Consider the following 288,358-nt stretch of genomic DNA (forward strand, 5'->3'; position numbering starts at 1 on the left):
ATTTTTCCCAACTTTCTTTCATTTTTTCCATTTATCTTCCCTTCTCTATTTCATTGCCCAGATTTGTTTGCATTGGTTGAAATACATGATTAATTTAGTAAACTTTTTACAAGCTTTAACAAGCATTTATTAGCTATTTAGAAAAAGACATTTATATATATTTTATATACCTATGAATATTGCATAACTAATCTACAAATGTTGTTTTGAGATTAATTCTTTTGTGATTCTGCCTCATCATTCTCTGTTTGGAATCTTGAGATTACATTTTCAAGCTAAAAGATAACAAAAAACTTAATGGCAAATGTTTACAAGTTTCTAAATTAATACCAACCCAAGTTAAGTGGCTTACAGTAAATAAATGGCAATGAGGGTGGATTTAAGTTATTGGCATACCATGTGATACTGTATCTGTGATTTAGTGAAATATGTACCATAACATAACTGCATTGCTCTTTGAAATAAAATCACTATTCTAAAAATAACCCCTGATCATACTGATGTGTTTAATTTATTCAGATGGCTTATAATTTGCAAAGAACCATGACTAAGGTAGTATTTTTGTACTATTATTGGAAGCATGCCTTCCCTTTTTCACCTTATTAAATTGTATTTATATTTGTGCAATTTTAAACTATGTTTTCAAATAAACTTTGTGGCTTCAAAGTCTTCTCAGAAATCTTTCACAATAGAATTTAGAAGTCAGAATCACTTCCAATCAAATAGAAGACAATTTGTACTACTTGCTGTGCCATACAAGGTCAGAATCCGCCCATCTTCTCCCTCACCCCTGGAAGAACTCAAGGCTTTTTATGTCACCTACTTCCACTTTCTAAACTCTATTGATTTTCTAAAATAACCGCTTCTTTTCTGTGTGCATAAATGCAATCTGAGGTGGGGAGGAGTTCTTTATGTTGCTTTACAAAGCTTCTTTAGGTAACATCTTCGTTATCCAACACCTCAGATGTCATATTTTCTGGCTTTGTCACTTATAGTCCATAATAAATAATGTCACATGGGAAGTGTCTCAAGAAATCAGAATTCGAGGAACTGCTGGTTAATCTTAGTATTTTTCACTGAGGAGTTACACTCTTGGTCCTCCAAGTGACCTCCAAGTGTGCTGGCCTCAGTCCAAATGGGTAGACAGCAGCAGTGCGGCCTTCTCAGCCCAAGCCCTTTGAAGTGGACACAGAAAGGAAGCCAACATGTACCCAAACTTACCCTGTGCCAGATTCTGAGTCACACGCTTCCACACTACTGTTTAACCCCAATGGGTAGCCATATCCCCTGTTTGTGCCTGATAATTTTATCCAACTTGTAATTAATACTACTGCAAATGACGAGTAAAACTATAATAAAAAAAACTCACAATGAACACATATAATACTAAATGCTATGAAAACTGATCCAGGAAGAAGTAAGCAAAAAAAATAATAAAATCTGTTTGACAACACTTATATTTATAAAATTTGATCTGGAAAAGCTGGACACAGTCAAAATAATGGCTGTAACAAGAAATTTGCAATTGCTAAAGAAATACGTAAGATCCATTCAAGGCTGAAAACTGATGAATGTCATAAAATTGGAAGAATTGGTATTAATTATACTAACGTTATTAAAATAGAAAACTCTAGAAGTTTGGGATACATGTCTAATTGAATAACTACTTCACATCTTCTCTCCTCCTCAAATCTCTAAATTGCCCTCCCTCCCTCAACTAATATTTCCTACCTCACTGGGAAAACCAAAGGGGCAGGAGAGAACTTCCAGGCCCACTGTGCTCCTGATCACTGCCCATCTTCCTCTCTTTGCTACAGATCACTCCACACTTGTCTCAACCAGTTCCTCACTTTGGTACCAGATCCCATCTCTCTCTTATATGCCCAAAAGGACATGGAACCAGCAATTCTCCATCTCTCTCCTAAAGCCTGTTTTTCCTTTTCTATTTGACCATCTTATTTCTCACATTTAGAAACAAAAATCACATAGTCTTTTCCTGCCTTCTCAGTCAGCAGCCACTTCATTTTTTATTCCATTTGTTACCTAACTCCTTACATGCCTTCATCATAGACAATTTCTCTCCTTCCATTCTCTCCTTAGCCTACTTCTATAAAACTACTCCTGCAGAAGTCAACCATGACTGCCCAAAACATTCTTCATGGAACTGGAAACAATGATCCAAAAGTTCATCTGGAAGCACAAAAAACCACGAATAGCCAGAACCATCCTGAAGAACAGGAAGTTAGCAGGGGGAATCACAGTTCCAGACCTCTGGACATACTATAGGGCAGTGGTTATCAAAACAGCGTGGTACTGGCACAAAGATAGAGAGGAAGATCAATGGAGCAGAATAGAATCACCAAACAGTAATCCACATAGATACAGTCAATTAATCTTTGACAAAAAGACAGACAACAATCCAAGCAAATGGGAAGGTCTGTTCAATAAATGCTGTTGGGACAACTGGTTGATAGCCTGCAGAAACAAAAAGATAGACCCACATCTCTCACCATACACTAAGATCAAATCTAAATGGATAAAAGACCTAAACCTACATCCAGAAACCTTGAAACTGTTGGAAGAAAATGTTGGAAACACACTGCAACACTTAGGAGTAGGCCCTCACTTCCTAAAAAAGACTCCAAATGCAGTAGAAATCGAGACCAAAATAAACAATTGGGACCTCATCAAACTAAGAAGCTTCTGTACAGCTAGAGAAACAATCAACAAAGTAAAAAAGCAACCCACAGAATGGGAGAAGATCTTTGCGCACGACATAGGTGACAGAGGGCTAATTTCCAGAATATACAAAGAACTACAAAACAACCAAAATGTCAAAACAAACAAGCCACTCAAGAAATGGGCACAGGAAATGGGCAGACATTTCACAAAGGAACAAACCCAAATGGCAAACAAGCATATGAAAAAATGCTCAAGCTCCCTGGCAATAAGGGAAATCCAAATGAAGACAACCTTGAGGTACCACCTAACTCCAGTAAGGATGGCACACATACGTAACACCACCAACACTTGTTGGCGAGGATGTGGGGAAAAGGGAACCCTTCTCCACTGCTGGTGGGACTGCAGATTGGTACAGCCTCTATGGGAATCAGTTTGGCGAATACTCAAACAACTGAAAATCAACATGCCATATGATCCAGCAATAGCACTCCTAGGGATATATCCAAAACATCTCCTACTCAAGAAACCAACATGCACGTCAATGTTCATAGCAGCACAATCTACAATCGCAAAAACCTGGAAGCAGCCAAAATGCCCATCAATAGAGGACTGGATAAGGAAGCTATGGTTCATCTACTCTATGGAATACTACTCAGCTATTAAAAAAAACGAAATGCAGTTCTTTGTGGACAAATGGGCCCGACTGGAATCCATCATGCTAAGAGAAATGAACCAATCCCAAAAGGTTAAATACCACATGTTTGCCTTAATCTGAGATGAAAAGATGACAACCTGATAGTACCTGTATATTGTAATATTATTGCAATCTCTAACAACCTGTATCCAATACAATAAGATAATGCGATATAATCTATAAACCAACAATTAATGTCAGAATACTTAAGATATACATCGAAAAACTGTAAAACCTACTATACCCTCAATACGTTATGTTAATCCGTAATGGGGGGGAGTGCAGGGAAATCTTTCAGGACCATAAAAAGAGTGAGGAAAAAGTATAATATAGCCTATCATGATCAAATCTGGTAATTCATAGACAACAGACTCAAAGCAGCACTAAACAATAGTAAAACTACTATACCAATGCATGAGGGGGGAATCGGGTGCGATCCTGACAACCTCTTAACAGGAGGTCATGTGCGTGGAGCAGGGGGGCACTCCAGGGTAGAGCAGATGGCAAGGAGAAAGCCTGGATCCCAACCATGAAGACTCCCAGACCTTCACCACAAACTGTTAATATGAGCAACAAGGACTATATCCTAACTGCCAAGGAGGCCACAGGGAATTGGATGCCTTCGGAGGCCGAGTACTCTGAGGTCACCCACCCCTAATCGGAGCTCCCGCAGGGGATGGAAGAAGTCCAAACACTACCGCGCAGAAACCAACGTCATCGGAAAGACAACCAGAAGCCCTGAGCGGTCCGCAGAAACAGAAGAACAATAAACGTCCTTCTGGACCAGGGAGGAGAGCTTTCTCTGGTTCGAGCCTGGCTCCACCTCTGGACCCCCGCCCTCCCTCGCAATGACCATTGGGATCGCTCTGAAAACCCCTCATAGCAAACAATCATACAAACTAAAAAAACCTAAAATAAATAGACAAACAACAAAAAGTAGAGCTTGAAATCTGACAGGAAAGAGCTGGCATGGATTGGCTAATGCCTCGCTGGGTAGGACACAAAGATTAGTCACTCCTTACCATGGTGTTGGGGACTTTCCTGCACACCCCCCCCCCAAAAAAAAAATGTTCTGCACCTTAACTGCTGACAAATGTCTTGTTAGAGTTACAAGCCAGTCTAGATTATCCTAAAATCTGCCAAGATCAGCAAAATTATACTTCAACACAACAAATGGCTAAATACTAAAATGAAATAGACACGAGACAGCTGAATGGTACCTTATAGCCATTTTAAGGTATATAGCAGCTGGTCCTGTGTATGAACTAAAATTGAAATGTCAATGAGATAATCATAGGTTGTGGTTAAGAACTTGATTCTTTTTTTTTTTTTTTTTTTTTTGTTTGTTTTATTTTGTTTTTTTTAACATACTGGTTACACAAAACCTTGTCAATTCCATAATGTTACAAATTGCTGTTAATGTTATATTGAGAGTCTTAATTGACTGGGATGATATGCTACCAGCTCTGACTTTGGACCAGAAATGGTCTCCCCAACAAACTGTTCAACCCATCTGGACAATGAGTAGCTGGACTCTATGCTGGGTATATGTTTGCAAGGAAAGAATCTTGATGGAATTTGAACTGTAATACTGCATCAAGGTGGAGGAATCCACCAGGGGGGAGGGGTGTGGGGAGGGGTGGGGGGATTCCCAGAGCATATGAAACTGTCACATAATGCATAATAATTAATAAAAAAAATTAGTTTGATGAGGTCCCAATTGTTTATTTTGGTCTTGATTTCTACTGCATCTGGAGTCTTTTTTAGGAAGTGAGGGCCTACCCCTAAGTGTTCCAGTGTGTTTCCAACATTTTCTTCCAAAAGTTTGAAGGTTTCTGGATGTAGGTTTAGATCTGTTATCCATTTAGATCTGATCTTAGTGTATGGTGAGAGATGTGGATCTATTTTTTTGTTTCTGCAGGCTATCAACCAGTTGTCCCAGCAGCATTTATTGAACAGACCTTCCCATTTGCCTGGGTTGTCGTTTGTCTTTTTGTCAAAGATTATTTGGCTGTATCTGTGTGGGTTTCCTTCTGGCGTTTCTATTCTGCTCCATTGATCTTCCTCTCTATCTTTGTGCCAGTACCACGCTGTTTTGATAACCACTGCCCTATAGTATGTCCAGAGGTCCGGAACTGTGATTCCCCCTGCTAACTTCCTGTTCTTCAGGATAGTTCTAGCTATCCGTGGTTTTTTGTGCTTCCAGATGAACCTTTGGATCATTGTTTCCAGTTCCATGAAGAATATTTTGGGCAATTTGATTGGGATTGCGTTGCATGTATATATTGCTTTTGGCAGTATAGACATTTTAATGATATTGATTTTACCTATCCAGGAGCATGGGATATTACTCCATCTTTTGAGGTCTTGTTCAATTTCTTTTTTAAGCAGATTGTAGTTTTCTTCAAATAAGTCTTCTACATTTAAGAAGCTTCTGTACAGCTAGAGAAACAATCAACAAAGTAAAAAGGCAACCCACAGAATGGGAGAAGATCTTCGCACACGACATAGGTGATAGAGGGCTAATTTCCAGAATATACAAAGAGCTACAAAACAACCAAAATGTCAAAACAAACAAGCCACTCAAGAAATGGGCACGGGAAATGGGCAGACACTTCACAAAGGAACAAACCCAAATGGCAAATAAACATATGAAAAAATGCTCAAGTTCCCTGGCAATAAGGGAAATCCAAATTAAAACATCAATGAGGTACCACCTAACGCCAGTAAGACTGGCCCACATGAATAAAAGCACCAACGACACTTGTTGGCGAGGTTGCGGGGAAAAGGGAACCCTACTCCACTGCTGGTGGGGCTGCAGGCTGGTACAGCCTCTATGGAAATCAGTATGGAGAATATTCAAACAACTCAAATTCAACATACCGTATGATCCAGCAATAGCACTCCTAGGAATATATCCAGAACACTTGTTCTATGAGAAACCAACATGTACTCCTATGTTCATAGCAGCACAATCAGTAATTGCAAAAACATGGAAACAACCAAAATGCCCATCAAAAGAGGATTGGATAAGAAAGCTATGGTTCATCTACTCCATGGAATACTACTCAGCTATTAAAAAAAACAAAATGCAGTTCTTTGTGGCCAAATGGGCCAAACTGGAAACCATAATGCTAAGGGAAATGAGCCAATCCCAAAAGGTTAAATACCACATGTTTGCCTTAATTTAAGATGATATGATGTTATGTATAACATGTTATGTTTTGAATGTTATATGTTGTGTATAAACTAAAATTGAAGTATAGGTGAGGTGGTCACAGAAGGTGGCTGGGAACCCGCATTTACTTTTAACATATTGGTTACTCATTACTATGTCAATTAATTCCATAATGATGTAAATTTTTGCTGATGGTATGTTGGAGCTTTCAATTGACTGGGATGATACTCTGCTGGCTCTGTCATCAGACCAGAGAGGGTATACCTAAGAAACCGTTGAACTTGACGGGACAATAAGATGCTGGACTCTATGTTTGGTATACGCTTGCAATGGGGAAATCTCAACTGAACTTGAGCTGTGGTTATGCAATAAGGTGGAGGAATCCACCATGGTGGGAGGGTTTGGGGAGGGGTGGGGAGAACCCAAGTATCTATGTAACTGTGTCACATAATACAATGTAATTACTGAAGTTAAATAATAAATAATTTAAAAAAAAATTAAAAAAAAAAAAAAATAATAATAATAAATAAAAAAAAAAAAGAAGTCAACCATGAACTCCAAAGTTGATCAGGATCATGGTCAATTCTCAGTCCTCATTTCCTTAACATCTCAGCCAGCTGACAATTAATAATTCTCAATTATGCAAGACACTTCCTTCACTTGGCTTCCACCCCAAGCACCACTGTCCTGGTCTGGCTGCACTTGGGAAGTCTCACCTCTCAGTCTGCTTTGCTGGCTCATCTGCTTGATGACTTCTAAAGTTGACAAGACTCTTCATTTTGTGGACTTTTTTCTAGTTCCTGTTTCCCTCTATTGATGATTATAACCAATCCCATTGCTTCAAATACCATTTAGATACCACCAACACCTACATTTACATATTTAACCCAGAATGCTCTCCCAAAATATATATTTGTGTATCTGGCTTCCAATTGAACATTAACCAAGGAAGTCCAATAGACTGAACTCAAGATCATATTTCTCCACCACTGCCATTCCAATCCTACCAAGCTTTAATTAATTGCAATTATATTCTTCAGTTGCTCAGGGCAAAACTGTTAGGGTCAACCTCAATTATCATTCTGTTGTATGCCTGCTGGTCTTAACTTCAAATATATCTGGAGTCTGACTTCCCTCACTATTTCTAATGCTACCACCCTGTCCAATCCATCATTCTCTCACCTTGCTTACCACAGGAGTCCTGCTTCTATCCTTGTCCCTCTACTATCCAATCTAAACAAGGAACTTTTGGCCATGGTCAAAACAGGTCATTGCTGTGCTCAAGATCTTCCAAGGACTCCCCACTGAACTCTAAAGTCAAGCACATGCTCAGGTACCCAGCCTCTTTTTGACCTGCTCTCCCTCACTCCACTCTTGAGCCATGTGTGTCCCTTCATCACTCCTCTAACACACCAGGTATGCCACCTCTAGCAGATCTCTTCTCCAGCTAGTCCCTCTGCCAACCATTCTTTCCCCCAAACATCCACTTGGATGACTCCTTCACTCCTTTCAAGTCTACATGCAAATCTCACCTCCAGATGATCCTCCCACAAAAATCCTACTTGTCCCACCATCTGTCCCCCACCCCTGCTCTATAATTTCTTTTTTCCTTTGTACCCAGAGTCTTTTAACCATACTTACTTTTTATGTTCAGCATGTGTCTCTCCTGCAGGAAAATAAATTCAGCAAGGTCAAGGACCCTCTCTACTTTGTTGAAAAACACATTCTTAGAAGAAAAGCAGCACAGCACACAGATCCCACTATTTATTAAATGATGAATAGCATATACAGATTAAGAAAATAAATTGGTTTCATGAAATTATCTCCAGAAGCATACTTTTGAGGAAAAAAGAAGTCATCAATACAAGTAAATTTTAATTTTTAAATCTTTTACATTGGAAGAAAGGGTCAACAGCTACCTAGGGTCAGAATATTATATATAGACATGGTGATGCAAAAAATGCCCTTTGTCCACTAGATTGTCAGAAGCTTTCCATAACCCATATCGGGTACTTTGATGCTCACTGTGTAGATAAGATTGAATCTCGGGATACTAAGTGTTTACTACAGTCACAAAGTGGCCTGGTTTGAAAACATAATGACTTCAGCTCCATGCCTCCACTGTTCCCACTGCACCACCCTGCCTCATGACTATCATGAATGACTTTTTAAAGATATTTTTACTGTTGGTTAAAAGGGGGGTTAAGAATAGCTTGGTTTTTCATTAAAGTGCCCCACAATTGAAATATGTCACTGGTTACATTGAAAAGCAGAACCAAAAACATACATTGAAACACTCCCAGTTGGCATGATGGGATAGATCACATAGGCATATATCTTCCAAATATTATCCTCAAGTCTTCACTGTTCTTTGAATAGTAAACAATGCTTCACTACCCAAATCACGTTCTTCTCTTCATATACCTCCACCCAAACAAGACAGCACTAAAGTCAGTCATTTATCTAGATTTTTAAATACATACAACTTTGTTCCTTTAAAAACCTGGAGCATTAAGTGGACATTATTTTGAAGACAATCAAGCAGTCCAAGGTTTTAGGCAAAAACAATGCTCCCCAAATTATCTACATTCTAACTTGCAAAACCTGGGAGCATGTTGCCTTACATCACAGAAGAGACCTTCTGGTGTGATTCAGTATCTTGAGACAGGAAGAATATTCTGTATTATCTAGATGGACCCAATGTAATCTTGCTTCCTTATACAAAGAAGGCAAAAGAGTCTCCATCCAGGGAGACAAATGGTTGGAAACATAAGCTGTAGTGCATGTAGACAATGCTGTTAGGAGGCCACGAGCCAAGGATTGTGAGCACCTGTAGAAACTAGAAGAGCAGGAACAGATTTTCTCCTGCGGATTTCCTGAGAATGTAGTGATTTTAACACTCAAGATACGTACCTTACTAATCAGTAGCTTATTATTTGAAACTATTAAGTTCGTATTTGTCAAAGCAGCAATAGGAAGCTCCCAATTCCCTAGAGACATGGCATCATGGCAATGCTGAAGACTCTTGGTACAACTTGTGTCCATTCTGGTGTGACCTGTATGAAGGAAGCCACCAGCATAATGAGAGCCAGGGAGTCTCAGAGAGGTCTTACCCCTCAGAGAAAGTCAAAAAGACATCAGACTCCCACTTCCCTGGCCTCATCCTCCTGCATAGAGATGACACTGTGCTATTTCCAATGGGACACTGTTGACAGCAATCACAGAGACACCAACAGACCCTAAAGATCAAATTAGTCATCACCTCAAGTTGCTGCGCCACTGATGGATGAGAACTGTCAGTGGTATTTTTTGAAAGAAAAACAAAGAGTCATGAAGGAACCTGAGATTGTGAGAATAGCTTTTAATTTAAAACAATTGAAGCAATAAATCATCCATCTCTCTTTCCAACACAGGCAACTATACTCCCAAAACAATTGAGACAGCTTTAAACAACTGTGACTAGTGCAAAATCATAGGAATACAAACACTTTCCAGAGCCAATATCCCAACCTACTGGGCAGGTGAGCACAGGTGTCAGACTCAGCCTCAGCAGAGGCTAAGAGACACAGCACATCGAGAGTGATGAGATTTGCACAGGGTATCAGCACACTCAGCTTTTCACAGACCAGACAACACTTAGGGAGAGGAGACCATAAGAGCCTGGTGCCTACAATGAAGCCAATTATGCCCAGTACCCTCCCATGGCGAGCAATCCTGGCACCTGGAAGAGCTAGAAACATTAAGTTCAAAGGTGGAAGGCAGCTCAAGACTCATTTCTTGCTTTGTTTTGTTTTGTTTTGTTTTTTTCTATTGGGATCTTATATGCTGGTTTTTAGTTCGCAGACTGGCTTTCTAAGAGACATTCTGCGCAATACAGCATTCTGACTCCTGTAAACCTATTTGTGCCCCTTCTGCTTATTTGGATGCATCGCAGAATTTCATTCCCATCCACTGCCTTATCCACATCATGTAAACCAGCACCACCACCCAATAGAAATGCAGTGTTAGACACATGCCCAATTTTATGCTTTTTAGTAGTCACATTAAAAAAGACAAAAATACATTAAAATAATTTTAACATTTATTAAATGTATTAATATTTTATCCAATTATTAGTCCAAAATGATATAATTCCAGCTTGTAATCAATATAAAATACTGTGAATTATTTTATGCCTTTTAAGATGCCATATCTCTAAGATCTGGCATATTCTGCATGTAAAGCAGTTGGGACAGGCTCAATGTCCAGTGGTCATGCGCCACATGTGGTTATTAACTATCACACTGAATAGCACAAATCTACAGACTTTTGGGCAAATTTTTGCAGAATGAGTTACTAAACAGGCTATTTCCTTGACACTGCATGAAACTTGTGTACCAACCTAAGAGTACAGAACCTTGTTCTGTAGGCTCAGGTTTTTGATCTCAAGTAAAAGGCAGAATCACATTTCCTCTAATTCCATCTTCCAGTCCTGCTCTGCTCCCTGCCTGCTCCCCCACAGATAGCCTGTACTGATGACGGGACTTCACAACAGCCTTCTCTGTCCGATGCACAGGACATCCCTACTGAAACAGACAACTCTATCAGCACTTACACGCTGCCACTGGTGGAGAAATTGCAAATACCCTACTAAAAGTTACAGATGCAGCTGAAAGCTGTGTTGAGGCTTTTCTAAGAGGGTGTTTCAAGTAGATTGTTTGTTGTTGTTATTCTTGAGAGAGACAATGAACCAAGGAGCATTTCAGATTTGTTTACATGGATATTCAGATCAGTTGACAAAATAAAAACTTTGATACATCACATTTTTCAGACACATTCATCAGGATTCTACAAATGGATACCAAAAAATATGTACAAGAAGAAAGTGCTATCTCTCGCGCAGACACCTACACAGTGAGGACTTCACAATTATACCATCATGCCTTTTGGCAAGAACTCCTAATGGGCTGATCGCTGGGTGACAATCCACACAGTAATCCAGTTTTCAGTCACAAATGATTTCAACTACACACATGTATAAAACTAAGCAAAACATTCCAGACGTTTATTCCAGGGAAATCTGCCTATACGATGATACAGCAAGAAAGAAACCAGTTGTTTGCTCCAGTTTTTTCCCCAACTCTCAATATGAAATAGATTCTCACATAGACAAATTGAGCCTTGTAGAAATAGCCCTTTGTTTTGTGAGGCAGAAAAAAGGCAGCCAAAATCTTTTTTTCTTATAATATGTGCAGGCATTAGAAGGGCTACATTTCCTTTTCTACTTAGGGAAATTAAATAATTTGTAGTATATCATCTTATGTACTGATTTTACAGTGAGGTTTCCTTAAAAATTTTTGCTCAAAATACACATGCTATCTTTTTCCATGTTTCAATCCAAGTACCCAACCACCCTTACCTTCCCCTCAAAAAAGGCCTTTGTTTCCTAACATCATTGAAAACAAACCATTTTTGATATGTATTCTGAGTCTTTGTTCTAGGATACTCAGCCCATAAAGGACTAGAATTTGTAAGGCTGTTTAGCATGGGGATTTTCCCCGGAGCCAGGGACTCCCGTTAGAGAACAAGACTGCTTCAGAATCTCCAGGTAACAGGAGACGATGACACCGTGGGCACAGTGGAGTAGAGAATGATTGCACCATGAGCTCCTCGCTTCTGCCCATCTCACTTGTCTCAAAGGAAGAACAATATCGGATGGAAGAAGACAAGGAGCATGTTCCACTGGAATCCACCAGCGCACACCACCTCCTGCTCCTGTAGGGCTTGTTGTGTCAACTCACTGCAGCTTCAAAGCACAAGTGGGAAGAGAGGGCAGGTGTTGTCACACCATTGTACAGATGAAAAAAAAATGAGGCACAGGGAGGATACGAGACTTTCCCAAGGTCCCCCGCCATTAGGGGCAGCACCCAGGTCTCTAGGCCACGGACCCCACAAACACGGTATAGGAAAACTACTGTGACAGGGGCCCAGCTCATAACCAGAGTCCTGATAATTTACAATTCACCACATATTAATCCAGTGTCTTGCTTTCATTCAGCCATTGGTTCTGTCTTATTTTCCTACAGTTCCTAGAAAGATCCTTTCAACCAAATACATGCTAAGCAGACAGAAATAAATCCTTTTCCATTTGTCTGAATCATCTAAAATAGAGCTTCCAGAGATTCTGGAATCTGGAGTAGAACAGTGGGAAAGTCAGAGAATGTTATCGCTGCACTTTTCATTGCATTTGAAACCCTGATCTAATCTCACATTGTAAGACTAAAATAACCAAATAAGAGAAACAGAAAGGATGCTCCTTCATAATGCTGCATATGTTTCTTTGCAGCTGAACTCCTTAAAGAGTCCAAGATCCAACTGTTGGCCAGAGGCAGAGAAACAGTCAAGGCAGGCCAGGAGGTGAAAAGCCAGCAGAGAGTTCAGCACTGGGAAAACTAAAGACAAATGTGGGCGTTTACCATGACTCCAAGCAGTCCTCATGTTTCAAGGCAAGAAGAGATGAGCTACTCTCACTAAAGTCAAACCTTCTACTTTTTGGGAAAGGGCTGCTGAAAAGCGCAGTGCATCTACCTTTGACAGAGTACAATGCTGCACTGCTATGGGCTTCTAGCCTCACACCAGGCCAGCCCTTGATAGCAATACCAGGCATAATGCAACCCTCACCACTCCTTAAAATTCTAGGTGGGGAACTAATTTTTTAAACTGTTCCTGAGTTATAGTTTCGTTAAAATATTTACTTGCCTTCTCTAGATATGTTGAACACCAACTATTTAGCCTTTCAAAGTCAACCCCTAATAGATTTTCTAGGGAACTACATAGATCTCACACACTCATCCAGACTCAATCGCACATACACTCACACAACTGCATCATGATGTTTGATATGATTTAAATTAAAAATACCTCTCATTGCCAAAGCTCTATTATACAAGGGTAGGTCAAAATTATTGTGTGCAATGAAAAAAAAAAGTCACAAAAAGCCCAGCCCAGTTACTGATTTTTCTTTAGGAAACAAAAGTGGGCTTTTTGTGTACTGTGGGCGAGGCCACACCACCTACCATACTGATTTTTCTGAAAACCACTGCTACTGGGTCCCAAAGCAAGATAGAGAGCTGGGGCCATGGGGCCACTTGGAGTTTACCAATGGCAGATACCTCACCAGCAACAAGAATACTTTTTTTAATATCCTCCTCTCCTTGAACATTTATAAAAACTATCTACAACAGTGTATTGTCACTAATAGAAATTTCTTCCCAGTTGTATTTCAGAAGGTGTCAAATGATCTTGCTCTTTAAGTAAGCTATAAATACCCCATGTATTCCTTCATTTCCTTCATATCTGGTTGTCCTAATCACTTTTTTTCCCTCCCCCTTGGCAAATTAAAAAGGTATATGGCTTCTTCTCGCCAAATTGTATGTCCGAGATTTAGCTGGGTATTCTGCGGTAAAAATACATGTAGCCCAGGTCTTTAGGGGGCCTTTCCGAGGCACAAACTTTGTGGTCGTTGTAGATCACCCATCTGAAAACAAAAGACAGAAGAGTTGGACAGATGTAAACCAGTGCCAAACTGCAGAAAGAAATTACAGCATCGTATGGAGCATAACACTTAAAATAACCAAGATATTTTCAGATCACCAAATTCAAGACTGTAATACAAAAAAAAAAAAGTAACAGAATCTTGGGAAAATCACAAGTGCTTTTTGATGTTTGGATCAAAAGATAGCTACTGAAATATAATAGGAACTTCTAAACATTTCTTGAGCCTTTATCTCATCATTTCCTTTGTAAAAATCCCTATGTAGCCTGATAAACCTGAAGCAAAAAAAGTTTGTTGATAACAATGTTTATTGCAGTCTTAGGCACAAGGTAGCTAAAAGAATTAAGCATGTCTGCAGGGTTGGGCATTTGGTTCAGTTCAGGAGACAGTTAAGATGCCCATATCTGGTGTCAGAGTGAATGGCTTAAGTAGTTGACACTGCTCCTGACTCTAGCTTCCTGCTGATACATGCCCTGAAGTCAGCAGTGTTGTCTCAAGTATTCGGGTGCCTGCCACTCATGAAGAAGACATGAACTGAGTTCTCACACTAAGTCCATGTCATCAAGGGCAAAGGTAAGAGCTTCCCCTTGCAAGTTTACTTCGCAAATGCAAATACCTATGCAGGTCTATTTATGCATAGTATGTATCTGTATAGAAATCTACATAGCCTCCTTCAATGAGATCAAAACAAAGAAAAATATATCAAAGTGTAGATACTTGTTATTGCTAATTTCTAAAGTACACATCCTATATGTCTTGCATTTTATTAATTCATTGTCATGAATTTTGTTGCTGTTGAATTATAACATAGCTACTTTTCTCCTTAAAGAACATTTTTAATAATTTATTTATTAAGACACAGAGTGAGTATACTGTTACTGCTGGTTCACTCCCAAGCTGCCTCCTTCAATGGCCAAGGCAAGGCTATTGCTGAAGCAGAGGTGGCAACTTAATCCAAGTCTCCCACATCAGTAACAAGAATCCAATTATTTGGACAGTCACTGTTGCTTTCCAGGGTCTGTATGAGCAGCAGGAAGCTGCAGTCAGGAGGCAGAGCCAAGTCACACTTAGGTACTCTAATGTCAGAATGTGTGGACATGGTAACAGGTATTTTAACCACTAAGCCAAATGCCTACCCAAATACCATCCTTAAAATAGTTATCAAGCTTGGAAGTGAAACGAATTAATCCTTGTGTTCAACTAGTTTCAGTAATCAAGTTGAGAAGACAAAACTGAAAGACACACAACTCAACTGAGCTTGTGTGGGAACTAGCCACTTTTGCAACAGAGAGCACGGAGAGTCAGGCCAACATTCTGCCAGGAGAGAACAAGTGTGTATAGGCTACTTGGTAGGGAACTGCAGGAAGGGCACAAAGGGGAGTGTTCTGAAGAAAGCAGTGGTCTTCCCTTCCATAACTATCTCCTTCTCAAACACAAAACTGACAGTCCCTTTAAAAGGAAAGAAAACTACACTGCAAAGAACTGCAGTTGATGCTTGTCAAATGGAACACAGGTTACCGGGCTAACTTTGAACATCAAATAAACAAAACAATTTTCAAATTTTCAGTAGAAGTGTGTTCTATAAAATAACTGAAATATATTTATATTTAAAAAAACTTGGCATTTATCTGAAACTTACATTCTAGAGTGCATCCTGACTTTCTTGTTTTATTGGCTATATATGGCAACATAATGGAGGCTCCAAATATGGTATACATTCTCCTACAGATGTGTTATTTTTAGAAGTCACCTTGCTATGATGGCTAAGGGTGGCTTTAACTATAAGATCTGACATGGCTATTCACTAGGAAAGGCCAAGCCAGTCAGTGTCCCTGAATCTCAGTGTCTTGATCTATACAATAGCCTTTAAAAGTACACTCCTGGGGCGAATATATAAAGCCACCACCTGTAATGCCTGCATACCATGTGGGCACTAGTTCCTGTGCCAGCTGCTTCATTTCCAATCCAGCTCCCTGCTACTGACATGAGAAAAATATTAAAAGATGGCCCAAACAGATGGCTCTTACGTTCAGCCTCCCCCAGCCCTGGCCATTGCAGTCATCTAAAGAGTGAACCAGTGGATGGAAAAGCTCTCCCTCTGTCTCTTCCTCTCTCTCCTTAACTCTTTCAAATAAATAAATAAATCTTTAAGTAAATAGATAAATTTTTAAAGAGTGTATCCTACAAGACCAACATGAGAACCGGATACGATAACCTACAAAGCCCCCAGTGGAGTGCCCAGCATGTACTAGAGTAGGTGCTAAGCAATCATTAACTTCTGAAAGAAGACTCACCTTCCTTCTTTTTTGATATGGCAAACATAATGGCCACTCATTGTAGATGTTCCCATGTGACTGATGAATGCAAATAATTCATACACTATGAAAAAGGAAACAACTCAGTTACAAAGCAGGATTTCTAAGGGTCAAGAGTATTGCTGAACAGAATTTTAAGCCAACAATGTGCAGTCTAGTAAACTAACAACTGCTTAAAATTTATTTTGTTATGTTAACAACACACACACTCACAGGTACTAACACCAAATTAAACCTACAAACTTGTAACAACAGAGGCAGGACATGAATCATCAGAGCACATCTACTGCTAGATTGAAAGCTAGAAGAGAAAAATCCCACATCCTAGTATGATGGCAAATGTGTAGATCTAATAGGATAGTTTTAATCTAAATGCTTCCCAGAGAAGAGACTTCAGACTAAAATACTACACAAATGTCAAACTATAAAACACGAAATAGCTATGATTGTGTACAGGAAGGGATAGCAATCCACCCAATATTTCTGATTTGTTTCTGAGTGTCATCTCTGTTGGACCCAACTTCTGTTTTCAGCCTTCCAAACAGGAGATCTACAAACTAGACACAAGGTGAAAGCAATGTCCATTCTCTTAACCAGCACCTCCTGACACTAAGATAGCATTCTATATCAAACCCATGTGGAATCAATTTCAATTCATGCTTCTTTAACTAATCCAGATCCACAAAGCACCCAGTGGGCGCCATACACTAGAGGCAGTCCACTCAGGAAGCCATTGCAGACTGTGGTAAGCTAGAACAGAAACAGAGTGGAGTTTACAAGCTTCCACAGTTCTTTGAGGATAATATTTAAATGATGACTTTATCAGGAAAAAGTGGTGTGGATATTCCTTTTTCTAGTACTCAGTTTGTATTACATTTTCCATAACGACTGGTTCTGGACAGACCCTTTCTCCCACGCTCTCTCCTGATCCTTTCTCCTGTTTGTCATACATGCTCATTCACTTACTCAGCTGTCAGCCCTCACTGAGCTCATGCTTCCGCTTAGCAACCTGCCATGCTGCTGATGGGCTCCCTTCCCTCTGATGTTCACTCTCAGGACATCACTCTCTTAGCTTTGCAGCTGCCCACTGCACAGTCTGCCTTGTCTTTCCTCTGACCTCTGAATACTGCTGACCTGAAGCTCAGGCCCCTCCACCTTTCATTTCCCTTTTATCCAGTCTTCCCCTCTAGGGGTTCCTATCCAGTGTCATTGCAGCAAATGGCCTTGTTTGCTTAATTGCATTTCCCAAATGTTCATTGCTAGCACACAGAAATATAATTGGATTTTGTATGTGGACATTCTTCCTGCAATCTTGATGAATCCAAACGTCAGTTCTAATAGTTTATTAGTAGATTCCTTAAGGCTTTCTTTATACAAGATCATGCCATGTGAAAACAGATAGTTTTTCCCCCTCTTTGGTCATCTAGATGCCTGTTACCTCTTTTGCTTGTCTTCTTCCAATGGTTAAAACTTACTGTGCACTGTTAAATAAAAGTGGCAAGAGGGGACTTCTTGCTTTTTTCCCAGTCTCAGGAGGAAGCATTCAATCTTTTCACATTCAGTAGGATGGGAATTTTTGTAGACGTTCTTTATCAGACTGAGGAAGTTCTTTTCCATTCCTAGTTTGTTCAGCATTCTCCCTTGAGCCTAATCTACCTCAATGTGTTATAATTCAGTCTGACAATCCAACACAAAATCCTGACTTCTTTCTCACACTCTTTACACCCATCCAACCCACTAACAAAATCTATCGGCATTTACTTCAAAATATATCCAGAATACAATTTCTTCTCTCCTCCGAAGTAACCCTGATCCAAGTCCCCACTTTGTTGTCTGAATTATAACTACAGAGTTTTAGCTGGACTGCCCCGCCTTCTCCCTCACCTCCTAGTGACCACTATACATGTGTCTGCCAAAGGGCTCTTTGTTACCTAGAAGCCAAATTGTGGTCATTCTGTTCTAAGCCCTACAGAGGCTTCCTGTATCTCAGAGAACAATCTGACCTTTGCAGGTCTAGGATTCCCCTCACCTCCTCTCATTCTCCCTCTTATACCACTCCAGTCACACCAGCTTCTCCTTAAACACATTTGGCATGTCCTGGCCTTCCAACTCTCACAGCTCGCCTTGCTTCTGTATGAAACTCCTTTTTCGATGCCCCATGACTCATCCCTCCCTTCACTGAGATCTCAGGTCAATGCCCCTCAGCAGGGAGGGCTTCCTAAACCAGCACTGCCCTCCTGTTACTCCTCAGTTCCCTCACCTTGCTTTATTGCCCATGTAGCATGAATTAACACCTGCTGTGTCACATAATTACTTCTGCATTTATTTACTATCTCTTTTCATCCTGGGATGAAATAGAGCATCACAAGCACTAGAATTTTGCTTCATTTATTAAAATTTCCTCAGACTCCAGTTTCCTGCTAATACAGACTTTGCGAAGTAGCAATAATGGCTCAAGTAGTTGGGTCTATCACCCATGTAGAAGACCTGGATTGAGTTACTGGTTCCCAGCTTCAGCTTGCCTGGCTCCAGCAATTGTAGGTATTTGAACAACTAACTGGCGGATGGGAGCACTTGCTATGTGTGACTGTGTGTATGAAATAATTTATTTTCAATGTACTAAGGAAGCAAAAGGGGTAGGGAGGGTGAAAGGCAAAAGGGGAGGGAGGGAGGGAGGGAGGAAGGGAGGAATGGAGGGAAGAAGAGAGAGAGGGAGAAGGGAGAAAGGGAGGAAGAATGTGTGTGTGTGAGAGAGAGAGAGAGAGAAGAGAGAAGCCCTCATCCTAACATCCTATTCAAGGATGTAGCAGAAGATCCAGTCACAGGACCAGCCGTAGTTGCCCTGAGGAGCACACACACAAGCCTAAGAAGAGGTGGCTGTACGCTATCACTTCTGACATATGAGAAGAGTAGGTTGTGCCAATAAGTTCCATCCAAAGAAAGGAAAACGTTCTGGCCAAACCATCCCTCACTCTATAGCCAGATGCCCTGGTGGCTGTCCTACAGACACATGGCGAGGTAGTGTCACCTTCTCTGAGAAGGTTCATCACCTTCCAAGAAAAGTGCCTTAAGAAAAGCAACAAAGCAGTGAACTGCTGTACATGTAGCATGTAATAAATCCTGCTCATGAGTAATAGAACCACTTGTCCATTACAGCTTTCCTTATTTTAAGCAAGCCAATGACTGCAATGTAATACAAGGCTTTTACAGCGGTGGCGAACTCTTTTTTTCTGCCAAGGGCCATCTGGATATGTATGACATCATTCATGGAACATATAAAATTATCAAACTAAAAATTAGTCTGCTGTGGATTTATTGAATTTCAAGTCCTGCCTGCAGTTGACTTGGCAGGGCCATACCAAATGATTCTTTTGGCTTTATTTGGCCCACAGGCTGGCTCTTCCCCACCTGTGCCAATATGAATACCAAGAGAACTATCATTTACCCTTTTCTTATCTTGTTAGGATTAAGAGTTTGGGGGTGGGGAGCTTTTATTTAAAAAGAAGAAGAAAGTATCCCTCCAACACTCTCTCCAGATTAGCCCATACAGACAATTAATACAGAGCAAATAGACGATTACAGGAACACACGCTGCTAATATAGATTGATATAAATCCTATTATTTACTCAGTGCTTCTCACATTCCTGACACAATGGGCTTCATAAAAGTAAAACGGCCTTTATACTATACAAATTCCCAAACAGAAAGCACAAATGTCAACATACAATGATTTTACTGCAAGATCAATGTGACACCACTGAGAAGAATAGAAGAAATAACACAGTATAGCAGCTGTGGGTTCAGGCTTTAAAGGCAAACTCCCTAAAAGGGAATTCTGGCTCTGCCCACTCTTCCTATGTGTACCTCGCAAGCCCCTTGCCTTCTTTATCTCATTTTCTTCACCTTTAACATGGGGAGACCAATGGCACCCAGTTCATATGGCTATGGTAAGCACTTTATGTCACAAATGAAGGGTCCCTGACACTGGCATATTTATTTTTATCCTATGAGGTAACTGATTGTGATGAGAAGTCCAGAGAGATAGAATCTGAGGCCAAGTTCTGAACAGCAGTAAGGATTTTAGTTGTGAGCAATCTACTAGTAGGAACTGATCCATGCAATGTGCTGGAGGTAGGTGAGACAAGATGGCTGAATAGGCTAGTGGAATAGTTATGGTTCCAGTTACCTGGACTGGAGCAATGGCAGAAAGAAAATGAAACAGACTGGATGGAAATGGGAGGAGTTGCCAAGTAGCAAGACAAAGAGCCAGAACAGCAGTCTGTAGGCAACTGACTGCCCAAGAGGCAAAGGATCGCAACTGTCCTCTGCACCTTGCCGCTTCCTCTCAGCAGTATGATCAGAGCCAGCATTGTGGCACAATGGGCTAAGGCATCCCTTGCAATGCCAACTTCCTATATGGGTACCTGTTTGAGTCCCAGCTGTTCCACTTGCAAACCAGCTTCCTGCTAATATACCTAGGAAAGCAGCAGAGGACAGTCCCAAGTCCTTGGACCCCTGCACCCACATGGAAGACCAGGAAGAAGCTCCTGGCTCCTAGCTTCAGCTTGGCTCGACCGTGCCCAGTGCAGCCATTTGAAGTATGAACCAGCCAATGAAACTCAAGACTTTTTCTCCACCCTACCCCCCATTACTCTGTGTTTCAAATAAAATATTTAAAAGAAAAGGAGAGAGCAGTGTGACCTAGAGTAAACTACCCAATCTCTCTGTGCCTCTACTTTTCACTGACTGTCTATGGTAAGGATTATATGTGGCAAGTGTCTGTGGTGAGTATTTATACGCCAAGTGCTTCGAACACAGTCACATAAATGCATTTGCTATTTATAGCGAGAATATGGGCCCACAGAACTTTCTCCTGGCATTCTCGGACAGTCTCTCACAAAATTATCAGCAATTGCTATAATGAGAAGATCATTTGTCCACTGTTCCACAAATAACGTGAAGAGAAGTATTCTTTTTCATAAGCATCTCCATGGCCCACAAATAAATCTTACCTTGAAAGCACGGCTACAGTTAAATATAGGCACACACCCTATGAGGCAGCAAGACTCTACTGCCCTAAACTTTCTCAGATTACCGATGCAAAGTAACAAAATGCAGTATACATGACAAGATGGGAGGAGTTCATTAACTACTGGGAAGGGCACATCTGAACATCACATCACAAGTGCCTACATGCCCCTCAGGCATTCACTTACTTCCAGATCCATCTTTAACTCTGGGTCCTTCAGGCTTAGCCTCAGAAATAATGTTTGCATTGGCATTATTCTCCATCTCAATCACAAAGTCACTGTCCTCTTCAAACTCCGGGTGGCTGAAGATCCAATCCAGCGCTCTTTCTAGGTTATTACTCTAATAAAACAAAACATTTTCATAATGCGTGCAGTCCTCAAGCCTCACCATGGCCTGAGCTTTTGAACCAGATGTCAAGCAGATAGGGCAGGAGGGTTGAGTTCATTAGTCCTAAGTGCTCCGTGTCCAACACCCTGACTCTGCCTGTGATATGTACGTGCAGCTTGGTGCTTTGCAAGGTTATCATCTGTAATTGGATGCCCTGGGAAATAGTTCTGAGCAGCAGATCATCATGCCATGGCCCTTATCAGTCTTAGCTCAGCATTTCTGTAGGCTGCTGCTGATATGACGGGTGCAGAGTGTCAAAGAGATAGTATTTGTTTAGGTGCAGCCTTGGCAAGAGCCACCGTGGCTGCACACATGACCTTTTCTACCAACTGTATTCTCAGCAGAAAACTCACAGGATAGAAAGGTACCAATGTGAGCACTGTGCTGAAGGCCTCTCCTCTCCTTAAGCATAGGTAGAATTTGCTCAATTACAAAAGAAATGCCTGAATTAATGACGACAACACTGGTTAGGTTAAGCACAACTCTTAAAATTGACCTCCACGTAGTTCAAATCAACCAAGTATAAAAATATTTCTGTCTGTCATTGTGATTTTGCTGATGGGCTACAGAATTTCTTTAGACAGAGTCAGAAACTCCAATACAACAGTCAAACACAAAAACAAGGAGTGGGGCGTAAGAATGTTCACACAACCCTCTTTCCATTAGCCCATCAAAGGCGTCTGTGACCTGACCACAGACACTGGTTTTGGTAATTAATGATCAGAAAAATTCTCTCTGATAAGAGAAGCAGAAATAGAAACTGCAAGAAGCCATTCAGCCTTCTCTGAAGACTGTTGAGGGGCATTTCTCCAAGATTTTTACATCTGACAAGCACTATTTCCACCTAAAAAAATTTCTTTTTGACCATAAAATCTCATCTCCTGCACCTCCCTTTTAGTTCGGAGGCCAAAGCAAGCACCAAGTCAAGTCTGCAACCCTTAGAAATATCTATCCAAGACAACATTGAGTTTCTTTTGTTTGGGTTATCCTGATGAAACTCTCTGGATGACTCCCCTCAATCATTTCGTCCAGTTCTATGTATGCTATGCAAATAAATTCCTATGAATTAATGTGAGTTTACAAGGTAGATTGCATGAGTCAAAATGCATCAAAGCACACTGGAAGGTCTCCATTGCACCTGACAAAAATGCAAGCCACACACGCACACACACATACACAGAGTCTTCCTAGCTCACCGTTGCTCGCAGTGCCTGAATGGCCTGACTTCGCTGGAAACCCATGGAGGTGATGATAGCTACAATTTCCTCTGGCGGTTGGTTATCCAACCCAGTAGCACCAAAAACAGAGGCTCCAGCAGAAGCTGCCCCTCCATAACCAGGCATTGTCAGTGGTTCTGCAAAATCTGAAGGAAACAATTACTCAGGACTACTTCCTCTCTTCTTGAAATAAGTAATATTCTAGAGCTAAGATAAAAGCCAACATATCCACAAAGTTAAAATAACCAACACAGTCTGGTACCAGTATAAGGACACAGGTGAATCGGTAAATAGAATCGAGGGTTTGAAAATAAATCATACATCAATGATCCATTGGCTTTTTTAAGATCAGTGAGTGGAAAAGCATAAATTTTTAACAAACTATATAAAACAACTAAGTATCCACAAAGAATGAAGCGAGACCACTACTCCATACCATACACAAAAGTAACTCAAAATGGATCACTGATCTAAATAGGGGAGCCAAAATCACAACACCCTTAGAAGAACAACATAGTGGTAAATCTTCAGGGCATTAGGTTAGGAATTGGTTTCTTAGATATAACACAAAAACACAAGTGACAAAAATTAAAAAAAAAACATAAATTGGACCCCATCAAAATTAAAAACATGTGCTTCATGATCAAGACTGTGATAAAAGACAGCAGGAAATGGAAGCAAAATCTGAAATCATATACCTGATAAGGACTTGTAACCAGAATATTAAAAAGTTCTTGGAACTCAATAACCTCATTAATAATAAGTGGGACCAATGCTTGTGGCACAGTCAGCAAATCTGGCACCTGCATCCTATATGGGTGCCCATCCAAGTCTCAGCTGCTCCACTTCCGATTCCAGTCCTTGCTGGTGTGCCTGAGAAAGCTACAAACGATGGCCCAAGTTCCTGGGCCACTGCAACCAAGTGGGAGACCATATGAAGCTGGCCCACCCCAGGCCATTGTAGCCATTCATGATGTGAATCAGAGGATGTAAGATTTCTCGTTTGTGTGTGTGTGTGTGTGTGTGTGTGTGACCCTGTATCACTGTAACTCTACCTTTCAAAATAAATAGAACTTTTAAAAAGGGTAAAGAATCCAAATAGGTATCTCTCCAAAAATATACATTTGTCAATGAACATATGAAATGTATAAATATATTCAGGATCATGTTTTAGAAAAATACAAATCAAAACCTCTATGAGATATCACTTCACAACCATTAGAAAGGCTAAATAAAAAACATATTAACAAAAATCAGTGAGGATGTGGAGAAGCTAAAACCCTTATTCATTACTACTGGAAATGTAAAGTGGTTTATCCACTGTGTAAAACACTTTGGAAGCAGGCTGACATTATCCTACAGTGGGTTAGGCTGCTACTTGTTTTGTTACCATCCCATCTAAGAATGTTGACTCAAGTTCCAGATGCTCTACTTCCAATCTAGTTTTCTGCTAATGCGCCTGGGAAGGCAGTCAAAGATGGTCCAATGACTGAGGTCTCTGCCAACTACACGGGAAGCCAGAATGGAATTCTTGGCTTCAGCCTCACCCAGACTCAGCTGTTCCTACCACTGGGGGAGTGAAGCTAAAGATTTCTCTCTTTCTCGATATCTGTTTCCCACCCCTCATCATTCTGTCTTTCAAACAAATCTTTGGAAAAGCTAATACAGTTGGGCAGTTCCTCTAAACTTAAATATGGTATATGGCATAGCGATTAAATATAAGAAAAATTAAAACATATGTCTCATTCTCAACATATATGCAAACATTTACCACAGCAGTATTTATAAAAGCAAGAAGTGGAGACATCCCAAATGTCTAACCACTGATGAAAGGATGCTTAAAGTGCAGTGCACCCATACAGTGGAATATTATTCAGCCATAAAAAGGAATGGAGAACTAATTTATGATATAACAAATTAGCCTTTAAGGTATTACACTACATAGCAGAAAACAGACACACAAAAAATCTTATATCAAATGACCCCATTTAAATGAAATGCTCAAAATCCACAAATCCAATAAGGAGTTGTCAGACACTGTGGAAAGCAGGGGATTGAAGAGTGTCTGCTTATGGGTACAGGATTTCATTTAGGTGATAAATATATTCTCAAATTAGATAGTGATAATTGCTGCACAACACTTTGAATTTGCTAAAAAAAATCACTGAGATATACACATATATAAACCTCTACATATATATATATATGCTTTAAAATATGACTGAACAGTATGGTACTGTATACAATCTCTATTTCAATGATGTGAATAAAAATAAAAGCTAACTAAACCATCTCCATTTCTTCATGCACATATTTTTATTTTGGGCCCTCATTATCTCTTAACTAAGGAAATCTCACGTCTATCTAAAGCTCTTTTAATCAAGAACTACAGGCTTGAAAGGAGGTGAATTCTATCTAAAAAAGAGAGAGAGAAATTGAAGATTGTAACTTTGCAACTGTGGCACATTTTGAACTGAAAAGTTATTTCCTGGAGACCTCCACACAGGAGATGGAAGGACCATAGCTTAGCATAACTGAAGATAACTTCAGACCCCAAAGTCATTTCACTGTTCCCCACCTACCTGGTTCTTCCATGTGAACAATGATCCAGTTGAAGGCCACCTCAGCTCCCATATTTCCAGTAAAGTACACAGCCTTCCGACATGCCTCTAGAGGGAAGCCCATCTCAGCCAGCTGCATCACCGACGACTCATCGATGTCTGATGCTACGGAGCACAACAGGATAGTCTAGTATAAAGAAGTAACTTCTATTCCTCCTCTTGCCTTAGCTGCTCTTCACTGTCCTCACCTCTTATCCTGCCACCCAAAGAAAGTACTATTATGTTGGAAGTGTAAATCATGGTTTTAGTTTTGTCTTAAGCCATTGAAAGGTTAAGTCATATGAGCTGAGTTTATACCTCTGACCCTGGTGATTACCTGCACAACACAAGCAATGAGAAACAATTCTCTGAGTTCCTATGGGGATATGTAATGCATACCTAGGACCATTTCAGACTCAGATCATTCTCAAAACCTCTACAGTAGCCTCTCCTGTGATGGAAATTAGAAGAGAAAAATCGCTGTCTATCGACCATAAAGGTGTTCCTTCAATTTTATAGCAAGTTGCAGTAAAGCCCTCAAATAGATCCACATCACAGGAGAGCAATCAATTCTTGGAAATGCACAGCTCAAATGTTAAGTATAGGAAGGAAAAGAAAACTTCTGAAATTCTGTACATTTAAGACACAAATTAGATAGCTTTACAAAACCAACTTGAGCCAGACACAGAGGATTTAATATTATTCTCTTGATTGAGCTGTGTTTATATGTGTATGTGTGTGTGAATATATATAGATATTCAGTGCTTACATAAATATTATGTGGACCCATACATACACAGTGCTCTTAAACTCCACCTGAAAGTGACAAAAAGCAGGAACACAAAATACAACTCTTACATCTTTCAGGCCCTAACGTCCCTACTGAAAGTTCTGCCAGTGTTCTAGAAATCAGTACGACTGAGGAACAGGGATATCTATTCAAAATCATAGTGAAAATGCATTTACCCACATTCTCTCCTACAGCAAGATACATCCTATCAAGGTCAAAATTTTTTTAAGTGATGTAGCACAGCAATCATTCCCAACTGTGTTCTGTGGCCTGTTCTGTGACAGCAATATTAATGTCTCCAGGGTCAAATGAGGTTTTAAAATTCATATTCTCTATTCTTCCCTTAGAAATCTGTAGTGTGCCTCAGCAAAGTGAAAGAGTAAAAAGTCCTATATTAAACAACCCCATAATAAATAAACTATGGGATTTTTCCTGTATCAAACCTTTCAAAACCTTGTGAGATTCAGTGTTTCCTAGAATCCACCTAAATAAGAAGTATATATGCATATAATAATATAATAGAAATGTATATTTCTAACAATAAAGTGAACAGGCATGAGTAAAGAACACTAGGATATACCTCAAATATGAACAGGGATTGTGGTAATTCTTACTACTAATCCCTAGTTTCCAAATGTCGATTTATGCTTGGAATTTAAAAATGAACCAAGGGGCCACGACTGTGACATATTGTGTAACCACGTGCATCCCATATGGGCACCGTCTTGATTTCTGGCTGCTCCTTTTCTTATCTAGCTCCCTGCTAATGTGCCAGGGAAAGCAACGGAGCATGGCCTAAGTGTTTAAGCACCTGCACCTACATGGGAGACCCAAAGGAAGCTCCTGGCTTTGGACCCATCTAGCTCCAGATGTTGTAGCCATTTGAAGAATGCACTTGTGAGTGAAAGGTCTCTCCTCTCTCTCTCTCTCTCTCTCTCTCTCTCTCTCTCTCTCTCTCTCTCTCTTGCCAATCCCCTTCTCTCTGTATATAACTCTTCCTTTCAACTAAAATTAAATGAATCTTTAAAAATAAACAAATAGACCAACATATTCTTTTGAAAAAGTCCGAGAAAAACGGAGTGCAAAGGCCAACTAACTCCATATAGTTCTATTTTCTCCTGTTAAGTGCAGGTAACTGTTGATAAGAGAACAAGCATGCTTAGATCAATGAGAAATAACCCTGGAAAATAGCCAATAACCCTGGAAAATAGCCAGCTGCCTAGAGCCAAAGGCCAACTCACTGGGCATGCTCAGTTCCAATGATTCATCACCTCCCATACCTCAGGCCAGCTCTCTCCAGGAACAGGGTCAATCAATAAACCTTTCACATGCCAGGAAGGGTCTGGTATATGCTTACTCCTGGCCCCAATTCTGGTCCCAGATCTTGAATCTCTGAACCTTCCTACACTTTAGTTCTAGCATCTGTAATATTATCTGCCCTGCCCTTCTTGGTGCATTATGAATGAGATCCAAAACCTTATGTAAAGAATGAAGTTACATATAACTGGAAGAGTTATGGAACAATAAACACAATGTGACCAAGGTGAGCATGCAAAAATATCAGCAGCCATTCTACAGCATAAGTTTGTCAAACTCCACTTAAACCTAGGTCACAGGTGAAGGTCATGGCAGACTAACTAACAGCCAGGATCCATGCTGATCCTCACAGCAATTCGAATGATCAATAAATCAACTGACCCAAGAAAGAAAATGTGACTATCTTAACTATATCATCCATCATTTGCAGGGCGAAGTATTCAAACTTGTATATTAACAGTACATAGTTTCTTGAAAGACTTCGTAGATAAAAAGATTCAGGGTACGTAGTGTTAAACACTACCTAACCCTCCTAATGAACACCTAGATATTCATATACATCATCCTTTAATGCTCTTCTTAGAGAACCATTTACTCCTACAGGCATAGGAACTAAAGGCTACAAAATTAACAACACCATCAAACTAATAGCCTTGAGAGAGGACATCACTGCTACCACGGCCTGTCGGCTGTGCCCTTTCATGATGAGTCTGGCAGGAAGAACGGAAAAATTGATCATTGCTTCATCATCCCTGTATAAAGAGGCCTATATACCCGGCCAGAGAGGGAAATGGGACCATCATTATCCCTATCCATAGAAGAGGAAGGTAAATCCCTGCAGGTCACGTGGCCAAAACAGCAGAGCCAAGATTTCAACCCAGGGCCAGGTGTCTCTCATGCGGTCACTCTCCTGAGCCACAGAGGCCACCTATTCAGCAAGGATGGGTGGCCACTTGCTGTTTACTCAACCTACAGACAAAACATCACCCCCGCCACCCCCTCCCAGGAAAGCTGCACACACAAGAACAGAACAAGGCCTCTTCACTGAACCCCACACTAATTGTGTCACACTAACTACAAGTGTAGCACACCGAGAAACATTTTAGAAGATACATACGATCTGTCAACTGGTTCATCAGGTGATCTGAAAATTAAAAGAAGAGAAAATGAGACCAACGCACACCATCGAGTTTTAGAAAAAGAAAAATTCCCAATTCAGAGTGTCCCGAAACACTCCGACACCACACTGCCACCAACCACTTAACCCACACACAGATCACGGAAGCCCACGTAACATGAATTTATTATAATAATGAGAGAAAACAACAAAATGTTGGGCATTGAGAACTGATAAAGCATGATGTGCTGCTTACCATCTTCATGAACTAAATGACTTTTTCTCTTTGTATGTCTAAGCATTCTGCATAATTACAAACACAGGGTCCCAAGGGGCCGATCAGAGAGAGCAGAGGCAGCACTCAAAGCAGCGTGATTTCCCGGATGCTGATTTGTCTCTCTCCCTTCTTTGACTTCTTTAATATCACCCAGAATGCCCCATGGATAGCTCCCTTCTCTACCCACTCTGTTAACTTAGTATTTGACCTAGTATTAGACAACAACGTAACACAGACACCTTCTTGAATCCTTCTCTGCACCTCATAGACTCACCTTATCCTTCTTATGTATCTGAATATGGCAATCCATATTCACTGCTGAACTGCCAGTCCTATTTGGTAGATGGGCCCAAAGTGCTCTATCGCCATCATTTCATCCATCTAATTAACTTCTTAGGAGATGAAAATTATATAGCTGAGCTAATGGAGCCAGAATGAAACTTCCTATAACAGAATAACTGGACCAATCATTATACACTATTCTCTGACATTGTTTCTAAACTCATTATGATAAGGCCGTTGCTAATCATTTTGGAATGCACTTTTCCTTTAACATTTTTGAAAGAGAAACTCAAAACATTCCCTTACTGTGCAGCAGTGACAAAATCAGGCAAGTGAGTTGTGGTTAAGATTTTTCTAACCAATATCACTGCTCAAGTTTCCCTTCTGGCTGTCCAAACATGCACCCAGAAAGGACACATCTCCCCTCAACAGATTATCTACTGAAACACACACATCTCTTCTTAAGTGATAATCTACTGAAACACAGCCTCTTTCCAACTTATACAATCTGTCTCCTCCCTTCTGGGGGAAATGGAGGGAGAGAGGAGTTGAAGTTCAAGCAATATAACCTAAAAACTGCTCACTGAAATCACTCATGATGGGTCTGTACCTCTTACAAGGTCCACTTAAAGTCCTCCATTGCAGCCTGCCTCACTTCTGTGACTCTCTGATGGGTTAGCACGGCAGGAAGGCAGCCGAGGAGGCCCCTGATGGGTGGGACTGGCAGCAACAGAGTGGCACGGGCACTCTATTCCTAACAGAGGTAGGCAGACCAAGAGCATTCTCCTGGCAGAGGTGGTACCTTTGGAGTCATCAGGGATGACTATTGGAGGGCTGATGTCTGGAAGTTCTTCCTCCCCTGGCTGGAGCCCCCTTGCTCGGAGATGGTTGATATCAAGCAGGTCAGGCATGTCAATGGAAACATCTGCAAAATAAGAGAGAATACATTCACAAGACCCTCCAAACCTGCCATCACTTGTCAAAAAAACAGTGCTACTAGGTCTACATGCACGCATCTAGGCCGAGCCAGCAGATGCTCTGCTGTTCCCTGCAGTAGCCCCGTGGACAAGCAGCTTCATAGAAACTAATTAGATGTTAATAAAGAACCTGGGGAAACTACTGCAGATCTCACACCAGACAAGGTCACAAATCAGCAGCCCACAGACCATTTGCGGTCCAGACATTTTCTGCTAATTGTTTTTTAAATGCCAGTCACAAACTTTAATTTTTAAATTGAAAAAAGAAGTTGTTTTGAAATGAAAACTCCCAGTTTATTTTTTGAAGAACATACATTTGTGGCATGTTCATTTATGGAACCATGGTCAGGAGCTAACCTTTAGCTTTTACTCCAAACAACAATAATACCTGTGAAGAGTTTGCCACAGACCCCACAGTTCCCTCGTGTCCAATGGCCCTACACATCACAGTATGTAATTTTCTTACTGTGGAGAACTACTTTCCAACCCATGTCTTTAGCCACACTGAGAATACACCAAAAAGACCCAGAGAGCAAGCCACATGTTCTTACACTCAGCCCACTTCTTCCACAAGTTGGACGAGTTAAACAACTGGGTTTGCAACCTTTAGTTTATGTGTCATCCCTGACCATGACAGGTTTACCTGAAATTATACTGACTTATAAAGGAGTAGCAAATTTTTTTAAAGAGCAAGCTGCTTCTCCAATGTATTCATTTATGGGTATGTGCTTACTAAATTCTTGAATCAATTGACATTGTGTCAACTTACTCAGTTACAAATTGTATCAATCTGATAGCCTATCAGGATGTGGTATTGCATTTACTCAGACACTATAATAATGAAAAAGAGATTCAAATACTGGGGTAGGATATAGGCTGGCAAATAGAACCTGTAAAATATGGTCTCCAAACCAGTTGTGATGCCAGGTATATAAATTCTATCTTAAAACAACCCAAAAAACAAAGCTTGATTGATTTTTTTCTTTGTATTCCAGGGGGCAGCAAAACCAAACAGAAAATCTGACCAACAAAATCAAAACAATTGTTCCTCAACAGAAAAATTACAGGTTCATTAAAGAAAGCTATGGGGCTCCTTTAAATTCGGCAAGCCAATGAAATCCAATTCAAATTTTTGTTCCTCTGCAGAAACTTCTAGGACTAAGAAACTCAGTCCAAAAGCTAGCTGACACCTTCAGAATAAGCTGGCTTTCCTCTGAGGTGCTTCCCGGGGTCTGTGGCAGACACATCAAGTGATGAGCATCCTGCCCTCAGCTGTGCCCCCTGTAACTGTACTTCCTTCCACTAATTTTTTAAAAAAAAAACCCTTCTTTTGATTGACAATGCCAGAGAAAATGTTCCTATGCATGTCTGGGAAAGTGGCCTTTCACCATGCTCAAAGACCTTTAAAATTAGCAAAAAGAAAGCCCAAATAAACCAAACTCACATCCCTTATCTGATTGTTCAATGCACCTCACTACTTGATTTATTATTTCTAAAAACCTGAATGATTGAAGTGAATGTCATCAGTTACATCTGCCTGTCTCCATGACAGGGGAGAAGTGAAAGTATGTTTTCTTCAATGATCTGCCAGGGGACTTGGTAGGCTATGGGCACTAGCACCCTCCAGGGGTTTGTTAGAAATGCAGAATCGTAGGCCCACCCCACCCCAGTAGCATCAGCACCTGCTTCTGTGGAGACCCCAGGTAAGGCACATGCACGGTCAAGTTTAGGAATCACTGTTCATTGCAGAATCTGAGAATCCTGCTTTCACTCCTAGAACCTGTCCATTCCCGGGTCCATTACTGCAGCAGGGGGTTAGTATGTGGTAAGTTTTACTGTCTGTGCTTATCCTGTATTCTGATTTAAGGAGAAAAGTGAAAAAAAAATGGAATGGAACTCTCCATAGCAGCCAAACTACAAGGACTCTTTCACATGCCATATGTTTTAAAAGACTAATTTGATGTTTAAATAAAAGCATGCAAAAGATACCTACCAAATTTTTTGGGAACCCAGTCAAGACCAAAAGTGAACTTCTTTATCTGCACTACCAAGTATTCAGGGAATGAGGCAAAGCGAGATGTTCTGGGAAACACAAGGGGGTAATATCAATGAAACAAAGTAAAAGAATTGTGAACACAGTTCATGAAGCACCACAAGCTTGTCTGAGGCCCAGCTGACAACCCTACTTGATGGAAGCAAGGGAAGCAGCCCGCAAGCACAGACATACCATGTACACACTCACTCACTCCTGCATGTGCAGCCTGGCCCCTTCTCCAGACAGGAAGAGAGACCTGGCAGAGGGCAATCCCCTAGGATAATCCAGGGTCCAGTTCCAAATTACCAGGTTTCCACTGCTGCAACATTCTGTATTTCTAAAAGTACTTTTCATTTTAAAAAATTTACTACATCTTTGGTAAGCGCCGGTGTGTTTGAAAAAGCTCCCTAAGTCCTGAAATAATCCCACCAAAAAATCACAGCACAGGGCTGGCATAAAGGGGATTTGTGGGAACTGAGAGGTTGGCTAACCAAAATTCCTCAACCTCATTAAGATATCGCTGTGAGCAAATCCACAGTCACATGGGTTGCTCCTTGTGGTAGAAAGATGATGTGGTATCTAAAATGTCTAAGTTCTAGCCTTATATGTTAAAAATGATGCTTATGGGCAATATCTTGAGCTTTCTTCAAATTCCTGCAAAGGCCAAATTCACAGTCAGATTCAGAGACTACTCATTCGTATGTCAAATTCCTGATCCAGTTCCGGCTCACTGGGTCCACATTTATTGTGCTGCATTTAACGACCATTTCCGTTTGATGGCCAATCAGGTGTGACAGGTCAACTTAAGTTTTGAAGTGAGTTGCAGACAGATACTACAGGTGTCTTTTAAAGTAAACTATTCTGCAACACCCTTCCCCAGTCCCCATTTCCCAAATCTAAACAAATGACTGTCTTTTACTTGGAACTCATCTGCCTGAATTCTGGAAACAAATGCAATGCATTGCTGCCCTCTAGTGTAGAATAAAAGACACACAGTATAGGGACAGATCTTGAATACCCGAAGCGGGAAGGTGTGCATGGGGTATTGGATATGCAACTTAATTCACTCGAAATCTGGGAATATCAGTGACCTTCCTGAGCTGCTTTTTTACATCTACAAAATGTATTTCCTAATGATATGCACCCACCAGAGCCATGAATTATTCCCGAAATAATGTGAACTCACTCGGCATACTAGAGAGTATCTATCTAAAAAAACTGACATAACAACTTTATCATGAAAAAGCTAACATCCGTGACACCTTACACACAGACCTTGTCATCGCTGACACGTATTCTACCCCATGCCAGCTACATAGCCTTTCTGTATTTCAAATCCGCCAACACAAAGATGGCAGAAGGGTACAGGAAGAAACACACAGCAGCAGCTTGGAAAACAGCTGCCTCATCCTCTTAGCAACTGCTCTAGGATCACCTTGGCTCGCCTGAAATTGAACTTGGCCTCTAAAGAGATTCTCACCCATCTTGTGAGAAGCAATAATTAACATCTTTCTAGTCCTCAATTTAACCAAAACCCAACAAATGACATCTCGAGCTGTAATATTTTAAATTGTTAACTTTCTGACCTTCTCTTCTTACACTAGCTTAAAACCTGGAAAACATATTAACAATACAATCAACCAAAAGTCGTAGATAAATGAATGTTTTCCCAATGTGAGCCAGCGGACTGGAGACTCTTGCAGTTTTTCCCTTATTTTATTTATCTGTGAAATGGGAAATAATTTTATCTACTTGATACTACTAAGAAAATTAAAAGTGATAACTGATTGGGAAGTGCTTAGCACATTGCCAGGAAATCACAAATGTGCAATAATTGACAACTGCCTTTTTTTTAACCATATATTTTTATTGCATTTCCTTTTTTTTTTTTAACTAATTACATTGCATTATGTGATACATTTTTTTATGCACTGGGATTCCCCTCGCACCTCCCAGAACCCTCCCCCCACGGTGGATTGCTCCACCTTGTTGCATTTCCATAGTTCAAATTCAGTTGACATTCTTTCATTGGAGGTATTTACCAAGCATAAAGTCCAGCATCTTATTGTCCTGGTAACTTCAATGGTTTCTTGGTGAGACCATCTCTGGTCTGAAGGTAGAGTCGGCAGAGTATCATTCCAATCAATTAAAAGTCCCAACATAATATTTCCAACCATTTACAACATTATGGCATTGACATGGTATTGATTAACCAATATGTTAATAGGAAAATGCAGGTTCTCAACCACAACCTGTGACTTCTACATAGACATTTCAATTTTGGTTTATATTCAACCATATTCTATACACCTTAAAATGGCTTAGATTGCTATTCAGCTGTCTCATGCCTATTTTAATTTTAGTCTTTAGCAGACAACTGCCTTATTATCTCTGATATTTGCTTTCCTTCCCACAAGGGCAGGTTTTCATTTATTAATAATTGTATATGAATTACATTCATGTGTATTACAACCATATACAAGGGCATATGTGTACGCAGAGAAAAAGAGGGAAAACGGCCTTTGCACCTACCCTTAAACGCCACAGAAAGCCAAACCTGCCTTCAGGATTCCAGAAAGACTGTCAACACTGCCCCAGCTATCGACTTGCTGACCTTTGAGTGCAAATGCAGGTCAGCAAGCATCACTCCTGCATTACTGATGGAAGAAGGACCCTGGGCAGTGACACTGGCCCAGGACAGAAGGTAAGCTTAGAAGTGGACACCTAGGAAGAATCCAGATCCGCTAACCAGTCCCGCAGGGTGCAGAGAAATCTATCTGTGGAAAGTGAATGCCCTTAAGTCCATTTTGAAGACGGAACTTCAGGAAATGTTGAGAAGGCAGCTTCCTGGCGAGGTACACCTGGGGACAGGCAGACTCCGACAGTACACCATGTCTTGCACTTCCAAGACACCCTTCTGCTTTTCTAAAGAGCAAGACGGGGGGAGCCCAGGGATGAGCAAATGAAAAACACATCCACCTTGCCGCTGACACTTGATGTAGCATCCTTGGGGCTGCCAGACCCTGGGATCACTTTCTGCCTCCCATAGAGAATCAGAATCAATGCAAACAGCCAAGGATTCTTCTACCCTCTGCCCGTGATCATAGAAACTGTGCCCACGATTCGTACTATACATTGATACCTAACTGACAAAAGATGTCTCTACTTGGCAATGAAGTACATCTCTCACGTGTAACATGCTAACTCACCTACAGTTCCCTGAAAGGCCACAAACACATACACACACACACACACACACACACACTGATCAGCCCTGGCACACAAACCTCAGTGAGAAACAGTCTGCAACCAAATGAACTACTATCTATCCCCACTGGAATACAGAGCTTCCCAAAACTTATTTTTAGAACCTACAGCTCTTATTTACTGATTGAAATAAATTGTTTTTGCTTTCCCTTTTTGAATCTATGGAGGCTATCATTTCAAACCAGGCACACTCTTGCAGGATTGGTTTCACAGAAAATAACTTGGGTCAAACCTTTTATCAAGGTCATGATAAAAGGTACCCAGAAATCTCTCTTCATCATTCACTCCTTTTACTGAGCACTCAGACTTAACCTTTGAGAAAAATGGCCCAAGAAGATGCAAAGGTAGTGAAATTTGTAAAGCCAAACTTCTAGACTGCCCTTTCTTTTGCGACACTATCAGCACTCTTTTTCCAATTACTAGCAGCTGTGAAGGATGCTCTCAAGGACTCAACTGCATCAAATCACAGTGTCAAGTGGGGAAAAAATATGTATCCAACAACCAGACTCACGAAGTAAAACATGAAAAGGATCTTCAAAACATTCATGGAAAATAAACTCACCTTTTAATTCCATCTTCCATGAACTTTTTGATGTCCCCATGTAGGACATCTGACAATGCCTAGGAACCCTTATGTGCACTTTGAAATGCCCTGAGACTCCTGGTCTCCAACAGGAGCAGAGTCAGCCAAGTTCTACAGTGATCTTTAATGATTCAATACATGTCACAATGGAAGTTCATCATGAATAGTTTTATCATTGCTTTATTAATAATAACATTCTTCCCATTTTGTGGTCTATAGTGTTTCTCCCTGGTAAAGAAAGGCAAATCCCTCCTCATGAATGAATAACAACTTCGTCTTTCAAAAAGGAGGAGTACCTAGTATGTTACATAAATCATAAACCTGTCTTACTCGACAGGTCCTACGGAGAGAAATCTATGGCAACTAGGGTTTGGGAATCACAATCCCATCCCAGAACAAAGAACTAGCCTTCCCATAACAGTCAGCCCCTCTCCCTGGCTCCCAGCCCCTTCTCAAAGCTCCGTATCAGCCAGTACCTTCTCCCTCTCTCTTTCCCTCCCTCCCTCTCTTTCTCGCTCTTACACACACACACACACTTACTTTACACCCGCAGACTTGGCTTGCAGGGCGCTGCTCCAGAAATCATCAACATTGTCGGGTTCAGAAAAGGCCTGAAGGCAGGCACTAAATGGTATCTTGGCTCGCACCAGCTCAGGAAGGGGCCTTCTGTTCGCTTCTGCTTCCCTTCTTGTTAATTCATAGGCAATCAGTTCATCTGAGTGAAAGAGCACAAAACCAGCCTTGCGATCACTTGATTCCTTGACATGAAAACACCCCCTTGGACAACCTGTGCTGGGAGATGATGCAATTGATGTCATGCTCATCACAGCTCTGGAGGAGACTACTGAAGGACTGTCTCCACAGTAGCCCCAACAGGCTGCATTGAGCCATTTGCCTTTCTTTATGCTGTTCATCCTGAGTCTGATAAGAGAGAACAATGAGCCTGGGATATAAATGGCACATGAAATTAGTATTTCCTTAGTCTAGAGGTCAAGTCTGGGATTACCCAAATGCCATACTTCAAACAACAAACCTTCCAAACAAGAGAAATTCAGCTCACCTTCTCCCCAGCCCTTCACAGCCTTACTGAACAAACTGAGGCCCGAAGTGAAAACCAACCAACCAGTGACAAAGCTGGACTTAAACCCTGGTCAGCACTCTCTCCACTACCTTGCACACGAGGCCAGAAGGCAATGTTAGATCACGCCAAGGGATCATAGGCATATATATGCACACAAGAAAAAGTAACAAAAATATTCCCAGTAACTCTGCTGGTCTAAAACAAAATGCCCAAGGGAAGGAGAAAAATAGAAAAACAAACAAACAAAAAAGAACTACCACTGAGGCTCAGCATGATACCCTAATGGCTAAATCCTCCCCTTGCATCTGCCAGAATACTGTGAACTGGTTCGGCCTGGACACCGGTTCGTTTCACAGCTGTTCCACTTCCCATCAGCTCCCTGCCTGTGGCCTGGGAAAGCAATTAAGGATGGCCCAAAACCTTAGGACCCTGCAAGAAGCTCCTGGCTCCTGGCATCAGATAAGCTCAGCTCTGGCCATTGCAACCAACTGGGGAATGAACCAGCAGATGGAAGATCTTTCTTTCTGTATCTCCTTCTCTCTGTAAATCTGCCTTTCCAATAAAAAAATAAATTAAATAAATCTTTAAAAAAAAAAAAAGAACTACCACTGAGCTCCTGACAAGAAGATTTGTACCCACCAACAGCTGTGATGAGCGGCATGGACCCACAGAGCAGGTGTGGGCCAGGAAAGCTTATGACTGTAAGAATTTCAGTTACCCACCCATCATATCGGTGACATCAGCCAACACTGCTCAGATGTCCCAGCAATGAGCTTACGAAGGCTGTAGGTAGTATCCCTTCTCAAACGAGTAAATGTTAAGAGAAAAAGAAGCGAGGGGTCCGTCACAGTAGTCTAGCGGCTAAGGTCCTCACCTTGCAAGCACCAGGATCCCATATGGGTGCTGGTTCTAATCCCAGTGGCCCTGCTTCCCATCCAGCTCCCTGCTTGTGGCTTAGGAAAGCGGTTGAAGACAGCCCAAATCCTTGGGACGCTACACCCATGTGGGAGACCCAGAAGAGGCTCTGGTCTCCTGACTGTGAATTGACGCAGCTCTGGCCATGGCAGCCACTTGGGGATTGAATCATCGGATGGAAGATCTTCCTCTCTGTCTCTCCTCCTCTCTGTATAGCTAACTTTCCAATAAAAATAAATCTTAAAAAAAAAAAAAGAAAGAAAAAGAAGAGAATGCAGCATGAACCTCCCAAGAGTCAGCAGACCCACTCCTGGAAACCAAACTACAGCCAAAAATTTATACACTTTGAATGGACTACCTGGCTAATGTTTAAGTTACAAATAACAACCACTTCCAATGAATTAGTTTTCAGGCACTTTTGTATATGTATGTTTTCCTGAACACATGTGAATATTCTTTTAAAATTCTGACAAAGGATTAGAATCCACAATATACAGAAAGTTCAAAAAACTCAGTAACAACCACCAAAAAAAAAAAAAAAAAATCTAATTAAAACAAGGGCAAATGGTAAGAGAAAATCCTTTTCAAAAGAAGAGATTCAGGGCCCGGCGCAGTGGCCTAGCAGCTAAAGTCCTCGCCTTGAACAAGCCGAGATCCCATATGTGCACCGGTTCTAATCCCGGCAGCTCCACTTCCCATCCCTGTTCCCTGCTTGTGGCCTGGGAAAGCAGTCGAGGACGGCCCAAATCCTTGGGTTCCTGCATCCACGTGGGAGACCCAGAAAGAAGCTCCTGGCTCCTGGCTTTGGATCAGTGCAGCACTGGTCGTTGTGGTCACCTGGGGAGTGAATCATCAAATGGAAGATCTTCCTCTCTGTCTCTCCTCCTCTCTGTACATCTCTGACTTTGCAATAAAAATAGAACTTTAAAAAAAAAAAGACAAACAAAAGAATGGCCAACAAATTTATGAAAAAAAAAAAAAGCTCAACATCGTTAGTCATTAGGGAAGTAGAAAATCAAAAGCACAATGAGGGGCATCCCTTAGGCACCTACATCAACACTTGCGACACCCCAAACTTACCTGGTCAAAATCCTAATTACTGTGCTTTAAACTAAATTTGCTGCTAATTCAAACATTAGGAGATAACATGATTGCTCTAATTTTGGGTCCCTGCCACTTGTATGAGAGACTCAGACTGAATTCTGGACTGTTGAGTTTGACCTGGCCTGGTTTTAGCTGTTCTGGACCTTTGAGAAATGAGCCAATGAATGGAAGATCTCTGGCCATCTGTCTCTCTTTCTCTTAGTCTTACTCTCTTTCTCCCTTTTTCACTCTCCTTCACTGTATGTTACAAATATATACTATTAAAAACTAAATTAATTTAAAAAACAAATATGTACTATTAAAGCAATATTTTCAAAGTCAATAAAGGTTGGTAAGTACCACTTTCTCCCCACCCCTGATAAAAAGAAGTACTTATGCAAGGACTTCTGTCCAGCAAGTGCCTGTCCTCCCTTGGGCAGATACCATCCTTGTTACTGATCAATGAACTCCCTGGGCCAAAGTTATCATATCTGAGCAATCTCTATAACCTTCTCATTTCTCTTTCAAAAACCTCACCTGGCCTTGGCCTCTTTGAACATACACAGCTTACAATGAAGATCTTTGTTGAGTATCTCTCAACAAAGTATCTTTGTTGAGTAATCCTTGACATCACTGAACAGCAGGTATCCTTGAGGCAGGCAAGAAACAGCAAGTAAAAAAAAACAGAAACCAGCCACGTGGCCACCTCCTCATTTCTACCTTGTATCATGCATGAGAATTTTTAAAATGTATCAAAAATAGCATGAGCTTCTAGAAAATGGATATCCTTTCATGTTAAAACCATTTTCTGATGGGCATTTCACATTGTCCCCCTTCCCTCCCAAAAAAAGAAAAGGCCTTCAGGGAACTGCTGAGTTTACAAAAACAGCAGAGATAAGCAATCCAGCAGCTGTTCTGTTCTTACCTGATCTAAGGAGCTAATTCCAAAAACTACCTTTCACCTACTCTGCCTGGAAAGGACCAGATTAGACTGACAGAAAGAAAAAGAACCACCCCAGGACAGCCCAACACACTGTTGTGTCTCTGCTGACTTCTCCTTCCAAACTCCAAAGAGCCTTCTCGCGGGTGTCCCTTCCCGTGGGTCTACCTCTTATCAACTTATCTCCCATGATAGGCATCTGAAAGATGCTCACAGCATATTATCTTAAGTGATCTTTGCCTGAATGTTTGACATCAGAAATGACTTCTGGAACCAGCATTGTGGCACAGCTCGTTAAGTTGCTGCCCAAGACTGTAGCTTCCTATACAAGTGCCAGTTTTGAGTTCTGACTGCCTGCTAACGCACCTGGGAAAACAGCGGAAGATGGCCCAAGTTCTTGGGCCCCTGTGCCCATGTGGGAGACTTGGATGAAGCTCCTGGCTCCTGGCAGTTGCCTGGTCCAGCCCCAGTCACTGCAGCTATTTGAGGAGTGAACCAGCACATGGAACATCTTTTGTCTCTCTCTGTCTCCACCATTTAAATAAATAAATACATCTTTACAATGAAAAAAAAAAGCACTTCCAATCATTTCCCTCAGACTTTATACTGAAGGATGATTTGTGAAGGATGATTTGTAAAGAATGATGTAAAGAAACTGATATATATATATATGTATAATGTCAATCAATTTCTCTAAAATTATATTAATTTCAGATCAACTAGTTGGTCAAATTTACATTTCCATCATAACACCTTCCTCTATAGAATCAGTGATAAACAACTGTGTCTTTGCAAAACAAAGTCACACAAGGACTAAGCAAAACTAAAAATAAGTCTTCAGACCACTCACATTAACTGATTCTACTCCTGATGCAACGCTTCATGCTTATGCCACACTCTCTCTGAGATATAGGTCTCCCCCAAGAAGACACACACATTCATCTCCATTACCCTTGTTGGTCGCTGCTTCCATGGCCACAGGGAGCTGCATCAGGTAGTCCACCCTCTCTGTGTAGCGGACTTTTCGGGTCTGACAGCACTGGATACGTTCTTCCACCAGAAACCGAAAAACATCACTTGGGTTTTCTGAACCGATGCGGTTCCTCTGTAGGTTGGATTTTCCTCAGATTAGAACATTTATAAATATTACATCACAAACATCAGCAGAAAATCAACTATAAATCTACTACAAAGAATTGGGTTTACTAAACATTTTTTCTGGCTATGTCAGTTCACCATAGTGATCTAATCATAAAACCTGGAATCTATCAAAAGTCCAACAGAAAATATCCTGAGTCCTTTAGTCCTCTGTCATCCACAGGGAGACCCAGATGAGGCTCCTGACTCCTAGCTCCTGACCTCAGCCCAGCCCTGGCTGTTGCGACTATCTAGGGACTGCACCAACAGATGGAAGATCTTTCTAGCTTTCTCTCTCTCTCTCACTCTCTCTCTCTCTGACTTCCAAACAAATAAATACATCTTTAAAAAAATAAATAAATCACAGGGCCTGGCACAATAGCCTAGTGACTAAATCCTCACTTTACATGTGCCGGGATCCCATATTAGTGCCAGTTCATATCCCAGCTGCTCCATTTCCCATCCAGCTCCCTGCTTGTGGCCTGGGAAAGCAGTGGAGGATGACCCAAAGTCTTGGGACCCTGCACCCATGTGGGAGACCCAGAAGAAGCTCCTGACTTCAGACTGGCACAGCTCCAGCCACTGTGGCCACTTAGGGAGTGAACCAGAAGATGGAAGATCTTTCTCTTAGTCTCTCCTTCTCTTTGAAAATCTGACTTTCCAATAAAAAAAACAAATTTTTTAAAAAATCACATGAGAAAAACTGACCGACAGAATTAGAAAAAAGACAGAGATAAAAAGACAAATAGATCAGAAATAGGAAAAAATAAAGGGCTGCCCTGGGGAAATGAAGGCTTGCACGCTACATACTCACATGTACAAAAATTCTTTACAAAAAAGAAGTCATACTGTTCAAGAGTATGCAATGATGCGGCAACACAGCCACAAGAAATCAAACGAAAACACTGCTTGCAAAACAATATACTGAAAACTAAAGGTTGACAGGCAGCTCTAATCAAAAAGAGCAAAATATTCCAAAATCAGAAACTTTACTAGCTCTGTGATGGCAAAATACTTTTGGTACGGGGAGGAAGCAGGCATTCGGTGCAGTCCTTCGGGTGCTGGTTAGGATGCTATGTTAAAGTGCCTGGGTCCCGAGTCCCAGTTCTTCTCCGGATTCTAACTTCTTTCTCATGAACACCCTGGAAAACTATCGTGACAGTGCCAGGATCTGGGACCCATCACCCACAAGGAAAACCTGACCCTTTCCCAGCTCCCAGCTTCACAGTGGTCCAGTGTCACCTATTCTAGGCATTGGAGATGGACCAGTGGTTGGGAACTCACTCTCTGTTTCTCTCTCTCACTGCTGCTCAAATAAATTAAAAGAATAAAACTTTTTTCTTTTAGTTTCAGATATAGAATTTTTGGATGGGGGCACTCAAAGATAAAACTAATGCAAATATTCCAAAATATTCCAACTCTAAAACACTTCTAGTGTGAAGCCTTATGAAAAAGGGATATACAAGCCTGTGAAATGGGAAGTAACTGGTGGGGTCTGAAGACAAAATGGTAAAACAGGTTTTTGGCAGGGTCTGATATTTTGGGAGATTTTTATTTCTTCTTTCCGTTTTATATATTTTACACACAAACAAATTTTATCATCAGGAAAAATAAGTTTTGTTAAGGGAGAAAGAAATGTTCAGTGTCTTTTAAAAACTGTCTAATGTGATTCAGCCCTGCTGCGAGCAAAGTGTGACCATCACTGGTGGCAAGGAAGACACCAAATATCACAAAGCCTCAAGGATCTTGGAGACTGCGTGTATATGTAGTAAATGACAAATGTTCCTACGACGCACCCAGAGACCGAAAGGAGCAACACAGATCCCCATGTCTAGAAACCAGGGCCCAAGGCACATTAAACGGGCTAAGGAAGACTGGGGTGTTCAGGTTGAATAGCAGAGGCATAATAATCCAGCCACAGTGGACAATGCTGGAGAGCAAGTGGCACACTGCTAAAAAAAACCTTTGCAAATTTTTGCAGTGACTCACCTCCACAAGATTCACCAGGTGCAAGAAAAATTCCTGAGCATCTTGCTGTCTATTGGAGGAGAATTCTGGGTGGCTCTTGCTCACAAAGGCCTTAAACATGCGTGGCGAGATCCCATTCTGATGAGGCTAGAGGGGAATAATCAAACGGACTTACAACATTTCCGTCTACAATAAGAGCCTTAAGTGGCTTAGGGCTTGGCATAAACGCTAGGCTTCAGATGAGAAACCTAAAGCCCATGGAGATTAGACCCTCACAGCCAATACTGACTGGATGATTAGTGAGGCCAGACCTGCTCTATCCCACTTCTGTAAGAATAATAACACAGCTATTAAAGAATTAACAGAGCTCAAGAAACTCAACAATACTAAAACAAACGATATGACTAAGAAATGGGCAAAGAACATGAACAGACATTTTTCAAAGGATGAAATTCAAATGGCCAACAGACATATGAAAAAAAAAAAAAAGCTCAGGGTCACTAGCCATCGGAGAAAGGTAAATAAAAGCCACACTTTACCCCAGTTAGAATGGCTATGATATGGACAGGCACTGTGGCATGGTAGCCTAAGCCTCCACCTGCGGCATCAGCATTCCATATAGGTGCCGGTTCAAGCCCTACTAGCTCCACTTCCAATCCAGCCCTCTCCTTTTTTTCCCGTTATATTGTATTTTATGGTACAATTCCATAGGCCCGGGGATTTCCCCTAGCCCCTCACCAACTTCCGCCCCACCAACTGATTTCCCCATATTATTACAATAGTACAGTCCTTCATAAGCACTCATAAGTCCATCATTCTGTTTTACAGCACCATGGAGTTAAGTAGCATGCTACTGAATAACCCATGAGTCAATGAAGAAATGAAAAAGAAAACACAAAAGCTTCTTGGAAAAAATGATGCCACTCTGCGATCTAAAACTCAGTGAAGAACTTAACAAGAGAAAAGAAACTCTTTGGAAGAAATTAAAATAAACACAATATCAACCATATTGAGGTTCCACCAAACTCCAGGGAGGCTGGCCTACATTCAGAACTCTACTAACAATACCTGTTGGCATGGATGTGAGGGAGAAAGGTGCCCTCCTTCACTGCTGGTGGGAATGTAGGCTAGTACAATCACTAAGGAAATCAGTATGGAGAGTGCTTAGAGAACTGCAAATAAACCTGCCGTATGATCCAGCTATCCGGCTCCTAGGGATATACCCAATGGAAATGAAATTTGCATATGAGAAAGGGCTCTGTAATCCTATATTTACAGCAACACAATCTACAAGTGCAAAGATGTAGAAACAACCCAGATGCCCGTCCAAAGAAGAGTGGTTTAAAAAATTGTGGTGCATCCACTCCATGGAATACTACTCAGCCATTAAAAAGAATGAAACTAGAGACCATTATGCTCAGTGAAATAAGTGAATCCCAAAGAGACAGATACCATATGTTCTCTCTGATACAAGGCAGCCTTCATGCAGATTGTAAAATCAACAATCCTTTCCATCTGTTTTTGCTGCAACCCCTGGGTTCAGATGTTTTTGTTTTTATTTTCATTTCTTTTTTTTTAAAGATTTATTCATTTTATTACAGTCAGATATACACAGAGGAGGAGAGACAGAGAGGAACATCTTCCGTCCGATGATTCACTCCCCAAGTGAGCCGCAATGGCTGGTGCTGTGCCAATCCGAAGCCAGGAACCTGGAACCTCTTCTGGGTCTCCCACGCGGGTGCAGTGTCCCAATGCATTGGGCCGTCCTCAACTGCTTTCCCAGGCCACAAGCAGGGAGCTGGATGGGAAGTGGAGCAGCCGGGATTAGAACCGGCGCCCATATGGGATCCCGGGGCTTTCAAGGTGAGGACTTTAGCTGCTAGGCCACGCCGCTGGGCCCTATTTTCATTTCTTCCAAAAGTTTCTTTTCTCTTATTAAGTTCTTCACTGAGTTTTAGATCACACAGTGGCATTCTTTTACCCAGGAAGCTTTTGTGCTTTTCATTTCTTCATCGATGCATTGGTTATTCAGTGGTGTGTTGGTTGACTCCATGATGCCATAGATTTTTTCTTTTAACTTCATTCCTGTTGTTGACTTAGCTTCATAGCATCTCATTTGAGGGAATGTATAGTGACAGCATAATGGAGACTGTCATTTCCAGATGTGAGGATACAATGCAGTATGCATCTCTACTTCCAAATCACTACGGACTCCCAGTGACATATCTGTTGGACATATCTTGGCAATAGGATGCTGGACTGCCTGACGCTGTCTGTACCAGCAATGTCAGGGCACACTTAAATAACAGAATGATGGACTTATGACTGCTTATGAAGGACTATACTATTGTAATAATATGGGGAAAATCAGTTGGTGGGGAGGAATTTGGTGAGGGATTAGGGGAAATCCCAGAGTCTATAGAATTGTACCATAAAATTCAAAATTTTAAATAATAAGTCAAAAAAAGAAAGATAAAGAAATTTTAAAAAGTTGTCCTCCTCATTCACAATGCTGATATGTACCTGCATGACATTCACTGACATAAGCATACAGTAATAATGCTTTATCTTTGCCTCATGGCTGTTTGCATTCTCACAGGGTATTTATCGTGACAAAATGTCAGACATTATCCCAGGTGCTTGAATGAATAATTACTGGTTTCCAAGCACAGTTCTTAACAATTGATTTGTGTTATTTTTTCTGAATTCACCAAATAACACGAAGTGATTGCAATTCTCTCTACTTGGCAGATAGGAAACCTGAGGTATGGAGTGTTAAGTAACCAGTCCACTGTTACGCAGCTAGAAAAGTCTCTCTACCCATCCCTCAATATCCCAACGCAGCTTCTGGCTCACATGCGCCTGGGTTTCACCTGTGACGACTCTGAGCGCATCCTACTGCTTGCAGAAAAGGGAAAGCCTCTGGGTAAGCCTTCTTGTTCTCAGAGACTGTTGGTTCAGGACAGCCCAACTTTATGGAGGGAGGCACCACATGGAATAAGCCTTTCCACATCTGTGCATGCTCTGTTCAGGCATTCACTATCGGCTGCTGATGTATTATTTCCTATGGGATGCCAGCCAAGGATGGTATGGCTGCCAGTCCCCAACACAGACCATAAAAAGCAGATGCTCTGAAAAATTCCACCAGTCAGTAAACTCTGTATAATTGGCTACTGCTCCGTGCCATGTGGCCCAACAACTAAGAGGGCAAAGTTTCAATAGAGACCATGACGATAAACACACCCCCCCAAAAAAATTCAACACTCTCTTGGGCTCTGGCCCACTTGCATTCATTCCCCTTCCCACGCCTCTTCCCTTCTGTACCTAGTCCACGTCTTTGTTTTCCCTCACTTGATCTTCTATAACTTTTTGTTCAACAGTCAAGCCACTTCTTCAGCACTGTTGGTCATTTGGAAGTCACCTGGAAAAGCTTCTTAAACCAGAGAAACATTGCCTCTCCTTCTCTACCTAATTGCCCTGTCTCCAACAGACTGCAGCCAAGCCCCTGGGTTTGAACATCTTAGTTCAGTCTCAGCCACTCCACCACCTCAGCCCTCCAGCTGACTGCCTCTAGCCATTCTGGCTCTGATTTCCAGAGGGCAGTCTGACTAATCCCCATGCTCAGGCACTGCTATGTACCTGAGAAGAGCAAGTCAGGTTCTGAAGCGAATGGACTCAAGACTCCAGATCGAATCTCCAACAAACACAAGTTGAACTATATACCTCAGGAAGGCAGTCTTAAGCAAACGATCCTGCTCCCTCAACAATGGGTGTAACTATGGCATGCAGAAAACACACCAAAAAAAAAAAAAAAAGAGGAGGATTTGAGAAAGATGTCTTTGATATCACAGGGGGGAAAAATCTGAATATGGACAGGAAGTTAGGTAATACTAAGAAATGGTTGTTAATTTGCCAATGTACTCTGAACATTTTAAACAACTGTTAACATACTATTTATGTTAAATGAAGAAACATGGATTATAGTGGCATATTAAATATTTATACCTGAAAAGGAAGATGTTTGGGTTTTGTATTAAAATACTGCAGGGAAAGGAAAGGAGTGGGAAGGAAGGTGGATGGAAGCAGACTGGCGCAGTGGTCATTATGGAAACTTCACAACAGACACAGGGAGATTCCTCTGCCTTCCTCTCTACTTAATGTATAAACACAACTAAAATTATTTTCTTTAAAACAAAAAGTCAGGCTCTTAACATAGTTCTTTTAAAAATAACCTAAAAGTAGGGCCCAGCACAGTAGCCTAGTAGCTAAAATCCTCATCTTGCACACCCAGGATCCCATATGGCCAACGAGTCATATCTCAGCTGCTCCACTTCCCATCCAGCTCCCTGCTTGTGGCCTGGGAAAGCAGTCGAGGATGGCCCAAAGCCTTGGGATCCTGCACCCGTGGTGCAAGACCCAGAGGAAGCCCCTGGCTCCTGGCTTCAGATGAGCTCAGCTCTAGCTGTTGTGGCCACTTGACAGTGAACCAGAGGTTGGAAGATTTTTCTTTCTCCTTCACTCTGTAAATCTGAGTTTCCAATAAAATAAACAGAAAAATAATAATAATCATCTAAAAGTCTAAAATAAAAACCAAAGAATTGAGTCAAAAAAAAGCATGTTTCCTATTTGACCAAGGCCATCACCTGCATGTCCCACTGGGCCTAAAAGCAGCACTCACAACTAAAATCTGTATTCAGAAAGCACCCGCTCTCCTTAGGGCCAGCCCTCAGATAGCTGCAGCCACGGCTAGAACTCACAGCCCCAAAATACCAACCTCCTAGGGAACCTACCATATTAATAGGATACTGTACTTACTCTCTCCATCAGCAGTTGCAAAACAGATCAGCTAAAATTAGATAGGACTACGATGTTCAGACTCGCTCCCAAATGCTTACCCTGGACTTTCTGTTTAGCACAGTGTTCTGGGCAGACAGCCAGACACTGTCCGTTCATAGTCCCCAGAGCCTAAAGCTTTAATTAATAAGCATGCAGCAAGCTTGAGGCCTTTCTCACATTAGAGCAACACGTGGCATGGATATTTATATGGCCATAGGAATGGACAACAAATTTTTAGCCTGTTCCTAAAACACAGATTATGCAGCCAACCAATTTAAGCTGTTAACCTTGGAACAAACCTCCAATCTCCTAAGTCGATGGACAAGGACATTCCCGAACTACTACTAACATTTCAAACTATTACTCTAATTTCAAAAATCTGAAAAGAGCTGCATTTGTCCAACCTAGTAAACACAGAAATTGAGGAAAACAAAATCGTGATGTACAGGGCTAGAACTGTGTTATCTCAAAGCAGAAAATGGGTTATCTCACACTCACAGAAATAAAAGCCAACCGCTCTGCATCAGACATCATGTAGACGGGGAATCGTGTACAGCGTGATTTACACAATGCAGTTTGGGGATCCAGCATTGTGGCACGGCACATTAAGCTTCCACCTGCAATGCCTGCCAACCATACAGACAAGCGGCAGCTGCTCTACTATCCAACCCTCTGCTAATGCACATGGAAAGGCAGCTGAAGATGACCCAAATCACTGGGCACCTGTACCCACATGAGAGACCCGGAGGATGCTCATGGCTCCTGGCTTTGGCCTAGACCACTCTGGACCATTGTAGCCATTTAAGGAGTGAACAAGCAGATAGAAGGCTTTCTCTATCTCTCTCCACCTCTCTCTCTTTCTCTCTAACTCTAATTATGTCTTTCCAAATAAATTAAATGAATCTTTTTTTGACAAATAAAGTTTTGGGAGGACATCTGATGTGAGATTTAAGATGCCATCTAAAGGTCTGGCACAATAGCCTAGTAGCTAAATCCTGGCTTTGTAATGGCCAGGATCCTGTATGGGCACTGGTTTGTATCCCAACTGCTCCCTGACTGTGTCCTGGGAAAGCAGTAGAGGATGGCCCAAAGCCTTGTGACCCTGCACCTATGTGGGAGACCCAGAAGAAGCTCCTGGCTCCTGGGTTCAGATCAGCACAGCTCCGGCCATTGCGGTCACTTGGGGAGTGAACCAGTGGATGAAAGATCTTTCTGTACTTCCTCTGTAAATCTAACTTTCTGGTAAAAATAAATAAAACTTTTAAAAACAAAAACAAAAAAAGATGCCACATGGAATGCCAATGTACCACATCAGAGTGCCTGGCTTGTCCCAGTCCCAGCTTCCTCCTAACACACACTCTGGGGTAGCAAGTGATGCTTCAAACAGTTGGATCCAGCCTCCCAGCCTCAGGCTGCCCCAGCTGTTGTGGCCATTTGGGAAATAAACAAGCAGATGGGAGATTGTCTTTCATTCTCTGCTTTTTCAAACAAGATAAAAATTCCAAAAAAGTAATACTCTTTGTTAAACTGAAGCATTATTAGTAACAAATGTAATTATACATATCTAATTATAAATGAGAAATAGTATCTGCAACATGTTATGTTTACAAGGAAAAAGAGACTAGAAAAAAGCTTTAAAAAATGCTTGAAAACACTGTATTAGAATATATACTAATCAGTATTCTTTCTTAAAAGACTGTTGGTTTGTTATAAAAGAGAAAGAGAGATCTTCCATCTGCTATTTCACCCTCGAATGGCCGACAAGGACCAGGGCTGGGCCAGATTGAAGCCAGGTGCCTGGAACTCCATCCAGTCCCCCAACTGAGTGGCAGGCCTCCAAGTACTTCTGCTGTCTTCAGCTACTTTCGCAGGCACATTAGCAGGGAGCTAAATCATAAGTGGTACAGCTGAGACTTGAACCAACATGTAGAATGCTGGTGTCACAGGCAACAGCTTAGTCCACTCCACCACAACACCAGCCCCCAAAACGGAGAAAAGGGGTGTTTTATATAGTAAGAACATTTTCTCTACTTCAAGTGCAATTTAATATTAAAAATCAATTCAGAAAATTTAAGTAGAAGTAGCAGTTCCTAAAACAGACGCTGCAAGTCTTTTTATAGATGGCATTTATAGACATTTATTAAGCATGCATGTGCTAAAACACCAGATTTCACCTTGTTATATGGCAAACCAATGAAATATCATATCCTGTAACTTAGCCAAGATATCAGATGCTGTAAGATGGAAGGTTAATGGGGTAGCTAATAATTCTGCAAATTTCAGCCACCCTCTTTTGTCACCCACCCAACCAGCATCAACACAGAGACACTGGGAAGCTGAAACAAGTCCTGGAACAACCATTAGGGCAGTGGAATAGCCTGGTGGCCCCAAACACAGCCTCAAGGACAAACAGCCTGTGTGCCTCATATCTGCACTGCTGGCTTCTGGAGCGGCAGACCAGACTTCCCTGCCCAAGGGAGCATACAGCAAGAGTCTGGCCCTTTTTTTTTTTTTTTTTTTTATTTAACTTCATTAATTACATTGTATTATGTGACACAGTTACATAGATACTTGGGTTCTCCCACCCCTGCCCAAACCCTCCCACCATGGTGGATTCCTCCACCTTGTTGCATAACCACAGCTCAAGTTCAGTTGAGATTCCCCCATTGCAAGCATACACCAAACATAGAGTCCAGCATCTTATTGTCCAGTCAAGTTCAACGGCTTCTTAGGTATACCCTCTCTGGTCTGAAGACAGAGCTAGCAGAGTGTTATCCCAGTCAATTGAAAGCTCCAACATACCATCAGCAAAAATTTACATCATTATGGAATTAATTGACATAGTAATGAGTAACCAATATGTTAAAGATAAATACGAGTTCCCAGCCACCTTCTGTGATCACCTCACCTATACTTCAATTTAGTTTATACACAACATATAACATTCAAAACATAACATGTTATACATAAGATCATATCATCTTAAATTAAGGCAAACATGTGGTATTTAACCTTTTGTGATTGGCTCATTTCCCTTAGCATTATGGTTTCCAGTTTGGCCCATTTGGCCACAAAGAACTGCATTTTGTTTTTTTTAATAGCTGAGTAGTATTCCATGGAGTAGATGAACCATAGCTTTCTTATCCAATCCTCTGTTGATGGGCATTTTGGTTGCTTCCATGTTTTTGCAATTACTGATTGTGCTGCTATGAGCATAGGAGTGCATGTTGGTTTCTCATAAAACAATTGTTCTGGATATATTCCTAGGAGTGCTATTGCTGGATCATACGGTATGTTGAATTTGAGTTGTTTGAATATTCTCCATACTGATTTCCATAGAGGCTATACCAGCCTGCAGCCCCACCAGCAGTGGAGTAGGGATCCCTTTTCCCCGCAACCTCGCCAACAAGTGTTGTTGGTGCTTTTATTCATGTGGGCCAGTCTTACTGGCGTTAGGTGGTACCTCATTGATGTTTTAATTTGGATTTCCCTTATTGCCAGGGAACTTGAGCATTTTTTCATATGTTTATTTGCCATTTGGGTTTGTTCCTTTGTGAAGTGTTTGCCCATTTCCCGTGCCCATTTCTTGAGTGGCTTGTTTGTTTTGACATTTTGGTTGTTTTGTAGCTCTTTGTATATTCTGGAGATCAGCCCTCTATCACCTATGTCGTGTGCAAAGATCTTCTCCCATTCTGTGGGTTGCCTTTTTACTTTGTTGATTGTTTCTCTAGCTGTACAGAAGCTTCTTAGTTTGATGAGGTCCCAATTGTTTATTTTGGTCTCGATTTCTACTGCATTTGGAGTCTTTTTTAGGAAGTGAGGGCCTACCCCTAAGTGTTCCAGTGTGTTTCCAACATTTTCTTCCAAAAGTTTGAAGGTTTCTGGATGTAGGTTTAGATCTGTTATCCATTTAGATCTGATCTTAGTGTATGGTGAGAGATGTGGATCTATTTTTTTGTTTCTGCAGGCTATTAACCAGTTGTCCCAACAGCATTTATTGAACAGACCTTCCCATTTGCCTGGATTGTCATTTGTCTTTTTGTCAAAGATTATTTGGCTGTATCTGTGTGGGTTTCCTTCTGGTGTTTCTATTCTGCTCCATTGATCTTCCTCTCTATCTTTGTGCCAGTACCACGCTGTTTTGATAACCACTGCCCTATAGTATGTCCAGAGGTCCGGAACTGTGATTCCCCCTGCTAACTTCCTGTTCTTCAGGATGGTTCTAGCTATCCGCGGTTTTTTGTGCTTCCAGATGAACTTTTGGATCATTGTTTCCAGTTCCATGAAGAATGTTTTGGGCAATTTGATTGGGATTGCGTTGAATGTATATATTGCTTTTGGCAGTATAGACATTTTAATGATATTGATTTTACCTATCCAGGAGCATGGGATGTTACTCCATCTTTTGAGGTCTTGTTCAATTTCTTTTTTAAGTAGTTTGTAGTTTTCTTCGAATAAGTCTCCTACATTTTTGGTTAGATTTATTCCCAGATATTTCATACTTTTCTCTGTTATTTTGAATGGTATCTTGCTGGTTAAGTCTTTTTCCATCTTGGGGCTGTTCGCATACACTATGGCTCTTGATTTTTGTTCATTAATTTTGTACCCTGCCACTCTACCAAACTCTCGTACAAGTTCTAGCAGTCTCTGTATTGAGTCTCTTGGCTCTTCTACATAAAGAATCATATCATCTGCATATAGTGAAAGTTTGACTTCTTCGTTTCCCATTTGGATTCCTCTGATTTCTTTTTCTTGTCTTATGGCCTCAGCGAGTACCTCTAGGACTATGTTGAATAGTAGTGGAGAAAGTGGACATCCCTGTCTTGTTCCAGATCTCAGTGGGAAGGGTTCCAGTTTTTCTCCATTCAGTATGATGCTGGCGTTGAGTTTTTCATATATGGCTTTAATTATGTTGTGGATTTTTCCATCTATGCCTACCTTGATTAGGGTTTTTAGTAGGAAGTGGTGTTGGATTTTGTCGAAAGCTTTTTCTGCATCTATTGATACTATCATGTGATTCTTGTTTTTCAGTTTTTGGATGTAGTGTATCACATTTATGGATTTGCGAATGTTGAACCATCCCTGCATTCCAGGGATGAATCCTACTTGATCTGGATGAACGATCTGTCTGATGTGTTTTTGAATTCTGTTGGCTAGGATTTTGTTGAGAATCTTAGCATCAATGTTCATCAAAGAGATAGGTCTGTAGTTTTCCTTCTCTGTTAGTTCTCTGTCTGGTTTTGGGATTAAGGTAATGTTGGCTTCATAGAATGAGTTCGGAAGGGTTGCCTCTTTTTCTATTGTTTTGAAGAGTTTGTAGAGGATTGGGGTCAGTTCTGTTCGGAATGTTTTGTAGAATTCTGGAGTGAAGCCGTCTGGGCCTGGGCTTTTCTTTGTTGGGAGGTCTTTAATCACTGATTCAATCTCTACTTCAGTTATGGGTTTGTTCAGGTCGTTTGTTACCTCTGGGCTAAGTTTTGGCAGGTGGTAGAAGTCTAAGAACTTTTCCATTTCTTGGTGATCTTCTGACTTGTTGGAGTACAGTGCTTTGTAGTAATTTCTAATTATGGCCTTAATGGATGCGGTGTCTGTTGTTATGTTGCCTTTTTCATCTTTGATGCTGTTAATTCTTGCCTTCTCTTGTTTTTTCTTTGTCAGTCGGGCCAGTGGGGTGTCTATCTTGTTTATCTTCTCAAAAAACCAGCTTTTTGATTCATTGATTTTGTGTATGGTTTTTTTTATTTCTATCTGATTGATTTCCTCCCTTGTTTTGATGATTTCTTGTTTCGTATTGTGTGTGGGGCACTTCTGCTGTTGTTTTTCCAATTCCTGGAGGTGTGTGTTTAGTTCTTGTATTTGGCGCCTCTCTTGGGCCTTGACATGAGCTCCAATTGCGATGAGTTTACCCCGTAGCACTGCTTTGGCAGTGTCCCACAAATTTTGGAATGTTATGTCAGAGTTTTCATTGGTTTCCATAAATTTTTTGATCTCATCTTTAATTTCTTCTCTGATCCATTGTTCGTTTAATAGCATATTGTTCAGCCTCCAAGAGTTTCTGTATTTCCTGGGGCATTTTGAATTGCTGATTTCCAGCTTCATTCCATGGTGGTCTGAGAGGGTACATGGTATGATTCCTATCTTTTTGAAGTTATTTAGGTTTGCTTTGTGTCCTATCATGTGGTCGATCCTGGAGAAGGTGCCATGCACTGCTGAAAAAAATGTATAATCTGTGGCCTTAGGGTAAAAAATTCTATAAATGTCAACCAAGTCCAGTTGTTCTATTGTTTGTATGAGCTCTGTTGTTTCTTTGTTGAGTTTTTGTTTTGTTGATCTGTCTATTGTTGTTAGTGGGGTGTTAAGATCACCCACTATTATTGTGTGCATATCTATGTTTCCCCTTAAGTCCGTGAGTAATTGCTTCACGTAGCTAGGTGCGTTTGAATTTGGTGCATATATGTTCACAATGGTAATTACTTCCTGATGGATCAGTCCCTTCACCAATATATAATGTCCTTCCCTGTCCTTTTTGATGTGTGTCAGATTGAAGTCCACATCATCTGAAATTAAGACAGCTACCCCAGCCTTTTTTTCTCGTCCATTGGCATGAAATATCTGTTTCCAACCTTTCACTTTCAGCTTCTTCGAATCTCTTCTGGTTAGATGTGTCTCTTGTAGGCAACAGATAGTTGGGTGTTGTTTGATAATCCATTCTGTTAATCTATGTCTTTTGATTGGTGAGTTCAGTCCATTTGTGTTAAGAGTTAAAATTGAGAGGTTGTGATTTTGCCCTGCCATACTTGTTTTTGTGGGTGTTGATATCTGTGTAATTGCCCTTCCTTGTGTGGACTTTAGTGGGGAGATCTTCCTGTTTGCCATCTTTGCTTATGATTCACCTCCTTTTTTTCTGGATTTAGTGCATTTCTAAGGAGATTTTGTAGAGCTGGTTTTGTGCTGGCATATTCTTCTAATTTCTCTTTGCTGTGAAAGTATTTGATTTCGTTCTCAAATACGAATGAGATCTTTGCTGGGTATAATATTCTTGGTTGACAGTTGTTCTGATTCAGGATTTGGAAGATCTTTGTCCATTCTCTTCTTGCTTGTAAAGTCTCTTCAGAGAAGTCAGCAGTGATCCTGATTGGTTTTCCCCAGTATGTGATCTTTTCTCTGCTTCGTACTTGTCTCAGGATTCTTTCTTTGTCTTCATTAGAGTGGAACTTGAGCACCATATGTCTGGGTGAAGATCGCTTTGGGTCATATCTGCTGGGAGTCCTCTGACCGTCCTGGATTTGGGCTGGGTTCATGTTCCAAGTGTTTTGGAAGTTTTCCTGTATAATTTCGTCGAGCACCATTTGCATTCCTGACTCTTTTTCCGCTCCTTCAGGAAGGCCAATAATCCTAATATTTGATTTTCTGAGGTTGTCTTTCATTTCTTGTATGGTCTTATTGGCTTTGTTCAGACTTGTCTCCAGCTGTTTAATGAACTGGGTATGTTCGTTTTGTGTGTCTTCCGTTTCAGAGATCCTCTCTTCTGCTGTATTTGTTCTGTTGGTTAGGCTCTCAATTTTGTGCTCTAAGTCAAGGATTTTACTTTTCATTTGTTGTATTTCTGAGGTTATGTGGTTCTTGAATTCCTTGAAGTCCTCCCAGTTCTTCTCATTGTCTCTGACATATTTTAACATTATTTTTTTGAATTCCTTGTCTGGTAGATCTTCTATGTCTTCATCTCGCATCTCCGAAATAGACATTGGCTTTTGATCCTTTATTGGTAAGGTGTTGGCACTCTCATCTGGATCATTACCTTTTCTGGTATTTCTTCTCATTGTGTTAGTGTTTCTTTTTTGAGAGACCTAGGCACCAGTGTGCTGAGGGGTCTCCAAGCACTATCCTGTAGAGATCGGAGTCTGCAGGCGTGGAGTAGCAGGGTGTGGGAATTTTCAAGGCACTTTTGGTGCGTCTCCAGAACACTGGACCTCAGGGCGCCACTTCCAGGGTCCAGCAGATTCAAAGCGCACTCTCAGCTCGTCCCCTACAGGTATGCTACCACAGGGCGTGGGGGAGTGAAGGCACTCTCTGTGTGCGCCCCCTGTGCGCAGGATCACAAGGCTCGGAGCACGGGACTATAGGGCGTGCGGTATTCCAGGTGCTCTCTGGAAACGCCTCCTGCGCAGGCCCGCCCACCCCAGCGCTTGCAGGGGACTGACCGCCCCAGAGCTAGCACAGGACTGCCCAGCCCAGAGGCGTGCTTGGGTTCCTGTGGGATAGCACCGCCCAGCTGAGTGCCACACCGCAAAGGCACGGGGGAGTATTCAGTGTGCCTTTTGCCTTTCTCCCAGACACAGCTTTGGCAGTTTCAAGGCACTCTCCTGGTGTCTCTAGACGCTGGCGTCTGGGGGGGGAGGGGCGGGGAGACGAGCACCAATTGTGTTCAGGCTCTGTGCATGCCCCTGGGGGGCCAACTCCTGAAGCCTCCAACCCACCACTGTCCCCACCCAACTCACTCAAACCTCAGGTTCTTGCAGTTTGCCTCTTCCTCTGGTGGGAACCCTCGCCGCGGATGCGTCTCTCAGCTACTGCGTCTGTTGCTGGTCTCGGCGGGTGTAGGCGGGTGGAACCTGGAGGCTGTGGCGGTCCCGGCGGGGCTTGGCGACCAGGGTGGGCGGATGCCAGCGGGTCCCGGTGACTCAGGGTCCTGGTGTACGCAGCGGGGGGAGTCCTGGCGGGTCCTGGTGACCAGGGTGAGCAGATGCAAGCAGGTCCCGATCACCGCCGGTCCTCACGGCCACAGCGTCTGCGGGTCGGTCCGCGGCTTTCAGCGTCTACGGGTGGTTCAGTTGGCGGCTTTCAGCGTCTGCATTCAAAGGTGACTCAGCAGGTCAGGAGCGGAAAGTCGTCTTCCCTGCCCGTCGTTTTGTTTTTCCCTGGTTGCTCTTCCGAGTTGTGTGGATTTTTTTGGTTCCACACTGTCCAGGGAACTTCACGTTCTTCTCCGTGTAGTTCTATGCTGCTCCACTTACGCTTTTGTCGCGTTCTAGCCCTCTCTGTCTGTGAGCTCTCTCACAGTCTTCCTCCTATGTCGGCCATCTTGCGAGTCTCAAGAGTCTGGCCCTTTGTGGGCCCTACATGATGCTGGTCATTAGCTCATTCGGGAAGGAAGTCCTGTCCTGTAGTACCATCTTTAACCTCAGACTCCCTCCCCTCCACTACTCATTCCTCTCATAATCTCTCCCTGACGCCACTTCAGCACATCGCTTTTCTTTCTTGAAGCATTTCCAGTTCATTGTAAGTGACTAACATCAGCAGTCTGGGGCAGGACCATCTGACCATCTGATTCCTGAGCGAAGGAAGAGTTTCACAAGCAGGTTGCTTTACACCACTCATCAGTGAAAAATCCAAAAGCTGCTGGAAGCGACACCTGCGCCCCCAAGGGGAGCAGAGCCTTTTGCTATGAACTGTTTGTTCAAGTGACAGTTTGAAACGGACATTGCTGGGAACCACAAAGATCGGGACTCCAAGCCCAGAGTGCTGGTCAGCTCACAAGTCACATGTGTGTCCCATGTGCAGCGAGGACTGCTGCTCGGCTCCAGCTGACACTGTGGGCTTGGGCCCATGGGGAACATCTTACTGCTACAGAAGCTAGAAATGCACATCCCATGTGTGGGTCCCCAGTGCCTGCTGGTTGCCAGATGTGGCATGAGTCACCCAGCTTACACAGCTGGATGCCGACAGAGCAAGCCTCAGACCCTGGAGGTCTTCAGAGCTGCCAGCCAAAGGCCACTGCATCCAATGGGGCAGACAGACAAGACCCTAAGGCAAGTGAGATTTCCATTACTGCACATGTAAGGTGCCTTGCACATAGAAAAACTACTTCTAACATAAAAGGACCTTGTTGTGGCAACAAAATCCAAAGTTACTTCCAAACATCACTAACCTGATGATTTCTCATTTCCCATTCTCTCCAATAAGATCACAAAAATGCAAATACAATCCCAGAACCTGCCCACGCTATTGTTATTGCAGAGACAATATAACTGACAGCCTCAGTCACCACCAAGGCCAGTCCTGCCACCTCCCAGAGCAGGGAATTCCAACTCAGAGAAGGATACTCCTCAGCTCACAGGGCTGGAAACCAGTGCTCCTGGAGGACCTGCGTCCTTCCTCCCCTGTGCTGTGCTAGCCCAGGCTGGCCACTCAGAACCTCTGCATCCCCTTCACAGCCCATTCGCTTCTTCTACCCTCACTCTGTGTGTTTTCCTCTTCGTGGCCCTGACTTGCTCCAGTTCCACAACCAACTGCCTTCACTGTGACCAACAGTGCATTGATTTTCCTTGGTCACTGTCATTCAGGTCCCAGTCAGGAATTAGCAAAGGATAAATGACTTAACAGGCAACCACAGAGGTTAAACACTTTGGGACATGCTTTCCTACTAAGTCAAGATGGTGTTTTCTGAAGACCAGCTGGGAGCAGGGCACAAAGTCCATTCAGGACACGGGAGGCAAAAGGAGTTGAGGCTACCAAATACAGCCATGCAGGATGGGCATAGCACAATTCCAAAGCAGTAGATTGTAAGTGCTGCCCTCTAGAAATAAGCAGTCAATAGGACAGCCCAAGGAGGGACAAGCACAAGGAAATGCAGGTCTGGCTGTCAGAGGACCAAAGCTGGTCTTGAGAGCACTTAGAACCACCTGTTGTCTCCCCAGCCCCACAAGAGGACTGTCCAGCCCTGCCCAGAGGTAGACTTCCCAGCTCCAGGGAGGGGCCAAGGAACTTGAGCTCTGTTTCTTACCCAGGAGTCTCTTGAGAAACCCCAGCTGACAAGAAGGGTATCCTTAAGGGCAGGAAAAGGCTACAGAGGCGAACATGTTTACACTCCCCTAAGCCATGTTCCTCCCACCTCAGCTCTGCTTCAGGAAGAAGGGTATTTCAGAAGCCCGATCATGATGACACACACATAAACCAGGAAGCTGTTCTCCCTGCAAACCCCAACCCTGGCAAATTCCTAAAGCAATTTTTAAGAGTTTGCCAACAGGCCCTGGCCACTCTGAAAATGAAACAACTATTCTGACAGCTTCCTCCATGTGTAGCTTCCAGGAGGAAATCTCAGCAGAGCCACGTTCCTGCTGGGAAAGGGCCCTCCTCCCAGACATCCACCCCACCAACGCCAGGGCACATACCTTGTGCTCCTCCTTCATCACCTGTTCAATGAGTTCAGATTTCACTGGAGGCTTTGAATACTGGCCTGAGAGCAGGCCATGTCCTAACTTAGTCCTGGCCAGGAGGGGGAAACAAGAACAAAAGGTCACTGTTGTTTTCCCAGACATGTTAAAATCACCTATGAATTTCAGTCAATGTGTTGGCTTTTAGGTGGAACATCTTGATTATTCACAAACATTAACGGGCCTGATTCTGTTAGAAGCAGACTGCTTTTTCCAAATTTTCCTAGTATTTTATATCTGGATTAATGTCTTATTAACAGAGGCTCATTTTTAGAACATTTTTTTTAAAATAAAGACAATGAAGAAAGAAAAGAATTTTCTTTAATTTCATAGCCCCGAAATAACCGCTTGGAAACTTATTAAGTAGTTTTACTTAAAATTAACTGTCTGGCACTTACATCTGTGTATTGAAATCTTGTGTTGGATCTAAAGGTGAGTAGTCAAATATTCTGGGAAGGTTTCCTACATACCTAGAAAACAAGAAGCAACAATCACAACACAGCAACTGAGACAAGAACATAGCCCAAACAAGCCACCATGCTCACCCACTAAGTCCTTCTTGACTGACTGTGGAAATCAAGCCACCCAATGCAAGTACTTCCTGAGCCCAGTGCAATGGCTTAGTAGCTAAATCCTCGCCCATGGGCACCAGTTTATGTCCCAGCTGCTCCACTTCCCATCCAACTCTTTGCTTATGGCCTGCGATTGCTGGATGGCCCAAGGCCTTGGGCTCCAGCACCCATGTGGGAGATCTGGAAGAAGCTCCTGGCTCCTGGCTCCAGACTGATTTGATTCTGGCCATTACAGCCACTTGGGGATTACACCAGCAGACAGGTCTTAATCTCTGTATCCCCTTCTCTCTGTAAATACTCCTTTCCAGTAAAAATAAACAAACATTTTTTAAAAGAAAAGAAAAACACTTCCTCTACTGCCATGCTCACAACCCTGCTGGGAATGATCATGCCTCTATCAGTGGACCCTAGCCCTGGCCTCCATGTCGGAGTCCTCTGAAGAGCTCTTATTTAATCATCATCAGCCAGCGAGACCCTGAGATGTTCTGATCTGAGGCCTAGAATCTGATCTGAGGCCTAGAATCCCTAAAGATCCCCTAAGTGCTTCCTACACATGGCCCTGGCTCTTGTCATCATGACCACCACCTTAAAAACAAATGGTGGGCCCGGCAGCGTGGCCTAGCGGCTAAAGTCCTCACCTTGAAAGCCCCGGGATCCCATATGGGCGCCGGTTCTAATCCCGGCAGCTCCACTTCCCATCCAGCTCCCTGCTTGTGGCCTGGGAAAGCAGTTGAGGACGGCCCAATGCATTGGGACCCTGCACCCGCGTGGGAGACCCGGAAGAGGTTCCTGGTTCCCGGCATCGGATCGGCGCAGCACCGGCCCATTGCAGCTCACTTGGGGAGTGAATCATCGGACGGAAGATCTTCCTCTCTGTCTCTCCTCCTCTCTGTATATCTGACTTTGTAATAAAAATAAATAAATAAATCTTAAAAAAAAAAAAAGACCCCATTACAATTGGCCCAAAGCCCAGTGCCTTGGCCTCCCCTAAATAATGTCTTCTTCACTATGTTAATGACTTGGGTCATTTTTCTCTGTAACAGTAGGAATTGTTTCAATAATTCTAAAATGAATAATGATAGTGTTAGCAGTTGCCACTTCCCGAGAGTTTCCTACATTGAGCCTTCATTACCACCATGTTTCTATCATTTTCCCCATTTGAGGGGTGAGAAATCAAGATACAAATTCATTCGGCAGCTTCCCAAGCCCAGATTGGTAAGGCTTCTTGGTTGTACCTGCTGGTCCCTTGGCCCTTGGGTGGGCTACAGTCCCTCCTCTAAGTCATCCTTTCAGAGCAGTGCAGACCTAATGTAATCATTCCTTTATCTTCTTTATTTCGTTTACCATTTTACACTCTGTGATTTTCTTTCCCCCTTTAGTCTTTGGTTCTCTATGTCTGAAAGCCCTAGGAAGCAGTGCCTAGAAGCAGATCGTTATCTGGCCCTCCATGTGTCCTTCTTGCCCTCATCTCTGACCTCATCTGACACCATTCTCACTACCTGCCCATCCTGCTGCAGAGGGCACTGCTGTCTGCTGCCTGTCTCCTGGGATACTCTCCACACACCCTTGCTGGGTGGCTCTTTCTTGGGTCTCTTCAAAAGTCATCTCCCAGACACTGGGCCAAAGCAAGAGTAGCCACAACCTCCTGTTCCCAACTCCACATCACCTGCTGGTGGCTGATTTTCTTCTTAGCATGCATCAGTTTGGTGATTTTCTTGTTTATCATTTACTTCTCTAGAGATTACATGCCACGATGTAATCTCCATGAAGGCGGTGACTTTATCTATCTAAAAGCTGCATCTCCAGCGTTAGAACAGCATCTGACATGTAAAAAGCACTTAGTAAATATCTACTGAATGAATTCATTCACATCGCTCAACCACATAATCAATCTCCAGTTTCCATGAATGACTAAAAATAACCAAAAACAAAAGGCATTTCTTCAATGGAACCCTGGCCAAGAACCACAACACATTAATTCTGAACAATGACTTCAACTAGGATCTCTCAACTCAGAAACTTTTGGACACCTGCTGTCCACAAACTCAGATTTTGTACCCTGGGTTGTCTACCTACATCAAAATTATCAGAACATGCTACTCTGGGCTAAACCCATTTCACTTGGCAACAACTGCAACAAGAAATTTCACAAGCCAAAAGCCAAACAACTGGTAAACCAAACTTTGTAACCAAACACTTAGATATCGAGGTCACACTGAAGAATTCTCAAGAGTATAGAAGGAAGTGAATTCATGGGGCCTCCTACGACCAGTTTTTATCATAGCCTGGAAACTGACAAGACAAAAGTTTTGCAGGAAAGATGAGTATTAATGAAAAGATTTATGCCTTAAGGCAAGACTAGTAGACAAAGGCAGAGTTATGAGGATTGTATTAATATCATATTAATGTAAGAATAATAAGAAAAAATAACTTTCATAAAGATCCGTTTTGCTAAAAATTATATTCCTTTTCTAATTTATGAGGAATATCTTCCATTACAAAATTCAGGGGCCAATACAGTGGCTCAACAGGCTAATCCTCTGCTTGCAATGCCAGCATCCCATACGAGCACAGGTTCCAGTCCCAGCTGCTCCTCTTCCAATCTGGCTCCCTGCTTACGGTCTGGTAAAGCAGAGGAGGATGGATCAAGTCCATGGGCCCCTATACCAACACGGGAAAAACAAAGGAAGCTCCTGGCTCCTGGCTTTAGCATGACTCAGCTCTGGCCCTTATAGCCATTTGGGGAATGAACCAGTGGATGGAAGATGCCCTCTCTGTGTCCCTCCCTTTTAACTTGCAAATGACACAGTTAGTGTTAGACAATTTTTAAAGCATATTACCTTAAGTTTGTAATCTGACAGTTGCAAAGAGAAAGATATAGTTTGACTGTCAATCCATCCTAATAGTCATTCAATTGACGCACCCATATATTTAGATGCTATCATCATCAAGATTCTTATTAAAATTGGACACAGTGTTTAGCCTAGCAGTTAAGAAGCTGGCTAAGACACATGCCTGCATCCAGGGCCTGCATCCCCGAGGGCAGCACGGAGCTGTATGCTGAAAAGGTGTCCACGAGAGGCCTATATGCCATTGCCCAGGCAGAATCCCAGCGCTACAAACTGCTGGGAGGGCTTGCTGTGCGGAGGGCCTGCTATGGCGTGCTGCGCTTCATCATGGAGAGCAGAGCCAAAGGCTGTGAGGTCATGGTCTCTGGAAAGCTCCGAGGACAAAGGACCAAGTCCATGAAGTTTGTGGATGGCCTGATGATCCACAGTGGGGACCCCATGAACTATCATGTCGACACAGCCGTTCGCCACGTGCTGCTCAGACAGGGTGTTCTGGGCATCAAAGTGAAGATCATGCTGCCCTGGGACCCAAGTGGCAAGATTGGTCCTAAGAAGCCCATGCCTAAAGTACATTTATGTGTGTTTATATATACTTGTATATACAAAGGAAAATGTTTCAAAGGATATACTTTAACTTGTTCACAGTGATAACCTCTGGGGAATGGGATTAGAGGGAAGGGGATTTATGTGGATGTCTGTATACTGGGTGGGATATTGTGTTTTTATTTCTGTATTTGAATTTTTAATAAATATGTATTATTTTAAAAAAAAAAGAAGAAGCCCATGCCTGACCACGTGAGCATTGTGGAACCCAAACATGAGATCCTGCCAACCACCCCCATCTCAGAGCAGACGGGTGGGAAGCCAGAGCCGCCTGCTATGCCCCAGCCAGTCCCCACAGCTTAACAGGGTCTCCTTGGCAGCTGTATGGCATTTGGATGATACTTTGTAAAAAATCTTTAATAAATCTTGCACAACGACAAAAAAAAAAAAAAGCCTGGCCCAAAACTTTGGGACCCTGCACCCAGTGGGAGACCCAGAAGAAATTCCTGGCTCCTGGTTTCGGATCAGCTCAGCTCTGACTGCTGCAGTCACTTGGGGAGTAAACCAGCAGATGGAAGATATTTCTCTCCATCTCTCCTTCTCTCTGTGTATCTGACTTTGCAGTGAAAATAGATAAATATTTTTTAAAAAGAAACAGAAAAGATGCATCCTATATCACAGCACCTGGATTTGGTTCCCAGTTCCTTGCAGTGCAGACCCTGGAGGGCAGCAACGACTGATCACGAAAGGTGGTAACACGGGAGAGTTGGGGTTTACTCCCAGCTTCCACACAGCCCAGTCCAACCACTGTGAACATCTGGACTGCAAATCAGAAGATGGGAATTCCATCCACTTTCTCTCTCTCTCTCTCTCTCTCTCTCTCTCTCTGTGTGTGTGTGTGTGTGTGCGTTTGCCTCTGAAATAATTTTAGCCATTTTTGATGTAAACCAGGTTCAATCAGCACACAAGGAACTGGGAATCAGCTCGTTGTTCCTGGCTTACACCAAGGCTGTCTTTCAGCCGTATAATGTTTCTATGAGTCACTATTTCTAGTCCTAAAATGGAGATCCTGCTCCTGAACCTAACTCTGAGTCAGCTTGCTGCAGAAAAAGCAGTTCAAAAAATAAGAGCATGCTTCAAAAAGGTCATCAAAAGTAGAATTAAAACATGTTTATTTGCTGCAAAAAATTTTGAAATCCATGCACATGAGGAGTCTTAAAAGTTCTTGAAAATATTTTATCAAAAAAACTGCATATTTTAAATGCTCCAAAATAAACCTACCTTCAACACTATATTTCCAAAACTTTCAAAAATATCTTTGTATTTCAGGCTAGTGATATTTAGCAAAACATGATAAAAATAAGGATGAGCATTAATAAGCTGCTCCTTTTCTAATATCTATAGTAAATGTTTAGAAAATATGATATATTCAATAATAAATAAAATTCAAAAATTGTTGAAACAAGACCAAGGGGAGTTTTAACTCTCAAATTCAAACCACAGCTGTGAGACACAGTTTTCATTAAAGAAAAGGTCCATCTCACTTTGGAGTGTAGGAAGCATTTTTTTTCAGTTATAGATTATAAAACAATAAAAATGTCATGGCTGCTGGGAGACAAGAACACATTCCAGTACAGATTAACCCACAACATCTACCAAAAGGACATTGCTTCAACATTTTCAAAAAAGATCTTGGAGCAAGGAGTCATACAGGCTAAAGCTACATTGTTCCCCCACTCAATCAATAATGTAAGGATAAAAACACCACCGTGCAGCATGCAAACCTTTGCAAAGGGATTTCCCCCCTGCCCTGGAGTCCCACTGCTCTCTGTCCAAGACCTCAGCCTCAGTGCTCCACACCTACATCAGGCACATGTCCTCTTTCTGCCTGCCTCTTTCCTTTTTCCTTCACAGACTTACAGCCATAGAGTTTCTACTTATTAATGTCTATTTCCCCCAGTAATTACTCATTCCCAGAAGGGGTGGGGAAGGAACAGGAATCCATCATCTCTGTTATCCACTGACCCACACACCCATCTCAAACAAATTTCAAACACTTTCAATGTAAACCAGATTCAACTGGCACAGAGAAACTGAGAACCAGGCAGTCATTCCTGACTTACACCAAGGCTGTCTTTAAGCCATCTAATGTTTCTGTGTGTCACTATTTCTAGTTCCAAACTGGAGACCCTGCCCCTGAACCTACTAAGCAAAACCGAATTCACTCCTTACTGGCTGATGAAAAAATGAACATGGAAAACTAACCATACACTCTCAAACCCAGAAAATGGCAACAAGAAAGAATTATTCAAATACAGGAGAGGAAAGAAAAGACTGACATTCTTCTGATTGGCCACGTTCACATTCATGGGTCTCAGCTCCAAGGCGGTAAATGCTGGCCTTGCTGCTCCCAGCATGCTGTCTGCCTGCTAGTCTGTTCTGGCACACAGCTGAGTTCTCTCATGCTCAAACCAAAGTAAGAACTGCCCACTCCAGACACACTGGAGATGGTTTTCTACATCCAGACGGCACCCTGTGTCAGGTACAATCCAAGAAAGAAAACGGGCACAGACAGGTCTACAGTGCCGCTCTGCCTGGGACGGGGAAGGCAGCCTAGTGCGAGGATGGGAAGCACCCTGAATCCGTGCCTCCTTGAGCCTCTGTACGGAAATGCCAGCTTTTCCATTTAGTTCAACTCATACTGATGATGCCTTTTTTAAAAATACAATAAAAGGAAATGCCACTTGCAAGACACAGCAATGTCCAAGTGCTACAAAAAATCCTTGTCAGTCCGGGGCCAGTCCCAGACTGCAGATCACACCCTGAGTAGTGGAAATGAAAACCCTAAATTCCTTAAGAAATGCTCCTCCACCAGAAATCCAGGAAGCAGACACAAGCTGAACACATCCCTGGATCTCTCCTGACTCGCCTTAAAAAGAGTTTGGCAGGCTTGCTGTGAAGATTAATCATTAGTGTATTCTTGGCACATTAAGTGATGAGCTGAGAGCAAAAGCTGACATTAATCTTAACGAAACCCCCGGGTGTTTTTTAGTTTACAGAGTTGTGCTTATCACCAATCCCATAAGGAAGAGCATACCCCCCGGTGGGCAGTCGCAGGTGCCTGGTCTGCGGGGGACTTACGCTCTCTGGAACTCTGGGATGCTGAAGATAGCCTGCATGACGGAGCTGAGGTAGCAGCTGTTGCCCAGGTTCTTGAGACCCGTGTACCCAGGGCCGTACATGGGCTTCAGCTTCGTGCCCGACTCTTGAATCACTTCCCACTCACTCACCCTGGGCTTGATGTCATTGTCCCGGAGCCCATTCTCTGTCTGGGGAAAAGTTAAGGCAGAAAAACAATTTTTAAACTGCTCCCACTCCAGCATCGTGTCCCATGAGTTATTTCTAATATTAACAGCTGTTTCTGCCATTTCTCCCCAAATACATAAAGAAAAGGGCAATCTATATACAAGACACCAAAAACTGGTGATAGTTGCACCAAAAAAAAAGAAGAAAGTGATGCACTTATAAATGTGAATCGTACACTAAAAGTGGCTAAAATACGGGGCTGCCATTATAACACAGTGGGTCATGCCACTGCCTGCTGGTTCAAGTCCAATCTGCTCCACTTCCCATCCAGCTCCCTGCTAATGCCTCTGGGAAAATAGCAGAAGATAATCCCTGTGGGACATCTGGATGAAATTCTAGGCTTCAGCCAGGCTCAGCCCCAGCCACTGTGATGACCTGGGGAATGATTCAACAGATTAAAGATATCTCTCTCTCTCTCTCTCTCTCTGCTTCTCCCTTTCTCTCCATAACTCTGCCTTTCAATTAAGAAAGTGTTTGTTTAAAAATAGCTAAAATAGGGCCCGGCGGCGTGGCCTAGCGGCCAAAGTCCTCGCCCTGAACGCTCCAGGATCCCATATGGGCGCCGGTTCTAATCCTGGCAGCTCCACTTCCCATCCAGCTCCCTGCTTATGGCCTGGGAAAGCAGTTGAGGATGGCCCAAAGCCTTGGGTTCCTGCACCCGTGTGGGAGACCTGGAGGAGGTTCCAGGTTCCAGGCTTCGGATCGGCGCGCACCAGCCCGTTGCGGCTCACTTGGGGAGTGAAACATCGGATGGAAGATCTTCCTCTCTGTCTCCCCTCCTCTATGTATATCCACCTTTCCAATAAAAAATAAATAAATCTTTTTAAAAAATTGCTAAAATAGTAGATTTCATGTTATGTATATTGTAACACAATAAAAAGGTGAGCACATTTTAAAGGTTGTTTAGGAGAGAGAAAAACTGATAGGAAAGAAGATGGGAGGAGAATGCAAGACAAAGAGGATCATAAAAAGCAGCAAGTAAATGATTGTCAAGAGACAAAAAGGTACGGCAATAGGACTAGAAGGCCGGATAAAAACCACGTGCTTTGGGAGGGCCTTGAAGGGGAGTAACATCTAAAGAGGGGGGGAGTGCAAAGGTGGGTAGGAGAGAGAAAGAAAATTAGAACTTGAGGGGACAGAGATGGCTTGGGTGGGAAGGGTTAAACACATACATTTAACTGGAACCACAGGGGGAAAACTATGCATGGTAACGAACTCCACTGGACAACACAGTATTAAAAAAAGCAAAGCTTTCCCATCAACAGTATGGTGTTGGCTTATTGTTTCCATCCCTAGGAACTGGGCTTCCCTTGCCGACGTTAATTTTAAAGGTCATCTCCCCATACCTTCTCCCTGTGGTGAACACAGTGATTAATGCAATTGTCCGATCACAGGAGGCAGAAACTCTGCAACTAGACAAAATGGACCTGCATAAGGTGGCGTTTTGCTCACAACACACACATGGGGCAAAAAATTAGAATAACAGCCAAAGAAAATGCTAATTAATTTAATTCAAGAAGTGACTGCTACCATTAAAACATGAAACCTATAAAATAAAAGGTCTATGTTACAAAAACGGTACATTTAAATAAGCAGTTCCCTCCCCTGCCCACCCCATAAATGAGACAGAGCTCCTCACCCCATGCATATGGAGCATGTCGATTCCAAAATGCGCTAAGTGCTTGGCCAAATGAGGATCCAACACAGGCTCCTCTTCTTGAAATGAATAAACATCTAGAGGGTGAAGAGAAAATAGCCGCTGAGAAATGCAACCAAGTCATTCAATATCCAACCTGTGTCAACTAAGCTACTCTGCACCAGGCTTGAGATAGATCAGTGAGCAAAACAAAAGAAGCCCTACGACATTCAATTGAGAGGAAGACAGATGATCAATAAGAAACATTAAAAGATGTAATGCACAAATATTCATGCACATCAACTTCTCACACTTCAGGAAATGAAATTTGTCTCAATCGGGGAAAAAAATGTTATCTGAAGTTAAAATAATGTAAACTTGAAGTTAAGTCCCTCATACTTGATTTTTTTTTTTCTTCCTAGAAGTACAGTGGCATAGCACTTCAGAAAGAGGTAGTTGAAGGAGGAGGGCAGTGGACACAGCAGAGGGAGCTATGGAGGATCAGGAGGACACATAGCCCTGGCTATGCAGATGAATGGCTCGACGGGCATGTTGGCTCCAGCACAAAACAAAACTCTGCCCATGGAACCCTCTCTATTCTCAGACCTACCACCTCCCCAGCTGCCACCCCATCACAATGTACCCTTCCTCTCAACATCAGTGTCCACACCCCAGAGACTGTTGAGAGAGCTCTGTAGAACATGTGTGGCTACTGCAATGTGTGCACACATGGTGTCTGTGATCCAAGGGCCCTGGAAGGCTGTTCCAGACGCCCAAGAACCCATGTGAAAGCCCCAGGGCCTGAGGCACCTGCACCTTGCCCATACTGGGCACACATGTCAGCTGCACCAGTGTTAGAAAGTTCCATACTGAGGTGGACAGCTGCTCGCCTTGGGAGAAAAAATGTCCCACTTTACAACCCACTGCTTCCAGTTGCACCTGGCTTTTCAGATGGGGGGAGTGTGGGCCTGGAGCTACAAGACCATCTGGGAGCTCATCAGGAATGCAGGATCTGGGCCCCACCCCAACCTCTATATGAGAATCTTCATTTTAACAAGATCCTTAGGTACAAAGGAATCTGGCAAGAGTCCAGAATTGTGACAGCTGTCCCATCCCTGCCTTCTCTGCCCTCTAAAGCAAAGCAGTGGGCCCAGCACAATGGCTCAGTGGCTACACACCTGGAACCCATGTAGGTGCCAGCTCATGTCCCTGATGCTCCTCCTCCCATCCAGCTCCCCGCCTGTGGCCTAGAAAAGCAGTAGAGGACGGCCCACAGCCTTGGGACCCTGCACCCACGTGGGAGACCTGGAAGAAGCTCCTGGATCCTGACTTTGGATTGACTTGGTTCCAGCCGTTACAGCTACTTGGGGAGTAAACCAGCAAATGGAAGATCTTTTTCTCTGTCTCTCCTTGCTTCTTTAAATCTGCCTTTCCAATAAAAATAAATAAATCTTTTTTAAAAAGCAATATAGTGAGGGAGAGCAAAGAATATTCTCAAACCCATCTCCGAGGTGAGGAAAAGAGGCTCATAAAAGCTAAATTATATTGGTGACATGTAATACAGGTAGACCCAAACCAAGTTATGTGTCCTGTCCAATCCTCATCACTAGACAACAGTATTTCAGAATACCAGCCAGTTTGGTGAAGGAGAATTTGTACAGATTCCAAAAAATGCAATTTCTTCACCATTAAATTTGAAAAACAAAATCTACTCCAACAAAAAAGAGATAAACACACCACCTAATATGTTGTCCAATGAGCTCCTTCCTCCTTGAAACATTAAAAAAAAAATCAAAAGAAGATCAAAAAAAAGTTACATGAAAAAACTACTGATCTCTACCCACATACACAGGGATGTACTGATCTGTACCCATACAGGTGAAGACACACTGACCTATATCCACCTGTGTGGGGATCCACTGATCTCTACCTACACACGAAGACCCACTGACCTGTACTCACATGCAGGGGGATTCACTGACTGTACACAGATGTCTGAAGACGTACTGTCCTCAAACGGAAGTTGACCTTTCTATCATTAATAAGTTAAGCATTTCATCACTTTTTCTACCCCTCTTCTACTAGCGTCCATTTTAACTGCCAGATTGCAACCTTCACTTCTACTGTTAACATAATTCAGTATTCTCAAAACCAGAAAAAAAAGACAAACTCTAATCTAATTAAGAAAAAAAACCAAAATGTTTAAGTACTAAAAAAGCAAATAAGGATATGTAAACAAATAACTTGAAACAAATGCATTCCCAATATTCGTGGCAGAAAAGTAAAACTGTCACTCTCTAGGCACTTTAATTTTGATGACTGTTAACTGGGGAGACAGTTTCAAAGATTCAAGGCTTTATGCCTCTAATTATCAGAGCTCTATCACAAAACAATAAAATGGGAACAGGCACTGGGTACAGCAGTCAAGGACACGGCCTGGGTCAAGTCTTACCTCCTCCACTTTTGGCCCAGCTGTTTGTTAGACTTTGGCCTGGCCCAGCCCTGGCTGTTGCAGCCATTTGAAAAGTGAATCAGCTGGGCCCGGCACCGTGGCCTAGCAGCTGAATGTCCTCACCTTGAACGCGCCAGGATCCCATATGGGTGCCAGTTCTAATCCCAGTGGCCCCACTTCCCTTCCAGCTCCCTGCTTGTGGCCTGGGAAAGCAGTGGAGGACGGCCCAATGCTTTGGGATCCTGCACCCGTGTGGGAGACCTAGAGGAGATTCATGCCTCCTGGCTCCGGATTGGTGCAGCACCGGCCATTGCGCTCACTTGGGGAGTGAATCATCGGACAGAAGATCTTCCTCTCTGTCTCTCCTCCTCTCTGTATATCTGACTTTACAATCGAAATAAAATAAATCTTAAAAAAAAAGAAACAAAAGAAAATAACACTTCCTATCCCCAAAGACAACCATATTTGGTCAGATCATAGTTATTTCTTTTATTAAGATTTATCTTATTTACTTGAAAAGCAGAGAGAGAGATTGATTCCATCTGCTAGTTCACTACCCAAATGTCTGCAAAGCTGGGCCGAGCCATGGGGAAGGCAGGAGCCAGTAGACTCCTTGGGGTTTCCCACATTGGTACAGCCCTCCCAGACAATTTAGAAGGGAGCCGGACTCAAACCAGTACCCATAAAAGATGTCAAACACTGCAAGCAGTGGCCCGAGTTGCTATGCCACAGCACCAGCTACAGACCAGTTATTTCCTATCACAATGACAAAAACAGTTTAGTGAGTAATGTGTAGGAAATCTAAAAATGGAGTCCAGTGCAGTATTGGCACTGGTTCTAATCCAGGTGGCCCTGCTTCCCATCCAGCTCCGTGCTTGTGGCCTGAAAAAGCAGTCAAGGACGGCCCAAAGGCTTGGGACCCTGCACTCATGTGGGAGACCCGAAAGAAGCTCGTGGCTCCTGGCTTCTAATTGGCTCAGCTCCAACCATTGCAGCCACTTGGGGAGTGAATCAACAGATGGAAGATCTTTCTCCCTGTAAATCTGACTTTCCAATAATAAATAAATAAATCTTTTTCTAAAAATCTAAAAATGAACTGTGAACCTTAAATAAAGCAATTGTGAACAATTTATAAGTGATACATAGTCAGGAAAATATTTTAACTGAACTCCATAGCTGAAAATGCTGCTTTATACTCATGTAGGAGCAAGCTTTGTGGTACAGCAGGTTAATCGGCCACTTTGGACGCCAGCAACCCATTTCAAAGTGCCTAGGAGTGAAGCCCACCTCCATTTTCAACCCAATTTCCTGATAATACACCTGGAAGGATGAAGTGATGGCTGAAGTACTGGTACTCCTGCCACCCAAGTGACAGCTGGATGGCATTCCTGTGTCCAGGTTTTGACCTGGCCCAGCCCTAGTATGCAAGTAAGTGGGGATCCAACCAGTGGTTGATGCCTCGTACTCTCAGGTTCATTTTGCCATTTAACTTGAAACAAGGCAGAAGGGAAAAGAAAACTTTCATAATAAAAATATTCTGGGGCCCAGCATAATGGTTCCACTGACTAATCCTCCCCTTGCAAGCACTGTATGGGATCCCATACAAGCACCAGCTGTGTCCCGGCTGCTCCACTTCCCATCCAGCTCCCTGCTTGTGGCCTGGGAGAGCAGAGGAGGATGGCCAAAGCCTTGGGACCCTACTCTATGTAAATCTGCCTTTCAATAAAAATACACAAATCTTCTTTAAAACACACAGAACTATTCCATTCCTATAATGGATTTGTACATGCAGGACATTCAACAGTGAATTTAGGGGAAAGTCAGACTACAGCTGGAGAACAGCCTCAGACAACAACCAGCACTGAGAATCCGCAAAGAATCAAAATGGAGTATTCACTACTTCTAAATGAAGAGATTTCCTGTATTCTTTCCTACTTTTTCCAAATGAACTACAATACATAAACGAAAAATGTTTCGCCCCAAAGATTGGCATGATTGCACCTTTGCTAGAATTAGCATGCCACTGGTAGTCTTTATTTAGCCGCACAGAGTAACTTCCTCACTTGTTCATCCATGAATGCATCACAGTCAATAAATTTATATCTACTGAACACCAAATATACACAGACTGAAGAAAGCAATATTAAGTAAGATAAGCAGGGTTCTCGCCCTCATAAAATTAAAGTTTAGCATTTCAGATAATTGCAGAAGGAAAAGCAGTTGTGGTGTGAAGGAGCTTAGCACACAGTGGCTGTGATATTGGGCTCCTTGCCTAAGTGTGAGAAAAATCAGAGAAGTTCATACTTCTCTCGTCAGTTTGAAAAGTATGATGGCTCAATTAGCTAATCCTCCACCTCCAAGCACTGGTATCACATATGGATAAGCGCTGGTTCATGTCCTCACTACTCCTCTTCCCACCCAGCTCCTTGTTCATAGGAAAGCAGCAGAAGATGGCTCAAAACCTTGCAACCCTTCACCTGCATGGGAGATCCAGAAGAAGCTCCTGGTTCCTGGTTTCAAACTCGTCCAGCTCTGACTATTGCAAACAGTAGGGAGTGAACCAGCAGACGTAAGATTTTTCTCTCTAAATTTTCCTTTAACAAAAAGGGGGATAGCGGGGGTGGGGGGAGGCAACAATGTGTTTCAGAGGGGCAGATGTTTAGCCTGGCAGTTAAGACACCCAGGTGCCACATCAGAGTGCTTGTGTTCAATTCCTGGCTAGTAGCTCCCCATTCGGACTCCAACTTCCTACTGGCAGGCAGCAGACAGTAGTACAAGTGCTTGGGTTCCTGCCAACCATGTGGCAGACCCAGGCTGAGTTAACTTCCTACCTTCAACCAAGCCCAGCCCCAGCATTTCAGCACTTGGACGGTGGTGGTAGTACTCTCTTTCCTGGCATTCCCTCTCCTTTTATCTCTCTCTCTCTCTCTCTCTCTGCCTCTCAAATAATAAATGTAAATATTTTTCAACATTGCATCTCAAGTTTGAGTCCCAGCTGTTCTGTTTCTGATCCACCTCTCTCTTGCAGCATCCAGGAACGCAACAGAAGATGGCTCATGTCCTTGAACCCCTGCCAACCATGAGGGAAATTCGTATAGACTTCCAAGCTGCTGGTTTCAGACTGAGCCAGCCCCACTTTGTGACTATGTGAGAGGTGAATCTGCAGATTGAAGACACCTCTCCTCTTCTCTCTCTCTGTCTTTTAAATAATTTCTTCCAAAAACCAGTTCTTATGTTTAGAAAGAGAAATGAACCAGGGAAGCCACCTTGCTGAGCTGCTACCAGTGCAGGTGCACAGAAATAGGACTCAGCCTAACACTGAGCAAGACAAGTGAGGATGAGGAAGTGTTCTCTTCAGAAGTGGGTCTGATCCATCTACAACCTGTCCACCAGGCATCTGTATGTGAGCACCTGTAGCATATGGACCACAAAAGGAAAGAAAGAAAGAAACCGAGAATGCCCCAGCAGCTACACTTGAACAAGAAGACCAAAAAACGGGGTCGGGGCAGGGATGATCACTCTAAAGACACCAAGCCCAGACAAAATCTACAGTGCATTCAGAAAAGTATTTCTTGGGCACCTACTGTGTGGTGGGAGTGGGCCAGGGGACTAGCTGTTACATGTTAGAGACAGTGAGGGTGACATCCCTGGCCAACAGTGTCCAGTGAACACTCAACAAAGGTGTTAGGATCCTGTAAAAAGTGCCATGGCAAAATAGCACGAGACATATGTATGCTACCAAGGCACACCAGAGCCAGGTCACAACTGGAATGAGTCTCAGGACATGAGCAAGTCACAGGAACACAAGCCCAGGTCAGGGGAAGACCAACTGGAGAAGCTATAGAGCCGGGTTGGGTAGCTGACTCCTCCTGCAAGCGGCAGCCCTGGGAGCTGTGCCAAACACACCAAAGCACCTTCTGAGGAAAATCACTATCCTCCCCAAAGGAAGAAAATTACACCCCTGTTAGCCTCCATCCTGCTTGGCTCCCTTCCACATGGGGTTTACAAAAGAAACATATCAATAAAAATCTTTAAAGGGCAGACATTTATCCTAGCAGCTAAGATGCCAGTTAAATTCCTCACGTTCCATGTCTTAGCACCCTGTGGCACAATTCAGTCGCCACCTGCAATGCTAAGATCCCATATCCAGGTGTCAACTCAATTCCCAGCTGTTGTATTTCTGACTCAATTTGCAAAAGCAGGAGAAATGGCCCAGTGTTGTAGAGTAGGGGATAAAATCACTGCCTGCGATACCAGCATCTCATATGGGTGTTAGTTTATGTTCCTGTTGGTTCACTTCCCATCCAATTTCCTGGGAAAGCAGCAAGACATGGCCCAAGTGCCAGGGCCACAGACAGCCTGGTGGGAAACCCGGATGGAGCTGCAGGTGTCTGGCTTCAGCCTGATCCACCCTGGTTGTTGTGGTCATCTGGAGAGTAAACCAGTGAATAAATTTCTTTGTCTCTCTCTTTCTCTCCCTTCCTCTCTCTAACTCTGGCTTTCAAATAAATAAATTAGAAAAAAAAAAAAAAGATCGCCTATATGTCACCCACATGGGAGGCCCAGATCTAGATGTAGATCCAGCTATTGTGGCCATTCAGAAAGTGAACCAGTGGGTGGAAGATCTCTCTCTCTCTCTTTCTCTCTCTCTCTCGCCCTTTCAAATAAAAATAAATATTTACAAATAATAATAATAACCTCAGCCTTGCTTCACCTAGACAATATTTCCTGTCCCAGAAGAGAACTGTTTGCATAGAGATCTGTGTCTTGGTTTGTTTGTTGCTGTACCCATGGGGACATAGCATGGAATGTGATATGGGCCCATTTTCACTACATATGCCACCACTGTGGCCTAGCCTGGGGGCTCCCAGCTCCTGGAAGAACTAAAATGTTAACCATCACAGAAGAGCAGGAGTTTCTCACTAAACAGGTAACCCCTTATTGCCAAAAAGAAAACCAGAACCGTCAGATCACACCAGCAATCTATGAGTCTACAACCTCCTTGGATTCCATGTCCACTAAGCAATCTTCTAAATATAATTCACTTCCCACAGGGAAGGAATGTACTGGTCAAACTGACATAAACATCCCACACTGGTAGTTGTGGTTCTCATAATGAACTGAAAAACAAATGCCCTGACTTTGAGACATGGTCTCTTGTAAGTTGAGTTAGCCTGAGCAGCTCCACGAATGTGGCAGGCAGGACCCTGGGCAAAGGCCACCCCACTAGAGATGGCCACCCATCCCCAGACGGGGACATCCTGTGCTCTGCCCCTACTGTACACAAGACCAATCAACAGACATTTTAGGAAGCTTGATGTGTGTTTTTATTAACTTATTTGGTTTTTAAATAAGCAATAACTTACAGTTAGCAATCTATCAAGCAGATTTAAAGGAAATCAAAACAAAATTGATGTATCCCCATAAGCTAAAATGAAATGATAATTAAACAAAACATAATCATTTCTAGGAAAACCAACTCTTACATGATATACACCAGAATGAAAGCCTCAACATTGTTCAAATAGTTAACATTAATAATTAACTCAAGAATATCTTCACAGGGTATATAATCTGCTTAGTAGTTGTAATAATATTGTACCTTTTATGACTGAACTGTGATTATGTATTCAAATATTCTCAATTATACAATAAGATAAATCTTTAAAGTTCTCCTTATAAGGAGAAGCAAAAAATCTAACAACTATGGCACAAAATAGGTTAAAATTCTAATAGCTGAAAAGATATCATAAACCAACAGGGAAAACACCTACATATACACCTGCTAGAAAAATTAGCCTAAGAAATTCACAAAAAGAAATAATACATATAAATTTTAAAGTTGGGGGCAGATATTTGGCATAACAATTGATAAACGTGCAAATAGCTGGGTCCCTGTCATTCATGTAGGAGACCGGGACTGAGTTCTTGGTTCCTGGGTCCAGCCTGCCCTAGTCTCGGCACTTGTGGGCAGGTGGGAAGTGAACCAACAGACTGTAGCTCACTCACTCAGTTCACGATTGTTTGGTACCAGCACCTGGGACTCTTTCAGCTGCTCTAGCAAATCAAAATAATTCCGTGACCTTTGGAGGAGGAAAACTTCAAATTACCAAACAAAGTAATCTTGACATGACCATTAATTCTCAAATATACAACAAACAAGAAACTAAACCAGTTCAAATGGAAAAGCTATGGCTGATGAGTTCTATGGGAAAAGATCATGGTTTATTAACTCGGAGGCAGGTGAATGCAGTCATGGAAAACAAACAAAAAAAGGCAGATGTCTTTGTTTCTCCTAAAAACCATCATCTCATGGTGAAGCAAAGAAGAAACAGAGGCTGAGGCTAAATAAAGCCTGGAAAACTAAAGAAGACAGGACATGGTGCTGGCCCAGATCTGTTTGCTGAGGGCTCTCAGTAGTGACCCAAAGATGGGCTCTCACAGCTGCTGCCCAATATTTAAGCTTCTCCTCATTTCCCCTTCCTCACCGACAGGTGGATAAGCAGATCAAAACTGGCATCCTAGAAATAATTAGGTGAAAGCAAAAAGAACCAAAACTGATCCTGCAGCCAACAGCTCAAGTAGGAAACCCTTCCATCCCCTCCCAGGTGTGAACGCCACCACCGTTAGATGATGCCAGGGACTTTTCTCCAGAATTAATTCATTTGTCCCCAAAATGATATTCATCTCTTAATGAATTCTGAAGCTTCCTGCTAGGACTGCGACAGTAGCCTTGATTATCTGCATGCACTTCATAAATCCTGTGTCCTGCTCTGTCCTCTCAGCCAAGAGATACCCAGAAGGATAATAACTTTTATTAAGACCTTGATACGTGCACGTATTAAATGTTTTATGCACATTAACATAAACATGAGAAAGACACTGTTGGTGTCCTCAAGAGAATTCGAAATTTACTCTACAGAGCAGCCAGTTGACGCAGCAGTTACGATGTTGTTTAGGAAGCCTGCACTCAGTATCAGAGCTCCTGGGTTCGAATCCTGGCTCCGCTCTTGATTGCATCTTCCTGCTAATGCACACTCTGGCAGGGGGTGGGAGGGGGGAGGGCAGCAGACAATGCTTCAAGGACATGAGTCCCTGTCACCCGTGTGGGAGAACTGGACACCTGGTTGAATTCAAGCTTCTAGCCCAACCCCAGATGTTTCAGGCATTGACAAAGATTCATTTTCTCTCTCTCTTTCTCTCTCTCTCTCTCTCTCTCTCTATCTCTCTCTATCTCTCCTTCTACTTGCGTGTGCCTTTCAAATAAATTAAGCAATGTAATGATTTTTTAAAAGAAAATGTACCCCCAAATCTCACAGCTAGTAAGAGGTGGAATCAGGCTCTGGGCCCTCCAGTGGTAAGGACTAGGGGAGTGTTGAAATCTAAAAGGTGGCCACTGCACATTCCCAAGTTCAGTAAAGGCACACTCACCTGCCCCATCAGGAGTGATGGTTCCCAGCTTCACCGCCAGAGGGTAGCCCATGTCTCTGTAATGTTCCAGCGCATGCCCATTACCCCCGGAGCTGTCAAAGAACCACTTTCCACAAAGGATGGAGCCATCAGTCAAATTCAGCCAGAGGTTCTCCCGCAGGTCACACCTGGCACACTTCCAACCGCTGGAAAGTTGTCAGAGAGTAGTCAGAACAGCCGGAGCATAATCAAGAAGTGACATTCAGTGACAGCACCTGTCAAGCTGGCAGTCACAGAAAAAGCTACATGCAACAGCACACCCTCCCCATTTCCTCCTCCCTGAACAGAGCATCACCCCTCCCAGAGCAGCAAGACCACTCAGCTCCCTGCCCGCAGCATCTCCAAGACAATTCTTTTACTTTGGAAAAAGGATGCACAACTTAGAAATAGGTGGCCAGATGCTTTGCTCAGAATTCCTACATAAGGGAGACTAGGGCTTGAACATGCTTTAAGATATATGTTTAAAAAGACCCACACTGTGGTGCAGTGAGTTAAACTTCTGACTGCAGTACTGGCATCCCACCTTGGTGTAGGTTTGAGTTCCAGGTGTTCCACTTCTGATCCAGCTCCCTGTGGATATGCTGAGGAAAGCAGTGGGGAATGGCCCAACTGCCTGGGCCCCTGCATCCACATGGAGACCCAGGTGAAGCTACCGACTCCTGACTTATACCTGGCCCAGCCGTAGCTGATGCAGCCATGTGGGGAATAAAGTAGCAGATGAGTGTCTGTTTCTCCCTTTCTGTAACAACTGCTTTTCAAATAAATAAATGAATCTTTTTAAATTTCATGTTTAAAGGTATAAAGCACTAGCCATATAAAATAAAATTAGTTTTAAAATATTTTACTGCACTTCAAGCCTAAATTCATCAGAAAGAAAACCAACCACACTGAATTAAATGGCAGCCAACTGTCAGATGCCTTACAAAAAAGACAAACCTAAATCTATCTAATAAACACCTTTCAGCATCAGCATTACCATCCCTATTTTTTACAGAAGGATAAACTGAGGCCCAGCAGTACTCCTACTTTCCTAAGATCGCACAGAACATGAATGCAGTAAGCCAACCAGACTGGGCATAGCCCTAACCTTCATTTGCTGTTGGCTCTAGTACCTTCCTCTGTAAATGCATCATCCCCTGGTAAGAAGAGATGCTAATACAGCCCAAAGATCATTGCAGCCAAGATAGAGCAAGCAGAGACCTTTGTCAGGTAGATTCCCCTAGAATTAAGTTTAAAATAGATTTAAATCTGAAAGCTTGTTTTGGGAGGTGATCCCTGAGTGTGGGGGAGAACCAGGAAAGGGCAGGAAGCTAGTATAGAGTGTAAACTAATGACGACTAGAAGCAGGTGTGGCTCAGACCAGCTAAGGAACTCTTCAGGACAAATATCCCACCTAGAGAGGCATGGAGCTGGGTGTTGACCCACCCACTCCAAAGTCACAGGAGGAAAGAGAGCCTTAACTCTGGCCTCAATTCTGACTGCCCCATGTTCCAGCATAGCAGGCTTCAGCAGGCACAGAAAGGCCTTAGGCAAAGAGTGGCAGGTGCAATTGGGTGTGGAAAGGCTTAGAGGTATGGGCTGAGCACGTTCAGTATTTACTACAAAGGAACAGACCATTTTAGAGGGCAATTTGGAGTCTTTCATTAAAGCAATCTGGTAAAATATATAAAGACCTACTTTTGAGAAGAGGTAGGAAAACAATTATTCCTAACTAGACCAAGGAGTAAAATCCATTGTACCTCTTGACTCTCACCTTGGAGGAATCCTAACTCCATTGTCCAGTTGGGTGAGATTATTGGCATATTTAGATATTGGCAATTCATTTTCCCATGTGTCTGGGTCCTGTTTTCTGTATGGAGATTTTGAGCTGAGAACTGCATCACATGCAATTGTTACCTATAAAGACAAACCCAGATGCAAAACACAGTTTAAAAGAGGAAGAACTTCCAACAAGTTTTAAAAAAGTTGCCGGGCCCTGTGCTTGCTAGCCGGGCCCTGTGCTTGCTAGAACATATAAGAATCTAGTCTGAGAATATCTCAAAGTATCTTTAGAGATCTCCCCAATCGAACTGCTGGACTCAGAACTCTAACCAAGAAAAGACAGAAGACAGAACAGGACAATCATTCATCTCAGCTATATGTTGGCAGCAAATTATGGGGCAAACGGAGACTTTATGATGGACCATATCAATCGGTGGACAACCTCATCGAGCGAAACTGGCAGCGATTCATAACTGCAGAACTATTAACACCACTCGAGCACATATCTCAGAGCATGCCCCACATCCGGGACTTAGGGTGGGCGGGAAACCGGGTGGGGCTTCTCCCTCAATATCCCCCTTTACCTCAGATACGTGATGGAAACAATATGGACATAATAGCATTACCCACTTTCCTATCCCCCTAAACCTTTTTTTTTCCTTCTTTTTCCTTTAACTGTAATTAACTATGTAAAGATTGTCAACAACAATACAATAAAAAGAAAAAAAAAAGTTTCTTAATAAACGTAGCTTAACTCAGGAAAATCAAACAGCCGTTACCAAAGCTAGATTCTAATTGTCTGTACTTTCACATGGCTCTAGACACTTTGTAAGTACTGATCAGGACACAAGATAACAAGGAAGTGGATTCTGTTTATAAGCTTGGGCTCAGGGGTTACATTGGACAATGCATACCACTTAGCCACAAAGTGAAAAGTATGAAGTGAAGAGTTTACAGGCATGAAATCAGGTTCACAAATGTCCAGGGTTTATCCAGGTGCTGTGTTTTCCTACTAACAAATGTGCACCAAGATCTCCAATATCCTCAACTCATCACACAACAGTCAAGGGCATTTAAATGGAATGTAATCAGCACGGCTCCATTTCTGAATCGGGTGCAAATGTGACCCTTGATGGGGACAGGCCCAGGTGTCTTTATGCCAGACGAGTTGGCCTCGTGAGCTGATCTGTGATGTCCTTCTTGGCATCAACTGACAGGCAGATTCTCTGCCTTCTCAGACCTGACTGAGCCTTGCCACATGCCTATTATCACTTCATTGTTTGCTTAATGCTATTTAACAGGAAACTATTCAACAGGAAGCTCTTGCCGGCTGAGTTTAAAAACCAATGAGGAGATAACATGTACAGCCACTCTGGGAAAAAGTGGAAGTTCCTCAAACAGTTTAACAGAGTTGCCAACGACTCAGCAATTCCACTCCTAGGTGTGCACCCAAGGGAAATAAAAATACATGTCCACACATGTACAGGAATGTTCACAGCAGCATTATTTGTAGTCAAAACAGTCAAAACTGGAAATAGCCTAAATCTCTTATCTGTGCTAAATAGAACATCAAGCAAAATGCATGTATGTTTATGTATGTTAAATATTATATGTATATACAATATTATTCAGTAGTGAAAATGAATCAAATACTATTACATATATCTAAAAAATATATACGCTAAATGAAAAAGCTAATCACAAAGAACGACATATTCTGTGGCTCCATTTCTATGAAATGTCCAGAAAAGGCGAACCTACACAGAAAGTGGATTAGTGATGGCTAAAGGCTAAAGGGTAACAGCTAGGGAATGTGTGATGGTTTAGATAGGACAATAAATACATGCTAAAATTACATAGTGGCGAAGGGCACTCCACTCCGACTATAATAAAAGCTAATTAATTGTATTTAAAATCTTGTATTCTGTATCACTAATATCCTATATCACTAGCTGACCCTTTTGGCCTAAGTAACACTGACAAGTAACCCCACAACCAGTCAAGGAAGGAGGTTCTCATTGCCACCATCCGAATCCTACCTAGTCCATTGACAATTTGCGTGAGTCTCCATTTCCACCATACCGTTCCTCATCCAAGCCACCATCAAAGCTCACCCCCATAGCCACTTGACAGCCCTCTTAGGCCACCCCTCTCTTCACAGAATGAGAGTGATCTGCTATGGAAATCAGGTCCTAATCCCTCTGCAGCTTCAAGCTCTTCAACGTGATGCTGAACACTGGGCATGCAGGAAAATGGACTAGGAGCAGTCGGGGACAAGCCAGGAATGGACCTGAAGATCCATTTCAGACCTAGAGATACTCCCATTCGTTGCTAACCACAAGTGCTGCTGTACACTGAGACTTTCCTTTCAAATACCAAAATTCCTCCACTGCATCTCCCAGAGATGCCCATGAAAAGCAGGGCTGAGTTCCCCAGCAGGCCTGCCACGCTAGCACACTGGCCACAGCACCCTAGTCTTGGCAGTCTTGCCTATTACAACCTTATTGTGTACTTCACAGACTCCCTGGATCATTTCTGTCTCCTGGATCTTCTCCATTTCTTTTAAATTTTTGGTGACTGATCTGCAATGCACAGCGGTTCTAAATACAATTCAGACATGATCATCTCTCCTTTCTTTGAATCTCTCTCCTGGGGACATCGGACAAATACTCCTATACTTCTGAGCCACTATAAAACACTGAACTACCATTTTCAACATTTTAGCTAAAATCATGTAAAACCTCTTTTTTAGGGGGAGGTAGCTGAGGTCAGGATCCATCACGTTAGCACTGTATCATGGATTAGTTTTCCTTGGAGTTGTGATCTAGAGTGAAGAGACCTTGGCACTAAGTTCCGATCTCATTCTAAGACTCTGTCAACTTCAAGCTCAGTGATACAACAGAACTGACCCAAACTAACTCATAAAAGTTGACAAATTATTAAAAATTTTTGCAAAGTCCTTAAATACAGTCATTACTACACATTAAATTATAAAGGGGCCAGCACTGTGACACAAAGCTTAAGTCTCTCTCTGAGGCACCAACATCCCATAAGGGTGCCAAGTCTGAGTCCCAGCTGCTTCACTTCTAACCCAGTTCCTTGCTGAAGTGTCTGGAAGGATAGTGGAGGATACAACAAGTGCTTGAATTCCTGCCATCCACTTGTAGACCAGGAGTAAACTCCCGGCTCCTGGCTTCCAACTCACCCAGTTCCGGCTATTGTGCCCATTTGGGGAGTCAATCAGTGGAAGATATCTCTCTCTCTCTCCCTCTGCCTCTCTTCTTCTCTAACTCTGCTTTTCAAATAAGAAAATCAAATATTTCCCAAAAAATTTCCTTTTAAAAATTAAATTGTATATAAAGTTACAATTATAAACAAAAAAAATCTTAAATAAACTAAAGGGCCTGGTGCAGTAGCCTCGTGGCTAAATTCCTTGCCTTGCACATGCTGGGATCCTATATGGGCACCGGTTAGTATCCCAGTGGCCCGGCTTCCCATTTACCTCCCTGCTTGTGGCCTGGGAAAGCAGTGGAAGATGACCCAAAGCCTTGGGACCCTGCACTGACATGGAAGACCTGGGAAAAGCTCCTGGTGTCTGGCTTCAGGTTGGCTCAGCTCTGGCCATTGCGGCCACTTGGGGAGTGAATCAGCAGACAGAAGATCTTTCTCTCTGTATCTCCTTCTCTCTATAAATCTGCCTTTCCGATAAAAATAAATGATTTTTTTAAGTAGCATAAACTCAGAACTTCATGCCCCAATTGCTTTACTCTATCTTGCTATTGTCAATGGATTCTTGAAATCATTTGCATCTGAGTGGCTGACCCATGGAAATTCCACAAAAGGGCTGCTACTGTACATCTCTTTCCATCACTGCACCCAGTGATGTCGAGGCAGGAATATTACACCCACGGAATCAGCACACCCAACCAGACAGCTCCCCGCATCGGAGAGCCCACCGTCAAACACTGAGAAGCACACCCAAGCTGGGCATCCCCAAATAAAGACACTGGATGTCAGGCCCTGAGATCTCTGCTGATTCCATGGGGTTGTGCCTCCATGAACCCTGGGTCATTCATGGGGATTTAACTTTCTAGCACAACCCATAGAGTAAGCCTCTGAAAATGAAGTTGCTCTGGCCTGAGACATTCAAAAGATGAGAGAAAAGTTTTAGAAGAGAATCATCAAAAACAACACAAAATGTCACAAAGGCATGAGAGAAAAACATAGCAGCCTGCATCTTCTATGCAGATAAGTCCCACGGGTGACCATCAGAGAAGGCTTGGCAAGCATTCACACCGGCACTTTCAAGTTTTTTTTTTTTTTTTCATCCCTAAAGTGTTTCTTAATTCTAAAGGATCCTGTAAAAATTGTGATGTACCTTGCTGGACTTGAGTTTCTATGACATCTCCCTTTTAAGAAAGAGTATTCACATCTCCAATGTTTCTCTGAATACAGGAATAATTCAAAGGATGTTTTTATTACCTTTTTTACATCAAGACAGTTTCCTGAGCAAATGAGAAAAAGATCGCTTTTTCATGATATTTATTCATAATAGGCTTCTTGACATCTTTTCTAACAGTAAAAATAAAAGTAATATCAAACAGGGACAGTAAGAACTTTCAGTACTATACATACATAAGCCACAGTATACAATTTCAGATAACAGGATGAGGTAAGCTCATTTTGTCCACTAACATATTTTGTCCTTGGTAAGAGCCACATGAGTCAATACAGGGAACTGGAGAAAGTGAAGGTAATTTAATTCTGTAAGCTATACTGAACACTATGCACCTAGTACTGAAAAGATGGCTCACAGTCTAATCACTCAGAAAACAACAACAAATACACAAAATTCTTGTATCTATGGGATCATATTCCGATACAGAGTATATCAGGCGTAAGTAATTTAAAGGGTGGAAACTTGGTTCTTAATGACACGGAACCCTCTTGGAAGGAACAGGTGAGCAGATGGCTGCCAATGGAGTCACACCAAGCCCAGAGGACTCTGGGAGCTGAAGACTTGGTTGTGCTACTGACTGAATTTCAGGAGGGAAAATACAAACTAACCCATCTACACTCTGCCCACCCACATGTCACTGCCATCTGTAGCCAGGCTCTGGGAATCCAAGGTGGGCACAGGATGGGGAAAGAAGAACAAAATGGAGAGAGGCTGGAGTGACAGAGGTAACTCAGGAAATGGGGAAAGTGCAGGAAAAACAGTGGGGTTCCCCACAGGGACCCGAAGTCTGTGTAGGAGGTGGGGGATGTCCAGCCCACAGGCTCTATAAGCCCTTACAGAATCATTTGGACTGGCCCTGCCAAGGCAACCACAGGTGGAACTTGAAATCCAATAAATTTATAGCAGGCTAATGTTCAAGTTCATTTTGCATGGCCTGCAAATGACATTCCAAATATTCAAATGGCCCTTGGCAGAAAAAAAAAAAAAGGCTCCCTGATTCTGCAGGGTTGGAGAGTCCAAGAAAAACCACATGGTTTGCCCAGAGCTTCACCACCACCTCAGCTCCAGGTCACCTGGGAAAGTGCAAGTCTTTCCACAAAACTGGGCTTGAAAGAAGGGAAAAGGAAACAAAAAAGAGGGACAGGAGGGGCAAAGCTCCCTGCTCAAAGCATCTAAAAGCTGCAAGTCTTAGCCACAGGGAGTGTGGCTCCAGAGTCCCACAAAACAGTCCATTGTGAAGGTTGGATCTTCATCAAACCATCATTCCATTATTCCAAACGAATTCTACATTGAAGGACAGTATGAAATACATGATTTAAAAAAAATTGCTATCCCTCAAACAGGAACACACTCCCTCTCCAGCAGTGTGTGTATATGTGGACACCATGTAAAGCTGAGGACCAGACTTCAACTGGGGATGCAGGAAGCTTCCTGAAAGAGACTGGCCTAATGGGCAGTGAGGCCCAAACAGCCCTGGGAGTCACAGGCAGGCACAGATGTCCCTGCTCGTCTTACCTTCTTCTCTCATTCATTACCCTCCCAGGCCCAATCCCTTGAGCGCACACACACACAGCACACACACACACACACACACACACACACACCTGACACAGAGAATCATGCGCATCTAGCTAGCAGCCGTGCACACTCACTGACCAGGGCTGGCAATTCCTCAATATTGGGCAGTGCTATTTCATAGTGGTCTGGGAATATGACAAGTTTGGCTTCATCTTCATACTCATAATCGTCGCTATTTAAATCATCATCAGTATCTAGATCTGAGGAGAAAACAAAAACAAGGAACAGGAAATGAGGAGGGCAGCACCCACAAGAGGCAGCACTGACCGAGAAAGCCGGACACCCACAGGGGCACAACGCAAGGGTGAGGACACGCCTCCCACACGACCACCCCTCTGCTCCCCAGATCAGCGACAGGTCCTTCCTCCATCCCTATGCCACCAAGACTGCTTCGCCCTTGACTGAGTCATGCAATGCTTTACAGCTATGTGCTGGGAGCCGCATTTGTAGAGAATTTTCTAAGCTTCCTTAAAGATTGTTAATTACCATTTGTCAGATGCCTGACTCCAAAATGCACCAGCTTGAGGCGGAATATTTTTTACAACACTATGTTCTGGAAGAAAATACATGGCTTTGAGAGTAAATAAACCTTGGTTCCGTTCCGGCTCCAAACCTAGTGTTACTTTGGGCAAGTCACACACTGTCTAAGCTGCAGCTTTCGCATCTGTAGCATGAAAACAACAATACTTACCTCAGAGGTTACAGAGGAGAGAAATGAAGAATCAGAGACAAAAGACCTGGCACGCGACAGACCCTCAGTAAACGGTTTAAAATTAAAGATCTCGCTCTCTGTCTCTCCCCTTCTCTCCCTCTGCCTACTTTTCTCCTGCAGAACTGCCAGGCCACTGTTCCGCCAGCAAACCCACAAACGCAAGATGGAGGCCTCAGGACTGCAAAGCTGAGCTCCTCCAGCTCATTATCCATGCAGTCATCACCTTTCAGCTTGGCTAATCTCAGGGAAAGGCTAGGGGAAGGCTCGAGGAAACGTCTTGTCCTAATATTTGCAGGGACCTTTTAGCCTCACTTTCACAGCCAGGCCAGCCTCCCGGATCATGTTTGTGTATTTATTGCTTGGAACTATGGTGACAACGAGCCACTCACACGCACACACTCACCTACAAACAGGAACACAAACACACCCGGGGGGGCGTGACTTAGCAGCCCAGAGACTGTTTTGCTGGACTCTACAGTAGCAATCCCCTGAGAACCAAAGGCTGTGAATTCTGTTATCTACCTCTTTGGATGCCTTCAACCAAAAATCTACAGCAGTTTCATGTATAGTTCTGCTCCTTTAATTCCCAAAGGTAGTGAATCTCTAAGTAAAAAGATTATACCAAAGTACAATCCAGTTTAATGTTTAATAAAGATGTTAAATAACAAGAGCCAGAAATACCAAACAACACTGTGAGCCAAAGCAGTTAACTGGACAAAAGGTAATTTTAAGAAGACTCCACGAGTTTAAGAATAAAGGCATTTACTTATAAGAAATAATTCAAATAGGAGGACTCGCAAGATGGCCGACATAGGAGGAAGACTGTGAGACAGCTCAGAGACAGAGAGGGCTAGAACGCGACAAAAGCGTAAGTGGAGCAGCATAGAACTACAGGGAGAAGAACGTGAAGTTCCCTGGACAGTGTAGAACCAAAAAAATCCACACAACTCGGAAGAGCAACCAGGGAAAAACAAAACAAAGGGCAGGAAAGACGACTTTCCGCTCCTGACCTGCTGAGTCACCTTTGAGTGCAGACGCTGAAAGCCGCAGACCGACCCGCAGACCGACCCACAGACCGACCAGCACACGCTGTGGCTGTGAGGACCGAAGGTGATCGGGACCTGCTGGCATCTGCTCACCCTGGTCACCAGGACCCGCCAGGACCTGCGCCCGCTGCGGACACCAGGATCCTGAGTCATCGGGAAGCACCGGCATCCGCCCACCCTGGTCGCCAAGCCCCGCAGGGACCTGCACCAGCCGCAGCCTCCAGGTTCCAGCCGCAGCCTCCAGGTTCCAGCAGCCTGCACCCGCCGGGACCAGCAATGGACGCAGTAGCCGGGAGACGCACCCGCGGCTAGGGTTCCCACCAGAGGAAGAGGCAGACTGCAAGAACCTGAGGTTTGAGTGAGTTGGGTGGGGACAGTGGTGGGTGGGAGGCTTCGGGAGTTGGCCCCCCAGGGGCATGCACAGAGCCTGAACACAATTGGTGCTCGTCTCCCCGCCCCTCCCCCCTCAGACTCCAGCGTCTAGAGACACCGGGAAAGTGCCTTGAAACTGCCAAAACTGTGTCTGGGAGAAAGGCAAAAGGCACACTGAATACTCCCCCGTGCCTTTGCGGTCTGGCACTCAGCTGGGCGGTGCTATCCCACAGGAACCCAAGCACGCCTCTGGGCTGGGCAGTCCCGTGCTAGCGCTGGGGCGGTCGGTCCCCTGCAAGCGCTGGGGTGGGCGGGCCTGCGCAGGAGGCGCTTCCAGAGAGCACCTGGAACACCCCATGCCCTATAGTCCCGTGCTTGGGAGACACACCAGGAGAGCACTGCAGACCCGCGTGCAGGAGGCGTTCCCAGAGAGCACCTGGAACCTCCACGCCCTGCAGTCCCTGGCACTGGGGACACACCGAGAAAGCACCTAGAATCCTCCGAGCACTGTGATCCCGCGCACAGGGGGTGCGCACAGAGAGTGCCTTCACTCCCCCACGCCCTGTGGTAGCATACCTGTAGGGGACGAGCTGAGAGTGCGCTTTGAATCCGCTGGGCCCTGGAAGTGGCGGCCTGAGGTCCAGTGTTCTGGAGACGCACCAAAAGTGCCTTGAAAATTCCCACACCCTGCTACTCCACGCCTGCAGACTCCGATCTCTACAGGATAGTGCTTGCAGACCCCTCAGCACACTGGTGCCTAGGTCTCTCAAAAAAGAAACACTAACACAATGGGAAGAAATACCAGAAAAGGTAATGATCCAGATGAGGGTGCCAACACCCTATCAATAAAGGATCAAAAGCCAATGTCTATTTCGGAGATGCGAGATGAAGACATAGAATATCTACCAGACAAGGAATTCAAAAAAATAATGTTAAAATATGTCAGAGACAATGAGAAGAATTGGGAGGACTTCAAGGAATTCAAGTACCACATAGCCTCAGAAATACAGCAAATGAAAAGTAAAATCCTTGACTTAGAGCACAAAATTGAGAGCCTAACCAACAGAACAAATACAGCAGAAGAGAGGATCTCTGAAACGAAAGACACACAAAACGAACATACCCAGTTCACTAAAGCTGGAGACAAGTCTGAACAAAGCCAATAAGACCATACAAGAAATGAAAGACAACCTCAGAAAATCAAATATTAGGATTATTGGCCTTCCTGAAGGAGCGGAAAAAGAGTCAGGAATGCAAATGGTGCTCAACGAAATTATACAGGAAAACTTTCAAAACACTTGGAACATGAACCCAGCCCAAATCCAGGACGGTCAGAGGACTCCCAGCAGATATGACCCAAAGCGATCTTCACCCAGACATATGGTGCTCAAGTTCCACTCCAACGAAGACAAAGAAAGAATCCTAAGACAAGTACGAAGCAGAGAAAAGATCACATACCGGAGAAAGCCAATCAGGATCACTGCTGACTTCTCTGAAGAGACTTTACAAGCAAGAAGAGAATGGACAAAGATCTTCCAAATCCTGAATCAGAACAACTGTCAACCAAGAATATTGTACCCAGCAAAGATCTCATTCGTATTTGAGAACGAAATCAAATACTTCCACAGCAAAGAGAAATTAGAAGAATATGCCAGCACAAAACCAGCTCTACAAAATCTCCTTAGAAATGCACTAAATCCAGAAAAAAAGGAGGTGAATCATAAGCAAAGATGGCAAACAGGAAGATCTCCCCACTAAAGTCCACACAAGGAAGGGCAATTACACAGATATCAACACCCACAAAAACAAGTATGGCAGGGCAAAATCACAACCTCTCAATTTTAACTCTTAACACAAATGGACTGAACTCACCAATCAAAAGGCATAGATTAACAGAATAGATTATCAAACAGCACCCAACTATCTGTTGCCTACAAGAGACACATCTAACCAGAAGAGATTCGAAGAAGCTGAAAGTGAAAGGTTGGAAACAGATATTTCATGCCAATGGACGAGAAAAAAAGGCCGGGGTAGCTGTCTTAATTTCAGATGATGTGGACTTCAATCTGACACACATCAAAAAGGACAGGGAAGGACATTATATATTGGTGAAGGGACTGATCCATCAGGAAGTAATTACCATTGTGAACATATATGCACCAAATTCAAACGCACCTAGCTACGTGAAGCAATTACTCACGGACTTAAGGGGAGACATAGAGATGCACACAATAATAGTGGGTGATCTTAACACCCCACTAAAAACAATAGACAGATCAACAAAACAAAAACTCAACAAAGAAACAACAGAGCTCATACAAACAATAGAACAACTGGACTTGGTTGACATTTATAGAATGTTTTACCCTAAGGCCACAGATTATACATTTTTTTCAGCAGTGCATGGCACCTTCTCCAGGATCGACCACATGATAGGACACAAAGCAAACCTAAATAACTTCAAAAAGATAGGAATCATACCATGTACCCTCTCAGACCACCACGGAATGAAGCTGGAAATCAGCAATTCAAAATGCCCCAGGAAATACAGAAACTCTTGGAGGCTGAACAATATGCTATTAAACGAACAATGGATCAGAGAAGAAATTAAAGATGAGATCAAAAAATTTATGGAAACCAATGAAAACTCTGACACAACATTCCAAAATTTGTGGGACACTGCCAAAGCAGTGCTACGGGGTAAACTCATCGCAATTGGAGCTCATGTCAAGGCCCAAGAGAGGCGCCAAATACAGGAACTAAACACACACCTCCAGGAATTGGAAAAACAACAGCAGAAGAGCCCCACACACAATAGGAAACAAGAAATCATCAAAACAAGGAAGGAAATCAACCAGATAGAAATTAAAAAAAACCATACACAAAATCAATGAATCAAAAAGCTGGTTTTTTGAGAAGATAAACAAGATAGACACCCCACTGGCCCGACTGACAAAGAAAAAACAAGAGAAGGCAAGAATTAACAGCATCAAAGATGAAAAAGGCAACATAACAACAGACACCGCATCCATTAAGGCCATAATTAGAAATTACTACAAAGCACTGTACTCCAACAAATCAGAAGATCACCAAGAAATGGAAAAGTTCTTAGACTTCTACCACCTGCCAAAACTTAACCCAGAGGCAACAAACGACCTGAACAAACCCATAACTGAAGTAGAGATTGAATCAGTGATTAAAGACCTCCCAACAAAGAAAAGCCCAGGCCCAGACGGCTTCACTACAGAATTCTACAAAACATTCCCAACAGAACTGACCCCAATCCTCTACAAACTCTTCAAAACAATAGAAAAAGAGGCAACCCTTCCAAACTCATTCTATGAAGCCAACATTACCTTAATCCCAAAACCAGACAGAGAACTAACAGAGAAGGAAAACTACAGACCTATCTCTTTGATGAACATTGATGCTAAGATTCTCAACAAAATCCTAGCCAACAGAATTCAAAAACACATCAGACAGATCGTTCATCCAGATCAAGTAGGATTCATCCCTGGAATGCAGGGATGGTTCAACATTCGCAAATCCATAAATGTGATACACCACATCCAAAAACTGAAAAACAAGAATCACATGATAGTATCAATAGATGCAGAAAAAGCTTTCGACAAAATCCAACACCACTTCCTACTAAAAACCCTAACCAAGGTAGGCATAGATGGAAAAATCCACAACATAATTAAAGCCATATATGAAAAACCCAACGCCAGCATCATACTGAATGGAGAAAAACTGGAACCCTTCCCACTGAGATCTGGAACAAGACAGGGATGTCCACTTTCTCCACTACTATTCAACATAGTCCTAGAGGTACTCGCTGAGGCCATAAGACAAGAAAAAGAAATCAGAGGAATCCAAATGGGAAACGAAGAAGTCAAACTCTCACTATACGCAGATGATATGATTCTTTATGTAGAAGAGCCAAGAGACTCAATACAGAGACTGCTAGAACTTGTACGAGAGTTTGGTAGAGTGGCAGGGTACAAAATTAGTGAACAAAAATCAACAGCCATAGTGTATGCGAACAGCCCCAAGATGAAAAAAGACTTAACCAGCAAGATACCATTCAAAATAACAGAAAAAAGTATGAAATATCTGGGAATAAATCTAACCAAAATTGTAGGAGACTTATTCGAAGAAAACTACAAACTACTTAAAAAAGAAATTGAACAAGACCTCAAAAGATGGAGTAACATCCCATGCTCCTGGATAGGTAAAATCAATTTCATTAAGATGTCTATACTGCCAAAAGCAATATATACATTCAACGCAATCCCAATCAAATTGCCCAAAACATTCTTCATGGAACTGGAAACAATGATCCAAAGGTTCATCTGGAAGCACAAAAAACCACGAATAGCTAGAACCATCCTGAAGAACAGGAAGTTAGCAGGGGGAATCACAGTTCCGGACCTCTGGACATACTATAGGGCAGTGGTTATCAAAACAGCGTGGTACTGGCACAAAGATAGAGAGGAAGATCAATGGAGCAGAATAGAAACACCAGAAGGAAACCCACACAGATACAGCCAAATAATCTTTGACAAAAAGACAAACGACAATCCAGGCAAATGGGAAGGTCTGTTCAATAAATGCTGTTGGGACAACTGGTTAATAGCCTGCAGAAACAAAAAAATAGATCCACATCTCTCACCATACACTAAGATCAGATCTAAATGGATAACAGATCTAAACCTACATCCAGAAACCTTCAAACTTTTGGAAGAAAATGTTGGAAACACACTGCAACACTTAGGGGTAGGCCCTCACTTCCTAAAAAAGACTCCAAATGCAGTAGAAATCGAGACCAAAATAAACAATTGGGACCTCATCAAACTAAGAAGCTTCTGTACAGCTAGAGAAACAATCAACAAAGTAAAAAGGCAACCCACAGAATGGGAGAAGATCTTCGCACACGACATAGGTGATAGAGGGCTCATCTCCAGAATATACAAAGAGCTACAAAACAACCAAAATGTCAAAACAAACAAGCCACTCAAGAAATGGGCACGGGAAATGGGCAAACACTTCACAAAGGAACAAACCCAAATGGCAAATAAACATATGAAAAAATGCTCAAGTTCCCTGGCAATAAGGGAAATCCAAATTAAAACATCAATGAGGTACCACCTAACGTCAGTAAGACTGGCCCACATGAATAAAAGCACCAACAACACTTGTTGGCGAGGTTGCGGGGAAAAGGGATCCCTACTCCACTGCTGGTGGGGCTGCAGGCTGGTACAGCCTCTATGGAAATCAGTATGGAGAATATTCAAACAACTCAAATTCAACATACCGTATGATCCAGCAATAGCACTCCTAGGAATATATCCAGAACAATTGTTTTATGAGAAACCAACATGCACTCCTATGCTCATAGCAGCACAATCAGTAATTGCAAAAACATGGAAGCAACCAAAATGCCCATCAACAGAGGATTGGATAAGAAAGCTATGGTTCATCTACTCCATGGAATACTACTCAGCTATTAAAAAAAACAAAATGCAGTTCTTTGTGGCCAAATGGGCCAAACTGGAAACCATAATGCTAAGGGAAATGAACCAATCACAAAAGGTTAAATACCACATGTTTGCCTTAATTTAAGATGATATGATGTTATGTATAACATGTTATATTTTGAATGTTATATGTTGTGTATAAACTAAAATTGAAGTATAGGTGAGGTGGTCACAGAAGGTGGCTGGGAACTCGCATTTACTTTTAACATATTGGTTACTCATTACTATGTCAATTAATTCCATAATGATGTAAATTTTTGCTGATGGTATGTTGGAGCTTTCAATTGACTGGGATGATACTATGCTGGCTCTGTCTTCAGACCAGAGAGGGTATACCTAAGAAGCCGTTGAACTTGACTGGACAATAAGATGTTGGACTCTATGTTTGGTATACGCTTGCAATGGGGGAATCTCAACTGAACTTGAGCTGTGGTTATGCAACAAGGTGGAGGAATCCACCATGGTGGGAGGGTTTGGGGAGGGGTGGGGAGAACCCAAGTATCTATGTAACTGTGTCACATAATACAATGTAATTAATGAAGTTAAATAATAAATAATTTAAAAAAAAAGAAATAATTCAAATAGAGAAGATCATTTGAGTGTTATAAAAATTCAAATGCCCAATAACTATAATAAAAACAGAATTAGAATCTAAATATTCAAAGATAATGGCATTCAACTCAATAGACTATTACTTAAATAGTCATTATTTTTACCACATAAAAACATGTGACATCTTTTAAAAATTTGTTCATTTTTATCTGAAAGGCAGAATTACAGACAGAGAGGGAGAGGAGACAGGACTGAGAGAGATCTTCCACTCTCTGGTTCACTCCCCAAATGACTTCAGTGCCAGAGCAAGTATTTGAGAAGTCAACCAACAAAGGGAGCGCATTCTGGTGTTCTCTCTCTCTCTCTCTACCTCTACCTCTACCTCTACCTCTACCTCTACCTCTACCTCTACCTCTCCTCTTCTTCTTTTCTACTCCTCCCCAACCTCCCTCAATCTAATCTGCCCCCTGGTCTCTCTCCAATCCGATTTTTAAATTTGAAAATAGATTATTTTTTTTTAATGGAAAGTCAGATGTACAGACAGGAGGGGAAACAGAGGAAGATCTTCCATCTGCTTTCCACTCACAAGTGGCCACATGGCTGGAGCTGAGCCAATCCGAAGCCAGGAACCTTCAGCCTCCTCCGGGTCTCCCATGTAGGCACAGGATCCCAAGGCCTCACTCAATCTGTCTTCCACTGCTTTTTCAGGCCACAAGCAGGGAGCTGAACAGGAAGTGGGGTAGCCAGGACACAAACTGGCGCCCACAGGGAATCCTGGCGCGTACAAGGCAAGGACCTTACTGCTAAGCTAAAGGGAGCCAGGCCCTTTAAATACATTTTTAAAAGAAGCAAGATGGAGCCTGTATAAAAAGTAGACTCCATTGCACCTCTTTGCAAATGATTGTAGTTCCCTTTTATTTTTAATTCTGTGCAATGGGAGAGGGTCATAATCTTTCCCAAGCATTTTAATCCAGCAGAGATAACCTACATTCTAATTTTAAGGAATAAAACTTAAGTTTCTGTTAAACATACATGAGCCTGAAGCTCTAACTGTAATCCTAAAGTTTCCACATTTCTTAAAATCAAGTCTTACTATCCAATTAATATTAAGTTAAAAGAACCTGAGTAACCATTCCCCCAAGGACCTGGAGGCCTGGGACTCCCAACTCTCCCTAGCAGCCGCTTTCCACCATGGCAATCAGCTGGCCATACCCACATGAGCTGGTGTTCTGGAATAAAGAACCTATTCCTCCATCTGCTCCAAGGAGCCCCTCTGGTCCTTGTGAGTCGTGGCTGGGACTCTGTCAGTTTCCAAGAAGCCTCTGCTGGGAAGGCTAGTCGGGGAATGAGTGAGTACCTAAATAAAACCTGGGCTCTGGCCCCCTGGGTGTCCCCATACTGACCACACTAGCTTCAGTGTACAAGTTGGAGATGAACAATCCATCTGTCCCAACCCTACAAAATACAACCAAGTATTTATGCTCAAATGAAGGGACAGAAAAATGAAAACAAGCAAAAAATAAATAAACAAAAATAAATTTTAAAAACCTTGAGCATAGAACATGTTTTTTTTTGAATTCTTTCTGGAAGAAGCTGCAGCCTGGAGCTTCTTCAACCCTTCTGATCACCATAGGCTCAAGCAATTTTCTCAACAGATCCACACCTAGAACCTTTCAAACTTGTTCCGCTGTGGAGGCAGTGTCGTTGAACAAGCAGGTTAAGCCACCATTTGTCTTGTTACCATCCCATAATGGAGCCCTAATCCGAGCCCCAGCTGCTCAACTTGTGATCAGGATCCCTGATAATGTACCTGGAAAAGCAACAGATAGTAGTCCAAATCTTTTGAGTTCCCGCCACCCATGTGGGAGACCTGGAGGGAGTTTCTAGTTCCTGGCTTCAGCATGGCAGAGCCCCAACTGTTGAGGCTGTGTGCAGAATGAACCACACAACAAAAAATCATTCTCTCTCTTGCCCTTCCTCCCTCCCTCTCTCCCTTACCTACACCCTCTGCCACACTGCCTTTCAAGGATGGGACTACAGCAGAAACATAAGAGATCGCTAACAAACTTAAGGCCATTATATCAGCCTAGACCTGCTGCTTCCCAACATCCCCTACAGGACAGAGAAATAACCACCTACTGTATCTAAACTTGCCAACGTCTTATGTTTCCTATTCTATAAACCAGGTGGAATCCTACACAGCCTGCCACTGAAGTTAACTGGCAGGCCACATCAACTTGAACACAGAGTTGTGAGCATGTGCCAGCAGGAAACTGCCTGCTCCTGAGAGAAGCACTGTTTGAAAAACTATGAATCAGGGCTTGCAAAAATCAATGGGAGGAAGGGGTGAACAAATTTGGAAGGAACCTCGATAATAAAATTCCAGAGAGAAATGGGACCTGGGGAAAGATCAGAATACTGATATCATTCAAAGCTACTCTGTTTTTTTAAAACTTGTACAATCTAAACACTTTTTCTGGGCCTGTGGGTTTTTCTATTTTGCTTTTGTTTAGTTTGAGGGGATTTTATTTATTTATTTATTTATTTATTTATTTATTTATTTATTTACTTACTTACTTATTGGTTTAAGAGAGAGGGAGATCTCCCATCCACTAACTCACTCCTCAAATGCCTTCACCAGCTGAGGTTGAACCAGGCTAAAGCCAGGTCCCCTGTCAGAGAGCCAGGCTACCTGACCCATGATTCAAAAATGTCAAGGGTCTACATGATGTTATTTAATTCAGAAGCCACATTATCTACACTGGTGCAAGGATAGTAACCAAAACATCAGAGCACATTCAGTCTTGTTGCATTGGTGTTCATTTAAGGCTGGCATGGGTTGGGCTGGCTGATTGGGTTGTAATGTGGAGACATGCTGCGACGTGAGCAAGACGGTTCAGGGGAAAACCACCTGCAGATGAGCTTCATAAAGAAAACCAGGAGCTGTAAAGCAACAGAGCAGCCAACCAGGTCAGGCCCCATCAGAGTGGCTGGAAACATATCAGAAGCAAACCCAGGTCTGGGACTGAGCCAGTGGTTTCATTTTCAAATAATCCATGCATCTTCATTTCAATAGTAACATGTGTGTTATAGATAGTGTTATACAGACATGCAAATGGAGAAAATTAGAATTACTCCCATATCAACACCAAGAAAGTGCTATTATTAAGTTGAAGTGTAGTGATCTTCCGGACTCCTCCAGTCTCTTATTTATCCAAGGATTCATACATTTATGGAGTGCATGTGTATATGATGTATGTATTATACATGTAAAATTGCATGCATATGTGCCTGCATATATGTGTACACATGTTCGTGCATGCATGTACATGCACATATGTGTATTTTTTACCAAAATATTTTTAACCAAAATTTTTTTTATCATTGTATACAATTTTAAAGTTCCTTTCAAACAATCACTCCAGGCATTTGGGGGATACAAACTTGTTTGACCAAACATTATTAAAGTATCATTCTCCTGAGAAAACCATTACTAGAAGCATAACATGAACTACAATACAATTACATGATACAGAAGTCAGTTTCCTTTTACACCAGCAAAACTGGCTCTTTCCAAATCAGAGAAATTACTTAAGTTCACCATTTGTCAAATACCACAGTAATAAATACAGCACACAAAATTCAGGGATGGATGCTAAAATTAGCTAGCAAAATCTGAAGAGAAACAAGACATTAGCAGACCCCCAAGTGTTACCATTGGAGCAGGTCCTGTAGCCTAGCGGCAAGTTAAGATGCCTGCATCCCATATTGGAGTGCCTGGCTTCAATTCCTGCAGCTCCAGATTCCAGCTCCTACCATTGCAGATTCTAGGAGACAACAGGTGATGGTTCCAGCAGTCGGATCTCTACCACCCACAAGAAAGACCTGGATTGAATTCCCAGTCCCAGGCTCTACCTCAGCCCTATCCTGACCATTATGAGTATCTAGCAAATGAACCAGCAAAATAACTGACTCTCTCTCACACGCACACAAATAATTTTTTTTATTTTTTTAAAAGTATAACCCCTAAGAATTTTACTAACCACACTATAACTTTACCATGGAGATGCTCCTGAAACACTGCCTAAACAAATGAAAAAGTTCCACATCAGCAGTGTGAACTGCACATCAATGTCATATCCCTGATATCTTATACAAAGAAGGATACACTAACTGTATCTCAGAAGTATCTCATCAGAGAAAGCATGTGTTAGGCTTTTCTTGAGCAAACAAAAGACTAAACCAAATCAAGGTACACTTTATAAGCTAACAGGTCAGCCCCCTTCAGAAGTGGTGCAATTATAAAAGATAAAGAGAGACTAAGGAGCAGGTTGAGGGAACATAACAACTGCTCACAGTTTGGGATCCGAGATGATATTCTGTAAACCAAAACAGACATCAGTGGACAGATTGGGGAACAGGAGTGGAGGCAGGGAATGATGACATCTGAATGAAGTCTGCAGTTTGGTTAATCTTGAAAAAAGTAAATCAAAATGGTCTCTTTTTGAGTAATCAGAAAAACTGATCAAAAGCAAAATCACAATAATTCTCTGGTCACTGAAAGTATAATTGCTCCAAAGCTGCAACCCCCATTAACAGAGTTACAATCATACCTCACCAGTAGCAAAATGCAAAGTGGAGTCAGAGCCTCCCAATTTAGATTATGCCTCTTACCTTTAATTGTAGAACAATAAACAAGCAATTGTTCCAAGTCAAACATGCATATGAGCATACACATGCACACACACACACAATTTGGGCACACTACTGATAACTATGTACATTACCTAAAAATATCTTGGAATTCCTTCTTTTTGGTAAAGCACCACCAGATGCCCCTCTTACCTTCTGAAAAGAAAATAAGAGTTGATTAAAATACAGCCTGTAGAATAAGCAGTCCTGTTGGAGGTAGGGGGGTACATCTCACAGGTCCCCAGTTTTTATAAAAGGATGAGAGATTCCAGAATAAGCAGAAACTTGCAGCAGGGCAATGAAGGGCAGTGCTGTTACCCCCTCCTGATTATTTTTACCAGTAATACAGAAAGCACTTCGGGAAATAAAGTAGAAACAAGAGCTGGGTGAAGCAGATGCTTGAACCACCTCCATTAGTACATGCTCCCAAGAGGGCTGGGTTTGTGACTGACAATGAGAGACTCGGGAAAAGAGGAGGGGGCTCCAAAAATGGAGGGCCTTTTATCCTTCCTTACTCAGGGGGTCACCAGTACCTGACCCTGGGAGTGCTCAGCAAATACTGTTGAAAGATTTAGTAAATACTGTCGGATAGTCACCAATATTCTGGTCATGGTAAACTGCAATGCAACTTCTGTAAACACAGGAGGGCAACAACAGATGGCCATGTTCACCACCCTGTGCTCTGGGTATTTCTGTGGATGGTGGGGTCCTCAGCAGCCATGAAATGAATGCCCATCAGTGCTGATGCAACAGGGCATCCATCTGATGCTCACATAAGTAAGTCATCTTATTCTCAAATAGGGTGCTAATAACCTTTAAAAATGAGCAACAGTACTTTCATGGTGAATCTGCCCAGAGTGTGCAGACCTAACCCAGGCCCCCTTCCAGGCAGCCATGTGCATCAAGGCCATGCTGCCACTCATCAGCTCTGTCTTCTCATCAGTCGCGAGTCTCACACTTTATTATTTGACACTAAAAGACTCATCTTAGTGAGTCTCAGCTTAAGTTTTACAATTACTACTTTAGATTTACAGTTCACATGTTAGGAATCTCAAAATTACTGAACCCATTAACCTAAAAGAACCCCTTTGTTATATGGTCCACTCTGTCTTCTCTGCCTTCGGTTGAAATGAAGCCTGTACTAAAGGCATGTTCAACAATCCTAGCAGTCACCTGATACCTCTCTACAGATGTTTGCAGTGCTCCAACCTCTCTTGCCCCCTCACCCTAGCCTGCACAATACACGCAGAATAAATGAAGGAGAGGAGCTGCAGACAGATTTGCTGCAACCTGAGGCTCTCCCTGGTTGTGGGATTCATGCCTTCACAAGCTTAAGACTCAAATGAGCTACACTTCCAGTTAGACAAAACAAAAAACAAAAAGGACTTCCCTTATAAAGACCATCACGTCTCCTCCAGCAGTCAACAGAAATCAACAAACTTTGAGAAACTGAAACCCCTTGTCCAGAAATCATAACTGTACCACATTTCAGATTCTGTGCTAGATCTTAGAGTAGAAATTAAGCAAAGATATATTCCTTCTTTTGAGGTGCTCAGCAGCACAGTAAGCATACACACACATAAGCAAACCACAACAAAGTCTGTGAGTGTTAAAACATAATTATATTGTAAAGAGGAAATGATAGGTTCATCTAGGTGTGGGGATGTGAGCATGCCTGGTATGGTAAGAACAGCAGTAGTCTTGGCAGCTATTTTAGTAAACACTTGGTATGCAGATGGATGGATGGATGGATGGATAGGCGGATGGATGGGCATTTGAATGGGCATTTGCATGAATGGATGGATGGAAGGATGGGTATTTGGATGGGCATTTGCATGGATGGATGGATGGATGGGCAGATGGATGGGCATTTGCATGGGTGGATGGATGGATGGGCGGATGGATGGATGGGCATTTGGATGGATGGATTGATGGGCAGATGGATGGGCATTTGCATGCATGGATGGATGGATGGATGGATGGATGAGTATTCTGGCCACAAGGAGTACAAAAGGTAGACATAGAAGTAAGGCATCTTAGACAAAGAAAACAGCATGGATAAAAGCATGAAATCACAGTGTGTTCCAGAAAGGAAAGTAGTTTGCTACGTCTATAGCATAAAGTTGGTGTCTAAGAGTGAGGGCTATAAAGAGTAGGAGGCCAGCTCATGAACACCTTATAGTAACATGCAAGAGAGTATGGGCATCATCCTCCCCTTCAAGAGAGACATCAGGGATTTAAGCTTCATTGTGCCACAACTGCAATATATGAATTTGGAAAGATCACCCTGGGAATCTTATACCGACCAGATGGGACCAAAGGAAAGAAGGGTGGTTGGGAAGCTAAAGCACTGGTCCTTTTAAGGGATACTAAGCATTTACACAGAAATAGAAGGCATGGAGGAGAAAGCATACACTTGAGCATTGTTTGGAAAGCCCAGATAAAACCTATAATCTACAAATCACAGAAGAAAAGCAACCCAAAGGAGGTCTCGGTCTCTAGAATTCAAAAAGGACAATCATTAGAAAAGGATAAGTTGGTCATGTTTGGACCCTGAACTTGAGGTACCTGTTGGAAAAGAAAAACCCAGACACAGTCGAATATTCAGACCTTCAGCTCTGGTTAGATATCAATGTGGAAGTCCTCAGCATAGACAGTGGTTAAACAAGGATATCCATGTGCCTGAAAGAGCACCAGCGAGGAATAGCATCTTTCAGAGAAAGACAGGATGGTCAAATGACATGGCTGGAAATGCTGACAGCTCGGGAGTGAATGAAGGAAAAGAAGCTGAGAAAGGTAGAAAAACATGAAACAAGAAAGGCGATAAAACAGAGGGGCAACAGTTCCAACGGAAAACACACACACACACTTTCAATTCTAGCAACATCAGGGCTAAAACATATGCACCAAATGTAGCGACTTAAGAGCTCCCTGACAACAGGGACAATTTCACCGGAGTTCACATGCAGGAACAGGGTCAAACACACTGATGGCAAGCCCTTAAAGGGCGATGAAGCAGAGACAAGGTTAGCAGAAGCTCTAACTGAAGGATGTGATGAGTCAAGGGGCCGGGAGGAAACAGGGCAGTGAGCTTCATAATGTGATCCTTCTTTAGGAAGGAGAAGATAAAACAGAAAAAAGAAAAGTTGCAGCCATAAAGGAAGTGGAGTTAATGACATAGCAAGTATCCCAAGGTAGGAAAACACAGAATTTATTGTGAGGAGAGACAGAAGACTTCTCTGCAAACACTGGAGGAAAAACTAAAAAAGAATATCATTTAATGACATTAAAGAGACCTGAATAAATATAGAAATATGCTATGTTGAATAGTCATTCAATAAATAATCACGAAGCTAGTAATGGTGAGGTACTCAGATCACAGCCACGGACACAAAACAGAGGGACGTCCCTGACCCTCCCTCAGCAGCTTGCATAATGACGTAACTACAGATCAATCTATAAATGAAAATGCAGCTGAGATCAAAATCGCAGGACTTTGTAACTGGAGGAGCTGATTAGAACATCCATTTCAGAAACGCAAATGTCTAAAAATACATAGAAAACTTACAAGAAAAAAAAGAACATGCAAAACATGTTTGCAGCACCAAATATTAAGGCCTGCCCCACTAATGCAGAGACGAATACAGAATACAAGTGAAAGGCCCAAAACAGACCCATGTGAAAAACAATTTACAATATAAAAAAGGATTGTGGCATTGTAAGGGAAGGCTGCCTACGATGCCAGCATTCCATAAGGGTGCTGGTTTGTGTCCTGACTGCTCTACCTCCAATCTAACTCCCTGCCTGGAAAAGAAGCAGAAGATGGCCTAGACGTTTGGGCCTCTTCACCCACGTGGGAGACTCAGATGAAGTTCCCTTCTCCTGGCTTCAGTCTGGCACACGCCAGCTATTGTGACCATCTGGGGAGTGAGCCAGCACATGGAAGATCTCTAGTCATGTCTCCCTCTCTTTCTGCAACTCTGAATTTCAAAATGAATAAGTAAATCTTCATATATATATTATATATATATGATGCTATAAATCAATACAAAAGATTGTAGTGGTCTATTAATAATTGGTCAATTAACTATCAATATAGGGAAAATATTTGAGTTCTTCGTACAAACACAAAAGTAAATTATGACTAGATTAAAGATTTATAATGTTAAAACATATTCACACACACATGCACACATATTTATTTTTTAAAAAATACTATAAGAAATAGCTTTAGAATATTGAGCTGGGAAACAAGCTTTTAGCCAAAATAGCAATAAGGGAAAGTCACAGGTGAAAAAGTTTCCTAAGCCTAGTTACAACAAAATTTAAAACATCTATCTACAAAGCCATTCATGAACAAAGTCAAAAGACAAGCTAAAAACAGTAAAAAACAGTAAAAAAAAAAAAAAAAAAAAAAACTTGTATTTCAAAAATTTTTACAAAAAGTGATTAAGTTACATTTAAAAAAGGGGGGAGAAGGGGCTCACCAAGAAATAGACCAAAACAAAGACAAAACTTAGCTGGATAATAACTATATGAAAAGATGATCCACCCTGGCACCAGGAAATGCAGCATCAAAAGTTCAGCCTAGAGGTGGGGCGGTGTGAGGACACCAGGGATCCACAGCCCTGCAAGGAGGAGTGCAATAGGGTGGCATTTCTCTTCAGCTGGTAAAAAGCCAAGGAAACTCACCCGGGAACCAGACACACCACTTCTAGATGTTATTTTGAACGAAATTGTGCCTATTGTGCCCCCAGGAGGAAGGCATAAAAATGTTAATTGCTGTTTGCGTGCAGTAGCAAAAAAAAAAGGCAACAATCTAAATGTTCCTCTGTGGGAGAAGAATAAATCATAAGGTATTCATCAAATAGACTGTCTCAACAAGGATTAAAATGAATTAAGCGTATCCAGGTGCACCTCCATGTAGAAAGACTCAAACCTCAAGGCTCAGTGGGGAAAACTACATAGAATTACAGGAATCAGTATAATAGTGTTTATCTACACCTTTTACATTTACAAAGTCATATGATATACTGTACACAAATACATATAAATATAATGGTTGCATTTGTGAGAATGATCAATTCACAGCAGGGGTTGCTTCTGGGGAAGGGAAAGTGACAAATGAGTCTTGAACTTCCAGGAAAGCTCTCTCTCTCATAAAAAAAAAAAAAAAAAATTGTCTTAGGCCTGAAGCAAAACTAACCAGACTTCTTTATGTCTAATTTTTAGACATATGAACATCTCTCATATCATTTTCTGTAATTTTGTCTTTTTAAATTTATAAATATTCCTCCCAAGAATTCAACCTATGTTTTCTTGATTTCAAGAAGAAAGGGTTAGGAGGAATCTATGAATTTCCACATACAGTGTTATTTCTGTTTTCCACCATCAAACAGAAGCAGAAGTCATGTGGACCCAGTAAAATTCCCATGTGACAAAGACACTAAGCAACATCAGAGTCACCCTCACCAAGGTCCATTTACCAAAAGCGTGTTTCTCACCTCTCGCACGTGTCTTTTCAGGTGCATGTACACACTCTGTCCAGTTTTTCGAAAATGTCTTTCAACATGTTCCCTTCCAAAGGCCAAAAAGGTGTTCATGCAGACATAGAGTCCACCTTCAGAATTCTAGAAAAAAGAGACAGGTACAGCATTAGCCAAGCATATATGGCTAACAGGAGTCAACATGGAGACAAAGGAAGGAGAAGGAAGGCCAGCGGTGCCTACGAAGTCTGGCATACACTACTGTGGCTCTTGCCACCTGTCACAATCCTTCAGTGGCTACACAGCCACCCACAGCAGCAGCTCCCACCCCAGCACCGGGTCCCAGGTTCTGCAAGACAGCCAAGTACTCCGTTTACTATCAAGATGCTATGTACATTCAGTCAGAAGAGACCTCAGCGGCCCTAGGCAATAAACCTGCTTGCCCGACTCTCTAAAATGAGGTGATAAGGGACAGAAGAAAACTGGCAAGGGATCCAAGTAATGATGGTGATACTGCATCATCCTTTTCCCGTATTCGTTGATGCAAGTCGCCAGGGGCATCAAGCCCTGGATCCTTTCAGCATGATGGGTTTCTTCAGACATACTGCTTCCTCATTAGAGGACACACGAGTAAGTTATACCAATTTAACATAAATATTAATCTACTAGGTAAATAATAAAGGATAGTCTTATCATAATCACAGCCTGGCATGTGCCAGGGACTATAGGAAATGGGTTCTTTCTAGCACTAACTGTAGTGAGCTGCTTGTATTATTTTTGTTTTATGCCTCTTAAAGACTAAGGCTAATTCACTTGCCCTAGTTCACACAGCTTGCGAGCATCAGGATTATACATGAATCTACTCCTTTTGGTCTCCCTCCTGCCACGTTTCACAGTCGATGACATTATTTAAAGATCTACTGCTACGGGCCCGGGGCGTGGCCTAGCAGTTAAAGTCCTCGCCTTGAACACACCAGGATCCCATATGGGCACCGGTTTGAAGCCCGGCAGCTCTACTTCCCATCCAGCTTCCTGCTTGTGGCCTGGGAAAGCAGTTGAGGATGGCCCAATGCATTGGAACCCTGCACCCACGTGGGAGACCCGGAAGAGGTTCCAGGTTCCCGGCTTCGGATCGGCGCGCACCGGCCCGTTGTGCTCACTTGGGGAGTGAATCATCGGACGGAAGATCTTCCTCTCTATCTCCTCCTATCTGTATATCTGACTTTGTAATAAAATAAATAAATCTTAAAAAAAAAAAAAAGATCTACTGCTACAATGATTGGTCCAGGCAACCCTTCACATGGTAAACACAGGACCTAAATCAGCTTCACCTCTCCTCTTCCTCACTTTGCCTACTTTGTTGCTCTGTAAACTTACCGGCGGCGTGGCCTAGCGGCTAAAGTCCTCGCCTTGAACATGCCGGGATCCCATATGGACGCCGGTTCTAAGCCCGGCAGCTCCACTTCCCATCCAGCTCCCTGCTTGTGGCCTGGGAAAGCAGTCCAGGACGGCCCAATGCATTGGGACCCTGCACCTGTGTGGGAGACCCGGAAGAAGTTCCTGGTTCCTGGCTTAGGATCGGCGCACACCGGCCCGTTGCGGCTCACTTGGGGAGTGAAACATCGGATGGAAGATCTTCCTCTCTGTCTCTCCTCCTCTCTGTATATCTGACTTTCCAATAAAAATAAATCTTAAAAAAAATAAATAAAATAAAATGAGCCATTCTTTCCTCAAAGAAAGTGGGTTTTATTAAGCTCCTGTTAGTATTACACTCCAATTTTTTTAAGTGAACAAGTTATAAAATTTGCCAAAAACATCTATCAAAATGTCTACACTGTAATTCATTATCTTACAATACCAAACAGGCATTGAGGCTCACTATAAATGTACAAAAAATAGCTTCTCTGTACAACAAATTCACTGCTGCAAGAAAAAGAAGGAAGGAAGGGAGGGAGGGATGGATGGAGGGAGCGAAGGAGGGAAAAAGGAGAAATATCACAAGAAAATGGTCTTTATTTGCTGATAACAATGCAACATATGTGGAGAATCCTAGGAAATCTACAAACAAGTAAAAATTACCACTAGGAAAGACCTATATAGGAATTTTTCTTGGCATTTAAAGTGTAAGGGAAAGCATTGTGCCATAGAGGGTTAGACAGGCCCCCACCTATAGCGTTGACATCCCACGTGGGTGCCAGTTGTGGTCCCCACGGCTCCATTTGTGATCTAGTTCCCTGTTAATGTGCCTGGGAAAGCAATAAAGGGTGACCCAACTGCTTGGATCTCTGCAGCCACGTGAGAGCCCTGGAGGAAGTTCCCAGCTCCTGGGTGCCGCCTGGCCTGGCCCTGGCTGTTGTGGCCATTCAGGAGGTGAACCAGTGGATGAAACAAATCTCTCTCTCTCTGCCTCTCCTTCTCTCTATAACCCTACCTTTCAAGGAAAAATAAATAAATCTCTATAAAGAAAAGAATTGACAATATTACTGTGCAAAACAAATATCAGAAATGCAGGTTTTCAATAAATGAAAGTGTCTCCCTCCAAAAGTAATGTAATTTCTTAGAAAATCATATTGAGAACATAACTCTATAATATTAATAAAATTCCTGAAGTTGAAAATACGTGTTTATTCCATTTTAAATAACATCTGAATACAAATTGCATTGATAAATGTCACTACTATTTTTGAATTCAATTGTTCCTCAACATTATAGCACTTAGCCTTAGGGGAAAATGCGATGCAGAGTAAATGCCACTTCTCAGAGAATATTTTTCAGTATTACTGACTTGCAGTATGTTTTTATGAATACATGTACACTAAGATACATATTTCTGAAAATCGGATCATCTCTTACCCGTCTGCAGTGCGACTGAGTCTGTGTCAAATGCAACCAGCAAACGAACTAGTTTTGTTCATTTTTGTGCTTTTCCCCAGGGAAATAATAATCTTTATCTTCTCAAACTTTTTATTTTATACTAGTTTTCCATTTACTAAATAAGAAATGTGAAGTGGTACAAACAGTTCCCATGCGCCCTACACCCAGTTGCTCTTATCATTAACATCTGATATTGTGGGATATACCTGTCACAATCTACAAACCACTCCCCACTTCCCCTGTTATGAATCTCTCCTGTTAGTGTAATAAATTTATACAGCTAACTCGGACCACACCCAGCTTCCCCTAGTTTTTTTGTGCAAACTCCATTTATGCCGTCAACCCCTCCCAGCCGCTAGGAATCACGAGCTGTGTTCAGATTGACATGTTGTTTGTGGATTTTTTTCTTTTGTCTTTGTTCCTAGTTCCCACATGAAAATATGAAGTATTTTTCTCTCTGCGTCTGGCTTAACTCACTGCACATGAAGTTCTAGTTCTATTCATTTTCCTGCAGATGCCAACATTTCATCCTTTTTTATAGAATAGTATTCCATTGTGTATATAATTCACATTTATCCATTCAAATCAGAAAGGGCACCTTGGTTGCTCTCTATCTTGAATATCGTAAAAAGTGCTACAATAACCATGGCAGAGCAGGTATATCTCTAATACAGTAAATTCATACCTTTTGGATATCTACCCAGTAATGGGATTGCTAGAGCAAATGGCAGTTCTATTTCTAGTATTTCTGAGAAATTCCCACACTTTTCCCTGGTCACTGACAGAGTTGGATTGGAAGTAGAACAGCCAGTACATAAACCAGTGCCCACATGATATGATGGCCTGACAAGCAGAGGCTTTACCCACCACACCAGGCCAGCCTCATTAAAGCAGTAGAATTTGGCCACGTGTTAGGACTCCTGCACTCATCCGAGAGACTCAGATGAAACTCCAGGCTCCTGGCTCAGTTTTAGGCATTGAAGCCATCTGGGGGAAACCACCAACTGAACTAACTCTCTCTCTCTCTCTCTCTCTCCCTCCCTCCCTCCTACCCTCCCTCTCTCTCTTTCTGTATCTATCTATCTCTGCCTCCCTTTGTAGCTCTGGCTTTTGAATAAATTGTTTAAATTTATTATCATAGAAATTTCCAAATTGACTGCACTAATTTACATTCCCACCAATAGCAAATAAGAGTACCCCTTATCCAGTATTTATTACTCTCTGTCTTTCTAATACTAGTCATTCTAATGGACGTGAAGTGGCGTCTCGTTGTAGCTTTGATGTCCATTTCCTTGGTGGCTAGTACTGGACATTTTTTCATATCTTTAGGGGCTGTTTATATTTCTTCTTAACAGGTTACAGTTCAACAGATACGTCAACTACAATTTTGTAGACTAACAACAAATGAAACCTGCAAATGAAACTGTTAAAATTTAAACAGCACTAAAAACCCTATACTTTGAATGAACTTTAAATGATATCATTTGAATAAAATTAGAAACGTTCATCAACTACATTCACATTACCAATGGATTACATAAGTATTTTCAAGGCTTTTTAAATTAATTTAATTTTCTGAAAGTCAAGGTTACATGGAAAGAGAAAAAGATCTCCCATCGGCTAGTTCACTCCCCAAATACTCTCTACAGCCAGGGCCAGGCCAGGCCGAAAGCTAGAAGCTTTGAGCTTCATCTGGGTCTCCCACATGGGTGAAGGATCCAAGCAATTGGGCCATCTTTCACTGCCTTCCCAGGCACATTATCAGGGAGTTAGATTGAAAGTAGAGCACCTGGTACTTAAACCAGTACCCATGTGGGATGCTGGCATCACAGGCAGGGGCTTAAATGCTATGTTACAAATGCTGGCCTGCAAAACTTTTTTTTAAAATAAGCGTTTTCTTTGGCATAGTCACAACCCTTAAGACAATAAGATACTGCATCATTATAAAGATGAACTATTCATTAAGCCCATTCAATTCAGAAGTACATATTGTAATCAAAATATATGACACATACCTGAGTCTGCTCTCTTCCAATAAAGTATAATTTGATCACAAAATGCAAACTAGGGGCCAGGATTATAGAGCAATACATTAAGCAATGTTGGCTTTCCATTTGAGTTCCAGCTTCTCCAGAAATACAACTGGAAAGGTAACAGAAGATAACCCAAGTACTTGAGGCCCTTCCACCATGTGGGCTATGGAGTTGTGATTCCTGGCTGTTACAGCTATATGGAACACAGTATTTGTAACAGAAGTTTTGTCCCCAGCTCTCAACTTCCGGGTTCCACTCCAAAAACACAACTTTAGCAACAATTCCCAATGCACAGGGCTACAGGAATTGCAAAGGGGATGTAACACATTAAAGGGTTTTCTGAGTCACAATGCATCACAAAAAATAGTGATTATTACTGAATATGGGCTCATTATCATTCTCCCATTATCTCTCTCTCTCTTTTTTTAAAAGATTTATTTATTTTTATTGCAAAGTCAGATATACAGAGAGGAGGAGAGACAGAGAGGAAGATCTTCCGTCCGATGATTCACTCCACAAGTGACCGCAACGGCCGGTGCTGCGCTGATCAAAAGCCAGGAGCCAGGAACCTACTCCGGGTCTCCCACACGGTTGCAGGGTCGTCCCAAGGCTTTGGGCCGTCCTCGACTGCTTTCCTAGGTCACAAGCAGGGAGCTGGATGGGAAGTGGAGCTGCCAGTATTAGAACCGGCGCCCATATGGGATCCCGGCACATTCAAGGCGAGAACTTTAGCCACTAGGCCACGCCGCCGGGCCCATTCTCCCATTATCTCAATAATTTTACAATTCTTACATAATTCAGAAAAATAGGTAGAAGGAATAAAAAGCTAGGCTGACAACCCACACAGGCTGGAAGTAAAAATAATTAATCTTTCCAAAAAAAAATCCAAGAATTGGCAATCAAAAGAAAAAAAAAATACGTTCTGAAAAACAAAAAGGCAGGATTGTTCTATAATGCAAAAGTTCACACAGTAATTTTAGGAGAATCCTAAAATCTTTGCTCACTTCACTATCAGAATTTCTAATATATTAGGGAACTATGTAGAAATTTAACACACCAAGCATTCATTCTCAGTTTCTGGAGTCACACGTTATTGCTACAAAATTCATAATCAAAGAGAATAACTCATTGACACTCAGGGATGAATGGCCATCTGGGGAAGGAAGCTGTTATAAGCACCCACCCACACCTTACATGAGGCACACAGCCTGGCTCCTAAAGCAAGCTTCACTCCCCTCACTGCTGTGCTGGCATGAAGTCATAGCCCAATGGACTGAATAGTCATTCCAAAATTCAGAGCACATTAAAACAGAAGACCCCTTCAAAGCTGTCCCATTTAGAACACAATGTATCTCAATGTAATGATTGAGCATTTTTTTCTCTCTTGCCTTATTAATATTAGTCCAGTCACGCACCTTCCTTCATCTACAAAGCCAGCACTCCATGCATTTGCTCTCAATGGCTTCTTTCAATAATGATAACAAGTGTCTGCTGACAGAGCTGCCTCCATTCCTTCTGGACCAAAGCACAAGCAATGGTGTAGCTGCCGAAAGCAGAGCTGAGCTGACTGACCCTTCCGGGACTCTAACCCTCCACCGTGTCTTCTCACTAATCAATCACCCTCCCGTTAAGAAGACTACCCCAGAAAACTCAGTAAAGCACCCGCTTCCACATGGCCTAAACTGCAGCCAAGAAACCAGGCGGCTCAGAGAAACAGAGGAGCTGACACAACACGAAGAAATACTGGTTTAAAGCAGTGGAGGTTAAGTCACACTGTTAAAATAGATGACAAAGTGAAATGAGATAAAACTATAAGACATCAACGTTTGGGCTCAATTAAGTTGCTTTTGAAAGACAAGTTGGCTTAGGGACTTTTTAAAATTCTTTTTTTGGAATCGGCGCCATTAGTCTAGCTCACCTTGAACATGCTGGGATCCCATATGGGCACCGGTTCTAAGCCCGGCAGTTCCACTTCCCATCCAGCTCCCTGCTTGTGACCTAGGAAAGCAGTCGAAGATGGCCCAAAGCCTTGGGACCCTGCACCCATGTGGGAGACCCAGAGAAAGTTCCTGGCTCCTGGCTTTGGATCGGCACAGCACCGGCCATTGTGGTCACTTGTGGAGTGAATCATCGGATGGAAGATCTTCCTGTGTTTCCTCCTCTCTCTGTATATCTGATGACTTTGCAATAAAAATAAGTAAATCTTTTTAAAAAAATCTTTTTTTATGGGGCCAGCACAGTGACTCAATAGGCTTACCCTCTGCCTGCCAGTGCTGGCATCTCACATTAAGTGCAGGTCTGTGTTGGCTGCTCCACTTTCCATCCAGCTCCCTGATTGTGGCCTGGGAAAGCAGGCGAGTTGGTCCAGTCCCTTAGGTCCCTGTATCCATGTAGGAGACCTACAATAAGCTCCTGGCTCCTGGCTACAGATTAGCTCAGCTCTGGCTGTTGCAATTATTTGGAAAGTGAACAAGTGGATTAAACATTCTCTGTCTCTCTCTCCCTCTCTCTCTCTCTCTCTCTCAATCTGCCTTTCAATACAAATAAACACATATGTTTTTTAAATTTTTTATTCTCACTTTTTTTTTCTGAGTGACAGAGATCTTTCATCTGCTGGTTCACTCTCCAAACGTCTGCAGCGGCCAAGGCTGGGCCAAGCTAAAGCCAGCAACACGAACATCAATCCTAGTCTCTTACATGGGTGGTGGGGACCCAAACATGAGATTCTGCTGCATTCCAAGGCTCACTGGCAGGTATCTTGGTCAGAAGCCGAGCAGCTGGGACTAAAATCAGCACTCCATAATGGATGCCAGCATCACAAGCAGCAGCTTAAACCACTGGGCCCCAACGCCACTCTATCACACTACTCATATCACAAACGTACAAACTGTGTGTGATATGCATAGAAAGTGTGTATAGGAAAATGTTGATGAAAAAATTAACCCATGCGGATGACAGGTGGGGAAAGGGATGAAAGGAAAGAATTCTACGCTTTTGACAAATTAAAAAAAAAAAAACAGATAAACAGATGACCAAATGTCATTCCATGTATTTCAGTTCCTGTCAGGTGCGCAGCCTTCCTTCCCACCTCATTCTTGCTTGGCCTTCAGTGCTATTACCCTACTGTTTCTATATATACACAGCAGATACACAGCCATTTATTTAGTACCTCACACAGTATTATCCTAACACTTCTATATCTACATGGGAGATGTGTAGTCATTCATTTATGACCTCATGTGGCATTACTTTAGCATCTCAGTAAATACAGGGTAGACACACGGTCCTTGTATTACCCTACGGAGGCTTCAGCAGTAACATCAAGGTCACTTCTTTTATATTGCCTGCCACTTAAATGAGTGCTAATACACTGGTGAGGATAAAGGTCAAGGTTACAAGGTTTCAGAGTAGCCAGTGAACAGTCGTTTTAAATAAAAATACATGGCATTGTCAACCAGTAGGTGTTCAGAGAACTTTGTTTACCAGGGTGTTTTCTTGGAGACCAGTCTCCCGCTGAAGGGCAGCAAGGGACAAAGAGCCTGCAAGAGCAAGGCGCTCGGGAAACATCACTGCGTAACCCTTGTTTTGAAAACTCCAGGACAGTGTCTCCTGTGGAAAACAAGCGGTCATCGCCACAAAGAGAAACATGATGTGGGTAGCTGGAGTCACAACAAATCCACAACCAGGACAAATTACATGCTAGCACCAGGGGAAGCCTGTGACTCACCCATCCTTGTAAGGGGAAGAGGAAGAGACAAGAGCATAGAATTTTCTAGAACAATAGGGGGAGGGGAAATAGGTAAGAAGAATAGAAAAAAAGGATTAGCTAAATTAGCTGCCTGTAATCATAAAAGGAGTGACCTGAATGGGTAAGACAGAGTTGTTTAATAATTTATAGTGCACCTATGAACAGTAACACTTTCCAACCATTTAAATTTGACTCGTGGATGAATAGTTGCAGGTAGGAAAGGGGATTCTTCAGTGAGCAAGACTGGAAGCAAACTGTGAATGACGAGGCCCACTGGGAACACAGGCTTCCTGTCTGTTATCCCAAGGTACCAGCTAACCTGGCAACTTTTCCCTTCACTTTTGCATTTTCTAATTTTCTGGCAAGATCAAGGATTTACTTTTTTCATAGAAGAATAAGTGAAATGTTAGAAAGAAATGATAGAAAGAAGGGTCTTTGCTTGAGCTTGGCTGGCTGCTCCTTAGGAACCCCAGCTCACAGCCTACTGAGTACTGGATCTCCTTGCTACCAAAAGGCAAGTGCGGTGCAGACAACAAGGTGCCCATCATGAGACGTGTTGCAGAGGAAACATGAAAACACAGGAGCAAGGCTGAGGTGGTAAGGAGGGGATTATCAGAGGGGGTGTGGGACGCTGCAACTGCCGCTGAGCCAAAGGAGACTGGCCAAGGCCACTGCACCCCAGCTGGAACCCACCCACCTGCTCAGAACTGGGCTGTCGGACTGGGTCCAAAGGAGCAACTGAGAAAGAGAGTGTGGCTGGGATGACTTGCTCAGCTGGCAAAAAGAAGGGGAGGAGAGGCTGGGAGGGGGGCTCAGTCCCTCCAGGCACAGCAGGTGACACTGTAGTCTCCTGTGAGGCCTCAGGGTTGGAGGCTGAGCAAGTATAGTAGGAAGAGCACCCTGGTTAGATGGGCCCAGGAGCAAAGGGCATGCCTGCAGCAAAGGCAAGGCTACTTCTTCAAAGAGCAGGAAACAAGCCAGGGTGCTGAGGTAGCCTGAGAGTGGAGAGTTGACAAGGCCAGCTCAGTGGACCTCCCAGGCATGGCAAGAGCTGAGGTGACTCTATGTAGAGAGAGAAAACATATGGTCAGAAGGCTAATGGGTCATCTGACTCGCACTGTCCAACAGAATGGCCATAGCTTCACACAGATGCTTGCATTTAAATGAAGTTAAATTAAAAATTAATTTACTCCATCACACTGGCCCCATCTCAAGTGCTCCAGACAGCCGCATGTGGTTAGTGGCTACCCTAATGGACAGTGTCGACACAAATCAATCCCATCATTACAGAGAGTTCTTTCAGAGAGCCCGGAAAGTGGCAGGGAGGAGCGGGAATGGGCTCACTTACAGAGACAGCCATATTCAGGGTATAATTTATGTTGGTGCCCACTAGAATAGAGATGTGAGAGATGGGGGGGGGCACATGGAAAAGACAAATCAAGGACAATCTCTGTCTTAATTCATAGCACTCCCATGACCACCCCACCTCTATGTTCCTCTCTTGATTTCACCAAGCAACTAGCTCTCTACAGTTCTTCCACCCCTGAATAGCAGACAAGAATATTCCATTAAACAGAGCACAGATCACCAGTACTTTCAGGATCCGATGACGGACAAGAGTTTTAAAATACAAAAATGCAGCACAGGCATAAGGGAAATAAAGAAGTAATATGAAAGTAAAGCAGGGCTCCAGATCAACTGCAGAAAACCTGCAACATACAGCAAGTGGAAAGATAATAGGGAACGGGCGTCATTGGAAAACAGGCTACAAGCAGGGAGTAATCCAAAGATCACAAACTAAGAGAAATTCGCAAAAATCCAGCAAATCCACACAAAGAAATCTGTCCACATGTGCCACATTGGGGGGGGGGGGGGGGGAACGCATAAGAAAGCCACCAGCAAGCACAGTGGTGCTATGCAGGAATCCTCCACCTGTGACACCAGCATCCCAATATGACACTGGTTCTAGTCCCAGCTACTCCACTTCCAATCCCACTCCCTGCTAATTCTCCTGAGAAAGCAGCAGAGGATGACCCAAGTGCTTGGGCCCACGCACTTACATCAGAGACCTAGAAGAAGCTTCCGGTCCCAGCTTCACACTGGCACAGCTCTGGCCCTTGCAGTCATTTAGGGAGTGAACCGAAATGAAAGACCTCACTCTGTGTCTCTTTCTATAAGTTTGCCTTTCAAATAAAAACATGAAATCACTTCATCATCACTAAAACCTTTTACAGTCATTTTCTTATTTTGACTTTATTTTTAAAAAAGAAATGGCTTTTTGGGCCTGGCGGCGTGGCCTAGCAGCTAAAGTCCTCGCTTTGAATGCACCAGCATCCTATATGGGCGCCGGTTCTAATCTCAACAGCTCCACTTCCCATCCAGCTCCCTGCTTGTGGCCTGGGAAAGCAGTCAAAGATGGCCCAAAGGCTTGGGACCCTGCACCCATGTGGGAGACCCGGAGAAAGTTCCTGGCTCCTGGCTTTGGGTCAGCACAGCACCGGCCATTGCGGTCACTTGGGGAGTAAATCACTGGACGGAAGATCTTCCTCTCTGTCTCTCCTCCTCTCTGTGTATCTGACTTTGCAATAAAAATAAACATAAATCTTTAAAAATAAAATAAACAAAAGATAAACCACCTTTAAAAAAGAGAGATGGCTTTCTTCAAAATGCATTTATCCTACTACTGTTAAAAATGAGGAGCAGTAGGCATGCATTTGGCATAGAAGTTAAATCCAAGTGCTTGGCTTTAAATCCTAGCTCCTCTGCCTCAGTATAGCTGGAGGATAGCAGATGACAGCTCCAGTTCTCAAGGACCCAGATGGAGTTCCTAAGTCCTAGCTTCTGGCTGTCCTTGCCCTGACTATGGTAGCTATTTGAGGAGTGAACCAGTGGACGGAAGATCTCTCACTGTTTTCCTTTCTCTGTCTCCCTGTCTTTCAAATAAAGTAAAAATATGTACGTTTTAAAATGTGGATTGGGCTCCCAAGCTAAAACATAAAAGCTCCTGACTCTGAGTTGAACGTGGCTATGAAGAGAGCTTTAAATCAGAGTTCTCCACGAAAGCAGATATATACATATGAGCTTGCACTACAAGGCCCTCCTCTGCAGAACTGCCCCATTACAGGTGTCTCTGGCAACTCCAAGACCCAATCATTGCATTTCACTCCCAAGAAAACAACAAGCACCTTCTACCACGGATCTGGCTAGAAAGTGAGAGCAAAGTCAAGGAGAATTCCAGAGAGGGACAACAGGAAGCAATGGATGATGAGCAGCCAGGAGTACTAACGCTGCAAGGCAGATCCCACAGAGGGGAAATCTCAGACTGAGTGAAGCTAAAGCACCTGCTAAAGTCACGCAGTTACTACACAGAAAGAGAAGGGTTCAAATTTGAACTCAAGGAAGTCTGGTACAATTGAGAAGCAGATGTCACTTTGGTGGCAGCAGCCAGGTGGGCGGTTGTCAGCAAGCACAGCCGCCATTGTGGCAGTGTGGGGGCAAAGAGCAGCTTCCGCCTTTATTGTAGGCTGTTTCACTGAAAGAAAGCAAGAGGAGCAGGCAAAGCAGAGGCACTCCCCGCAAAGGAGGAGCATAGCCAGGTTCTCCTTAGCAGAGGGGAGAGCAGGCCCCAGCAGCAAGCAATTCTACACAAATGCTACCTTGTACCCCTGCTTCCAGTATCCACATCCCACCTGCAGTCTGGCACAGTCCCAGACATTGTGGACATGTGGGGATTAAATGGGAGTGTCTCTCTCTCTCTCTCTCTCTCTCTCTCTCTCTCTCTCTCTCTGCTTTTGAAATACAAATTAGTAAATCTCTTTTCTAAAATTCTCATTTTTAATCTCATCACAGGAAGAAACCACTATTCAGGCAACATCTCTAGGCTGGAGGCGTGTTCAGATTCATTACATTCTTGTCATTGCACAGCCCTGATGTCCCAGCCCTAAAAATAGTGCTCTTACTCACATCTCCCCTGTGCACAGGGACAAGGGGAGTCCCCAACTGCTCACAGCACTGAGCGTGAGCAGTAGCACAAACGAAGACCTGTTCTCACACATCCACTGAAACCACACATTTTGTCTTCTTAAGGAGACTAGGTGCAAGCCCCCTTCCGCCAGCCCCCTCCAACCCAATCCCCACCAGGGGGCAGAAAATCTCAATACACACAACACAACCAAGACACCTTTCCCTAGTTTGACTTTTCAGATTATATGATATATTAAATGATCAAATGCTAATACCAAATGCTATCCCATAACACATTTATTCTATGTACTCATGATCTTGAACCAAAAAATAAATAAATAAATAACAGATAATCAGGAAAGATGAGCAAACCTAAAAGCACAGGTTCACAAACAGGTGCAATTTTCAATCCTTTCGTCCTTTGCCTTCACTTCTCAAGACTTCAGCTCATCCACGTCTGACAGCTGCATCCTCCCCACCCCTGAGAAAGATGTACAAAACACTCTGCAAACAGTGACAAGTGTCTCACTCAGCTTGCAGGGCTTGGGGGTGTAGAAAAGAATCCAGGAATTGGCTTTACATGATCAATGGGGTTTTGCAGGGAGAGGAGGGCTTGGGAAGATGGGGCCAGGGCAGAACACTGGCAAACACAGGCAGGGTGAGGATGAGGAGCACTTCAGAATGGAGGGCAGATGGCACTGACACTGGCAAGGGAAGGTGGGGTGACAGGGTGCATGGACAGGCTGTGCTCTACTGGAAAGTTCTGCATGCCACCATGAGACTACAAGCAGATAAATAGCAGATCAACATATTGTAGGAAAACAACTGAGTGCCATGTGACAGAACGAAGAGCAAGCAAGGTGGCTGGTCAGGCAGCCTCTGGAAGAGCTCAGGTGAGAAATGACAAAGGCTTGCACAGAGTGAGGGAGACAGGAGGGGATCAATGGGATGGGATGTTCAAAGTTGGAGATTCACTTGTGCCCCTCAGCAGCACTGTTCATAGCAACCAAAGGTGGAAGCAATCCGAGTACCCAACAAGAGATGAACAGATAAACTGAATGTGGTCTGCAAACAATGCAATGCTACTCAGCCTTAAAAAGGAAAGAAACTGGGTCCAGTGCAGTAGCCCAGTGACTAAAGTCCTTCCCTTGCATGTACGGGGCTCCCATGTGCATGCCAGTTCATGTCCTGGCTGCTCCACTGCCCATCCAGCTCCCTGCTTGTGGCCTGGGAAAGCAGAAGAGAATAGCCTAAAGCCTTGGGACCTGCACCCACCCACGTGGAAACCTGGAAGAGGATCCTGGCTCCTAGCTTCAGATTAGCTCAGCTCCAGCCATTGTGGCTACTTGGGGAGTGAACCAGTGAATGGAAGACCTTTCCCTTTGTCTCTCCATTCTCTGTAAATCTGCCTTTCCAATAAAAATAAATAAATCTTTAAAAAAATAGAAGCAAAGAAGCTGTGGGGCCAGTATTATGGCACCGTAGGTGAAGCCACCATTTGTAACACAGGCATCCCCTATGGGAGTCCCAGCAGCTTAGCTTCTGATCCAGCTTCTTGTTGTGTGTTTCAGAAGGCAACCAAAGGAAAGATAGCAAAATAGGGTAAGGACACTTTAAACAGACAGAGAATCATTAGCCAGGGTGAAATGGAAAGGGCCGTGATCCCGGGAAATAAGAGAGGACAGGCCAACGGCAGAGGGACACCTGAAAATGCAAGGGCATGGGGAAGTGGCAGACAGCAGAGCAGTGCTGCAGTGACCAGACACCCCAGCAGTGGTCAGCAATCGATGATCAGAGCTCCACCAGCAGCCAGGCAGGAAGAGGAGTTCCCTGGGAGCTCAGGAGGTGAACCTAGACACAGATTTACCTGTCCTGATGATTTGCTTGATTCAACCACAAGCAGAAGCAGAGGGGCAGAGCGCAAGCAAGTAGGTGCAGGAACAGGGTGGTCAGACACCTACCAGTGCAACATCGGGCATCATTTTGTGCACTGAGGAAGACTGTGGCGGCAAAGGGCATTGGATGGAGGAAAAACAGTGAGTTCCACATGCGCTAAGCTTGAGAGAACCAACATTCAGCTCAACGCATTGCTCTGCTCCCACAGGGAAAATGGTACTGACTTGGCATACTACAAGTACCACTCAAAATGGTTTCAGGTGACCTCCAGACCTAATGAACAGCAGGTTCCAGCAAGACCAACACCACTGAAATCCAGTGATTTAGGACTACTGGTAGCTCCTTAATCCCTGGAACTTCTCAAAGCAGGAGCAGGAAAAAGATTTTGCAGGCAACAGTACAACCACAGCACAGGATCACAGGGAGTGGAAAGTGGTGAGCCAGGAACTAAAGCTACAGAGACTGTGGTGGAAGCCTAGCACAAGAGCAAAGAACTGAAACTCACTGGAGGGAGTGGCACAAGTAACTGCAAACAAAGAACTGGGTACCAATTACAATCAGTAAAATCAAACTGGAGATCTGTGTGTGACACAGCTTAGAAACTGGCCCTAAGGAGAAGAATCTGCTAACCAGAAGTACAATGACCAAGAACAAGAAGAAGAGACAGAGACACAAAGAATATTACTGATGCCTCCCCCACAAGGGAGCAAAAGCCTTTGCCAACCTCAAAGTTAACTGAGGAATTAATTGAGAAAATGGGAAATACAGAATTCAAAACACTTGTTATACTGCTTCTTATCAACAATGAAAAGCACATATAGGAATTCAAGGAATTTAAAGAATATGTCACATAGGAAATAGCAACACTGAAACAAAATCAAGAGGAATTATCAGAAATGAAAAACATAATGGAGCAAATTAACAATTCAGTGAAAAGCCTCAATAATAGAACAAGTAAGGCAGAAGAAATAATTTCAGAATTGGAAGACATTCCCTTCAACTATGGGGTAAAAAATCAAAAAGCTAAAAAACGAATTGAGTCAAGCTAAGAAAAGTATTCAAGAATTATAGGCTACTAATAAAAGGCCAAATATAAGAGTTACGGAAGTTCCAGAAAAAGAAGCTGAGTTTAAAAATGTATTCAATGAAATAATAAAGGAAATTTTCCCTAATTTGGAGAAAGAATTAGGAAACAAAATACAAGAGAAACACAGAACTCCCAAAAGAATTGACCAAAAGCAATCTTCACCATGACACATAATAATCAAGCTGTCTTCAGTTGAACACAGGGAAAAGATCCTTACAATTGTACATAAAGAAAATCAATTCACATATAGAGGAACCCCAATCAGAATCATAGTTGACCTCTCAAAGGAAACTACAGGCCAGAAGAGAATGGAGTGATATATTCCAGATTCTAAAAGCAAAAAATTGTCAGCACAGTATAACGTACCCAGCAAAGCTTTCCTGTCTTCGAAAACGAAAGAGAATTCTTCCACAGCAAAGAAAAACTCAAAGAATTCACCTTATCCAGACCTGCCCTACAAATGATACTTAAAAATGGTCTCTTGACAGACAAAAGGAATAGCACGCACCAAAACCAAAAGCAAATGTGGAGAACGTCTCAATAAAACAAAAGAAGACCAAATCAAACAATGAACAACCCATTGTTAAAATGACACGACCAAATTACTACCTACTGATATTAACCCTGAATGTAAATGGCTTGAATTCATCAATCAGACTTGTTAGATTAGTAGACTGGATCAAAAAACAAACCTACTTATCAGTTGCCTACAGTAGACACACCTCACCAACAGATATATGAAAACTGAAAGTGAAAGGATGGAAAAAGCTATTCCAGGCTAATGGAAAAGAAAATAAACTAGTGCAGCCATTCTTACATCAGGTAACACAGACCTTGATGTGAGAAATATCAAGAGATGAAGAAGGACATCCCATAATGACTCAACAAAAAGATCACCTTACTAGTTTCTTAGGATGCTTTTCTTTTTCATGTCTAATTTTACCTGGTTTTTCTCTCTTGGTTTTCTTTACTAGTCTGGCTAAAAATTTGTTTTACTCATCTTTTCAAAAAATGGCTCTTTCTTATTGCAATTTGTAGGGTTTTTTGGTTTCAATTTCATCAATTTTTGCTGTGGTTTTTATCATTTTTGCTTCCTGTTCATTTTTTCTTTTTTAGTAAGTCTTTGAGATGCATTATTAGATCATTTATAGATATTTTGATTTTTTGTAACTACCTAATGTTATAAATGGCCCTCTCAATACTATTTTTGCTGCATTTCATGGATTCTGGTATTTTTATTTCCATTTCTTCAAACAAGTTTTTTTTTCTTATTAATTCCCCAGTTACACATAGGTAATAGAGTAGTATAATTTTCTTCAAGAAGGCTTTTTGTTTTCTTATTCATTTCTTGAGTGACACATTGGTCACTCAGTAGCATGTTAATTTCTTCATGTTGTTGTAAATTTTCTACTTTTCTTCTTGCTGTTGACTTTGTTTTATGGCTTTTCATTTAAGGGAATGTATAGTAACTACGTAATAGAGATTATCATATTCAGATGTGAAGACACAATATAGTATGCATCTCTACTTCTAAACCAAAATTGGACTCTCAAATGAAACTGTTAAATATATCTTGACAACAGGATGCTGGACTCTGCCATTGTCCATGCCTACAATGTCAGGATACACTTAAATAGCAGAATGATGGACTTATGACTGTTTATGAAGGACTGTACGAATAAATAAATAAATTCTTTTTAAAAAGGCAACCAAATATGGCTCCAGTACTTGATAGTTCCTGCCACCCAAATGAGAGACCTAGTTAGAGTGTTGGACTCCTGGCTTCAGCCTGGCCTACCCCCAACTATTGCAGTTCATTTGGAGAACGAACCAGCACTCTTTCTTTCAATAAATAAATAAGTAAACATTTTAGAAAAAAAAAAACAGGAAAGAAATTCTGACTTGTTCCACCAAGTGGATGAACCTTGAGCACACTGCCAAGTGAAACAAGCCAGGCACTAAACAATAAATATTGTTTGATTCCATTTAGATGAAGTGCCTGGAATACTCAGAATATTATGGACAGAAAGGAGAAAGAAGGTTGGCTGCAGCTGGGGGAGGAGAGAACAGCCAGCTATTACTTAATGGGTGTAGAGTTTCAGTTCTGCAAGATTAGGAGAATTCCAAGACAGATGGTGGCAGTAAAGTGTCCCACCATGTGTATGTATTTAATGGCACTCAACAGGACCCCTCAAACTGGCTAGAATGCTGTGGTTTTGCTATGTGTGTTTCAAAATTATTTAAAATCTATAAAAGAGAGAAAGAGGGAGACAGAGCGGACAGTACTGCACGTCTTCCACGCTGGGCGGCTAAATGCCTGATGGCACCTTTAACTGACAAAGAGTTCTGGGGAGAAAAAAGAGTTCTCAATGGTACAAGTGTTCAGATTTAATTGACCAGAGAACACAGACACTCCCGAGCAGCTCCAGACAGGGACCACATCATCTCTTGTTTTCAAAAACTCTTTCAAAAGGATGCAGCTTTACAAGTAATTACACCACTGCAAGAAGAGACTGCAACTGTTCTGTTCAATTATGATTTTTGGAAGACAGGACTTCTGCCTGTACAGGGAAGACAGCATACAATTTCCCTCCTTTCTGAAACCCCGCTGGAAGGGATTTTTTTTAAAAAGCTATGACCCCTGGAATCATATGAATAGCTGAGTTGCAGATAGAGAAGTGCTACAAGACTCCGAGGAGCTGACAGAGCTGAACCCTGGGCCAACAGCAAGTGAAGCCAAGATCCAACCTAATGACACCCCCAGAATTTCCAACGGACTCTAGAACTGGCAGCTGCTGGGAACGCTGGTGGTTGGGATGAATCCAGAGGTAAACAAAGAGAAATAGCTTAAAATCTGTATAGGTAGCAATCAGAACCCTCCTGCACTCCAGCGGGCCCCTCCCTACCTGTTTAGGTAGGAGAAATATTCTCTGAAGCAGGTAGAAAGAAAGGCCTCAGGATAGTGAGAATGGGCATGGTTAAGAACAGGGCTACGACATGGTTCAGAAGAGCAGCCTTTTATTTCAGTGGTGAACAGGCCAAGTCCACTATCAGAGTTATCTGGGTTTGCTTTCCAGCTCAGGCTCCTAACTTCAGCTTCCTGCTGATCTTGACTCTGGGAGGGATCAGTGCAGTGGCACAGGCTAACCCCTCACCTTGCAGCACTGGTATCCCATACGGACAGTGGTCAGGCCCTAGCTGCTCTTCTTCCACTCCAGCTGCCTGTTTGTGGCCTGTGAAGGCAACAAGAGCCCTGCATCCACATGGGAAAGCTCAAAGAAACGCGTGGCTCCCACTTTCGGATCAGCTCTGCTCCAGCTGTTGCAAACATCTGGAGAGTGAGCCAGCAGGTGGAAGGCCTGTCTCACATTCTCTCTCTGTGTAACTCTGCCTTTCAAATAAATAAGTCTTAAAAAGAAAATGACCCTTGGATACAGCAGGTGTTGGCTCAAGTAACTGTGTTCCTGCTACAAACGTGGGAGATCTAGATTGAGTGTCTACCTCCCAGTATCAGCCCAGTCCCAGCCCTTGTAGGCATGTGGAGAGTAAGTCAAAGGATACAAGCGCTATCTCACATGTGTGTTTTCTCTCTCTCACTCTAATAAATAAAAACAAACAAAAATTCATAGATCATATATATATAATTCAGTTATCATCTGGAATATACCAAGAATAAACAATATATGTATATATCAGTCCAGAACTGACCAGAAAATAGACACATTCTAAGCATCTCAGGCAGAAAGGGATTTAATATAGAAATTAGAAGTTTACAAACTCTCAGGAAGAGTGAATCTAATTCAGTTTACTTGGAGTTCACATCTTCAAAGGAACAGGAAAATCTGTAAGTTCCCATATTGTGCTGTTGTTGGTCAATGCAACTATCAAGAGCAGGCTTTTCCTCCCGGATCCTAAGTTTTCTTCTCTATAGTAAGTACATACCATGACAGGAATTCTCCTTGCCTAGGAGACAACCTGCATAGTGCTGTGACAGAAGCACAGGCCCTACAGGAACTTCATCCTGCGTGTCAATGACCGAAGCAGCTTCACATAGCCAAAAGGTGGAACCAACCCATGTATCTATGAGCAGATGGGTGGATAAACAAAGAGGAGCACAGACATAGAAATAAGTAACATTCAGCCTTCAAAAACAAAGAAATTCTGAGATAAGCCACACCACGAATGAGCCTGAAAAACTTTAGGCTACCTGAACAGACACAACAAGACAAATGTGGTGTGATTCTGTTTATAAGACAGGCCAATAATAAGCAAATTAATAATGACAGGAAACAAAAAGGTGGTTATGAGGGGTTGAGGAAGCAGCAAGAGGGAACATCTTGCCAATCACTATAGACAGTTGGGAAGATGAAAAACTTCTGGAAACGGATAATAGTGCTGGCTGCACAAAATGCTGATTGTGCTTAATGAGACTGAATAGCAACAGTGAGAGAGTTAAAAGTAGTTTGAGGGGATGGGTACAGATTGTGGAGCCAGGTGACTTGAATTCAAATCCCAGCTTCACCGGTGTGCTGTTCATGCTTCAGTTTGCTTAACTGTGACAGACGGTTCTAATCATCTAGAGCATTAGCCATGTTCATATACAGATTAAAGCAAGATGATCCAGAAGGAGGCTCAGCACCTGGCAAGTGCCCTAACACTGGGTCTCAAACTGTGGTCAGCTTCAAAATCACCTGGAGAACTCATGAAAAACACACTGCTAGGCCCCTACCTGCAGAGTTTCTGTTTCAGAGGACTGGTACGACCAAGACCTTGCCTTCCTAACAGTTCCCAGGATGTGCTGGTGCCCTTGGCCCAGGGAGCACACTGGCAGAACCACTGCTGCAGCCACCTATTGGCTGCCATTGCTATGACGGGACAGGAACAGGCACATTGGGAAACACTTGTGAAAGGAAGACAAATTACTGAACCTCTAACAGGAAGGTTTCCTTCAAGGAGGCAGAGATTGCCAAAGTCCCCTGAGGGACATCAAACCCAGCCATGACCACCAGGAAAGCCACATGTCTACCAGAACTTGTGCAGACTTGCAGGAAGATGGAGGGAGGACTGACCAAGACACCTTAACATTGCTAAGTCATCTCAGATCTCCAGAGAATAGGGGAAAGACGGTTTTGCTGCTGGGATGGCAGAAGAGGTGCGGCGTGCACTGTGTATGCTGAATCTCACCTCCCCATGGGCCACTGCCTTGGTTAAGCTGCAGGGAGTGGCTGATGACCACAGCAGGGGAGCCTGAGAGTCCTAGCTCCCGCTGCCCTAGGATCCCCTGCTTCTCACCGCTGCCGGTCAAAGCAAGCCCACTGAGCCTTTTAGGCACAAATATAAGCCTGCAGGAGTGTGGATGTTTCCTCTAACGAAGCCACACTTGGCCAGTGTGGGACAGGAGCCAGTGAGAAATACTCCCCTCTGCCATGAGTGCAGAGGATTCGAACACATTTCACAGTTCCCCATGTAGTCCCCATGTAGTCCACCAGCTGCCCACTGTGAAAACCAGCTCCTAATTTACCCTTGGACAGGCTTTCCTTCTTCCTTCTGTTCCCATTCCTTAGGTCACTATTCCACTTCTGTTTCCTGGGATATCTTTCTAAAACAAACTGCCTGTTCCAAATCCTTATCTCAGCCTCCACATATTTGTTGACCACAAGCTATGACAAGGCATAAACAAGCACTCCACTCACAATACAGGTGAAAAAAAGAAATAATTTGCACACTCATCCCTGGTCCCAGGTGCTTCGCAGAAGGCTTCACATTTAGCAAATGGTTTCAAAACAAGGACTGCCTGCATAAAAGAAAATGCAATGATAACAAACCCGGAAGACTAGCAGTAGTATGCTAGCCGATTACTGTGTCATGTAACTCAGACGCCTAGCGACCCAGGCATTCTGAGCGACAGTAGTTTTGTTCCCTTGCTGGTTCACTCTCACTCGCTCATTCTCCCTCTATGCCTCTCAAATAAAAATAGATGCACTGACACTGCAGTGCAATGGGTTAAGCTGCCAATTGCAACATTCACATCACAGAGCAGAGTGCCAGTTCAAATTCTAGCTGCGCCACTTCTGATCCAGCTTCCCACTCATGGGAAAGGCAGCAGATGATGGACCAAGTGCTTGGACTCCTGCCACCTATGTGGAAGACAAAGATGAAGTTCCTGGCTACAGACTTTGACCTCACCTATACAAGGCTGTTGTGACCATTTAAGGAGTGAACCAATGGATGAAAGAGTTCTCTTTCGCACTCTCTCTCTCACTGGGGGGGGGGGGGGCGCGGCGGGAGGAGAAAGAGAGAGAGAGAAAGAAAGTCTTACACATGAAAGAGTCATAGCCTGGCCTCACCAGAAATGACAATCTAGAAACTGGAAGCTGTAGGACAAAGTACAACTGAACGGAGTCTTGAAACAAAGCTCCATTAGGAAGATATATTACTGACCTCGTAACATGGACTAAGTCACAGAGAGGTGAATCCACGTATTTGAGGTGGAAGGGTAGGCCTTGGATGAAACCATGGAGAAAGATGAAAAACATAAATTCTCACTCATCCCTAGAGAGCTGTTACTAAGCCCTAGGAAGTGAGTTTAACAAAGAAGATAAGAAATGAGTCCTCAGTATTCACATCCCATGAATGTGAGGAATAGCGAAGGTCTTCACACCCTGCCTAGGACAAAGGAGGAACACAATAAACATTAGTTGATTCTCAGACTTCCCCCCACATCATTTAAATCACATGTTTTAAGTGGCTCTCCATAACTGACCATGCATCTGGCCAAACAGTTAAGACTCCCACACCTAACATGTAGTTCCAATGGTCAATTCTCAACTCTGACTCCAGCTTTCTGCCAGTACAGACCCTTGCAGCTGATGACTGCTCAAGGAGCTGGGTTTCCCACAAGGACAGTCACATTGAATTAACAGCTCCAGGCTCCAGCCCAGCTTACTCCTGGGGAGTAAACAGTGAGTCAGAACACTTGGTCTATCTCTCTCTCTCTCTCTCTCTCCATCTCTCTTTGACTCTCTAATTAATTAATTTGCTTCAAAACATCAAGATCAAACGTGTTTCCAGCCTTTGAGGCCATCACCATCTACTCAGTCCTGACCTCACTACCTTCTACTTGCCACATGATTGTTTTTCTTCCAAACACGTTGAGCAGGTAAGAAAAATAATGTTCATGGTCTTGGCATTGTGCTATATAGTTAGTAAAGTCACCACTTGAAGTGCTACTATCTTGTGTGGGTGCTGGTTTGAATTCCAGCTACTCCACTTCTGATCCAGCTCCCTGCAAATACCCTGAGAAAGCAGCAGAAGATGGCCCATGTGCTTGGGCCCCTGCATCCACATGGAAGAGCCAGAAGAAGCTCTGGGTTTCTGTTACAGCCATCGGGGCAGTAAACCAGCAAATGAAAAATTGATTTCTCTCGTGCGCTCTCTTTCTCTTTGTCTCTCTGTAACTCTTTCAATCAAATAAATGAACTTCTAAATAAGTCACATTTTACGGGTTTGCTCAAGTAATTTCTCTGAAATGTTTCCTTTATGTTCTATCTTTATGTACTCTTTTAAAGTATCCAATGCAAGGATGGTTTGCTTTTTTTATTATTCATTTATTACATTGTATTATGTGATACAGTTTCACAGATACTGGGATTCTCCCCACCCCTCCCCGCACCCTCCCCCTATGGTGGATTACTCCAACATACTGTGAAGTAAAGTTTCTGGCACGTTTACACCAATGATTTTTACTCATGTGGTTCTTACAACCATGTTTAAGTTGGGACAGAGTTGGCACCATGAAATACTAGGTAAGTACCAAAGGGAAGACTCCACATTATTAGGTACTACATTTTAAGATAACCTGTTACAAAGCCTTCCTCCCTGAAACCTAGATAGTGAAAAACACTGATTCATCAGACTTGTAAACAATCAGAATTTTCCCAAAGGAACTACTGTACTACGAAGAAACTCACAACTTTACACTGGATAAGATGCTACCAGAATAGCAGGTGGCACACAGTAAGCCCCTATTAATTACGTGTGGCACTGAATTAAAATAAGCAGCTTCCTTTCACACCTGTCATACAGTAAACGATGTGGTGATGATTGCAAATTACGACGTTTGTAAGCCGGACTGGAAGTACAATCCAAACCAAACATGCAGAAAGTAAGGTTGCCCATTTTACACACTGTGCTATCCCTTAAAGACTTGAATTACTTTCTTTTTTTCCTTAGGAATCCCCCATCTGTCAACGGCTTACTTTATGGCTATCATCCGCCTCCGTCATTAAGAGCTAACAGTGAGAATCTGCCTAACCCTGGCCACAGAATCTCCATGTGGACTTTTCTGGTTGTGGTTAACGGGATGGGTATATGGGTGCTGCTGGTCACGTTCAGCGTTGTACTCACAATAGACTGAGCCATAAGGACACCATTTCAGTCCAGTGGACAAACGAGCATTAAGTTAGATGTTTTATTCCCCTATATGATCTGGAACTAACATTAAAAAGATAATGATAAGTGGTAAGGAGGGGACATCATTTCTAAAACTCTAATCTATACCACGCAAAACCACTTTGAAACACGCCGACATCAACCAGTGAGGCAATCAAGGAAAGGTCGGCAAATGTACCACTCATCTGGTTGTTTTTGTTTTTATTTTTGTTTTTGTTTTTGTTTTTGTTTTCCTCCTCCAACGAATCTTCACACCGTGAATAACCCTCATTAGACCATTGTTCTGCGACTTGCTCTTGCTCGGCCCTTCCACACCATGCACCTCGCCATGCAGCCAGATCCGCCCGGTGACACATGAGCTCTAAAGTGGGTGGATAAAAATAACCTGGTCCTCAAAAAGACATGATAAACGCCAGGCAGCTGAGTCACTTTGAAGCCCATGTGGGCTCCTGAAGGGGACACACACTCTCCTCCGACCTCTCCCACTTTCACCAACAACCAGGTGAACGCAGCCGCCATCCTCTGCGGGAGCAGGGTGGGGATGCGTACTCACTTCCCCCTGCAGTCCCTGAGGTCACGACTCGGGAATGAACTTTTAATAATTTATGCCCGTGCACGTCAGACCCAGTGACTCACTTAGGAGGGGAACGGGGGACAGAGACTTTTTGAGAAAGCCGTCATCGTGGGGTGGAACCCCACCCCCTCCCATTGCTGCTGCCCGAGTGCAAGCACCCCAAGGTCTCTTCTGACATCCTAATGGCGAAGCGGGGCATAGGAAGAATTGGGATGTGGAGACGGAGGAGAGCTCTGGGAGGAAACCAGAAGTGCCTGGGAGTGGGAATTCCTGGGAAAAGTAACGGTCCCAGAAACAGAACGGCTGTGTGCGTCCCGAAAGGGGAAACCTATCCCATCCTCCCGCCTTCCGCCCTCGCCCGGGGAGGACGCCCCAACCGTCCACCGCGTGCGGTTCGGGCCACAGAGCTCCTCCACTCCCAGTACCTTTGAGGCTCTGGCGGGGTTGTGGCCAGGCTGCTGGGAACACAGCCGCTGCAGCCCAGGAGGCTGGCGGGGCAGAGCTGCAGCGGCCTCGGGGCGCGCACCAACTGTGCGCCCAACTGCAGCGCCCCTCAGCAACTCTGTCGCCCGGAGGAGGAGGAGGAGGTGGTCCCCACAGCCACTGCGCATCGTCACCCCAGGCTTCACGTGCCTAGTGGGTCGGTGGCCGCCGCAGGCCGCCGCTCGGCGACCCACCCCGGAGGCGCCTCACTTACAGGGGAGTCGTAGGAGAAGGCGCACTCGTTCTTGTAAACCCGGTCCCCGGAGCGGGGTACGCGAATCGTGGGCATGAGCGGCACGAGCAGCTCGCCGATGTCTCCTGCAGCCATCTTCCTGCCACCGCTGCCGCCCGGCATGCTGAACAGGGCGCCCCGGCGCTGCATGGCCGCGGCGCGCACCGAACCGACCCACAGCCGGAGTCGGAGCCGGAGCGCGGCGGCGGCGCCAGCGAGCCAGCGGCCAGGCTGGCGGGCGAGCGGGCGTGCGGGTTGCGCGGGCGACAGGAGCTGAGGCGAGCGGGCAAGCGGCGGGAGCGGGCCGCGGGGCGGGAGCAGGCCCCCGGGGCCTGGGGAGGGGGGGACGCTGCTATTTTTAATCCAATGGCGAGTCGCCGGCCCAGCTGCAGCGTCAGGCGGGGCGCTGGGGAGCGCCAGCCGCAGCGCGCCGGGGAGGGGGCGCCGGAGGGGGGCCCGCGCCTGGGCCGGGGAGGGGGTGAGGGCGGAAGGCAGCCCCGGGGCGTCGGCGCACGAACCCAGAGCCGATCCGGACCCCGAACGGAGCAGACGACCAGGAGGCGCTGCTGACGCTCGCGGTGGGCGGCTGCCGTGCGGCCCCGCCGCTGTTTTCCACCCCAAATGGTCAGCCTGCCAAGGGGACAACTGCGAGAATGCCAACACAAAGAGCAGGACCCGGGGAGTGGTCATAAACGCTTGCTCTGAAAACAGCCGTGGACAGGAGCCGCGACTTCCCCGCATCGGACAGGGGTGGGCCTCGATGTCCAAGTCCTGCACCTAAGGCAGGGTACAGATCTCTGTGTGCAGCCTGCGTTTCTCTATTATCTCACTACACCCTGTTCCCCACTTTTGAAACATCCAGAGCCAATGAGAAGAGACTAAATTAAGGATTGGGAGGAGGTAGGCAAGGATAAAGGTTTTCTAAGGTGAGGGGGAAGGAGTGTGGAGGCTTTTTCTGGCAGCCCAGGGCAGGTCTTTTATTTGTCTCTATCTTCGGAGTATCTCCAGTGTGATTAAAGGTCCCAATGTCAGAAGCGTCCTGATTGAGGCTCTTGCTTGCAGACATGCCTACTCCCGTCTTGCTCATTCATTTCCTCAAAATAAATAATGAATGGGGTCGGCTCGGGAGGTTAATTTACAAACAGGCATGCTTCACAGCATACTCTCATTTTCTGCAAAAACCATGTACAAGATGGGTTCCGTGCCATTAAGGTTCCCTAATGCCACCCAAGATACTCCTCCCCCAGGCTACACACAGATCACTGCTTAGCGAAACCAAGAAACAGTGAACGAATGAAAACGCTGGTTTCTGTAAACCTCTCCCAGACACATAGTCCTTAAAGTCTTCCTTCTTACAGCATCTTGCTGTTTCCCTCCAGATCCCTCCATGACTTCTACCGTGTCCAGCAAGGTTCAGCATGCCACGCATTCCCAGAACCCAGGACTCCCACTACCTGATGAAAATGGAGGAGAGATCAAACCCTGATTCGATTAAAACATTGAGTCTTAGATTAAATGCAAAATAAGCCAATGAGGCACGATTTTTCCCATGACGAGGTTCATAAAGATGCATTGAGTCGATCTGGGAGGGAAATAAAGGTCATAACCCACTCTCAAGAGAAATTTGTTGACACCCCTCAAAATTTAATGTGCATGTTGTTTTCTCCATCACTTTCATGTCTAGAGATTAACGCCACAGATAAATTCAAAGTGTATTCAGATAGTTGTTGAAGCTCCATTTATGGTAACAAGAGACCAAGACCAATCATCTGGAACCAGCAATCAGCACAGTGTGGTTATCGTATTAAAGTTTTATTTTACTTATGTGACAGATTGTACCAGAGAAAGAGAGAAAGATTTTCCATTCACTGGTTCATTCCCAAATGTCTGCAACAAAGCGAGTGAGGCCACAGCAAAACCAAGACCCAGGAATTCACATGTGCCTCACACAGGGCTGGCAGAGGCCCAAGCCCTTGGACCATGACCCCCTGCTTTCCCAGGCACTGTAACAGGGAGCTGGGTCAGAAACAGAGCAGCTGTGAATCGAACCAGAGCTCAGATACAAGATGTGAGTTCCAGTCTCAATCTGCATCTGATTCCAGCTGCCTGCTAAGGTGTACCTGAGCGGCACAAGAACTTGGGTCTCTGCCACAGCTTGAGAGACCCTGATGGAGTTCCTGACTTCAGCATCGCCCATTCCAAACTGCTGTGGGCATTTGGAAAGTAAATTAGCAGAGCAAACAATTCTCTCTGTTTCTGTCACACACACACAGAGACACAAATGAAAATAAAGTGTAAAACATTAAAGTTCCACCTGCAAAAATTGGTTTAAATACCATCCCACAAAAAAGAATAAAATTAATGTCTCTGTGATGATGTGGAAGTTTCCACATAACATTACTGGATGAGAAGAGCAAAAAGCAGATCAGCCTATAAAAGCAAGGAATACATGCAAGGCCAATACTGTTCAGCGGGCACCCTGGCACGTCCTGCATGCTGCAGGCCTTCCAGTTGGGTGTGCCCTTAATAAATATGTTGAATGACACTTCTCAAGATTTATATATTCATGCATATGTATGTGTGCATACTGTTTGCTCTTCAGATGTCTTTAGAGGAATACCTGAAACGCTGGCAGTCAGGATGATTGGAGAGGAAACAGGAAGCCTGAGCTTGGTGGGGAACTTACTACTGCTCTTTACCTTTCTGTACAAGTCAGAAGCCACTGTAAAACACTCCAAGCTCAGGCACCAGCAATAGAAACAGAAGCTGTAGTCAGTCAAGGATGCTTCCTGCAGCCAGAGGTGCTAATCTGGGGGCTTCAGTCACCACAGGTCTCATCTGTGGCCTCCATGGAGAAATACGACTCCTGAATTCCATCTCTGCACATCAGAATACCAAGAATGTACCAGATGGAAACCAGAAAAATGGAAATCATAAAAACAGGGAGTGATGATGTAATTTCATGTGTCTACTCAAAGATGCTTATACAACTCTTAGAACAATCATTATGAAAGTGCTTATTTAGGGGCTGGCTTTGTGGCATAGTAGGTAAAGCCACTGCCTGGGACACCAACATCTCATATGGGCACAATTAGAGTCTCAGTTGTTCCACTTCTGATCCAGCTCCCTGCTAATGCACCAGGGAAAGCAGTGGAGGGTGACCCAAGTACTTATTTGAGCTCCTGCACTCACATGGGAGTCCCAGAACAAGTTCCTGGCTTCTGGCTTTGGACCAACACAGCTCTGGCCACTATGGCTATTTGCAGAATCAACCAATGGATGGAAGAGCTCTCTCTCTGTCTTTCTATTTGTGTGTGTATGTGTGTAGGGATGAGCGACATGTGTGGCTGTGTCTTTTGCTCTATATAATTCTTTCAACGAAATAAATCTAAAAAAATATTTAAATCTTTATGATATTACATGCAAGATCGAGTGCTCATACAATGCTATCACATCAGGGCAAAAATAAATATACTTTTGGCTAGGACTGAAAAGACATGTAAATTGAAAAAGTTACCTTTGGGACTTAGTTACTGGACTTGATCTTTCTTTTCAAAATGTCTCCAATGATCTTAGCTTTGTTTCACAATATAAAAAATTATCACGATAAAAATATTAATAGAAGAAACTTCACTGTTTCCAGATAATGGCTTAATTGTGTTACTTTAGACAGAAAAGTCTAGTTTAATTACTGGAGCCTTCAAACTTAATTGTACAAATTCAACACATGAATTTGTCACTGCAGTATACTATACTACTAGGCCAGTTTGCTGTATATAAGTCTCCTCTAATGAACAAAATTAAGAGTGATATGAAGGACCAGTGTTGTGGTACAGCGGGTTAAACCAGAACATGGCCCACTGCACCCATGTGGGAGACCACGAAGAGGCTCCTGGCTTCTGAATGGCTCAACTCCAGCTACTGCAACCATTAGAGGAATGAACCAGCCAATGGAAGATGTGTGCCTCTCTCTTTCCTCTCTTTGTAAATCTGCCTTTCAAACAACATGGCTCAACTAAAGGAGTCATTTTTTTAAAGTGTGATACTGAGTAAACAATTTTAGCTTCTTGTATAAATATAAAGCCTTGCCACAGAGCTATCTCAGAGCTAAGAACCGCCTTTGTCACTCACATCAAACTGGCTGGACTGCCATGTCACAGATGCCTTCCTTGAGGTCCAGGGTGGAGCCTGGGCTCGGATGGCCTCTACCATACGGCACTCCTCATCTTTCAGAATCTACCTCCTCCTCCTCCTACACTTCCATTCACCTCACCTTAACTGTCCCCTTTGGAGATATGGACTCACCTCCTAGCCTTAGCTGAAAGCTCTGAGCACTCATTTCTTTTTTTTTTTTTTAAGATTTATTTTATTTTTATTGGAAAGTCAGGCATACAGAGAGGAGGAGAGACAGAGAGGAAGATCTTCCATTCTCTGATTCACTCGTCACGCGGCTGTATTGGCCGGAGCTGAGCTGATCCAAAGCCAGGAACCCGGAGTATCCTCTGGGTCTCCCACATGTGGGGGTGCAGGGTCCCAAGGCTTTGGGCAGTCCTCGACTGTTTTCCCAGACCACAAGCAGAATGCCGGATGGGAAATGGGGCTGCTGGAATTAGAACCGGCACCCATATGGGATCCCGGCGCATACAAGGCAAGGACTTTAACTGCTAGGCTATTGCACCAGGCCCTGAGCACTCATTTCTATCGTCTCAATCCTTTCAAGGCTAGTGTTTCTCTCCGTGAAGCCTTTTCTGAATGCTCCAACCGTCAAGGACCAATCTTTAAAAATTACACAGCCCCTTTGCCTGTACCATTGTTGGAAACTGCCGTATGACGTTTTTAATACTGTTTGTCTTGGTTCCACAGCATATACCTACCTCTAAAGAATGAAAACGCTTTGAAAGAAGCTACTTTTATTTCTCAGTGTCCTTATGAAAACAGTATTTGTGAACTACTGCCCACCTTGGATGGTTTTATTTTAGATATGCCATGAATATGCATCAAATTAATGACTCACATCAGCGACGTTGTAATAAATATTTTTTTTTAAGATTTATTTTTATTACAAAGTCAGATATACAGAGAGAGGAGGAGAGACAGAGAGGAAGATCTTCCGTCCGATGATTCACTTCCCAAGTGAGCCGCAACGGGCCGGTGCGCGCCGATCCGAAGCCAGGAACCAGGAACCTCTTCCAGGTCTCCCACGCGGGTGCAGGGTCCCAATGCATTGGGCCGTCCTCGACTGCTTTCCTAGGCCACAAGCAGGGAGCTGGATGGGAAGTGGAGCTGCCAGGACTAGAACCGGTGCCCATATGGGATCCCAGTGTGTTCAAGGCGAGGACTTTAGCCGCTAGGCCACGCCGCCGGGCCCAATAAATATGTTTTACAGTCTGCTTTGTATCCTTTAGGTAAAAGTCACTGCTACACAAATGTTATTCCAAGAGCTGACAGAGGTTACATTTAAAATATGATGTGAATATTAGTCAGTATAATTAATGCCAAAAGGGGGAACTAGGAGAATTTTACAAAGAAAAACAGATATCTTAATTATTTCAATTAATGAAGTAACTTTTGACCTCATATGTCTTCCAATAATGTGCAATGATTTCATAAAGCCACATGTGGTGACAGCTTGTTGTAGAGATATATCTATACCTTATTTTATCATGCTAGACTACCTCTGCAAGAAGCACTGGTTATTACATATAGAACAATAGTTATGGATTTTAAAATGTATGGCATTTTCTGTTTGACAGATTTCTACATAGCCACAAAACTTATGTGGTATAAGAATATTCATTACACCGATGGAGGGCTGGGTATGCAAATGGGACCCATCATACCATCAGCCACTTCTGGCTGCTCAGGGTGAGGGGGATGTGGCCTAGCCTGGCTGCTTCTGAGCAGCTAGGGCCATCTTGCCTTGGCCAGCCAAGTGCCAACGGGAGCCAGGCTCTGCCTGCTGGCCCCATGCCAATGAGCTCTGGGGACTTGGGAGTGACAAATTACTGCCTAGGGACATCCATGGAGAAGGCCACTGTATGTGTAGGTGATGAATGAATCCTGAGGGACACCCAACAACAGGGCCACTGTACTTGCAGGTAGACGAAGGGACTGAGACCTGGTGGTGTGGAGGGGAGAAACTGGAAGATCTGTGTGGGTCAGACTGATTCACCAGCCCACATGGATGTCCTGAGATGGGCTTGTTAGTGCAGAGCATTGCTGACCACCACCCCACATGAAAGGTATGGCTGGGCGCCCGTCTAGCAGAGCTAGACCCCAGTACCTGACTGAGTGTTGGAACAGGGGACAGTTCACATCAAGTAGGGCCATGACGCTAACCAGTAAGCGAGAGAACCAGGTCCGGGAGTAGATTCCACAGGGGATAAGTGGGCCCAACCCTGTGGAAGTACAAGTCCTGCTGGTTAGCTCAAGAGTTGGGGTGGTGACTGGCTGAGCTAGGTGTGAACATGGAACCCACCAACACTCACAGGTATTGGAGTCAAGAAATGACTAGGCAGGTCCAAGCTGCAGCACCTGCATGTGCATCCCAAAACAGAATGTAGGGCGGGCCAGCACACAAAATCCACCAGCTCAAAGGTCAAGATGGAGGGGCTGGCTATGCCGGGCACGTTCCTAGCACCTGGCGCACGTGAGATCTGGCTCTGGGAGTTGGTTGAGGATGGGAACCTGGGAAACTCCCCTATGGGGCCATAGCTACCACTGGTGAGCATGTGGTCCAGACATAGGGATCAGGCAAGCTGGGCAAGGTAGCTGCATCCATTGGCAAGTGTGTGGGTTGGTTTTGGAAGGGGGAGAACCAGGCGGGGCCAAGCAAGCCTTATCCCACTGGCAAGTGCAGAACCAGGCTGCAGTGCAGGTCATGACAGGCTAGGGTATCACACCTGCTGGTTTACATGAGCCAGGGATGGGAGCAGACTGAGCAGGGCCAAGTTGCAGCACTCACCAGCTAGAATTGAAATTGGGGGTGCTGGCTAGGTTAGGCTACAGCATCCAAAGGCAAAGGCTAAGACAGATGAAGGGTTATGCCAGGGCAAGTCAGAGCAACCACTGGCATGCATGAGATCTGTGCATGGGAACTGGCCTGGTAGGGGTGCAAAGGGGACACCCTGGCTGGGGTGTGATTCCCATTGGTGAGTGCAAATTCCAGGATGGGGGCTGCGGTCTGGTCTGGAAATGGCTTCAGGATCCCTTGGCATAGGTGTGGGCTGGGTATGGGATGTGCCTAACTGGGCTAGACCCCAGCACCCACTTGCTAGGCTAGGCCTCTGCTCCTGCTGAGCCATGTATGAGCTGTGTCTGGGTGTGGACCAAATTTGGCTGGGCTGTAGCACCCAACAACAAGAACTGGAATGGGTGAGGGCAAGTCAGGAAAGGCCACTTCCTGTGGTACAGGAGGTGGACAAAGTAGAACTGGCCAATGGACCCACCGGTGTGCTTGAGATCGGCATTGGGAGAGATCCTAATGGAAGAGCTTGGGTAACTGTCAGGACACACTCCCTACAGGTGAGTGCAAGAACCAAGACGGGGAGCAGCCCAGACCAAGCCAAAATATGGTACCCACTGACATACATTTGGCATAGGTTGGGAGCAGACCAGGCTGAGTCAGTTCATATCACCTGCTGGCAAATCTGAGTGCCAGAATGGAGTGTGGATTGGGTCGGGTCAGGGTGCAATACCAGCCAGTCCACTTAGGGCTAGGATTGGGGATTGGTAGGGCTGGGATAGGCTGTAGCCACCACCAGCATGAGCTGGAATTGAGGGTGAGCTGGAACTGGCCAGCCTACAGCACTCACTGACAAATGAAGAGGTGAGGCAGACTGTGCCAGACTGGGTCACAGCATCCAACAGCACATGTGAAACATGGGGGGGTAATAGGAAGGGACCCAGTGGCGGGGCTGCAGGGGCCCTCCTACTGGGACATTACTCCCACTGCTGAGTATGAGAGCTGGGATGGGGGCAGATCAAGTTGGGCAGGGCTACAACATCTAATGGCCTACATGTGAGCTGGATCAGGGAAAAGCCAGGTTGGGCTGACTGTACCTTCTGATACATGCATAGGCCAGAGTGGGTGTGGGTGGGTTGGGCTTTGCTGCAGCATCAGCTGGCAGATGCTGGCATGGGGGGCAAATTCTGTCAGGTGCAGGTATGGCTAGAAAGATGGTGGCACCCCCTGGCATAAGTGTGGACTGGATACTGGGGCTGAATGGGAATGAACTTGGCTTCAATGTCCACTGACATGTAAAAGAGCACAGTGGGATATGGGACAGATGGGAGCAAATCAGCTGTACATACTGGCAAGCAACAGGAACCAGGGTAGGGGGTGAGCTTGGTTGGAGGTTAGTGTGGGTCACTCCGACTAGGCTGCAGCTCCCACTGGTTTATGTGAAGGCCAAGTATGTGGTGGGCAGGATTGGGCTGGATTCCAACACCCATTGGTTTGCGTAAAGCACAGGATTGGAGACAGAGCTGATCCACCAATTGCAATTACCAGTGTGGGCACAGACTGATTTGGATGACAGACTGTGCCAGACCCTATATTGGCAAACACACACAAGAATCAGGTCTGAGATGAGGTTTCTTTGGTGATTCCTGACCAACTGAACCGCTGGACTCACAACCCCAACCACGGAGAGAATTGCAGTTTCCATGGTCTGACCATGGAGTGCATGTGTCAGAGCTGGGTCTCCTCAGTTGCTCAGATGGAGCAATGGACAGCACATCCAGATGCACATGGGGGATATGGCAGTACATCAGAGCCTCCAGAGGACACCTGGTACCAGGGCAGAGAATGGAGGACAGAACAAATTGATCAACCACTGCAACCAAGCGTTGGCAGTGAGTATCTGGGCAGATAGAGACTCTAAGGTGGACCATAGCAGACAATGGATCCGGGAGACATTTCATTGAGATTGGAGTGGCAGGATCAACAGCAATTCAGGACTGTTGAACTATTAAAACCTCTTGAGAATTTCATGGTACTGTAAATTTCCATTTTTCTTCCTGTAGTTGATTTTGTATTGTCACTTTTCATTTAAGGGGATGTATAATTACTGGGTAATAGAGATTCTCATGTCCAGATGTGAGGATACGATGCAGTATGCATCTCAACTTCCAGATCAAAGATGGATTACCAATGAAACTGTTAACTATATCTTGACAATAGGATGCTGGACTCTCTGCCATTGTCCATGTCTGCAATGATGGACATATGACTGCTAATGAAGAACTATACTATAGTAATGATCTAGTGGAACTCTGTGGGGGGGGAGGGGATTTAGGGTGGAGGTAAGGGAAATCCCAAGGTCTATGGAACTGTATCATAAAATGATAATAAAAAAATTGTAAACAAGTTTAATACCAAACATTAAATGTTAAAAATATTTTTAAAAGAATATTCATTACATTGAAAAATTATAAGCATCATGAAAGCTTCAACATTAGGCTACAAAAAGCACATGCACTGGTGTTTGGTTTAGGTTCATACACACAGATGCATGTTCCTAACATAGGAAAAATATTTGATTGGAATAGATTTTATGTAAAACAGTGGTTACCTAGGGGTGATAAAATCATTTGCTGTTTACACTTTGTGCTTTTCTGTGTTGCCTAAATGTTTTGCACTTAGCATTCCTTTCTTCTATGAAAACAAGGGAGCAGTGTTCAGTTTTATTCTACCAATGGTCAGATCATCTATTTTCTCTTTTACGTTCTATTTCTTACCTGCTCATATCTTCATCAATCATAAGAAAGGAAGCAGGTGGGCCCAGAGCAAAGGCTCAGTGCTAAGTCCTCATCTTGCACATGCTGGGATCCCATATGGGTGCTGGTTTGTGGCTGCCCCACTTCCCATCAAGTTGCTTTCTTGTGGCCTGGGAAAGCAGTCGAAGACGGCCCAGAGCATTGGGACCCTGCACCCAAGTGAGAGACCCAGAAAAAGCTCCTGGTTCTTGGTTTCAGATTGGCTCATCTCCAGCTGTTGGCAGCCACTTGGGGAGTGAACCAGTGGATAGATTTTTGTCTCTCCTTCTTTCTGTAAATCTGCCTTTCCAATAAAGATAAATAAATCTTTTTAAAAAATGAAGTGAAAAAGAAAAGGAGGCTGGTTCCTGCTGTTAGGGTATTGACACTTTACCTAGCTAGTAAACAAGTTCTCATTCAAGTGAGCACCCTCCTTGAGCAGCTCTTAACACCAGGATGAGGTGAGCTCTTATTCAGCTTAAGGGGAAATTGGCGAGGTCTATTCACCTCTTCAGCTTTCACAATGAGAAATCCTCCTCAAAACTCTCCTGAGAGCCCAAGATACTCCAAGGAGTGGGCAGACTGTATTTCAGTCACTCTGACAACACCATTTGTTCTCATGCTCACTGTTAAGAAGTAAACATTTGCTTCCTTTTCAAAATGAGATGTTCAGTTGTGAGCGGACAACCAGCTAGCATAACAGCTTGCAGATGTTTGAAAAGTCACACATAGCCAGCTAGTGTGACAGCTAGCTACATGCACCTGAAAAGTTCTTAGGTAAACAGGATGTTAAGAGTAGCCCAAACAGCTGAAGCGGATGCCAAGAAAATGGAATCTCATAGTACTCAGCCAATGGGGAACTAGAGGAGGAACCTGCGTGTCGGAATAAATTGCTTGATGAAACTGCGCCAGCTGTGCTAGCCCGCTAGGCACGTTATCCTGCAAGAGGGTTAATAAAAGGCCAGGTCTCTAGCATCTAAGTCCATCGTTTAAATGGACATGTGAGGTTACTGCTCCCACCCACACCCCCTATCTCCACGCACATCCCAGGCACATGGCCTCCACTCACATGCAGTAAAGCTCAGTGCAAACACAAGCGATAACATACTATCCCAGTGGCAAATGGCTCCTTTTCTGATTTCCCAGTAAGTGAGCCAACACAGTGTTCAAATATGATACATACTGCCTCCCAAATCCAGAGATATGTGCCCTATTCTTAGTGGGAAAGTGTTGATGAAGAAGAACTTAACCTTCCTTCTTCTAGAATATGCATCCCCACACCACTATCATCAGAAATATATTGGGGGCCCGGTGCAATAGCCTAGTGGCTAAATTCCTCGCCCTGAACATGCCACAGGATCCCATATAGGCATCGGTTCTAATTCCAACAGCTCTACTTCCCATCCAGCTCCCTTCTTGTGGCCGGGGAAAGCAGTTGAGAACGGCCCAAAGCCTTGGGACCCTGCACCCGTGTGGGAGACCCAGAAGAGACTCCTGGTTCCTGGCTTCAGATCAGTCAGCACCAGCCATTGCGGTCACTTGGGGAGTGAATCATCGGACAGAAGATCTTCCCCTCTGTCTCTCCTCCTCTCTATATATCTGACTTTACAATAAAAATAAATATTTTTTTTTAAAAAAATATATTGGAATGGCAGGCCCCTGTATATTCTCAGAATGTGTCTCCCACCCTCTGACACAGAGCAGCTGCCACTTTCTGTTCTCCAGCTCCTTTATGGATGTTGTCCCCATCGGAGGATTCAGTGTGAGGGCCTGTAGATATTGATGGGCAAGATCAGAGGTTGACCAGTTGCCATCCACCAGCTACATCCAGCCAGGATAGCCCAAAGTCTTGGGACCCTATACCCGTGTGGGAAACCCAGAGGAGGCTCCTGGCTCCTGGCTTCAGATCAGCTCAGATCCAACCACTGGGGGCCCCTGGGAAGTAAACCAACAGATGGAAGATCTTTCTGTATCTTCTCTCTGTAAATCTGACTTTTCAATAAAAATAAATAAATCTTAAGAAAAATTGCCACATTTATCGAGTTCAAGATTGTCTAAGATTACTTTTGTACTATACTAGCAAGCAAAGTAATTGTGTAAGAAACCATATAAAGTCCAAATGTTCACTGCCTGCCTCTTTAAAATAAATGTTGCCAAAATCTTATCAAGATGGCTGTATGGAAGTAGATGTTATGTTAGTAAATCACTGTTTGAGATGCCCAAATCCTATACTAGATTGCCTGGAGTCAACGCAAGGCACCAGCGGCTAGCCCCAGAGCTTCAGTTCCCGCCATTCATATGAAAAGCTGGGAAGGAGTCCCTGGTTCCCGGCTTTGATCTGGCCCAGCCCCAACGGTTGCAAGCTATCAGGGAGTGAATCCACAGATTTCTTTATGTCCCAGTCTCTCTACTTTTCAAATTAGACAAAAATGAACACGATCTTTAAAAAGAAAACAGATCCTTGCAGGCTGTAAGTTGTGATCTAACATTAAAGAAATGGCTCGGTCTTGAAATAAGAGTGAAAATGTTCACGCCTATCCTTGTTGATAACAAACCACTTATCCTGATGGAGAAAATGCTTTTGGCAGATCATAGCTGCCAGCCAAGTAAGATAGATGGACGAGTTCTTCAAGATAGTTCACACAAAATGAGCAGCATCCTTGAATTCCATTTTCATGAAGTTTCTGAAAACCCTCTGCACATTCAGTTCCCTCTGTAAGCATGTATCTCTGGAATATCAACCAAGGTAACTTGGTTAGCCTTGTTAACTTGACCATGCTCTATCATTCTTCATTTTATTTGAAGCCAGAAAGTAAAATAAGCATGGTAAGGAACCAGCAAGTTGATTTCTTGGTTTTTAATAACGGCATAATTCTACAGTTCCACTAGGATTGCAGGCTTGCTTTGTATTTCTATTCTATTGCACAGGAGGAACACCATATCATCCTCCTGGTTTTTCCTACAACAGAAATTGCTAGTCTTCAGGTCAGGGAGTCTAGATAAGGATTCTGAAGCTTGTTAAGGCTGTGCAATATAGTAATACTATATGGATCTTTTGCATGAACCAGAGAAAGAGTTTAGGGTCCCATTGACCACCCCCCCCCAAGACCTAGAGTCTGAGGCCTTTGTCAAGGAATAAAGGACCTCTTCAATATAAAATAACAAGTACATTCAACTAAGGTATTGTTGAGAGCTCTTTTCCAGGAGTTACTCACCGCTCGCTATCTTGGAGACTTCCTGGGAACAGAACATCCTACTCCACCAGGAGAGCATCCACCTTGGCTGGTGCACAGTGTTCTCCCAGGCTGATGCCTGCAGCCACCAGAATAGAACTACACTGTTACCTTGAGCACATGCAACCATCACCCCCAGGATGTATCATCCCCTCCTCCAAGCTCTCCTAGAGCTGTTGCTTCTAGAGTCACAGCCCTTTCTTCGTAAAGTAAAATGTTGCCAACAAATGGCTGCTAACCAATCATGATTGTATTGTGTACCTTGGTCTGCCAAATATCTAGCACCCTATGTAACACGTAGCCCCCAGTCAGCCTCCATTCTGACTTTTATTCAGAGACTGTTTCCAATAGTTGCTAAAGTGTTTGGAAGGCAAGTCACTAGTGGAGCAGCTGCAGAGAAGTGTAGAAGGAAGGGTCACAGCAACTATAGTTCACAATACTTTATCACAGTTTCTCAAGGGACACAGCCTCCTCCTCATTTTATTTATGTGAAACAGTTAAACAGGGAGGAAAAACAAAGAGTCAAAGATCTTCCATACACTAATTCACTCTCCATTTGGCCTCATTGGCCAGGGCTGGGTGGGTCAAAGCCAGGAGCTGGGAACTTTTATCAGGATCTCTCATGTGGGTGGCAGGGGCCCAAACACTCTAGCCATTCTCCACTATGTTTCCCAGGCCATTAGCAGGGAGCTGCACGAGAAATGGAGCAGCTGGGACAGGAAGCAGAGCCCAGATGGCATGCCAGTGTTCCAGCTGGCCAGGACACAGGTCCCACCAGCCACTTCTTTAACCAGCCAGGTCTTGGTATTCCAACTCACTTCTGTCTCTGACCAGGACTGTCTGCTGGCTGGAGTCAGAGCTGGAAGAGTGAGACATATCCTAGAGGAATGCCCAGTACTTCTACACTGCCACACTCCCTGGAACCTGGAGATGAACCATAGCAGAGCTGCCTAGGAATGAACCATCCCCGGGATCTGTTTATCACGCTTGGCCTGCTGCCTAATTTCACAACCACGCCAGCTTTGCTTCTGGTAGCACGCCACCACCACCCAGGATGTCCACCCGGGGCTTCTGTCTTCCCTACATTAAGCAGAAAACCCACTTGATGGGCAACTGTACCAGTTGGGACAATCAGTAAATTGCTTTTAAAAGATGCCTGAATCCACTGGAAGCATATATGATAGATCAAACTTAGCATTTCTTATATCCTGGGTCCTGTCTTCTATGTTATGCAAAGGGCTTTCTTCTCTTTTGTCATCATTAGCATGAGGCAGCTTTTTTCCAAGTTTTTGCTGGTGACCCAGGTATACACAGCCCATGTTAATATATTCTATTTGCATCCTCTAGTTAGGTAAAGCCCTGTCACTCAAGTTGGCCTGATTTAAATTTATATTTTGTCCTCCTTGGTCAAACCTCTTTGAAAGTGATTCCCACAAACATTGCCTCACTTTGTAGGGTTTGCTGATTCTTGTGTGTCCTGTAAGTATAATGCTGATCTTCTTTCACTCCAATTCAACAATTTGCACTTGGATAACATATTACTAGAGGAAAATGGTTACCAGTGGAAAATTCTGAAGGACTGGACAATGGGAGCAATGCTAACTTGTTCCTGGAAAGGCATTGTGGATTCCAGCTGAAGGAAAGCATTTGGAGACAAGCTCAGAGGTGTTTTCAGATGTCTCCATGGCCCCATGTGTGCTCCACATTTCTCTATTTGTTTGGACTATGGGGTCATGATCTTTTCTCATCCATGTATGCTTTGCATAGAATAATAGTTATGTAAGGGGCCAGCACCTTGGCATAGCAGGCTAAGCCTCTGCCTACAGTGCTGGCATCCTATTAGGATGCTAGTTCATGTCCTGGCTGCTCCACTTCCCTATCCAGCTCCTTATGATCTGAGAAAGTGCCAGAGAGGGCTCAAGTCCTTGGGGCCCTGCACCCATGTGGAAGACTCAGAAGAAGGTTCTAGCTCCTGGCTTTGGATCGGCTTGGCTCTGGGTGTTGTGGCCATTTAAGCAGTGAACCAGCAAATGGAAGACCTCTTTGTCTCTCCTTCTGTCTGTAATTGTCTTTCAAATAAAAATAAAATAGATCTTCAAAAAATAGTTATGCTAAGCCAAGCACAGTAGCCTAGTGGCTAAAGTCCTCACCTTGCATGTGCCAGGATCCTATATGGGCACCAGTTCTAATCCTAGCAGCTCTGCCTCCCATCCAGCTACCTCCTTGTGGCCTAGCAGGGAGTGGAGGACAACCCAAAGCCTTGGGATCCCGAACCCTTGTGGGAAACTCAGAAGAAGCTCCTGGCTCCTGATTGGCTCAGCTCTGGGTGTTGCAGCCACTTGGGGAGTGAACAGCAGGTGGAAGATCTTTCTCTCCTCTCTGTAACTCTTTCCAATAAAAATAAATAAACAAATATTTTTAAAAATCTACTAAAAATTGGGCCCGGCGGCGTGGCCTAGCAGCTAAAGTCCTCGCCTTGAAAGCCCCGGGATCCCATATGAGCGCCGGTTCTAATCCCAGAAGCTCCACTTCCCATCCAGCTCCCTGCTTGTGGCCTGGGAAAGCAGTTGAGGACGGCCCAATGCATTGGGACCCTGCATCCGCGTGGGAGACCCGGAGGAGGTTCCAGGTTCCTGGCATCGGATCGGCACGCATCGGCCCATTGCGGCTCACTTGGAGAGTGAATCATCGGACGGAAGATCTTCCTCTCTGTCTCTCCTCCTCTCTGTATATCTGGCTGTAATAAAATGAAAAAATCTTTAAAAAAAAAAATCTACCAAAAAGTAGCTATGCCAACAAAATTCTTGGCAGGAACATTTGCTTTACAAGAATTTAACTCTACAACTACAAGCAAAAAGGTTTGTTGTGGTGTTGTTGTTTAGTATGATCATTTTACTCCATGAAGAATTTATAAAGATTTGACTTAGTCTATGCATTGCTTCAAGTGAGACAATGTATGTTACTTAAGTTTTTAATTATTTAGCTTATGTGTTTAAAGGCAGAGAGACACACACAGACAGATCTGTCATGCTCAAGTTCACTCTCCAAATGCCTGCCGCAGTTGGGACCGGGCCAGCACAAAGCAGGAGGCCAGGAGCTCAATTTGAGTGCTCCAGATAAGTGGAAGGACCCAACTCTCTAAGCCATTACCTACTCCTGCCCAGCAAGAACTGGAGCAGGAAGTGTGAATCAAGAGCAGAGCCTAGACATGGATCCAGACACTGTAGTACGGGACAGGGACAACTCAAGCTGCATCTTTATTACCACGCCAGATGCCTACCTCCAACCCTTTCCAAAGAGGGGGCTGACGTTCATCGTGTTATTTCTCCTTCTCTATGGGTGTGGCTGTGGATATACTCCCCTCGAGCTGCATGGCTCCAGGAATACAGACTCCAGCAACGTATTTGCTAACCTGATTGACCTGTTTCACATCTGGCTATCACAGCTGCTAATTTCTAGATTGACATCTAAGTGAAGGTCTAACTGCCTTCCATCCCATTTTGAACTGAGAAACAATTCCAGACATCTCTGAGGTCTCTGAGGATATAATGCTTGCAACATAGTCTCTGAAACCAAAAAGGTTAGGCTTCCTTTGTGGTACACAATAGAAGCTAACTTTAACATAAGCAAAAAGGAGTGTCCAAGAAGACGATGCATGATTCCCAGTACAAAAGGGTAGGTTACACCATCAGGAACCAAATTTTCAAGGATCACACAATTTCTTCCTTTACAGACTTTCTTCCCACACACTGGACTGGCTGATGCAACAGTACATACCATGTGTACATGTGTCTTGACCCAGGATCCAGATCTCTGGGAGAAAAACTATTCGGCTGAGTTCTGTGATGGGGAAAAGAAAGATCATTCTGCAAAAGGGTTCTCGATGAGACTATGGACAGCAAGAAGTAAGTACTGCCCCCTCCCTCCGTTGCAGAATTGTTACAAGGATAGGGCACGTTTGTAAAGCATTTAGCGGATGCCTGGAATGTTCCAACTATTCTTATTATGTCTATCATTGTCCACAAGTCTGACCCCTACCATCCTCCCCAGATAACTGGTGCTCTCTCCACATACCTCTCTAACCAAATCAGTTTATTCAGTGTTCATGGATCATTTAATGAACACTCTTGTTTTCATATTTCTGTTCACAAGCAATCCAGGTTAGAATACTTCCTGGCTTACTCAAGTTATTTTCCCCCAAATTTATTTATTTATTTTGAAAATCAAAGTTACAGAGAAAGGGGGAAAGAGAGGGAGGGAAAGAGAGAAAAAGGAGAGAGAGGACCTTCTATTCTCTGATTCACTCCCCAAATGGGTCACACCGACCAGCACTCGGCCAGGCCAAAGCCAGGAGCTCCTTCCAGGTCTCACACATGTATTGTCAGGAATACAAACACTTGGGCCATCATCCACTGCTTTCTCAGGCCATTAGCTGGGCTCTGGATGAGTAGTCACCAGAACCTGAACTGGCCCTCCTATGGGATGCTGGCATCAAAGGCAACAGCTTAATAATATATGTTTAAATAATACTTTATCTACTCTGCAATTCACTTGAAGAAACTGTTTTTTAAAGATCTATTTCGGGTGTCTCTCTCCCTCCCCTTTCGAGAGGCACCCCACCTCCCGGCTTTTTGGAGGTGCTTCCCCTTCCCTCACTTCCCTGCTCACCTGGTCCCTTCGCAAATAAACTTTTCTGTCTGCAAAAAAAAAAAAAAAAAAAAAAAAAAAAATCTATTTCTTTTTATTAGAAAGGCAGATTTACAGCAAGAAGGGGAGGCAGAAAGATTCTTCATCTGCTGATTCAGTCCCCATCTGAAACTAGAAGCCAGGAGCCTCCTCTGGGTCTTTCACAGCGGTGTAGGCTCCTGAGGCTTTGGGCCATCCTACACTGCTTTCCCAGGCTACAAGCAGGGAACTGGATGGGAAGTGAAGTAGCCAGAACATGAACTCCATATGGGACCCAGTGCCTGCAGGTTGAGGGTTAGCCAACTGAGTCATCATGCCGACCCCTAGATTTTCCTTTTAGTTCCTAAATATCCATTTCTTACATCTCCTCCTGTTCCTACTACACACTGGACCAATGTGTCACTGTGCTAGAGACGGGCTTCCCAGAAGGCTTGCTGCCTTTACCATGGGTGAAGGCAACACCAGTGCCCTTGGGTTCTTCAGCACCCATCCCCATATTTCCACTACAGCAGGCCCCATATATCCTTCTCCACCCAACACACAAACATTTTACCTTTAGTGGGTAGAAGGGAACAGATACTGCTGTCTGACATCCTAAGGAAAATCCAAAAGTTCACAGGTGGGGTGGCGGAGGCAGGGGACGGAAGAAAGAATACAAGACCACAGACACTGAATGAGAAACAGTAGGACAACCAGCACACAAAACAGCTTGCATGATTTTGGATATCTGAATTCTCAACACAGATTATAGCGTAACTGATCATCACGTCAAGGATATCAAAGACAAATTTTAAAATATTTGCTTTCTGAAGAAATGTTTGGCTGAACTAAATCATCATTGTTCTACTGTGAAAGAGTTCCCATCCATTAGTTCAACTAGCCAGATGCCCACATGAGCTGGGGTTAGGCTGTGGCTACAGCCAAGAGCCAGGAACACCATCCAGGCACCCCACGAGGGTGAAAGGAACCTAGTGAGCTGAATCATCACGATGCCTACTAGGGTTCCGCATTAGCCAGAAGCTGCAATCAGGAGGCAGGGTGAGCCAGGAATCAAATCCAGGCTCTTGGACACGGGATGTGTTGTCCAGCTTAGTCATCTTTTATTACAATTTGGTGGGCGCATCAAGGAAAGTAGTAAACAGAGTCAAATGGCCAATATCTGGAATGCTGAGTGAAGAAACAAGGTGTCTGCTGAAGGCCCCAAACTGGGCATGGTGGGTAAAGCCACTGTCTGCAATGCCAGGATCCATTTTCCCACTCTGTTACTCTCTGCAACCAATTTCTTTTCTTAACATCCCAGCTTTCCTTCTCAGCAGACTGCTCCCTATATCCAAAGGAAAGAATCGCCAGGTGGGAATCATCTCAACCGCTTCCGCCAAACTTAACACTCCTGCTTATCCCAGCACCCATGTATTTTTCTGATCTCTTACTAGTCAAATGCCTCATCTTCTCTGAAGTTAATCTTTGCCTTTATTTGACTGCAACCCCTACCTCCTTCCCAAGTATCTCAGCCAGTTAAGCCCTCCTTATGCATCAAACTCCTCCTCTCTGTCACTCCTCCTAGTCAGTGGAAGGCTTGCCCATTGACCAGCCCCAAACATTCTGTAAGATTTGATCAACCCAGTACACCACAATCATTCTCTCAAGCTTGGGATCCCACAGGTTGCTATAGTTCTCTGTTCTTGCCCTATCTCATTCAATGCATCAAAACTTGATCTAATGTCTTTCTGCTACAGAATAAACTCTTTGGACAAAGTATGCCCGCTGTGCTGACCACTTTTTTGTCAGTATGTATCATATTGATCAGTATGCTCTAAGCTTACACTTAAAAAAATAAGTAGAGACAGATAAAACTCCCATCCATCAGTGTACTCGCTAAGTTGCTACAATGAGGGCTGAGACAGGAATGAACCCAACACAACAACCCAGATCTCTCACCTGGGCAGCAGGAACTCAGTACTTGAGATATCAGTGCTGCCTCCCAGGGCGTACACTGGAGGGGAGTTGGAGTCATGAGCTGGAGCCAGGAATTAAACCCACACACTCTGTGAAGACATTTTAACTGCTGAGCTAACTACCTGCTCCAAGATTACATATCTGAAAAAGAAAAAAAGTTTGCACAAGAATTAATAAAAGTACATATATGTTAACTTTGAAAACTTCACAGTTTAAAAAATCAACTTCATCTTTCTTAAAAGATTTATTTCTTTTTATCGGAATGGCAGATTTACAAAGAGAGACAGAAACATCTTCCATCCACTGGTTCACTACCCAAGAGGCCACAACGGGGCTGAGCCAATCCGAAGTCAAGAGCCAGGAACTTCTTCTGGGTCTCCCACACAGGTTGAGGGTCTCAAGGCTTTGGACTATCCTCCACTGCCCTCCCAGGCTACAAGCAGGGTGCTGGATGGGAAGTGGATCAGCTAGGACACAAACCACACCCACATGGGGATCCCAGGGCATGCAAGACAAGAATTTTAGCCACTAGGACCTACTATTTATCTATCTTATCCCAGCTGTTTAAAAAACAAAATGAAAAAACCTGAAGGTGAGCTTATCAGTATCTTTTGCATATTTGCCATATTTTCTACAATTTCTTTTACTGTTAAACTATAAAAAACTTGTAAAGTCTAAAAAATGAATATTACTAACTCACGCTAATCTATCATCAGTAACTGGCACCTCATACAAAAAACTACCTGCTTCCATTTTTCCATTTTCCTTTTACTGCTCCTGTAGAGCCGGTTGGCATGAGCAAGGGCTAGAGGGACATATATCCTTCCTCCAAGTCCTCTGGCAGTCACAGATTGCACAGGGAATCCTCAAGACAAAATCTGAGCATGGCAGCCCTCGTCTGGGTAAACAAGAAAATGTGACCACCTCGCAGGATCTTGACTGCACTGTTAAATGCAGAGCATGGGTTTTCATTTTACTAATGGTTAGGTAGCAAAACTAATTCACTAGGGGGAGTATTAAACCTAGCAGTTAACCTGCCAGTGGGACATCCATGTTCTATATGGGAGTGCCTGGGCTGGACCCCTGGCTCTGCTCCCCGTCCCAGCTTCCTGCTAATGCCCACCCTACGAGGCAGTAGATGGTGGCCTCAGAACTTGGGTTCCTTCCATCCAGGTGTGAGAGCTGGGCTGAGTTCCTAGCTCCCAGAGTAGGCCTTGACCCCGGCTCATAAACTGTGGATATTTGTCTGTCTCTGTGACTACCAAAACAGACTTTTAAGAATTAAATACATTTTCTATTTGATCTTTTTTTCTTTAACTTTGCTCTGGTGTGAGTTTACAGTTTGACATTAATGTATTTTACTTATTTTTATTGGATAGGTAGATTACAGAGAAAAGGAGAGAGTTCTTCCATCCGCTGACTCACTCCCCAAGTGGCTGCAATGGCCAGAGCTGAGCTGATCCAAAGCCAGGAGCCAGGAGGCAGGAGCTTCTTCTGGGTCTCCCACACAGGTGCAGGGTCCCAAGGCTTTGAACCATCCTCTACTGCCCTCCCAGGCGACAAGCAGGGAGCTGGATGGGAAGTGGAGCATCTGGGACATGAACTGGCACCCATATGGGACCCTGGTGTGTGCAAGGCAAGGATTTAGCTAATGGGCGACCATGCTGGACCATCTATTTGATTTTGAACATAGTAATTAGAGACCCACTGGCCTGAATCTTAAGAGACCTGGGTTAATCAATCCACTTAAAAAATAAACCTGTAAAAGTAGGTAAACTGATTACTGTTGAACAGATTTAAAAGTAATGAATGCTTCAAGACACAAAGACCATTTTGGAAACTGAAGTGTAAATGTTTAAAATGTTTGCCTTACAAATACTGAGGATGTGCTTAAAATCTGAGTCTCAGGTTTCATGCAAAGTACCTCATACGTTCATTTTGGAAAATAGTTATTTGGCACAGTGCACACTACACAGTAAGTGCTGAATAAATAACATTCATTAGCTTTTATTCAGATTTTATAATCTTTACGGGGATCACTTTACCTCTTTTTTTTTTTTTTTAAGATTTATTTATTTTATTTTCATTACAAAGTCAGATATACTGAGAGGAGGAGAGACAGAGAGGAAGTGGAGCTGCTGGGATCAGAACCAGCAGCCATATGGGATCAAGGCGAGGACCTTAGCCACTAGGCCACGCTGCCGAGCCCGATCACTTTACCTCTTGCAACCAGCTCTCCAGTATTTACAGTGAAAGGACTCTTCAAAACCTTGGATATTCCATCAAATAAGTTTTTAAAGGAAGAATGGCAAAAAAAAAAAAAAAAAAAAAAAGCATTTGTTCACTAAAAAACTTCATTAAAGTGATCATTTTTTACATAGGTGGTTCAATACTTCCTGTGCAGCTTAAAATCCAGCGTCAGTGAATAATACAGATGTCTGTGACAGAGATGACCATAAACCATCACATTTTCTGATACCTAACATTCTATTTCTCTTCTCTTAACTTCCAGTTACCAGATCAAGAAAACACTCATCTTTCTAAAGTTACTATAACTTTAGGACTTCACAAATTCCCATTTCTTCAGTTTTACATTTTAAACCTTCTTAAAGGAGGAAGCTGAAACCCCAAAATCAAAAGCCTCAATCTGAGCCAACATTGAGAAACAGAGTGATGGAAGAGAAACAGTGATGCTCTTTGATTCATCACAGAGCAAAAATATGAAACACGTATATTTATTAATTTATTTTCCATTAAAAGGAATATATTTTGAAGACAAAGATGCTCAGTTGTCAGGTGTTGCTTTTGGTGAATGGTCAATGAGTTCCTTATCAATGGTCTCGTACTGATACCACGGTCCGTCGCCTCTCGCACGCATCAGTCTCCGAACTTCCAGCTCCTTTAATCTATAATAAATGCAATAGCAATATAATGATTGATTTAACAAGAGCACCCATAAGAGTCCTTAATTTTTAATTAATTAACTAGAGGAGCAAAAATACTGAGACAGATACTCCCACATGCCAGCCCTGACACAGGATCTAAAGGGATAGGCCAAACACCTGCCCCGATGGTCTTTCATGGGAACAGTCTTCCATGTAAGCATCTATTCTGCATTTGCAGACAAGCAAACTCGAGACTCGGTTTTGACTTATTATCTTGCTTACGGCATCAGCCATCCAGTATTTATCGTCGCCACATCACCACTTACATGGACAACCAATTCTCACCTTACAGTCTCTGCTCTTAGTGTGGACAGACCATCTTCACCTAAACTGTGACGGCGCTTTACCTTTTGGACACTGGGAGAGTCACTCACAGAATCCTATGGTAACAGCAACATGCTCAGCTAAGTGCCAAGGCATGAAAAATAGAGGAAGGAGCTCCTGGCTGCCTAACACCTAAGGACATTAGACTTCTTAGAGCAGAAATGATATTTTATTCACCTGTGTTACACTGTGCGCAGTCAACAACAGTTAACATTCGTAAAGAATAAGAAAAATAATCATGATTTAGCAGCACACTCCCAAACTCAAAAATCTGCTTGGTGTTCTAATCCTCCACAAACTGAGTAATCTCTATGCCATAAAAATGCTTTCCCTCTGCCACATCCACACTTTGCACAAACTACCACACATTTTTGAAGTAGTTCCTTCACCATCAAACTTTTTACTTCCTTTAATGGAACACCTATTAACTTGTTCATGACTGCAAATGTATTCACTTCATTAATCTTACCAGCTCATTACCCCTAGCTAGAAGAGATGATCTATTTTTGTAATGATGTACCTAACAAAGTACATTTTTGTTTAGAGTTAGTTAGAGAAAGGCATAGACACACAGAGAGAGAGACAGACAGATAGACAGACATCATCTACCCACTGATTCATTCCCCAGACAAACCAGCCAGGGCTGGACCAGGCCAACACCAGGAGCGAGGAACTCTATGTGGGTGTCCCAGCTGGGTGGCAGGGACCCAAATACTTAGGCTATCTTCTGCTCCCTCCCAGGCATATTACCAGGGAGCAGATCAGAAGCACAGTAGCTGGGACTTGAAGTGGCTCTCCAAGAAGAGATGTTGGTATTGCAAACCAAAGCTCAATTCTCTGTATCCCAATGCTGGTTCCTACCTATCATTTTTTAATGGAGTAAATTATCATCATTTATTTTCTACTCTTTCAAATTTAATTATAAAAATGCAAGTAAATAAAATATTTATCAGTAGAACCCTACTGGTGAAAAAATAGACTATTATCACGCACCTGCTAGAAAGAATAAGGGGCCAATATCATAGCACCACAAGCCAATCACTGCTTGCAATGTGAGCAATCCATAACAGACCACTGGTTTAAGTCCTGGCTACTGTGCTTCTAATCCCGCTCCCTACTAATGTGCCCTGGAAAGCAGTGGAAGATGACCCAAGTGTTTTGGAGATTCAGATGAAATTTCTGGGCTCCCAGTTTTAGCTGGGCTTAGGAGGGAATCAACATATAGAAGATTTCTCTCTTGGCCTCTCCCTTTCTGTTACTTTGTCTTCAAATAAGTCCTAAAGCAAAATAAAGAAAAGAAAACCTATATGCTGGAATGTAGTGGAAAATGTAGTATATTGTTAAATTTCTAAAAAAAAAGGCTTAAAATGGCACATTAGGCACCCTCTCATTTCATTAAATAAACAATTACTTGTAAATATGTGTATGAACACACATATATACATACACACATATATTTATTTAAGGGGTTGACACTGTGTTACAGTGGGTAAAGTGGCCAGCCGAAATGCTGATCTCATACATCTAATTTGGGCACCAATTCTAGTCGCAGCTGCTCCACTTCTCACCCAGTTCCGTACTAATGTGCCTGGGGGAGCAGCAGAAGATGGCCCAAATGTTTGGGCCCCTACAACCATGAGGGAGACCTGCAAGACGCTCTGGGCTTCTGATTTTGGACCAGCCCAGTTCTAGCTGTTGCAGCCATTTGGGGAGTGAACCAGTGGTTTGAAGCTCTCTCAGAGGAAGAGATGGAAGTAGATCATCCATCTGCTGGTTCACACCCCCGAAGGCTGCGATTGGCAGGCCTGGGCCAGATCCAAACCAGGAGGCAAGAGCTTCATCTAGGTCTCCCCTATGTGGATAGCAGCGGATCAACTACTTTGGCCACCTTCTGCTGCTTTTCCCAGGCCATTAGCAGGAAGCTGGATCAGAAGTGAAACAGCCAAGACTTCAATGTCCACAAAGATGCCAGGGTCACAGGTGGCAACTCTACCCACTACACCATAACGCTGGGGAATACCTACCCCTGTTTTACATATTTCTTTATTACTTCAGTCCCCCAAATGCCTGCAGTTCTGGAGCTGGGCTGGGATAAAGCCGAGAGCTAGAAATGCCAGACCTCTATGTGGGTTTCAGGAACCCTAATACTTGAGTCATCATTGATGCCTCCCAGGGTCTGCATGAGCAGGAAGCAGGAGACAAGGATCACACTCCGGTATTCCTGTGAGAAGCTAGCATCTTGAAGGGATCGTACACACTAGGTAAAACACCTGCCCCATAACATACACTTTTTTAAGACTTACTTATTTCAAAGGCAGAGTAACAGAGAGAAAGAGAGCTCTTCCATCTGCAAATATCCACAACAGCTGGACTGAGCCAAGATGGGAGACTGGCACTCATGCTGGCCTCCTACATGGATGGCAGAGGCCAAAGTACTTAGGCCAGTACCTGCCACTTTCACTTACACATTTCAGGAAGTTGGAATGGAAGCAGAAAAGCTGGGGTTTGACCTAGGGATCTCATATGGTTACACACATTCCATGTGGTGGCTTAACTGTTGTGTCACAATGCTTGCCCCAACATATACTTTTGAAAAACTGCAAATATTCCCCATTCCATATTCTTTTCCTTAGGGATAGAAGTTAGGAGTTTTTGCTTGTTTGTTCTGTTTTGCAACCGTTTAGAATCTCTTACAAATGCGAAATTAAAACATTTTCCAACAATTCTATCTATAAAATGTTTGGTTTGATAAATCCCAGAAAAACAGAAATTAAAATATTACTGCCAGGAAAAACAAAACAAAATCAAACAAACAAACAAACAAAAAAACCAACTGATGTAACTTTCTGGAGAAGAGTTTGGCAATATCTATCCCATAGTTAAAACCATACTCTACTTTTTAAAAGCTTTACTGACTTGTTTAATTGAAAGGCAGAATGATGGAGAGAGGGAGAGAGAAGCACAGAGACAGAGGAGGAGAGACTTCCTATCTGTTGCCTTCAGCTCTCAATAGCTCCAACAGCCAGAACTTGTCCATACCAAAGCTAGGAGTATAGAACTAGAACTCCATCCAGGTCTCACACAACAGGGATCACAGTACCTGTGCCGTCAGGCACATGAGCAGGCAGCGGCACTGGAAGCCGAGCAGGCTAGGACTCAAATAGCACTCAAATATGGGATGTCAACATCACAACTGGCAACATAATTCACTGAGCATGCCTAAAAGCATACATCAGTGTCACTACTGGGAATTTATTTTCCAAATTTATTGCATAAGCATGTAAAATTCCTTTACAAGGATATGCACCACAGCATTATGTAAACTACCAAAAGCAGGAAGTTGCAAAGACACAAACCAACAGAAGATTAATATAATCTTTAAACACTGTCAAATTTTTTATGTACAAAATTTCTCTAGCAACACTCTTATATACAAGAACTGATTAAATCAACATTATAGTGGATGAGGTTGATATAGCACAAAATAAGTGAGGAAAGCGTAGCCTTGCTCATAAAAAACAGAATACTTAAAAAAGAATTCCTTTTAATCTGACAGGTACTATTTATTATTGTTACCTAATGACAAATTCATACTCTTCAGTCCAAACTGGCTGTCTCTCTCACCGTCTTCCTTTTACACGGAGCATCCCACAGTTGTAATCATTTTTCTCTTGTGGTTTGCAAGCCTAAGAAAGGCCCTTCTTCTTTACCTCACACCTCAGCTTTTCCTACCTTAATTCAGCCTTTTCAGCTTCAATCTGAAGGATGGCCATTGTTCGTTCATAGTTCTTTTCAGGACCATCAAAGAAAGTACGGGCAATCCATCTTGATATAGGATGCTACAAGATAAAGTTTGTTTAAAATTAATCGGTTTGTGAGTTGTACTTTGCTTTTCAAGTTGACTAGGTTTTTTTTTGTTTGTTTGTTTTAATGAAAGGCAAAGTTACAGAGAAAAGAGGAGGAGGAGAGAGAGACATAATTTGCTGGTTCACTATCCAAATGGCTGTAACCACAGGAGCTGAGCCAATCCAAAGTCAGGAGCCAGGAGCTTCTTCCAGGTTGCCCCATGCAGGTGCAGGGACCCAAGGACTTGAGCCATCCTCTGCTACTTTCTCAGGCCATAAACAGGAAGCTGGAGCAGAAGTAGAACCAGCATCCAGACGGTATGCCAGCGACTACACAACACTGGCCTCTAAGTTGACTATGGGTTAAAATGATCATCTCAGACAAACCAGTGAAACCTCCTATGTGCCAACTACTTTACATAGTTTTTAAATAATTTAAATTATTAGATAAGTATTATTTTTGTCCTCATTTTAGAGATGAGCAAATTGCACAAAGGAATTCATACACTAAGTAGCAAGTGTCAGGATATGAACTCAAATCAGGTCTGTCCCAAGCCCCTGCTCTTTCATCTTACATGATGTTGAATGTCTGAAGTAGCAGGCCCAGGAGTCAAATCCAGTCTTTAATGATCCCACAATAGAGTTCCTTCTACCAGCAATCAACAATAAACAACTGTGTGGTTCCTCTTTTAGAAAACAAATTAATTTTATTTGAAAAGAAGAAAGAAATCTACCTGCTGGTTCACAACCCCCTCGCCCCAATTGGAAACAAGAGCCAGCTATGGGTCAGGCTGCAGCCAGGAGCTAAGAACTCTACCTAGTTGCCTACTTGGGTAATAACGACTCCAGCACTTGGGCTGTCACATACCACCTTCCCAGGTGCATTAGCAGGAAGCTGGGTCAGAAATGGAGCAGCCAGAACTCAAATCAGCACTCCAATGTCACAGCCGGATACTGTGACACAACACTGGCCCTTTACAGTTCTAAAGATTTAGTAAGGAAGCATTTCTTTTCTAAAATATGATAATTCCTTTAGAATTCCTTTTCTAAAATATGATAATTCCTTTAGAAAACTAAAGCATGGTAGATACATGCTCTATCCAAAGCCATCTCACTATATTTACAAAGACTTAAAGTTAACAGTTTTTGGATTTGGTAGCAGTGAGACTATGGTGTTATGACTGACAGTGCAGGCCATGGAAGACTACATGGTTGAAATACTGGCTCTAAGTCTTGCACAGGTCAATTAGCAGGACTACTGTTAGAAATTTATTTTCCAAATACACTGCATAAAAATTCTATGAGAATATTCACAGCATTACATAAACTGCAAAACACCTTGGAAAGAAACACACCAATAATAGAAGACTTTTAAGCTTCAATTTCCCCATCACTAAGATGGCAGTACTAATGACACCTTTTACATGGGATAGATTTGCAAAACACTCAGCACAGTGCCTGCTGCACACTGTGAGCCCGATAAATGACAGCTAGAGTTAGCATTGGTAAAATCCTCCCAATCGCATTGAGCTTCGATTAAACCCAAACACACTGCAGAATCATAAAAAAAAAAAAAAAACTGTAAAGTTTTAAAAAGCAAAAATAAATGAATAAAACCACCCAAAAGTTACATATGAGAGCAAAAAAAAAAAAAAAAATCATCTACTTGCTATCACAAGCTGAGTGGAATTTTACCACAGTTGCTGAATTAAGATATTAACTAGTGCACTGAGAAACATCTAACAAAGTAATCTGCAGTGGCCCATACACACCTTGTAGTATTCCCAGTGCTCTGGGATATAGCCTTCTGGAATTTCTGCTAATTCAGCTTCACCTGACATGAGAAAACAGAGATATTTAACTTTAGCATAGCAGTATTAACTCTTTGCCATTAAAGCAAAAAAAAAAAAATCAATGTCTTGTGGTTTTAAAGCACTTTTTTTCTTAAGACTAGATCGAATATTTTTAAATTCCCTTAATCTGGTTGAAATCTATTCATTATGCATATTTCAGACATGTTCTTATGTTCACCATTATATGAGAACTTACTATACTGCTATTATATAATAAGATATAAAAGATCACAAGAGTCACGAAAGACATATCCTTCCTACTGGGTTTCCCAGCATCTACTAGATAAAATATTTCAGGATTTAAGAAGCTAGAAATAGTTTAAAAATAATATCCCATGAATATGTAATGCTGTCATTTACATTTGATTCCTTTTTAATTTTTAGATTTACTTCTTTTTATTTGAAAGACAGATATTACAGAGAAAGAGACATAAAAAGGTCTTCCATCTGCTGGTTTATTCCCAAAATGGCAGCAATAGCCACAGATGGGCTGATCCAAAGCCAGGAACCAGGAGTTTCTTTCCGGGTCTCCCACGTGAGTGCAGGAGCCCAAGGACTTGAGCTATCCTCCACTGCTTTCTCAGGTCATAAGCAGGGAGCTGGATGAAGAGTGGAGTAGCAGGGACTATAACCGGCACCCATATGTCTTTTTTTTTTTTAAAGATTTATTTATTTTATTACAAAGTCAGATATACAGAGAGGAGGAGAAACAGAGAGGAAGATCCTCCGTCCGATGATTCACTCCCCAAGTGAGCCGCAACGGCTGATGCTAAGCTGATCCGATGCCGGGAACCAGGAACCTCTTCCGGGTCTCCCACGCAGGTGCAGGGTTCAAAGCATTGGGCTGTCCTCAACTGCTTTCCCAGGCCACAAGCAGGGAGCTGGATGGGAAGTGGAGCTGCCGGGATTAGAACCGGCACCCATATGGGATCCCAGGGCTTTCAAGGCAAGGACTTTAGCTGCTAGGCCACGCCGCCGGGCCCATACATCTTGCGGGCACTATAGGCCGAGGATTAGCCTGCCCACACCAGTCCCTAATTCCTTCTTTTTAAAAGATACAGTTTCTCATGTTCCAGGATAGACTTAAAGAAAACAAACAAACAAAGCCTGCCTCCTGTCGCTCTCTACTTCCCTTATTCAGGACTCTCAAAGCTGATTTTGGGAAATAAGCTTTGGTGACATTAAAGAATTTTTCAAGAAAAAAAGAAAAGTTATTAAAAAAAAGTGTACACTATTTTAGATTAAGGTTTGTTATCTTTAAAATAATTTTTCAAGTATATGCTTATTTTTTAAAATAATTTTCAGTACAATATCCATAATTTAAAAATTCATGTAAATATATTTTAAAATATTCAATTTGATGGTGCAGGGGTAGTGTAGGGAAGGGGACTTACCAATGAATATATTCACCAGGGTGATGCCAATTACTACCGGAATCCCAGTCAATAAAATGTAAAATTTCTGGCAAGATAAAAAAAAAAAAGTTTTTTTAGTGACTATTTCCTGTCTCCACTTTCATAGCATCCTCATCATGTAATATCCTTATACTTCTAAAATAAACTTGCCAAGTCAGAGATAAAGTATCAAATCACCAACTTCCATGATTTTTCTTTTGTTTTAGATTTCTGTGTTCACAAAGATTAGTTACTCCTCACTAAGGTATTGAAGCCTCAGCACCCATCAGCATGAGCTGGAACCAGGGGAAGACCAGGCCAGGCCAAGCTACAGCACCCGCCAGCAAATCCTGAGGTGAAGTGGGCCATGCCAGACTGGGCCACAGCACCTACCAGTACATGTGAAACATGGAAGAGAGAGGGTATGTGAGCCCAGTAGAGTAGATGCGGAGGGCTCTGCTGCTGACTCACTGTTCCACTGCTGAGCAGGAGACCTAGGAGTAGGAGCAGACCAGGCTGGTCAGAGTTACAGTACCTGTTGGTCTGCAAGTGAATTGGATTAGGGAGAGAGCCAGGCTGGGCTGACCCACTGTATTGGTGCATGCATGAGCCAGAGTAAATGCAGGCTAGTCAGGCTTAGCTACAGCATCAGCTGGCAGGTGGTAGGACTGGGGCAAATCCTGTAAAGCTAGACTGTAGAAGCACCTGGAAAATGCAAGATCCAGGACTGGGAGTGAGCCTAGTAGAGAAACTATAAGCACCCAATGGGCTGCAACTACCACTGATGAGCATGAGAACCAGGGCAGGGGGCAGACCTGGCTATACAGGCAATGGAACCCACTGACATGAGTTGGGTTGGTTGGGTTGAGCTAGGCTTCAACACCCACTGACATGTATGAGACCTGAATAGGATGTGGGAAAGACTGGACCAGTTTGCTGCACGTACTGGCAAGCACAGGCACAAGGGTTGGGGGTGAGCCTAGTGGGGATAACTGGGGGTCGCTCCAACTAGGATGCAGCTCCCGCTTGTGTACTTGAGGCTGAGTGTGTGGTGGGCAGGGTTTAGCTAGGCTGCAGCATCCCTCGGTTTACATAAGAGATGGGGCTGGAGACAGAACTGACCCAGCTACTGCAACTACCAGTGTGTGCATAGGCTGACATGGATGACCAACACAGCCAGACGCCAAACTAGCAAGCACACACAAGTCAGATCTGGGATCACTTCAGACAAGGTTTCTTTGGGGATTCCCCCCAAGCTGAACTGCTGGACTAAGAACTCCAACCATGGGGAGAATCACAAGATTTGTGGTCTGACCATGGAGTGCATGTGTCAGAACTGGTCCTACTCAGTAGCTTAGACGGAGCAATGGATGGCATATCCAGATGCACAAGGAGGATATGGCAGTCCATTGGAACCTGCAAAGGACATCTGGTTCCTTGGTACCATAGCAGAGCAAGAAAGAACAAATTGGTCAACTCTCCCGGCCAAGCATTGACAGCAAATATCTGGTCAAATGGAGACTCTAAGGTGGATTATATCAGCCATTGGACCTTGGAAGGATTTCCTCACTCTTGGATCAGCGAGATCAACAGCATTTCAGAACTATCCACCTGAGTAGAACCCTCCACATCGGGGAAACTGGAGTGACATCAGGTGACCATTCCCCATCACTGAGTACTGAGACAACTGGCAGGCTGGGTGCGGCTTCTCCTCTCACCCCATTCCCACGGATACAGGACGAAGAAAATTGAAATTTGGAAACAATGCTCTCATTTACTTTCCCTTAATCCTAGGCCCTTTCCACTCTCATCAACTATGTCAACATCATCAAAAAACAAACTGGTTGGTTACTCCTGTCTAAAGTCAGAGACAAAGACAGAGTCCAGAGACCCTTCTGTCCACTGGGTCTGCAAAGTGACACGAGAGTTACAAGGCTATACAAATATACTCAGCAGCCTAAAAAAGCTGTTTCAGTTTATTCTTGCTACATTAGAATCACACGATAGGGTTGTATTATTCTTAGAAATCAATGTTCCCAAACAACACATGGATTTTAAAAAATCATATCCCAAAGTAGGAAAGCTCATTTCCAGAAACATTTCACTAATTTTTTTTGGTGATTTCAAGAATATTTTACTAATATAAATAATTATCCCACATTAATCAATTTTCAGTTCGTTTTTTTTTTTTTTTGACTCAATGGAAGGAACACACTGTATTTTAAAACTATAATTCTGACAAGAAAAGAATGGCTCAAGTTTTACATCTGACTGGGATAGATCCCCTTTCTGAAGAAGGAATAAGGTTCACTAATTTAAAAGACCAGGAACACACCGTACTGTATAGTCTCAGTATCTTCTGGGGAAAGATACAGATAAAACTGAACTCACCAGTAACTTCAGGAAACGCTGGTCATAGAATCTCGAAGGTCTGATGATGAATAGTCTTTTCCCATGGTCTCCACTGTGCCGAACAGGAGCTGGAAATAGTACAAGGTTCATACAAGCATACTGCTATATTTCTAGATAAAAGCAAATTACTAAGAATATATACATGCGGGCCCGGCGGCATGGCCTAGCAGCTAAAGTCCTCACCGTGAACGCCCCGGGATCCCATATGGGTGCCGGTTCTAATCCCGGCAGCTCCACTTCCTATCCAGCTCCCTGCTTGTGGCCTGGGAAAGCAGACGAGGACAGCCAATGCCTTGGGACCCTGCACCCGCGTGGGAGACCCGGAAGAGGTTCCTGGTTCCCGGCTTCGGATCGGCATAGCACCAGCCGTTGCGCTCACTTGGGGAGTGAATCATCGGATGGAAGATCTTCCTCTCTGTTTCTCCTCCTCTCTGTATATCTGACTTTGTAATAAAATAAATAAATCTTAAAAAAAAAAGAATATATACACGCAAAAATGCTTAACAGAAGATTTGAAAAATACTTTTTAAAATTTGTATGCTGTTTAACAAACTATGTCATTTTACATGGTGAGGCAAGACTTACTGCAAAACAGACAGGAAGGATCAGCAGCATTTATTCAACATATATCCAACAGGAAATTCAAGCTTCTTACAGAAAAACACACTCTAAAAACCTTGATAACATCTTTTTTTGGTAAATAATTCCTGCTTCCATCTATTCCCTCTAAGTCCGCTCCCCACACTGATGGAATATAACCAAGCCTTGCTGTAGATCAAAGACAAATTTCATTCCTGGCCCCTCTTCCTCCACTCATCTCTCTTCTGCAGGGTCTGGGAAACACAGTACTGGCACTCCAGGCTCTTTCCACCAGGAGCAGGCAAGGCTGTCTGTCAGTGAGACCCGGGATTATGCTGTTTCCATTTGCACTGAAGGAAAATTCTGCACGTACATCAGTGCAGAATGAACAACTTTAATTTCCCATCCTGAGGACATGAAGCCTCTGTTCATGCTTACTGCCTTCCTGGTCCAGCAGCATCTCACCCTCCAAAGAGCTGACATTCTTCCCAGACAGATAAGGTTCCCCAACTCCTGAGCTGCCACACATTCCAAGGACTACATCTGCTTCCACTAGCGTCACTTTGGTTAACCGTGAAAGTCCTGGAGGCAGAAACCATCTTCTGAATTTTGCTACCCCCTGGTGCAGCAGCTTGTAATGAATTCAGGTTAAAACTGATAACATGGGATCCCCCAAGGCTTTCACACACATTTACAAAAGACTGGATGCAAAAGAATCAACTATAAGAAAGCAGGTGGAAATCAGGTGGCAGCCTGGACCTGCCAAAAATTTAGCTGTTAAAAAAAAAAGCCAAAAGCCATTTAAGTCTTAATTTGATGTACCAGAGGTACAGGATCAAAGCAGGAACAATCCTCTCCCCTCCAATGCTCTCCTCACATCTACGGAATCACGTCTACTCCAGAGCATACTCTTAGAGGGACAACCAGGAACTCGTCCCAACTCAAGCACCCAGGACTACCAACAACAAGGAAACAGGCCTGTGCTTGCGCCCTGCTACCCCCATGCAGTCCCCCACTCCACATGGCCCAATCCTGGACTTTGGAGAGTAAACCAGAAGATGGAAGATCTATCTTTCTCTGTGAGTCTCTCTCTCTCTCTCTCTCTCTCTCTCTCTCTCTCTCTCTCTCTCTCTGTCCCTGTGCCTTTCAAACAACACTATTTACTCAAGGAAAATGTAACACAAAGAATTATGGAAGAATGGTTGGTGCAGCTGCATTCTAGCAATGTTAATTAACACAGAAATGTGAACTGTCTGCTGTCTTTAGATGTAACTAATCAATTATTAAACAAAGATTTACATGCCAGGCGTGATGGCTCAATGGTCAAATCCTTGCCTTCCAAGTGCTGGGATTCCATATGGGCACAGCTCCCTGCTTGTGGCCTGGGAAAACACTGGAGGAAGGCCCAAAGACTTGGGACCCTGCACCCACATGGGAGACCCAGAAGAAGCTCCTGGCTCCTGGCTTTGGATCAGCTCAGCTACAGCCATCAAGGCCAGGTGAGGAGTGAGCCAATGGATGGAAGATCTTTCTCTCTCCTTCTCTCTGTAATCTGCCTTTTCAAAAGAAATAAATAAATCTTATTTTAAAAAAATGCAAATAGCCTCAAGAAAGTCACTTAGTCTTTAAAAATGGTGGATTTTGTAACGATTGAAAATCTAACATAAAATCTTTCTGTGCTTCAAAGATTAAAAATCGAGAACTGATCATTTCTTTCCTTTCATGCCCAAGTAGACACCATCGTCCAATCATCCAAGCTAAACAATCATCAACCTTGCACCCACCTCTCTCAATCATCATTTTGTCAAGGCCTCTCTGTTCTAAGATCCAAACCTTTCCGTGCCTTCTCTACAAGTCTAACCCATCGACAGTCCAGGAAGTCATCCAGTATTCAACAAAGCTTGTAAGCACCACACCGAGAAGTCACTCCTCTGTTACAAAGAGCGCCTTTCCCGATGAAATAAAATGCAGATATTGTGGCTTCATGGTCATACAACAACCCACCCCTCTAACTTGGTCTCAACCTTGTGTTTTGAGCCTTCCTTCTCAAAACCAACCTATCAAGTGATGCAGGCCATGCAGTAGGTGTGTATAGCGCGAGGGTGTGAAGAGAGCAGCTCCCTGACTGGCAGGGCCCGGGGAGCTACCAGCTGCTTAGCAGGGCTAAGTGGATTCATCTCTGACCATCTTGACGCAGTTTTCACTCCCCCTTGCATGGACTCTCAACCACCCCACTATGTAATCTATTGAGGCATTGTCTGCCCCTGTGAGATGGCTTTTACAACCAACATGAGCTTAAGAGTTAATGTTACTGAGGATGTCCTGGTGAGTGGGCCTTTAACTACACACAGGAGTATAATTAACTCTGTGCTGTTTACCCATTGCCATAAAATCTGGCCCAGATATTTATCATGCTTTCCGGGGAATGGCTTGATAAGAGGAACTCTAAAGTTATCCTGTTACTGTGACCCTAAAGGTCATTCTGCTATGACAAAGAATATAGTGACCCTAAAAGGCCATACTGCTATGACGAAGGATATAGCTACTGTAACCATGAAGCCTATCCTGCTAAGGCAAAAAATATAGTTATTGTGGTCTTAAAGGTTAGCCTGTCCTTGCAATTCTTTAGAATATAGAAAATGTAGCTGTTTTAGTTGTTTTCATAAAATTTTAGCTAGAGGAAATACAGGGTGATTTCACTAACATCATAAAGAGATATTTTTGATTATTGTTTGATCACTTATGAAGTTGTAGAGCCTGCAGTTGTAGAGGAATGTAATGTTTATAACTTTTTGTCTTAGATCTTCATGTTTTTTCTCTCTTGATGTATTTCTCCCATTTAGTGATAGATAAGTTGAATAAGAATTGTATTAGGAGTGTATTACTGCATAAGATGTGTTGTCTACTGAGAAACTCTTGGTTGCAGCGTTGGAATGGATAATGCCTTGCCTAATACTGAAACAATTTGTAGAATTGTCTTTGGAAACACTCGCTCATCCATTGTAGAGTTGAAACTTAAATAGAGTAACTTAGCTCATTGCTAACTACAATTCTTTCCGCCGTTTTTACCCTTGCTTTACTTGTTTGGTTAACAAACTGTGAGCTTACAGACCTATGGCCAACTAATGTCAATATTCCTGATCCCCATAGAACAAGGCCCCAGTCCTTTTAACTCATACAAGATAGGGGTCTGGTTGACACAGATGGCGCCTAGGTTATAGCCCAGACCTGAGGAGAGCAGATGAAGACTGGCAAGCCAAGATAAGCAAGGAATGTGGAATCCTTCCTCAATCCTTCCTCAGGAAGTTGTAAATTGTGCCCCCCTGAAGCTGTGTTAATATGCCCCTAAGAAAAAACTTTGTACTGCCTCTGTATAAATAAAGCGGACAGCTTTCTCGCTTTGTCCACTACGATCAAGGAATCTGGTGGTCCGTCTCCTTCTTTCTCTCTTCACGCCTCATCCACGCACCCTTCCCGAGTTCCGAACCTCGGCTGGAGCTGGACTCCGGCAATCAAGAGCCTTGTACGAAGACTTATTGGAGAACTCTTTCTTTACTTCCCTTCCCATTTTATTTGTTAAAACTATCGCCGTAACCTAGTTAAAATGCAACTCGGGACAGAAAACAGAACCAACCCAGCAATTGAAACCACCGGCTGATCGGGGTGATGGACTGTGCCGGGCCCTGTGCTTGCTAGAACATACAAGAAACTAGTCTGGGAATACCTCAAAGTTTCTTTGGAGATCTCCCCAATCGAACTGCTGGACTCAGAACTCTAATCAAGAAAAGACAGAAGACAGAGCAGATCAATCATTCATCTCAGCTATATGTTAGCAGCGAAAAATGGGGCAAACGGAGACTTTATGATGGACCATATCAATCAGTGGACGACCTCATCGAGCGAAACTGGCAGCGATTCATAACTGGAGAACTATTAACACCACTCGAGCACATATCTCAGAGCATGCCCCACATCCGGGACTCGGGGTGGGCGGGAAACCGGGTGGGGCTTCTCCCTCAATATCCTCCTTTACCTCAGATACAAGATGGAAACAATATGGACATAATAGTATTGCCCACTTCCCTATCCCCCTGAACCTTTTTTTTTCTTTTTCTTTCTTTAACTGTAATTAACTATGAAAAGATTGTCAACAACAACACAATAAAATAGATTATAAAAAAAAAAGATTTATTTATTTTTATTGCAAAATCAGATATGCAGACAGAGGACAGATAGACAGGAAGATCTTCCATCCGATGATTCACTCCCCAAGTGACCACAATGGCCAGTGCTGCGCCGATCCAAAGCCAGGAGCCAGGAGTCTTCTGGGTCTCCCACACAGATGCAGGGTCCCAAGCCTTTGGGCCGTCCTCAACTGCTTTCCCAGGCCACAAGCAGGGAGCTGGATGGGAAGCGGGGCTGCCAGGATTAGAACTGGCGCCCTTATGGGATCCCAGCCCATTCAAGGTAAGGACTTTAGCTGCCAGGCTACCACACCGGGCCCTCAACTTTATCTTTTTAAGAAGCAGAAAGAGACACAGAACCCATCACTATTTTGCTCCCTAAATGTCTATAACTCAAAAGCAGGGAGCTGGGAACTCAATTCAGAAATCCAACCACCTCAGCCATCACCTGCCTCCAGGATAACTATCAGCAGAAAACTGGCATTGGGAGCAGAGCTAGGACTCAAATTGAGGGATTTGGATATGGGATTACAGCCATTCCTAGCACCAACCTAATCAATGCACCAAATACCTTCCCTGGGTGTACAGCCTGTAATCATTGCTTCTTATAGCTAAGGAAAGAAGAGCAGCTCCTTGCCTCCCAGGTCTCCTAGCTGCACGCCGAGTTCAGGATTCTGGCCTGACCCTGGCTGATGCAGGCATGTGGGGAGAGAAACAGAGGGAAGATCTCCATCTACCTTTCAACTAAAAATGAAAAGAAGAAAAAAAGATCCCATAAACAGGGTTAAAAAGGTAACACACAGACTGGGAAGATGAACACACTACTTCAAGGAGGTTGGTTCAAGCCAGTGGGGTCTCCCCATGGGGTCTGCACAGGCCTTTTACACCTGCATCACTCACAGCAGCTGAAACATGGCAGCGACACAAATGTCCACAGTGAGACGAAGGGATGAACAAAGTGCGGTAGGCTTGCCCTTCGCATGCACATACACTGCTTCCTCAGAAATGAAAAAGCCACATGGCTGTTGACAGGCGGATGCCGTGAGGCCTTCGAGAGTTAAGGCCATTCTGAATGCGCACAGACTTTTTTCCCTCCTCACTATCCTCTAACAAAAGATTGTCACAATTAATACACTATTTGCATTGATATTTGCTATTACAAAAAAAAAAAAAAAACCAAGAGATGATTTGAAGCATCCAGGAGGGAGCTCACGGGTTATATGCAAAGATGAAAGAAAGTACTATGCTTTCGCTTTTTTTTGTTTGTTTGTATTTTAAGTTTTAAATTAGTTATTTCAAAGACAGAAAGGGAGCCAGATCTTCCCTAGTTCACTCTGAAGGTGCTCATAACAGTGAGGGCTGGGCCTGGCCGAGCCTGGAACTTATGCTGGGTCTCTCCTGTGGGTGGCAGGTTGAGCCACAATATGCTGCCTCCTGGAGCAGAGTGGGCACCTGAACATGCACTGGGGGACAGGCGGCAGCTCAGCCACGCAGCACCTTTACTGCTGTAGCAAACGCCCACTTCCTGCTGTGCCTTCTCACAACATCGACTTGAGCACCCACGGATACCTACAGGAGCTCCCAGAGCTCATTCTCCGAGGACACCAAGAGATGACTATATACATATAATGACTATATACATATAATGACTATATTCTCCAGCCTTAAAAAGGAAGGAATTTCTCACATACGCCTCACAAATGAAACTTGTTGATGCTGAGAAAGATCAGCCAGCTATTAAAAGACAAGCACTGTCTGATTACACCTCAGAGGCATTTAGAATAGGCAGTGTCATAGACAGATGACAGAATGGTGGTGGAAAGGCCTGAGCAACGAATGGAGTTTGTGGTCGGCTGTTTTTCCGTAAACTGAAAAGAGTTACACCGGTGGATCACAGTGATGCCACTGATTAGTACATTCAAAAAGTTACAATAGTAAATCTCATGCTATGTCTAATGTGCTGCAAATTCTTTTAAAAAGCCAGAGCCAGATGCTGTACATTTTTTTCCCATTTATAGTCTTTATAACTACTTTGCAACATACATTAAAATTATGTTTCAAAGATATGGGACAAGGTGTTCGGCCCAGCAGTTAATACATTGGTAAAAATGTGCCCTCGTAAGAGGGGCTGGCGCCACAGCAGAGCAAGCTAAGCTTCCACCTGCAGTACCAGCATCCCATAAGCTGCCCCACTTCCCATCTAGCTCCATACTTGTGGCCTAAGAAAGCAGCGGAGGATGGCCCAGTGCCTTGGGACTCTGTTTCCTGGCTTTAGATCGGTTCAGCTCCGGCTGTAGTGGTCATTTGCGAGTAAAGCAGTGGATACAAGATCTCTCTCTATGTAACTCAGCCTTTCAAGTAAAAATAAATAAATCTTAACAACAGCAAAGATGCCCCCTTGGATACCAATAGCTCATATGGAAGTGCTAAGGATGGAGTCCGGGATCCACTTCTATTCCCACTTCATGCTAACACTTCCCTGGAGGCTGAAGGTGCTGGCTTCAAGTCAGCCAGCTACATGACAGACTGGATTCCTGGCTTCTGGCTTCATTCTGGCACAGTTCTGGTTACTGAAGGCATTTGGGGAGTAAACCAACAGACAGCAGCTACTTTTTGTTAGGTTTTCTTAAATAAAGATTTATTTTATTTTTATTGGAAAGGCAGACTTACAAAGAAAAGGAGACGCAGAAAGATCTTCCATCTGTTGATTCACTTCCCAAGTGGTTGCAATGGTTGGAGCTGAACCAATCCAAAGCCAGGACCCAGGAGCTGCTTCTCGGTCTCCCATATAGGTGAAGGGGCCCAAGGCCTTGAGTCATCCTCTACTGCTTTCCCAGGCCACAAGCAGGGAGCTGGTGGGTAAGTGGAGCGTGGCGGCTGGGACACAAACCAGCACCCATGTGGGATCCCGGCACATGCAAGGCAAGGACTTTAGCGACCAGGCTACTACACCGGAACCCCTACTGCTTGTTGAGATGTACCACTATACCATAGGCACAGTTCCTAGGAACCGTTCTGTTCCCACTGCAAAGTGCTCAGTCTCCTTCCAGAACTCCCAGGAGGGGGAACGATGCAGAAAGAAGAACTGGGGGTAAAATTTTCCCTCGGTTTATTTTTAGTTCAACTCTCTTAAATACTACATGAGAGAACACCCTAAGTTTTTGTATTTGAACATTTGGAGATAATTGTTATCAGAAACGGCTCTGGGGCCCGGCGGCGTGGCCTAGCAGCTAAAGTCCTCGCCTTGAACGCCCCGGGATCCCATATGGGCGCCAGTTCTAATCCCAGAAGCTCCACTTCCCATCCAGCTCCCTGCTTGTGGCCTGGGAAAGCAGTTGAGGATGGCCCAAAGCTTTGGGACCCTGCACCTGCGTGGGAGACCCGGAAGAGGCTCCTGGTTCCCGGTATCAGTTCGGCGCGCACCGGCCCGTTGCGGCTCACTTGGGGAGTGAAACATCGGATGGAAGATCTTCCTCTCTGTCTCTCCTCCTCCTCTCTGTATATCCGGCTTTCCAATAATAATAAAATCTTTAAAAAAAAAAAAAAAAGAAAGAAAAGAAAAGAAAAGAAACGGCTCTGAAGGGGATATAAATCAAAGATCACTGAACTTCGGTGTAAGTTCAAGTTCCTGCCAGAAATCTGAAGACCATCGTGTTTTCAACAAATGTCCATGTGCACTGATTGCCTCGATGTGTGAAATGGCACCAGATTAAACTAAAGGAAAAAAGAGAGGTCAAATAGGACAATATTTTGAAGTTAGAGATTTTTTTCGGTTCATGGCAAAAGGTTAAGATGGACTGAATACTAAGTTTTTGCTTTTTATTAATATGAGACTTCACATCCCTAGAATGCAACCCAAGGTCCCTAAAAGGGGTCAGTTCAGTCCTCGTAGAGTCTACAGCATGGCTTCCCTCAGCACTTGCTCCATCTTGCACCCCTTCCTATGGTTACGAAAAATAACATTCTGTGATTGCCTTGACATAAAACAAACATCATCCACGCTGAAATCATCATGTATTCAGTAATATTAGAAGCTTTAGTAGTAGCAGTAGTAGTAGCAGAAGAAGAAATAGAAAAAGAAAGAATATTAAGTTTCGTGGAACCCTGGAAGAAGAACCAGGACCCCTGAAGCCACCACGGCCTCTACGGGCACCGTTTGTCTGCTGTCCGTGGTGGCTGGCAGCTTGTCCTCAGGGCCACATCGCTCCCGGGCGTGGACTAGACACTGTCCCGGGTCTCACCTCTGTGCCTTTCTCCGTCCGCACCGGCTGGAAGGCTCAATGGCAGCGTGTGTGACAACATGCTGCCTTGCAGTTTAAGCGAAATCAGGAGCGTCTCACAGAGTGCGTGTTCCCTCGCTCCTCACAAGTCCACAACTATTCCCTGGTGTCCCGGATCCCACCAAGGTCACCCGGGAAGAGTCCGCCCGCGCCCCGCAACGCCCTGCGCCCCCTTTCTCCCAAGCTCAGCACCCACCGACAGCCTTTGGCAAGCCTCGAGTGAGGAAGCCTCCGCATCCGAGTTGAGGGCCAACGCGGCGACCACACAGAGCTGCGACCGCGGTGACCGAAGCCCGCTGCAACAAACTCATCGCCGCCATGGTTACGACGGGCAGAAGAAGGAAGCCGGGAGACTAACGGGAGCCGAGGGAACCAGTCTACCCGGAAGGGCAAAAGTGCAAGATGGCCATATTGAGTGAGGGCAAGCGTCTATTCCGGTGGTGCCGGAAGTGACGCCACGGTCGGTACAAACGCGGTTTCCTTAGTTATGCGAAAAAATGGCAGCGGCTGGTTTGGGTGTTCTTTGGAGGAGGGTCTCGGCAGCAGTGCAGGCTTCCAGGGCGTTAGTCATCCCTCAGACCGCTGCTAGCCACAGGTAAGTGATGTGAGGAAAAGGTTAAGCCGCTTCATCCATGTGGGATCGCGTTTGCTTGAAGAGATACTGAGAAAGGCTCCAACCAGAATGCCAGGTCCAAACCGCCTCCGAGAGCAATGAATGACCTTGGAGCATTCGCCCACCCCTCTCATTTCCACTCCGTCTTGAGGTTTTGCTGCAGCCTCCGGTGGACTAGACATTGTAGGGGATGTGCAGACGCCCAGTGCTAGCTGTGAAATCCATACAGAAACTTCCTCTTGGGTGGGGAGGGTGGGGGGCAACTTGATCGAAGAGAAGCTGTTTTAGAAACGGGGCCGGGGTGGCGGTGTCTTTGTGCCTCCACGAGGTGTCTGCAAGACACGGTGAAGGAAATGTCTGTTGAATAAAACGGCCCGACAACGGAAAGTCGCCATGCAGCTGTGAGACCTGCTTAAGCAGGTGGAAACACAGCCTGTGAGTTTAGCTAATGCTAACTTTTTGATATCATATAATGCTTTCCTAGGCATTTGATTTATACATTGACTTTTATGATCATTCCTTGCGTTGAAGTTTCTGGATCTCAAAGGGAAAGCATTTTAGGCCCCTGATGCCTGCTACAAAATTGACCATCAGAGTATTTTCCATACCGGGAATGTGGGAAATGTTCTCTTAAACTAGAATTGTGTAAATATTTCCACCTCTGAAATTTACAGGTAGCATTATAAATCAGTCTTAAAGAATACCTTCTGAAGCATTTTAAAAATTAATTATTGCTGGGGAGAGAAGCTTTGAGTAGTTTTTTTTTTTTTTTTTTTTTGGTGTCATAGATGAGAAAGTGATTTGGCTTTATTCCACATGAATTGCTAATGCTGTAAAGCTACAGCTGGTTTACATGTGTTCCGTTGCAGGTTTTCCCTTGGTTTGTTGCCTGTGACTATACAAAACGTGGCATCCCTTAACCGTTGTCGATTATTTCATACCACATTAGCAAGGAAAGGACTGGAAGAATTTTTTGATGACCCAAAGAACTGGGGGGAAGAAAAAGTGAAATCTGGTGAGATACTCGCGTCAATCCATGTGTTTTTAAAAAGAGAAATCTGTAGAAACCCCATAATTCTAGAATTTGTTGTGTAGCTTGGAAATTATTTATGACCCTTTCTGAATTTTCTTTGGAATTATATAGTGGAGGAAATTAAAAGGACTGTGTGGTAGTAGAGTTAATTGTCCTTGACAGGTTGGTAAAAGGCATGGAAGAGGAGTAAGTAGACATGATTAAGATATGAAGATGCATTCTGTACTAATAACTAATATTTTTGAATGCTATTCTCGTCCATGTCACTAATATTTGCACAAGTTATCTGATTAGTTCCTAATGTTTAGGTTACAGAATCCAGCTATTACTTATTTTACAGATAAAGAAACACGTTTAAACAGGTGAAGTACTTTGCCAAGGGCACAAAACTAAACCATTATTTCATTTTGTAAATTTATCTTTCTAGGTGCTGCATGGACCTGTCAGCAGTTAAGGAACAAAAGCAATGAAGATTTACATAAACTTTGGTATGCATGCTAGTGAATTTGAAGCAGCTGTAACAATGAGCTAAAGACATTTATCTGATGTAAGACTTGAGGAAATGATTTATGTTAGTTTGCTGGGTGATAGATATGATTATGAACGATTGTGTATACATGACAGAGATGTTACGGCAGACAGATGGGTCACAATTCTCAAGTGTTTGGAGAAAAGTGTTAGAGATTATCCCCTCCCTTCACATTAGCAGGGTCAAATAATGAAATGAAATGGAGAATAGTTGGTCACGTTTGGCCCAGCTTCCTGTCTTTTTATTAATTTTTCATGGTTTGGAACCTTTAAGCCATTTGCTTAGAGAGTGCGTGTTGAGGATGTATTTAATATGGAATATAGGTAGATTTTTCTAGCATTCATCTGCTAAGTAAAACATTGAGAGGATTTAAGCAGTTGTATTTTTCATTCCATTTTTAGTGTATGTGCTGCCGAAGCAAGCACAGCAGTTGTATTTTTAAATTGCCTATACTTAGCCCCAAATACTTACGATTTATTTAACTTGGTTTTCTTTTTTCTTTCTTTTTTTTTTTTTCCTAATGAACATACTTAAAAAAAAATTCTTCTCCCATGTGGGCAGCAGAAACTCAATTACTTAAATCATCCCCACAGCCCAGCAGGGTCTGCATTAGCAAGATTCTGGGGTCAGGAGCTGAAGCAGGAATTGCACGTAGGTGTCCTGGTGAAAAAGGCGGGCGTCTTAATTCAGCTGTATGCCTACCCCCCCTTTTTTTATTTAAGATCTGTTTATCTTTATTACAAAGGCAGATTTACAGAGAGGAAGAAGAGACGAAAAGATCTTCCATTGACTGATTCACTCCCCCAGATGGCTGCTACGGCTGGAGCTGAGCCAATCTGAAGCCAGGAGCCAAGAGAGTCTCCCAGGTCTCCCATGCAGGTGCAGGGTCTCAAGGCTTTCGCCCATCCTCAACTCCTTTCCCAGGCCACAAGCAGGGAGCTGGATGGGAAGTGGAGCAGCCAGGACACGAACCAGCACTCATATACAGTGCAAAGCCTTGTAGGCAGATGATTAGCCAGTTGAGCCATCACCCTAGACCCTGCCCTTTATTTTTTAAATTCGGGCATTTCATACAACAAAATTGGGGTTTCTGGCTTCTCTTGTAAAGTCAGACCTGTGATTTGACGAACTTCATGCTTGCATTCCTGCTGGGCACTAGCTGTGTGGCTTGCCCTTCTGGGTGCAGCTGTGCACACCGTTGCTATGCACACCCTGCTGTCCTGTACCTGGCCCACCTCACTCCGGGTGTCATCTGCCTAGGTACTGTAGAACACACGGACATGTTTACCTCCTGGTTGGAAGGGCTGCTTATCTTTTGTGGCAGATTAAGGAATGATAAGTACTTGTCAGAACCACTAAATTACATGACAATTCATTATAGAAAAAAAATTGTATTAAAGTAATGTTACTGTAGGTTATCAGAAAAGGATTGTTGGAGCTGTTTCAACCTTCGTAGTGACCAGAGCCTATCCCTCTGCTGCCATTCCTTCTCCCCGAATTGCCTTCTCCCACCCTGACCTTCAGGGTGCTCTGCCTTTATCTCCTTGCTTCAGACATGTTTGCACAAACCTACCCTCCTTCAGCTCTGTTGCTTTGTTCCTGCCTGGGTACTTTGCTGTCCTCTCCACCTTATTGGCCCCATTTCCTGTAGGAAGACATCCTCTCAGAAGAGATGCCTCGCCTCAGCAACTTAATTATTTTTGAAATTAACTCCTGTTTCCCACCCAGAATGCCACAACATGTAGTGGTTTGGGCAGCAGCTCGGAATGCATTTTGCACCCAGGGAGTTCGGGCTTTGAATGCTGAATTAGCTGTGGGATCCCGAATACCCTACTCCTCTCAACTTAGATTCATTTAAAAAGTGGAGACAGTATGACCTCAAACAAAGGTTGTGGTGGGGATGAAACATAAAATGCACAGAAGATGTGATTGATGCTGAGTGAATACTATTTGCCTTCTTTTCTCACTCCACTTGGAGTGTAAGGACTATGTTTGCTTTTCCGTAACTCTCCTAGCTCCCAATACCCATCTGTGGGTCATGGGAAGTTTATTGAACAGATGAATAAGCACAGAGAGAGCTCTGTATAAGATTATTCCTTGTAATGATATTTTTGGTAGAGATTTCTAAAGAAGTTTTGAGTGCAGATCATTAACTTTGACATCAGAAATCCCAGCTGTGGCACAGACCATCACCCCACACTGTTTCTTCTGGTGCAGGTATGTCCTCCTGAAGGAAAGGAACATGCTCCTGACGCTGGAGCAGGAGGCCAAGCGGCAGAGATTGCCGATGCCAAGCCCAGAGCGCTTAGACAAGGTACGGCTCGAGGGAGGTGCGAGGCTCGGGTAGGGTAAGGGCCGAGTGAGTGTAAGGCCCCCACATTTTGCGGAAAGTCGCTTTCTCCTTTTATTGAATTTTAGTAGATTGTAACTACAGAGTTATTCGACCATTACAGTGATCTCATTTTAGGGCATTTCTATCAACCCAGACAGAAATCTCATACCCTTCTGTAGTTCTCCCTCGTTCTCACCCACACTCCCCCATACCATGTATGGACCTGTGCTTTCATTTCTCTGAAGTGAATACCTCAGTGAGAAATTGCTGGGACTTAGGGTAAGTCTATGTGTTGTTTTAAGATTTATGAATTTGTTTGAAATAGTTACAGAGAACAAGAGAGACAAAAACTTTCCACCTGCTGATTCACTCCCCAGATGGTTGCAACGACCAGGGCTGGGCTGGGCTGAAGCCTGGAGCTAGGAGATTCTTCCAGGTCTCCTACATAGGTGGCAGGGGTCCAAGCACTTAGGCCAGCTTCTCCTATTCGCCCCAGACACTTAACAGGGCGCTGGATCAGAAATGGAGCAGCCAGGATGCAAACTGGTATTGCAGGTGATAGCTCTACCCTGTACACTACAATGTAAGCTTCCAAGTCTGTCTTTAATACAAGAAATTGCCAAGCTGTTTTCTAGTAGAGTGGTACCACTTTACAAGTTCTAGTTGTACTTTGGCCACTTTTTCATGAGGTAGTTTTTGTTTCGTTTTAATTGGAAAGGTGGATTTACAGAGAGAAGGAGAGACAGAGGGAAAAAACCTTTCATCCGCTGTTTCACTTCCCAAGTAGCCACAATGGCCAAAGCTGAGGTGATCCAAAACCAGGAGCTTCTTCCAGGTCTCCCACGCAGGTGCAGGATCCCAACGCTTTGGGCCGTTCTCGACCACTTTCCCAGGCCACAAGCAGGGAGCTGGATGGGAATTGGAGCAGCCAGAACATGAATCGGTACCCATATGGGAGCCTCTTGTGTGTAAGATGAGGATTTAGCCACTGGGCCACTGCCCTGGGCCCCAACTAGATATTTAAAAAAAAAAATTACCGGGGCAAAAGATAATATAGGAGAGAATGTTGTGGCCAGTAGTTCAGTCTTTGGTTAGGATGTCCACCTCCCATGTCAGAGGACCTGTTTCCCGTTCTGGCTGCTGTGCTTCCGGCTTCCTGCTGATTTGCATCCTGAGAGGCAGGAGATGATGACTTAAATAAATGGGTTCCTGACACCCCTGCGGGAGGCCCAGATGGAATTCCAGGCTTCTATCTTTGACCTGATCCAGCCATAGGTGTTGCAGGCATTTAGAGAGCAAACCATCAAATAAAAAGATCTCTGTCTGCCTTTCCCTCATTCTGCCTTTCAAAAATAAAAAATGAGTAAAGTTTTAAAAACACACACAAATTTACCACGTTAATTATTTTTTGTATAGTTCAATAGTTTAAATAGATTTACATTATTATGAAAAGGTCAGTTATTTTTAAAATTATGCTTTCTTCATTGAAAGAAAAACCTGCCAGTGAAGATTCCAGTTAAGATGCCTGGGCTCCTGAGGGATCTGCAGAAACAGAAGAACAGTAAACTTCCTTCGGGACTAGGGAGAGGAGCTTCTTCTGGTCCTTACTTAGTTCCAGCTTTGGATCCTCACCCTCTGTTGCAGTGACCATCAGGGTGGCTCCGGAGCTCCGCCACCCCCCGCAAAAAAATAGAATAGTCAGAGAAATACAAGGAAAGCTTAGAACCAAACAGGAAATGATCAGCATGGTTCACCATATACCTTACTAGGTGGGACACAAAGTTTAGTTACTCCTCACTAAGGTATTGAAGATATCTCTGCACACCCCTCCTAAAACTGTTCTGCACATCAACTGTTGACATAGGCCTTGTTAGATTTATAAACCAGTTTAGACTATCCTAAAATCTGCCAAGTTCAGCAAAATTATGCGTCAACACAATAAACAGCTAAATACTAAAATGAAAACAGACACGAGACAGCTGAACAGTACCCTATAGCCACTTTAAGGTGTATAGCAGCCGGATCTGTGTACAAACTAAAATTGAAGTGTCAGTGCAGTAGTCATAGGATGTGGTTAAGAACTTGCACTGTTATAACGTATTGATTACTCAATACCATGTCAATCAATTCCATAATGTTGTAAATTGTTGTTGATGTTGTGCTGGGGCTTCTAATTGATCGGGATGATATTCTGCCAGCTGTACCTTCAGACCAGAGATGGTCTCCCCAAGAAACTGTTGAATTTATCTGGACAGTAAGATGCTGGACTCCATGCTTGGTATATGTTTACAACGAAAGAATCTTGACTTAATTTGAACTGTAATACTGCAACAAGGTGGAGGAATCCACCATGGGGGGAGGGCACGGGGAGGGGTTGGGGGAATCCTAGAGCCTATGAAACTGTGTCACATAATGCAATGTAATTAATAAAAAAATTTTTCAAAGAAACAAACAAACAAAGATGCCTGAGCTCAACATGTACCTTCACTCTGCCAAACTCTGGCTCCCTGCTGGTTGAGACACTAGGAGGCAGGGATGATCCTTTAAGCAATGGCTTCCTGATACCTGTGTGAACGATCTGGATTGAGTTCCCAGTTGCTGGCTTCAGTTTAGCCATCTTGGGATTTGGGAACCATCTCTCTTTGTCCCTCTGCCTCTCAAAGAAAGAAAGAAAAAACAAAAAGGCCCTGTGCTTTTCTATTCCCACTCCCAAAGGTAGTCAGAAAGAGCTCCAAATAGATTCTTCTTGCTGTATGTGGAAATAGCTGACACTTTTGGCTCTGAGAAACATATTGTAGAAGAAAAGCCTTGAAGTTGACTTGAACAAAGTGCATGTCATTGTTGCAGGTTGTGAATCTATTACCTGAAATGCTGGGAACCAGAAATGGTTCCCATTTAGGAGTTTTCTGATTTGGGAACATTTTCATTGCCTTTACTGATTGAGCATTGCTAATCTGAAAATCCAGAATGTGAAAAGCTCATTGAGTGGAGTTTGCAGGGATGCAGTTACAGCTCAGTTCTCCTCGTCTGCTGTCGTGAACATTGCAATGTTAACTCTATGGATTTGGTGGCCAGTTCTTTATATAATAACTTGGTTACAAGTCTCAAGTTTTGCTCTTACTTAGGCAACCCCTGCAGTATAGACAGGCAATAGCCAGAATTACTAAAAATTCCTAAAGGTGAAAGATTTTGTGTGAGGCTCCCACCAGGGTGGTCCCTTCATTCTCCTGAGTCTGTCTGGCAAGATAAGATCTGCATTACGCATCTCTTTATTTCTCAAGGATCTTAGGTGGTTGAGAGAAAGATGTGTATCCATCCACTGTAAAGTGTTAGATAGGGAATAGCAGAAGTGCTGAGTGTGCGGTGAATAAATAGGTTATGTGGTAATTTCTCTAAATTGTAGTTTTCACATCTGTTTCATGTTTTACAGCTACCAGGGGTGGGGTGGTGGGGACATTTTAATCCACTTTGTCCTGCTGTGTGAAGATTGTTACAAGAAACTAATGCAGATGCGCAGCATTTGCTAGCTGTTGTTGATGTTCAGTGATAACACATGTACATACCTTTGTCAAATGACTCCCAGGATTCAGAGCAATAAAAAAGTTTAACTGACATTATACTCTGTAACATATGAAGACTTGTAAATATTCATTGATAAACATATGTGCATATTTTGTCTGCATAGGAATTTTGGAAGAAATGGGTAGAAGTTCTCATGGGATCTCTTTGGGGCAGGCATTTGGTGTCGTGATAGCAGTGCCCCTTTGGACGTTTGCATCCCATAGCAGAGTTCCCGAGTTCAGGTTCCAGCTGTGCTCCCAGCTGCAGCTTCCTGCAACCAGCTGTGGCTCAGGTGGCTGGCTCCCTGCCACCCACGTGGCCCACATGGAGTGGGTCCTGGATCTTGCCTTCAGCATGGCCCAGGCCAGCAATTGTGGACGTTTGGAGGAGATTGAGTCAGTGTGTGGAAGCTCTATCTCTCCCTATACCTTTGAAATAAATAAATAATTTTCTTTTAAGAATCTATTTTTTAAAAAAGAGCTTTCCTGTTACTGTTGCTGCACCGACTGAAGCCTACCCAGTGGGGAAATCTTGCTTCCTCGACAATGATGGTCTTACTGCACTGTTACTTCCATACATAGTCCCTAGTTCCTCTTCTCCAGGTCTCTGCTTCCAGCCCCTGCTCATGCTCTCTAAGTGGATAGTCACTTTGCCTTTAACTCAAGCCTCTACTGAAACCCTGAAGAGAGTTACACAGAAATGTGTCAGAGCCCCAGTCTCCATCATTTCATCATCGGCCAGTTTCCAAAAGGCTTATCTAATCCATGCAACTTCAGAAAGGAAAGAACCAACAAAGAACCTGTTTCACATACGTGTAGTGCATATTATTACCTAGCAAACATGTGTCACATATTTATACATAAAGTTAAGAACTTAAAACATCATAAAAGAATTCGTATCTTCCCGTATCTTTTATCAGTTTGGCTCTTTTCTCTGTCTCTGCTTGCAAATAAATACATTTTTAAGATTTATTTATTTGAAGGTCAAAGTTTAAACATACAGGAAAACAGGCAGAGAGATCTTTTTAAACTAGGGCCCTGCTGGGTTATAGTGTATAAAATTGGCACTTTTGATGCCAGTATGGGTGCTGGTTTGTGTCCTAGCTGTTCCACTTTGGATCCAGCTTCCTGTTAATGTACCTAGGAAAGCAGCAGAATATGGCCCCAAGCGTTGGACCCCTGCAGCCACACAGGAGATCCAGTGAAGTTCCTGGCTTCGGACTGACCCAGCTCCTGCAGGGGGCTTTTGTGGAGTGGAACTGCAGATGAAAGATTTTTCTTTTTTCTTTTTCTCTTGGTCTCTGGCTTGCTGTTAACTCTTTCAAATAAATCTTTTTCTAAAAAAAAAACCTAGCGTTTTATTGCACCTGCTGGATCTTTGCAAATTTCTGTGGTATATGGATAGACTGATATTCTTTAACCTGTAATTGCAACAGTGGCCCAACAGAGCGCATGTGAGGGCAATAAAGTGAAGGGAAAGCCAACATATGACTTTTAAAAAAGAAGATTTATCTATTTTTATTGAAGCAGATTTACAAAGAGGAGAGACAGAAAGATCTTCCATCCACTGGTTCTCTCCCCAAATGGTTACAAAGGCCAGAGCTGAGCTGATCAGGAGCCAAGAGCTTATTCTGAGTTTCTCACTTGGGTGCCAAGTCCTAAGACTTTGAACCATCCTCTACTGCTTTCCCAGGCTACATGCAGGAAGCTGGATGGGAAGTGGAGCACCCAGGCAAGAAGAGACATGACCCACTACAGCACAATATTGACCCCATCGGTTCTTACTAGCTCACTGAGTTTTCAGATACATGGCAAAAGTAAAATTGACTTTCTAAAAGGAATGAGTCTTGCCACTGCAAACCAAACTAATGTATGGAAATCAGAGCTAGATTTATATTTAAGTGATACTACCACCTTTTGAAAAATTATAGAAAATGGTATTATAAACACCCATGTATTCATACCTGTGTTCAAAAGATTTTCAGAAAATTCTAGACAGAATGGCTCCTTGACAGATTTTTCTCTAGCATAAGTCTGTGTTTTCTCTCTTTGGAATCCTGTTGTGGGCAGTTAATAAAATTGTATCCCTTCTATTCTGTTCTCAGGTAGTAGAGTCCATGGATGCATTAGATAAAGTTGTCCAGGAAAGAGAAGATGCCCTAAGGCTTCTTCAGACGGGTCAAGAAAAAGCTAGACCTGGGGCCTGGAGAAGAGACATCTTTGGAAGAACCGTCTGGTATGCAGATCACATGTGGCCCTTGAGATTGCCTCATTCCCTGCCCAGTATCTTATAAGCAAACTGTTACCACACAGTAGAAATGTATGCAGGTACTTCAGAAAGCTCATAGAAAAGGGGAAAAATGTTAAAAAAAAAATTAGTGCAAAAATATTTTGAAATCCACAGATACTGTTTTCATAAACTTTTTGAAGATGCCTCATGTATAGATCTCAGAAATTTTGTACTAAAGTAAACTTACCATTTGAAAATATATATGGATATATATATATAAGTATATCAGATCCTATATTGCGTTTCAGTCCCAGCTGTTCCACTTGATGCGGCTTCCTGCTAATGTGTCCTGGGAGGCAGGAGATAATAGCCAGCCCAAGCACCCGGGCCCCTGCCACTAACATGGGTTTCTGGCATCTGACTGCTCCAAACCAGGTGTTGCAGGTATTTGGAGAGTGAATCAGCAGGTGGAACATCTGTCACTCTGCTTTTCAAATAGTTGAAAATAAATTTTAAAATAAACATTTCAGGGCCCAATGCAATGTCTCTACTGGCTAGTTCTCCACCTCCAAGCACTAGGATCCCATATGGTGGAGCTGGTCTGTGTCCCAGCTGTTCCACTTCCCATCCAGCTCCCTGCTAGTAGCTTGGGAAAGCAATAGAGGATGGCCCAAATTCTTAGGAACTTGCCTCCCACGTGGGAGACCTGGAGGAAACTCCTGACTTCTTAGGCTTTGTATTGGCTCATCTCTGGCTGATGTGGCCATTGGGGACTGAACCAGCACAGATCTTTCTGTCTCCTTCCTGTAAATCTGCCTTTCCAATAAAAATAAACAAATCTTCAAGTAAATAAATAAACATTTTAAAGTATAGCATCATCCAAAACATAAAACCAACCTTGATCTATTAGGAAAGTCATTCCTGGGGATTCTGGTCATATGAACCAGCTTTAATCTGTTCTTGTTACTACTAGGATAGTCTGTAAGGCTGGAATTATTTCACATTATGAAATAGTACCTATTTGATTCAGTCCAAGAGTCTTGTCATACTGTGGAAGATGTTCTGATAATAGATTCACACTGTGGCATAAATAAATGAAAAGGCTCAGTATAAATTATTTTCTCTTAGAAATACTGTATTTACTTTTGGGTTGAGCAGACAATAAGGAAGCATCATTATTTGAAACGTAGGTCAGTAAAATGGAGTAAGCCTTTTGGGTGGTTAGACCATGCCTGTATGCTTGCATTTAGTTATACGATGTAATAGCATTCCTTGTTTATTACATTCTTTTAAGGGAATTTGTGGTAATGAGCCCACTACGCAAGTCTGGTGGAGTAGTAGTGTTGTGTGTAACCATCTAATACAACACAGAAAAGAACTACCAAAACATCTCACTAAAAACTTAGTACATTTTATTTTCTACTACTGTTTATTTGTATTAATTCATTTGAGGTCAACTAAGAGGATGAAAAATTAGGAAAGTGAAAATGTATTAATGTGTAGAAGGCAGTAACTTGTTTCTTGGCAGGCACAAGTTCAAGCAGTGGCCTATACCGTGGTACCTAAATAAAAGATACAGAAGGAGACGATTCTTTGCAATGCCTTATGTGGACCGTTTTGTCAGGTAAGCACAAATTTTCTTTTTTTTCTTTTCTTTTTTTTTTTAACGATTTATTCATTTTATTACAGCCAGATATACACAGAGGAGGAGAGACAGAGAGGAAGATCTTCCGTCCGATGATTCACTCCCCAATGGGCCAGTGCGTGCCAATCCGAAGCCAGGAGCCAGGAACCTCTTCCAGGTCTCCCACGCGGGTGCAGGGTCCCAATGCACTGGGCCGTCCTCTCCTGCTTTCCCAGGCCACAAGCAGGGAGCTGGATGGGAAGTGGAGCTTCTGGGATTAGAACCGGCGCCCATATGGGATCCCGGGGCGTTCAAGGCGAGGACTTTAGCCGCTAGGCCACGCTGCCGGGCCCAAGCACAAATTTTCTTAACAATGAAACATCATCCTTACATTAAATGATATGTTAAACTTTTAAGCTATTTTTAATTTCTATTGCATAAGTAATATATGCTCATTGTGCAAAAAATGGAAACATGAAGTAATTAAAAATTCATGTATATGTAAGTGTGTAGTAACATTAGTGCGTAGCCTTCCAGAATTTTCTTAATTTTCTGGCTATTCATTTCAATGTCATGTTAAAAATGAAGCTCCAGGTATTTCTGTTTCATAAAATGTAAGGTCATGTTTTTTGCAAGGATGATGAAAAGGGCCTGGGGAACGTTTCACATGGCAAAATTCTCTTGCATGAAGTTATCGAATTGTCCTATAAACCACTGGAGCTGTTAATTATAAAATCCAGGAGGTTTAAAGCTGTTTTAAAACACTGGATCCACAACCAAAGGCATCCTGAAGCTTTGGGAGTTTACTCCCCAGAACTGCAGTTGGAAGGAAACAGAATTTGGGTTTCTGAGCCAAAGGCGCTTCTCAGCTGCCATCACTGAGGCTATAGACACAGGGGTAGGGAACTGCAGGATTCCTGGCTAAAGGTGGCAGAAGTTGGAATTCAGGGCCAGAAGGGCAGCTGGAAAGTTAAAGGAAAAGTAAAGAATATTAGCATACAGCCACCCCAAGTTTTCACTTTGCCTCAACTAACCTGTTGTACTTTCATCAAGTTCTTCAGGAACTTTATGCTTCCAAATCCCACAGCTGTTTAAAAACAATTGCAACAGAAATGGAATCTGTCTTTAAACTGAATTTTACAGTGTTTGCGCACTTTGGGATCAGGTTGATTTTTCATCTTCCTCACTGCGCCAGCTCCCTGCCTGCTCATGTCCATTTTACTGTGGGGTGAATCTGTTCTGTTTGGTCACTGAACGACACTCATCTTTTTTATTAACAATGTTCTGGACTCAGTTCTTGATTCTTTCTGAAAAATGTCCAGAATGTCTGTTCTCTGTTTCTGGCCTTGAGCAGTAGTCTCTCTTCAGCAAGTTGAATTACTGACACCTTCCTCACTCTGTCCTCAGAAATACTGCTTCTTAATTTTCCCAAGCCATCAAATGCCCAAACTCTTAGCTTTCTACACCTTAGTCTTAACCCTTTCTTACATGGGTCTTGTTCTTTCCGCCCCTTTTATGTCTTTTGTTTCAGTAGTTTTGGAGTCTTTTCATCTATTCATATGAAAGACCTTGTTTAATACTCAACAGCTGAGTAAATCTGACCATGTGGGCTAGTTTTTCCTAAGCCCATTGTTGTGCCATTTGATCGTTTTGCTCCTTGGTCATTTATGGTGGAGCTATAAATAATTCTAAGGTTGCTTTTATAGACTATATTCTAATGATTTTGGAAACTACCTTTGTCAAACTTGCCTTCAGAGAACATAACTCTTCAGAATATTGTTAATAGTAAATTTCAATTCTTCCAGGAGGTGTTTTTTGTTTGTTTGTTTTTGTTTTTGTTTTTTTTGTAAGTGGCCAAAATTTAATCAGGGGCCCAGCCTGGTGGCTTGGCAGTTAAGGTCCTTGCCTTGATTGCGCCAGGATCCCATATGGGCACTGGTTCTGGTCCTGGCAGCTCCACTTGTGGCCTGGGAAAGCAGTCGAGGATGGCCCAAAGCCTTGGGAACCTGCACCCTCGTGGGAGACCTGGAGGAGGTTCCTAGCTCCTGGCTTCGGATCAGCGCAGCACCTGCAGCTGCGATTGCTTGGGGAGTGAATCATTGGACAGATGTTTTTCTGTTTTAAAAAATTTAATCAGAAGATTTGGGGAATAGAATGAGTAATCTCATTTTGACAAGTTTTACTGTATTATTTTACTGTACATATGACTTAATTTGTCTTAAAACATTCCACGTATTTCATACATACAGTTCTATGAATGATACTCCCTTCCGATTTGCCTGTTTTTGTCTTCACCTTGATAGTAACTCATTAGATTCCTCTGATCTCCACAGCACTAGGATCTTGTAATTATTCAGTATGTCTCTTAATTGTGTATTTACGTAAACTTAGGTCTACAGATATATAAAATGTCAATTTAAGTAAAATAGAAGCATGACATCTGTGAATGTGTCAGCTTCAATTTTGATGATTTCCAAAGGACCACACAATCAGCATAGTTTAGCTGAGGCACAATTGCTCAAGCCCTAGGATGCTAACGTACAGAACAAACTAATTTAGACAGTAGTGTGTCTAGACAGTGCACCGTCCCTTGGCATGGCTTTACTCTGCACGGAGGAAATCCTGAGCTGGAACGAGTCCTGTGAAAGCAGGGAACCCCTCAAGGGTCAAAATGTCTCACGATGCCAAAAAGCCAATCACCAACAAAAGAAGTTTCCTCATGTAGGTAGCTAGCCTCAGTCACATCAGGATCCGACCTCAGGTGCAGCCCATTACAAACTCAGAGCTGGAAGCAGGAAGGCGAGGGGAGCCAGGGGCTAGGTGCTTGGTCTCATGGGTATCCCGTGTCTGTTGAAAGCAGTTTTTCAGTTTCGATATGTAACACACCAAATACAGGGAGTAGCAAACATGGAGACTTTTTAATCTAATTGAGTTGGACATGTTTTTATAGTATTCACGAGGAAATTGCTTTGAATAAATTGCCGTTGTTTCATTGTTCTAGACTGAGAATTGAGAAACAAGCCCGCATCGCAGCAAGGAAGAAACATTTAGAGAAAAAGAACGAGAAATTTCTTCAGAAAAAGTTTCCACATCTTGCTGAAGCACAGAAGTCAAGTCTTACCTAAGATACATGAACTCTTGATTTACCGTTTTTCTTGCTTAATGGTTCATTCAGAAGTAAAAATGTCTATTGAAAAACTATTTTTAGTCAGGTAATTTATCAGCTCGTTTGTTAATATAATAAACTAATTCTGGAAGTGATGAAGTTTCTATGAACATTTTTTAATTTGCTGCACTAGCACTGTGGCATAACAAGCTAAGCTGCCACCTGCAAGGCACCTGTTTGAGTCCTGGCTGCTCCACTTCGGACCCAGCTCTCTGCCAACGTGCCTGGGAAAGCAGTCAAAGATGGTCCAAGTCCTTGGGTCCCCGCACCCACACTGGAGACTCAGTTGGAGTTCCAGGCTTCTGGCTTCAGCCTGGCCAAGCCCTGGTCATTGTGTTGTGGCTATCTGGAAACAGAACCAGCAGATGGAAAATTGTAACTCTGCCTTTCAAATAAAAATAAATCTTAAAAATGATCCAAGGCCAGTTTATGTTTTATCCATCTATGCAAGTTTAAATATCACTTGCTGTCTTAAGACAAAGTGACATTAACTGCCATACCGAAGGTAGTTTTCAGAGTTCAGGTGACATTTTCCAAAGCAGTGTTTAATAAATAGGATGTGCAGCATATGTGTGTACTGTTATCAATAAACAGTAAGGATTTTCACCCAAAATAATGGTACATGTATTTAGTGCTCAAAGTAACAAGTCATGGGGCTGCTGTTTGGCATGGCAGTTAGCACACCTGTCACTGCTGGGTTACAGAGCTTGACTCCACTTCCCTTGGTGGCCTATAGATGTGCACCATGGGAGGCAGCAGGTGAATGGCTCAGCTGCTTGGTCCCTACCACGCATGTGGGAGACCTGGATCAAACTGGGTTCCTCACGGAAGCATGGCCCAGCCCAGGCTGTTGCAGGCATCTGAAGAAACCAGCGGGTGGAAGATCCTTTTGTCTCTATTCGCCTCTCAAATAAATAAAAATTTAAAAAGTAGCAAGTCACAATGCACAACAGACCAAAAAATATTCTAGAATGGGTAGTACATTTTATTGAATTTTATAAGCCTAAGTAAAAAGCATAGGCAGTAACTTTTACTAGTCAATAAAAAGCAATCCACCGGTGATTAATATACTAAACAGAGTTGGAAAGCATTTACTAAAAGCAAAATATTTAGAGAAAATAGACATTTATACAAAATTATAAAATGCTTGTAATAAGAATAAGTGCATTTCAAGGAAAGCACAAACTCATTTTAATTTATAGAGCAAGTTAAAGCCTTTAAAAATTTAAGTGGAAATTGAAATATGCAAAAATGTATAAACATTCTACAAAAGATGGTCATTCTTTTCCTGAGTAGACTAAAGCTATGAAACGTAAGGTGACACAGGAAGGTGGAGGTTCAGGAACTCTCAAGGGCATTTCCTTTCTACACACTGCTTCCCTCCTTCTTCATATTCCTGCTTGGAAATCCACATCTGTTGGAAGGTGCCCTGTAAAATGTGAAGAAATACAATTAGACCTTATTTCTTAGCATAAACATTTCCTGATTTTAATGTCTATCGCATGTTCTAAACATGTTCTAACTTTTGGCTGCTCTGAGGTAAAAGAACTGTTCCCTAGTGTTGACCAAGTCTACCTTGGTGAATCCCCAGGCCTAGGAACATGTTGCAAAGCTTGACCAGGACAGTGGTCCAACCTGTTCTGCTTTCCATCCTCTGATGAGGCAACTGGTGTCTGCTGGCCTAGATGAGTTAGCTGGCATGTCCTCTGTGTGCCTCTGGGCATGCTGTCCACTGCACATGCATCAACAAGGAAGACCAGCACCAATATATGCACTCCAATGTCTGATCACATATCCCTGCAGTTGGGGTTTGAGTTTAGCCATCTAGGTGGAGAGTCCCCCTAAAAAACTCATCTGGGATGACATCAGACTTCACTCTTGTGTGAACTGCCCAGTACAGGGTCAAGTTCAATCTGTCACCTGCACCAGCTAAGGCACATGCTGGTGAAACAAGCTGCCAGGTCAGTTCTACCCCCACCTTATTTGAACTGAGGGGTGCTAAGGCCTACCCCAGCTCAACCTAACATTGGCACAGTCTTCACACATATCAGAATGCCATGGCCTAGCTGGGGCAACCTCAAAACCCCCCAGCAGGCCCTCTTCCAGCCTTGGTTTTCGCATGTTCCAGCAAGTGCTGCAGCCATCCCACATCTCGTCTAACTCTTGTGAACACCCATGGGTCCTGCAGCTTAGCTCAACCCAATTCACCCCAGACTCAGTCCACACATATGCTGACATGTGCTGCTGTCTTGCCCAGCCCAGTTTGCTACCAGCTATGGGCCTTATGCTCACCAGTGGGAGCTGCAGCTTAGCGGGAGTGCCCACAATTTCCCTACCAAGTACACACCTAGCTTCAGGGGTACTGAAGCCTAGCCTGACATCACTTGCACCCAGTCCTGGCACCTGCCAGTGGGCACCGTGGCATGGCGCAACTGACCTGCACTCATTCTGGTTTTCGTGTGCACCAGCAGGTATGGTAACCTAGCCCAGCCTGGCTCACTCCCAGCCCTCAGGTGAACTGGTGAGCATTACAGTTTAACCTGGCCAGGACTGCACCCTGTCCTGGCTCTCAGTTGTGCCAATGTGTGCTGTGGACTGGCCCACCCCCATACCCACGTCACACATACAGCAAAGGGTACTGTAGCTTTGCCCAGTCCAGTACACCCATATTCCCAGCTCTTGCACACTCTAGTAGGAGCCCCCAAGTTTCCCTACCAGGCCTGTTCCCAGCCCTGGATCTTACATATACTGGCAGATTCTTCAACCAGCCTGGCATGGCTCACCCTCAGTCTCAGCTCCGGTGGCTACAACCAAGCCTGGCTGGGAATGGCCCACACTATGTTCTGGCTTTTGCGTGTGTGCCAACAGGTGTTACAGCCTTGCCTGGCTTAGCCCTTCCCCAGCCCCTGCTATTGTTTCCCCAATAGGAGATGTGGCCTAGCAGGGGAGTTACTCAAATCCCCCTACTAGGCCCAGGATCTCACAAGTGCCAGAGGGTACCATGACTCTGCCTGGCATTATCTGAACTCAGTCCTGGCCTTTGCATATGCCAGTAGGTGCTGCAGCCTGGCCAGCCTGCCTCCTCCCAGCCCAGGAGCCTGCAAGTGTCAGGCAGGTTCCTGTCAGGTGAGTTCCATGGTACAGCCAGGCTTGGCCTGTCACCCACACCCCAAACGTCAGCTCTCAAAGCAAACCAGCAGGTGTTGCAGTCCCAGAGGCAAGCCTACAAGTCCCCTACAGAATCTGTCCCCAGCTCTGGTTCTCTCACATTCTGGTGGGTGCTATGGTACAACCTGACGCGGGTCAAACTTGGTCCCACATTCAAAGCCAGGTACTATGGCCTAGCCCAGCCAGGAATGTGCCCAAGCCCCAGTTTTTGGTGTGCCAGCAGGTGATGCTATTTAGCGCAGCCCAGGTCTCCCACATTGGCAGGTGCCTTGGCCTGACTGGGACATACCCTCTGTTTTCCCCCTCTAAACCACCCCATCTCAGTTCTCCTGTACACCCGAGTGCAGTTGACCAGTCTGTGGAAGACCCAACAAGTCATTCCTTCCCTGTCAAACATGCCCTCAGCTGCTTCCACTCTGTCTCCAGATCCCCTTTCCTGGGCAATCTGGAGCGCCCCCCCAGCCTCTCATCCACCAGTCTGAGGACTGGCCTGTGTTCCCCAATTTCCCCACATATCTGTTAAAAAAAACAGAACAGACAACAATGCTGGCATAGTTAACACAAATTTGGCACATTGGCTGCTTTTCTCCCAGCAGTTTAACACTTGCCTAGGTACAAGACAATCTAGGCAGTTGTCTACAGTGGGGAAGAACATTTATTGTTGAAAAGTAGCTTATCTACTAACCAAAGAAGCTAGAATGGAGCCACCAATCCATGAGCTAAACCTCCGTTCAACCGTCGTATTGTTTGCAATCAATTTCAACCGCATACTCTACAACAAAGAATAAGCATTAGTACAATCAAATGAATCAGCGGACTTGGAAATTCAGTTTTAACAGATTTCCAACATCTCTGATTTAAACACCAATTAAAAATAATTTTCAAATATACGATTAAGGTAGACAATTACATGGGCCCGGCGGTGTGGCCTAGTAGCTAAAGTCCTCGCCTTGAACGCGCCGCAATCCCATATGAGTGCCGGTTCTAATCCCGGCAGCCCTACTTCCCTTCCAGCTCCCTGCTTGTGGCCTAGGAAAGCAGTCGAGGATGGCTCAAAGCCTTGGGACCCTGCACCCGTGTGGAAGACCCAGAGGAGATTCCTGGTTCCCGGCTTCAGATCAGCGCAGCACCTGCTGTTGCTGTCACTTGGGGAGTGAAACATCGGACAGAAGATCTTCCTCTCTGTCTCTCCTCCTCTCTGTATATCTGACTTTGTAATAAAAATAAATAAATCTTAACAAAAAATTACATTGCAAGTATTCTGATTATAGCTGTACACTAAGAAGTAAACATCCACAAACAGCATATGTGTGTGTCCTGTAAGAGCACACACATACCTGGCACTCCAAGTCAGGTACTTGGTGCCTGCTTCACACATGGCTAGCCTGCTCTGCCTCCCTCTCAACAGTCCTCCCACACTCCCCATGCTTCCTCATCAGCCTTTCATGCTATCTTCATCCTTCCCATTGCAGCTTACTCTCACCCTCTCCCAAGTTAAAATGCAGTCATCAGATCTCAGGTGTTTTATTCAGATTCCCCTCATTCCTAATTATGCTTCTCTGTGAACTTGTACTGATGTAACAGACACAATTTTATGGCTCAACACTATCCCATCTCACCTTCTACATCAAGATGTCTTCCCTCCCACTTAGGAATCAACCTTTAGGGACAGTTCCCAAGATACCTTCCAGTTACTCTATATATGAGTTTGAGTCTTATTCACAGTGAAGTGTGTATGTGTGACAAGGGCTTAAAGTACTGGCTATGAGGGTGGTGCTAAGGGCAGGTGGGGTGAACACAGGTTTCTGAAGATGAGAAACCTCAATATCTATGACAATGGAATTCTTTTCCTATTTCACTGATTTTTAATCCCTAAAGGAGAAAAGACCGTTTCTATGGTGGTCTTGATAGACCTTAGGTTACCCATATCTATATTCATTTCTCAGACTTTGATGAAATGCAGTCCTTCCTAGACATCTTTCATAAATCGGCAACTAGCTGAACTCTTACTCATTCGTGATGCCTTCCTGATGGTCCTGACGATTCGGTGCTCGCTTCTGGGTATCCGGGGACGCCTGGTTCACGGTCTGCTGAAGCTCTCAGCAGTACAATTGTTAACTTTTACAGATCTAACTAGCCTGGCAGACTATGCTCTCAGGGTCTAAGAATATTTGTATCCCTACTGCCAAGCAGATAACAGGAACTTACGCATGCAGTAAATGAATGAGATTCAAGTAATTTAACAGTAACCAACAGATGTCATCTAGGGAAATCTAATAAAGAATGCTACTTTTAAGTAATTCTATACCAACAAAAACACTGATCAATGGAAAACAAAAACACTTAGTTGTACAATTACACCTTTGTTGAGGGCATTTCATCACCACCACTGAAGAGTCAACAGAACTTACTGGAGGAGTTTTCTGAGACAGCTCTCTGTTCAACCTATCAGTGAAACTCTGTATGAGTGTGTTTCCTCCAGCCACGATCACACTGCCATAGAGGCCCTAGGACAAGAACAAGGAAAAGATGACTTCCAAAGTTTTCCAACAGTGCTAACTACAATTAAAAGTAAAACTTCTCTACTAAAATTTTCTTTTGAAACTACTGTGCTTTTTAATTAACTTTAGTACAAAGGCTGAGGCCTGCTCAAATGTAAATCCCTATTTTATAAGGAGTATATTTACCACTAATTTTAATATGTGCACAGAAAAGTTAAATGTTAATCTGCTCTTTCAGTAGTTTAGTTCCTATTTCAAAAACTCACTCTAAATGTCTGACTTACCTAAATTTATAACAGGTATTTTCAGTCTTATTTGGAAAAGGGAGAGGAAAGTGAGAAAGACAAAGTGTTTTCCTGTCTGCTGGTTAACTTCCTACATGCCGAAAACAGCCAGTTCTAGGCTTGGCCGGGCTGACGCCCAGAGCTAGGACCTCAATCCCAACTGAGTGGCAGGCACCCAACCACTGAGCCATCATTTGCTCTCTCCCAGGGACACGTCAGCAGGAACTATGGAAGTGGCAATGAAATCTAGTCACTTTCATTTGGGCACCCCAAGTAATAATAAGGCAAATGCTTGCCCTCTAAATCATCTAAATTTGGAGAGAAAATGGAAAGTGTCTCCTCTGCAATCAAGGCTAGTTAAAAGGGGAAATTTCACTATTAACTAGAAATTATCACTTTGTTACAATAAGTATGCTTCAATTTCTTTTCCACCAAAATGGCCTTGAACTTGCACTAAAAAAAAAATCTTATATTTACTACTTTTATTATCTTAGAAACAGCATATACCCAGTTAAGTCACCAGTTGCAATTAAGAATGATTTTTCTGTCAACCATGGTGTTCAGATCCCTCAAGCCATTTGCACCAAGTTCAAAACAAATTAATTAACAAAAAATCAAGGCTGTATCTGTTAAGTTGAATCTAGGTTTGAGTAAGATATAATCAATCTAATAAAAATATGTGCTTTACAGTGTTAGAATTAAAACTTGACAAAGCACAAAAACATGAAGACCATCTAAAATAAACCCCGGCTGAAAGTAATGTAAAACCACACTTTCCTAAAAATAGATTAAAATAGAAGTGAAACAGTTACATAGAAGATAAATCACAAATAACATACTTGGGCCTGGTGCAATGGATCACAGGCTAAATCCTCGCCTTGCGTATGCCAGGACCCCAAGTCCCCACAGTTTCACTTCCCATCCAGCTCCCTGCTTGTGGCCTGGGAAAGAAGGACAGCCCAAAGTCTTGGGACCCTGCACCCGTGTGAAAGACCTGGAAGCATCCCCGGCACCTGGGCTGGGATCAGCTCAGCTCCAGCCATCGTGGCCACTTGGGGAGTGAAGCAGCAGATGGAAGATCTTTCTGTCTCTCCTTCTCTCTGTAAATATGCCTTTCCAACAAAACTAACAAATCTTGAGAAAAAAAATTTTTTTTTTGATTTGCCACATTTCACGAAATCTCCAGAATAGTACTTGCAAAACAATTTTCTGTATGATGGAAATGTCCTTTATCTATTGTCCAATATATCAACCACTGCTCATATGTATAATGAGGCTGGTAAAAATGAAGAACTGATTCTTTTAATTTTTCCATTACTTTACATTACTGCACATGACCATGAGCCACTGTGCTGGACACCACAGCTCTGCAGAGTTTTGCATTTTTCCTTTTCTAGTATTTATTTATCTACATATATAGTACTGTACCTGTAAATAAAATGAACCTCAAAGTCAGTGTCCAAACCTGCCACACTGACAGTAACTATTTAGGCCATTTCGCTACCCTGAAAGATACTTTTATAACACAACAGGAGATGGGAACTTACTGGTCTGATATCAATATCACACATCCCAACACTTGTAGTAACAACATGACTCACTCCCAGCATTGTATTTCCTGATAATCCCTACAACAAAAGAAAGCAAACAGTCATACGGAAGAACTCTGTACAATACAGCATGTTCAAAAACCATTCAGCTTTAAATTTTTCCTAATTACACAGCTGTTTACATGTAAATAAAAACTAAGGCTAGTTATAAATAAACTTTCATACTTTTACATTGGAAGGGTCAAATAATCCTTCAGGAATCTTCAGCCGCTCAGCGCCAAAATCACAGTTGTAGCCATTGGGGAACTCATAATGAACAGTTGGCATTTGCGCAGCTACTCTGAAAACATATCCACATTTATTACACCAGAAGCAAAACACAGTCGCTTCAAAATCATAAACCACCAAAGAACTATCAACTCATAATCAGAAGACTTTTAAATGTTGTTCAGTGTATTTTGGCATAACTTTAACTCTGTATCAATTAAATACATTCTACCATTTTTTATATATGCAAATAATTTCCTCACTTGTAAAGCATACAGTTTAAATAAGAAAACATACTGTTCGGGCCCGGCAGCATGGCCTAGCGGCTAAAGTCCTCGCCTTGAAAGCCCTGGGGTCCCACATGGGCGCCGGTTCTAATCCCGGCAGCTCCACTTCCCATCCAGCTCCCTGCTTGTGGCCTGGGGAAGCAGTCGAGGACGGCCCAAGGCTTTGGGACCCTGCACCCGCGTGGGAGACCCTGAAGAGGTTCCTGGTCCCGGCATCGGATCGGCGCACACCGGCCCGTTGCGGCTCACTTGGGGAGTGAAACATCGGATGGAAGATCTTCCTCTCTGTCTCTCCTCCTCTCTGTATATCCGGCTTTCCAACAACAATAAAATCTTTAAAAAAAAAAAAAAAAAGAAAAGAAAACATACTGTTCATCATATGTTGAATCTGACACTTGCAGTACTGAAGCCTGAAAGTCCTGGATAACACACTATGAATGAAAAAAAAAAAGTTTAAGAAATTTATACTTCTACAACATTACATTTGTAATATTTTTCTTTGAATGAAATGATCACAATTCTGAATGAGGAACTGATTTCAACAGTATTAAATCTTCCTTACAAGAACTCCAAGTATGCAGAAACCCAATTCTAAACATTTATATTATTTGTTAAATTACATACATTCAATTATAAGTTACAGGGAATCAACAAGAGGTAACAAAACGGAAACTCTCATACCATATTTCTGCATAACAAAACCAATTTCAGAATACCTTTTTTCCTACTAAGATTTAGAAATAAGATTCCATTTCTTAAATATATGCACAGAGACGTCACATCTTATATAACTTTCAATCATTGTATGTAGGATAAGATGGTTTAAAAATTTGCTGTGAAACACACATGACTTCCAGGTTGCTAGGGAAAATTATGAATCATACAGTTTTTCCTTGTATCTTGAGGCATAAAAAAATCTCAGCTAAGATTCATCATTCTCACAATAATTAGGACTCTCCTACCCTTCTGTTAGAAATTACTAAAGGGGCTGCTGGCACAGTGGTACAACAGGTGAAGCTGCTGCTGGCATCACCCCATCCCATGTGAGTACTAGTCTGAGTCCTGACTATTCTGCTTCCAATCCAGCCTCCTGCTAAGGTGGCTGGGAAGGCAGCAGCAGATGGCCTACGTGCTTGGACTACGCCAACCATGCGGGAGACCAAAGTGGAATTCCAGACCATGCTGTGCCCATCTGGGGACTGAACCAATGAGGGAAGATCTCTTAGTCTTGCTCCGCCTTTCAAATAAATAAATAAACCTTTCAGAAAATAAGAAATTAATGTGTACCTGCGCTATGACTGATGGTTTTACTAGCCTCTCTCCCTGTTAGCAAGCTGTAGGTTCAGACACAGACTTTCTCAGGAAAGAGAAGATTCCAAATCAGTTTCAAATCAGCTCCTTGCTATGAACAGTCACACACACTTGACACAACGTTGGGAGACACATGACTGAGTTATACTGGCAGCTGGTAATCCCAGAGTTATAAGTCAATGGCAGGAAAGGTAGAGATGTAATCCAGTTACGAAATTCAGGAGGTAGGCCTAGCGGGAGGGCGGAACTTGTATCACTAAGGACTTGTCCTTAGAAAGCAGCTCTTGGAAGGCTAGGAAGAAAAGCCTGAGCTGGACCTAGCTATCTCTCAGCTTCCTGGCTATCGATGTGACTTTTCTGCCACAAGTACCCTGCCACCTACCACCCTCACCAGCGAGCAGACGCACTGGGCCCCGATTCGTTGTGCTCTATGAACCTCCAAGACCATAAGGCAAAATAAACCTGACTTTCATAGGCACATGATGTTAAATGAAAAGCAGATTAGAACAGAACAAGTCCCTACCAGAATTAAAACTATTTTCTTAGACAAAAAAAAAAAAGAAAAGAAAAAAGATGTGGGTCCGGTGCGATAGCCTAATGGCTAAGGTCCTCAACTTGCAATGTGGACCTTCCATATGGGCACTGGTTCGTAACCCAGCTGCTCCACTTCCCTTCTTGCTCCCTGCTTGTGGCCTGGGAAAACACTCGAGCATGAACCAAAGCCTTGGGACTCTGCACCTGCATGGGAGACCTGGAAGAAGCTTCTGGTTTCTGGCTTCGCAACGGCTCGGCTCTGGCCATTGGCAGCCACTTGGGAAGTGAACCAGTGGATAGAAGATCTTTCTGCTTCTCCTTCTCTCTGTAGATCTGCCTTTCTAATAAAAATAAAATAAATCTAACCTAAAACCAAAATTCTTTCCATGTGTCATAATAATCCACATGAGCAAATAATCTATAGAGACATCTGAGGAATGTAAAAAGCACACTTGAATCCAAAATTATTTCTAAGTATCATTAAAAACATAATGTACCCATATTTCATTCTAGGATTTCAACTTCTAGAATGTGCTACTTACATTGCACATGTAATTGTGCCACGACCTTGTAACCTGTGGCAGTTTCTCTTTTCTTTTCCAGTTTGCTGGAGATCCTTCCCGAACAGCTTCCTGAGGGTACCAAGGCATGCTGGGTTAACAGAGCTCGCAACACAGAGAGGGACCTGGAGGCAAATCCCCAAAGCCAATCACTGCTTACCTTGGATGCAATCATATATGGGGGAATCAATTCTATGTTCATTTCTTGGAAGAGTTCTCTGCATTGCATAGTAATAAAGTCTCCAGCAAGGGGGGATTTTACAATACCTGTAAAACAGATTGAACAAGGCCAAGAGATTTACACCTAATCCCATGGGGGGGAATTTCCTCAGATTTTTTTACATGAACAATTTTTTTTTCAAGTAGAAGTAACTATTATTTTTTAACATTTCTTTAAAGTATACATAAGTGGGGCCAACACAGTGGCTCACACCCCGTATGACAGTCGGCTTGAGCCCCAGCTGCTCTACTTCCGATCCACCTCCCGGCTAATTCCTCTGGGAAAGCAGTTTGATGGCCCAAGCAGACCTGGGCCCCAGCCAGGTCACACAGGAGGCCTGGATATAGTCACAGGCTCCGGTGTTCAGCCTAGCCCGGCCATGGCTGATGTGGCATTCTGGGGAAGTTAACCAGTGGCTAAAAGATGTTTCCCCCACCATCTTTGTCACTTTGAATTTAAAATAAATGAATCTTTAAAGTATATGTAATATCAGACATCAGTTTCAAATACATATTATATACTGAAAATTTCTAAAAGACATATGGAAACTGATATGCCTTGAGAGTTCAGTTCTATTTCATTCTCCAGACATCTAAGCTCATCTGAATGTAGCCCAACTAGATGCCCTACCTTGCTGGAGGACATAGCCATCGTGCACTGGGATCGCAGTGGTATGCGTGGCTCCACTGTCCAAAATCAGACCAGTAGAACGACCATTAGCAAATCTAGTTTAAAGCATTAAGGAAAAGAAAATATCCAACTTCCAAAAATTTATCTTCATTGTCAAGGACAGGCTCTTATGTATTTCAGAAGCCATGTTAAAAACATGAATTATAGTTTAGGATTTTAAAGTAAATCTAGGGATAAAAACTGGCATCAAATAATAATTCCCATTTGAAAACAAATGACAGAGAGCAATACTTCCACACATTGGTGTGAGGAATTCAAGGAAACCAAAGCAGGCCAAAATTAATAATCATTTCAAAACTTGTCCAGTTTGATCAAAGAGCTTAAACAAATGGAAAAGCATTCCTTTAACAAAGTGAACGGAAACTTGCCAACAACAACAGTACAGGATGTGCTATTCGATCAGGGACCACACCCAGCTTAGTTTGATGTGTCCCATTTGTTCATTTTGAATTTGACTGCCTTTGCTTTAGGCGTCTTTTCTAAGTCTTTCCCTGTTCCTATATCTTGAAGACTACACCCATCTTAAACATCACCGAGGAACCACTTCAGTGGTCTGGCAGCTGAGTAGCGATTACCATTCTTGCAATGTAATGGGACCAAAGGGTTATTCCAGTGTCCCCAACAGCCAGTGAATACCAGCAGACCCCACTTTTCAGAGCTCTGTGCTGCTGAAGACCTATACCGCATGACAGGCACCTGTCCATCCAGTACTTACTGAGAGTATTTAGCATGCCTGCTGAGTCTGCGGGGGGGGGGGGGGGGCATACTTACACACAGAAGACACGTAAAGGTGAACCAAAAATGTCTCTTCCCTGAGGGATTTCCTTTTTAGTAAAACATAACTAAAGCCATAAAACATCTGTGATACCCTGACACAGAAGGTATAAAGGAGAGATCACCCAACCTATTCATGGAATACCCAACTGCAAGCTTGGGAAGACAGACGTGGGCCAGGTTAGGGGCACGTGGGAGAACCAAGAGATAAGAGAACATGGTGAGATTAGGGAACTGCAAATACTTCATCGCAAACTGAAACAGAGGGCTAATTTTGTGTTCAACTGGACGTTACAGATACCATTATAGTTGCAGTATAAAGAATGGGCAAGATAAAAGCTACAGTAATCCTGTAAGCAAATGTATTTGGGCTAACACAATGGTTCAACTGGCTAATTCTCCACCAGCACTCTATATGGGTACCAGTTCACATCCCATCCAGCTGCTCCACTTCCCATAGTTTCCTGATTATGGCCTGGGAAAGCAGTGAAGGACAGCTCAAGTCCTTGGGACCTTGCACCGTGTTAGAGAACCAAAGAGGCTCCTGGCTACTAGCTTTCGGTTGGCTCAGCTGCAGCCACTGCGGCCACTCGCAGAGTGAATCAGCAGACAGAAGATTTCTCCCTGTCTCTCCTTCTCTGTAAAATCTGCCCTTCCAAATAAAAACAAAAATAAAACTTGAAAAATGTATTTGAAATACAGCAGGGAAGAGTAGATGGATCTTGAATGAATACATCTGGAGAATACATACTACTGGTCTGGAAAAAAGTAAACAATACTAATGGAATTAATGCAATTAATTTGTTATTTTCTAGTAAATTAAAAACTACATTTTAAAATTCATTTCTAATTTATAAAATGGATGGTTTGTTTTAATATCCAATGTGGTAAAAACTACTATATACAACTCACATAAATAAAACTCTTTTGGATAAACAAGGGTTCTGAATCCAAAGTATAAGTAACAAAAATCTAGACTATGAGAAATATTAAAGAAACAAGCTGCTTCTTTTAACAGACAGACAATAAGGGAAAAGAAGCAAAGATAAAACACAGACTAAGAGGCCTCAGAAACAAACTGAACAAATATGTTTTAAATATTTTTTGAAAAGGAAAATAGTCATACTTTTTTTGAAACATGCAGAATCTTTTAGAGTTACATATTAAAGTTTCTATCAAAGAAATTATGTAATACCCGAGACTGGATGGGATGGGATAATACAGTGCTAGCTAAAACAGCCATTATACATCATATAATCACATCCCATTTTCTTATAAAGGACTGTTAACCTTTTATATTCCTTCTCTGAACTACCACAATTACTAGTCTCAAAACATTCAAATTAATCATGTGCTTCTTAATGATTTCTGACCATGCTGAATATAATTTAAGTGTTACAGTACTTAGCTTTGAAGAATATTTAAATTACAGATTCTCTGATTCAAGATATGTTTCCTTGTTTGTCCCTAAAAGTGCTTGCATAACAGTCTGAGTAAACCTTAACTGGATTTACAGCCAAATTACTTCTTGATACTTGAAGAGAGGGAAATGGCAAGCTGCATTCATTTTAACTGCTCTGGTAAAACACTGGTCTACGCCCACACTCTCTTTACTAAACTGCAACCACACACTGCTGTTTCTGCCCTATCGTTGGGTGTATCATTAGTTTCAGTTAGAAACAATCAGAAAGCTAGTAACTGAAAGGTATACAGAAGAAAGCAACTTCTGAATGAGCAAGAACTGGCTCCTGTCTTCTGTCAAGATCGGCTCATATCTTTAGTAGCATATGTTCCAGAGAAAGGCTGAGTTTTGCTCTTTGAAGGATACGCTGTCAGAACTGCAGTTTTACAAAGGAAGAATGCAGGGATGTTGTAGTGTTCAAACATTAACTCTGTCAGTTTCTCTCTTTTCGCTCTAGTATTCCACTGAAAAAGGAAAAAGAAATGCAAGTTACTGTTTAAGAATTAAAATGCTGATTTATCACAAGTTATAACATGCCAGCAATTCAAAATGTATTTAAAAACAATAAAACAGCATGGTAAGTAACTTTTTACATCTTTACATTTATTTTTTGTAAAAAAATAACAAATGAATCAAATACAAACGAGCAGTTACTTTTAAAACTGCTGTTGTGGGGCCCGGCGGCATGGCCTAGCGGCTAAAGTCCTCGCCTTGAGGGCCCCGGGATCCCATATGGACGCCGGTTCTAGTCCCGGCAGCTCCACTTCCCATCCAGCTCCCTGCTTGTGGCCTGGGAAAGCAGTTGAGGACGGCCCAGTGCATTGGGACACTGCACCCGCGTGGGAGACCCGGAGGAGGTTCCAGGTTCCCGGCATCGGATCGGCGCGCATCGGCCCGTTGCAGCTCACTTGGGGAGTGAATCATCGGACGGAAGATCTTCCTCTCTGTCTCTCCTCCTCTGTGTATATCTGGCTGTAATAAAATGAATAAATCTTTAAAAAAAAAAAAAAAACTGCTGTTGTGAATTTCAGGATTTACAGACTTCAAAAACACAAGGCATTCAACATTCTCATAAGCATAAGCTATTATTAAATCTTAAGAGAGCATGTGATAATAAAAATCCTAAATATTCACTTAAACCATCAGATTCTCCCATTTAACGTTGGTACTCACAGAAGAAACCATAACCAGAAACAGCAACGAGACCTGATCCTATGCAGCGCTCCTGCTAGCCCCTCGAGGCCTACTTAGCTATGTACCAAATGTACTTTACAAGAGATTTCAGTTTAGAAATGTCCAGTCCTTGTTCAACAAATGACTTCTCAGAGCTGGAGTACAGAAGCAGGTTCTACAATACCCCCGGGACACACAGCATGATACACAACCCAAATCAGGAAGCACTTGAAGGAAATCAAAGCTTAAATCCACAGAAATGTAAATTATCCCTACGAGCCATTATTCTGTTTTGCTGTTCTTGGAATCTTTCATTCAAACAATGAAAGCTATACTTTTCAAACTCTAATAGGAATTTCTGGGTTCCTTTTTTATAAAAGAAATATTTCTCAAATGAGTTGAAACCTAAAAAGAAAAAAGATTAACTAAAAAAAGAAAAAGAAAACAAACAAAAAACATGCAAAAAAAAGTGTGTGTCTCACCGGGGCTTCTGACATGAGAACAGGATGCAGGCTGGCCTCTGATTTGACATGCATTTTGTAAGTATGGTCCAAAATAGCCTGGAAACTATCCCAATCCTCAACTAGAAAGAAAGAACAAGAGCTTGAAAACAAATTCATAGCCGCAGATGAGTAAGTATCATTTAAAAGAAGGATTCTTTGACTTAGCAGTTAGTATTTCAATACAGAGAACCTATTTATTTTTCAGGTCTACTTCATAATATAGTACTTTAATGCAAGGTCACCGTGTTTTCGAGAAATAAAATCCCCTCTAGTCCCTCCAAGCACTGAGACATGTCCTAAACGTCAAATATCAAATACATAAGGAGTATTTGAAAAGTTTGAGGAATATGAAATACAATGCACATTTCCATGAACTTTTAAAGATCCCTCATGTTATTCAAAGTGTATTTCAGTTCTAGTTACTGTTCATAATGGTCAAAAAATTTTCAAAAGGGGCCGAACATGGTAGTTTAGCAAGTCCTTGCCTTGTATTTGCTGGGATCCTATTTTGGCGCCGGTTTGTGTCCCGGCAGCCCTGTTCCCATCCAGCTCCCTGCTTCTGGCCTGGGAAAGCACTGGAGGACAGCCCAAAGCCTTGCCACTCTGCATCCACGTGGGAAACCCAGAAGAGGCTCCGGGCTCCTGGCTTCAGATTGGCGCTCAGCTTCAGCCTTTGTGGCCACTTAGGGAGTGAATCATCAGACAGATCTTTCTCTGTATCCCTCCTTCTCTCTGTATATGACTTACCAACAAAAAAATACAATCTTAAAAAACATTTTCAAAAGAATGTTATGGGCCCGGCGGCATGGCCTAGCGGCTAAAGTCCTCGCCTTGAAAGCCCCGGGATCCCATATAGGCGCCGGTTCTAATCCCAGAAGCTCCACTTCCCATCCAGCTCCCTGCTTGTGGCCTGGGAAAGCAGTCGAGGACAGCCCAAAGCTTTGGGACCCTGCACCCGCGTGGGAGACCTGGAAGAGGTTCCTGGTTCCCGGCATCAGATTGGCGGGTACCGGCCCGTTGCGGCTCACTTGGGGAGTGAAACATCGGATGGAAGATCTTCCTCTCTGTCTCTCCTCCTCTCTGTATATCCGGCTTTCCAATAACAATAAAATCATTAAAAAAAAGAATGTTATGACTTAGGCTTCACACTCAAAAAAATTACATTATTTGGAAAAAGATTAAACGATATTCATAGAATAATACACTTTCAATTTGGCTTTCATCTAAACATTCCACCAAAACTGCTCTTCCAAGTCACTAGTGACTTATTAGCCAAATACAATGGATATTTTGTTGACTCTTCTAACTCCTATGACACTACTGACCCCTGCAGACCCTACTCCTCCACATTACAGTCATACTTAATTGTATGGCATTTCACAATTCCATCCCTCCACATGTCATGGTACCTTTGCTTTATCCAATCTAGTCAACCAGACTATTTCAACCTGGCCAATTTTCATTAACTAATGAAGATTCAGGACAAAAGTTATCTCCTATGTAAAAACCATCACGGACTCCCCAATGATACAAAATTAAATACCTCTCCTCTTAACCCACTTCATATGGAGTACCCCATTTGTACATATGTATCTGTTACTCTTCCCAAGTTAAGTTTCTTGAGGAAAAAGAACATTTCTTTCACACCTTGTTTCTGTGTCTAAACATTCACTCCAAATTTTAGGAAGCCATTACTCTGTGCCTAGAATGGATCCTACATTTTGACCAAATTCATGATAAAAACATCATACCCATCCCATTTTTTAACGGTGAAATGGCCTCCATATTCTCCCTGGGAACACGCAGGGCGTTGGTGTCTATGTAGTACGTAGGACCGCCTTGCTTGCCTTTATCTCCATCTATTTCCATCAATGTGCTTCCATCATCTCTTTCTACTACCATGCCAATGGCTGTTGGGAAATCCACCTGTAAGAACCAAAAACATGATATGTAAGTTTCACTGGCTTTTACCAATTTTTTCAGTAATATCTTCAGCCATTTTTGTGTTTAATCAAATATCTTCCTGAATTCATTCTACACAAATGATCCTTTTACAAGTAACAAATTAACTCTAACACTACATTTACCTTGGGGCAGTCCTCACCAGCATAACCAGCTCTCACAGTATAGGACCCAATGTCAAAAACAAGGGCTCCAACTTCATCTGAAAAGATTAAAAGATAACTAACATTAACAACTTGTAAGTGTCAAATCAGAGTTAAAGAAATCCTTATCCAGTCTGAAGGGAGAATGCAATATGAAAGCTCTACAACAATTACATTCACATTACTACTAGTTTAAACCTACTTTGAAACGCACCCGAAACACTCATTTAATTAAAATATAATCATTTATACACCATGTTTTAATAGAGGCTCAAGAAGGAACTGTAACCAGAACCTGGAAAACATGTCGTAGAGGATAGGGTATGTGCCAGGAGCAGGGATCTTCAATTGAGCGCTGCAGTCACATGACTGACCCCAACAGGAATAACCCAGGCTAATAAACATGACCAATCCCCTCCTGCCACTAAGTATGGTAATCTTAAAATTCAGCATCAAACTAGGACACTTCTGAACACAAAAAGGGGTCCTGCTAATAATTACTCAAAGCAAGAATGATTGTTGCTCTGTCACTGGCTGCATTCCAGCCAAGGGCCAAGAGAGCCCATGACACGGACTATGAACACTAGCGTCCACAGAGACAAACGGTGCAAAGTTCATCTGACGGCACAGGGAATGTTGCCCAATACATGTAAGCATCAATTTGTTATAAATTAAGACTTCAGCCACTAGGCTACCGCGTCAGGTGCAGCAACAATTCTTGAGTCTGATAAAATCCAGTAGTATGAAGGACTCTAAGAAAGAGGCGCGCTTACACATTTTTGCTAGTAAAAATTATAAACCATTATAACCACTGTGGGCAACTGAGGCATATTCATTAAGGTTAAGAACCTATATCCACAGTGATTACACCTAGATTTGAAAGAAATTTTTTAAAATACAATTTCCATTTTGTTTACATAATTGAGGGAGATGCATGTGCTCTTGTGTGCCTCTGATCAGGGTGGGAGGGTTGAAGTATGAAGGAAGGTAGGTGGACAAATATTTTAGTTCTTCTTTTCCTTCCACGTCTGCAGCAGGGGAAGAAATACGACCGTTCCCCTTCCATCAGAACCCAGGGATAGGAGACACTTATTTGATGATGCCTTAGGGATCCCAACGTGGGGAAGACTGAGGGTGTTACTTGAGTGGTTTTCATAGTTCTGAGGCAGTGTCAGCTTCGCTGCACCAGGGTTGAGAAAATCTTGCCAAGGTCTATCAGCTGATTAGGTCCACCTTGGTGCATCCCCAGGCCTAGGAACATGTTGCAAAGCTTCCGGAAGACAGTGCTCCAACTTGTTCCACTTTCCATCCTGACGAGGCACTACTCAACATTCTCAGCTGGCCTAGATGAGCTGGCTGACATGTCACTGGCATGCATATGGGCATGCTGTCCATTACACAGGCATCGGCAAATGAGGAGGCCCAGCCCCAATACATGCACTCTCAAGGTCTGACCACACACATATATTGTGATTTTCCCCGTGGCTGGGATTTAAGTTCAGCCATCATCTAGTTGGGGAGTTCCCCAAGAAACGTCACCAAGTGACCTCAGACTTGACTCTTGTGTGCACCATCCAGTGCAGGGTCAGGTTCGGTCAGTCATCTGTACCAGCCAACGCACACATCAGTCAGTTCTGCCTCAAGCCCCATCTCTCACAGGAACCAAGAGGTTCTGTGGCCCAGCCCAGCTCAGCAAGCCACAGACCGTCTTCACGCACACCAGAGGGTCTTATGGCCTAGTCTAAGCGACCTCTAATATTCTCCGCCAAAACCTCCCCTGCTCAGGTTTTCACACATGCTGGCCTATGCTGTGGCTTAGCCCAGCCCATCTTGCATCCCATCCAGCTGTTATGAATACTCATGGGTGCTGAAACTTAGCTCAGCCCAAACTGTAACACACAAAGGCCAACAGGCGCCTTGTCTAGCCTGACCCACTGCAGCCCTGGTTATCATGCCTGGGAGCTACAGGCTAGCAGGGGTGTACCCAAAGTCCCCCTGCCAGGCACTCTCCCAGACCCAAATCTCACACGTGCCAGAAGGTCTTATGGTTCAGCCTGACACAGCTTACATCTGGTCACAGCGCCTGCCAGCGGGTATTGCACCTGGGCCAGAGGGCCAGTATCCATTCCAGCTCTCTCGTGCATCAGTGGGTGCAACAGCCCAACCTACCCCCTGTCCCAGGTCTCTCGCTCACCAGTGGAACCAGTGGCCCAGCAGGGGGAGTCTACAAGGTTCCCCTTTCAGGCCCACTCACAGCCCCAGCTCTCACTGGGTGCTATGGCTTAATTTGTCTGGCTTGCCCTCAGTCTCAGCATTGCCAGCAGGTACAGCAGCCTAGCCCAGCCCTGCACACACCTAGCTCCAATAATCATGTGAACTGGTGGGGGAACTTGGATAATTTACACTCAGCTTCCTAATTTGTAAAATGTGCACAATATTTCCCATCTTATAGGACCCTGTAATCATTAAATGTGCTCAATGGTTTGATGTATATGCTGACACAAAATAATACCTGAAACACAATAAGCACATTAACTGTTACTTGCACAGGAAAGACCAAAAAATAATCTAACAAACTTTCTGTAGGGAAATAGACAAACTAGCTATTCATAGTTTATTCATACAATGATTTACCATATATACAGCAGATAAAATGAATGATCTCAATTTAAAACTGTCAACATGGATAAATTCCAAAAGAACTATAAAGGTTGAAAAAAAAAAGAACTATAAAGACTGATTACTCACATACATAAGCCCCTCCTATCCACATATCAATTCATTATGGATACATTCACATGTAGAAAAGGTATCAAAATACTCATACAATCTGGGAACTTCAGTTCTAGGGTTTATCTCTAAGAAGGGAAAGAAAGGAGGGGCCTGCATTGATAATATCTTATTTCTTAATATATCTAAGGCAGGGGCCTTGCATGGTAGCTCAGTGACTAAACCCTCGCCTTGCACCCACGGGGTCCCTTATTAGTACCAGTTTGTGTCCCAGCTGCTCCACTTCCCATCCAGCTCCCTGCTTGTGGTCTGGGAAAGTACCGGAGGATAGTCCAAAGCCTTGGGACCCTGCACCCACTTGGAAGACCGGAAGAAGCTCCTGGCTGTTGCGACCACTAGGGGAGTGAACCAGCAGATGGAAGATCTTTCTCTCTGTAAATCTGACTTTCCAATGAAAATAAATAAACCTTTTAAAAAAAATTTAGAGGAAAACATGGCAAATTGAAACATTTATTTAATCTCAGTACTGAGTAACAAAGTATCAGGTATAAACACATACACACACATCTTAATTTTTAATACATCAGAAATATTTCGAATTTTCATATTTAAAATAAGGAAAATAGGAAAACATAAGTGAATAGTTTATAAATAGTCACAGTTGAAAGATGGTATCTTTGTAAAATATTCCTTTTTAATAAAAGAGACAGATACTACAATTTCTAATTTGAAAGAAAGTTCATGTATGTATTAAATTTCCTAAGGTAATTAACCCTTCTGCATAAAATTCTCTGGTTCCAATTATTTTATTTTGTAACTATTATTTTATCCAAAACAGGGGTTCCGAAAAGGAGAAAACTTCATAGGTTTTCACTTGAGCACCTAACCTCCAGTGCAAATGGTAAAATACAGCAATGAACACAGGCTGATGACGGTTAACACTATAATGAACCAGTATGCTGTATAAAGCACTATCCAAACTGAATCAGCTGCCTAGTTGCCCACAAGAAGGCCTGCTGAACGGTGCATCTTTGTCCTGCACCAGGGACCCTTTTCAAAGTTACGTGGACTCAACTGTGTACACCCTACTGGTCATACTTTCAAGTCCTGACCCCCAGCACTTCAGAACAATTGATCAGATACTTGGAAAGATAATGTAGTTTGAAGGAGCTCATCGGGGTGGGCCCTAAGTGAATATGGCTGGAAATTTGGACAGAGATGGCACAAAAAGGAGACAGTCATCTACAAATGAATGAGAGGCCTCAGAAGAAACCGACTTTGCTTCTGAGCTCAGACTCCAGGTTTCAGAATTATGGGAAAATAAACTTCCGTTTAAGCCAAACAGTGTGTGGTACTTCGTTGCAGCAGTTTGAGAAAACTAACACATAAAGCATAGAAAGCTTATACATTCTTTCTTACGATATTTGTATAGATAATAAAATAAACCATTATAATATTAAGCTCTAGCAGTGCACACTCTGGGTCAGCAGTCCCTTATTTACCTCTTCCTGGGTAACAACTCCACTCCAACTTCAACTTCAGCACCGATAATTCCAATCTCCAATCTCTCTCACTCTCTACCTTGTGTTTCGATCTACATCCTCAACTTCCTCCGGCACAGTAACAGTAATTCCACATGAGGTCTCAGGTTCAGTGCCCCGTCTTTTCTCCGCTCTGCCTAACTTACTCTCCGCTCTGCTTGTCAGTAGAGACCATGGAATCACAGGCAAAAAACTGAGCTGCCATGAACATTTCCATCTTCCAAGTTCTGCTAGATGTTTCTGCCAAATATTATCCTGACCCCTTCATTCTGAGTATCACTGCTGCCTTCAATCAGGCTATAATCTCAACAGGAAACTAGAACTCACAGCAGGTATTAACGTTTCCATCTTTTCACCTACTCAACTCTACTACAAATTGCTCCACTGTAATCTTTCTGGAGCTTACTTGGTCATAGCAGCACACAACTCCCTCAGCAAAAACAGGAGTGTGGGGACACTGGTTTGGCCTAGTTATTGGCCCTGATGTCAGAGTGTCTGCATCTATGCCTGGCTCCAGCTCCCGGGGTTCTTGCCACCCATGTAGGAGACAAAGCTGAGTCCCAGGTGACTTATTCTGGCCTAGCCCAGCTCCAGCTGTTGTAAGCATTTGGAGAATGAGCCAGTGGAAGGCAGCGTCTCTCACTGTTCCTCTTTTCCTCTACATTCTTTAAAACAAAGCGGGTGAATCACTTAGTAGTTCTTGTCACACACAACAACACTCCAGTGGTTCCACCCAGCTATTTTCACGGCCTTCACTATTTAAATACAGTGAGGTAAATGAACAATCAGAAATGTATAGTGACTATTTAACTGCCCCACCTCTCCTAGGACTGAGGTGTTTGGAGGCATACTTATGCTAGCACATACAAGAATTCAAAAAACTGTGAGATGAAAAAAATCTAATAAATCAGTGAATTTTCCTAACCCTACTGGTATGGCAAATTGCATATAAGCACACTTTTTTTTTGATAGACAGGAAGATCTTCCATCTGATGATTCACTCCCCAAGTGACCACAACGGCTGGAGCTGAGCCAATCCGAAGCCAGGAGCCAGGAGCCAGGAGCTCTTCCGGGTCTCCTACACGGGTGCAGGGTTCCAAGGATTTGGGCCATCCTCTACTGCCTCCCCAGGCCACAAGCAGGGAGCTGGATGGGAAGCAGAGCAGGCAGGACATGAACCGGTGCCCACTTGGGATCCTGGCACATATAAGTTGGGGATTTAGTCATTGGGCTACTGCGCCTGACCCATGAAGAAGATAATTCCAAGAAATTTTTAAAGTTACAGCTGTGGGGTTGGAAGGACAGATAGCACATGAGTAATGAAACTATAAATTTATCAAAGTCCAGCTGCTAGTGCATGTCTGCTTTGTCCTGCAAGGGAGTTTACAGCAGAGAAGTTACCACAGAAGATCAACACAAGAGCAGTAAGCAGGCTCAGTCAAGGCCGAAGCCCTGATGAATTATGCATTATGCCTAAAGATCGGTGTTAGATTCGACAAGAGTTAATAGAAGACATGCACACAATTTACAAATTCTTAACAAGCAAGCAGGTCAAAACACTTCAGTTAATTACTCAACATTTAGGTGAGAGGTTTGGCTGCTTTTAACACTAAATTCCTTGCCGAAAGATGACCCACTGTACCACACATACACAGGCACCTCAAACTCAAAGCAATAAAGTGACGCTTGTGATTTTCAAATACTTTATATTTGACATAGTGCACTTCAAAAACTTCATGGACAAAATGGAAATAAAATTTATTTTGGTGCAAAAATCTTTTGATCCATGTATGTTTTCTTTTTCTCAAGATTTTATTTAATTGAAAGGCAAAGTTACAGAGAGAGAGTGAGAGCAATCTTCCATCTGCTGGTTCACTCTCCAGTGGGCCTCAACGACCAGGACTGGGACAGACTGAAGCCAAGAGCCTGGAGCTTGCCCTGGTCTCCCATTGGGTGCAGTATCCCATGCACTTGGGCCATCTCCAGCTGTTTTCCCAGGTGCATCAGCAGGAGTAGCAAGTGGAGTAGCTGGGGCTCAAACCGGTGCCCAGATGGGAATCCACTGTCAGAGGTAGCAGCTTTACCAGCTACTCCACAACACCAGGCCCAAAAAACCATGTGTTTTCGCATACTACACATTTTTTTCCTGTTTGAAAAGGTTTATTTCTTTTTATTGGTAATGCAGATTTTACTGAGAAGGAAATAGAGAAAGATCTGTCCGCTGGTTCACTCCCCAAGTGACTGCAACAGACGCAGCTGAGCTGATCCAAAGTCAGTAAGGAGCTTCTTCCGGGTCTCCCATGTAGGTGCAGGGTCCCAAGGCTCTGGGCTGTCCTCACTGCTTTCCCAGGCCACAAGCAGGGAGCTGGATGGGAAGCGGAGCAACTGGGACATGAACTGGCACCCACATGGGATCCTGGCACATGCAAGGCGGGGATTTAGCCACTAGGCTCCTGCGCCAGACCTTTACATTTTGTTCATTAGTTATCTGCAGACCTATCTTACGATTAGACTGCAAGAATGTCTACACCAAAATGAACATTCCACTCCATTTTCCAAAAACTTTCTGAAAGATTCTCACACTCCTTTGAATGAGCTGACAAGTGGTTTTCATATTCTGGATACCTAAGTTTATCCTGTATCATGAATACCTGAGAAAACACAGAAAAAAAGCAAATCAGTGGCTTTTTAAAAAGATGGGGGGGGGGGCGGTGCCGTGGCCTAGTGGCTAAAATCCTGGCTTTGAAAGCACCAGGATCCCATATGGGCGCCGTAATACAGTAGCGGTTAAAGTCCTCAACTTGAAAGGGCGCCAGGATTCCATATGGTTCCGGTTCTAATCCTGGCAGACCCACTTCCCATCGAGTTCCCTGCTTGTGGCCTGGGAGAGCAGTCGAGGCTGATCCAAAGCACTGGGGTCCTACACCCGTGTGGGAGACCTGGAGGACGTTTCTGGCTCCTGGCTTCGGATCGGCGCAGCACCGGCTGTTGCAGTCATTTGGGGAGTGAATCATCGGACAGATGTTCCTCTCTGTCTTTCCTCCTCTATACATACATGACTGTGCAATAAAAATAAATAAATCTTGAAATAAATAAATCTTAAAAAAAAAAGTAGTGGTGGGGGGCCCAGCACGACAGCCTAGTGTCTAAAGTCCTTGCCTTGAACATGCTGGGATCCGATACAGGCACCGGTTCTAATCCCGGCAGCCCCACTTCCCCTTGGATCCCTGCCTGTGGCCAGGGAAAGCAGCTGAGGATAGCCCAAAGCCTTGGGATCTGCACCCATGTCAGAGACCCAGAAGAGGCTCCTGGCTTTGGACCGGCTCTGCTCCAGCCATTGCAGCCACTTGAGGAGTGAACCATCAGACGGAAGATCTTCCTCTGTCTCTCCTCCTCTCTGCATATCCACCTTTCCAACAAATACAAAAATCTTAAAAGGAAAAAAAAAAAGAAGAAGATGGGGGAAGAATTCTGCTCAATGCCTTCTTTACCCCAGAGAGCTCTGCTCTCAACCTTCCAGGAAATTATTTAACCCGGGCCTGGGTATTGAGGCTTTTCTATCTTTCCCTCATTTTTTTTCGTAACACAGGGATAGCAGTACCAGCTCACAAGGTGCTTGGGGATCACGCCAGTTGATGATGGATTAAAAGTGATGCATGTAAAGCCTTTGGAACTGTTCCAGACTTGCACGCACTCCATAAATGCTGGCTGGCAGCATGAGCATCACCTGCCTCCAACCACAGTCACGCAAAGCAATGCCCTCCAAGAGGCAGCGGGCATCCAGATGCTGACTCCCCAGGCCTGAAGCTCCTACCGAAGGCAAAAGCCCATGGGCCCAGTTCATCTGTCCTCACACCTGCCTCTTCATATGGGGAAGAGGTAACCAAACAGATCCAAAGGAAACCCCAAATCAAGGACATAAAACGGGAAGAAGGCAGCACCGGCACTATCACCTCTTTTCTGATTCCAAAACTCCTGCGACTGTGAAAATCTTATTTATTTTCACCACCATCCCCTTTACCTATAAAAAGACCATGCTCTTCAGAGACAGCAACAGCAAGCATGCAGTTTGCAGGGACTGGTTACAGAACGCCCCCTCCCCTATCAAAATCCTTGTATACTGAAGTGGGCCACAGCCCACTGACGACTTTAAACCCATTTGTTACTTACAGTACCTAATACAATGTAGATGCCGCAGATGGAGCTCGTTATGCCTTAAGAGACAACCAGTAACGAAATCTACATATTCAATACATTTTTTTCCTGAATATTTCTGGTTTACAGTTCGTGGAATGTATGGGTATGGAGCCGGTAGATATGTTAGACAGACTGTACTTTGGATTTGTCTTCTAGGTCTTTAACTCATCACACAGAAACCAAAACGTGACTCCTACACAAAGGTGCTACAATACGGATTAAAAAAAATTTTTTTTCAGTAGAATGGAGAAGGCTTGGACCTTGAGATTCTGCCCCTGTAAGACTGCTGTTCCATGGACCACACTTCTGAGTAGCGGGGTAACATCTCATTTAACCTTGGTACCCACCAGAACTGGGTACGAATCATACCCTTCCACAAACGCGAAGCGTCTAGTTGGGGATAGTAAACTGCCCACGGCTAAAGCCCTAAGAAGTTTACTGGTTACTACGGCCAAGTTCGCTCTTAGCTCCCAGCCCGTGGTAATGTCTCTAAAACCCCCACCATCTACTCAAGAAAAGCCAAGTTTGGGACCTCAGGCAAACTTTCTGGGCGTGCTTACATCACACATACTTACTAAGTTGTTAAGTTTATCCCAACCAGACCCTCCCACGAGTAACTCTGCGGACTCCACAGTCAGTTACTGAAAGGCGCCCGGCGCGAGGGCGGCCGCCCCTTCTCGAACCTCTCGGTCCACGCCTGCAAGCTGCTGGGACCTGCCGGCTCCCGCTCAGGCGAGAAGCTCGGACGCGGCCGTGGGCCACCCCGGCCGGGCCAGCCGCAGCGCCCCGCGCCCAGGGCGCACGCCGAGCCGCGAGGGCCCTCGGCGGGCTCCGGTGGGCTCCGGGCGGGCTCCCAGTGGGCTCCGGGCGGGCTCCCAGTGGGCTCCGGGCGGGCTCCCGGTGGGCTCCGGTGTGCCCCCGGCGGGCTCCCGATGGGCTCCGAGCGGGCTCCCAGTGTGCCCCCGGCGGGCTCCCGATGGGCTCCGGGCGGGCTCCCAGTGTGCCCCCGGCGGGCTCCCGATGGGCTCCCGGTGGGCTCCGGGCGCGGAGATGGGCGCGGTGGCCGGGGTCCCGCGACGGAGGGCAGGGCCGGGGGGCGGCGGTTACAAGCCCCGCACGCCAAAAGAAGGCGCGCGCTCCGGCCCCGGCCGCACTCACTCACCTCCCCCGTACACGCCGCCGCTCATGGCTGCCTTCGGCTGGACTCCTGCGCGAAAGGGGTACCGGGCGAAGCGACTAGAGCGGCCGCCACCAGCGCGGGCCCCAGACCCCACTAACTTCCACCGCCACCCCCCTAGGGCAACAAAGCGGCGGCCACACACCCGGGAGCTCAGCCACACTTGCTGGCTCTCTTTATCGGCCAATCACGAGGACGGAGGCCTCCCTGCCAGCCAATCATCAGGCGGCCGTGCTGCATCCCCGCCGCGGCGCCGCTACTTTAACCAATCGGAAGCGGCCGAGAGGGCGGGGCGGAGGGAAGCAACGGAAGGAGGGAAGGAGTTGGGTTGCGGGACTGGCAGGGCGGAGCTTCGCGGGGGGCTGGAGGCGTGGGGCGGACGGAGGCGTGGGGCGGACGGAGCCGAAGGGCAGGTCCAGGGGCACGGCCGGGGGGCGGTGCGAGTGTGAAGCCAGTGCCCACGTGCATCAAGTCATACCTGACTTGCAAAATTGTATGTTTTATAAAACAACTTTAGACAATTCAAAACCTCAATTTAAGAGGTGGGCTTCTGCAATTAAAATGCAACATGGGGTGCCTGCGTTCCACAAACAGTACGTGGGTTCCAGTTTTGGCTGCAATTCTATACACCTGAGAAGCAGCAGTAAAGGTTTAAGTAGTAGGGTCATTTTGATCTGATAGATCGAGAATCTTAGACGGAGTGGCTGAAGTGGTGAATATGCAAATATGTGAATTCTTTTTTTTCATAAGAAGCATTTTCAACCAACATTTATGTTAAAAGCATCAAACTGTATTCCACTTTGGGATAAGGTCAGCCAGTAAACAAGCAAACCAACTTGATAGGTTCCTGCAGTTTTTAACTAACATGGGACACATGATATACAACTATGTTGAGATGGATGGTCGCTTTTGTCGTTGTTGTTGTGTGAGGTAATTGACAAGCGTGTCATTTACCTCACACAACAACACAACAAGCGCTTTAAGGCAAGCCCCTGAGCCTACGTACCCGACTCTGTCTTGGCCACTTTGTAGAAAGCTTCATCTCTGAAGAGGCTCCAACCCTAACGTTGTCGCTTGAACCTTGCATCGTAGCCGTTCTTAGGAGCCTAAGGGGCTCGTCTCTATAGGAGGAACAAGGAATCTCCAGCTCTGTCAGTCTCCAGGCCAGCAGGGTGATAGAAAGGGTTGCATGGGAAACAACGCTAGTGGGAAAATTCCTTTTTCACTGGTTGGCTTGATAATAGAATCTGATCATATAGGAAATTTCCATCTACTCAATGAGGTGATTGTGGAGGCCTGCAAAGCATGGGCCCAGGACCAGATCCAACCTCCATCCATTTTTGCAAGGCCGATGAGCTAAGAATGTGTATTTCATTTTAAAAAAATGTTTTTCGAAACTTATATTTCAAAATATTTTGTGGTATGTGAAAATTAGAAGAAATTCACCTTCTGTGACCTAAACTACATTTTAAATGGGACGCAGCCAGACTTATTCACAAGAAAACACACTTTGAGAAAATATTGGAAAGTCATACTTACATGTTTCTGTGTTTTTTTAAGATTTATTTATTTTTATTACAAAGTCAGATATACAGAGAGGAGGAGAGACAGAGAGAGGGATGATTCACTCCCCAAGTGACCGCCACGGCCGGTACTGCGCCGATCTGAAGCCGGGAACCAGGAACTTCTTCTGGGTCTCCCACGCGGGTGCAGGGTCCCAAAGCTTTGGGCCGTCCTCTCCTGCTTTCCCAGGCCACAAGCAGGGAGCTGGATGGGAAGTGGAGCTGCCGGGATTAGAACCGGCATCCATGTGGGATCCCGGCGCGTTCAAGGTGAGGACCTTAACCACTAGGCCACGCCTCCGGGCCCTAGATGTTTCTGTTTAATGGTTTTGCTCCGTTTGATCACTTTAAGCAAGTATTCAGAACAAACCAGCCGCGCATCATTTAAATCAGCTTAGTCTCCTGTAGCTTTGGAATTGTTGCTCTCTGTAATAGTAAATCATGGAAATGTACTTCAAAGAAAATTAGTTTCACTGTAGGATACCTACTGTGTAAGGAGTGATCATATGTTAACACCTATAAAAATGCACACTTAAGCCTTGATAAATTTTAGCCCACACAAATGTAGCAAGGCTGTAAGATTACTGACCCCAAAATACTGCATTGCAGGAGAGAAGGATTGTTGATGAAGAAGGCTCCTGAGGGAGCAATGTTGCAGGACTATGCATCCTGCAAGACAAGTCTGACTGTGCAATAGCATGTTTTCTTAAATGTTAGTGACTAGAAAAACTAGTAGGAATAGGAATAGGAATCCAGCAGAATCTACTTTGTGGAGTATAAGATAGCTGAGGTTTGGGTTTGTTGTTTTCTGTTTTTGTTTTTCATGAAGGTTTCTCTTCTGTAACATTGCACATTTTCTTTAAAGTATTTGCCCCGCCTACCAATAACTAGTCAGACTAAAAAAATAAATAAATAAAACCAATGACAGCAACTCAAGTTTATTGTCTGCTACTTCCATTTTCAAAGGTATATCAAGACGATCAATTGTTGAAATTTTTCTCCCAGAACCAAACTATTTTCTTAGACTTGCCAACCTCTAGAAAAAGAGATGTTGAACTAACATGTGTATATTTTCCAGCCCAAAGAAGATGCTCAGGCATGGACTGTGAGGTTAGATGTAGAAAAACCAAGTGCCTTTTCCAAGGTCCTTTGTAGTAATACCTGTGCGTCAGGAATCTGCGACACCAGATGCACCACCTGGCTTGGCCTCACGGAGGCGCTGGTCTTCCGTTCTTGTGCCGCCCCAGGATGTCTGATGCTGTGGCCTTTTGCACCTGCACTGAGCAGCTGCATCAGCGCTCAGATTATGGGATCCCAGCATTTCTTACATGGTGTGCTCCCGACCCTGTCCCCCCATTTCAGATTTTACGGACTTCAGAGTTTAAATTTTTCATTTGTCATTCGTGCAAGCTAGGAAACAAGTGCAGAAGATGACCATCCACCTGTTGAGAAAAGATGCAAGAATTCATGTGCATTTAAAACTGTCTGATGCTGAAAAATATAGGAAACTAGTGATCATCACAAGTACATTTCAATGAATACATCTTTCTACAGATATGTATATATTAAGGAGCCATTGTATCATCCTCTGTTGACAGAGGTTCCAAATGACAGCTGATGATGTTTTGGTACAGAGAGCTAAATAGCTGCTTTCTGATATCCTCATCTCATCTCAGAGTGCGAATTCAGGTCACAGCTACTCCATGCTGCTCCAGATCCCTGTGAATGCACGTGGGAAGCAACATATGATGGCTCAAATAGTTCAGTCCTTGGTACCCATGTGAATGGAATTCCTGGTTCCTGGCAGCAGCCAGACCCAGCCGTGGCTGTTGCAGCCACTTGGAAAGTGAACGGAAAATGTACACAATTATATATAAATAAAAGCCTATGGAACAAAGTCTCCCTCTTTCTCATGTCCCCAGCTGCCCCATCCTCAATCTCAGAGATGTTCTAGGCTTATTCAAGTAATCCTGAAGATATACTCCCCATTTCTTCTGACCCTGACCATAAAACTCTCACTGTATATGGTAAATGAACAACCATTCTCTATGAAAACTTATTGGGGGAGGTGGCAGGGAATTGGATTTTTTAAAAAATATATTTGTTTTTAACTGGGAAGTCAGATTTGCAGAGAGAGGGAGAGAGAGAAAGTAAGATCTTCCATCCGGTGGTTCACTCCACAAGTGGCCGCAGTGGCCGGAGCTAAGAAGCCAGGAGCCAGGAGCTTCATTAGGGTGCAGGGTCCCAAGGCTTTGGGCTGTCCTTGGCTGCTTTCCCCAGGCCACAAGCAGGGAGCTGGGTGGAAAGTGGAGCGGCCAGAATTAGAGCCAGCTTCCAAATAGGATCCTGGCATATGCAAACTGAGGATTAAGCCACCAGGCCATCCCGCCAGGCCCCATTTTTTTTTTTTAAGATTTAATTTTATTGAAAGGGCAGATTTACAGAGAAGGAAAGACAGAGGGAAAGATCTTCCATCCACTGGTCCACTCCCCCAAATGGCTGTAATGCCAAAACTGAGCTGACTCAAAGGCAGGAGCCAGGAGCTTCTTCCAGGTTTCCCATGTAGACATAGGATTCCAAGGCTTTGGCCCATACTCCACTGCCTTCCCAAGCCAAAAATAGGGAGCTGAATCAAAAGTGGAACAGCTGGGACTAGAACCTGCTCCTCTATGGAATGCTGCTGCCACAGGGCAGAGGACTACCCAGTTGAGCAACTGCACTGACCCCTTATTTTGAAATAATATATTTTAAGATGCATTTTTTTCTGGCCTGGTGCGATAGCGTAGCAGTTAAGGTCCTCACCTTGAACGCGCCAGGATCCCATATGGATGCCGGTTCTAATCCCGGCAGCTCCACTTCCCATCCAGCTCCCTGCTTGTGGCCTGGGAAAGCAGGAGAGGACGGCCCAAAGCTTTGGGACCCTGCACCCGCGTGGGAGACCCAGAAGAAGTTCCTGGTTCCCGGCTTCAGATCGGCGCAGTACCGGCCGTGGCGGTCACTTGGGGAGTGAATCATCGGATGGAAGATCTTCCTCTCTCTGTCTCTCCTCCTCTCTGTATATCTGACTTTGTAATAAAAATAAATAAATCTTTTAAAAAAATAAAATGCATTTTTTTAAAGATTTTAAAAATTTTTTTTTTCTACCAGGACTTCTTTTGGAACAGCCGTCAGTTGTAATCACAAATGTTACTTCAAGTACTAGATAAGATCCTTCGGGAAGAAGAATTCTTTCGAATCCTTTAGAAGCTCTTTGTTCACATGTCCCGGAAGGCAGACACCAGAAAGCTTCTTGGAGTATTGCTCTGAGTTGGCAGAGTAGGAATGAATGATGCTTTCAAGAGCTGTCAGAAAGATATGGAATGATCACAGCTTCTGCTTGTCAATTATTCTGCCTGCTTTTGTCGTGCCGAGTCCACAGTGCCCAAGCACGTTCTCTTGGAGCTGGTGTACTGCTGACGGTACAAACTGTAATTAGGGACTTTTGAATTCCATGTGAGTGGTTCAAATTCTGACAGCTGGTGAGTGAGTTGGGCAACGTAAGGTGTAGGCTGCTCTGAGGATAAACTCATAGTATTAGTTAGGTACACGAGGTGAGTGATGGCCTGACTTAACACACAAACTCTTCAGTGACTGGGGTTTTCCCTTTAGTTTGTGGGCATTTGGACACAGTTTTTTTTTTATTAGAAATCAACAAATCAAATTGTAAGTTTTATACAAATATTCTTCCAGCCAGTTGAGTAGAGCTGGAAGCTGGCAGCTGATTGAATTATCTGCAAAGCTGATGGTTTGCGTAATTAATAATTAATTTCCCTGCTACTCATACTCTTTTCCTGAAACAAGTTGAATATTTCCTACTTCTTTCTCTCCTGCCAAAAAGGAGAAGAAAAGAAACATTTTTTCCCTAACTTACACCAAAATGAAATAAACTCTACACCAGTTCCCTGATTAGCAAGAGTGTGTGTACAAAAATTGAAATGTGAGTCCCACATATTAAGTGCACCAAATTTTTTAGAAGATTTTAAAATTGTTATCTGGAAGGCAGATTCACAGAAAGGAGAGAGATCTTCTGTCTGCTGGTTCACTCCCCAAATGCACAAAATGACTGGAGCTGAGCTGATCCCTAACCAGGGGCCAGGAGTTTCTTCTGGGAATCCCTTATGGGTGTAGTGTTCCAAGGACTGGGATCACTCCACTGCTTTCCCAAATCACATGTAGGGAGTTGGATGGAAAGTGGAGCAGCTGGGACTTGACCTGATGCTGATGTTGGCCTTTGCAGGTAAAGTTAACCCCTTGAACCATGGCCCTGACCTTGAGCAAATGTCTTTTACTTTACTTGGAATTGTCTTAGTCACGGATGAGGATAGAGAGAAGAGTATTTTAAATGGAAGAAATTGTACAATCACCATTCATGTCCTTTCAAGCTTTGGCGGAAGCCCAAACCCAAGTGAAAACTCGGATTTCTTTCTCCAAGGAGCTCTTGAAATGTTGTCAGTCACTTTCACATTAATGGGGAAACTTAACTGTTGAATGATACCATGATTCATTTCTACTATTTCCAGCAGGTGGCCTCAAACAAGTTGGCTGAACAACAGCTCAGCCTAGGGGGCCAGCACTGTGCTGCAGCAGGTAAATTTGCTGCCTGTGATATCAGCATCTCCTTCGGGCACTGGTTGGTATCCTGCCTGCTCCAGTTCCGATTCAGCTCCAACTAATGGTCTGGGCAAAGCAGAGGAAGATGGCCAAATGCCATGTTGGGTCTCTGCCAGCTGTGTGAGAGATCCAGATGAAGCTCTTGGATCCTGGTTTGGCATTGCACAGAACTGGCCAATGTGGCCATCTGGGAAGTAAACCAGTGAATGCAAGATCTCTCTCTCTCTCTGTTTCTACCCCCTCCCTTTATAACTGACTTTCAGACACATATGTTTTTTTAAAATAAATAAACTTTAAGTGTTCAACTTGTATTGCCAGTATTTGATTTGGTAGTAAAGGCACTGCTTGGCATACCCACATTTTATGCTGTAATGATTTCCTGATTCCAGCTTCCAGCTAATGCACATCCTGAGAGATGGCAGGTGGCAACTCAGATCCTGAGTCCTTCCACCTACATGGGAAACACAGTGTGAGTTTCTGGTCCATGCTTCAGCCAGGCCCAGTGAGGCAGGAGTTTGAGCAGAGAACCAGTACATGGGAGATTTCTCTACTTTTGTCTCTGACTTTTAAATAAAAGAAGATAAATAGATACCAACGTTTTTAAAAGCTCAGCTTGTAAATTTTTCTACTTCTTTTTTCTCACAAAGTCTAGAACCTTAAAAATGTCCTCCTGGATTTGGTGCACTGCCGCTGGTAGAAATAATGTCAGAGGTTCTTCCGAAACAGTTAGCAAGTGAGTGAGACATCTCATACAAAGCTGCAGCACGAGGAAGCTGTGCATTGGTGAATGTTGCAGGAGAAAGTATATCCCCAGGCATGCTCATGGAGGAATATAAATGGCGTAACTGCTGCGTGGCTTGGCAATGACCGTCATGATTAAAAGTGCGTATGTCCTGTGACCCAGCGGTTCACTTCCATGAATTCATGCTGCATAAAAACTCTTTGTGTAGCTGTAGAAAGGAATAGCTAGTGCAGCATTCTTTGTAAAAAACAAAAGAGCAGGAAAAACTTAAATGGCCAGATGCAGAGAACTGGTGGTGCAAATTATTGTGCACAGAGGAATTCTATGCTAATGATAAAATGAGGAAAACAGGCATCAGTATTGCCTGCTGGCCTGCATGTGATCTGGGTTAGGGAGAGAGTCAGGCAGCACTAACCGAGTATATTCACTGGTGCATGCGTGAGCCAGAACAGGTTCAGTGCATGTCGGACTTTGCCACAGCTTCAACTAGCAGGTGCTGGAAATGGGTGCAAATCCTGTCAGGCTAGACCACAGAACCATCTGGAAAGTGCAATATCTGAAGCTGGGGGTGGGCCTAGTAAGGATATCGTGGGCACCCCTCTGATAAACTAAAGCTCCCACCAGTGAACATGGGAATCAGGACTGGGACCAGGCATGGCTGGACAGGTGGTAGCACCCACCAAAATGAATGTGGGCTGCATAGTGGAGTTGGTTGGGTTGAGCTAAGCTTCAGCACCCATTGATGTGAATGAAAGCTGAATGGGATGTGGGACAAACTGGACTAGTCTGCTGCACATACTGGCATGCACAGGAACCAAGGCTGGGGGGTGGGTCTAGCAGGGATTATTGAGGGTCACTCCAATTAAGATGCAGTTCCCACTGGTGAGGACAGAGTGTGTGGTGGACAGGGTTGGGCTGGACCGCAACATTCATTGTTTTGCATATGATATGGAGCTGGAAACAGAACTGACCAGGGGACTGCAATCACCCATGTATATGTAGGCTGATGTGGATGATGGACTGAGCTGGACCCCACACTGGCTGGCACATACAAGGGTCAAGTTTGGGGTCCCTCTGGTGAGGTTCGGGCATCCTGCAACCAGACCAGGGAACTCAGAACTCCAACCATGGGGAAAAATCCCAGGATGCATGTGTCAGACCTGGGTCTCCTCAGTTGTTGAAGCCTGTGTAGTAGACAGAATGCCTGGATGCTCTTGGGGAACATGACAACAACCAATTCATTGAGGCCTGTAGAAGAACATCAGTACCATGCAGGGTAGAACAGATTGGACAGCTCTTCCAGCCAAGCTTTAACACCAAGTACCTGGATGGGTGGAGACTCCAAGGTAGACTATGTAAGCCAATGGACCTTGGAAGAATTTTCTCAACCTTGGAGCAAAGAAATCAACAGCATCTATCTGGACTATCAGGACTATGTACCCTCGGAAAATATTCCAATTAAAGATCCTGGGATGACATTGGGAGGCCATCCTCCATCCTCCATCCTCCATCCTTGAGTCCAGTTGAGCTGTTGGGAAGCATCCCTCCCCCTTTCCCTCTCCACTTTCCCCAGACACAGGAAGAAAAAAGGAGATTAGAAACACTAGTCTCACCCACTTTTCCCCATCCATAGATCCTTCCCACCCTAATCAGTGGTCTACATGGATATGCAACCTTTTTAACTCTATAATGAAATTGAAGTTTCTCCTTTTTTAAGATTCATTTTATGTATTTGGAAGGGAGAGTTACAGTAAGAAAGAGAGCGAGAACTCTTCCACGGACTTGTTCACACCCTAAATATCTTCCATGTGTATGTACTGGCCCCAACACTTAGATTTTTATTAATGAAAAGTAGACTTAAAATGATACTATTGGACAATAATTCATGACATGCTATGGAAGTTTCAATAAACTTCGAATTATTTTTTAAGTTTATAAGAATTATTCTCACAAGTTTCTGATCCTTATGAGTATTTCTTGTTATATACAGAACAGCTGATCAAAAGTAAATACTTAGAAGTTAGTGATATATTTACCTTTAGCACACATTTATTCAGAACTATATAGTACTTCCAAAGTGCAAAAATTCCTTAGCTCCCTCTCTCTTTTGTCATTTATAGTTCTCTTTGAGAATCTCTATTTCTCTTTGTACATTGACATAAACATATCTCTGAGACACTTTGCAGTCTGTATTCAAGTGTAGGACAATTGTATTTGTTCTAAAAGAGAATTTAATTGCTATTTCTGCTAAGTTTTGAGGCATAACAAATGACAACCCCTCCTTATTTTTTAGCCTAACTTGACCTTGGGGAGTCAGAATCAGTGTTGCCTTAATCATCTTTAATCATCTCTCTAGATGGCATATTAGTTTCCTATTACTACCATAGTGAAACACCATGAACTTAACGGTTTATAAGGACACCGCTTTTTCTCTTATGCTGTTGAAGATCAGAAGTTTGAAAATGAGTCCCAGTGGGTAAATCAAGGTGTCACAGAACCGCACCTTCTGGAGGTTCAGATTCAAAGAGCGAACCTATTCTTGCCCGTCCCAGGTTCCAAAGTCTGCCTGCAGTCCTCGGCTTGTGGCCCTACTTCATCTGTCATTTGCTTCTCTCACCTCACCCTATCTCCCTCTCATGAGAAACCTGGTCATTCATTCTGCCCACCAAGATAATCCTTTAATCTCAAGGTCCTTAATTATAATCTACAATGCCCCCTTTTTTTCTATTCAAGATAATTGACAGGTTCCAGGAATTACGTTAGCATCTTTGGGAGTACTACTACTTTTTCTACCACAGATGGACTCATAACCCTATTTCATCTGCTTTATGGTTGTACCTAGGTTAACACGCCTTTTAAATTAAAGTAAGAAGGTAACAGCTATGCCTATTAAAATAAATGAAACAGGATACCAGAATAAACTTGTCTCAAGTAATATAACCACATGTGTTCCATGTCAGCTTCTTTTAGACCTTCACACCATGATTCCGTCCTTATAACTGATGTCTCCTTTTGCGTCTTTGGAACTTCCTGTCTGGGATCAACAAACTCCCAAACAGCCTTATACGCACTTTTAATCCTGAAAGCAGTTCAGGATTCTCTGTGGTTAAAAGTTAGCATTCCACCCATACCCCATCACCACCAATGGAAACCAATTCTCATCATGTTTTCTGTTGCTCACAAGGTAATGAGACAATGGAATATACATATATATCTTTAAAGTTTTTTATTTTTTTTTTTATTACAAAGTCAGATATACAGAAAGAGGAGGAGAGACAGAGAGGAAGATCTTCCGTCCGATGATTCACTCCCCAAGTGAGCTGCAATGGGCCGGTGCGCGCCAATCCGATGCCGGGAACCAGGAACCTCTTCCAGGTCTCCCACACGGATGCAGGGTCCCAATGCATTGGGCCGTCCTCGACTGCTTTCCCAGGCCACAAGCAGGGAGCTGGATGGGAAGTGGAGCTGCCGGGATTAGAACCGGCGCCCATGTGGGATCCCAGGGCTTTCAAGGCGAGGACTTTAGCCGCTAGGCTACGCCGCCGGGCCCTGGAATATATATTTTTAAGGTTTATTGAACTTTTATTTGAAAGGCAGAGTTACAGAGAGAACATCTTTCATCTGCTGGTTTACTTCCCCAATGTCTGCTAAGGCTGGAGCGGAGCCATTCTGAAGCGAGGAGCTGTTTCTGCATCTCACATACAGGTGCAAGGGCCCAAGGACTTATGCCTCCCTCTGCTGCTTTCCCAGATCCTGGGAAGCAGGAGCCTAGATCGGAAGTGAATCCAGGACTCAAACCAGTGCCCATATGGGATGCTGGCACAACAGGCAGAGGCTTAGCCTGACATGCCATAGGACCAACCCAAAATACTAGTGTATTTTTTTTTTGTTAAATTTTTATTTTGAATTTTTGAATTTTGTGGTACAATTTTGTAGAGACTGTGATTCCCTTCCCCCCAAACTCCTACTCCCCGACAGATTTTCCTTACGTTGTTACAATAGTATAGTCCTTCATAAGGAGTCATGATTCCATCAGTCTGTTATTTAAGTGTGCCCCGGCATTGCTGGTACAGATAATGTCAGACAGTCCAGCATCCCATTGTCTGCACATTTCCAACAGTTTCACTGGGAGTCCATCTTTGATTTGGAAGTGGAGACGCAAATTGCATTGTATCGCCACCTCTGGATATGTTAGTCTCTACTCCATCACTATGCGTTGCCATAAATGAGAAGCCATAAAATAAGGTCAACAACCAGCATGAATTAGAACAACAACAACAAAAAAATTACAGCACCATGAAAAAACACAACACTGAGTAACCAACGCATGGAAAAAGAAAAAGAAAACACAAAAGTCTCTTTGATAAAATGATGCCACCATGTAATCCATGAGCCAGCAATGAATTCGACAAGAGAAAACAAAGTACTTGGAAGAAATGAAGCTGAAATCAAAAACATCAAAATACATGGGATGCAGCCTAAAACAAAACAAAACAAAAAAACCAACCAGTGTGGAACGGGTTATTGCAGTTACATTATTTCATTAATCCCACTGTCCCCGCCCATGGGCAACTGCTTAGGTAGCTTCTACCTACGCAAGTGTTACACTGCTGGGAGAGGAGCAATCAATAGCTGGCGGGCATTCTGGACATGGTTAATGCCAAATTTGTGTTAACCATTCCAGTGTGCCAGTATAGCTGCCTGTTCTATTTTCCCCTTTTTTAAGATATGTGAGAAAGAGGGCCTGGCGTGATAGCATAACGGTTAAAATTCTTGCCTTGAACGTGCCCAAATGGGCACCGGTTCTAATCCTGGCAGCCACGCTTCCCATCCAGCTCCCTGCCTGTGACCTGGGAAAGCAGTCGAGGATGGCCCAAAAGCCTTAGAACCCTGCACCCGTGTGGGAGACCCGGAAGAAGCTCCTGGCTCCTGGTTTTGGATTGGCTCAGCTCCAGCCATTGCAGCCATTTGGGAAGTGAATCATGGGACAGAAGATCTTCTTCTCTGTCTCTCCTCCTCTCTACATATTTGACTTTCCAACAAAAATAAATAAATCTTTTAAAAATGTGAGAAAAATATATGAGCCTATGGGACGTTATCATGAAAAATAGAAATTTAAAAAAAAATCTTATGTGAGGAAAGTGGGAAAGACAAAGCCGGGACAAGCCATCCCCACCCCCTAGTGGGGGGCGCTGCAGTTGCCTGGAGCAGGAGGTCTGGGGGTCCAGGAGGGGGAGTGGGAACGGCTGAAGGCATGTTGACAAGGGAGGAATGACTTCTATGGGTTTCCACAGACTGGGCCACTGCAAGCAGGTGAGGAAGCTGAGACAGGTTGGTTTAGAGGGGAGCAACCTGGAGGGCATGTCTGGGTCAGTCCAAGGCACCCACACACGGAAGACCTTGGCTAGGCTGAGTAACATCACCCATCACCCTTGGCACATGCAAAAGCTGGGGCTGGGGTGCATGCTTGGCAGAGCTATGCTGTAGCACACTCCCATGAGTGTTGAAGCAGGGAGTGGGCCAGGTCAGGCTGGCTCATAGCACCCAACTAGAGTGTAACAGATGTAATGGATCTGGAGACAAATTCTGTAGGGGACTTGTGGGCTCACCTCTGTGGGACTGCAGCATCCACACGTTTGCTTTCAGCACTGGGGATAGGGAAGAGTTTAACCAGGCTGGACCATGGAACTTACCTGATACTCAGTGGAATCAGGGATGGAGCAAAGAGGATGGGAGAGGCTGCAGCACCCACCCAGTTGGGCTAGGCTGTAACTGAGTGCCAGGATTGGGGACCAGCCATGTCAGGCTTGGCTGTAGCATCTACCAGTATTCATACAATCTGGGGCTGGAAGCAGGCCTGCCAGGGGAAGTTGGGGAACTCCCTTATTAGGCTGTAGCTCCCTCTGGTGAGCATGAGAATTAGGGCTAGCGTCAGGCCAGGCCAGGTTGGGTTGCAGCAGCCATCAGCATGTGTGAACTGGATCTGGGGCTGGGCCAGGCAGGGCCACTTCATAGCACAAGGTGACACAAGCAAGAGCCTGCATAGAGTACAGGCCAGGTTGGGTTGGACTGCGAAACCAGCCAGTTGACATGAGGGGCTAAGCGTGGACCAGCTTGGGCTAGGCTGCTGCACCTAACAGCAAGAGCTGGGACTGGAGGTGAGCTGGGATTAGCCAGGCTATATAGCACTTACTGCTGAATGTTGAGACCGGGGTGGGCCACCTCAGACTATGCCCCAGCACTCATCGTTATACACAAGACCCAGCACTGGGAGAGGGCCTTGCAGGGGAACTTTGGGGACTCCCTTGCTGTGTTGTAGCTGCCACTGGTGAGCTTAAAAGTTAGGACTGGGTATCGGCCTGTCTGGGGGCAGGCCAGGCTGAGCTAGGCTGCTGCACCAGCTGGCAAGTGCCAGGACTGGGTATAAGTCATGTCAGGCTGGACCGCAGGAACAATATCTGGGACTGAGAGCAGACCTGGTAGAGAAGCTGTGGACACTTCCCTGCTGGGCTATAGCTCCTGCTGATGAAGATCAGAGCCAGGGCTAAAGTATGCCAGGCTGGTCAAGGCAGCAGCACCCATCAGCATATGTGTGAGCTGGGTCTGGGCTGGGTGAGGCTGAGCTAAGCCATAGCACCCGTGGGTATACAGAAAGCCAAATGGGATGCACCACAGCACATGCTAGTGTGCACACACCTACACAATTTTCTCAGCACTATATCTTTTCAGGAAGTCCGTGCATGCCATCCACCCACATTTCCTTGTTCTGTCTTCACTGTTATTGCCTATGATACTTTGGGATACTCTGATTTGTTTGAGCATTTCAGGATCCATCTCTACTGCAGTATGTCAACAGAGCTACGCGTGAGCTGTCCAATAGTCTGACCTCACAGCTCTTGTTAGAACCAGCACAATTCCCTCACCTTCACTTCTCTCCTTTCCTTGCAAGCTGGAGCCACTTAACCCTAATTGACTGATTCAGCTCCAGCTTTCCATGATCAGATTCTTGGAGAAGCCATGCTTCACCACTTAGGATGTTTGGAGTCAGACCAGCTTCTTGTAGGTAAACTCCTGTTTTTCAATTCTGGAAACTGGATTTTGACCTGATGTGAAGTACTTACTAAGCAGTAACACAGTCTGAAACTTGTTCCTTTGTATTTAAGTCTCTGTGATCGTGTCCTGTCCACCTTGACCCCATGTTACTCTTCTAGGGCTTCAATTCAAGGTTAGGGCTTTGTGGCAAACTCATCACCTGTGCCCAACACCTGTCATCTTGCATCATCTGGGCTCTCTGAGTACCACATTTTTCTAGATTTCAGCAAAGAGGCTGATTGTTCACCTGGACTCTAACTTTCGGAGGTCTACCTATTCCTAACTACAGTATTCTGTCTACAATCTCATATTGCCAACAGCTGGGTCTATATCCAGGCAACTGCTCACCCAAGAAGTTACGATTGAACCTACCCACTGTGTTGCAGTGGCATGTGTGTGTGTGTGTGTGTCTGTGTGATAATGAAATGATATATGTTGATAGCCCCCGCCCCGCTGTCACTGCTATCACACAGGAGTTTCCTTCTTCAGTCCCTTAACCTCTTCCTTGTCCCTTGGGCTCTCCACTTTCTTGCATGACTTACTTCCTCCCATGCTTGCAGACATCCTAATCATTTCAGAGCCACTCATGTCTTGGCTTCTTGCCACATTCCTTCTGCTAACCTCCAGACTGGGTTAAGTCCCTCAGATAACTGTTAAGACCAGTTGCATCATTTCCGGTTCTCTGTCTTTCAGGTACATCTCGGATTTTCACTGTCACACCACCTCTACTTTGGCCAATAAAATGTACCTAACCATGAGGTCTCATTTTCAGAGAGAAAACTTCCTTTGCTATGTTCCTTTTTTCCCTTTGCCTCTGTGACCAGCCATGAACTCTGAATGGGAATAGTGACTCCCCACCCCAGCTGGCCCAAGAGGAACACACAGCAACAGAAGAAATCATTGGTTGTCTTAAATCCTTGAGATGACTGGTTGTTTGTCATGGCAGCATGATCTCATCTGTCATGACAAAAACTGATCCTGCAGATACAGATCTCCACTCTTGTTTGCAAGTTTTCCCGGGCCCGCCTGTTTTTCCCCAACAGCATTTCTTTGGAAAAACAGCCACTCTGGGTCTTTGTGGTTCACGGCTTCAGGACTGAGCATGTGAACAGATGTAGCCAAGCAGACCATTCCAGTGATGGTCATGTGACCCAAGCTTGACCAATCACGGTCTACACTGTGATCCGGTTTGAAAAAAATGGGGAAACAAATGCTCTTTTTTACATGATTTGCCAAAGCAAACTTAGCTACCAACTTGGAGTGTGACTAGAAAAAAAAAAAAAAAACAAAAAAAAACAGAAGCAAACAATAAAAAGAAACAAAGCTTTCATTACATTGTTTCAGGCCCTGGATTCAGTCATGCCTGAATCATGATCATCTATAGACTTTTCTGTTACTTAAGCCGGTAATTTTTTCTTTACTCTGAATTGGGATTTCTATTACTTATGGCTGAATAAGTCTTGACTAAACCAACTGCCAAGTACTGATTTAACCATATTGTTTTCTTATAGTTTTATATTATAGAATATCAGTATTACCACTAGAATTATTTGTAATTATGGTTTATATTATACAATATAACTACCACTGGAATCATCAATCTATTGTTTTTGTTTTTTCTAAAGATTTATTTATTTTTATTACAAAGTCAGATATACAGAGAGGAGGAGAGACAGAGAGAGGAAGATCTTCTGTCCGATGATTCACTCCCCAAGTGAGCCGCAACGGCCGATACTGCACCAATCCGAAGCCGGGAACCAGGAACCTCTTCTGGGTCTCCCACACGGGCGCAGGGTCCCAAAGCTTTGGGCCGTCCTCGACTGTCTTCCCAGGCCACAAGCAGGGAGCTGGACGGGAAGTGGAGCCGCCAGGATTAGAACCGGCATCCATATGGGATCCCGGAACGTTCAAGGTGAGGGCTTTAACCACTAGGCCACGCCATCAGGCCCCATCAGTCTATTGTTTAACTTATTTACTGCCCGTTGTTTCCCCCTTGTATTTAATATCTTTTCCACTTTCTAAGAGGAGTTAGTTTTTAAAGACATTTATTTATTTTTCTTTGAAAGTAGGATTTTTTTAAAAAGAATAGAAGAGGGGCCCAGCACAGTAGCCTACCAGCTAAAGTCCTCACCCTGCATGCACCAGGATCCCATATGGGCACTGGTTCTAATCCTGGCGGTCCCACTGTCCATCCAGTTCCCTGTTTGTGCCCTGGGAAGGAAGTCAAGGATGGCCCAAAGCCTTGGGACCCTGCACCCACGTGGGAAACCCAAAGGGTGCTTTGGGGTCCTGGCTTCGGATCAATTCAGCTCCAGCCATTGCGGGCACTTCGGGAGTGAATCATCAGATGGAAGATCTTCCTCTCTGTCTCTTCTCCTCTCTATATATCTGACTTTCCAATAAAAAAATAAAATAAAAAAAGAGAAGAAGAAGGAATAGGAGAGACAGAGGATGAGGTCTTCCATCTATTGGTTCAGAGTTGAGTTAATCCAAAACTGGAAGCCAAGAGCCTCTTTCCAGCCTCCCACATCAGTGTGGGGGCCCGAAGTCTGAAGCCATCCTCCACTGCTTTCCCAGAAACAAAAGCAGAGCGCTGGATGGAAAGTGGAACAGCCAGGACCAGAGCGGACACCCACATGGGATGCCAGCACTTGCAGGTGGAGGATTGGTGTGCTATACCACAATATTGGTCCTGAGGGGTTAGTGTTTCACTCCTTTGTAACCAGGTAATGCAGCCTTGCGCTGCAATAACTTTAACCTCATTCTTATGTATTTGCGTCTATCCATCTCTTTCCAAAGTCAGCCTACCAGTTGTCCCTTGGCTTGACCGCTCTGGTTGGCTTTTGTGTCCTCATTTTCCTCTTACATCCCTGATCACTCGTCTCTCTCCCCTTTGCTCTATCATGGCACGAGCACAGCTATTTACAGTGCCTACCCCTCTTCTCATCCACTGATCTCATGCACTCCTTTAGCCCAGTCCCTCTCAGGCAAAGGACTCTCAACCTTGCGTGCTTCACTCTTGATTTGCATAACTTCTGAAGCTGTGTATCCCAGTTGGACATGAGCTTAAAACTCAGCATGTCCAACAGTGAAATGATTTTACTCTCCTAAAATTCACGCTCTGAGTTTACACAATTTCTGAGAATGGGCATCAGTTACTCTCTCAAGCCATATCCAGATCTCAGCAACTTCCCTCACTGTTCTGCTCAAGTCTGACAGTCCTTTCATACAGTTTGTTTATGCTAGAAAATAATCCCACTGCAACTTTGAGTCCTCCTATTTGGGGCTCGTGGCATTTCTGAGCATTCCTTCAGAGGCCTCACTGGCAGAGCACTGGAGGGTACTTTGTGTTGGCTTGGGCTTACTCATTTCCAAATCCTGTGCTCCATAAGGTGCTCCTGGGGGTTGGCTATATTTGAGTTTGGTCCCTCGGCTTGGAGTATGTATCCTCCTGGGGTGCCACAAAAATGTAGCCAAGCAGAGGAGTACTTTAAGACATGGCTTATATGGAGTGCGTCTTCTTAGATTCTTTTTTTGTCTCAAAGGTCAGAAGAGGCATGTGAAGAAATTCAACAGATAAGTAAATGAAAATATCATTTACAGTAAAGCAAATTTGTGCTTTAAAAAATTTATTTATTAAAAGGCATAGATACAGAAAGAAGAGAGAGAGCATCTTCCTCTGCTAGTGCACCCATCAAACGGTTGCAATGGCCAGGGCTGGGCCAGGCCAACCAGGAGCCAGGAGCTTCATCCAGGCCTCCCACACGGATACTGAGGCCCAAGCTCTTGAGCCATCTTTGGGGGCTTTTCCCAGTCCATCAGCAGGGAGCCAGATTGGAAGTGTAGCATCCCAAACACAAACTGGTACCCATGTAGGTTGTTGGCGCAACAGATGGCAGCTTAACCTGTTGCATCAAAATACCAACAAATTCTGACATGGCACTGTATAGAACACAGAGTTCAAATGATTTTTTTTTAATTTTTAAGAAAAAAAGCTTTTTTGCTTGCTACAGGTGACCCAGTGCTGCATATATGTCCACTCTCATCTCTGGTTTGAGGAAAGGAGGAAAAAAATGTTCTTTGTTGGAAAGATCTAAAAGTTATATTTCCTGAATAAATTTGGGGAAAAAAATACAAACTACAACCATGGGATCAACTAAATGTTCCCACCTGTACCAAAACATTAGGATTCAGAGTCAGTTCTCTGCCTTTTCGCAACAGGTTGTTAACTAGTAATGCAGACACCAGTGACCACCTGTTACTATGCAGAATAGTAACAATTGGTATCAAAAAGCCATCTTGCAGTGAAATGTTTTCTTCTTCAGACTTCATATTTTACATTCTTCAGGATTCAAGTCACATGGCCTAGCAAACAGCATAAAATATTTGGTTTTGGTTTTTTAGTCTTTTTAAAGTTTTAATTAGTTTTTAACAGATTCAATGTGATCGGTAGATACAATTCTGACAAGACAATATTCCCTCCCTCCCTCCTTCTCCCCCTTACCCCTCCTCCTCTTCTTTTTTTTTTTGAGATAACAGTTTAAATTTACATTAGAGTAAAAAGGCGTATTACTTTACTGAATAAAAAGTTTAACCATTAAAAAGCAAAATGACTCTAGGTTAATGGGAATGCAGACAATATTTATAAACAATCATTAAATGGAAGAATGATCATTTCATCCATATATAGTAAATTTTAAGGTAATTCCAAATTGTTAAAACTATAATATTATATAACACTCTTAACCATTGGCTTGATAAAGATATAAAAGAGTTTTACAAAATTGTATTTACAGCAATAGTGATACACATACACATTTCTTCCTTTCTTCTTTTCTTCCTTCCTTCCTTTTATTTTCATCCTTTTTTAATTTTAGCTCCCACAAATAAGGGAAACCATGAAATTTTTGTCTTTCTCAGTCCAGTTTATTTCACGCAACATGAAATCCACAATTGTGTTTATTTTGCTTCATATAGTAGAATTTCATTCTTTTTTAGAGCTGAATAATATTCTGTTGTGTGTACATACCACATTTTCTTATCCAGTTACGTGATAATGGACACCTTGGTTCATTCGCAGTTTGGGCTATTATAAACAGTGCTACTATAAGCATGGTGGTTTAGGTATATTTGATTCATTGGATCTAAATCCTTTGGGCATATACCAAGTAGTGGGAATGCTGGATCATATGACAAATCTATTTCTAGTTTTTGTTTGTCTGCTTTAAATAAAATAAATTTAGTTATTTCTTTTTAAAATTTTATCAGTGATGATGTTTACATAGTTTATCAGGTGGGAAGGGTTAAGGATCAGGGTTGGGTCAGATTTAAGCCCCTGCACCCATGTGGGGGACCAGGATGAAGCTTCTGACTCTTTGGCTTCAGTCTGGCCCAGCCAGAGAATGGCAGCTGGAAATTAAACTGTCCTCCATATGGGAGACTGGCATTGCAGGTGGTGGCTTAACCTGATATGCTACAGCACCAGCCCTCATATGTTGTGTTTTCATTTTCATTTATTCAAGAAAGTGTTCGATTTCCTTTTAAATTTCTTCAATGACCTATTAATAACTCAGTAGCATGTTGTTTAATTCCTAAGTATTTATGAGTGTTCTGTTGATTTTCCTGATGTTGATTTCTAGTTTTATTTCTTTGTGGACTTAGAAGATACTTGGTAGGATTTCAATCTTTTTTAGTTTTATTAAATTAGCAAACATTTTAGATATAGATGCATATTATCACTCACAGAGTGGTTTTTTAAAATAACGATTTACTTTTGAGACTTCATTAAATTATCAATAAATAAAATGTATGCTATCCTTATGTAAGTGCCAGCTGGCTTAATAAAAATCAGCCTATTGTGACAAGAACTTACCCATCAACATTAGGTATTGAGTTGACATAATTGAGCAAGCAGGTATGAAGTTATTCATTGCTAAATTCTACCATAACCTCAGCCAGTGTCCCAGGAGTTGTATGAGTTTATCAATATCTTGGATCTTGTTTGTCTTGTATACTTTGGATGAACAGTCCTTGAAACAATAGTTGAACTGTAGATACTGTTATAGTTTAACCAGATCGACATTTTAGATGAACACGGATGTCATCTTACATTCTGTCAAGATGTAAAAGTGTCATTGGAGGTATAAGAAGAATAGAAAAAAACTTTTAATGATTATATCTGAATAAAACTATAATAATCAAAAAATTAAATGAATAAATTTACTGATATTTCATTTGTGCTAACAACATATCTGCACAATGAGTGTCAGATTTCTAATCAAGGGATGGGCGCAGTGTTTCAACGGGCTAATTCTCTACCTGTTGGTGCTGGCATGTCATATGGCTGCCAGGTCAAGTTCCAGCTGCTCCACTTCCCATTTAGCTCCCTGCTTATGGTCTGAAAAAGTTGTATAGTGTGGGCCAAAGCCTTGGGACCCTGACCCAGAAGAAACTCCTGGTCGGCTCAGCTCTGGTCGTTGCACTCATCTGGGAAGTAAACCAGCAGAAGCAAGACCTCTCTCTGTCTCTCCTTTTCTGCGCAAGTCTGTCTTTCAAATAAAAATAAGTCGTTTTAATAAACTCTTTTTTTTAATGCTTTCCTAGGCCACAAGCAGAGAGCTGGATGGGAAGTGGAACAGCTGGGACACAAACGGGTACCCATATGCGATCCTAGAAGATGCAAGGCAGCGATTTAGCCACTAAGCTATTGTGCCAAGCCAAAAAATAATTTACCCTAAAACAAAAAACAATTTCCACTCAATACTTTCAAGAAATGTTTCCATTTTACAATAGATGCCTATGCACTAACTGAATTCATCTCCTCTTGACTAGTAATTTGAGAAAAGCATCATTAATCATCACTTTCCATTTTGGGGTTAGAATTTATATATACACACATTATAATTTTACACAGATGAATGAATACTATCACAGCATACATACTGAATTTTCCAAGTGAAGACTTTTGATTTCTTCCCATTTTTCATTTTTTTTTCCTCCCTATATCTCACTGTATCTAATGTTTCAGCTTCCCAGGACTGTCACAACAAAGTGGCATGAACCAGGAGCTTCCTAACAGCAGAAATCTCTTGTCAGTGTCCTGGAAATTAGGAGCAGGTGCTTGCAGGATTGCGTACCCTCAGGAGCCACTAGAGGAGGATCTTTGCCTGTCTCTGCCAGCTTCTGAGCGCCCCAGGTGCTCCTCTGCTCAGGACAGCATAACCATTCTGTCATCACTCAGGCCACGTTTCTTCTCATATCTCTGCATTGTTTTTTCTTTGTGAGAATCTGCCTCTGTCCAATTTTTCCCTTCTTTAAAGGATACTAGACATATTGGAGTAGGTGCCAACTGATGACCTCATTTTAACATGACTACATCAGGAAAGTTCCAAATACAGTCACATTTACAGGTTGCACCCATCACTCCTCCCAAACTCATGTCAGTCATCCTGGTTTGTGTCCTTCAGTATTTTCTTGCTTGCTCTCCTAGTTTACCAGGCGTTCAGGGAGCCTTTCCATTTTGCCACCTCTGCCTTCCATCTCTTCCACACCAAAGTCTAGCTCAGCAGCTTGGAATTCTCCTTTTATGTTAGTGCAAATCTTTGCCACAATATCACAAAAACAGCAAGAATGTTGGTTGTCACATCAGAACCCAAGGAGCAGAGAAAGTCTTCTGGGACTTCTCCAGTGTGAATGAGCGTGGTGTGGCCTTTGCATTAGCTCAGTACTCTAAATAAACAATACACAAAGAGAGGACATAGACAATGAATCAATTGATCTTGATCGAACTCAGATTTCCCTAGGATTTCGATTTAGCAGATAATTTTATTATTGACATTTATTTTTTTTAAAAATGGATTTTTAAAAACATATTTATTTGAAAGAGTTTCAGAGAGAGAGAGATATTTTCATCTACTGGTTCACTCCTCAAATGACTGCAATGGCTGGAGCTGGGCCATCCAAAGCCAGAAACTAGGAACTTCTTCAAGATCGCCCACATTGGTGCAGGGGCCCAAGAGTTTAGGCCATCTTCCATTGGTTTCCCTAGGCACATTAGCAGGGAGCTGGACCAAAAGTGGAACATCTGAAACTTGAACCAACACCCATATGGGATACTAGCACTACAGGCAGCAGCTTTACCTGTTATGCCATAATGCCCCCTCCCCCGATTTATTTTTAACTTACTTGAAGTCAGAGATCTCCCATTTGCTGAATCACTCTTCAAGTACACATAGCATCTGGGATTGGGCTGGATTGATGTCGGGAGTCAGCAACTCAATTTTGGGTCTCCCACAGGGATGGTAAGAACTCAGTTACTTAAGTCATCCTTGTTGTCTACCAGAGTGCACATCAGCAGGAATGTGGAATCCGGAATGGAGCTGGAATTCAAACCCATAAGTCTCCTTGTGGGATGTAGGCATTCTAAATGACAGCTTAACTGTAATGCTGAATGCCCACCCTTAGGAGATGTTGAGATATTTGTTTCACCCAATACCCCTAGCCATACTCCTGCCTTTGATATTCAGGTCAGAGTCTCAGAAGTAGAACAGCCTTTTATTACAAAGCAAATCATTTTCCTGTGGGCTTCCTTCTGCTTTTATGATAATATAGGCACTCTATTTGGATGAAAGACACTGAAAAATGCACATGCGTTTTGGAAATGAAAAGCTTAACAACTCAAACACTAAGAAGCAAATGCTTCTGTAAATGTTTTCTTATCATCCATCTCTTTTTCTTTCTTCTTATAGGTTTTTAAAAATATTTATATTAATTGGGAAGGCAGATTTACAGAGAAAAAGGAGAGACAGAAAGATCTTCCATCCACTGGCTCATTCCATAGATGGCCATAACAACCAGAGATAATGTCCGAACGCGGGAGCCAGGAGCTTCTTCTGGGTCTCCCACATATGTGCTGGGTCCTAAGGCTTTGGGTCATCCTCTGCTGCTTTCTCAACCCACCAGCAGGGAGCTAGATGAGAAGTGGAGCAGCCAGGACATGAACTGATGTCCAGATGGGATGCCAGCATTCCAACGTGGAGTTTTAGGGAGTTGAAACTTTCATGCTGGCTCCATTCTCTTTTTCAAAAACCTCCCCAATGGCAACACCAATGTATTTGAGAGGTTTGTGGATGAGGAAAGCATTTGTAAGCAACTCAGAATTGGGGTCAGTTCTGGCCCAAGTTCCCTTGTAATGGGAAGCTGTCGGAGGAGCAGTTCTGGGAGTTGGCAACCCATTTCATCAGCGCATAATCCAGTGGAGAGTTTGAGCAGTGTGGGAGTCATCCTTCTTTGTCTACCACTTCCCCTCCTCTTCTGAACACCTGACCCTGCCCTCATGCCAACCATTTGCTTCTCATGGGACTGAAACATACATATCTCAGGGCTAGGCAAGTGACCCAAGCGAGCCTCAGCCGGGTCCTTCTTATAGGACTCCTTCAAGTGGAGCAAAAACAGCATTGGTTGTCCATCTGTGATCAACCTGGGAATGGAGAGACTGGAGGAAACTGGGTTCTTGACTGCTATGGAATCTGGGATTATCCTTCCTGATTCCAGGGATTCCTCAATGTAGGACAGCCCCACATTCCCCCTTTTGATGATTCTATTTTGGATTAGACCAAGAAAATCATGACCAGTGCAGCATTTCTTGTCCGTGTGGGATGTTGAGGAATCTCTTCCCCCCTAACTCAGAGCTTTACTAGAACTTTCCAAAGTCTTTACTTCTTCCAGCTGGCTGTTCAGTTGTCCTGATCAAATGCACTCAACTACTTAAATCTTTGTGATGCTGAGGCTGAGACTCTGAAATCCGTATTTATCCTTGGTCATTGGCCAGTTATAATGCCACAGCTCCATGAATGAGATGATTTCTTTTACTGTCTCCTCCTGCTTTCTAGAAAAACAAAAGCATTACACTGAATGTACAGTTTACACACACACACACACACACACACACACACACACACACAGATTTTAAAAGCTCAGTAGAAAAGGGAAAAATTTTTCCCCTACCTTAGCTGAGTGAATAGGATTAGGATAAAGTTGGGGAAATCAGTCTGGCACATTTATATGGAGGCTGCAAATAGAAAACCTTTGGAAAAAAAAAGCCTCTGCAAAAACTTGCCAATTATACAAAGCTTACTTTCTGGGAATGACACCAAGGCGTTAATGAATAGCAGAGTCACATTTTAAAACAATGAGGGTTTTTGTAGAAGTACAGTACTGATATATGTACCCAGTGACTCCAGAGTTCAAGTGACCTGAATCTACAGCGTTTGCTTCTGCAGAGTTTATGTTGTCATCTGCGCAATATAATTTTTTAAGTTTATTGAAGCATAGTCATTACATAGCATGTAAAAGCATTATTGACATTATATAGTAGAGAAATTCAAGGAATTACCTGCCATGTCTTTAAAAAGAACTCCACACACCCAAAGCATAGTATACCATATTAAGTCACTTCTTAAAAGCATTTATTCATTTAAAAATGTAGTAAGCTGTCACTGTGTGCTAGGTATTAGATTAGGTCCTAAACATCAGTGGTGAACGTGCAATCGTCCCTCTGTTGGCCATGTTCACAGTACAGTACCTGAGGCAGGATGTTAAATCACCGTGTGCATCAGCGTGCATGTGCCTCAGTGACTCCTCTGCCTCCCTTCTCCTCCTGTGCCCAATACTCTGTAGATCTGCACCACTCCTCAGTGTCTCCAAGGAGAGAGCAGCCAGTACATTCCTGAGACACAGAGACATAGCAAATCTGAAAGTCTCAGAAACCAAACTGCAAAGCAATTGCAAGACTCCCATGGGATGAATGGATCAGGAACGTTGAGATAAGGGCAATGAGGGGTCCTGGAAGTCCCACAGAAATCTTGAGATACTTGAGAGAACTGTCTTGAATCCATCCTCACTGAACCACCACCCAGACAATGGACACCATGTGTTCTGGGTCTTCATCTGCCTCACTGGCTCCCCACTGGCAGAATCCTCTTCCTATTTGTGGTTACTGAATAGGAGGGTCCCCTGGGAAGCAGTCTCCCTCTCTTCTACTTATTCTCACTCCCCTAGTGATTTCTTTTAATCAGGATCAGCTACTGCATCTGACAAATAAGACTCTGTGGCCACCCGCTGTTGTGATTTGAAATATGGATTGTTCCCCGCATTTGTCCCTTACAAAACTCCTACTAAAATTTTATCGTTATTATGGTGAACAGGGTGGGTGTAAGCCTTTAGAGGTGGAATTCTGGGCCCGGCACAGTAGCCTAGTGGCTAAAGTACTTGTCTTTTACATGCCTGAGATCCCATGTGGGTGCCGGTTTGTGTCTCAGCTGCCACGCTTTCCATCCAGCTCCCTGCTTATGACCTGGGAAGCAGTCCAGGGTGGCCCAAAGCACTTGGGACCCTGCACCCTCATGGGAGACCTGGAAGAAGCTCCTGGTTCATGGCTTCAGATTGGCTTAGATTCGGCTATTACAGCTGCTTGGGGAGTGAACCAAAATGAGGAAGATGAAAGATCTTCCTCTCTTTCTTTCCTTCCCTCTGTATATCTGCCTTTCCAATAAAAATAAATAAAATCTTTAAAAAAAAATAGAGGTGAAATTCTGGAAGACTGGATTAATTACTCTTGAGTGTGGATTGTTGAAAGGCTGCCCCTCTCATGTTATCTCTGTGACATGTAAACTTGTGCTTCCTCTGTCCACAATGTGTGTAAGCAGCCTGAGGCCCTCACCAGAAACTGACCAGATACAACTGCCTTAGCCTCCAGAATCATGAGCTGAATAAATCACTTTTCTTTATTTTTATTTGTTAAAATTTACTTCTTTATTTGAAAGTCAAACTTAGAGAGGAGGAGAGGGAGGAAAAATATTTCATCCATAGAGTCAATCCTTAAATTGCTACGATGGCCAGGCTGTAGCTGGAAGCTTCTTCTGTGTCTCCTAAGTGGGTACTGGGACACAAGTACTTGGGCCATCCTCTGCTGCTTCTCCAGCAACATTAGCAAGGACCTGGATTGAAAATAGACAGCTGGGACTTGAACAGGCACCTGTATAAAATGCCAGAGTCACAGCTATTTTTCTTTCAAAATTACCTAATTTCAGGGATTCCATTATAACAACAGAATATGGGCAGATGTCTGCCTGCCAGCAGCTATGACTTTTGACTGAGGGATTCAGGCAACCAAGAGGAAACAGTGGAAAGAGAGTTAGAGAATGAACCACTTAACCTTATGCTCATTTCTTTTGATCTGCTGCTAGGCTAGCCAGAGCCAACTGGAAACTAGAGGGTTGATTCCATTAGCTAAATCCATGAACGTCATTGTGATTAGAAGCAGACAGCAGGATGGCAAAGAAGTGAAGAGAGAATACAGAAAGTTATGAAGGTATACAGTGTAGTATCTGTATACTAAATACTTTCAACTTTGTGTAATTCCTACCTTACATTTACGGTTGCATCGCGGTAACCTGCCTAGACAGCTCCACCTGGATTTTTGCTTGATTGTCCTACTTCTCAGATGGGTTCCCAGCCCATTCCTTTCCCAATCCTCTCAGTTTTACCATGTCACTTACTCAGTTGCTTAAGCCCAAGCCCCTAGCTTTAATTCCTGAATGCTTTCTTTCCTTTATAACCAATCAATGATCAAGTCATGTCAATCTATGTTGAAGAAATGTCCAGAGTCAGTTTGCTTCTGTCTGTACTACTTCCTGCACAGTTCCCTTTCACATCACTCCTGTCTGCCTGGCCATAGTGAACTCCTAAGCAGGCACAGCACTCCTATCCATGGGCCCACAAAGTCTACCCACCTACAGGGTAATCCTTCTTGAGATACTCCAACACTCTACTTCATTTTAATTTTCTTTCCAGCAACTTCCACCATCTGTATTCTAATATATTCACTTACGTGAACTGGGGTTGTGGAGACCACGGTGGAAGTCTAACATAAGAACCCAGACCTGGAACTCGCTGGAGGTTGAGGCACAAGTGGCTGCAATCATAAAGTACCAACTGCAATAAGTAAAATCGATTGTAGACCTGTGGGTGACACAGCTTGGAAACCTGCCCCATGGAGAAGATTCTGCTAACCAGAAGTACAATGACCAAGAGCAAAAGAAGAGACAAAGGCACAATGAATATTACTGAAAACTCCCCTGCCAAAGAAGCAAAACCTTATGCCAATCTCAGAGTTAACTGAGGAAGACATCGAGAAAATGGGGGACACAGAATTCATAAAACTCATTTTAAAGCTTCTGATCAAAAATGTGAAGCATATACAAGAGTTCAAAGAATTTAAGGAAGCAATAAAGCAAATCAAGACTGATACATCAGAAATTAAGAACACAGTAGAGCAAATTAAAAGTACAATGGAGAGTCTCCAAAATAGAATGAAGCAAGCAGAAGAAAGAATCTCAGAATTGGAAGATACTTCCTGTCACCAGGGGGAAGCAAACAAAAAGCTGGAAGCAGAGCTGGATCAGGCCAAAAAAAGTATTCAAGAATTGAAAGACACTATTAAGTGGCCAAATATAAGAGTTATGGGAGTCCCAGAAGGTGCAGAAAGAGAAGCTGAGTTTGCAAATGTATTTAATGAAATAGTAAAGGAAAATTTCCCTAATCTAGAGAAAGAATTGGGAACAAGATCCAGTGGGGGGGAGGGCACAGAACTCCCAACAGGCTTGATCAAAAGTGATCTTCACCATGACACATGATTATCAAGCTCTCTTCAATGGAACATAAGGAAAAGATCCTTAAATGTGCACGTGAAAAAAATCAATTGACATATAAAGGAATGCCAATTAAACTCACAGGAGATCTTTCACAGGAAATTCTACAGGCAAGAAGAGAATGGAGTGACATATTACAGATTCTAAAAGAAAAAAAAAAGTTGTTGGCCTAGGATAACATATCCAGCAAAACTTTCTTTTGTCTTTGAAAATGAAATAAAATTCTTCCACAGTACAGAAAAGTTAAAAGAATTTGCCTCTTCCAAACCTGCCCTACAAATGATACTTCAAGATGTTATCTTCACAGAGAAGAGCAATAGTACCCACCAAAACCAAAGGCAAATGGGAAGAACATCCCAGTAAAATGACAACAGAAGACTAAACCGATGAACAACCCATTGATAAAATGACAGGACCAAAGTACCATCCATACATATTAAACTCTGAATGTAAATGGCTTAAGCTCAATCAAACATCATAGATTAGTAGACTGGATTAACAAACAAAACCCGTCTATTTATTGTCTAGAAGAGACACACTTCACTAACAAAAACCAGCGGAAACTATATCACATGGGTTTTGCTGTTTTCTGTTAGTTTCATCTCTTCAAAACACTTTCTTCTGATTAAATCATTCAATGACTTGTAGAGCATACAGAAGCATCATTTTCTGCAAGAAGGTTCTTGATTTTCATTTCTTCGGCTACACGTTACTCATTTAGTAACATGATATTTAACTTCATTATGTTGTTAAATTCTTTTTTCTTCCTGATGTTGATTTTGTTTTGTGGCTTTTCATTTAAGGGGATGTATAGTAGCTGTGTAATGGAGAGTGTCATATCTAGTAACATGTCATTTAACTTCACCGCATTGTAAATTTCTATTTTTCTTTCTATTGATTTTGTTATGACTTTTCATTCAAGGGAATGTACAGTAGCTGTGAAATGGAGGCTAACATCCAGATGTGAGGATACAATGTAGTATGCATTTCTACTTCCAGACAAAGATGGACTTACAATGAGACTGTTCACTGTATCTTGACAATAGGATGCTGGACTCTATGCCACTGTCCATGCCTGCAATGACGGACATATGACTATGTATGAAGAACTATATTTTAGTAATGAAATAAAGGAACTAGGTTGAGGGGGGAGGGAATTGGGGAGGGGATAAGGGAAATGCCAGGAGCCTATGGAACTGTATCATAAAATGATAATGATAATACTAAAATGTAAAAAACAAAGTCAGGGAGTCTGGCGTTTTGGCACAGCAGGTTAAGCCATTGCCTGGGATGCTAGCATCACAAACGCATATCAGTTCCACTTCTAGCTGCTCTGCTTCTGATCCAGCTCCCTGCTAATACACCAAGGAAACCTGTAGGAGATAGCCCAAGTATGTGGCCCCTTGCCACCAGGGGGGTAACACAGATGGAGTTCCTGACTCCTCTCTGTAACCTGGCCCAACTCCAGCAGCTGTGGACACCTGGGGAATGAATGAACAGATGGAAGATCTTTTTTCTCTCCATGACTGACTTTTCCCTCTGTCATTTTTCTTTCAAATGAATAAAAGAAATCTTTTTAAAAAATTAAATACATGAGGCCCAGTGTGGTAGCCTAGTGGCTAAAGTCCTTGCCTTGCCTTGCACACCTGGAATCCCATAAGGGTGCCAGTTCATATTCCAGCTGCTCCACTTGCCTTTCCTGCTCCCTGCTTGTGGCCTGGGAAAACAGTAGAAGATGGCCCAAAGCCTTGGGATCCTGCACCCGCATGGGAGACCTGGAAGAAACTCCAGGCACCTGGCTTCGTATTGGCTCACCACCAACCACCATGGCTACTTGGGAGTGAACCAGCAGATGGAAGATCTTTCTCTCTGTCTCTCCTTCACTCTGTAAATCTGACTTGCCAATAAATAAATACATCTTTAAAAAATAAAAATAAAAGATAAAATAAAATATATGCCAGGGTTGCAGTATAGTGGTTAAAATCATTATCTGTGACACATCCTATATAGATATTGGTTCATGTCCTAGTTGCTCCACTTTTGATCCTTCTCCCTGCTCATAGCCTGGGAAAGGCAGCAGAAGATGGCCTACGTGGATCCCTGCCACCTGCATGGATTTGGTTCTTGCTGCTGGCTTTGGCCTGACCCAGAGCTGGTCAATGTAGCCATCTGGGGAGTGGACCAGGAGCAAAGGACAATCTCTCTCTTTCCCTCTCTCTCATTCTCCTTCCCTCCCTCTGATTTTCAAATAACTAGATAAAATCTAAAACAAACAAACAAACAAAAACCACAAATGGGCCAGCATAGTGGTTCAACAGTTGTCTAATTCTCTGCTTGTGGCACCAAGATCACACATGTGTGCTGGTTGAAATCTCAACTACTTCTGCTCCAGCTCCCTGGTTTTGGCCCTTATGGCCTGGGAAAGCAGCAGTGGATGGCTCAGATCGTGGGGCCCCTGCTTCCATGTGGGACACCTGGAAGAAGCATCTGGCTTCTGACTTCAGACAAGTTCAGCTGCAGCCAATGCATCCATTTGGAGAATGAACCAGTGGATGGAAGACCTCTCCGTGTCTCTTCTTCTCTCTCTGTAAAATTCATCTTTCAAATAAAAATAAATAAATCTTTAAATAAAGAAAATAAAACTCAATAATAAGAAAACAACTCAATTTTTAAGAAGACAAAATACACCTCACCAAGGAAGATACATATGCTGCAAATAAGCACATAAGGAGATAGTCACCATCATGCATCGCCAGGGAAATACATATTAAGTGAGTGATGAGATGCAACCACACACCTCTTGGGGTAGTCAAGGCTCCAAAAGCTGACAACAGCAAATGTGGACAAGGATGTAGAAAAGCAAGAACTCTCATTCATGTAAAAGGATACAATCACTTTACGGAAAATCTGCCAGTGCCTTACAAGACCACACATTTACCAGAAGTTGTGCTCCTTGGTACTTACCCAGTGAGTTCAAATCTTCTGTCCTCACAAAAGCTTCACACAAATGTTTACAGCGGTCTTATTTGTATCCCCAAAATTTGGAAGCAATCAAGATGTCCTTCAATAGGTAAATAAGTACTGAATATTATTCAGTGCTACAAAGAAATGAGTGTGAAGTGATATAAAGGAGCTTTAAATGTATATTCTTAAGTGATGAAAGCCAATATTAAAAATCTACCTTTGCATGATTCCAGCTATGACACTCTGGAGAAACAAACCATGCATACTTTAAGATCAGTAGTTTCCAGAGTCTGTGAGGAAGGAGGGATGGATAAACAGATAAAGCACAGATTTTAAGGGCAGCAACATTATTCTGTGTGGTGCTATAACTGTGAGTATATGTGTCGTTACACATTTGTTAAAACCCATAGATAATGCAGAGCCAAAAATGAATCCTAACGTTAAGTATGAACTTGGGGTAATATTGTAGGCTTATTGGTCAACACGAATGTAACCACTCTGGGGTACAATACTGATGGAGAGGAGCCAATGCACGGTGGGGGGGGGGGTGGCAGGAGACACACGGAAACCCTTTGTAGCTTACACTTAATTTCACTGTGGACCTAAAGTTGCTTGAAGAAGGAAGTCCATTAAAAAAAATTTATAATTGTTACGTTGCATTGTATGGAAATCCTATACACATAGAAACCATTAACATACTGAATCTTAGTTAATGATGTGCATGTTAAACTATTCAGGGAGAGATGAACACATGTCTGGAATTTATTTCAAAACGTACCAAAATCAGATGGATAAGCAGCCGCATGGATGAATGGACACAGGCAAACAGATATGTGATAAGACATAATACCAGTGGATTACGCTGGAAATAGCATTGCAGTGAGAAGTATAGGGGAGTCCATTTTAAAAATCTTTTGACATGCTTTACCCATATTTCTGATTTTCTTTCATAATAAAATACAAGAAAAAATATTTCGAAAGAAGAAGAACTACTTCTACTTGTTTTTGAGATTTACCCGTGCCAAACATTTTCATGGCTCTGGCGGTAACCATGCAACAGAGCACAGAAGCTAATAGCTGAACTGTCATTTTGCTTAGACTAAAAATTCGAAGATGGTTTTTCAGATCCCCAAGTCCGCCAAAGTTTTAAAAGAATGCTTGCCAACTGAAACATGGCTTTTGCTCTCTTACAGCCGCCCCGTGCCTGCCTGAGTCTATGCTCAGAATTATCTATAATGCATGGGGTGTATGCTCTCAGCAGCGTTTTGCTTCTTTTCTTGACGTCAGTTGCCATTTGTCAGGGTTGCCAGGGTAATGACCACACATCTAAAGAGAAGCCTACAAGAAAGGACAACTTACTTACTTTGCTCCCTTTTAGCATCAGATATACAGTGTTTAAAATTCAAGACACATTCAGCTTGATGAAATTCTACTTCTCAGAACACCAGACTTCACAGGACAGAAGGAAACTCCCCACCCTGTCTTTGCAGCACTTCTCTTAATGACTGGATTTCTTTAAAAGCTGAGTATAGATTTTTATATACCCCCTAGTTCTTTTCTGGGAAAAGAATGCAAGGAGGTGCTGCATATATTTTATAACATGATTTTGGCAGACGAAAGGAAGACCTAATTTACCTCAAAATCAGATCTGTACAGAAAAGGAATAAGTTGATCCTCATTATCTGTAGGGAGTTAGTTCCAGGATCCCTTGAGGATATCAAAATCTAAGGCTACTGAAATCCCACATATAGAATGACATAGTATTTGCATATAATCTATGCCCACCTTCCCATATCCTTAAGTTATCTCAGAAGTACATCATATAATGCAATGTGAATGCCATGTAAACAGTTCTTATCCTGCATTGTTCAGGGAATAATGATCAGAAAATGAAGCTCTATGTGTTCGGTTGAGATGCTTTTTTTCTGAATATTCTTCAACTGTCACTGGCTAAATCAGTGTATGAGGTTATAGATACTGAGGGCCAACTACAATTCATTTTCCTTGGAAGCATGTGTTTTGGAACTTTTTAACATTTGTTTTAATCATTTTAAAAATCATTTACAAAGTGGAGAAAGGAGGGAGGGATGGAGGGAGAGAGAGAATAAAAAAAGAGAAAGGTCAACTATCTACTAGTTCATTTCCCAAATGTCTGTGACAGCCAAGACTGGACAAGTCAAAACCAGGAACCTGAAATTCCATCTGGGTCTCCCACATGGGTGTAGGGGACAATCTTCTACAGCTTTATCAGGCATATTAGCAGTGAGCTGGATCAGAAGTGGAGCAGCCAGCTTGAACCTACATGGCCCAACATGGGTAGGCAACAGCTTCACTTGCTTTGCCCAATGCCGGATCCAGAAAGTATGTAATTCTGAAACACTAATTAACAAATAATTTACAGAGATGGTCTTCCCAAAAAGCCATTGAACTTATCTGGATAGTAAGATGCTGGACTCTATGCTTGGCATATGCTTGCAATGAAAGAATCTCAACTGAACTTGAACTGCGGTAATGCAACAAGGTGGAGGAATCCACCATGGGGGGAGGGTTTGGGGAGGGGTGGAGGGAATCCCAGTACCTATAAAACTGTGTCACCTAATGCAATGTAATTAATAATAATAATAATAAAAGAAATAATTCAGGCCTTGTGCCAGCACCTAGGCACCTTGCTTACACCAGTGCCTAGCAGCCACCCTTGCGCCAGTGACTAGGTGGCATTAGGGATCCTGAGGACTTGTGTTGGTGGCCAACAGAGTGGAACAGGCCTGGGAACTTGCTCATGTGCTTGGGTCCCACGGGAGCGGGGCAAAGGGAGAGGAAAGGGGATATATGGCCCCAGGCTGGCATGTTGGCATGGCATGCTTATGGAACAGCTTGGTGGCTTATAAATATGCTTGAGTCCTGGCTGGAGGGAGGGGTAGGTCCCAGGCTGATATGCATGCCACAAGACTGGATCTGGGATCCCTGATAGATCCCAGGTAGGCAGGCAGGGCTTCAGGCCAGCTTGCCACCCTGTTGGAAGTCCAGGCTGGAGAACACATGCGCTTATGGCCACCGGGGATGTGGGTTGATCAGGGAAGTAGGTATGGGGATGTGTGAGAAGGGGTACTGCTGAGGGAATAGTTGCTGGTGAGGAATAACTTCTAAGAGACTTGCATTAACAAGGCCACTGTACATGCAAGTAAGCAAGGGGGCTGAGGTGAAGAGGTTTCAGGGAGGGAAACTGAAGGACTTTCCTAGGTTAGACCAATGCACCTGCCCATGTGGGAGACCTGGACTGGGCTAGTAAGCATCAAACACTGCCGTCTACTGCTGCCTACCCCCCACAGGTGCTCTCTAAAGCTAGGGCTGAGGACCCACCTGGCAGGGCTAGACCACAGAGCCCATGAATGAGTGTCGGAACAGGGGATGGCTTACATTAGGCTGGGTCATGACACTAACAAGCATATGACAGAACTGGGTCTGGGGCAGATTCTGTGGGAAGTATGTGAGCTCACCCCTGTGAGACTGTAATATTGGCTGGTTTACTCAAGAGTTAGGAATGATGACAGGTCAAACGGGGCAAGAACATGGAACTCACTGACATTCATGGGTAGTGGGATTGGGAACAGGCTGGTCTGGTCCAGGCTGTAGCACCCACAAGCGCACCCAATAATGGGCTGTAGGGTGGGCTGGGCCACAACATCCACCAGCACAGGAGGCTAAGATTGGAAATTGGACTATGCCAGGTAAGGGACTAGTACCCACTAACATGTATGAGATCTGAGTCTGGGAGTGGGCCTGGTGGGGAAACAAGGGGAACACCCCTGGTGGTTTTATAGCTCCTGCTGGTGAGTATGTGAGTCGGGGATGGATATTGGTCAGGCTGCCAAAGGCTGCTCCACTTGTCAAAAAATGTGTCTGCTGGCTCAGTGGGGAGGGGGAGAGTAAGATGGGAGGAGAATCCAGGCCAAACTGTTGCACATTGGCACGTGCAAGGAGTCAGGATGAAGTGCAACCAAGCTGGCCTAGGCTATCACCTCTACTGGTCTGCATGAAGACTAGGGATGGGGGTAGGTCAGGCCAGGCCAGGCTGCAGCATCTGATGACAAAAGCCAAGCCAGGAGATGGGTTATGCCAGGCTGGGTCAGAGCATTCACTGGCATGTGCAAAATCTGTGGCTGGGAACAAGCCTGGTTGGGGAGCTAAGGAGATACCCTGGCTAGGCTATAGTTCCCACTGGTGCATGTGAGAGCAGGAATGTGCGCAGCAAACCAAGCTGGACATTGCTGCAGTATGCCTCAGCCCGGGGGTGGACTGTGTCTGGGATGTGCCAGTTGGGCTAGGCTCCAGCACTCGCTGGTATTCATGAGAGCAAGAGTGGGTGCAGGACACCCTGGGCTAGGTGTTGGCACCCACTGAGCCATGTGAGAACTTGGTCTGAAGGTGGGCCAGGCGTGACTGGGCATGTAGTACCCTACAGTAAGAGTTGGAATGGATCTGGGCTAGTTAGGCAAGGCTGCTGTTCTTGCCAGGCAGGAGGTGGGCCAAGTTAGGTTGAGCCAAGGACCCACCGGTGTGCACAAGATCTGCCACTGGGAGATGACCTGATACAGATGAACTCCTCTGTCAGAATGCAGTCCTTGCAGGTGACTGTAAGAACCAAGGCTGGAAGCAGCCCAGACCAAGCCAGGTTACAGTACCCACCCACATACCTGGGTCAGGTCTGGTAGCAGGCCAGTCTAGAACAATTCATAGCACTCACTGGCAGATGTGAGAACCAGGACAGGGTGTGGGACAGTCCGGGTTTGACCACAACACCAGCCAGTTCACATTAGGGCTGGGACTGGGGACTGTGTAGCCTAAGCTAGGCTGTGGCACCCATTAGCATGAGTTGAAATTGGGGGCAGGCCAGGCTGAACCAGGCTATAGCATCTGCTGGTAGACGGTGAGGTGAGGTGGGCCATGTCAGACTGGGCCACAGCATCCACCAGCACATTTAGCAACTCGGGATTGGGAGAGGGGGCAGTGCCTGGACAGAGGGCAAGACCTATCAGGTTAGACCACAGTACCACCTGGAAGGAGCTTGACTGCAGTACTACCAGGCTGGGAGTGGGCCTGGTAGAAAAACTGTGGCTACCTCTGTTGGGCTGCAGCTCCCACCAGTGAGCATGAGAAACAGGACTGGGGGCAAGCCTGGCTAGACAGCTAGCATCACCCACTAGCATGTGTGTGCTGGAAAGTGAGGTTGGTAGGACTGAGCTAGGCTGCATCACCCATTGATGTATACAAAAGCCAAATCAGATACAGGACTGACTGGACCAGGCCACTGTACATACTGACATGTGCAGGCATGAGGGCTGAGGGCAGGCTTGGTAGGAATTATTGGGGGTTACTCCAACTGGGCTGGTGTGTGTGAGGGCCTAGTGTGTGTTGGGCAGGGTTAGACTGGGCCACAACATCCACTGGTTTGAGTATGAGCTGGGGCTGGTGACAGAACTGACTGGGCGGCTGCAACCATCAGTGTGTGCATAAACTGGGTGACAGACTGAGCGGGACTCCACATTGGCTGGCACAAACAGAAATCAGGTGTGGGGTCACCTCTTGTGAGGTCTCTTTGGGAACTCTCCCAACTGGACTGCTGGACTCAAGATTTCAACCATAGGGAAAATCACAAGATCTGTGATCAGTCTGGACTGGGCTTCCTTAGTTGCTGAAGTCTATGCAGTAGACTACATCCCAGATGTACATGGGGACACAACAGCTCATTGAGGCCTGCAGAGGACATCTAGAACAAACTGGAAAACTCTCCCAGCAACTTTTGACAGCAAGTATCTGGATGTGTGGAGACTCTAGGGTGGATTATGGCAATTAATGGACCTTGGAAGCATTTCCTCAACCTTGGACCAATGAAATGAACAGCATCTCAGAACTATCAAAATGCATTATGCTCCACATGGGGGTTCCTAGGATGACATCAAGTGGCGGTCGCCCATCCTCAGGTGCAGATGTGGTGGGCTTCTGGAAGCAGCCCTCTCCCCTTCTCTCCTGCATACCGCTAGATACAGGGAAAAAAATGGAAACAATTCTTACCCACTTTCCTCTACTCCTCAACTGTCCCCACCCTAATCATTGGTCCATATGGGTACACATCCTTCTCAACTGTGTAAACATCATCAAAAACTAAAATAAATATATTAAAAATATTTAGAAGACGGTCAGGATTACATTTGTATTCTTGACCTGGAAGCCACTGGTATTCAGAATGAAAGATTTGTTAATGCATTACCTGCTATGACTTTGACATTTTTGGTATTAAAAAATTTGTGTAAAGTGCATATTGTATAAAATATATGCAAATATTTCAAAATTTTTGCACCAAAATAAACTTATATCTTAATTCCCAAAACAGGAAATAATGTTATGCAGTCTATCTAATTAATATACATTATAACAATTCTTAGGTTCTTTTTTTTTTAGTCAATGAGGGCTGGGCATTTGCAGGGTGGCAAATATGCCACTGGGATGCCCTCAATCCATGTCAGGGTACCAGGGTTCAAGTCCCAGGTCTGATCCTGATTCCAGCTTGGAAGATAACAGGTGATGAATCAAGTATTTGGACACCTGTCACCTACCTGGGAGACCCAGACTGAGTTCCTGGCATCACACGCTGCCCTTGGCTTACATAAAAGTTGGGGCTGGGGAGCATACCCAGTTAGGCTAGGCCACAGTACCTGTCCATGAGTATCAGAATAGGGAGAAGACCAGGTCAGGCTGGGCTGCAGCATCCACCAGACCGCAAAGATTGGATCTGGAGGCAGATTCTGTAGGTGACTTGTGGCATCGCTTCCATGGGACTGTAGCTCCTGTGAGTCTGGGTGAGTGCTGGGGATGGTAAAGGGTGCAGCCAGGCTGACCCTTTAACGCACAAGATACTCATGGGAGTTGGGACTGGGAGGAGGCCAGGCTGGGCCAGGCTGTAGCATCCACTGGCATATGCAAAGGCCAGGACTGAAGACAGACTGTGCCAAGCAGGGCCACTGTGCCAAGCAGGGCCACTGCCCCTGCTGCTACATATGAGATCTGGGGCTGGCAGCAGGCCTAGTAGGGGAACTTGGGGAACTCCCCAGTGCAGCTTCCACTGGGGAACACAAGTCAGGGCTGGGGATAGGGCAGGCCAGGCAACACTGCAGTACTCCTCAGCATTTGTGTGGGCCAGGTCTGGGGGCACAATACCTACTGTTGTGCATGAGACCTAGGACAGGGTGTGGGCTGTGATAAGCTGGGCTATGATTGGAACAGGCCTGGCAGGGAAACTTTGGGGATCTCCTGCTAGACTGTAACATCCACTGGCAAGTGCAAGAGCTGGGACTTTGAACCAGGATGGGTGATGGCTCAGTGGCTAAATCCTTACCTTGAGCACACTGGGATCCTATATGGGTACCAGTTCGTGCCCTGGCTGCTCCACTTCCTGGCTTTGAATTGGCATCGCTCCAGCCACTTGGGGAGTGAATCAGCAGACAGAAGATCCTTTTCTCTGTCTCTCCATCCCTATAAATCTGCCTTTCAAATAAAAATGAATAAAAAAAAAACTTAAAAAAAATAGAATTGGGAACTATGCTGGCACACTAGTGTTAACACAAGTTTAGCATTTACCAGGCCCAGAATGCCTGCCAGCTATCTGCTGCTTTTCTCCTGGCAGTTTTTCTCCTAGGTACAAGGCAGTTTAGGCAGTTGCCTACAGTTGGGGAGACTCAGCGATTTGTAAACAACTTCGTACTTCATAACTCTGGAGGCTGAGAGTCCAGAAGCCAGGCCCTATCAGATCCAGCATCTGGTCTGTATTCTGAGTCATGGAAAATACACAGTCACCCTGCCCTCCCATTGCGGAAGGGGCGAGCCACTCTCTGACGCTCCCTTTCATGAGAACACTACTGTCCAATGACTTTCCAATGGCCCCACCTCCTGGTACATTGGTGATCGGATTTCAACATATGCATTGGGGTAGGTGGGTGTGCACACATTCTGACTAGAGAAAATATTTTCTAAGTGAATCCAGCTAATTACCTGAGATTGGATTTTGCCCCGCCTGCTATGTCTTATTGACTAGGCTTGTAAGTCTTTAAAATTAAATGTGAAAATCCAGAAGATCAGTAAGTGGTCATTTGTTTTTGTCTTATAAGAAGGCAAATAACTGGGCCCGGCGGCGTGGCCTAGCGGCTAAAGTCCTTGCCTTGAAAGCCCCGGGATCCCATATGGGGACCGGTTCTAATCCCGGCAACTCCACTTCCCATCCAGCTCCCTGCTTGTGGCCTGGGAAAGCAGTCGAGGACGGCCCAATGCATTGGGACCCTGCACCAGCGTGGGAGACCCGGAAGAGGTTCCTGGTTCCCGGCATCGGATCGGCGCAGCACCGGCCCATTGTAGCTCACTTGGGGAGTGAATCAGTGGACGGAAGATCTTCCTCTCTGTCTCTCCTCCTCTCTGTATATCTGACTCTGTAATAAAAAATAAATCTTAAAAAAAAAAAAGAAGGCAAATAACTTATGTCCAACAGAAAAGAATCCTAAAGATTGGGTTTTATTGCACTGTATGACTTTAATCACTTTTTTATACTTCAATTTTGAACTTTTTAAAGATTTGGCTTTTTTTTTTTTTTAATTTAAAGGCAGATTTATAGAAAGAAACAGAGAGATCTTACAACCACTTGTTCAATCTCTAGCCTAGAGCCAGGATCTAGGATCTTCTCCTGGATCTCCCACGTGGATACAGGGTCCAGGGACTTGAGCCATCTTTAGCTGCTTTCTTGGGACATATGCAGAGAGCTGCATGGGAAGTAAAGCATCAGTGCTACGAAGTGGAGGATTAGCCTGTTGAGCCATTGCAGCAGCCCCATAATTTTGCACTTTTAAACAAGATTTTTTTGCTTCTTTTTATTTGGAAGGCAAAGTTACAGAGATAGAAAGAGAAACAGAGAGAGGTCTTCCATCTGCTGGTTCATTCCCCAAGTGGCCAAAATGGCTGGAGTTAGACAAAAGCCACCAACCTCTTCTGGGTGACCCTTACAAATGCAGGAGGAGCACCAACACTTGGGCCATCCTCTGCTACCTTCCCAGGCACACTTGCCCCAGGCCTATTAGCAGGGAGCTGGATTGAAAGTGGAGCATCTGGGACTCAAACCAGTGCACATACGAGATGCTAGCACATACAATCACTACATACTTGTATGAAATTGGTATCTCTTACCTTTTTGAAATTTGGCAGGAGCAAATGACTTAAATATATACATTGGACCAACTATTTAAGCTGCAAAACTTCAGTTTGCTCATGTGTAAAAAGAGGGATCCGTTCTACAGTAGGGATTTTTCCCTGGATGGCATGAGGAATATAAAACAGTCACTGTGGCTCCTGGCATGTGAATGTTGCTGATTTTATTTTCGTTAGTTAAGAGAGCGTTACTACTCTCTGTCTAGATGTCCAAGCAGCTCACTGTCCACTTCTGTGTAGCTCCATCCTGATGCAGCACCTCCCAGCTGTATTCTGGGCACAGCACCTCCAACTCCCAGTTTTGGTTTCTCTCTGCACTCAGCACCTTTTCATCATTTTTTTTTATCAGCAAAGGGAAAAGTTTTCTGGCCAGTATCTGGCTTCAAAATGCAAGTCTTGCAGGCTGAGAACAACTAAGAATCTTGCCTTCCAGCAAGTCTCTGCCCTCCCCCTCCTCCTTCCACTCTGCCCCTTCCTGCCAGAAGGAGTTTTTGACTCCAAACTTCCTGTCTTGCACTATAAACACTCCCTCCAGCTGCAGCCCGCATTTCACCGGAGCTTTAACTATTTCATTGCTAAAGCCCCTTTCCCCGAAACAATATATTTACAACAGGATCAGCCTCAAGGTTGAAACATTGCCCTCAGAAAGTTTGTCCCTTTTTCTTAAGCTTCTTTCGGTGTTTTTACAACATCCATTTGTAGCATCCAGGTATAAAATTAAATTTTGATTATTGTTAATTCTGGGAATGGTGCCCCAAAGGATTTTTATATAGCTCAGAATGGTTTATTGAGAATCCTCTATGCATGCAAAACTGAGTTTTACTTTGCACCTGAGAAACTGATGAAGAAAAGAGGAAAAATTTATTTCCTGTTTTCTAGAGTTTATACAGCCAGATTAAGAAATTAAGAGATTAAGAGAACTCAGTCTAGACTATAACTTGATGGGGGGGTCTTAGCACTGTGGCACATCAATCATTGTCAATAAAAATAACAAAGGTGGTGTTGAGTTAGAGAATAAAATAGAGATGTCAGAGAGAGAGAGAGAGAGAGAGAGAGAGAAACAGACCACTCAAATAGAGTTTAGCAGGGTGGCCCTATTGTTCAAAGGTAACCCTCAGCTTTTTGTACCCAGAGCTTCCCATTTCTGGTTTAAGCATCAGAATCTTTATTATTATCATTATTATTTGAAAAGTGGAGTTACAGAGAGGAGACAGAAAGAGAAAGATCTGGGACCAGCATGGTAGCATAATGGCTAAGTCCTCACCTTGCGTGTGCCAGGATCCCATATGGGTGCCAGTTCATGTCCAAGTTGCTCCATTTCCATCTCCCTGTTTGTGTCCTGGAGAAGCAGCGGAGAATGGCCCAAAGCCTTGGAACCCTGCACCCATGTGAGAGACCTGAAAGAGACTCTGCTCCTGGCTGCTGGTTTTGGATTGACTCGGCTCCAGCTGTTGTAGTCTTTTAGGTAGTGAACCAGTAGATGGAAGATCTTTCTCTTAGTCTCTCCTTCTCTCCAAAAATCTACTTTCCCAATAAAAATTTTAAATGTTTTTAAAAATTTGTCTTCAGTCTGGTATCATACCAGAGGAAGGAGAACAGAACAAATTAGACAACTACCCCAGCCAAACAATGACAGCAAATATCTGAGCGAATGGAGACTGTAAGGTTGGCTGTGTCAGCGACTAGACATTGGAAGGGTTTCCTTATCCATAGATTGGTGAGATCGACAACATTTCAAAACTATCACAACCACATGGGCAGAACCCTCGATGCATGTGTCACATTGAGACGAGGGGTGGACATCAGGTGGCTGTGTCCCATCCTCGGGCATTTGAGTGGTTGGGAGGCTGGGTATGGCTTGACCCCATTATCTCCCTCCCCCACTCCCCCCAGAAACAGGAAAAAATAGAAAATTTGGAAAAAATGATCACACCCACTTTTCCTTAACCCTGGAGCCTTCCCACTCTGATTTACTATGTAAGCATCATCTAAAATTAAAAAAAAAAAAGCAAATTGTCCTCAACATATTGTTAGACAGTAATACTTCCAATTAAGGGTTTAATGGAAACAACAGATGCCTAAGTCAGTTAGGTCAAATTCCAGCTGTTGTCAAATTCAATTCTGCTCTAAACTCCAGGCCAAGTGATTTCACCTCCCCAAGTCTGCTTTCTTTATCTGCGAATTGAGGCTATTAGTCATCACTTGACAGGGTTGGTGTGAAGATTCAGTGAATCAATACACTGACGACACAGAGAGGCAGGTGTTTGGTCCACTGGTTAAGATGCATGCCTACATCCCATGGTGGAAAACCTGGGTTTGAAACCCATCTCCAGCTTCTGATTTCAGTTTCCTGCTAATGACTGCTTCATGAGGTGGTATGATAGGTCAAGTATCGGGGTTCCTGCTGTATACCTGGGAGACCTGGACTGAGTTCTTAACTCCTGGCCTTAGTCAAGTCCACTGTTTTCTGTGGCAGGCATTTGGGAGTTAACTACTGGAGGATAGTTCTCTCTCTCCTTCTTGAATTAATAAATAAAAATAATTGGAGTTCAACCTTGGCGTTTTGGGTGACAGCAGCCCTCTTCAGTGGTGGCGACCCGCTTGCAGAGTGTACCTGAGCCAGGTTGGAACCAATGCCCAGGACTCGACCCATGGGCACTGTCATCACATGGTGAGAGAGTCCTGGCTGCTGGGAGGCTAGTGCACCTATTTGGTGCCAGGCTCGGCCTGCTGGTTGCCCAGCAGTGAGCTCTAAGGTTTTTAGGGTATGTAATTGCTGCCTAGGGACATCCAGGGATAAGGCTAGTGTGAGTGTAGGTGAGGGATGAATTCTGTGTGATTCCTAGTGATGGGGTCACAGAACTTGCTTGCAAGTATGGGGACTGATATCTGAGGGTTTGGAGGAGAGAGTTCATAATTTCTATTTGTGCCAGACTGATTCACCAACTCACATGGGAATCCTGACATGGGCTGTTAGCGTAGAGCATCACTGACTTCCACACACCAGTCCACACCAAAGTTATGGCTGGGGGCCTCTCTGGCAGGTACCAGTACCTGACCAAGTGGAGGAACAGGGGATGGGTCACACTTGGCAGGGTCAAGACACTAATCAGGGCCTGGCGGCGTGGCCTAGCGGCTAAAGTCCTCGCCTTGAACGTCCTGGGATCCCATATGGGCGCCGGTTCTAATCCCAGCAGCTCCACTTCCCATCCAGCTCCCTGCTTGTGGCCTGGGAAAGCAGTCGAGGACAGCCCAAAGCTTTGGGACCCTGCATCCGCGTGGGAGACCCAGAGGAGGTTCCTGGTTCCCGGCATCGGATCGGCACAGTACCGGCCGTTGTGGTCACTTGGGGAGTGAATCATCGGACGGAAGATCTTCCTCTCTGTCTCTCCTCCTCTCTGTATATCTGACTTTGTAATAAAATAAGTAAATCTTTAAAAAAAAAAAAGACACTAATCAGCACGCAATAGAACCAGAACCGGGGGTAGATTCTGTGGGGGAAGTGTGGACCTAGCCCTGGGGAAATACAAGTCCCACTGGTTAGCTCACGAGTTGGGGTGGTGATGGGCTGGGCTAGGAAAGACCATGGAACTTGTCATCACTTACAGGTAAAGGAACCAACAAGAGCCTGGGCAGGTCACGGCAGCAGCACCCGAATATGCATTCTAAAACAGGATGTGAGGCGGGCCAACCTGCAACTGGAACAGGGTGGACCAGGCAGGACCAAGCAAACCTCAACTCACAAAGAACAGAAATCAGGATTGAGCACAGGTCATGCCAAGCTAGGCTCTTTCACCAACTGGTCTGCATGAGCCAGGGATATTAGAACACAGCAACAAAGGCAAAGACCAAGACAGCTGAGGGGCTATGCCAAGCTGGGTCAGAGCAACCACTGGCATGAGTGCTATCTATGGTTGGGAACGGTCCCGACTGGGAAACTAAGAAGACACCCTTGCTGGGTTTGGGTTCCCACTGGTGAGTGTGGGTGTTGGAGCAGGGGCTGCATTCTGGTCTGGACATGGCTGCAATCTCCCTTGGCACAAGTGTGGACTAGGACTGAACCCAGGCTAGACTCCAGCACCATCTGGTGCTCTGGAGGATGTAGGATGGACTAGGCTAGCTCTCTGCCCGTACTGAGCCATGTGTGAGCTGTGTCTGGGTATGGACAAGCCTTGGCTGGGCTGAAATATCCAACAGTAAGAACCAGAATGGGTTGAAGGTGAGTCATGAAAGGCCACTATTCCTACTAGGACAGGAGGTGGACTAAGTAGAGCTGGTTCATGGACTCACTGGTATGCACGAGATCTGGCAATGGGAGAGGTTCTGATGGAGGAGCCTGGGCAACTCCTCTGGCAGGACACAGTCCCTGCAGGTGAGTACAAGAACCACAACAGGGAGCAGCCCAGACAAGGCCAGGGAAAGGTACCCACTGGCATATATTTGGCATAGGTTAGAGGCAGACCAGACTGAACCAGTTCACATCACCAGCTGGCAAATCCAAGCACCAGAATAGAGTGTGGGTCAGGCCAGGTATGGCCGCAACACATACCAGTGCACATTACAGCTGGGATTGGATGCCTGGTGGACTGGGCTAGACTATAATCCTCACCAGTGTCAGCTGGAACTGGGAGTGGGCCGGGCCAGGCTGCAACACCCACTGGCAAATGTTACGGTGAGGTGGGCCATATCAGACTAGGTCACAGCACCCAACCAGCATACATAAAAACGAGGGAGGGAGAGGGCAAAGCCGGAAGGGGGAATGTGGAGGGCTCCCCTGCTGAACAGCCTCCCACAGGAGAGCGTGAGCTGGGATGGGGGCAGACCAGACCAGGCAGGGCTACAACACCTGTGGGCCTCATGTGAGCTAGATCAGGAAAAAGCCAGGCTGGGGTGATTGTTCCTACTGGTGAAAGCATAAATTAGAGTGGCTGAAGGTTGGCTGCACTTTGCCGCAGCATCAGCTGGCAGAGGCTGGCACTGGGGGCTAATTCTGTCAAGTTAAACTCCAGAACCACCTGGAGAGTGCATAACCTGTAGTGGGAGTGGGAGTGGCCTAGGAGGAAAATAGTGGGCAACTCCCTCTTGGGTTACCATTCCCTCTGGACAGCATGAAAACCAGGATTGGGGCAGGGGTGGCTAGACAGAAAGGCACCTGCCAGTATATGTGTGGGCTGGATAATAGGGCAGGTTGGGTTGCACTACAGTTTAATGCCCACTGACATGTATGAGAGCTAAATGGAATGTGGGACAGACTGAACAAGTCTGCGATACATACTGGCAAGCATGGAAACCAGGGTAAAGGGCAGGCCTAGTGGGGGTTATTGGGAGTTGCCCCGACTAGGCTGCAGCTCCCACTGGTTTGCATGGGGCCGAGTATGAAGTGGGCAGGATCAGGCTGGACAGCAACACCCATCGGTTCATGTGGAAGACAGGGCTGGAAACAGAACTGACCCAGTAATTTGAACCACCAGCATGTGCATAAGCTGATTGGGGTGATGGACTGTGCCGGACCCTGTACTGGTAAGCACACACCAGAATCAGGTCTGGGATCACCTCAGGCGAAGTTTCTTTGGAGATCCCTCCAACTGAACTGCTAATCTCAGAACCCCAACCATAAAGAGACTATGTCAGCCAGTGGATTCTGAAGAGAGTTCATTGCGCTTGGAGCAGCGAGATTGGCAGCAATTTTGAACTTTCAAAACTGCATGAGCAGGACCCTCGGAGCATGCCCCATGTTGAGGACCTGGGATGGGTAGGAGGCTGGGTGGAGTTTTTCACTTTATCTCTTCCCTTACCCTAGATACAGAAAAAGAAAATATTACTGTGGAAAAAAATAATAATTAAAACACTTAAACTTGGGTTTAATATATTATAAATGATTATTGACAGTAGCTGTATTAATCTTGTTATTATTTGATTTATTAAGTTGTCTTACTAAACTTATGCAAGGTACTAAGATTGTGACCTTTCAAATATTTAGCTGAAGGTTAACAAATTATGAGCATTGTATATCAAACTGTCAAATTAAATAATAAAACACAAAATAATAAAACTACAAAAGAGTACGTGTCACTTCCTTAAATGAAGAGGTAAAGAGTTTAACTCCATTGTTTTAAAATGTAACCATTCTAAAATCTCTTCTTCAGTAAGAACACACAAATATTGCAAGTGGGAGACACCTGGCCCATGGGCTATAACGAGGCCTGTGAAATTATTTGGCCTGGTCAGGTCAAGGCAATGCAAACAAGACTCAAAATTCAAGAACTCTGTAGCAGGCTGAAGTTTATAGTGATAATTTTGTATGCCCATGAATGATGTTATCGGGGCCAGCACGTTGATTAACTGGCTAATCCTCCACCTCCAAGTGCTGAGATTTCATACGGCTTACATTTTATATTTTATATATTTCTGAATCATTTGAAATTTCTAATTATGTATAGGTGTTTAATTAAGAAAACCTCTTAAACACCAGAAATGCTTTTAAGGAGACCCAGGTAGGGGAAGTGGACACTCAGCTCAGTGAGTAAGGTATGGACTGGGATCCGCGCAACCCATAAAGCCATATCCCTAGTCCAAGAGTCCGGTTTCAGTCCTGGCTCATCCTGAGTTCCAGCTAATCTAGAGCTGGAAGGCAGCAAGTGATGGGTCAAGTCATTGGTTCCCAGTCATCCATGTTGGGGACCAGGAGTGAACCTTGCATGTCTGGCTTGGCCTAGCTCAACCCTGACTCTTGTTGGCATTTTTTTTAGAGTAAAACAGTGAGAGATCTCTTTCTGCTTCTCTCTCCTCTCTCTCGCTCTCGCTCTTGCTTGCACTCTCTCTCCCCTTCTTGCTCTCAAATTTATTTACTTGAAAGGCAGAGTTACAGAGACCAAGGTCTTCCATCATTTGGTTCATTTCCCAAATGGCTGAAAAGGCCAGAACCAGGCTGAGCTGAAACCAGAAACTTCTTCTAGTTGTCCCAAGCACTTGGGTTATTTTCCATTGCTTTTGCAGGTACATTAGTGGGAACTGGATCATAAGTGCAGCAGCTGACCCTTCAGTTGGGACCCAAATGGGATACTGAGTTACATGCGATAAGATAGCACCAGCTCCCTTACTGCCTTTCAAATAGAAACTAAATAAGTAACTTTTTAAATAAGAAAAAAATGTGGGTTCAGCACAATGGCTCAGTGGGTAAATCCTCACCTTGCAAGCGCTAGAAAACTATATGGGCACTGGTTAGTGGCCTGGCTGCTCCACTTTCCATCCAGCTCTCTACTTGTGGCCTAGGAAAGCAGATGAGGATGGCCCAAAGCCTTGGGACCCTGCACCCATGTGGGAGACCTGGAAGAAGCTCTTGGTTCCTGGCTTAGGATTAGCCCAGCCACCACCGTTGAGGCTACTTGGGGAATGAACCAGTGGGTGGGAAATCTTTCTCTCTGTTTCTCTTTTGCTCTTTAAATATGATCTGCCTTTCCAACAGAAATAAATCTTTAATAAAAATGAAGCAGGTAGGAAGAATGGCACTACTGCAAACAAGGCTGTGGTACCTAGAATGCGTTTCTCATAACTGAAGCAGGGGGCTCTTCAACTATGTGCATGTGTAGCTTAGGGAAATAAGCCCTTTAAAACTGGTGTGTATGGCAAGTACTTTCATTTTCTTCGATACTGAAAAAACCTAAGTATATGGAATACAGTCCATTTTTAAATATGCCGTCTACCACATATTGAGCCTGCAACTTATCACTTAATTTCTTCTCTGGTTTTCACCACCAAAAAGAAAGTTATCTCAGAATTCCACAAGATATCAGAAAAACAGGGATTATTTTCAAAATTTAAAAAAAATCTTTTGGTGATTAGGAAAAGATTAATTGCAGCAAACAGCAACAGAGAAGCAGCTATGTGGTGCCATGGGTATGTTGCTGCTTAGGAAGCCTGCGTCCCATGTGAGAGTGCCTGGGTTCTAGGCAGGGCTGTGCTTTCTATCTGGCTTCGTAGGAATGCACTTCCCAAAAGGCAACAAGTAGATAGCTCAAGTACTGGAGTACATGGCATCCACATGATGCCAGACCTAGTTTTGGGTTCCTGACTTCCTCCCTGCCCAGCATCAGCTATTGTGGACATCTGAGGAATGAGTCGGCAGATGGACAACTTTTCTTTCTCAAATCTCTCTCTCTTATACCAACCCTGTCACTCTGTCTTTAAAACAAATAAAATAAATACACTTTTTAAGAAATTTATTTTTATTGAAAGGCAGATTCACAGAGAGAAGGAGAGGCAAAGAGAAAGATTTTCCATCTACTGGTTCACTCCCCAAGTGACCACAATGACTGGAGCTGAATCAATCTAAAGCCAGGAGCCAGGAGATTCTTCTGGTTCTCCCACATGAGTACAGGGGCCCAAGGACTTGAGCCATGCTCTGCTGATTTCCCAGACCACAAGCAGGGAGCTGGATGGGAAATGGAGCCACTTGGATGTGAACTGGTGCCCTTACCCTGTGCTTGGGAATGGAGGCTTAGCTATTAGAGCCATTGTGCTGGCCCAATACATGCATTTTTAAAAGGGTTACATTGTTGAGGATGGGAAGGAAAGCAAAATCTCTTTCATAATATATCTTAAGGTTCTTCCGGATGCTTTTAGAATTATCTACATGATGCAGAATTACCGTACCTATCTGTTTCCCCCACAGCCCCCATGAGGAAAGTTGAATTTATGCTCATTATACTTAACACGTTTGTGTAGAATCCAAAGCTTATTGTTGGTTTCTCTTAGTCTGCTTTGAACACCAAATAGAAAGGAATCTGGAGAAAATGTGAAACGTGCTTTTCCAGAGTCCATTCCTGCCATGCAACACAGTGAGTGTTGTCCTCTGGGAGAGAAGCAAGCCATTGACATTCAGAGAACAGATTTTCCACACTGGCAAGCTATTTTTAGCTCAAACTGTAGCTTAATTTGGAAACCAAGCAGTCGAGGTCTTGCCTTTTTCTTGGATTGACTGTTTTTCTTGTTTTTTTTTTTTTTTAAAGGGCAGTGCATAGCTCTACATATGGGAAAGTGAATTTCCAATTGGAGCATTTTAAACATTCTTGAAGAATAAATATATCTCTAAAATGAGTTGGGAAAAATGTTCATGCTACAGCTTTGAAAATTGTGTTTACCTGAAGACTATTTTTGTTGTTTTTAAATTCATGGCATATTCTTAAAAAAAAAAAAGAGGACACATTTAATCGGTTTATTCAACTACGGTTGTGTGGGAATATATATGCCAACCTCCACAGCTACCTGACCAAATAGCAACCTTGCCTCCATGTCAGGCATGTGAGCTGGGAGCCTTGATCAAGAAGAAGCTGTGGGGAACCCTTGGCTTTTAGGACCCTGCAATGTTCATGCTCAAAAGGCTCTCCCTACACTTGAGGGAAGCAGGGCACTGACTCTACCGGCTTTGATGACTAGGCTGTGGTGATGATTCCTGTTGCTCATTGTCCAATGGAATAATCTAATATCAGTTAAAATTAAAAATTCATGTCTTTAGTCATACGAGCCACGTGTCAGGTGCTCAGTCACCTATGGCTAGTGGGCTGCCATATCAGCCAGTGCAGAGCCTTCTTGTCATCACAGGATACGCTCCTGCACAGCCTGGGTCTACACCGATGGCAAGACAGCCCGGAGAGTTCTGTCAAAAGTACTGTACAGGCAGTTAGGAGACCTAGACTTTGGTCCTATTCTGTTTTTAAAATAGATTTTAACCACTTTACAAATACCACCTAATCTTCACAGTTGTTACAATTTTTTTTTCAAAAATGTGTTTTATTTATCTGAGAGGCAAATGGACAGGCAGAAATCTCTCATCTACTGGTTCAGTCCCCAAACGGTTACACCAGCCAGGGCTGGGCCAGGCCAAAGCCAGGGGCAGGGAATTCAATCTACATTTCCTGTGTGGGTGACTGGAACTCAAATATTTGGCCATTACCTGCTTCCCAGCATGCGCTTTGATAGGCAGCTGGAGTCAAGAACTAAGATGGGACTTAAACCCAGGCACCTTGGTATAGGATGTGGGTGTCTTAACTGCTTTACCAAATGCCTCTCCCAGATCTGTGACAAGTATCCTCTCTGGCTAAGGAGACTGAGGCACAGAGAAGATGAGTGACGTAAGGAACCCGTGAGGAGTGGAACCAGACAGAGGGGCCACATGCTTAACCTCCAAAGTCCGTGGTCTTAACCACTCTCCCATGCTGAGAGTCCATGGGATTTAGGGAAATTTCTTCACCATTGTGTTCCTGGGTCAAATGAGCAAAGTAACTGAACTTCATGGAAGATCCGATGCATTTCCACTGTTCAGGATTTGATGTTATTGAGTGCCTGCACTGGGTAGAGTGTATTACATGCTGGAGGTGCTTAGACATAAGAAGCAGCCATGAGTCCTGCTCTTGTAGTGACATGATACATTAACGAAACACACATATACATGGAAAAATGCATTGTGGAGTGGAACAACGAAAGACAGGCTTTGGATACTGAGTTTTTGGTCAGGTTTGACCCAGACAGGTCAGCATGGCTTTTTGGAATAGGTGGAACTTGATCAGTATGGCCAACTCTGAGAGGAGATAAGCTCCCAGCTGCTGCCACGCAGTCCAGGGTCAGCGGTGCCCACATACCCCTCCCCACCATGGGTCAGTGCATCATGGGTGGCTGCTGATGAGCAAGACCACGGGGGGGGGGGGGGGAACTGTAATTCTTTAGGCCACTCCTTTCTTTGGCTTGCCCCAACTTAAATCTCCTGGGCAACCAGTGAAGGTGCCTACGTCAGAGTTAAAAATGGAATACAGGCTAACATCTGTAATGGGATCAAAAACAGTTTGAGTTTCAGGCTGCTCAGAGCTTGCACACAGGATGTAGTCACGCCTGTCACATCGGCATGCCAGGAGGTGAGCATGCTCAAGACTCAGCAAATGACCTGAGGCTGGAAACTTCACCTTAGAGATTTGCCTTTGGCTACAGAGATGTTGCTCAAGCAATGCAGTAAACAAAGCAAACAGGATACCTTTTCAAAGAAGTTTCTTCTCCCCTCTCACTTTTCTGCTGTGCTTTTCCTCCAGGCTAGGGCTGCATCGCATTCATTGTAATTACATGCCCTCATCAGTTTATTAGCAAATGAGACAAATGCAGACAAGAGGTCAACAGGGAGATACTTTATCCTGGAAGAAAGATTTTCTGCTGGGAGGCAGAGGCAGTGCTCTGCAGAGGGATGACTCTATGGAGGTAGCTCCAATGAGGGTTGTATAAGACAGGTGGCAAAAAGCAGCACACTAGGCCAGGTAAGGTCCATGACAACGGAATCAAGTTTCTAAACCTAGTGGTTGCCTGGTTCAGTTTTCTTCTCACTTTAAATAAATAAATAAATAGGAATCAGGAGCTACATTGGCCTTGCAGTTAAGATGCCTGCGCCCCATAGGAGTGCCTGTGTTCAGTTCCTGACTCCAGCTCTCAGGTCCAGCTCTCAGGTCCAGCTTTTTGGAAATGTAGATTCTGGGAGGCAACAGGAGATGGCTCAAATTGTTGGATCCATGCCTTCCACAAGGGAAAGCTACACTGAGTTCCCAACTCCTGGCTTTGAGCTGGCCCTCACCTGACCACTGTGGGCATTTGGGGTGTGAACTAGCACTTGAGAGTTCTCTCTGACTCACAAATGTGTATTTGAGAGTACATAAATGTGTATTTGGCTGCTATGTATATTACCAGAAAAGCTCAGTGGGTTCTTTCCTCAGCTTAATATAGAAATAAAAAGCTGGGAACCAGTTGCAGACTGAGAAGTTTATTTGCAGAGTGACCAAATGAGCGGGAAAGAAGAGGGAAGCAGAAAGCACCTTCCAAGAGAGAGAGCGGAGAGAGCCAGGAGGTGGGGTGCCAAAGGGGTCAGGGAAGGGTCTTGGGATTTTAAACCTTCCCTGACCCCTCCTTGTTGGGAGAGAACCTACAGGTAAAATGTTCCCCATTAGTGGTCTCTTAACCAGTTAGGAAATGGGTGGGCAACGCTTGTGCCACCCACCTGAAGGTGTGGCCAAGACCTCAGCAGGTCTGGATGGTCTCCCTCCCTCATTCTAATTTGCCTTTCTTTCTTGCTTTCTTTCTTGCTTGCTTTCTTGCTTTCTTGCCTTCCTGCCTTCCTTCTTCCTTCCTTCCTTCCTTCCTTCCTTCCTTCCTTCCTTCCTTCCTTCCTTCCAAGATGTATTTATTTTTATTGGAAAGGCAGATTCACAGAGAGAAGCAGAGACAGAGAAAAACATCTTCCATCCACTGGTTCATTTCCCAAATGCCCAGAGCTGATCTGATCTGAAACCAGGAGCCAAGAGCCTCTTCCTGATCTCCCTTGTGGGGAAAGGAGCCGAAGGACTTCAGTCATCCTCCAATGCTTTCTCAGGCCACAAGCAGGGAGCTGGATGGGAAGCAGAGCGCAGCTAGGACATGAGCAGCGCCCTTATCGGGTGCTGGCTCTTGTGTGGGGAGGATTAGCTAGATGAATCATTACACTAGACCCTCTCCTTCTCTTTCTGTTTTCACTCTTTTGAAAATTTATTTATTTCAATGGCAGATTTACAGAAAGGCAGGGGCGGAAAAGATCTTGCATCTGCTGATTCATTCTCCAAAGAGCTAAAATGGCCAGGGCTGAGCCAAACCAAAGCCAGCAGCCTGAAATTCCATCCAAGTGTCCCACATAGGTGCAGAGACCAAAGCACTTGGGCCATCTTCCACTTCCTTTCCAGCACATTAGCAGAGAGCTGGATTGGACTAGAATCAGTTCTGTAGTATATGATGCTGGCATCACAGATTGTAGCTTAACCCACTGTGCCATAACACCAGAACTATACCAAGCTACTTCTACTTAAAATTGGACTTCCCAAGATTTGTTTATAAATTGAGAATATGGATATGAACATCTAATTTATTTGGTACTTCTGTTTCACTTTCTATGTTAACAAATGAGCATTTTGACTTTACAAATTGATCTCCTTTGCTTAAGTCCACCGTGTGTGTGTGTGTGTGTGTGTGTGTGTGTGCGCGCGTGCGCGCATGTGTCTATCCACAGACCTGGAATCATTCATCCCTCCAAAAAACCATGATTTCCAGAGTGGGACGTGACATTTAAAGGCCACAGTCTGTGCTGTCATCACTTCGGGGCCCTTTAGTGGACAGACTAGGAAATACATATTTATGGAATTTTTTTTAAAATCACAAGCTCAGACTGATATTTCCAATTCAAATTTAACATTACAGAGTATGTATGTTTGTGTAGACAAGGGGCCTTTAAAAGTCACAGAAAAGGCTTGTTATGAAAAAAAATGCAAGAATTTCAAAATTGTCATAGCAAATAAACTTATCTTTACTTCCATCTTCCCACAGATGTTCTGAAACATACTTCTGTGTGCACACATACACATATAAAATACTCTAAATAATTCTAAGTATTTCTTTATGTCACAATAGACCTAACATAATATGTAGCTTAAAACAATGAAGCATTTGTTTTTATTTAAAAAGAAAGCTTGGGGATTTTTTTATTGAATTTCATCTTTTACATATGTAAAATATTAACTAAGACATCAATATAAAGCTAGAAAAATGACTTCTAATTTTTTTTTTTTGATTTGGTTTGTCTTTTGAGTTTCCTTTTGCCAGTATAAGCATACAGCTACCTGTTTCAACCCTGTCCCCATCTTCACAACACTGAGAGGTTCAATTCCCAGTGGCTGCCACCTTGGAGCGGGGCCCACTCTGCCCATAGTAGGGCAGTTGCCATGGTGTGTGTGGGGGAGTATGTGATTACATAAGGAAATGTCCATGTCTGTCTTCTCCTTTTGAATACTTTCAGTAAAAGTTCATTGCGTAGCATCTGCCAGAGCAGCTGCCTTCACCTCAGATTCTGCCTCCAGACTTCTCTTGTTGTTGGCTTGTTTTCAGGGCCTTCATTCTCCTAGTACCCAAACTGGTCAATTTGGACTTCTCCAGTTTGTTTAGTCTTCATATCCCATCAGTAACCAAAACCTGTGGTCATTCATTCAGTTAACACCAATACTTTTTGTGCTTTGGCTATTTGTCAAGCACACAATGACCAAGACATTACGTATGTTACAATGGGAAAGACACTAGAACAAGTGAACGATCCCAGTATGGTAGAGAAGTGTTGTGATTGAGATCAGTAGGAGATGGTTTGGAAGGACAAAAGGAGCACAGAAAACTCTAGGGAGGGCTTCTAAAAGGGAGAGTATCTGAGCTGAATTTGGTAGGGGGCATGGAGCAGTATTTAATCTTAAGGAGAACCAGATGGAGATAGGGAATAGAGTACTTCAGACAAAACAGTCCGGACTGAAACACCAGCATGTGTCCCAAAAACTGTAGGCTTTTGATTGGCTTGGATTGTCACAGTTTGGGAGGAAAAGAGACCATCAGAACCTGATAAGAAAGGGTTTTGTCTACTCAGCATGCAACAGATCTTGTTTTCTTTACTTGAACTCTCTGGGCAGCCTTTGTTAAATGTTCAGTACTGTAGTGATGTAATCAGAACTACACTTAAAAGTGGCGCTTTGGAAATTGGTCAAAGAGAAAACCAGATAAGTGTATCACAACTTCAGGAGAGCCTCAGAGTGTCAGTGTGGCCAGCTAAGCGGATGGCGGCACTATCTGCTTAGAACAGAAACAGAGGAGAAGCAACAGGTGGTAGGATGGGGAGCCATGAGGCATGTACCCAGCTGGAGTAATATAATGACGGACAGACTCAGTCAACAATTATATATGGCCACCCACTGCATACAAAGAACTACGTTTTCTAGGAAGCACAACACGATGAAAGATACAGAGGTTTATTGACTGGGGAGAGGATTAGACAAGGCATATAGGAAAAAAATTCAGAAAGGGAAGAGCAGACATTAGCATTACTGCATATGAGAGCGTATGGTTTGAACTGGAGAGGCTTGACGAGAGTGTCAGACTTCCAGAATCTCCACAAGTGTGACCTAAAATCCCTGCAATGAGAATGAATGCTGAAACCCCAGTGCCAGAGGCTGGCGAACCAATTCCTTCAGTTCTCCATTAAAGCTTCTTTCATCATCCTTTCCTTGTCATGCTTAGGGCTATCAACAAAGTTTGCTTTCTTCCTGTTCAATTTATGTACATTTATTCTCCATTGGATTTTTAAATATTTCCTGTTTTATTATTTAAGCTAGAAGCACAAATTTTAAATGTCATTCACAATTTCATCAAAGATAAATACTGAGCGGGTCCGGCATGATGGCCCCGGTGGCTAAATCCGCACCTTGGCAGGATCCCATATGGACGCCAGTTCATGTCCTTCCCCCACCCCGCCCTCACTCCCCGCTTCCCATCCAGCTCCCTGCTTGTGGCCTGGGAAAGCAGTCTAGGATGGCCCAAAACCTTGGGACCTGCACTAGCATGGGACATGAAAGAAGCTCCTGACTCCTGCTTTGGATCAGCTTAGCTCCTACTGTTGCGGCCACTTGGGAAGTGAACCAGTGGATGGAAGATCTTTCTCTCAGTCTCTCCTACTCCTTGTAAATCTGCCTTTCCAACAAAAATAAATAAATCTTAAAAAAAAAGATGCATACTGTAAATGTAAATTTTATTTTGTCTAATAGAAAAAGAATATACATACTTATGCATGTATGATATTTTATATTCTGAATTTTAACTTTTTAAGATTTAAAGAGTATGATGTTACTAGAATTTTGGTGCTGAATGTCCCCCCAAAGGTCCATGTGTTAAAACTTGGTCCTGGGGCCCGGCGGCGTGGCCTAACGGCTAAAGTCCTCGCCTTGAAAGCCCCGGGATCCCATATGGGCGCCGGTTCTGATCCCGGCAGCTCCACTTCCCATCCAGCTCCCTGCTTGTGGCCTGGGAAAGTAGTCGAGGATGGCCCAAAGCTTTGGGACCCTGCACCCGCGTGGGGGACCCTGAAGAGGTTCCTGGTCCCGGCATCGGATTGGCGCGTACCGGCCCGTTGCGGCTCACTTGGGGAGTGAAACATCGGATGGAAGATCTTCCTCTCTGTCTCTCCTCCTCTCTGTATATCCGGCTTTCCAATAATAATAAAATCTTTAAAAAAAAAAAAAAACAAAACTTGGTCCTGGGGGCAGAACTGAGAAGCGTGGGGCCCTTAGTGGGCACTTGAAAGTCTCTTAGACTACCCTAAGGATGCTATTCTTATGGGAGTGTTGTTATAAAAGCCTGTTTGGGGCCCACCAATACCCTGTTTCCTGGCTCAGGATGTTTCTACTCGCTCCAACATGTGCTCCTGCCATCACTTCTACTGCCCTCCCCAGAGATCAGTGCATTGCTGCCATTCAACCTTGAACTTGGGCCTCCAAAACGCTGAGCTAAATAAATCTTTCTAAAATCAGCTACTTCAGGTAATCATTGTGAGTCAGAATAATATACATAGAGTAACCTCCTCTGTCTTTAACATTTCTCTATCACATCATTTTTAATGACTTCTTGTTGTATTCTACTAAGTTGTATCCAATCTCCAATGTTAAAAATAATACTGATCATTTCAAGTTTATACCATCTTTCTATTCTTCACACTCACACTACTATTGTCTATGCCATTTATATTACCTCTTACACAAATACACTGGGGTATGTTTACATTGTTACTTAACTTTTAAAAGTTTGTATCTTAGTTTTGCCAAATACTGTGCATATCAATGGGTTTAGGCTAGGTCAGCTGCAGCAACAAGCAATCCCCCAACCTCCATTACTTACACCAACTACAGAAAAACTTAACTTCTCACTCACGTGCTGTTGGCTTCGGGCTAGCCAGGGACCAGGTCTGTGCACGCTTCCCTCTGGGACCCAGGTTGACTGATGAGCCTTCCCATGGGACATGCTATTCTTCCTGGCGGGAAGAGAAGAACAGCGTTGTATCGGGGTCTCCTGTCCCGCAGAAGAAATCACCCGATACTCCAGGCTCTGTATCAAGAGGCACTTTTATTCTTCCAACCAGTCTGTTTCCCAGCTGGTAGACTCGACTTCTCCCTTTTCCTCCCATTTGTCTCTGCTTCATTCCCCAGTATCCTCGTCGCCCCCACTCTTCTTCTATCCATCCGTCCCAATCGTGACCTGTCCTCCATCTCAGTCCATCCGTCCGTCTCCGTCTCCTTCTTCCTGTCCTGTCCCCTTCCTTCCTGGAACCCCCACCGCTATATACAATCCTAGTCCAATCAGCTTAAAGGTCACCGATGCACGCGGCAGGCACTCCAATCATAGCTCTGATCACGCGTAGCACACGCGCCAAGCATGCAGCTTTGGGCCAATCAGAAGGCACTTCCTGAAACCTGTGTACCGCCAAGCTCCGGGGGGAGGAGAGGTCTCAGTGTCATCTTAGGGCACACGTGCAGTGCTCCCGACAGTGGTGGGAGTGTGTGATGGCTTTGAATGCGTCTGCTCGGATGTGCTGTCTGTCTCTCCTACTCCTATTTTCTTGACCACGGCAAGTTACGTAGTCAAGTCTGATGTCAGAGAAGCCAGAAGCCACTGAGAACAATCAAAAAAGCACCTCAGCTCTGGGTTCATGTTCCTCTACATACATAAATTGTGCTGTCCTCCAGGTAGCATCTTCCTGAGTCAGCAGAAATGTTCTAGAGTAAAATTGTCTCATAGCTTTGTTTACCTCACTGTCTTTACTCCTAATGCTGTTCTCTGCTCCAGTTCTGGAATTTAACAGGGACGGTCAGGAAATTTCTTGTAAAATTCTGAGGAATTATCACAGAGTCTCATTTTCATGACTTAGGAAGTTCCATTTCCTTGAAATCTGAACTTTAAGCTGCCATTCGGTTTAAACCTTCTTTCTTCTCTAGCCTTCAACACACCTAGGTTTCACTTTTTCTCCGATTGTTCTTTCTCTTCTCTTGACTGTTCTGTTGGACACCATATTGGTCAAACTGACACAGGCTTTTTATGAAGTCACAGGCTCCTTGTTTCATGAAGTAAAATGAAATAAAATAAAATAAAATAAAACTGTAGCCAGTATTGTGGCAAAACAGGTTAAGCTTTCACTTGCAGTGCCAGCATCCCATAAGGGTAAGTCCTGGCTGTTCCACTTCTGATCCTAATCCTGATGAGGGCCTGGGAAAGCAGCGGAAGATGGTCTTAGTGCTAGGGTCTCTGCACCCACATAGGTGACCCAGATGAAACTCATGGTCCATGGCTTTGATCTGGCCATTTGGAGAGTGAGTTGAAAGCACAGTTACTGAAAGAGAGAAAGAGAGAGATGTTGCATCCACTGGTTTACTGAGCCAGGTCAAAGCCAGAAGCTTCTTCTGAGTACCCCAAAGAGAATGAGTCATGCTGGGGTGCAAAACCAGAAGCAGAAGCCAGGGAAACAGGTGAGGGGTCAGGTGGAGGGTGCTACTGCACCAGATAGTGCAGTTGAAAGTTCTGGCATGCAGTCTGCCAATACCCCACAGAAACACACGTGAGGAGCTGGTGTTATGACCAAGTTAGTTAAGAGATTCTGGCACTCCATACAGGCAATGGCGTGAGTCCTGGCTACTCCATTTGTGCTGCAGCTCCCTCCTCATGTCCGTGTGCCTGGGAAAGCAGCAGAAGATGGACCAAGTGCCTTGTCCCCTGAGCCCACATTTCCTGCTTCTGGCCTTTCATCCCAGCACGACTCTCTTCAAGGGACACCTTCTCTGAAGTGTCCACTCTGGTCTTCTGGACATATACAATCTTCAATCCCATCAAATTCTGAAAATACAAACCATTCCCACCATTGTCTTCAGCCCTCACTCTGTGCTCTGGGGCAGCTCTGAACAGACCTTGTCTGTATACTGATCAGACTGCAAGCAGTCTCTGGGATCTTCCAGACCCCTGAGCAGACACAGCAACCTCTGTGAAATGGTATTTTTATAACTCCTTGTCTCATATAAGCTTGGGGTGGCATAGGGAGGTATCTGTGTGTATTGTTACAGTCATCATAAAACTGTTTCCCACCTCCAATTTCCATATCTATCAATAGGCTGGAGGGGGGTTAATAGGCTGGAGAGGGAAATGGGCTTACAAGAAGTTGTTTGTTTTGTTTTTAATAGCTCTCAAAAGCTGGACCAGGGCCTCTATTGTGGCACAGCAAGTTAAGCTGCTGCTTGCAAGTTGGCATCGCATATGGATTGCAGTCCCAGCTGTTCTGCCTTTGACCCAGTAGGGCACTAATGAGCCCGGGAAAGCAGTAGCAGGAGGCCCCAGGAATGCAGTTGCAGGCTCCGGGTCTAGCCCTGGTCACTGAGGTCATTTGGGGAAGCAGTGAACAGAAGACGTCTCTTTCTCTGTCTCTCTCTTTCCCCTCCTTCCTCCTCCCTAAAACTCAGCGTTTTGACTAAATAAATAGATCTTTTAAAGACAAGAAATAAAAATTTAAAAGTCAAGACAGAAGAAACTATTAATATTAAACAGTAATAAGTTTCTAACTAATATAGTGTATTATAACTAGTGTATTAGTTTAAATCAAATAAATTATAAATAAGTGTAAGAAGGGGGAAAGGAGGGCCCAGTGGTGGGGCCTAGCGGCTAAAGTCCTTCCCTTGAACACCCCGGGATCCCACATGGACGCCGGTTCTAATCCCGGCTGCTCCACTTCCCATCCAGCTCCCTGCTTGTGGCCTGGGAAAGCAGTCGAGGATGGCCCAATGCATTGGGACCCTGCACCAGCGTGGGAGACCCAGAAAAGGTTCCAGGTTCCAGGTTCCTGGTTTCGGATCGGCGCAGTACTGGCCGTTGTGCTCACTTGGGGAGTGAATCACCGGACAGAAGATCTTCCTCTTTGTCTCTCCTCCTCTCTGTATATCTGACTTTGTAATAAAATAAACAAATCTAAAAAAAAAAAAAAAGAAGGGGGAAAGGAACATAAAACCACAGTCTGAAAAAACGCTTGTTACATTTGAACTGTTGTGCCGGTTTCTGAAATCCCCAGAAAATCATCAAGTCTGAAGCCGGTGCTAAGGCATAAAAGTGGTTTATTCAAACTAACCTAGGTCTCCCAGCCACCTCCCCGAGCCCAGCATGGCCGGACGGGGGAGGGGCAGCCGCTGCAGGATCCGCAGGGCTAGCAAACAGCAAGCCCGCAAGCCAGAGAGAGAGCCCCAAGAGAAAAGAAAGACCCCGAGAGCCCAAGCTCCCCAGATTTTATACATTTCAGGCTATTAATTATACAGTCATGATCTAGCAGGCTTCTATTGGTGGGTTTGAAACTAGCAACTTTCAAAAAGTATAGGGCGGTGGATCTTATCAAACACCAGGTACCTCCTTCCTGAGGAGTGGTCTGCCTACGTGACCCGCCAGGTGTCCTGCTGGGTGTCAGGCCTAGAATCCACACAGCCCCCAGCCAAGCCATCAAGGCAGGATCACAAAGGGCAGAAAACTTCCAGGCTCTTCAGAACCTTAAAGCTGACTCTAAGCTACCTGGCAAATAAAGCAGAAGGAAAGAAACAATTAGCATATTTCAATTTTCTTTGTTAATTCAGAGGGAGCAATACAGTCTAATTACTTGATGAGGCAATTATTCTGTGACAGACAGGCAAGCATCTCTCATGACACTAAATATAGCCTCTATTATGGCTGAAAAAGTATCTTTCACCAAATAGTAGTCCATGTAACATTTTACGGCTACTTTTGATTTGTTTAAGTGGCTCATTCCCATTTTGGTTTTAAGAGAGATTTTTTTCTTTTCTGATATTGTCCTTGTAAAGATTAGGGTTAGAAAATGCCACGTAGGGTAAAAACACTTACCAGATTTCATTTTATCACTATAACTAAAATGATTTTCAGATTATCTCTTTGCATAGTGTTTTTTTTTTCTGAAAGCCTAAATAAGACTCTTAAAATTGCAAATTTAGAACTGAGAAAAACAATGTTAGCACTTTCTCAGTTTGATGTCTTCGTTCAGTAGTTACGAGCACATTTGCTCCGTATCTTAATCTGAATATTGGTGAAGTATTATTTCAAAATATAAAAAACATGACTAGATAACTCTAAAGTGAACATGTATCAAATATTTTACTCACCTGAAAAAAATAATAGGATCTTAAAATGTCTGCAAAGAACTAGTGCACATAGGTAATCTAATTGATTTCTTTTTTAAACTTAAAATTTGTTAGCTCTCAAGGCTGATGTGGAGGTATAGGATGCTAATCCTCCACCTGTGGTGCCTGCATCCATTTTGGGCACTGGTTCCAATCTGAGATGCCCCAGTTTTAATCTACCTCTCTGCTTATGACCTAGGAAAGCAGCAGAGGATGACCCAGGTCCTTCAGCCCCTGAACCTATGTGGGAGAGCAGAAGCTCCTGGGTTTTGGCTTCAGATTGGCTTAGCTCTGACCGTTGCAGCCATTGGGGAATGATTAGAACAACTTTTTCTCTCTGTCTCTCCTTCTCTCCATAAATCTGCCTTTCCAATAAAAATAAACAAAAGCTGTAAAAAGAAAAAAGGAAGAAAGAGAGACACAACGCAAGGAATCTGTCCGGCATGTTTCCCTCTGCCGTACCAGCCTGCTGGCTGTCCTGTTTTCCATGGAACAGCACAAGGCCCAGGGCTGTGCTGTTGAACTGCCCAACTTCCCAGCTGCTGCAATGCTGACCGGAATGCACATCTCTCCTTATACATCATCCAGCTTTCCAGTATTTTGTTATAGCAACATGCAACATAATCCCCAAACCAATACTCAGGACACTTTCATGTCATCTGAGGACACGCATGGAGCAGCTGCAACTTTGAACTGTCTCAATTCAAAAAAGGCAGTACTACTTCCTTGTTTTGACTCACCAGGGCCATGTTTCTGGAATGTTTGTGCTTTTTGGTGGTTAAGTTCACTGTTTAAATTGATCAGGGGCTGAAGTGTCCTTTAGTGTTTCTAAATTCAAAAAGCTATGATGTACCTCCCAGAGAAAACACGTGTGTCAGATAAGGTTCACTCAGGCATAATTGATGGTGCTACGGCAAAGTCCAGTGTTGATCAACCTGCAACACATATTAAATAAAATGCTTCTCAATAGAATCACACAAAGAAATATCATGCATTGATCAATTGAGAAATATATTTCACCCACATGCTCACAGAACCTAATCCTGTAGAAGCAATGGTTCAGTATTTGCTACTTCAGCCCAAGAACTCAGGCTCTCTTGCAGTTTTCCCAGCCAGGCACATCAGGAGGTCCTGGCTTGGAAGCAGAGCAGCCAGGACTTGAACTGGCACTCTGATATGGTGTTCCACGTGGCAATCCACTGTGCTATCACTCCTGCCGAGACAGGTCATTACTTAGGACAGGTTAAGGCTGAGAGCTGGAGTAACAACAGGAGATACACCTCACTGAGTTCTGCCGCTCACTGGTGCTGTGATCCTGGGGTGTATCAATCACTGACCTGCTTTCTTTTTGTCTCAGTTTTTTCATCTTTATCTCTGAAATGCAGCTGATGAACAGCTAGTGTGCTCAACTCCCACTGTTGTTTTGGAGCCCCACTAGAGGTGCACCAGCAAACAAGCTCGAGTCTACACTGCATTCCCCTCCACTCTCACCCCCGGAAGAGGAAGCAATGTATCAGCTGAAGTCTGCAAAAGCTAGGTGGCAAGAGAAAGGTCAGACAGCAAGAAGGCTCACCAGGAAGACACTGTGTCAGGCTTGGCAAGGCGCAGAGGCAGTGCGAATGGAGGGCACTAGGTTTACATGTGGATGCTATGATCTGCCTTGTCTCTACTAACTGTGAATACTCTTCAAGTCCTTGCTAAAAAAAAAAAGATCATGTGCTTATGTACTTAATAAATCCCCTATGAAGTGGATAGTTCTTTGTGTATTTTGAGTTACTCTCCATTTTAATATCGTATTAATTTGAAGATCTCTCAATCTGTCTTTTCAATGCTCAGATATTCAGAATAAACAAATATAAAGGGAAAAGCAATCTCCCTGATGTCTCCTGCAATGAAATGAGACAGAGGATTCCGGTGGAATTTCATGAGGAGTCCCCAGTGACATGGAACAGGCTTGAATTCTTTCTCACGGGGTTTAACACAGCTCGGTCCCAGCTCTAAAAGGCAGATGTGAGCAGGCTCTCCGCAGGCACATTTCAGAATGGGTTTGCCTTAAATTTGGTAATGTGGGGGCACAAGCAAAAGGTGGCACTGCCAAAAACGATTATTAGGGAGAAGGTAAAGGCTAGGAAACAGCTTCCAGTGAATAAGTAGGAAGTTGTTTTGCCCTGTGAAAGGTAAGTTTGTACCTGCAGATTAAGAGCACTAAATAAAACACACACAAAATAAACTGTTTAAATATTTGCCCTCACAAGACAATCATAAAGCTCTTTTAAAAACGTACTGGCATAAATCAAGCTGGAGAAATTGAGCCTGTCATTAGAAAACATTTCCAATAAAAAAATGGCTCTTTCTAAAGAAAACAGAGGCTGCTTTCACCCGAAGCATGAGACACTTCATTATTGAAAAAATATCTGTTTTAAATAAGAGTCGTTTCATGCAGTGTGTGCTTGCTATGAATGCCGTTAGACTTGGAAAGCAAAATCCGAGCATTTAATAAGCTAGCTGCTACAGTGTGTAACAAAAAAGGCATGCTGTTGCTGTGCTGAATATGCTAATAATATTTGAAAGATTACACTTATACAGCCACAGCTTTATTGTCTTTTTTTTGTCAGAGAAATTCTCAATGTCATAGCCATCTTCGATACTTTGAACTAAATCATCTATAGGGGCAGTACTGACCATAAGGTCTAAACTGCTACCTGCACTCTGTGTGAGTTTCAGTTATAAGGACCATCTCATGCCCAAGTGTTCATGATTCGGAAACAGACATCTTTATCCTAATTTGAAACACCCCACTTCTCTGGAAATAACCTTAAATTTTCAATTAAGGGATGTAGACTATTACATAACACCATATCAATGCAAAGGCACAAAATGCACCAGCCTTGTAATGGCTATGTTCCATCTCTGTCAAAATATAAGAGATTTTATCCTAAAAGTAACATTATACAATGTAGCTATGGAAATAAAACACTATGTGGAACAGAGACAAATGTGTGTACAATTCTGTAGTTCAACAGACTGGTTACTTGGTACACTCACTTCTGAGGTTCCTGTCAGCCAAAGTATAAACAAGAAGACAGGTCATACTTTCATCATATGTAAGTATGTCATTTCTGTGGACAATCCTTTCCTGATACTGTACTCTAAAAGCAAGTGGAATCTACACTCATTTTGTGCCTAATTATGCTGGAGAATTTGGACACATGCTATGATTCACTCCTCTCGGTGAGCAGTTCTTGGTAACCTACTTTGCATGATATAAAACGCTGATTCAGACTAGGAATGCCTTTCACTTTCCACGTTTCCCACCTACTTTGTGACAGTACTTACACTGGATCCTGATACGTCCTTACTAGAAGCCCAGAACTATTATTTTTTAAAACATTTTAATTATTGCTATTATTAATTTTTACCATTTTTTGTTTGTTTTTGAAAGGCGGAGTCACAGAGAAAAAGGAAAAAAAGATCTTGCAACTGCTGGTTCACTCCCCAAATGGCCACACAGCCAGAGCCAAGCCAATCCAAAGCTGGAAGTTAGGAGCCTCCCACACATTGGTGAGGGGGTCCAAAGAGTTGGGCCATTCTCTGCTGCTTTCCCAGGCATTATTCAGGGAGCTGAGCTGGATCAGAAGTGGAGCAGCCAAGACACAAACCGGGACACAAATGGGGTGCTAACATTGCAGGTAAGCCTACTATGTCCCTGCACTGGCCCACAAATTTTAATTATTTTTTTCTACTTATTTAATTGAGAAGGAGAAAGAAGAAGAGATAATGTCACTGCTCTTTTACTCCCCAATGTCTGACGCTGAGGTTGGGATTGATCTGAGCCAAACTGGCAATTAGGGACTCAGTCCGTGTAGGCAAACAGAAAGGCAAATAGTGGAACCATCCCTACTGCTCCTGTACATTAACAGGAACCTTGAGTCAGGAGCCACAGATTGATATAGGACAAAAACATCTTAACTGCTAAGTTAAATGTTTACCCCCCTAAAACTATTTTAAGATTTATTTTATTTATTTGAAATGCAGAGTGACAGAGACAGTGGGAGAAACAGAAAATGAAATATTTTCACTGGTGTATTTCCCCAATGACTATAATGTCTGGGCCTGGGAGCAGGCCTAATAGGGGAACCTTTGGGGACTCCTTTGCTGGGCTACTGCTTCCACTGGTTAGCATGAGAGCTGGGACTGGGGGAATGCTAGGATGGACTAGACTGCCATGCCTGTTGGTACACACAAGAGCCAAATTCGGTATAGGCCAACTGGGTTAGGCCACAGCACCAGCTAGTAGCGGCCAGGATTGAGAGTCATGTCTGGTTGGACCACATTTCTCCCTGGCAAGTGCAAGATCCAGAACTGGGAGCATCCCTAGCATGAGAATTGTGGTCACTCCCCTGATGCATTGTACCTACCACTGGTGAGCACGAGAACCAGGGCCGGGGCGGACAAGGCTGGACAAGGTGGTGGCACCTATAAGCATATGTGAGGGCTAGGTCTGGGGTGTGGCACATTGAGCTAAGTTGCAGCACCCATGGATGTATACAACAGCTGGATGGGATGTGGGTGGGGCTGAACTAGACTAGACCACAGCGGAGGCTGGCACACACAAAAACCAGGATTGGTGCTATTGGGGGTTGCCCAAATTAGGCCACAGCACCCACTGGACTGTGTGAGGATTGGGCTTGTTGTGGACTGGCTAGGATGGGCTACAACACCCATTGGTTCACCTGAGATAACAGGCTTGGGCAGAACTGACCAGGCAACTGTATCCACCAGTATGTGCATTAGCTGGTTCCAGTGACAGACCAAACCTGACCCTGCACTGAATGGCACACACAATAGTCAAGTCTGAGGTCACCCCAGCATAGATTTCTTGGGGACTCCCCAACTAGACCACTGAACTCATACCCAGGCTGCTGGGAAAAAAAAATCACAGGATGTGTGGTCCAGCCTTGGAGTACATGCATCAGGACTGGGCCTTCTCCGTTGCTGATGCCTTTGCAGTATGTCCAGATTCACACAGGGGACGTGATAGCCAGCTCATCTAGGCCAGCAGGGTATGTCAACTGCCACATCAGAGGACAGAAAGCAGAACAGGACGGACCATTCTCCTGGCCAAGCTTTGCAGCATGTTCCTGGGTCTGTGGATGCACCAAGGTGAACTCTGCCAATCAACAGACCTTGGGGGCCCGGCACAACAGTGTAGTGGTTAAAGTCCTTGCCTTGCGCATGCCGGGATCCCATACGGGCGCCAGTTCTAATCCCAGTGGCCCTGCTTCCCATCCAGCTACCTCCTTGTGGCCTGGGAGAGCAGTCGAGGACGGCCCAAAGCCTTGACACCCTGTACCCGCATGGCAGACCCAGAAGAGCTCCTGGCTTCAGATTGACTCAGCTCCAGCCATTGCAGCCATTTGGGGAGTGAACCATCAGACGGAAGATTTTTCTCTCTGTCTCTCCTCCTTTTGTATATCCACCTTTCCAATAAAAATAAATAAATAAATAAATAAATCTTTTAAAAAACAAAATAGACCTTGGAAGGATTTTGTCAACCTTGGGACAATGGAAGCAAAAACTCAGAACTATCAAAGCCATTCAGATAACACCCTTGGGCACACTCTGCCCCACATCAGGGTTTCTAACACATGATCAAACTGGCCTTGCCATCCCCAGGTGCTGATGTAGTTTGACAGCAAGGAGTGGCCCCCTCCCTTTCTTCCCCTGTGGACACAGGAGAAAAGAAATAAAAATGAAATATTTGTCCCAACCACCATCCTCCACAGCTGACCCTCTATTCTAATCAGGCACCCGCATGGGCATGCTTCCCTCTCAACAATGTAAACATTTAAAACAAAATTTTAAAAATTTGAAAGTGGAGCAGCTAGAACTCGATATGGAGCTCTAATATGAGATGTTGATTGTCACAAGAGGCGGTTTAATCCATGCATCACAACACTGGTACCAGAACTATTCTTTACTTGTAGCCATTTTTCTTGGGAGTGGAGGAGGGTTAGGGAGGCCAAGGAATGGCAGACACAGAATCCCAACATTTGTGCTCTGCCTTGCTCTGCCACCCTACTGTATGATCCCAAGCTGGAGGGCCTGGTTTCGGAATGAAGTCCTGCTCAAAGCAGATGTGATTCAAGCAAAAAGCTAAAGGTCTCTGTGAAGTAAAAATAGAAACCCACCGAAAACTCAAGGATTGCGGCCTAGGAAAGAGCAGGAGACATTCCATGCACATTTCATGCCCTGATTCAGAACAGCCAAACACCGAGAGGGATTCCCTTTGTGCAGAAAAAGGAGAGCAAGAAAATTCCAGCTGCCATTGTGATCACCGCCCACACCGCAGCCCTCACCACCAGGCAGAGGAGTGAGGCTGAACCCAGCCAGCCAAGCTGCACAAGTTCATAACGCTTTGCTTTGCTTGGGGAAGAAGTCGCCAGTACATGCTTAACCCAAGACCTGAGTTGCTGTAACATCACATTATTCGGGAGTTCCGAGCTTCTGCTATGCTATGTCCACACTTGAGGCCTCAGTTGTCCCTGCGTCCTATGGCCAAGAGTACAGAAGCTTCAGTGAAGCCCAGCCCTGGAAATGAGCTTCAGGGGCAATCAGCACAAGCCGGTGGTTCCATCACTATAAAGAGTGTGCTTGTGACACAAGTCCCAGGTCCAGCATTAGTTTCACATCGGTGGCCGTATGCCTAGGGCCTTATCTCCACGGCCACTGTTAGAGCTTGTATCCTAAGTCTGGTTGTCCATATGCCAGACCAGATACAGAGAGCAGGTCCTCAGCTAGAATTTTCCCTACCCAAACACACAAAGCAGAATAGGAGAACTCCCAGTATGTGTGGCTCCCCGTATGCTGGCCCCAAAGACAAGTGCTTTTGGTAATTATTTTATCTCAGGAGAAAATGGGAAAGAGTGAAGAAAACCTATAGGACTTTTGGGACATCATTAAGCAAAAACAATTTGTAAATCATGTATGTCCTATAAAGAGAAAAGAGATGGCAACACAAAGTTTAAAGAAATAAGGATGTAAGATGGACTGTGTCAATCAGTGAATTCTTCAGTGACCTTATCGTGCTTGGAATGGCAAGATTGGCAGCAATTCATAAATGTTGAACTATCAAAACCACTTGAGCAGGACCCTTGGAGCATGCCCCACGTCAGGGACCAAGGATGGTTGGGAGACTGGGTGGGGCTTCTCCCTTTATCTCCCCCTTTACCCCAGACACATGAAAAAAACAACTTGGAAATAATAGTCTTACCCACTTTCCTGTAGCCCTTGAACCTTTTTGCCCTAATTAACCATGTAAAGATTGTCAAAAATAAAAAATGGAACAAAAAAAAAAAGAAAGAAGGATGGAAAATTCTCCAAACCTTACAAGAAATACGAGCATGCAGATTTATGAAACTCAAAATTCATTATCCTGGTTCAAAGAGGAATTCACCAAGACATATTCTAATTAAATCATCAAAAGACAAAGATAAAAAGAATTGTGCAAGCAGCAGAGGAAACTGAATCATCACACACAACAGAGCCTCTGTTAACACTTCTCAGCGACTCTAAGCTGAAACTTTGTGCCAGGAAAGGAGATGATATATTCAGAATGTTTAAAGGAAAAACTGCCAAGTAGGAAATACTTACCAGTAAATCTTTGCTCCAGAAACAAAGTGATAGGGGGTTGGCACTGTGGAGCAGCTGCCTGAGCCACCGCTTGCGACACCAACGTCCCGGAGTGTCAGTCCTGGACGCTCCATCTCCAATCCCACTGCCTGTTAAGGCAGCAGCAGACAGCCCACGAGCTCAGGCCGCTGCCGCTCAGGCGAGAGAGCCAGAGGCCTCTGCTTCTGGCTTTGGCCTGCCACAGTCCATGCAGTTTGGTCATTTGGGAAGTGAAATGGTGGATGGCAATTTTCTATCTCTCCTCTGCTCTCTGTCACTCTTAAATAAATAAAATCATGAAATTGAAAAGGAAACAGTAAAGACTTTCTCAGACGGAAATTGTGAGAGTTCATCACCATTGGACCTGCTTATTTAAGCGAAACAAATGGATACATTAGTGATATGAAAATATATGAAAGTATAAAACTTTTATAGATTAAAGACAAATATAGACTGTGGCTGGCATTGTGGTCTAGTGGTTTAAGGCACTGCCGAAACACTGGCATACCTTTATGGGAACTTGGTTGTATTCTGGCTGCTCCAATTATAATCCAGTGCTAATGCTAATGCGCTGGAAAAGCTGCAGTGAATCGCCAAGAATCCTTGAACTTCTGCACCCACATAGGAGATAGGGAAGAAACTCCAGGCTTCTGATTTCCGATTGTCTCAGCCCCAATCATTGTGGCCATTTGGGTGCTGAACAAGTGGATGGAAGATCTTTTTCTCAGTTTCTCCTTCCTTCTCCGTAACTCTCTCTTACCAATAAAAGTGATTAAATCTCTTAAAAAAAAAAAATGAGGGCCTGGTGCAGTAGCCTACTGGCTAAAGTCCTTGCTTTGCATGCACCAGGATCCCATACAAGTGCCAGTTTGTGTCGCAGCGGATCCACTTCCCACCCAACTCCCTGCTTGTGGCCTGGGCAAGCAGCAGAGGATGGCCCAAAGCCTTGGGTCCCTGCACCCACATGGACCCAGAGGAAGCTCCTGGCCCCTGGGTTTGGATGCACTCAGCTCCTTCCTCCCCACAAAAGTAGATTATTCTTTCGTTTTAACTTCACATGAAATATTCTTTGATCTACATTATATATTAGACCACAAAACAGGTCTTTCTGAAAGAATTTAGTCAGTTTTATGAAGTGCATTGATCCCATTAAAATGTGCTGCTCACTTTCTCAGTTGTAAAGCATAAATTAAGATAAATAGGGGGACCTGGTGCGGTAGCATAGTGGTTAAAGTCTGTCTGGACCTGCAGGACACGACGCTCAAACCCTGAGGGTGGACTGGGAATGACCGGCTGCTAGGCCCCGGGCTGCTGGCTCAAGAAATACACAGACATATGTACTTGTTGAAAAGAATACCCCACGCTCTTTATTTTACTCCTCATGTATATACTTTCTTCTCTAGGGGAGGAGGAGAAGAGGAGGGATTTCCTGGAACTAATCATCTATATTGAAACAGGGGAGGAACTAATTATTTGAACATGAACAAGGGTGGAAGTTCTGTTCCACTTGCTTTGCACGAGATGTTCTAGCCATAATACTCTACTTGCTGTGGTCCTGTTTGCCCAAGGCAGGCTTTGCAATGCAGCAGGCTGTCAGGTAGGCCAAGTCTGTGACTCCTAACAAAAGTCCTCGCCTTGCGTACGCCGGGATTCCCATATGGGCACCGGTTCTAATCCCAGCGGCCCCACTTCCCATCCAGCTCCCTGTTTGTGGCCTGGGAAAGCAGTCGAGGAAGGCTCAAAGCCTTGGCACCCTGCACCTGCATGGGAGACTCAGAAGACCTCCTGGCTCCTGGCTTCGGATTGGCATAGCACCGGCCGTTGCAGTCACTTGGGGAGTGAAACATTGGACGGAAGATCTTCCTCTCTGTCTCTCCTCCTCTCTGTATATCCACCTTTCCAATAAAAATAAATAAATCTTTAAAAAAAAGGAAGGAAGGGGCCCGGCGGCATGGCCTAGCGGCTAAGGTCCTCGCCTTGAAAGCCCCGGGATCCCATATGGGCACCGGTTCTAATCCTGGCAGCTCCACTTCCCATCCAGCTCCCTGCTTGTCGCCTGGGAAAGCAGTTGAGGACGGCCCAATGCATTGGGATCCTGCACCCGCGTGGGAGACCCGGAAGAGGTTCCAGGTTCCCAGCTTCGGATCGGCGCAGTACCGGCCCGTTGCGGCTCACTTGGGGAGTGAATCATCGGACGGAAGATCTTCCTCTCTGTCTCTTCTCCTCTGTGTATATCTGGCTGTAATAAAATGAATAAATCTTAAAAAAAAGGAAGGAAGGAAATTAACACAACCATGAAAAACCAATGACAAAAAGATGAAATCAATAGAGAATACAAAAATATCTTGAGACAAGTAAAACTGAAAATAAAGCATACCAAATATTTTTGTAGTATAGCAAAAGTAGTTCAAAAAGTGAAGTTTATAGCAATAAACATATTAAGAAAAAGAAACCTTAAATAAGCTTACTCAACTAGAAAAAAAAAAAAAAAAACTAAGCCCAAAGATGGAAGGAAGTGTCAGAGATCAAAACAGAAATAAATAAAGCAAAGAAAAGCAATATAAAAAGCTAAATGAAATTTGATTTAGATTTTGGGAAAAATAAAAATGGCAAACTTTTAGCTGAACTAAAAAAATGACTCAGATAAATAAAAATCAGAAATGAAAAAGATTATAGCTCATAACAGAAAAATAAAGGACTCTGAAAGACCACTATGAACAGCTAAGTCAAAAGATTGAATGACTCAGAAAAACTGGACAAATTGCCTTTGAAAAATACCTTTATTTGCAAGGCAGTTACTAGAGAAAGAGGAAGCGATAGATCTATTTTCTGCCTGCTGGTTCACTCCCCAAACACCCACAATAGTTGAGGCCAGGTGGAAGCCAGGAGCCAGGAGCTTTACCCCATTCCACAGAAGAGCAGGGGTCTAAAGGCTTGGGCCATTTGCTGCTGCTTTCCCAGGCACATGATCAGGGAGTTGGATCAAAAATGGAGCAACCAGAACTTGGGCCAGTGCTCATATGGGATGCCGCTGGCTGCTTAAACAATTACACAAGAACATTGGCCTGGATTAACACATTCTTAGAAATATACACCCTACCAATACTGTATCATGGAAAAACAGAACATGCAAACAGACAAATAATGAGTAAAAGCATTAAATCAGTAAGCAAAAATCTCCCAACAAAAAGGTTCAATCCCTGAGAGCTGCACTGGCAAATTCTATCCAATATTGTTCTTTTTTAATTTTATTTTATTTTTGATGATGTTTGCATAGTTTAGAAGGATGTCTGTCCATGTGGACCACTGACCAGGGTGGGAAGGGTAAAGGAATAGGGGAACGTGGTTGAGACGATTTGTTTCCAATTTTCTTTTTCTTCTTTCTGTATCTGGGGAGTGAGGTGAGAAGAGAAGCTGCACTCAGCACCCCAACTGCATCAATACCCAGGGATGGGGGACAACCACCCGATGTCATCCCAGGGTCCTCAAGGCAGAGCATGCTCTGAGAGGACTTCTCAGGGGGTTCGATAGTTCTGAAATGCTGTTGATTGGGTTGATTCAACGATGAGGAAATCCTTTTAAGGTCCGCTGGCTGACACAGTCCACCTTATAGTCTACATTTGCCCAGATACTGCTGTCAACATTGGCTGGGAGAGCTGTCCAGTTTGTTCTGCCCTCCACAGCATTAGATGTCCTCTGCAGGCTGCAATGGGCTGCCATATCCCCCATGTGCATCTTGGCATGCCATCCACTGCTCCATCTTCAGCAACTGAGGAGGCCCAGTTCTAATTCACACACTCCACAGTCAGACCACACGTCCTGCGATTCTCTCCATGTTTGGAGTTCTAAGTTCAGCGGTCCAGTTGGGTTGGGGGGTGTGGGAGGAATTCCCAAAGAAGCCTTATGTGAAGTGACCCCAGAACTGACTCCTGTATGTGCCAACCAGTACTGAGTCTGACTTAGTCCGTCACCCACATCAGCCTACACACACACACTGTTGGTTGCAGTCGCCCCATCAGTTTTGTCTCCAGCTCCATTTCATAGGCAAACCAATGGATGCTGCAATCCAGCCCAGTCCTGTCCACCACACACTCAGCCCTCATATACACCAGCAGGAACTACAGCCTAGTCAGAGTGACCCCCAATAACTCCCACCAGGCCTGCCCCCAGCCTCAGTTCCTGAGCATGACAGTATGTGCAGTGACCTTATCTGGTGTGTTCCACATCCCATTCAGCTTTTGCATACACTGATGGGTGAGCTACAGCCTAGCTCAGCCCAACTCCCCCACTATCCAGCCCACACCTGTGCTGGTGGGTTCTGCTGCCTGTGCTGCAGCTCCACTCCCAGCCATGGTTCTCATGCTTAACAGCGGGAGTTGCAGTCCATTAGAGAGGTGCCCATAGTTTCCCCTAATAAGCCCACTCCTAGATCTGGATCTTGCTCTTTACTGGATCAGGCATGGTCTAACTTGACAGGGCTTGCCCCCCATTCCCAGCACTTGCCAGCTGATTCTGTAGAAAAGCCCCACCAGCCTGCACTTATCTCTGATTCATGCATGGACCAGTGGATACAGACGTTTACCTAGCCTGAGCCTGGCTCTCTCTAACCCAGCCATATGCAGGCCAGTGAATGTTGTAGCCCTGCCTAGCCTGGTCTGCCACCGGTCCCATTTCTCACACTCAGCAGTGGGAGCAGTGGCCGACTCCAGACCTAGCTCTCATGTGGTTCAGTGGGTGTTGAGACCTAGCCTAGTATACATCCACCCACCCTGGCCCTTGCCAGCACCAGCAGGTGCTTAGAGTCTAGCCCAGTCTGGCACACCCCAGGCCCAGTCCACTCCTGTTGCGGGCTAAGGAGCTGATTAGCGTTCATTGAGCTGGGCAGGAACAGGAACTGGGCTTGTGGCTAAAAACACCTAGACTAATTGGACTCATCTTTATCCAATATCCTGCTAAATGAGGATGTGGGGGGAAGAGTATATAAGGAGAGGTGAAGGAGCAATAAAGAGAGACTTCACAGAGACTTCTACCATCACTGGTCTCCTGCCGGTGCTTCATCCCCAGACCTTCTCCCTGTCCATATTACTGGCTCTGCTGGTTGGAGCAAATGGTGCCTAACGTGGGGCATGGCACGAGGGACAATCTGAGGGACCCCTGGACCTACGAAGGAGCTGATTAGAGTAAGTTCAGAATTAAAAATTTTGCAGGGGCATAAGTGATTTCATCCCCAGACCCTCTTCTTGTCGTAGGGCACGAGAGACAATCTGAGGGACTCCTGGAACTCTGGAGGGGGCATTTATGATTTCATCCCCAGATATTCTCCCCATCCTGGGGCACGAGGGATAATCTGAGAGACCCCAGAAATCCGGAGACAAGCTTAGAATTAAATATTTTGCAGGGGCATAAGTAAAATTTATCATGGGGCAAAAACTCACTAAAGTGCAGATGATTGAGGGAATCTGAGATCTGCTCCAGTCACAAGGCACCAACACTAAGCTTAGGGCCTCGCAGAAGTTCGCTGAAACTGTCTGTGATGTATCCCATGGTTTGCTCTCCTTGTAGCCACCTTTTTCCTCTGGTGCTTGGTAAAAAATGCTTTGTCATCCCCTCAAACAGTGCTGCAACCCTTCCTTGAAAAATTGTCTGTAAGAAGGGGCAGGGAGCTGCAAACCAGAGTAAGAAGACAGAGGGGACCCCAAACCAGGGTAAAAAAAAAAAAAAAGAAAAAGAACCCCAGACCAAAGTCTGGAGAAACTGTGTGAAAATTTGTGGTCCTCTTCTGAGGAGGAGGAAAGAGAAGAGGATAGAAGTGAGTTTGCTGAGGATCCTCCACCAATAGAGCATGTGCCCACAGAGCGTGTGCGGAGCAAAAATCTCTTTTGGACAGGCATAGAGCCCTCTGCGCTGCCTGTGCCATCGACACCATTAAATCTGGGCGCAGCTGTGAAAGATTTATGGGAGCAACTTCAGCGTCTCTCCCTTCAGTTGAGGCAGGGGTAGCCATAGCCCCAGATAAAATACAACTGGTTTCTCCGTTTAATTATTTGGAATTTCAACTTCTTCAGAATTGTATTAAACCTCCCAAAATTTCCATAGCCCAAATGTTTTTAGCCATCTTTAAAAAGCATCCAAGAATTCAAAAGTTTCAAATTCTAGGGCTCCTGGTATAATGAGATGGGGCCATTGATGGCTCGCACCT

At 43.7% G+C, this 288,358-nt stretch overlaps 5 protein-coding genes across 6 annotated transcripts; 2 read left to right on the forward strand and 3 right to left on the reverse strand.

Annotated features, from left to right (window-relative positions):
* Positions 1–13,714: 13,714 nt before the first annotated feature.
* Positions 13,715–130,311, reverse strand: USP13 (ubiquitin specific peptidase 13). The gene is made up of 21 exons (XM_004591272.3): positions 129,867–130,311; positions 104,562–104,687; positions 99,153–99,213; positions 86,222–86,343; positions 80,099–80,241; positions 78,307–78,491; positions 68,427–68,521; positions 66,563–66,750; positions 59,856–59,927; positions 59,416–59,509; positions 43,430–43,555; positions 41,255–41,408; positions 36,825–36,999; positions 32,393–32,481; positions 30,225–30,347; positions 28,864–28,890; positions 25,622–25,765; positions 23,019–23,185; positions 21,621–21,774; positions 16,383–16,467; positions 13,715–14,070 (listed from the first exon to the last, which is right to left on the reverse strand). The coding sequence occupies exons 1-21, from the start codon at positions 130,032–130,034 to the stop codon at positions 13,977–13,979; spliced, it is 2,592 nt and encodes an 863-aa protein (XP_004591329.1). The 5' UTR covers positions 130,035–130,311; the 3' UTR covers positions 13,715–13,976.
* On the forward strand, positions 63,041–63,845 carry LOC105942146 (small ribosomal subunit protein uS3-like). The gene is made up of 2 exons (XM_036494806.2): positions 63,041–63,445; positions 63,659–63,845. Exons 1-2 carry the CDS (start codon positions 63,041–63,043, stop codon positions 63,782–63,784), a joined length of 531 nt encoding a protein of 176 aa, XP_036350699.2. The 3' UTR covers positions 63,785–63,845.
* Positions 130,312–152,237: 21,926 nt separating the features above from the next.
* Positions 152,238–171,752, reverse strand: NDUFB5 (NADH:ubiquinone oxidoreductase subunit B5). 2 transcript variants are annotated; one of them, XM_004591274.3, is made up of 6 exons: positions 171,531–171,744; positions 162,271–162,359; positions 159,880–159,946; positions 158,405–158,466; positions 156,520–156,626; positions 152,238–152,424 (listed from the first exon to the last, which is right to left on the reverse strand). In XM_004591274.3, the coding sequence occupies exons 1-6, from the start codon at positions 171,652–171,654 to the stop codon at positions 152,304–152,306; spliced, it is 570 nt and encodes a 189-aa protein (XP_004591331.2). In that variant the 5' UTR covers positions 171,655–171,744; the 3' UTR covers positions 152,238–152,303. The 2 variants fall into 2 exon arrangements, with proteins under 2 accessions (XP_004591331.2, XP_012784168.2); XM_012928714.3 differs by lacking the exon at positions 156,520–156,626 and having other exon boundaries at positions 171,531–171,752.
* A 23-nt stretch (positions 171,753–171,775) lies between these two features.
* On the forward strand, positions 171,776–186,454 carry MRPL47 (mitochondrial ribosomal protein L47). The gene is made up of 7 exons (XM_058661062.1): positions 171,776–171,929; positions 172,817–172,962; positions 173,408–173,468; positions 175,727–175,823; positions 181,507–181,637; positions 183,160–183,255; positions 186,257–186,454. Exons 1-7 carry the CDS (start codon positions 171,832–171,834, stop codon positions 186,378–186,380), a joined length of 753 nt encoding a protein of 250 aa, XP_058517045.1. The 5' UTR covers positions 171,776–171,831; the 3' UTR covers positions 186,381–186,454.
* A 931-nt stretch (positions 186,455–187,385) lies between these two features.
* ACTL6A (actin like 6A) lies at positions 187,386–213,631 on the reverse strand. The gene is made up of 14 exons (XM_004591276.4): positions 213,441–213,631; positions 203,793–203,869; positions 203,457–203,631; positions 201,685–201,785; positions 200,396–200,493; positions 197,734–197,828; positions 197,044–197,150; positions 196,866–196,955; positions 194,848–194,909; positions 194,150–194,264; positions 193,922–194,002; positions 192,001–192,096; positions 190,275–190,361; positions 187,386–187,850 (listed from the first exon to the last, which is right to left on the reverse strand). Exons 1-14 carry the CDS (start codon positions 213,463–213,465, stop codon positions 187,770–187,772), a joined length of 1,290 nt encoding a protein of 429 aa, XP_004591333.1. The 5' UTR covers positions 213,466–213,631; the 3' UTR covers positions 187,386–187,769.
* Positions 213,632–288,358: the final 74,727 nt, after the last annotated feature.

This window comes from Ochotona princeps, chromosome 3, assembly GCF_030435755.1.
Source record: "Ochotona princeps isolate mOchPri1 chromosome 3, mOchPri1.hap1, whole genome shotgun sequence".
Taxonomy (NCBI): Eukaryota; Metazoa; Chordata; class Mammalia; order Lagomorpha; family Ochotonidae; genus Ochotona; species Ochotona princeps.

Excerpts from the sequence above, each read along its gene's own strand:
- NDUFB5 (XM_004591274.3), bottom strand. The coding sequence starts at position 171,654 with ATGGCGGCGATGAGTTTGTTGCAGCGGGCTTCGGTCACCGCGGTCGCA. Across the intron at positions 159,947-162,270 it reads AGCGTTTCCTGAAGTTACTG|AAATTTTACATTTTATTGAC; the intron begins GTGAGTTCAGTT and ends TTATCTTGCCAG. Across the intron at positions 158,467-159,879 it reads CCTGGTGAATATATTCATTG|GTGAAGCTGAATTAGCAGAA; the intron begins GTAAGTCCCCTT and ends TTCTCATGTCAG.
- ACTL6A (XM_004591276.4), bottom strand. The coding sequence starts at position 213,465 with ATGAGCGGCGGCGTGTACGGGGGAG. Across the intron at positions 192,097-193,921 it reads GTGATATTGATATCAGACCA|GGCCTCTATGGCAGTGTGAT; the intron begins GTAAGTTCCCAT and ends TTCTTGTCCTAG. Across the intron at positions 187,851-190,274 it reads GCTCCATTCTAGCTTCTTTG|GGCACCTTCCAACAGATGTG; the intron begins GTTAGTAGATAA and ends CACATTTTACAG.
- USP13 (XM_004591272.3), bottom strand. The coding sequence starts at position 130,034 with ATGCAGCGCCGGGGCGCCCTGTTCAGCATGCCGGGCGGCAGCGGTGGC. Across the intron at positions 41,409-43,429 it reads ACCTGGTGAATCTTGTGGAG|AGGAACCGCATCGGTTCAGA; the intron begins GTGAGTCACTGC and ends TCCAACCTACAG. Across the intron at positions 23,186-25,621 it reads TGTTCACATGGAAGAACCAG|ATTTTGCAGAACCACTGACA; the intron begins GTAGGTGGGGAA and ends TGTTTCCTTCAG.
- MRPL47 (XM_058661062.1), top strand. The coding sequence starts at position 171,832 with ATGGCAGCGGCTGGTTTGGGTGTTCTTTGGAGGAGGGTCTCGGCAGCA. Across the intron at positions 173,469-175,726 it reads GAAGATTTACATAAACTTTG|GTATGTCCTCCTGAAGGAAA; the intron begins GTATGCATGCTA and ends CTTCTGGTGCAG. Across the intron at positions 181,638-183,159 it reads ATCTTTGGAAGAACCGTCTG|GCACAAGTTCAAGCAGTGGC; the intron begins GTATGCAGATCA and ends GTTTCTTGGCAG.
- LOC105942146 (XM_036494806.2), top strand. The coding sequence starts at position 63,041 with ATGCCTGCATCCAGGGCCTGCATCCCCGAGGGCAGCACGGAGCTGTAT. Across the intron at positions 63,446-63,658 it reads CTAAGAAGCCCATGCCTAAA|CCCATGCCTGACCACGTGAG; the intron begins GTACATTTATGT and ends AAAAAGAAGAAG.